General features: G+C 40.9%; 1 protein-coding gene across 6 annotated transcripts; it reads right to left on the reverse strand.

Annotated features, from left to right (window-relative positions):
- Positions 1-27055: 27055 nt before the first annotated feature.
- On the reverse strand, positions 27056-157900 carry GNG2 (G protein subunit gamma 2). 6 transcript variants are annotated; one of them, XM_070378078.1, is made up of 5 exons: positions 157708-157894; positions 150145-150296; positions 139158-139198; positions 49860-49973; positions 27056-30306 (listed from the first exon to the last, which is right to left on the reverse strand). In XM_070378078.1, exons 4-5 carry the CDS (start codon positions 49944-49946, stop codon positions 30178-30180), a joined length of 216 nt encoding a protein of 71 aa, XP_070234179.1. In that variant the 5' UTR covers positions 49947-49973; positions 139158-139198; positions 150145-150296; positions 157708-157894; the 3' UTR covers positions 27056-30177. The 6 variants fall into 6 exon arrangements, with proteins under 6 accessions (XP_070234179.1, XP_005894607.1, XP_070234178.1 ...); XM_005894545.3 differs by lacking the exon at positions 150145-150296 and having other exon boundaries at positions 157708-157892; XM_070378077.1 differs by lacking the exons at positions 150145-150296; positions 157708-157894 and adding an exon at positions 157354-157463.
- Positions 157901-240351: the final 82451 nt, after the last annotated feature.

Here is a 240351-nt window from a genome sequence, read left to right on the forward strand (position 1 = left end):
GGTTCCTCCCTGTGAACCACAGCACTGGAGCAGAGCCTGCAAGCTGGAAAGAAGGGACGGGATGAGGAACTCCTCCAGATCTGCCCGAATCCCACACTGGCTCTCATCTCACACTGTCCTCTCATGAGGACATTTTAAGTAAAATTCTATTTTGATTCAGGAACACAAGATTCTCTGCCTTCTACCTCAAAGTCTCACAGAACTATCCTGTGCTCCAATGACATGTAAACCTCAGATACCTCACAGAGGGTCAATCCAAGAGGAAGTGAGACCTGGGTGAGGGTGGCAGCCAGTCATCCATTTGTTCATTCATTCAGCAGATATTTACCAAGGCATCTGTTCTGTACCAGTTAGATACTTGGGATATAGAGATGATGAAGACAGATCTGATCTTCATCCTCATGGAATTTACAGCCCAACAGGGAGACAGAAAACAGCAACAAGGCAAAGGAGACAGAGATGAGCAGAAAGGGATCTGATTTAGACAAGGGGGCGAGGAGAGACTTCTTGAAGGAGGTGACCTTTGGGCTGAGTTATAAAATATGAGCTATTACTGGATGTCCAAATGAGAAAAAAAAAAAAAGGCAGAGAAAGTAGCATGAGCAGCAGGAAGGCCATGATACCATGGAACTGAAGGTAGGCCATGGTGGGAAAAGGGGATGAGCAAGGTGGGTGGGTGGGTGTTAAGTGGGGAGGGGACAATGATAGGGAAAGGGCAGGTGACAAAGATTCTCTTCTCAGAAAAACTAGAGTCACGTTCCTCTGAGCCCCCTCCTTGACTAGGTCTTAAGCGTGGTCTCTAAAGACATAAACAAACATGTTTTCTAATAGCTCAAGGCCACATATCCCTAAGATAACCCTAGCCTCCACTTAAAGTACCTACCTGAGAAAACTCAAGGTTGTCAGGAAATTTGCTGTTGGTTCTGGTCATCGCCTGAGGACAGGGCCTTCGTCTCTCAATCTCTATTGGATGGTAAAATTGTAACGTCCATAGTGGTTGGCCAGCAGACACTGCTAGCCTAGTTGCACTGATACTCACTCCCGTTTGTAATCTTGCACTTCCCTGATTGTATTAAGCTCCCGTTTGCCTCCTCTCCCTACTCCCTCATTCTCCCTTTAAAAGACCCATGCATCTCTACCAATCCAGGTTGAGTTCTGTTCATGATGGACTCTTTCCTGTTGGAAAATGTGTAACTGATTAAAATCTGTCCTTACCACTTTAGCTAGCATCTGACTTTATTTATGACACAGGTCAGGGGTGCCCTGAAGGCCAAGAAGTCTAGGTTTTATTCTAAGTGCAGAAGAAAGCTATTAAATGGTGGCAAGGGTGGGGAGGAGTTGTGACTTGGGCTTTATGATCCTCCTGGCTACTGGGTGGCAAACAGAATGCAGTTGGCAGCGGACATGGGTTTGATCCCTAGTCAGGGAACTAGGATCCCACATACCATGCGAGCATGCTGTCACTTCAGTCCTGTCCGACTCTTTGCAACCTATGGACTACAGCCCCCTGGGCCCTCTGTCCAAGGGATTCTCCAGGCAAGAATACTGGAGAGGGTTGCCATGCCCTCCTCCAGGGAATCTTCCCTACCTAAGAATCGAACCCACATCTCTTAAGTCTCCTGCATTGGCAGGTGGGTTCTTTACCGCTAGCACCACTTGGGAAGCTTTCTCACATACCATGCAGCACAGCCAATATATTTGAAAAAAAAAAAAAGAAGGAAAAGAAAAATAGTAAGAAACTGGGAAGGCAATTAGGAGTGTGTTGCAGTAGTTAGGGAGCAGAGGGAATGTCAGAGCAGGCTGCCAGATATACTATCATGTATAGGAGAGGGGGTTAACTGTTGCAAATTACTCTTTTCCCTCTATTCAGCCATCATTATTAAGGATGGGGAGTCTCCTCTTGTACACTATTTACTCTTATACCTCCTGTTTATTACTCAGCTTTTCTGAAAGAGCTGGAGAACCATTTGGGTAATTTTTCCATTATAGTAAAATAAATTCTAAAGAGCAAAAGCACATTAGAAAGAAAGGGAGAAATATAGCCACTATCAGTCAAGACATATTCCTCAGCTCTTCCACTGTGACTCTTACTTCAAACAGATCTATTTTCCAGTGAGATGCAGGCCCCAATTTCTCTCCTCGGCTCAGGAGAACCACTAGCTTTTTGTTTTACAAAGGTCCCTAGAAAATATGGCACATGTGCTACTATCTTGGATTTTAATAATGAAGAGGAAAAATATTTTTCATACTCATCTGCACTTGAACTCTTTGTTTCTCTTTACTTTTCCCATATTTGCTGTGTCATTCTTACTTAGCTTTGGCAAATGAGAGCAGTGGCAGCAGCCTCCAGGGGAATTTCGTGTTCGGTGCCTGACACGCCATCCTGGGCACAGGTGTTTTCAGCCCAGGGCAGCTTGCTTTCTCCTGCTTCCCTCTCCAGCTGTCATCACCCTGTCTCCCCAGTGGTGGTGCCGGAACCTGTGACCTGACCTCAGTGGTTCCACTAATGACTGTGTAGGAATAAATAATTCAGATAGTTAATGAGGGTTTGAGTTATTTCCCCCAGTGAGCCAATTTTCTGGCAGCCTGAGGCTTCAGAGTTCAGCATAGTATGTGTCTTTAAAGATGCTGCCTTTTCTTCACTCTTTCCTCACAGTCTGGAAGTATTCGGAATTTGTTTTTTTAAAGTCCAGATCTGCTTCTGACAATGGGCCTCTTTGACCCATTGCTCATGGGATATGAAATAGGTCCCAGCCTGTCTGACCCAGGCATTCCTGGAGAAAGTGAAATAAAACAGTCTGCATTTGTGAACCGAACTTCTGCTTGGACCTCCTTTCCTCTTGTGGTAGGTGGTAGAAGCTGAATCACAATCAACTTACAATGGAATGAGTCTGTTGACGCAATCTGTTTTGACCTCGTTTCCCAGGGATTTGCCTGTGTTGCAGGTGGGACATTCTAAAACGCCAAGGAGTGGGTGGTGGATCAGTGTCCTCAATGAGCCCGTCCTTGTAACCCCAGGATGGTCTCATTTCTGTCCAGTCTGATTATTGTTCTCATTTCTGTCCATCTCTGCAAAAGTCACTGCTGGCTCCCTCATGTCCAAGCTAGGCTTCTAGGTCCTCTTTGCTGTGCTGCCCTCAGTTCTTTGGTAATATCTCACTGCTCCTGTACCATCTAAGCGACAGAATTCTATTTCCAAGGCCTTTGGGACCCAGGGGGCTGCAGGGCTGATCCTCTGCTGTGGCCTGTTTCACTGAATAACTCAGCCTCATCTGCCTACATCAGCCTACAAATTGGTGGCCCACACGTGGCCCTCAGATGTGTTTTGTTTCATGTGTACTAATAAAAAATTAAAATTAGAGCCAACACTTAGAAATCAGAAGCTTTCATGCATTTCAGATCCTCCTTCCATTCGTTCCTGTCTCCTTGCCTTCTCTGAACCCACAAATAGACCTTTAAAGAGCCATTCCCTGCAATATACCTCAAGCTACCTCTTCAAGCTTACCTTTTTCAGTTCTGTTTTACACTTGACACTGTGTGGAGCTAGAGACTTGACACTGCTTGAACCCCAGTGCTTCTTAAACCGTTTGTGGTAAAGGACCAATTCAACAAATTTCCAATTGATTGCAATAGTAAAATATAGGAGTCCGGTTCAACATGGTAGAGTAAAAAAGAATTTGCATTCATCTCCTCCTGCAAGAGCACCAAAGTCACAATGAGCTGTTGAGTGACCATTAACAGGAGGATGCTGCTGCTGCTGCTAAGTCGCTTCAGTCGTGTCCGACTCTGTGTGACCCCATAGACGGCAGCCCACCAGGCTCCCCCATCCCTGGGATTCTCCAGGCAAGAACACTGGAGTGGGTTGCCATTTCCTTCTCCAGTGCATAAAAGTGAAAAGTGAAAGTGAAGTCGCTCAGTCATGTCCGACTCTTAGCGACCCCATGGACTGCAGCCCACCAGGATCCTCCATTCATGGGATTTTCCAGGCAAGAGTACTGGAGTGGGGTGCCATTGCCTTCTCCACGGAGGATGCTGGAACCTACCAAAAAAAGATACCCCATGTCCAAAGACAAGAAGCTGCAGCAAGACAGTAGGAGGGGCACAATCGTGATAAAATCAAATTTCATACCCACTGGGTGGGTGACTCATAGACTGGAGAACAATACCAAAGAAGTTCTTGCACTGTTGTGAAGGTTTGGAACCCCGAATCAGGCTTCACCAGTCTGGGGAGCTGACAAAGGGACTGGGGATCCCCAGGGAATCTGACCTAAGCCCAGCAGGATTTGATCACAAGACTTATACAGGAATGGGGGAAACAGAGACTCCAGTCTTGGAGGGCACAAACAAAACCTTGCAGGCACCAAGATTCAGAGGAAAGGAGCAGTGACTCCAAGGAAACTGAACCAAAACTACATGCTAGTGTTGGAGGGTCTCCTGTGGAGGCCTGGGTCCACAGAGGCTCGCCACAGGCATGGGGGCACTGGCAGCAGCTGTCTGGGAAGGTCCCCTTTAGCATAAACCCTCTTGGAGGTCACTATTAACCTGACCATAGAGCCAACGGCTGGGTCGCCTCAGGTCAAAAAACTACCAGGAAGGGAGTGCAACCCCACCCATCAGCAGATAATTGTATTAAAACTTTACTGAGTAGCTTCCTTTAATTTCTTGGGCTCCAAAATCACTGCAGATGGTGACTGCAGCCATGAAATTAAAAGATGCTTGCTCCTTGGAAGAAAAGTTATGACTAACCTAGACAGCATATTAAAAAGCAGAGACATTGCTTTGCCAATAAAGTTCCATCTATCAAAGCTATGGTTTTTCCAGTAGTCATGTATGGATGTGAGAGTTGGACCATAAGGAAAGCTGAGTGCTGAAGAACTGATGCTTTTGAACTGTGGTGTTGGAGAAGACTCTTGAGAGTCCCTTGGACTGCAAGGAGATCCAACCAGTTAATCCTAAAGGAAATCAGTACTGAATATTCATTGGAAGGATTGATGCTAAAACTGAAACTCCAATCCTTTGGCCACCTGATGTGAAGAACTGACTCACTGGAAAAGACCCTGATGCTGAGAAAGATTGAAGGTGGGAGGAGAAGGGGACAACAGAGGATAAGATGGTTAGATGGCATCACCGACTCAATGGACATGAGTTAGAGTAAGCTCTGGGAGTTGGTGATGGACAGGGAAGCCTGATGTGCTGAAGTCCATGCGGTTGCAAAGAGTAGGACACAACTGAGCGACTGAACTGAACCTAACTGAGTAGCTTCCTGGGCTTCCCTGAAAGCTCAGTTGGTAAAGAATCTACCTGCAATGCAGGAGACCCTGGTTTGATTCCTGGGTGGGGAAGATCCACTGAAGAAGCGATAGGCTACCCTCTAGCTGGTGGCTCAGCTGGTAAAGAATCCACTTGCAATGTGGGGTCCCTGGGTTGGGAAGATTCCCTGGAGAAGGGATAGGCTATCCACTCCAGTAGTCTGGCCTGGAAAATTCCATGGACTATATAGTCCATGGGGTCGCAGAGTTGGACACAACTGAGCAACTTTCACTTTCACATAACTTTTTACTGAGTAAGGCCCTGCTTACCAGAGCAAGACCCAGTTTTTCCCACCACCAGTCCCTTCTCTAAGAAAGCTTACACTAGCCTCCTCCATCAGAGGGCGGAGAGAAGAAGCAGGAAGAACCACAATCCCACAGCAACTAAAACAAAAACACATTACAGAAATTTAATCAGGATGAAAAAGCAGAACATTATGTCACAACGAAAGGAGAGATAACACCCCAGAAAAACAACTAAATGAAGTGGAGATAGGCAACCTTCCAGAAAAAGAATTCAGAATAACAATAGTTATCATATCCTGAATATGATTCAGGATCTTGGAAAAAGAATGCAGGCAAAGACTGAGAAGATGCAAGAAATGTTTACCAAAGACCTAGAAGAACTAAAGAACAAACAAACAGAGATGAATAATACACTAGAAGGAATCCACAGCAGAATAACTGAGGCAGAAGCATGGATAAATGACCTGAAGGACAGAATGGTGGCAATCACTGCCACAGAACATAGGAAAAAGAATGAAAAGAAATGAAGACAGTGTAAGAGATCTCTGGGACAACATTAAACACATGAACATTTGCGTTATAGGGGTCCCAGAAGGAGAAGAGAGAGAGAAAGGATCTGAGAAAATATATGAAGAGATAATAGTTGAATCCTAACATGGGAAAGGAGATAATCAACCAAGCCCCAGAAGCACAGAGAGTCCCAGGCAGGATGAACCCAAGGAGGAACATACTGAGATACATAGTAATCAAACTGACAAAATTAAAGACAGAGATAAACTATTAAAAGCAACAAGGGGAAAATGGCAAATAATATACAAGGGAACTCCCATTAGGCTATCAGCTGATTTCTCAACAGAAACTCCACAAGCCAGAAGGGAATGGCAAGACATATTTAAAGTGATGATGGGAAAAACCTACAATGAAGAATATTCTACCCAGCAAGACTCTCCTTCAGATTTGATGAAGAAATCAAAAGCTGACAGACAAGCAAAAGTTAGGAGAATTCAGCACCACCAAACCAGCTTTATAACAAATGCTAAAGGAAGTTCTCTAGGCAGAAAACGAGAAGGAACCCCAAAACAATTAAGGAAACAGTAATAGGATCACACATGTTGAGGTACCTTAAGTGTAAATGGATTAAATGCACCAACCAAAAGACAGACTGGCTGAGCTGATGAAAACATGTGCGTGTATGCACTTCCACTGACCACATCACTCTGCTTGACCCCCCAAATTGAATGTAATTATTTTATATTGTTAGGTTAATCATGTTCCCATTATGGCTTGCAATTGTAATCACCTTTTATTTTTTGTCTGGCTATTGATTGTGAAAACTGACAAACATCTTTTACTACTGTGATTATGTAACTATTACTTAATATCATTGTACCATGATTGGTCAACAGAAAAATTATAGAATTCTATATCACCGAATCTAGCATTTAATAGAAAAGCCTATAATCACTTTTTAAAATCCATATGCACATCAGAATTATCTTGGAATTTTCTGAAAAATACAAATGCCCAGGTATTATTATTATTATTTTTTTTTTGCCAGAGCTCCAGATACGTTTCTAATGAGCAACCGTGTTTAAAAACAACTGGACTTATGAGGATATTTTACTTTTATCTAGTTTGTTTCACTTTTCTATTTCATATTCAGTGCTCCCATTTCATTTAGTTTATGTTTTCCTATTTCTCCATCTCTTTTTTTTAAATGTTCTTTCTCAAGCCTTATCAAGCATAGTGGAAAAACTTTTGTAAACATAAATATAAATAATATGTATAATATATGTATTTTAGAAAACTTATGAATTTTTGCCTACCTAAAAAATTTGACATTTTGATTCCACTTGTTTGACTTAGTATGAATAGAATGCTAGATTTCTAATTAAAAATTAGATATGCAACAAGCAATAAAGGTTTACTGTATAGCATAGGGAACTACAGTCAATATCTTATAATAACTTAACTTATAATGGAAAATAATTTCAAAAATAACATGTGTGTATACATATAACGTATGTGTGTTACGTATAATAACATGTGTGTATATGTGTAACGTGTGTATATGAATCACACGCACAAAAAAGGATTCTACTTTTTGAAATTTAGCAATGTTTATCTTTTTGCCAGTTTTTAAACATGTTCTATGGACATCTAATAACAGTGTGTAAGATACAAAATTTTAAAGATATTTGTGTGGGATATGATTAATATAAATTAATTAAATATAAAGCTATTATATTTAAATTATTAATGACATAATTCAAGATGATCCTAATTCTTATTTTTTCTGCACTTGATAAAATATTCTCAGAGAAATGTTAATGTCTCACTATGATTATTTTTTCTTTTCCCTTGTATTTTTTCTGATTTTTGTTTTATGTATCTTTGTTCTTTTATTGTTACAGTGTCTAATGGTATATGATGTCTATCTTCTTTGTGAACTGTACCTTTTATCATTGAAAATATTCATCTTTGTTTCATTTAAAAAAAGAAATGGTAATTATGTGATATTACAGACGTGTTAGCTAATGCTATGGTGACAATCACATTGCGACATGTAAATGTGTCAAATCAACTTGTTGGACATCTTCAGTTCAGTTCAGTCGCTCAGTCGTGTCCGACTCCCTGCGACCCCATGAATTGCAGCACGCCAGGCCTCCCTGTCCATCACCAACTCCCGGAGTTCACTCAAACTCATGTCCATTGAGTTGGTGATGCCATCCAGCCATCTCATCCTCTGTCGTCCCCTTCTCCTCCTGCCCCCAATCCCTCCCAGCATCAGAGTCTTTTCCAATGAGTCAACTCTTCGCATGAGGTGGCCAAAGTACTGGAGTTTCAGCTTTAGCATCATTCCTTCCAAAGAACACCCAGGAATGATCTCCTTTGGGATGAACTGGTTGGATCTCCTTGCAGTCCAAGGGACTCTCAAGAGTCTTCTCCAACACCACAGTTCAAAAGCATCAATTCTTCGGCGCTCAGCCTTCCTCACAGTCCAACTTTCACATCCATACGTGACTACTGGGAAAACCATAGCCTTGACTAGACGGACCTTTGTTGGCAAAGTAATGTCTCTTCTTAACTTATATAAAGTACCCTGCCATTTATATCTCAATAAAAAATTACACCTAAAACACAGTAAAATGTAAAAAACTTTAACACTAAACAAAAAATGAAATAAAAGGACATACACAAACACAAGTTCATTTTTTAAAAATTATTAGTTTGAACAGAAAAATTACTTCCTTATACTACTATACAATTTTTAAAAGCTTTTGCTCAGTTCTCTACTTAACTCATCGTGGGTCAGTAACAATTACAAGCATGGCAGAACAATTCCCAGACTTCTCTGCTTCTGTGCCTTTGCTGATGCTGTTTATCTACCTGGAAAGCTGTGCCCATCGCTGTCCATCCTCCCTGCCTCCCCTGGCCCTCATGACCATGCTCATCTTCTCAAGACCTTCTGATCTTTCAAGGTCCTTTCAAATGCCACCTCTGCTAGGAGGCATCTTTCCTGCTCTTTGAGCCTCTGCGGAACACAGATCAACTGCCAGCCTTTGGACACTGCATTATGGTCATGGTATACTGGAATCATTATACCCTTACCAGATATTCCACTGCCTGAGCTCGAGGACTTTCTTTCCCATGGTATTAACACAGAGCCTTGTATCAAGTAGGCTCTCAACACACACTTGCTGATTTGATACTTCAGTTAAAAAAAAAAAACCAACAATCAAATATGCCATTTGGTTGCTCACAGAATGTTAGTGGCAGAAGCGGGAACAAAATTCAGGGCTTTGGGCTCTTAAGTTCATTCTCATGAATTTGCACAAACATAGCCTGAAAATGTGAGATTTCTATCATAGAGCATCACAGAAATCTGATTAAGAAAACACAGGTCTATTTATTATTGCCAATTGAAATTTGACAGTCTATTTTCCCAAATTTGAACTAAGGCTCAGGCACCTAGAGGAAGCAGAATAAAAGGCCCTGGAATTAGAATCCACGTGTTCTTTGACCTTGGTTCTCTTTCACCCAAGATTTGGTCATTCCTCGTTCTCTTTCCAGCTTTAAAAGAGGTGGCAGGGGTGGTGGAGGGTGGAGGAAGGACTCCAGAGGTCTGAGACCCAAAAGCAGTGTTACTAAGGGGGCTGCTGGCAAGGGTCACCCAGCCTCAGAGAGACTCTTCCTGGAAAAGAAAACCCTGGAGGCCAGAACAATGAAGGAACTGGGCCACTTGGGAGGGATACTGAAGACATGGAAAATCCTGCCTACCCTTTCAGGGCCTCCCTGAAGTTATGGGAGGTCAGACTGTGTATGTTTTTTGAGGGTTTGGGTATGTTTTCAAAATCAAGGAACATCAAGCCATGTAAAAATTGTAGTATTACATATTAAATGCCTAATACATAGCAAATTAACACTTTTCACAAACACACACACACATAGATAAGAAGACTGCAGATCTAGCCTCATGTAGAAATAAAGCTAAAAGTCTGTATGTAAGGCTGTGAGTGTGAGGCCTGGGATGGGGGTTGAGGCTGGGGGTAGGAAGACCCACTTCTGATGATTTATGGCTGATGGGGCTCCTTTCTGCCCCCAGAGATTTCAGATATTATCTCCTAGTCTATCTTGGGAACCACTTTCAGCTGTTTTCTCTATTCAAACACTCCCTAACGGTCTTATTCATTCTTATAGTTCTAATTGCCATGTTTGCTGACTCTCAGATCTGTACCCTTGGTCGAGCCTCTGTCTTGAAACCCAGATCCTTGTAGCCAATCTCTGTACCCAGTGCCCACTGGACATTTCAATCTATGTATCCTCTTGATACTTCAAGCTCAATGTTCCCCAAAATAAAGCCCACTCTTCTGTCTCCTTTGCCGTTCCCCACTCTTTGATTGTGTGCTCCAGATCAAGCTGGCTGTGAAGAGGCCCAGCACATGTAGTTCTTCCAGGCCGAAACTCCCTCTAACATTTCCCTCCCAGTTCCCTCTGCCCAGTTTCCATCTACTCAGCTATAAGATGGCATTTCTTTTATTCCAGGAAGCTGCCACCAAATCCTTAGACCAGGCTGCGCCCCTGGAGGCACACTTTCATCCAACCTTGATCTGCTCTTCAGTTTATTACCATCTTGTCTATGTTCGTACTCGGTCATGTCCATCTCTCTGTGATCCTATGGACTGTAGCCCATCAGGCTTCTCTGTCCATGGGGTTTTCCAGGCCAGAATACTGGAGTGAGTTGCCATTTCCTCCTCCATGGGATCTTCCCAACCCAGGGATGGAACCCATGGCTCCTATATCAGCAGCACATTCTTTATCCACACCATGGTCAGGATTTAATTAATTGTGGACTTTTTCTTCTAATGACTGCACCTACTGCTAGCAGAAACCCCCCTGTCTGATTGCAGGGCTCCTTTCTACCTTGTTTACTGCTCTGTCCCCAGGGTCTGGTATATGGTACCTGGCATACTATAGGCACTTAATAAAATACGTGTGGACTGACTGTATGAATCCTGTTGCTCCATTACTTAAAATCCTTCAAGCTGGCAGGCTTCAAGATAAAGGCCTGTATGTCCCACATGGGATCTGGGGCCCACAATCTGAAGCCTGTCTACATTTCTTCCCACCCTCATTCTATCAGTCCAGTATAATAAGAGTTCAAGTTTTAGCATCAGATGGCCTGGGTTCAAATCACAGCTGTGCCACTTACTAGTCATTTTCCTTGGGAAATTACTAATAGTTTTACTACCAATATTTTTTTTTTTTTTACTTACTGATTATTTTCCTTGGGAAAACTGGTGAAGCTTTTGGTGCCTCATGCTTCTCATCTATTAAATGGGAATAATAACAGTACTTACCTGGTAGGCTTGTGAATACTAAAGTTAATTTTATTGGACTTCCCTGGTGGTACAGTAGATAAGAATTCACCTGCCAATGCAGGGGACATAGGTTCAATCACTGGTCTGGGGAGATTTCACACGCCAAGGAATAACTAGGCCAGTGTGCCTGCCACAAGTACTGAAGCCTGCATACTACAGAGCCCGAGATCTGCAACTACTGAGCCCACAGGCTGTGCCTGGACCCCATGTTCTGCAACAAGAAAAGCCACTGCAATGAGCAGTCTGCACGCTGCAACTAGAGAGTGGCCCCCATTTCCCGCAGCTAGAGAAAGCCTGTGAGGAGCAGCGAAAACCCAGCACAACCAAAAATAAATGAGTAATAAAAATTAAAGTAAAGTTAACTTTACTTATTCATCAACATTACATATAGGATACATGTATACATATGTGTATATGAATTTATATGTATCAACATATGTTGTACATATTTGCACATACATGCATGATATGTGCATGTGTTAATGATATTTATTAATTAATTTGCACATGTATATGTATATATGAATTGATTTACAAAAATTCTGTGTGTGTGCACGTGCAAAGTGCTTACACCAGTGCCTGGCACATGCTATGCTCCTTTCCTATCACACCCTCCCACACTCAGTGCTTAAATCAGACTGAGTCAGTTTTGGTCCCGCAGTGCACCATGACTTCTCCGTCTCTTTGTATTTGCTCCCCTCTTGGCCTGGAATAGCCTCATACCCTCCTGCCCTCATGACCCAGGTCAGGTCACCACCTTTGGGGTGCCTTGGGTCACCCTCTCTCCATCTGGTGGTATGCAACTTCCCTCAGCCCATCAATGGCTCATCAAGGACTCCATGTAACTCCTTTCTTATCTTCTGCCATCAATGACGGTGAGCTCCCTGAGGGCAGGGTTTGTGTTTCATTGCTTTGTATCCTGCGTCGAGCACAGTGTCCTGGCTCCAGCAGTGCTCTAGAAATATTTGCTGAACAAATGCAAACAATCAAAATGATTTATAGACACGGCTTGTGTATACATATGTACATGTGGGCCAACGACCCCTGTGGAGGGCCTGGGTGGTCCACAGGAGAGGAAGGAGGGCCATGGTATGAAGGGAGAAGCTCCTCTATTTCTGAGAGTAAGGGTTGGGTGGAAGGGACAGTGCTAACAGAGGAGTGTGTCCACCTTTCCATGTCAGTGTCCCCTGGTGCTATTGGTAGTGGTAAAGAACCCACTTGCCAATGCAGGAGATGTAAGAGATGTGGGGTCAATTCCTGGGTTGGGAAGATTCCCTGGGGGAGGAAATGGCAACCGACTCCAGTATTCTTGCCTGAAAAATTCCATGGACAGAGGAGCTTGGTGGGCTATGGTCCATAGGGTCGCAGAACTAGACACAGTTGAAGCAACTTAGCACACTCACACGTCGTGGGCACATTTTGCAGTTATGGCTGCAATGTTCTACATATTGCAGTGGTTGTAGCTTTGCTACTAATTCGACTGTGATCTTGGAAAACAACTTCTCAAAAATTCAGTTCTCTTATCTATAAAGGAGACCCAATCAGCTGGCTTGGGGTGAAATTAGCTGCATTCCCTTCTACTTTGCTTCCCTAGTAGCTCAGCTAGTAAGGAATCCACCCACAATGCAGGAGAATCTGATTTGATTCCTGGGTGGGGAAGATCTGCTGGAGAAGGGATAGGCTACCCATTCCAGTATTCTTGGGCTTCCCTGGTGGCTCAGCTGGTATGTGGGAGACCTGGGTTTGATCCCTGGGTTGGGAAGATCCCCTGGAGAAGGAAATGGCTACCCACTCCAGTATTCTGGTCTAGAGAATTCCATAGACTATACAGTCCATGGGGTCACAAAGAGCTGGACACGACTGAGTGACTTTCACTTCACTTCTACTGCATAAGTCACTGCTTTTAACTGTGTCTGTTCTGATTGTGCAATGTCCATGCCTTTCTATTTGTTAATTTTTGAACATTCACCCTGACCCCTAACTACATAATAAGTATAAATGTAAGGTCATTTCCTTTTTATGTTCTATTTATTAAACATTAGTTATTTGCATACCACGTTCCGGTTTATCCTGTATTCACATTTTACCTATACTACTTTTTGGCTAAGTATTTTTATATAAATTGACTTGCTTTTTTGTTTATATCCATTTTAGTCTTGTTCTAAAACACAATATTTTTTAAAACCATGGATTTTTTAGGCAAATGGTACTTTTTAAATACACATGAAAATATATACACAACTGTTATAGTATTCCGGAGAAGGCAATGGCACCCCACTCCAGTACTGTTGCCTGGAAAATCCATGGACGGAGGAGCCTGGTTGGCTGCAGTCCATGGGGTCGCTGAGGGTCGGACACGACTGAGCGACTTCACTTTCACTTTTCACTTTCATGCATTGGAGAAGGAAATGGCAACCCACTCCAGTGTTCTTGCCTGGAGAATCCCAGGGACGGGGAGCCTGGTGAGCTGCCGTCTATGGGGTCACACAGAGTCGCACACGACTGAAGCGACTTTTTCACCTGTCCACCATCCTTTTGGGTACAGGTATGCACACTACTCTTTGGGGATCTCATAGACCAGTGGTTCTCAAAGAGTGATCCCTGGACCAGCGACACCAACATCTCCTGGGGACTTGCTAGAAATGTACATTCTCCAGCCCCACCCTGGATGTAATGAGTCTGAATCTATGAGAGTGAGGCCAGCAAGCTGCGTTTCGACAAGCCCTCCAGGTGACACTCTCAAGACTGGGAACAGCTGTTGGAGACCTTTCTGGGCTCCCATGAGCTTCTACACAGAAGTTCCTAACTCAGACCCTTTCCTGAGGCCCAGCTCAGCCCCGCCTCCTCCAGGGCCGTTCACTTGTCCTTGTTCAACCACCGAGACTGGGAACAACCACGAGAGCACACACCTGCCTTTCCTGCAGCTCACGCGGCAGGATCCCCCAGAGGCAGCTTCTTCTGGTACAATTTCCTTCCCACTTCTACTGTTTCCCAACCTTTCAGGCACTGAGTTGATTAAATTCAGAGGCAGAAATAGGTCAAACCCTCTGTTCCATACAAACTAATTACCTTCTCTGTCTTCCTCGTTCTGTCCTGTGAGGTAGGGGAGTCCTTACTGCTCTTTCACCCAGCTTGATCCTCCATGTGGTCGACAGCATTCTCCACTAGGCAGGGCACAAGGCCCCTAGCTGTCCACAGAAGCTTGAAGACACTTTCTCGTCCTTTGACCAGCGGCTCGGACCTTGGAGAAAGAAGCACAGGACCTTGTAAGGATTTGGTTTTGCTCAGCCAGTGATGCTACGGCAAAGCCACCGCTGTTTCCTTCAGGGTTTTTTCCCCTCTGTTCTCCATGTGCACTCACTCTCTCCTTTGCTGACTTCAGCTATTTTGTAGCTTCAGCTGTTGAAGAAGCTTGAACCCATATGTGCAATCCCCACCTCCCGGAGAAGCTCTCATTCTGCAATTTCCGGGCTAGCCCCGTCCTCTGCACCTCACAGCCAGCAATTGCAAAGCTGAATCTATCACCTCTGTGGAGAGGAAGAAAACCTTTTACCTTTAACCTTCTAAAGTCTCAGCAGGGCCCCTGCGGGCAAAGAAATGGATTAGTGAGAAAAACACAAGCAAGTTAATTCCCAGGAGTACCTTGTGTATGTGGACATGCGAGAAACCCAAGAAAAAAGAAAAAGTAACTCTCTAAGAGGTGGCTTAGAATTCAGGCTGAAATACCATTTTCATATTCACTAAAAAAAAAAAAAAAATGGGTGTGGGGAAGGCCAGTCATGGGGACAACAGCAGGAAAAGCAGGGTTGTTTGTGACGCAGATTTAAATCGCTGCCTTCTCCTTGGATAAGAGTTTCTAGTGGTTTAGGGTCACCCTTCTCTTCCTGATACAGAGAGGGAGACACCCTTACAAATGGAGAGTTCCTTTATAAATATAGAGCTTATCCGGTATCTGCTGTTTTTAAAAAATAACCAGCTGAAATAATCCTTATACCAAAGGGCTGTCCGTAATGAACTTGCTCTCTTGCATTTCCCATCTCAGCTAATGGAACCAAAGTCTCCTGCAGCATCCAGGCTAGAGAACCCTCCCTCTTCCTGACCTCCTGCCCCCCCATTTGGGGTGCTGTCCAGGGCGTGGTGATCCTGCCTCTTCCTCTGGAATCTTTCCTCCCCTCCATCCACAGCCACTTTCTAAGGGAAGGCCCTCGCTCTGTTTTTGTTATTACAGCTTCCAAACTGGAGTAGAATTCTAAATAGCAAGTAAAATCATTAGCACATTTAGCACTTTGCTGCTAAAAGTTTTTCAGGGGCTTCCTACCACCTAAAAGATCAAGTTCAACACCTTTGCAAATAAGGCCAGCCCCAGACTTCCTTTCCTGCCTGTTCGCAAAGCACACTGGACGTGCTGGGAGCTTTCTGGCCTTCAGGCCTGGGACGCTTTCCGGCAGCCTGCCCCTTCCCATCACCCCTGAAATCCCAGGTCTCCCGTCAACCCTGTGCAGGCTCCCTGACTTTTCCCTGCACCCAGCCGAGCCTCGGCTCTGTCCTCAGCACCTTCGGGATCTCTTCAGTGAGGGCAGGGCCTCTGCAGAGGAGAATGGGGTGGTCTCTCATTCACCCTGACCCACTTGGGGCCCAAGCACATACTCCTGTCAAATCGGCACTCACACAGCCTCTAGACATTAACCTTTTTCCTGACAGGTGCTGGGGGAGGCGAAACTCCCCCAGGGACATCTTGGGGTGCCTGGCTGGGTCTGAAACTTAAACTGAGAAAGACAGATTAACAGGAGGGGAGCATACAAATTAAAATAAAAATTTTAAAAATGTATGTGGGATTCCTCACCAGAGAATGAAGACTCAAAGAAGTGACCAGAGTAGGAAATGTTTATATTTTTCCGCCAATTAAACAGTAAATGTGTGCAGAATTAACAACACAAAGGAGATTGGACTAAGGATGTTTCAAGGAGGCCCAGGTAACCCTTATCTTCTTTAACAAGGATAAGGGTTCCTTTAACAAGGTTTGTTTAGAGATTCCTCTGGTGCCCTCTATGGGCTGATAAGAGTCTATATCCAGTAAAAGAAGAATTTTATTTCCGGTCTTCAGGCAAACAAGGGAGAGCTTTTCCTGGGTTTGCAACTTCTTAATTGCCTTCAGCTCAAAATAATTTTTTATGTCAGAGGAATATTTTGGGGTGACACGGTCTGGTTTTTTTTTTTATCAGCTCTAGCTCCCTTGTACTTGCAGAGTGCCTACCTCCAAGCATGAGTTAGTAACAAAGTTCCCTTCACCCCCAAAGAAATGTGGAAACTCAGAGCAGCCCCAACATTTTGTCTGGAGTCACAGGGGCATTAGGCATGCCCACCTCCCACCCACACTAGGCCTCTTAGAGGACACTCACTATCTTAAGACGTGTGAACGAAAAATGTTGCTTGCCATGGGAGTAAAGAAAGGACGTTACAGCTATCAAGGCCACTAAAGCCGCCACCAAGAACAGGATACTGGCCCTAGATAGCTGAGGTGCCTACCAAAGAAATGATTTAAGTGAGCCCAGACTCTCACTTGTTCCCATACAAAGAAAAGTGCTAAATTCATTAACTTGAGATATCTAAGTTTTTTTTTTTTTAATTAACAGTAATCTTTTGAAATTCCAACTACCTGGTCTTTGTTGCAAAAACTCCTGGTTTCTCCCTTACCTCTTTGAAGCAGTCCTTCAGAGTTGAGAGACTGAGTCCTGGGCTTAAGTACTGTTTTGCCTGCCAAATAAAACAGAATTCTCAACTTTTAGGTTCTGCTTTTTTTTTTTCAGTCAGCCTAGAACCCAAACTAGCAATCCCCCAACCCGTCTACATTAACAAGTCAGTTTCATTAGCATAACTTTACTAGTCCAGAGACTCTTACGTTGGAAAAGCGAGTTGCAAATCTTTTGTTTCATTGCAGAAATTTCTGGCAAGTCTCAAGTCATCAGCAGACAGTGTAAATTTACATTCCTAGACTCGCCTTACATTTTTGTAGCCCACAATCTTAATCTGTTATACCACAATCCTCTCTCAGTCCTAATCAGGCCTCTCTGATCTGCCTTCAGCCAGGCATCAAAGAATTATTAAAACAGACCTTGCCCTTCCCTTATCAAGACACTATCAGCCTTCCTTACTGGTAAACGGTAATGAACACAGCTTTGCCATAGTAACAGGTCTTTTGAAAGTCAGCATTCAACAGGCCTGTGTGTACTCCAGGCCTCTGCAACCTAACTAGGGGTTTGTTAGTTTGCATTCAATGTGAGTTTTATTCTCTCACCAAGTTCTGTTTCTTCAGTTAATGCCTGCGTGCTGTGAAAAACTTGGCCAGGCATGGAGACAATCCCCCCAAATGCCTTTGTTTCTAGATGAAAATCGGCCTCTGGCGTCTTCCTGGCAGCAAAACCCACCTGCAGCTTGTGAATGTGACGATGAGGTGCCTTCTGAGAACTGACCAGCAGAGGGTGCTCTTGAGAAAGAAGAATCCTGTGGAAGCGTCTTGTTAGGGACCGGAAAATTCCCACACAGGAGGCACCAGTTAATTTTAATTATTGTAATTAATGGTAAATGCAAGCGGAGCTTCCACAGGACATAAACCCAGAACAGCTAAGGAATGAGAGAGGTGCCAAAGTCAGGAAACCCAGGAGGAGAACCTACCCAAAGTGGTGCTTAGATGAGAATCTGAAGCCTCCAATAGGGTTTTGCCTTCTTACCAACATCCCTGCAATAACAGAATTTCCTCCCAAGTAATTCTGAAACTTGCCATATTTAGGTCATGTCGTGTTGAACTCCTTCAAAACTACTTACTCTGGGTTCCTGGGGAATTATTCTCAACATTCAAACTGAAAGTGACTCTAAGCCAGAAGTTGGCAAACGTTTTCTGGTAATAATAGGCATTTTCACTTCTGTAGGCCATATAGTTTCTGTCACAACTTCTCAGATCTGCTATTGTAGCTCAAAAGCAGGTACAGAAAATATAAAATGAGTGGGCATGGTTGTATTTTAATGAAACCTAATTTATGGACCCTGAAATCTAATTTCATATAATTTTTATGGGTCACAAATATAATTTTTCTTTTTTTCCAACCATTTAAAAATGCAAAAATAATTTTTAGCTTATAGCCATAAAGCACTCTGCCAGGTTTGTCCCACAGACTGTGGTTTTCCAACTCCTGCTTTAAACTATCTCTTGACTTAAATTTTGGACTCCATCTGTAATTTCTACATCTCTCTGAGAGAATATCTTTGTAAAATTTTTTCCCTGGGACCCCATCTAGAAATATTCAGCCTCCAAGAAAGAGGAAGGAAACAAACACCTCTTTGAGGTCCTACTATGTCTATTACTGAGCATAGAGATGTTGAAAATACAGAGGTTATTGAAAACACATAATTCTCAAGGTTCAACAAAACTAACTGCTCTTTTCTGGTGTGAATATTGACTGCAAAGTGCAAATTTTGCCAGAGAGGCTCTGCCGGATCAGTACTGAACTAGGGGAGAGAGCAAAAGTGAAGCCTGATACACCAAGGTTTGAACCTAAACAGACCCTTAGAGATTGAGATCTTGGATGTGTGTATGACAACTTCTTCAGCTTCTCTTTCTTCATCTGTAAATTGAAAGATACTATTACCTATCTGATGGGGCTTTAAGGAGAATGTCAAGAACCTGAAACACTGTAGGCACTAAAATAGATGGCAGCTTTTATCACCCAGAAGACAGCGATGAACCCTAAGAAATACCTAAATATCTCTGTATGAGAGCTAGGGTGAGATCCAGTTTTAGTAGTGGGTTATATGATGTCTTAGTCTATTCAAGCTACCCTACCATAGAACACAGCAGCCCATTTGGGCTGAATACATTGACTGGATGAATTATAAACAACAGAAATCTGTTTCTCAGAGTTCTGGAGGTTGGAAGGTCCAAGATCAAAGTGCCAGCAGATTGGCTGTTTGGAGAGAACCTGCTTCCTGGGTCTTAGACAGCTGTCTTTTCTCTTCATCTTCACACTGGTGAAAGGGATGAGGGAGCTCTGGGGTTTTGTTTATAAACTAACCCTGTTCATGAGGGTTATACCCTCATGACTTAATCATCTCCCAAAGACCTCACCTCCAAATACCAACACATTGGACCTTAGATTTTCAACATATGAATTTGAAGGGAACACAAACATCCAGTCTACAGCACATGGTAATAGAGATGGATTGAAAGAGCCTTTTGAGAGCAGTTGTTGTGTTAGTCAGACTCTGCAACCCCATGGACTGGAGAGCAGGGTACACACCAAGTCCGACTTTTTTCTTACTCAGATTAGCTCAGTGGCTGGCATCTAAAGGGATCTCAACTGTAGGGGAAAACTTGTGCTTCATTGGAAAGCACACTCCTCTGGGTTTATCCCATCCTGGTTCCCAGGGGCTCTGTCCCTTTCCTTGCCTTTGAGATATTTTAGGACTCCATGAGTTGTAGGTAACTGATAGCAATGTAAAATAGCTCTTAGTTAGACAGACAACTACAGTCTGTCTAGAGGAGGTTCAATTCACTTCTCTCCCTGTTTGTGAAAGAGGCTAATTTTATATCCATTGCAAATCCACTTCAGTATTCTTGATCTGTAAATGTCTCTGACTTTTGCTTTTAACCTACTATAACATTGGCCTCATTTCCTTATCAACAATGAGTTAAATCTTTGCCACGTGTTTCTTTTACACCTGCCTGACAGTCATGATTCTACCTGTTTTTAGGTAGAAAATTATCTCTTAACATGCTGTTTAATTGTAAAATTGAATTCAGGAATGTTTTCCTAGAAAACATTTGAACAGTATCCAAGGGGACAACCTACAACACTTTTGTCTCCCCTTTTGAATCAAATCATCATCTCTCTTCTTATATTCTACTCACAACTCTGCTAGGAAATAGTGATATGATTTTAAATGATGTTTAAGATTTCCCACCTGCCAAATAAGGAGTTGGACTAGAAAACTGTTGATAAGGCAACATTAAACTTTATGGTCTAAGGACTCTGTTTCACTTTTAAAAATTATTGACAACCTCCTTGAATTATGAAGAATTTGGTTTAGGTGGATTATATCTATTGCTATTTACCATATTAGGGATTAAAACTTAAAATTTTTAACTTATGCATCTATTAATTAATTGAAAATAATAATAACAAACCCATTACATGTTAACATACATAACTATGTTGTCCAAAATAAAAAACAAATACATAATGAGAAGAATGGCTTTGTTTTTCTTATTTTGTTTTACAATTTTGAAAATCTTTTTAATGATTGACTTAATAGAAGACTGCTAAATTCTATGTGTGTGTTTGCCCTCAGTCTGTTGTGACATCGATATCTTTTTTTTAAGTCGCTCAGTTATGTCCGACTCTTCGTGACCCCACGGACTACACAGTCCATGGAATTCTCCAGGCCAGAATACTGGAGTGGGTAGCATATCCCTTCTCCAGCAAATCTTCCTAATCCAGGAATCAAACCAGGGTCTCCTGCATTGCAGGCAGATTCTTTACCAACTGAGCTATCATGGAAGCCCCATCAATATCATGGAGCCTCTCAAATATCCACTCTACATTCATGAATGAGAATAACTACTAATAACATCTTAGTATTAGCATGAATGAGAGCAACTCACACCCTAGTATTATTATAAAAATAATTTTGCAGACCCCCTGAAAGGCTCTCAGGAACCCCTATGAGTTCCTGGAACACTCTTTGAGAACTGCTGCTGTGAAATAAATGGCGATAACCTGCAGGAGGACGTGGTGATTTTCGGCAGTGGGATGTACAAGTACCTCATGCTGACCTCTTTCTTAGGTGACAGTTTGCTTTTGCAAGCCTTATAGAACAGTAAATTTTCCTCCCATGCGTGCAGATGCCAGAGCAGCACTGACTGCTGATCTGTGCTGGGATTCTGTGTTCCTAGTCTGAGGGGGATACTGCATATTCTTGGAGTAGGGACAGGAAATGGCGTGGGGGTTGGGGGGAGGAAATGAGCACTATTCTCATCCTTTCCCAAAGACAGACTGGGTGAGACCTTGAAGCTACTACATTGCAAGAGCCCTTGGCTGGACTTTTCGCCACTGAAACGCCTGGAAGCCTCCACTGCCACTCAGACCCTGCTTCTGACAATTGGAGGGTCACTGGGCTCTGAGATCACAGGGGAGCAGCTGCTGGAAGGGAAGGGATTTTCCCTCTCCTGAAAGCCCTAGGAAAAGAAACACTGCAGAACTTCTCTGTTACAAACAGTCTTTTTGGTTCTCTTTGCAAAGGCTTCCCCATACCAGGAAATATTTTCTGAGCCAGGTGAATACTTCCTAGGTACCAAATGACTACAGTGAAGAAAAGACAAGTATCGTCAAGAAAGAATTCACTGATTTCTTCATTCCAGAGAAGTGATTCAGGGGATTGAAGTTTACAAACAATCTGCTTATTCTATAAATAGGAGCAGATTCAGAACTTTTTTTTTTATCACCTCCCTCTGATGCTCTTGTATTCTAATGTGTATTATAGTAACTGGGAGTTAAGTTTCTGGAATTAAGACAGATTTAGGTTCATGTCCTCAATTTCCCATTTAATAACAGTGGGAACTTTGGGAAATGTCAACTGGTCTAAATTTCAAATTCCTCACCTATAAAATGGGAATGAATTTGTCTGAATTGCCCTAATGCAGAGTCTGAGTGCAGATAACTCATTGGGACTGGTGGTGAGAGTGATCTCAGAAAGCAGAAATGAAAGAGGTAAGAAAATGAAACAGATAACGAGGAAAAAACCAATATGATGTATTATTAGGTTGGTTACTAGCCTGGTCAATCGAGACTCAGGTCTGCCCAAGACCCTCTGAGAAATCCTACAAAATGTACCCCTAAATTAGCCTCTGACAGGGGAGCACCTCATCCCTCACTGGTTGAGGATTATCTCTGAGGGCAATTCACTCCCATCCCCACTCCAGGGAAGGAGGAGTCTCTACTGCAGCTGCAGCTGTAGTCAGAAGTGGGTCACTGGATATGACATGAGGCAAGAAAGATGCCTGCTATGGGAGATCAATAATCTCCATGTCACAGAGTTATTGTGAGAATTAAATGCAATTATGTCTACACGATGTTTAGTATCATGCTTGGCACATAGTTAAGTGCTTAATAAGTGTTCACATTACTGTTGCTGCTGCTGTTATTATTAACATTGCCATCATGGTTATTATCACTGTACTTCTTCGAATGAAAAAGACAGGGGTAAGTTTATGGCTTAGAGGACTCCAGGAATGATAGATTATCCACAGCCTGTCTCTTTCATACCATGATTTACTGTGACCTATGGCCAATTATTATGAATTATGTGGTTTACTACAGTATTTTTAATTTTTCCCTTTGTGTGTGTGTGTTGTCAAAATTTGGGCACAAAGAAAAGGCATATTCTGTCCATTGCATGGGGTGGAAGAAAGGTTGTTAACAATTGCTCTGGAGCAGCATTTGCTAATAGGATTTCCTGAATGTAGGGAATGTCCTGTGTCTCTGCTGTCCAATAGACTGGTCACTGGCCGCACATGGCTGCTGGGGACTTGAAATATGGTTAATGTGCAGAGAAACTGAATATTTCATTTTACTCAATTCTAGTTAATTTAAATCTAAAAAGCCACATGGAAACAAGGACCCTGCATATCACAGGGAGTTATACTCAGTATCTTATAATAACTTACATTGGAAAAGAAACTGAAAAAGAACATATATATATATATATAATTGAATCACTTTACTGTACACTAGAAACTAACACAACATGGTAAACCAACTATACTTCAGTTTTTGAAAAGGGCCACAAGTAGACATGGTGGAGGGCAATTAAAGACTGTTCTCAGTAGAGAGCTGAATGGACCCTCCCTAGAAAGCTGAGTGCTGAAGAATTGATGCTTTTGAACTGTGGTGTTGGAGAAGACTCTTGAGAGTCCCTTGGACAACAAGGAGATCAAACCAGTCCATTCTGAAGGAGATCAGTGTTGAGTGTTCATTGGAAGGACTGATGTTGAAGCTGAAACTCCAATACTTTGGTCACCTGATGTGAAGAGCTGACTCATTTGAAAAGACCCTGATGCTGGGAAAGATTGAGGGCAGGAGGAAAAGGGGACGACAGAGGATGAGATGGTTGGGTGGCATCACCGACTCAACGGACATGAGTTTGGGTGAACTCTGGGAGTGGTGATGGACAGGGAGGCCTGGCGTGCTGAGGTCCATGGGGTTGCAAAGAGTCGAACACGACTGAGCGACTGAACTGAACTGAGAGCTTAAATTAAGGCAATGTAGTCAGCAGGATTTCCTCTGGCCCCGGGGCCCACAAGGGCCCCCAAATCTCACTTCCAGGTTGGAAAGTAGTGGTATGTTTTAGGCCAAGGGGCTGCTAGCTAAAAAGGATGAAGTTGTAGGGTCATGGAGCCGGCACCAATTGGGGAGGAGAGGTCACATTGACTTTCGTGGGGGTGGTGGGGGCGTGCTTCCTTCTCAGCTGCCTCTGGGAAGCTCACAACAAGACTGACTTTTATAGCTGTGTCTCTGCCTCGTCCCACTTCTCTGCAGACATCTGCCCTGTGCTCAATCCATCAGCCATCACTGCTGAGTACTGCCTGTGTCCCCAACTGCTGAGCTAGGTGCTGAGGAGGATTAAAGAGACACCTGCCCAGCTGGCGTTCTCTGCTCCCTAGTGACAGTTGACCCAGAGAGACAAGATTCTCATATAATAAGCCATTAACTCCAACATCACCTTCTGTGGCTGGTGATCCACCTCTGCCCTCCTCCCCTCTGCTTTCTGTGTCTGAGAACTTCTCACCATGACTGGTAATTACTGTTTACTTGTCTACTTTGCCCACTAAAGCACGAGTTCCACAAAGGCAGGGCCTGTGGGGTCTGCCTCAAATACTGGTCTGTTCAGTGATGATGACAAGGGCAACAGGAGTTGAGCGAGGAAGGAGGTAAGCATTCCCTGAAGTCGTTCACAGGCAGCATCAAATTCAGACTGGGCTTGAAACTGAAAGAGATTTGTTTACTGGAGGAGCTGAGTAATGGCATTCCTGAGGGGGTAACATCATAAGCAAAGGCATGGAGCTAGGGTTGAAGATGCTGTATTTATAGGATACAGGATGAACCAGAGCAGAGTTTAGAAAACAAAGTAGGAATAGCCGGGTGGCCTTGACTCCCCAGGGCCTTACCAGTCAGGCAGTTGCGTGTGGACCGGAGAGGCTGATAAAGAGCTCCATGAGCCAGATTACTCTGGGTGGCTGCATGTGGGGAGGCCTAAGTTACCTCAGTGAGTCTGGCAAGATGTGATTGGTACCAGTTATTTTTGCCTTTAATCTTCAATCTCTGATTCTCTAGCACAAGTGCTTCAGCTTTCTGGGACCCACTGTCCTGCCTGTGTGCTTAGGTTCACAGATGGCTGGGCACATGAACCAGATCCAGCCAATAAAAATCTTAGGAAGTGTTTCAGGGATACAGCCAGGAACTTTTGCTGGTGTTGCTATGATCTTTCTTCTGTGATTAATAAATGGGTGAGATGTGAGTCTGGAGCTGCAGAAACTATTCTGAATCTGCAGGGAAAGAGTCTGTCTGAGAGTTAAACCAGCACAGAGCAAAGCAGAGACAAGGGAATGAGACAGACATCTGATGGTATCATCTGAGCACCTGGATTCAGCCGAGCCTGAAGTGGGTCTGTTTCTGAGCTCTCCAGTGATTAGCCAGTTTCAGCTAGATTTCAGCCACTTGTAATCAGAGGAGAGTCCTGATTAATGAATGCTCAGGGGTAAGTAGGATGGCTTAGAGTGGGAGGAGATGAGAGTCAGAGTGGCTATACCAGTGGCTGGACATGAGGCATTGAGGGTCTAAACCACGGCACCCTGGGGTAGAGAGAAAAGGCAGAGAGTCAAGAGCAGGAACCATCTAGACTTTTCCTCTCTTTGAGAGTTGTGCAAGCAGGGTCCAGTGATGACCACCTCTTCCTTCATGATGCCCTTCACCTGCTCTTTTTCATTTGGCTTAGACAACTGTGCGAGGCAAGTGAATCAGGTACGCTGCCCCCATTTCTTAGCATGGAGAGGTTAAAGGACTCGGCCAAGATCACACGAACTCTGGGGCCCCGTTCCTGTTTTCCAGCTCACCGTGGATGGGCTCTTGCTTGCCTACAGTATGAACCAAGGTCACCGGCCACCATCTTTCCATCACCTAATGAAGAAGGACACCCTGCCTCCAGGCCTCTTTTATCATGGACATGGAGAAACATAGGAATTGTTACTGAGGAAAGGCCTGGGAGCCCGTGACCCCCTTCATTAAAAATAAATTCTGCCTGAATCTCCTGGTTCTAAATAGAAGAGAATGTAGATTTGGGGCAGAACCGAAGGGGAAGGGATTTCCCTTGGCAAATTATTTGCAATTTGTGGATTGGAGCTGACCCAGCTCCAATTCCCACGTCACTGTGAGCGCATTCTAAAATGTGAGCAGCTTATTAAAGAACCAGAGCTGGAGGCGATCCTCCCCCGGGGCTCAGTGGAACAGGAGCAGAGTTAAAACCCACCAGCTTCCTCCTCCCAGTCTCACATCCAGGAACGGCCGAAATTCTCAGCCACGGTTCACTCTAGGGCGACCACTTCCTGCAGCTGTGGGAACAAGAGCCAGCATGTTGACAGTGAGTGTGTGCCTTTCGTGAGGCATGATGAAAAGCCAGCTGTCGTGAGTACTTAAATCAGTGGTCCTCAGACTGTAGCATGCAACCGTGCACGGTCTTAAGTGCCATTGCCAGCAATTCTGAACTAGCCATAGGCTTTCCAAGTGATTCTGAAGCAGGGGATCCAGAGACCACAGTCTGAGAAACAGTGATGAAGTAAACAAATGCACAAACTCCAGGTGGCCCCTTCATCAGAGGTTCAAAGATGCTTTTGTTGCAGGCACACTTCCTGAGGTCCAGCATCTCCTTCTCCAGGCAAGAATACTGGAGTGGGTTGCCATTCCCTATTCCAGGGGATATTCCTGACCCAGGGATTGAACCCGGGTCTCCTGCATTGCAGGCAGATTCTTTACCCTCTGAGCCACCAGGGAAGCCCCTGCTTCTTACTCACAGGGCCTATTACTCACTGGCATAATTTGGGGGACATACAGAAGGCTTTCTTGATTGAGAATATCTCCAAGGAGCCATGAATCTAGAGTCCTGAGCATTTATCTTCTCTACTGATTCTTTTAAACCATGAGCAGCTTACGGAGAACAGCACGTTCTCTGTTCAATTATTATTATTTTTTTTGTAAAGGAAAAATCCCTGTGTGACATACCCATAGGATGTTCAAGTGTCAATGCAGCTCATCTGTCTTCATAGTCCAGCCTGCCAGTCTGGACTCTTCCCTGTATCTTTTCTCTGTCCCCAGGCACTATTCCCTGGGAGAAAGGCTTTTCAAGAGCCTCATGTGAGTTTTTGCCTCCTTGGGTGCCTTTATTAACAAACCCTAAAGAAAATCCATGGATTTCTATTTCCTCATCCACCTTGTTATGTGTTATCATCCTTCCCAAATTAACCATAGAATCGCTGTGTGAGGTGGTCCACAGGCTTTCACAATAAAATCAACTGCATATGGAAATGAATCTGAAAATTCCATTTATTAAAACAAATACATTATCTATGAGGGGGTGAAAGTGTACACATCACATTCAGGTTTTTCTGCTTTAACATTTCTGTATTTCTCTCTCTTTGAAAGATATACTCCATAGATCTTATATAGGAAAAAATGTGAACAGTTCTAGGGCTGGGAAAACATTAATGTATATGTATAATAATTCACCATTGCCAGGAGCAGCTAGAAGTAAATATTAAAAAAAAAAAGTACAAAAAAATTCCATAAGATAGCCTGCTTGATTTCTCAAAATTCTTTTTGTGATTATAAGTATACAGAGAAATGGTTTTAAATTTTTCCTTGGTAAGCAATCTCTTTCAAATATTATGAGCAAAGTTAGCCTCAGTTCAAAGTACTTACTCACAAGCTCTGACTTAAATAGCACTTGGTTTAAAATTGAAAGAAAAAAAGAAGAAAGATTTAATACTGAGGATGATACAAGATTGGTTTTTTCCTTAATAGAGTCTGCATTCTAAGTAGAGGGTTATTATTACTGTTTAATGAATTTCATGGCAGATTTTTCATTACTACCCAATATATACATAAATTAGGGCCTTGACTAATTAAGCTAAGCTTTCCTATTAGTCACCCCTTAAGATAAAATTATGCTGGTGAAAATGATTGTTAAATTTCTAAAAGAATTAAAACTCATTAGAGGCATAAGTAATCAAAAGATTATTTCCCCATTAACAAGTAAAAATACCAATAAGTTAAAACTCATATAAAAACTCTGGGATTATAATTCCCTTTTATAGGACATGAAATTATGAATGAGCCAAACATTTTTCTTAAACTTAATTTCAGAATACCTGTGTATTTTCTGCCTTCTTTCTTCCTTAATAAACAAGGTCACATGCAGTTTGACACTGCCTTAACTTTTAATTAACAGAGCTGTATTCCTATGAGTTTTAATTCCATTTTAACTGCTCCAAAGATCTAGCTTTACATGAAAATATAGAGACTCCTTCTGAGAAAAATAAATGGTGCGGCTTATAAAAAATATCAGGGTCTTACAATGATGCTTTAATCACCACCAAAGAGTGCTTTATTCACACTTGTTTTTATGTGAACACATATTCAATTCATGTTTTGGCTTATTTTAAAAATATGGTTGGGTTTTAGTTGATTCCACAGTATTAGTAAGCCAATGGTACAATACTATAGTTTAACACTCTGCCAGGGTTTTTCCCCCCACTAAATCTTCATCAGAATCCCACTGACTGTAACAAAATCCAAAAGTCTGAACAGAAGTATTTGGTTACAGGAGTGCATTCATGAATTTCACAATGTCTTAATAGTCTCCCTGCCCCCCCCCCAGATATGAGTTTTAATTGAATGTATTTATTGTTTTACCCTCATCCCCATACAAGAAGCTAAGCAAAGTGTTTATCAAGTTTCTTTCAAAATCCATCCCTGGGCAGATTTTTATTTTCTTCCTTCTTTGCCCTCCTTTTTTTTTTTTTAATGGGAGAAAGAGAATGGAAAGAGAATAAAATTAATTCAGAAATCGTCTTTTGGAATTTCAAAATAAAAAAAGAGTTGTAAGAGAGCCCTCATCTGCCTAGAAACAACACTGAAAAAAGTGAGAAAGACTTCCAAGTTTCCCATTACTGGTGGACTGGAGCCACAAAGAAAAAAATCACTTTCAACACATCTCTTGGGAAGAGAAGGCTAGAGCTGCAAGGAAGTTGTAAACAAAGGCAGAGAGACTCTAACCAACAAAGAGGAGAACAAACACAAAGAAAAGACTCTATTGAGAATTTAGGTGAAAAACAAAGGCTATCTCAGTGGAAAAAAGAGCCAGAACTGCTTCTGGTGGAGCTGCTTGGGGTGGCACCTGACCCTTCCTTGCTGGCATGTGAACAGCTGGATTCTGAGAGTGGATTTGATTTGGAGTAAAGGGTTATTCCTCTTGATACTTGAACAAATGAGGGCCATGTGTTTTCTTGTTAAGAAGAGCACAGAAAGCCTTCTTCACTCTAGAATTTTGGCGACTCAGGGAAAAAGGGAATTTGCTCTGACTCTGTGACCACAGCACTTCCCAACTCAAGGTGAATCTGTGTTTCTGATGCTTGCTGCTACCTGTGCTGCCCTGGATCCTGGTTCAAATCAAAATGCTTTGGATTCTGGAAAATACGTTGCAGAAGCACTGACGCCTCTGTTAACTAGGAGGTATTTTAGGCGTGGCTAAGGCTCTGAAGTCATCTCAGTTTTCAAGATACTGAGTCTTGTCCTTCCTAGCTTTATTCCTCTTTTATTCTTTTTCCAAACTTTATAGTAAAACAACAGAACTTCTGAATGGATGTAACATGGGGACATTTTCATGCAGTATTACTCAAAAACTGTCACAAATATATGAAAGCACCAGTCACAACACATGATTTACTTTTACTTGCAGAATCAAAGCTATCATGTACAAATGTTAGGAATAGTGATCAAAGAACACAGACAACCGGCATTTGTTGTTGTTATTACCATGAGGATAAACCACGGGGAACACCTCTCTCAACCCTTTGGGTGCTCATCCTTCGAGTTCAGTCTTACAGACAAATCCAGCCTATCTCTTCACTACTCTAATGGAGAGGGGTGGAAGGAAGGGTGGGGGAAAAGGGAAAAAGAAAAGAAACAAAGACGAAACATCAACGTCATTGAACCAAACCATGGCTACACTGGGCGACTCAGCTTGTCAAAGGGTATTCTAAAGGCAATATTCATTCCAAGAAGGTCATACATATCTGAGCTCAGGACAGCTGTCTGTTTTAATTTTTATTTTTTTTAAATATGAAGCAGAAACATAAGGTTTGGGGAGGGATAGCAGGAAAGAAATGACATCAATTTTATCTTTACATATTCCCCTCCTCTAGGCAGTTCTCCAGACATCAGATCTCTTAACTTGGGGTGTGGATCAGCTTTCATACTCATAAAGGGGACCAGTTCTTTAAACATGCATAAGCCTGGAGACTCCAGGATGGTTCTCCTCCCTCTCTTTAAATGCTGTGGACTAGAAAGGCGCCCACTTTGCTAAAAACTCTACATCAGTGTCCCTGGAGCCCCGAGGCTCCTCAGGTTCCTCCTGAAGACTTAAAGGATAGCACAGAAAAACTTCTTCTCCCTAAATGGGTTTTCTGAAGCCGGAACAGGTGTCAGGAGGGGATCTTCCTTGGCATGCGCTTCACAGTAGGCCATCAAATCTGCAGCTGCCTTGGACACCTGGAAAAGACGACAAAAACAACCAAAACTTTAGATGAGGCGTCGATGAAGGCGCTGATGCAGGCTCAGTGAGTCAAGGCTCAGACTTGGGTGTCCACGCTGCCTGGGTTCAAGTGAAGCAAGATACTCATCCTCAAAAGCCACTGTTTCCTCATCTGTGAAGAAGGGAGTTGATGATCTTGACCTCACAGGGCTGCTACAAGCAGGTCTGGGATTAGAGTGAGGTGAGTGAAGCACTGAAGGAGGCATTCATGGTCAGGGTCAAGCAAGCATCAACCTTGTATTTGTCCAGGCATCTCCTTAAATTCTGTGCCCCAGGCAGGTTGCTTGCTTCCCTCATCCCAGTCCCAGCCCTGGCTGCAAGGGCTTAGGAGGTAAACCACATACATCATTTAGTGCCTAGAACACCATAAGCTTTTCACACAGGCTATCCATTATTATCATTCTGTAGTTGTGTCTCTCTGCTTCAAAAATTGAGCTAGGGATGCCTAAAGCCATGTTGATTTCTTTTTAACAAACACGTGAGAGGTATTATACATGTACTCACACAACTTTATATATATGATAATATTATACGTAATGTATTACACATATTATATGTGTTACTTCAACCAAGCATCACATGCTTTAAGGAATTCCACTGGGAGGCAGGTCAGTGATCTCAGTGATGCTGTCATTTCTCACATTTCTGTAGCTCCTTGTTGAATGTCTTCTGGAGTACCTTCCTTTGATGAGCTTTGACAGTGGCAAATTTTCACTATTGAAGGGGAATTTAATATGAGGAAATAAATTACAAGTCATTTGTAACTGCATCTTGGGCCTAGGTGGATGATGATCTACCCAGAGAATGCCATCTGGAGGTCAAAAACCATAAAGTCAAGAGTCAGTCTCTTACAAGACGTAATACACTTGCTCTAGAAATCAATACAAACATTTCCCTACATCAGTGTACTACTACAACAGCAACTCAAAGTGACTACTGGAAGATAGTCCTAAGAGTGGGGAGACAGGATTATTTCTGAAAAGATTCATTGCCCCTGCTACATGTGGCTTATACATACCCAACAAAGGCATCCGACTTGCTCAATGAGACATAAGCAGAAGTGATATGAGTCACTTTGGGGCAGAGACTTCAAGAACTAATGCATAGTTTGCCATCAAAGTCTTAAACACAACTGATTTTTGTATGTTGATTTTTTTAATCTGCTACTGAGTTCATTTATTAGTTCTAACAGGTTTTTTTTCTTTTTTGAGGGGGTGACATTATTAGGATTTCTCTATGTAAGATCATCATCTGCAAACAGAGACAATTTTACTTTTTTGGTTTTGGTTTCAATACCTTTTATTTATTTTTTCCTTCCTGGTTATTCTGGCTAGGACCTCCAGTACTACGCTAAATACAGTCATGAGAGTGGGTAACCTTGTCTTGCTTCTGATCTTACCAGAAAAACTTTTAATCTTTTAACATTGAGTATGATGTCATCTGTGGGCTTGATATATATGGACTTTATTATGTTGAAGTGCATTCCTTCTATACCCAATTTATTGATAGTTATTAACATGAAAGGATGTTGTATTTTGTTAAATTTTCTCTCGTATCTAATGAGATGCTCGTGTGATTTTTATTTTTCATTCTATTAATGTGATGTAGCACATAATGTGCTGTTGAGTTTGGTTTGCTAATATTTTTGTTGAGAATTTTAGCATTCATATTCATCAGGGAGATAAGCTTACAGTTTTCTTATAGTGTCCTTACGTGGCTTTCATATCAGGGTAATGCTGACCTTGTAAAATTAATTTGGAAGTGTTCTCTCCTCTTCAGTTTTTTGGAAGAGTTTTAGAAGAATTGGCATTAATTTTTTTAAATGTTGGGTAGAATTTACCAGGAAAGTCGTCTGGTCTTGAGATTTTCTTTGGTGAGAAATTACTGATTCAACCTTACTGGTAATTGGTCTGTTCATATTTTCTATTTCTTTTTCAAAGATTCAGTCTTGGTAAGTTACATGTTTCTAGAAACTTATCCATGTCTTTTAGATTATCCAATTTGTTGCATTTAATGATTCATAGTAGTCTCTTATGATCCTTTGGATTTCTGTGATATCAGTTATAATGTCTCCTCTTTCATTTCCAGTTTTACTTCTTTGCGTTTTGTTTTTTTTTTTTCCTTAGTCTAGCTAAAGGTTTGTTAATTTTGTTTAACTTTTCCAAAAAATAGCGCTTAGCTTTGCTGACTTTTGTCCTTCTGGTCTTTATTTCATATATTTCTGCTTTGATCTTTGTTTTTGCTTCCTTTCATGAACTTTGTGCTTGAAATTGGTTCCTAGTTACTTGAGGTATAAAGTTAGGTTGTTTATTTGATACCTTTTAAAATGTTTTTCTTAACACAGGTGTTTATCACTATAAACTTCCCTCTTAGAACTGTTTTTGCTGCATCCCATGTGTTTTGATATGTTGTGTTTCCTTTTTTTTTTTTAATTTGTTTCAGGGTACCTTTTAACTTTTCATTTCTCCTTTGATCCATTGGCTGGTTGTTTACAAGTGTGTTTTAAACTTTCTGCATATTGGTGAACTTTCCAGTTTTATTCCTGTTACTGATTTTTAGTTTCAAACAGTTGTGATTGGAAAAGAGTCTTGGTATGATTTCAGCCTTCTTAAATTTGCCAAGACTTGTTTTACGATCTGTCATTTGACCTATCCAAGAGAATGTTCTGTGTGCACTTAAGAAGAATGTATGTTCTGAAGCTGTTGGATGCAACATCCTATATATGTTTTAGGTTCACTTGGTCTAAAGTAGACCAAGTAGAGTTCAAGTTCAACATTTCCTTATTGATTTTCTGTCTGGATGATCTTCCCATTGTTGAAAGTAAGGTAGTAAAGTTTCCAACTATGATTGTATTATCTGTTTCTCTGTTTAGTTCTGTTAATATGTGCTTAATGTATTTAGGCACTCTGATTTTGGATGTGTATATATTTATAATTGTTGTATCCTTTTAGTAAATTGACCTATATATCATTATATAATAAATTTCTTTGTCTTTTGTTGTAAGTGTTGGCTTAGATCCTCACTGTTTAATAGGCATTACATTGATTATTAAAGTATTTTTATTGTGTTTCTATTTTGCTACAGACATTAAGTTTTCTCTACTGATCTGTTATCCTCCTTTTATAGAGTAAAAATTGCAGGAGTGGTTCAGTGTCATATAGCAAAGTAGGCTTCAGAAAAAGAATTTGAACATTAATGTTTAGCCATTAAGCCACAGCCATCTATATACAAACAACTCCAACAGCCTTCTACATACAAACTACTCAAATGCAGGGCTAGTTCCAAAGGTCAATTGAAATTCTTTGTGCATCTTTTTGAAATGCTATTATGACAGAATGAAAGGAAACAGCCTGTTCTTGTCTTAGCTCCTCTAAATGAAAGCAAAGAACAGACTTTTAGAATCTCAATTACTTTTATTGTTTTGGTTTTTTAATTGTTTGAGGCATAGTCATTATTATGCAAGCAGCAGAGACTAGACAATAGTAATGTCTAAAACTTCCTTGTTAACAAGAGATACAGCAGTGTCCCTACTCGTTTGCAATGCTCACACACAAATGTGCAGCAGGAATTTTCAGTCTTTTAATTGTACAGAAAGCACTATACTGGGCAAAATTTAACATATTATTGAGAGAGGAATTTTTGCAGACGCTAATGCCTGTGGCTGGTGATTTGTTATGTAAGGGAAGACTGAAACTTCTCTGGTCTATAACATTTGGATAACAAGAGATGAAATTAATATGTCTCTGGTTAATAATGTGTTAATAGCTTAGAGTTGCTCACTTAGAGTTTGAACACTTGATTCTGAACAATTTCCTTCTGAAAATATAATATGTGTTTTATCATGTTTCCTCAACTAGATTGCAATCTCCTGTGGGTGACGGTCCAATACAATGTCAGAATCCTAGCAGTAATTAGAATAATGGCTAATATTTATCTGCCCTTGATACATGTTACTTTACACACAGTATTTTATTTAATCCTTAAAACAACACTGTAGGTCACAAGCTATTATTATTATCCTCACTTTTAATATGTGAAGCTGAGGTTTCATTAGGTGTTTGCCCTAGTTCTCACAGCTCGTGAGTACCACAGTCATGAGTCTTAGTGTTCTTGACTTAATTTTTAGGAATGCTCTTTCTTTCTAATTCTTAGTATTATTCTTTATCCTTACCTTTCAATGAGTTACAGCAATAGCCTGCCTGGCAAATCTTCTGGCTTTCTAACCATCCCTGCTAACATTTCTCATAGAGATTCTTTCACATTTCACGTTCCTAGGCCTAGTTCTTCCATGAAGATTTCCCCAATAACTTTAGGTAACCTCTCTCTTTTCTGTTCTGTTGATTGTTCCTACTAAAATATCTTACATTTTAGAGATGATCAAGATGCAGAGTAGGTGGACCTGGAACTTATCTCCCACCACAAACACATCAAAAATACATCTACATGTGGCACTGAAAACTAACTGGAAACTGGCAAAGTCTCCTATACAATCAAGGCTGAAAGAAGGATCTACACAGAATCGGGTAGGAAGGGAAGAGAAGCAATCAGGTCAGGACCTGTGGCTCAGGCAGGGGACTCAGAAGAAAAGGGAGATTACAGGAGTAGAGATCCTCCCTGGGGAATAAATGGTTCAAGCTACATATTACAGGCACGAGTCCTGAGGTCTGGCCCAGTGAAGACAAGCTCCCTTGACTGATTGGATGACTGGGAGGACTAACATGAGGGCTGTGGGAAGCCCAGACTCTGTCTACTTGGGAGGAATGCATGTACGCACTCACTTTCTCCTGAAGCAGAGTGGAGAGGGCTGATTGAAATTGCACTGGTGGCTGGTTGGTTTCCCATGACTGCCCCAGAGCACCCCAGCTTGAGCTGAGTGAATGTTCCAGTCCTGTTTAATTCATGTCATAGCTCTACGCTGGAGTGAGGGCTGCATGACAGAGAGAACTCTGCTCTAAGACGCAGAGGTGGTTCTGACCAGAGTGCTGTGTGAGCAGGGCGGGGGCAGCCATTACTGGCACTCTCAGAGGCAGTGCATCAGAAGCAGCCTTGAACTCTGAGGCTAGACCACAGTAGCTTGTACCCTGACAGATGTCGAGAGCCCAAATGGGCCCCTCTTGCTCCAGCACTGCTCCCAAGGGTGCTGGTGCTGGGATAGGGGACAGTTCACACTTCAAGGGAATAGAGCCCGCTTGGACCTGACCCTCAGAGCTTCTGCTCCAGCAACTTGGAACCTGCCTGCACCCCCATTAGGGCAGTAACAGCCACTGAGCAGGTGGGAAGCCCTGGCTTCCCCCTCGCCCTTATCCTCTTCACCTCCAACCCTACCCTCCTACCAAGGTGACAGCTGCCAGAACACCCTGAGGAAAGATGTGACTTGTGTTCATGCCAAATCCAGCTCTCCTACCAAAGCCATTGAGTACACGCACACTGTATAGGGATGCTCCCATAAAAACATCTCAGATTTGTCCCCTTATTGTCACCTCTTCTGAAAATGCCTTAGTCCAAGCCTCCATCTTCTTTTTTACAGTTACTAAAACAATCTCTTAACTAAAAATTTCCAAGGGATCTTTTATAGACTGAATGCTTGTGTCTCCTCCCCACACCCCTAATTTATGTTGAAATCTAATCTCCAATGTGATGGTGTTTGGAGTTGGGGCCTTTGGCGGGTGATTAGGTCATGAGGGGCTTCCCTGGTAGCTCAGCTGGTAAAGAATCCACCCGCAATGCAGGAGACCCCAGTTCACTTTCAATTCCTGGGTTGAGAAGATTCCCTGGAGAAGGGATAGGCTACCCATTTCAATACTGTAGCCTGGAGAATTCCATGGACAGAAGAGCCTGGCAGGCTACAGTCCATGGGGTTGCAAAGAGTCTGACATGACTGAATGACTTTCATTTTCATTTTTAGGTCATGAGAGTAGAGCCCTCATGAATGGAATTAGCCCTCTCTTATAAAAAGAGACCCCAGAGAACTCCCTTGCCCCTTTACCCATGTGAGGTCATAGAAAGAAGATGGTCTATGAACCAGGAAACAGGCTCTTACTAGATGTCACATCTATGGTACCTTGATCTTGGACTTCTAGCCTCCAGAACTATGAGGAATACATTTCTGTTGTTCATAAGCCACCTGCTGCTGCTGCTAAGTCACTTCAGTCGTGTCCGACTCTGTGCGACCCCATAGATGGCAGCCCACCAGGCTCCACCATTCCTGGGATTCTCCAGGCAAGAACATTAGAGTGGGTTGCCATTTCCTTCTCCAATGCATGAAAGTGAAAAGTGAAAATGAAGTCGCTCAGTCGTGTCCAACTCTTAGCGACCCCATGGACTGCAGCCTACCAGGCTCCTCCGTCCATGGGATTTTCCAGGCAAGAGTACTGGAGTGGGGTGTTATCGCCTTCTCCGTCATAAGCCACCTAGTGTATGGCATTCTTTTATAGTAGCTCAAACGGACTAAGACGGGCTTGATGAACTAAATTCAGGGTGTGGTCTGTGAAGTTCAAAGATAAAAAAAAATGACATTGTTATTTCCACCAATCTCAAATGGAAATCTAACGTTTCTTTCCATTATAGATGTAGACAATACAAGTAGCATTAACAGTTTCTGTGATTTAGTCATCAATAAAAATCAGACATTTTCCATCATATTAGTTAGTATAGATATACCAACATTTTATGTTCTTTCATTTTGTAAGTACATAGCCACTCTTATATCCTACCTAATCAGTTAATAAAGAAGTATATATGTTTAACTGTATCACAAAAGTTTTCCTAAAAATATTCTGACGAACTATATTTTAATATAATTCATTTCCTTTGTAATTTAAAAACATTCTGAGAAGGAGACCATATGCTTCAGCAGTCAGCCAAACAAGTTTAGGGGCACAAAAAATTTTAAGAATCTCAGCTGTATATAACTTCTCTTTTACAACTGTGCCAGGAGTAGTATTCTCCATACTGCAGCTAGAAAAAGTTTTAAATATAAATTGGCTCATATCACTCCCTATTTAAAACTTTCAAGAGCTTCTCACTGTACTTTGTAGAAAGCCAAGACATCACAAAAACAGCCTGTGGGTCCTGCCTACTTTTGCCATCTCTCCAATTTCACGTGGTAGCATTTTCCTCTCCCATACCAGTCTCCTCTAATTCTGTGAAAGCTCCAAGTTCTTTTCTGCCTTGAAGCTTCACACATACAAGTCCCTGGAACACTCTTCTCCCCACCTCCTCACCAGGCTGGCTCCTCCTCTCTCTTCAGAAGTCAGTTGAAATATTGCCTCTTTGCAGAGTCTTGACTGATTATCTTATCCAGTAACGATGAGGTCATCACTTTCCTCACCTATTCTGTCTCCCCACTCTTTTCCTTCATGGAAAAATACTTATCACGATTTATAATTACAACTCTCACTTGTTTATTTGATGATTGACATTTCCCTTCAGGCATTTGGCTTTCTGAAAGTGGGAATCATATCTATTTTATTCACCACTATGTCATCAGTGCCAGCACATAGGAAAGACTCAAATAACTGCTGAAAAAGTTCTCAAATATAATCTTAATCAACAAATACTCCATTCAAATAATATTTACTGAGTACCTAACATGCTAGTCACAGTTCTGGAAGGTTGAAATAGTTAGGGGACAAAATAAAAATTCCCGTCCTTGCAGAACTAATGTAGTATTCTAGACTTCCAATTTTGACTATGATGGAGGAACAGGGACTAATTAAACCCTCCTGCTTTAACTTAAAAACTGGAAAAAAAAATGAACAAATGTTTTTTAAAACATTAGACAGTAGGCAACAGAGGACAGTTATCCCTGAGAGAAGGGAGGCAAGATAAGCCCCATGTCCCAGCTTACCGCTTGAAAAGATTTCTAGGCCACAGCACAGGGAGGGGCTACCCAAACAGATTTCAGAAACCTCCTTGAGTTGATGAGGGAGTGACAGAGAAGAAAAACACACACACACACACACACACACACACACACACTGGAGAGAGAGAGAGAGAGAGAGAAAGAGAGCAAGCACGCATTCTGGAGGCCTCCAGAGGATTCCTTTTGAGTCTTTGGCTGAATACTGATCAGCACATATGTGGGAGAAAACTGCTTGAGACTATGAAATGAATTTCAGAAAGGATCAAGTGAAGTAGTCCCCGGTGATCACACACGGCTGGAGTAGTTTCTGTCTCTACTGGACAGAGTAGAAAGATCTCATACACATAGGGGATTGATGAGTTTTAGGAAGGGTATCTTCAGTAGTGGTGCCAAGTAGGCCTTGACTAACGGCTGAGGTGGTTAGTCACCTATCAAAGTTCAAAAGAACAGATCAAAATGTTTCTGAGTTATTTAACTGGACCACAGAACAAAACCTCCAAATATTTAAAGACTACAAAAACTTCCAGTATGCCACACACACACACAAAAATTCACAAATTGTGGAATATAATAAAAAAAATCCAGGCATACAAATAAGTAGGAGAAAAACATATTCCATAATGAGGAAAAAATTAATACAAATTAATTAATCCAAAAATGAGGAGAAAAAGATGCAGAATTGACGTAAATGATAAAATAAATAGATAAGGATGCTGTTAAAATAGCTATTGTAAATATTGTCTACATGACCAAGGAAATAGAGGAAAGCAAAATATGATTAAAAGAGACATCAGTTCAGTTCAGTTCAGTCACTTAGTCGTGTCTGATTCTTTGCAACCCCATGAACTGCAGCACGCCAGGCCTCCCTGTCCATCACCAACTCCTGGAGTTCACTTAAAACTCATGTCTATCGAGTCGGTGATGCCATCCAGTCATCTCATCCTTTGTCGTTCCCTTCTCCTCCTGCCCCCAATCCCTCCCAGCATCAGTCTTTTCCAATGAATCAACTCTTTGCATGAGGTGGCCAAAGTACTGGAGTTTCAGCTTCAACATCAGTCCCTCCAAAGAAATCCCAGGACTGATCTCCTTTAGGATGGACTGGTTGGATCTCCTTGCAGTCCAAGGGACTCTCAAGAGTCTTCTCCAACACCACAGTTCAAAAGCATCAATTCTTCGGTGCTCAGCCTTCTTCACAGTCCAACTCTCACATCCATACATGACCACTGGAGAAACCATAGCTTTGACTAGATGGACCTTTGTTGGCAAAGTAATGTCTCTGTTTTTGAATATGCTATCTAGGTGGAAGATATTAAAAAGGCCCAAATCAATTTTTTAGCGATAAAAAGCACACTGGATGGAATTAGCACCAATTAGACATTGCAGAAGAAAAGATTAATAATGAACTTGAAGACAATAACAGGAACTCTCCAAAGTGAAGCACAGTGAGGAAACAGACTGAAAACAGACAGAGACCACTGAGCTGGAGACAACGTCAGGAGCCTAATAATCATACAACTGGAGTCTGTGAAGGAGAGGAGAAATATAGTGTGTGGAAGAAAGGAAAGAAAAAATAATTGAAGGCATAATCACTGAAAATGTCCAAATTTGATAAAAACTATAAATCTACAGTTTCAAGTAACTCAGTACCCAAGCAAAGAACCATGAATCAAACTACCCCAATGTACAGCATAATCAAATTGCTTATGTAGTGTTTGAGTAGAATGATGGAGAGAACAGAAAATAAAACATAATAAATAGCTATGGAGGATGTTAGATGATAGTCTGTTTTATAAGAAAATAAAAAGTACAGCAGGGTACACTACAAAGAAAAAATATCTTTATATGGAGAAATTTGGAAGACATCATCTTAATCAAGTAATTAAAGTTAATACCACCAGTAAGTGACAATTTGAAATCATGTATCACTGACAGAAGGGAGCAGTGAGATGGATATCCCCCCAGTTCCCTGATATTAATGTCAAATTTCTGTTACTTTAATTAAATCATAAAGAAACACCAGGCAAACCAAAATTGAGTGACACTCTATAAATCTGTATAATCTTTATAACTGTCAATGTCCTAAGAGTCAGGGACATCTGTGCCTGACAGGACAGCTAACTACCACCCATGATTCGGAACTGGGTTCTTTTGCTAAAAGGGACATTATTGGGATTATCTGAAATACTTCAATGGGGTCTGAGGAGTAGAAGGTGGTGATGTATAAATAAATGTATAAATGTTAATTGTACATAATGATTATATTATGAATATGTAAAAGCATGTTTTTACTTATAGGAAATGTTAAAGTATCCAGAGGTAACAGGCACCTGTTGACAACTCTTCTCAAATGGTTCAGGGGAAAACAAAATTCTTGGCATTGTACTTGAAACTCTTCTGTATCTTTGAGGTTATTTCCAGAGTAAAAATATTTTTTCTAAAGAAAAGAGAAATTAGAAATACTGAGTATGAATAACTTTCTTAAGAAGTTAAGCTTCAAAGCAGAGCAAACAAACGAGGCAGTTGCTAGAGGAGGAAATGAGGGGTTCAGGAGAAGAAATTTAAATTTTATATAAGATGTACAAATAACACTATATTTGAATGATGATGGAAATGATGAAATAAAGAATCAAAACTGGTGATTCAGAATGAGCAGCAAACTGCTGGAGCATGTCCCTGATAAGGGAGATGAGATCTATTGTGCAATGAAGGAATTTCCTTTTGATACGAGCAAGCATCTCCCTAGATTGACAGCTGTGAAACCCAGCTACCCAGGCACTTCACCCAACTGGACTGGGGCTGAGAATCAGTGAGAAAGGGAAGGAGGGCTCTAGGCAGTCCCAATAAAAACCACCAGATTATAATCTTGGGCTCTGAAAAATAGGAATCTATTCTGGCAGACACCTTTACAGCTCTGAGTAGTAGAAGTTGTCAGTAAGAATAAAAACCAGACCCGAGAATTTAAACTGTAAGTAAGGCTTGAGTAAATTCCATCTTCATTACACCCTGAATCCTGAAACACACCTTAAAATTAACGCTGCAAAATGCTTGCAACCCACTGATGGGTCATCACTGCCTGTGCCCATGGACAACTGCCTATGTGTTAAGGGTATCAATCATTCAATCACTCCTTCAGTTGTATTGCCTGCACTATTGGAGCCATCCAGGATTTACAGTTTCAAATTGACTCCTAAAAGGACTTCAAAGATCACACTGGGATGGAACCTTAGAATGAGAAGTTATCCTGAACATTGAATATTGCCTGTTACAAGCCTGGCAAGACAGCTGAAGGCAAAAGAAACTGTAACACCTCTGGGAAGAGATCATAAAATTTTCACACTAGAGAGACTGACCTGCACTTGTTTACAGAGATGTTTTTAACTCAGGTCAAAAGCTGTTGGCTACAGTAAAGGCTTTATCATTCATTGAACTATCAATATGTAATTCAAGTAAGGGAAAATTTAAACATCTAGTTTGATCCTTAGTAAATGCAGAAGTGTCTGTATTCTTCCCTGTGTCTTGGAATTATACTGAGAACACAACAGTCGGTATGCTGAGCAACATTAGGAATGCCAGAAATGGAAAGCAGCATACCACGATGTCCCGTACCACCAAGGTGCCCACATCACTGCTGGTGGTCAGAGGTGAGTCTAAAGGATCTCTCCGTTATGACTGTGGAAAGCACCCAGGATCAAACTTTGTTTGTGATATTAGAGAAAGTAAAATTGTATGAATAAATACCTAGCATTTTAAATTTGTACAATCAAGTGTAAATATTCTAAATAATCTTGCCCTCCCTGTTCGTCCAAGGTGATATTAAACTGATGATACACATCAATAGGATTTTCTTTTAAAAAAGGAAATAAAAGAATTAATTTTCAAAACAGTCATCAAGAAAAGTACATGGTATTTACTCAATTTAATTAAAAAAAAAAAAGACATTCAAAATTATCCAAAGTAGTTATATTTTGAAGAAGGAAGAGCTTCCTCTGGTCTGAAAACTAGGTTATTCAGAAAAATTCATTTTCTAGGGATTTTGAATTATCAAGGTTTAGCGGTGGGCTGCCGTCCATGGGGTTGCACAGAGTTGGACACGACTGAAGCGACTTAGCAGCAGCAACAGCGGTACTGCTTCTCTAGCTCCCATGTACAATGCACAAGGCTAAGAATATACTTGGTGCTTATTACCATTGACACCACAAAAATACAAAGGATCATAAGAGACTACTACAAGCAACTATATGCCAATAAAACGGGCAACCTCAAAGAAATGGACAAATGTTTAGAAAAGTACAACCTTCCAAGCCTGAACCAGGAAGCAATAGAAAATATGAACAGACCATTCACAAGCACTGAAATTGAAACTGTAATAAAAAATCTTCCAACAAACAAAAGCCCAGGGCCAGATGGCTTCACAGGTGAGTTCTATCAAGCATTTAGATACAAGTTAACACTTATCCTTCTCAAACTCTTCCAAAAATTGCAGAGGGAGGAATATCCTCAAACTCATTCTATGAGGCCACCATCACTCTGATGTCAAAACCAGACATAATATTTCACAAAAAGGAAAATTACAGTCCAGTATCACTTAAGAACATAAATGCAAAAATCCTTGATGGAAAACTAGCAAATAGAATACAATAATACATTAAAAGGATCTTACACTACAATCAAGTGAGGTTTACACCAGGGGTGCAAAGTGTACATATACAAATCAGTCAATGTGATACACCATATTAACAAATGAAGAATGATGCAAAAAGTTGGGGATGAAAAGGAGGAAAAAACCTATATAATAGGAATTAGAAAAATCATCCCTTTAAATCAGAATTCTTTCTAAAATGTAAATTTTGAAATTGTCTTTAATTGAGAAATAGGATGTTTTAAAGAAAAAAATTTTGGAAAAAAAAGTTTTGAATTTATTATCTTATAAGCAAATTTCAAATAAATCTGTCGTAGCTCATTTATAAATGAGCTTCAGGGGGTTGATCATTTTTTTAGGGTGTTTGTAAAAATGCCATAAGACATATTAAAGGAGGAAAAGGAACATGAGGAATTAAACTTCTATCTTTATTTAAAAAAAAAAAAAAGAATATACTTGGTGCTTAACAAACATCTACTGAATTTTGAAAATTGTACCAACCCTCATAAAAATGAAGTTTTATGCTCAATTATTAATGTACGCCTGGATTCAATTTAAGTTTTTTGTTCCACTTTCAGCAAATCAAATAAGTTAAGACTGGATATCTTTGAATACAGCCTTTTCCTCTGTAAGTTCCAGACACACTATACCTATTTTGTTAACCCTGAAAATAGTCTCAGTTTGGCCTATATGTAAGGTAGAAACTTACTCTTCCTAATAAACTGAATGCAAGAATTTTAAGGAAGAGATGTTAAAACTTTTGATTCAAATGCTGGAGAAGTATTTGAAAAGTCTCAAACCTAGGATGTCTGTCCCCTCTCCAGAATGAAGCAGGATGTCTGACTTGTGTCTCAGTAAAACTTTCCCTGAAGTTCAGTTCCAATGTATTATGAGTTAATTGTCAGAAAGATGATTTACTTACTAGAAATGTTTATATTTGGTTCAATAGTTACACAACTTTGTCAGTTATGAAAATCAGTCTGTTCTTTTCATGTTGAGCTGTTTTCAAAAAGAAGGTATACTATAAATGCTGGCTACTAATATTCATATACTTGACATAAAACAATTTACCTATTTTAAAATGATCAATTCTGCCCTACTTTTTGGCATTTTACTGAACTTTCTCCTATATGATGAGTTTTATTTGTCCAGTGACATCATGCTTGGAATTTCCCCAACCATAAATGTAATTGGAAATGTCATCCAAAATACAGTTCCTAATGTCTTGTTATATGATACATTTAGTACATGAACTTAAAGCTATCCACTAAAAAAAAAGTGTTTTCTCATTGCCTGCCTATCTCATCACCAAGAAGTAGACAATAAGGTCTTTGACGTTGAGGACTGTGTAATTTATCTGACGACGGTAAAATTATTTAGTAAACTGACTAATAAGTAGGATCAGAATGGAAAAGATTCATGAACAAGTGGGAATTTAAGCTGACCTGTAATAGAGGAGTAAGATTCAGGTATTGTCCTAGTCCATTTGGGCTGCTCTAATAAAATGCCAAAACCAGGTGGATTGTAAACAACAGTTCTCGAGGCTGGAAAGTCTAAGATCAAGGTGCTGGCGATTCAGTGTCTGTTGGGTCTCGATTCCTAGTTCATAGATGCCTATCTTCTTGTTGTAACCTCACAAGGTGGAAAGGGCAAGGGAGCTTGCTGAGCCTTTATATGGGCACTAATTCCATTCCTGAGGGCTCTGCCTGCATGACCCCTAATCACTTCCCAAAGGCCCCATCTCCAAATTCTGCCACATTGGGTGTTAGGATTTTAATGTATGAATATGGGAAGGGACACAAACATTTAGTCTACAATAAATAGGAAAAGAATAGAAAAGACCCTGATGCTGGGAAAGATTGAAGGCAGGAGGAGAAGGGGATGACAGAAGACAAGATGGTTGGATGGCATCACTGACTCAACAGACATAAGTTTGAGCAAGTTCCAGGAGATGGTGAAGGACAGGGAAGCCTGGCATGCTGCAGTCCATGGGGTTGCAAAGAGTCGGGCATGACTGAGCAATTGAACAACAACAAATAGGAAAAGAATAAGTGGAAGGGTGTTCTCACTGAGGGATTCAGAATAACCAGAGAGATGGTAATCTGCACAGCATATTCTTTAGACAGTGAAGAACGCCAGTTCGAAAGGTCTATTGGAACCATTTGGGAGAAATGAGAAATAACTTTGGCATTTATATGTGAGGCCAATATAAGGAGCATTCAATTAGTTAAGAGGCAATCATTTCACTCATGCTCCTGGCCTTGGCTTTATTTTGCACTTACATGTATATTATTCATGATGCCAACAATGCCATGCATTAAAGGGCTCCCTTTCAGCTTATGATGATTCTCACCCCTCCTTAACTACCCTTCCCATGCTTATGGGTGGGTGGGTTCCTGGGAGCCCTGTTTGTGCAATGTGCTGTAATTCAAGCGTTAGTTGATTGAAGCTGCAGATGGCTCATCCTTGGTAGAGCAAATGTACCACTCTAGGCAGTGAGACTTTCTTCATGGAGCTGAAAGTGTGATGTGTGATCCTGGGAGTTTTGGGCAGCCATTTTGTGTCCACCACATGCAACGGGCAGCTGAGAAATCTATTCCTCCCAGGAAAGGAAAGAGGCTGAGAGAAGCAGAGACATCCCAGAGCGCCCACAGCTCCTGCTGGCCTTTCAGTTCTGACTCCCGATGCTCACTCAGCTACACTTCTGCTCTCAGATTCTGAGATGCCTTGTATTTTTTATCATCAATCCCTTCTTTCTGCTTAAGCCAGCTTGGGTTAGGTTTCTATTATTAGAAACCCAGAGTCCTAATATAGTGACGAATAAATAGATTCACTGAAGTCTTACTGTCCTTTGCTTTCACATGTGCTCTCTTGACTTGCACTCTCAGGACAAGCTTTCTTTCACCAGCCTTTGCTCAACAGCAGCATATCTTGTTGTTTCATACATCTGAGTGTCACAGTCTCCAAAACCTCTCTTTGCCCCTTTCCCCAGAGCCCATCCCAGCTTTCTTTGGCTTCTCTTTCCTTTCTGTCCTTGAATGAAATGCTAACGAAGAAACACAGAGAGGCTGGGAGTATAATTTATATATGCCTGAGGCTTATGAACAGATAATGGGTTCATTAGCCCAAATCTCCCAGGATCTGTGATACAAAGGGATAGGAAACACGAAGCCTTAAAAAGGAATATGCTCTTCAGATCTTCTCATGGTAAGCCTACTCTAGGCGGCCAAGGATATTCTGGAGGCCACACAAGGGATAAGGCCACCCTTGTGGAAGGGACCCTCGACACCCCCAGTGTCAGCTGTGCCCGCTTTTCCTTGCTCCCTATTGCCTCAGCTACACTAGGCTCTGCCAGAGGGACATTAAGCCACTGCAGCCTTTATAGCTTGAAGAGGCCACTGCTGTGATTCGAAAAATCACAAACCTGGGATCTTCAAAGAGAAGTTCCTTCTTGCTGACAGGATCATGTATGGAAAGTAGGTGGAGAAACCTGAACGCTCAAAACTCTGAAAGGGACTCTAAAAGGCAGGTAAACTAGTCCTAAACCAGTGGCAGTTTTATTCCAAGAGCTAAACTAAAAATAACCTGACACTTCACCATAGCATGCCTGCCTGGCTCTGATGTGCAGAACAAATGCTGAAATATAGGCTGCTGCTGTTATTTCCAACAATTTTAGGTCCACTGATGTCAAGAGGAATTGAGAGATTTGAAAGTGACAATCAGCTAGGAAGGCAATCACTCATTGTTCAGTTTATTAGGCCAATGCTTTATGTCTCAAAGAGATACTGATTTATTTGGTCTCTTCACAAGTAGCATACCAAGGTAATCAGGGTGAGGTATTGGCTTCATTCTGATGACACTTGGTAATTATGCTTTTTGGATGTCTTACTTGTATCAGTAATAGGTCTTGTTCATTTTTTTTGGTCACCCTTTATTAGACTAGGATCTTTGAGAGCAAGAATCATTTTTTCATCTTTATCCAGCTCTATATCTCTAAGACCTAACAAGGCCGGGCAATTTAGAAAGCTCTCACTAAAATATGTATTGGATAAAGGAATAAATAATAGAAAAATAGCAAAAGTCCACTCTTATGATGAAGGTCTGGGAAAGCATTTTTAGATGCTGGGAGGGATTGGGGGCAGGAAGAAAAGGGGACGACAGAGGATGAGATGGCTGGATGGCATCACCAACTTGATGGACATGAGTTTGAGTGAACTCTGGGAGATGGTGATGGACAGGGAGGCCTGGTGTGCTTCGATTCATGGGGTTGCAAAGAGTCAGACATGACTGAGCGACTGAACTGAACTGAATGGTTGAGTCTTCAAGGAGTCATAGGAGTTGGGAAAGCAGAAATGCAAACAGGAGGAGACTGAATGTTCCAGCCATTTGAAATTCCCATCAAGGGAATTAAGAATGGTTCAATATGGCATGGGGGTGAGGGGAAGGGAACAAAGCTGAAAAGAGGGGCAGGGGCCAGAAGGACCTTACACACACTCTGCTGAAGAATTTGAATTTCAAGTTCCAGGTGATAGGAGTCATGAAAAGATGTTCAACAGGAGAGGAACCTAATGAGCTTTTCTTGCAGCAGTGGTCTTTGGCAGCCACATGGAGGGTAAGTGATGGTGGGGATGGACTGGGGTCAAGAAGGGATTGCAGAGGTCAGCAATCCCTCCCTTGCAGCTAAATGCACTGTGTAGTCAGTAACTCAGGTGAGAGGTGATGATGGTCTGACCTACGGCTGAAAAGGTCTGTTTCTGCCCTGTTCCTCCCACTGTCAGTTTCTCATACCACCTACACCATCACATCCTGCTTCAGGACGTGGGCCTGGGGATGCTGAGTTGTACCAGAAAATGCCAACCATACTGGGGCTTGGCAAACACTTTCATCTTCACTGGGCCACCCCAAAAGGCAAAGTGGCATTTTCCAGAGGCCCACACACAGAACATCTCCCAGCAGAAAAAAAAAAAAAAAAAGAGCTGAATGACTCTTTTTGGTGCCACAGTCTTTGCATGACCTCACTCCTCCCAGCAGGTACTATGCCCACCTGCCACATTGTACTTTTTTAAGAAAGGAAATAAAAAAGAACAGGTAAAGGGGAAAATGGAGAAGAGGAAGGTAGTGAAGGTGCAAAATAGATGTTAAGGACCCTTTATCACATTATAAATAAAGAAAAATTAAAGCAATTGCAAGAAAGAAGCTGTTTACATTTTGTGGCTCATTACCAGGATTCAAATTGTATAAAGGAGATTAAGGATAGATGCGATGGTTATTTGCTCAGCTTACCTACAGAGGAAAAATAAGCTCTCCCTTCAGACTCTAGCACAGACCTGATGGGAGTAAAAAGGAGCAAACCTCTTCCCATGGGACCATGGTTTTCTACCTTAGCTATACATTAAAACTAACTGATAATGTAAATAAAAAGTTACTGTTGTCTGAATCATAGATTCTAATTTAACTGGTCTACACTGTGGTCTTAGAAATGGTTCTTTTTATTGAATTCCCTGGGTGATTTGAATGTATAGGTGGGCTGAGAATCATTCCTGTAGACCAGGGTTCAGCAAAGTTTTTCTCTAAAAGGCCAGAGAGTAAAAGTTTTAGGCTTTCTGAGCCAAGTGTCATCTGTTGCAACTATTCTACCCTGCTGTTGTAGCATCAAAGGAGCCACAGACAAGATGTAAATGAGTGTATGGGGCTGTGTGCTAATAAAGCTTTATTGACAAAAACAGACAGTGGGCTGGATTTGGCTCATGAGCCATAATTTATTGACCCTTGCTCTAGAAGCACATTCCAAAGGAGGGCTGGATTGTTCAGGTTCCTAAGGCAGGTATGGACAAATCTTCCAGTTTAAAAAAGGCATTTGGAAAACTGTTCTAATTTTAATAAAATGAAATACACTGCTGAGTTCCATGTCATAAAATGCTCAGGTCTTCTGAGGAAGTGAAGCTTTGATGGTTGGCAAAAAGTTACTACCTGTGGTAGCTATCTATGTGGGTTAATTTACATTGAAAATCTGCCAACAAAAGGTTTCTATTTAAACATGTTAGGTCCAACTTAAGGCAAAGCTATCAGGTTAGATCTGGGGAGTGAGAGAAAGAAACAAGTAGATTACTATCTTTTATGAAACCTTTATGCTGTCTGACTTCTCAGGGAGACCATGTGTGGTTTTTGTGTTCTGAAGGAAAAAATCCAAGAGTATAAAAGAGAAAAAAAGTAAAAATAAAAATGGTGGATAGAAGGGCTAGACCTGAAGATAAACACTAAAAATTAGAACATACATCAGGATAGAAAAAATTAAACCCAAGTGAGAAGGACTTCTTTACAAGGTCAGAGAAGTGAACTGGTCGATTGCTATGTTTTGGGGCTTCTCCAAATCCTTTGGCTAGAATTCAGCCATGAGCCTATGTTCTGCTTTAAAGTTTACTCAGCAAACTAGCTTTAATTTATACTATCATTTTATTCTGGAAAATTTCAGAGAGGGCCAAGGCACATTAGAAAATGAACTTTTGCCAAACTATTAAGTTTCTCTCCCACCATCTTTGTTTTTTTTTTTTTAATACATTTATTTATTTATTTATTTATTTTTGGCTGTGCTAGGTCTTCCTTGCTACACGGGCTTTTCTCTGATTGCAGCGAATGGGCCTACTCTCTGTGGTGTGAGCCTCTCATCGTGGTGGCTTCACTTCCTACAGAGCACAGGCTCTAGGGCACATGGGCTTCAGCAAGCTGAAGCACGTGGGCTCAGTAGTTATGGCTCCTGGGTTCTGGAGTGCAGTAGTTGTGGCACACGGGCTTAGCTGCTCTGTGGCATGTGGGATCTTCCCAGACCAGGGATCAAACTGGTGTCTCCTGCATTGGCAGGCAGATTCTTTACCACTGAGCCACCAGGGAAGCCCTCTCCCACCATCTTTGGTTTCATCACTCTCCATAGAAGAGTAGTCAAATGACACCTGGCTACAAGTTATACTCCTGACAAGGCCAGCTGAGCCTGTGTGTGACGCCATGCTCACCTTTATCCTATCGATGTTGGCTTCCATCTTCAGCTGTTCTACCAGTTTCCTGGCTTGTGCTATGCTGGCGGTGTTGTTGCTGGCCATTGGAATGCTGGGTAGGTTTCAGACACACTAGGAAAGAAAACAAGGAGGAAAAATACATCAGAGAAATCACCAGCTGCCAAATGTGTGGGTTCACCATAACTGGGAGATCCCAAAAGAATGAGTGCAGTCAGGCCAGGCTTCTCCAGCCATCTACATCCCCAACCCAGCACTGTGTCTGACGGGCAGGCAGACCAGAGAGATGAGGATTGTTTTTCCTTCTCCCTATTTCTCCCCCTTCCATTCTTTCTTCAGGGGGAATCATTAAATCAGCTAAGACGAACTGCCACATGAAGAAAGCAAGTTATCAAATTTATGAAATTTATTACAGAAGGGGACAACAGAGGATGAGATGGTTGGATGGCATCACCGACTCAATGGACATGAGTTTGAGTAAGCTTCCAGAGTTGGTGATGGACAGGGAAGCCTGGCATGCTGTAGTCCATGGGGTCGCAAAGAGTCTGACATGACTGAGCGACTGAACTGAACTGAATTTATGAAATAAGTTTATGAAATAAATTCAAAGTGGTAAGGGTGACAGTATGCATAATTATTGTTGTCATTTATTGGGCACTGCTATTGTTAGATACTGGAGAAGGAAATGGCACCCCACTCCAGTACTGTTGCCTGGAGAATCCCATGGATGGAGGAGCCTGGTGGGCTACAGTCCACAGGGTCGCAAAGAGTCCGACACGACTGAGCGAATCCTTAGTATTGTTAGATATTGCTTTAGAGAGTGGAGTTCTGTACCTATGTAGATTGTGAGGTGGGTTCTTTGTCTCTGGCTCTGCCAGACCTCTTTCCATCCTTGCCCCCCACCCCCTTCAAATCCTATCCCAATTTCATTTCTTTTCTAATTATTTCTTGACCCCTCCCATCTCACTTTATTCTTGCCGTTCACCTCAGAAAGTATCCTATTCTATTTTCAGTGCCCACTTCCCCCAGATTGTGATCAGGTCTTCCTTCACGTCAAGGTGCCATATGCTGTTTCTGGACTGTCTTGTAAATTTGCCCTTTAGGTCACTGAAGCAATGTCTGAGAGCTGCAATTTAACTAGAGTGCATGACCCCATAAATGAGAAGCATTAAACACTGCTTTAGTCAACACCAGTTGAGTCTTGTTCGGAAGATATTATATTAAAAACCATGACTTCCACTAGCTTTGGGGAATATCTTTATCTAGGGATAAAGTAGGCTCAGGCTACAATTTCAAAAAGGAAAGAAGACACATAGAAAACCTGTAGAAAGAAAAATAAGCCATAATAAATTCAGTACATAGGTTTTTACATATTCATGAAAATCAGGAAACAATTTTTATTTAATTACCAAAAAAGCAAAAGTCTACAAATTATTTTCTTTGGTTTTTATTTCTTGATATCTAGTTCTTCAAGACAACAGAAATAATTAGACAGAACTCTCTGTGGACAAAGAGGTCCCTGCATAGAGACTGTTATTTTATAAAGAATACTGCAAATGCCAACCCAACAGCACACAGTATAAATTGGAAGATAGTTAACTGTTTCAGGGGCTTCTCTAGTGGCTCAGATGGTAAAGAGCCTGCCTGCAATGCAGGAGACCTGGGTTTGATCCCTGGGTCAGGAAGATCCCCTGGAGAAGGGAATGGCAACCCACTCTAGTATTCTTGCCTGGAGAATTCCATGGACAGAGGAGCCTGGTGGGCTACAGTCCATGGGGTCCCAAAGAGCTGAACATGACTGAGTGACTAACACTTTTAACTGTTCTCTCAATTTATTTTCAAAGGGCTTTGAGACAATAAAATGGGAAGGAAGGCTGAAAGAATTTTGAAGCGGAGGATTTCTGAACTCTAGGTTCAAATGCTTGAAGATCAAGGGAGCGATATTGCATATAAAAACAAACAAACAAAAGGGAGGCTTTAACAACAACAATGATTTCATCAGTATGGTTAGGGATGGAATCATTTAAATATAATTTAACCCACAGGTAAATTATATGCCCCAAATCAAACAAACAACTTACAGCCTCGTAAAACTTCACAGGGCCAATCAAAAGAAAGTGAAAGTCGCTCTGTCGTGTCCGACTCTTTGTGATCCCATGGACTATACAGTTCATGGAATTCTCCAGGCCAGAATCCTGGAGTGGGTAGCCTTTCCCTTCTCCAGGGAATCTTCCCAACCCAGGGATCAAACTCACTCATCTAGTAGCATAGCATAACTCTTCCATTCACCCAAAGATGGAAGGAGCCACGATCTACAGGACCATGGAAACCGCTCTGGGAAGTTAATATTTCCTCCAGATTAGAATTTATCACACTAGGGTACAGACTATCACAGAATTTCCAAATCCTCATTGGACCTGAGGGAGCTATGAGACTGGTCAGCTATGATGCTGGCTTTCAGTCTAAACCAGATCACACAGTAACTTGTGGCAGATCCCACAAGTCTCTGGAAGTCTCTGGTATTGGAAGAGCTTGCTTCCAATACCATTTTTCCTTGTCTTCATCAGTGATAACAATTTTTTTTTTTTCTTTTTAACAAAGACCACAAGAACCCTGAATTTTAGTTAGGTATATTTTGCTGAAAAATACACTCCCAGGTTCCCTTGCAGCTTGATATGGTTATTTGACTATGTTACGGCCACTGAGACATAGCAGAAGTGTCCCTGAAGGAAAGGGAGGTGCTCTGTGCCTCCCCTTCCTCTTGCTGCTGGCCTAGAAGGTAGTCATGTTCAGTACAGGGTTCTACCTTGAACAAAAGGCCTAACACTCCAGGATGAGCAGGAAGGGATGGTCCTTACTGATACTGTAGAGCCACCATGTCAGCTGTGAACTGGCTGCCATCTGCGTGAACAGAAATAAGCACCTATCTTGTTTACACCACTATTATTAAGGGTTTCTCTGCTGTTAGCTGACAAATCTGCCATTAACTGATTAAATGATCCATTATTTTCATTTGAGTATCCAGGAAAAGTCTATGTCCTAATGCCTGTTTATGTTCCCTGGAAAAGGCATAGCTGTCCTTAGGAGGCTGAGATGGAAAGCGTGTGAGTTTTCTATTGCTGCTGTAACATATTACTGTAAATTTAGTATTACTAGCTTAAAGAATATAAATTTATTATCTTACAGTTCTGGAAGTTAGAAGTCTGAAATAGGTCCCACTAACCTAAAATCAAGATATTGGCAGATATTCCTTCTGGAGGTCTAAGGGAAAATGTTTCCTTTCCTTTTCTAGCTTCTAAAGATTGCTGACATTCCTTGGCTCTTGGCTTTTTTCTTCATTTTCAAAACCAACAAAAGTGAGTTGACTCCTTTTGATTCTTTATCAGTCCGAGTTCTTCTGTAGTCACCTGGCTTTTTGATTCTCCTCTGCCTCCTTCTTCCACTTTTAAGAACCATTGTAACCACACTGGATCTACTCTGATAATACAGGATAATCTCCTTATCGTTAGGTCAGCTGATTAGCAACCTTAATTCCATTTGAACCTCAAATCCCCTTTGACATGTAACACAACAATCTGCAGGTTCCAGGTACGGGGACACAGACATTTTGGGGGGCCTTTATTCTATCTACCATGGAAGGAGACCTTTGTGCAGGTAGAGAAGTAAAGTGGGAAGGTGGAGTGTTGAGATAGGAAAAGAAGAGGGATGAGACAGGACACAAGTCTAGAAATGCAGGGGAAAGAATACATAAAACCTAAATGGTCTTGAAACCATTTACCTCAGATTGGGACTTGAACCCATGTGCCAGGATTTGAATCTAGCCAAAACCTAGTTTGGGACTCAAACCCACATGGCCAGGACTCAAATCCAGCTAAAACCCTGCTTGGGATTTGAACTCATGATCTTTTAATTAGAACACACTTACCTGATGTCTGAACTTACTGAGGCTCAGGTTGTTTATGTCTCAGAGCATAAGGAATTCAGTGAGAGGCAAAGTGACAGGCAAGAAGTAGATTTACTAATATAGGGTGCTTGTAAGAAATGCCGATGGGCAGGCAAGGGAGCTCTGAGTGGGTTACAATTTATAATGAAAAAGGGTCTTTCCCCCTTTTTCAAGTAGACATAGATGCAGACATAAGGCATACATCACTAGCTCCTCCTTCATATTAGGCAGGAAAGTGCCTGACCCTATGAGGTCAGGGGCTTCCCAGGGGGTGCCAACGGTAAAGAACCCACCTGCCAATGCAGGCAGGAGACATAAGAGATGCAGGTTCCATCCCTGGGTCAGGAAGATCCCCCTGGATGAGGGCACGTCAACCCACTTCAGTATTCTTGGCTGGAGAATCCCATGGACAGAGGAACTGGGCAGGCTACAGTTCTGCTGCTGCTAAGTCACTTCAGTCATGTCTGCTTCAGTACATAGGGTTGCAAAGAATTACACGACTGAAGCAACTGAGCACACATGCACTATGAGGTCTAGAACTGTGGTATGCAGGAAGGGTGGTAACATTTTTCTTCCATCCAATGGCCTGGGGCATATATTGTGGTTTTGCTCATGGTTTTATACTTAAGCAAGCATGCTTCATTGAACAATGTTCCAGTAGGTTTCTCAAGCGATCATTCACTTACAGTGGCCTCCTAAAGTTTCCTAGGTTTCCTTCTCTATCTATAGTCTCCTACCAGGACTTCTACAACTACCTGTATAACGATGCTATTCTATCCCTATCAGTCTTAAGAAAAAAAGGAGACAAAGGGTTTGGTTTGTGCTTTTAGTTTTAGAAAGATCCTGTATATTTTTGTTTTACCATATGACCCCCAAAATCTAGAGCCACTTTTAGAATCACTTAGTGTATTTTCTTTTTTACCTTCAGCTGCTTTCCCACAAAAGCAATGAAGAAATCCCCCTCGCAAAAACTGAAAGAACTAGAGAGTCCTAGACCAGTGTTCCAAAGAAGTATGTAATATTGAGATTTATAAGAAATATATTTGGTCTTTGATCTGTTCTTGGCTCAGAGCTCCTAAAACCCTTGTAATCTCCTATGGTAATAGGAATAAAGGTCTTTTGTTATGTTAATGAGGTGACTTTCGGAAAGCTCTTAAGCAACCTGGGTATGGGGGGGGGAGGGGGCAGAGGCTGTTTGCTAGGAGAACCAACCATGTAATTAGAGGGTTGGAACGTTCAGTACCTACCCCCCTCCCACCCCAACTTTCTGGAGGGGAGAAAGGTTGGAGGTAGAACCAATAGCCAGTGGCCAATGATTTAATTAATTGTGACTGTATAAAGGAGGCTCCATAAAGACTCAAAAGGACACAGTGTGAGAGCTTCCTGGTTGATGAATTCGTGATGATCCTGGAAGAGCGGTCTACCTAGAGAGGGTACTGGAGCTCTGCACACTGTCCCCACATCTTGCCCTTTCATCTGGCTGTTTCTGAGTTACATTCTTTTATAATTAACTGGTAACCTAGTGTATAAAATGTTTCTCTGAGTTATGTAATAGTAAATTAGTCAAATCCAAGTACTTTGTATTTTCAAATATTTTGTTAAAGATTTTTGCATCAGTCTTCATGAGATTATTGCTCTCTTCAGCTTTGCTTTTCTTTTTCTTTATTCCTTCTTTCTTTCTCCCACTCTCTCTCCTTTTTTATCCTCCTACCTCTCCTTAGCTTTGGTGTCAGGATAATGTTGCTGCTGCTGCTAAGTCGCTTCATTCTTGTCTGACTCTGTGCGACCCCATAGACGGCAGCCGACCAGGCTCCCCCGTCCCTGGGATTCTCCAGGCAAGAACACTGGAGTGGGTTGCCATTTCCTTCTCCAATGCATGAAAGTGAAAAGTGAACGTGAAGTCGCTCAGTTGCGTCCAACTCTTAGTGACCCCGAGGACTGCAGCTTACCAGGCTCCTCCGTCCATGGGATTTTCCAGGCAAGAGTACTGGAGTCAGGATAATGCTTGCCTCTTAAAATGAACTGGGAAGAGTTACATCCTCTTCTATTTTCTGGAGGGTATTATGTAATACTGCTGCTGCTAAGTTGCTTCAGTCGTGTCTGACTCCGTGTGACCCCATAGACGGCAGCCCTCCATCCCTGGGATTCTCCAGGCAATAACATTGGAGTGGGTTGCCATTTCCTTTTTCCAATGCTAGTGTATGCCAAATATTTTGATAGAAACCATTGATGATATCATCTTGTATCACCAAAACCAAGGAGGAGGTCATGGGAAACTCTGATTTATAGCCAGGTAGGGGTAGTGGGGAGAAGGCAGTCTTGTGGGATTCAACCTTTAACCTATGGAACCAGATGCTGTCCCTGGGCAGACAGTGTGAGAATTAAAGAATTAAGTTAAATTGCAGGACAGTCAACTGCATGAGAGGATTGCTGTTTGGTGTGAAGGGTACCTGCATGTCAACATACAGTTCAGATCTCAATTGCAAGCCCAGGTTGTACTTCTGACTGACTGGCTATAATTTTTTTGAGTATATACCTAGTTTACATCCAGTAGAGTTGTCGGATCATTGGGTAAGCTTATTTTAATTCTTTGAGGGACAGCAATACTGTTTTCCACAACAGCAGTGCCATTTTACATTATCACTAAAAGTACATAAGGGTTCCAGTTTCTCCTCATCCTCATAAACACTTTATTATCTTTTTTTTTTTTTTGAAAGTAGACATCTTAATAGTGTGAGGTAGTATCTCATGCAGTTTGATTTGCATTTCAATGATTAGTGATGTTGAGCACCTTTTCATGTGTTCATTGGCCATTTGGGTATCTTTTTTGGAAAAATGTCTATTCAAGCCTTTTGCCCATTTTATAATAAAGTCAGGTTTGCTACTATTGAACTTTAAGAGTTTTCTATATATTCTGGATATTAACCTCTAATCAGACATATGGTTTGGAAATAGTGTACTGTGATGCGTAAAAGTTTTTAATTTTTGTGAAGTCCAATTTTTCTATTTTTTCTTTTGTTGCCTATGTCTTTGATGTTACAGCCAGGAAATCACTGCCAACTCCATTGCTGTGAAGGTTATGCTCCATTTTGTTTTGAAGGAGAGAAGAATATACTAACCTCAAAATATATCACGATGGTATATTGATGATATTGAATTAAAGTTATTTAAGAAAACAGTCACGAAAGAAGAACACTTTCACTCTCTTTATCCCCTTGAAACCAAGAAATAAGTCTCCCATATGAAAGTACCCACCCTCTACCAGAAGGTAGAAGTTATCCTCATTGCCAGAGATGGGGAATTCAGGGCCAAGAGGGCTGTATCAACAAACCTTGTAACCTCTTCCTTAATTTGCTACCCCAAACCTGAACTCTGTTGTCTAGTCAATTCTTCACAAACATATTGTTTCCCTGGCTAAAAGGTATAAAAGCTGCCGCTTTGGTCACTTCTTTGAGTCTCATATCTTTATGGGCTGTTGTATGTACAAAATCAAATTTGGTTTTCTCCTGTTAATCTTATGTCAATTTAATTATTAGAGTAATCAAAGAAGTAAGAATGGAAGAAGGGGAAAGTGTTCATCCTCTACAGCTTAGGTGCCCAAAATGGGGCTTTCCCCTGGCTGGACACTGTTCACCTTTGGGCTGCTGCAGTGGAGAGATCCTGGGACCTCTGGCAAGTGCTGGCAGAAGGAAAGAATTCTTACCCAATCAGTCTCCCAGATCTCAGCTTGCAACATGTGGTAGAAGTGAGAATGGTTAAGAGTTCTTTTCTTTTTCTAAATTCAGATTAGTAGGAGAAAATATTTGTATGAGTTAGTTTTTTAGGTAGAGCAACTTGTAAAGATTTGTTATGAGTATGCTTGCTATCTATTGATTCCTTTTCTTCTAGAGATGGTGATTGCTTTCCTTTTCCTCCAACTTTTGTGTCATTTCCCATAAGGAGAAATATCATAGGGTAGAATGCAGGCGTAAGTTCTGTAAGCCTGTTGTTTGAGCTGCCTTCACACCCTGGTAAGTTCATGGTTTTTATCAGACTGGCATCTATTTAGACAAACTTTGCTCTGGGCTCTCTAATGTAAGAGACTAAAGTTTTCCTTTCATCTTGTTCTGTATCCTGAGAGCATGACTCTGTGACCATTAAGAATATTCTCTGGTTTCTGCTAGCCAGGGTGCAAATAATAGCTTGCATATGGTGGCCAGTTGAATAGACTGAATTCCAAGGCACGAAGTCACAAGCATTGTGCTCTTTGTCCAACCGTTTCAGCTTTCAGGGGAGTTTGTCATAAAGGGTCCTTGTCCATAAGGGGTCTTTGTCATCTCAGCCTTCGTTGTCTAGTTAGTGCTGGAGAAGTCTCATTCTATTAGTGCCTGCCTGGTGTTGCAGATTAGTAGGTCTGTGACTAGAGCAGCCTTGTGTTCTTGTCAGAGATTAGAGTCACTCTTTGCAATACACTGTTCTTACTGCCTGGGACAACAAAGGTCTTTGCTTTCTTAGGCTAAATCTGGGAATAAATTTTCTGGATCTTCTGAGGGCTGTATCTTTTGCACTTTCCTTTGGGATGCCTCTTGCATCCATGGTTAAATCATATAAAGGCTTCTTGGTTTGAGTCACTATTGTGATTAATATAAGTTCCTACTCATCAATGATCAGACAAAGGATCCTTTGAACTGGCCATGTTTGAAAAAAAGAGTTTTTTATGGAGGTTCTCACCCATAACAACATCTTACTGGTACCTATGGAAAGACCAAATTAAAAAGAGAACACAATGGAACACAATGGCCATAGCCTTAGCGACTCTCTTAGCAAGATGAAAGAACAGACATTAGACTTAGAACAAAAATTAAAGACCACATCCAACATAAATTCCCCTTCATCTCCTCAGCAACTTCTCTTAGTTCCCCAACTTCTCCATATTCCCCAGAAAATTCCTTAAATACCCAGCCACCTGTTTGAACCTCCCTTTCTCTAAAAGATTTATAGGGAACACTCTGATCTCTAGGTCTCAAATATATAGGTTACTCTTGTAAATGATGAAAGCTAAGAAGTAAATTTAACAGAAGCACCCAGGACGGAGAATAAGGTTCTCTTTGCTATCCCTTACAGCTCCTTGCCTTCTGGGACTCTATCATCAGCCTCTGCCAGCTTCGGGTCTTTTCATACAATGTCCTTTGCCCTTTGCAGATGTATTGTGGACACCCCTACTCCTACCCCATGGACACCACAAAGAATTCATATCCTCTAGAGATCTTTCAAATTATAAAACCCTTTTATCTCCACCTTCAGAAGATCCTACCAAATTTAAAGAGGTATTAAAAAGATTAGTGGCCATTTACAACACTTTTTACAGAGGAAAACAGATGACCAGAATTTCTCCCAGGCCCTCCTATTAAATGGTCAGGAAATGGATCAGCTGGAGGCTGATGTTTAGCAAATGTATCAATATTATGTCTTTTTATATATTATGTGCAAAGGTACACTTAGAAAAAGGAGAACATCCAAAGGCCTTTGTAACATGCTTTGCACAGACTTTTCAAAGGCATACTGCATTAAGCCCTGAAGATCCAGAATATAGAAATCTTTCAATTTCCTCCTTAATAGGAAATTTTCTCCTAAATTTAACAAGGCAAATTCAAAAGTCCTGGATGGATAGTCAACCTCTAACACTGTGATAGAAGCAGCTACCTAATTCTTTAAAGATAGCTTGCAGGAATTCAGGAGAAAAAAGGAATTACAGTCAACAATACTTGATTTATCTGCTTGAATCTTTAGAAAAACAAAAGCATAACTTTGAAAGCAACTCAAAGTCCCCTTAGACCTTTTCCCGTTTGCCTTCAGGTGTTTGCAGATATTATTAAAAAAAAAATCAGGACACTGGAAGTACAATTGCCCTGACTTAAGGGAAAGAAGAAAAAAAATTAAACAGCAATTATCCTGGACTTCTGATAATAAATATACACCAAAATTCCTAGGAGAAAACTTACATTCTTTCCCTGTTCCTTGAAGATGTAAATCTTATTATGTATTTATAATGAAAATACCTCAGAAGGTAAATAAAACACTGCTCACAACTGCCTAAGACACAAGATAAAAAGGGGGTGGGGAGGTTTTTAAAAATATAAACTGCTCTAAAACTCACTTGCCTAAATCAAGTCCACAGTGTTCAAAAGACTGTCAAGGACGATCTTGTCAAGGACAAACACAAACTTAAAAGTCTTTTGCACAAACATTAGTAGAAAGTTTTAGCCATTTGAGAGAGTAACCTTATGTGTTCTGTTTGGCAGAGATATAATTTGAATTCAACTGTTATTTATAAACTAGTGACCCAGATGATCACGATGGTGTGATCACTCACCTAGAGCCAGACATCCTGGAATGTGAAGTCAAGTGGGCCTTAGAAAGCATCACTACGAACAAAGCTAGTGGAGGTGATGGAATTTCAGGTGAGCTATTTCAAATCCTGAAAGATGATGCTGTGAAAGTGCTGCACTCAATATACCAGCAAATTTGGAAAACTCAGCAGTGGCCACAGGACTGGAAAAGGTCAGTTTTCATTCTAATCCCAAAGAAAGGCAATGCCAAAGAATATTCAAACTACCGCACAATTGCACTCATCTCACACGCTAGCAAAGTGATGCTCAAAATTCTCCAAGCCAGGCTTCAGCAATATGTGAACCATGAACTTCCAGATGTTCAAGCTGGTTTTAGAAAAGGCAGAGGAACCAGAGATCAAATTGACAACATCCTCTGGGGCATTGAAAAAGCAAGAGAGTTCCAGAAAAACATCAATTTCTGCTTTATTGACTATGCCAAAGCCTTTGACTGTGTGGATCACAATAAACTCTGGAAAATTCTGAAAGAGATGGGAATACCAGACTACCTGACTTGCCTCTTGAGAAACCTATATGCAGGTCAGGAAGCAACAGTTCGAACTGGACATGGAACAACAGACTGGTTCCAAATAGGAAAAGGAGTACGTCAAGGCTGTATATTGTCACCCTGCTTATTTAACTTATATGCAGAATACATCATGAGAAACGCTAGGCTGGAAGAAGCACAAGCTGGAATCAGATTGCTGGGAGAAATATCAATAACCTCAGATATGCAGATGACACCACCCTTATGGCAGAAAGTGAAGAGGAACTAAAAAGTCTCTTGATGAAAGTGAAAGAGGAGAGTGAAAAAGTTGGCTTAAAACTCAACATTCAGAAAACTAAGATCATGGCATCTGGTCCCATCACTTCATGGCAAATAGATGGGAAAACAGTGAAAACAGTGTCCGACTTTATTTTTGGGGGCTCCAAAATCACTGCAGATGGTGATTGCAGCCATGAAATTAAAAGATGCTTACTCCTTGGAAGGAAAGTTATGACTAACCTAGACAGCATATTCAAAAGCAGAGACATCACTTTGCCAACAAAGGTCCGTCTAGTCAAGGCTATGGTTTTTCCAGTGGTCATGTTTGGATGTGAGAGTTGGACTGTGAAGAAGGCTGAGTGCCGAAGAATTGATGCTTTTGTACTGTGGTGTTGGAGAAGCCTCTTGAGAGTCCCTTGGACTGCACGGAGATCCAACCAGTCCATCCTAAAGGAGATTAGTCCTGGGTGTTCATTGGAAGGACTGATGCTGAAGCTGAAACTCCAATACTTTGGCCACCTCATGCGAAGAGTTGACTCACTGGAAAAGACCCTGATGCTGGGAGGGACTGGGAGCAGGAGGAGAAGGGGACGACAGAGGTTGAGATGGCCGGATGGCATCACCGACTTGATGGACATGAGTTTGGGTAAACTCTGGGAGTTGGTGATGGACAGGGAGGCCTGGTGTGCTGCAATTCATGGGGTTGCAAAGAGTCGGACACCACTGAGTGACTGGACTGAACTGAACTGAACTGAACTGAGTTGTTATTGTACCTGATTCACGGCTCAAGTTTTAGAACAAAAACTATAAAGTCTCTGCAATCTGTCTGCATGTTTACCTATGTCTATAAAAATACGTTATGTATATGTGACATTTCCTACCTCTGCACAGTATTAACAAAATCAGTTTCCAAGTGAGCTGTTATTTTACTGGCTTACACTTTAGCTCTTATGAATTAAGCATCCCTAAAACTCAGAAATATAGAAACCAACTCAAATGTTTTTCAAGTGCATGTGATGTGGGATAATCTCTGCTAAGTAAACACTAGTTTAAGTTTGTTGGTTTAATTAAAATAGACATGTCTTCAGAGTTATCAGCATTAAGTATAATGAAGACATGCAACTTTTATTCTACCTGGGTTTGCGTGTGTTAGTTGCTCAGTCACGTCCAACTCTTGTGACTCGATGGACTGCAGCCCACCAGGCTCCTCTGTACCTGGGTTTACTAGCCAAGTAAGCTCATGATATCCCTGCTGAAAAATTTGTAAACAATAAAAATAACTTAAAATGATGGCTGGCTGTTTTGCTGTTTATGAACTTTTCATGAGTGATCTAGATATGACTGTTGGGAACAACTGAATTCAATAAATGTAAAGTAGGATAAAAATTTTTAAGTGAACTTTTCAATAATAATTATGTTTTAAGATGTCATCTTCAATAGTTTCCCAAATGTCTTTGGTAACTTACATTCTTAGAGTTTTGCTCAGTTAAATTAAATGATAGAAATTTACTGACTATCTACATAATTTCCAAATGAGATAAGACACAGGAGTATCAATTCTTGAACTTTTGGTTTCTTATGACAGAGAAAGTGAAAAGATATTTGGGCCTATTAGTAAACATATGTATCACATTGAAAGGTTACAATACAAAGAAATGTGTTTCCAGAAATTATAAAATATACTCATAAATTTGCCAATCCAAGAATATTGGTATAATGTACATAACTGCTTACTTCTTGGTTTTTACTAGAAATTAATGCTTTTAAGAATTAAAAACTCTAATTAATAAATGAAATTACTAAAGATAATAAGAAAAACATCTCTATGCAAGGAAAGTTGGTTGCATTTAGGTAAAAAATGGTATGAGGTATGAAGATGCATTTTTGTTAAGAAAAATGAAGATAATTTTATCCTAAACTAAGGTTGGTTATTTCACAATGGGAGAAAGAGAAACAAAGACAAACTAAATTGAAAATAGAAAGTTGGGAAGTGAGAAGGAGAGAATTTTATCTTGTGCAATCAAGTTGGCTAAAATATAAGAGTTTAAAAAACAAGCTTTAATATCAATAGTGTGCTCATGTAAAATTCAGTTCAGTTTAGTCACTCAGTCATGTCCAACTCTTTGCAACCCCGTGGACTGCAGCACACCAGGCTTCCTTGTCCATCACCAACTCTAAGAGCTTGCTCAACTCATGATCATTGAGTTGGTGATGCCATCCAACCACCTCATCCTCTGTCGTCCCCTTCTCCTCCTGCCTTCAATCTTTTCCAGCATCAGGGTCTTTTCAAATGAGTCAACTCTTCACATGAGGTGGCCAAAGTACTGGAGTTTCAGCTTCAGCATCAGTCCTTCCAATGAATATTTAGGACTGATTTCCTTTAGGATGGACTGGTTGGATCTCCTTGCAGTCCAAGGAACTCTCAAGAGTCTTCTCCAACACCACAGTTCAAAAGCATCAATTCTTTGGTGCTCAGCTTTCTTTATGGTCCAACTCTCATATCCATACATGACTACTGGAAAAACCATAGCTTTGATTAGACAGACCTTTATTGGCAAAGTAATGTCTCTGCTTTTTAATATGCTGTCTAGGTTGGTTATAGCTTTTCTTCCAAGGAGTAAGCGTCTTTTAATTTCATGGCTGCAGTCACCATCTGCAGCGATTTTGGAGCTCTCCAAAATAAAGTCTATCACTATTTCCATTGTTTCCTCATTTATTTGCCATGAAGTGATAGGACCGGATGCCATGATCATAGTTTTTTGAATGTTGAGTTTCAAGCCAGCTTTTTCACTTTCCTCTTTCACTTTCATCAAAGGCTCCTCAGTTCTTTGCTTTCTGCCATAAGATGGTGTCATCTGCATATCTGAAGTTATTGATATTTCTCCCAGCAATCCTGATTCTGGCTTGTGCTTCATCCACTGTGCTTATATTTGTATGTTATGTTATATTTGTATGTTATAAAATATACAAGTGTGTTTTATAATATATGTATAGGTATATTCCAGAAATTATATGAAATTTCTAGAAATCTGGTATGTCCAGGCATAATGTGATCACTAGTTATTATCTTAGAATGTATGTTACAGAAATAACAAAATTTCCTTGTTAATAGTATTGTAATGAGCTCTTATTAGATCTTTAATCCTGGACATTTTAAAGTCTTTTGTCATTTACAGTTATTGTTTTATTTTGATGACTTTCACAAATCTGTTTCATATTCAGAGAAATTCATGGAAAGGCCTCTGAGGAGTTCTGTGGATTACAGGCTTTTGACAACTTTCAGAGAATACCACTGAATCAGGTAGGGATTTATAGAACTCTAAGGAAAACTGGATTCATAAAACTGCTAACCAAAGATCAAGATCAAGAATTAACTACATGGGATGGAATGAAGATGATTATAATTTTTATGACTTTTTGTTTGAAACATTGCTAGTTCTTTAATGTTTTGTTTTTCCAGATTCAAAGAAAATTTTTTTTTCTTTTCTCAAGCTATTTAAGACTTAGAGCAATTTGGTAAAGTATAACTTTGTGAACAAAGATGAAGCATTTACTTTTTCTCCCTATTTCATCCCTCCAGAATTAAGAAATTCTCAGTGAGTATTCTTATTTTCACGACAGTATAATTATTTGCACAAATTCAGTAAGAATTTGTTCTCCTTATAACAGGACACAGTTATAAACATTGTTTATGTTACCAGGGCTTTGATTAGAATGTCTTATTTAAGAGAGACATACTGCTGCTGCTGCTGCTAAGTCACTTCAGTCGTGTCCGACTCTGTGCGACCCCATAGACGGCAGCCCACCAGGCTCCCCCGTCCCTGGGATTCTCCAGGCAAGAACACTGGAGTGGGTTGCCATTTCCTTCTCCAATGCATGAAAGTGAAAAGTGAAAGTGAAGTCGCTCAGTCGTGTCTGACCCTCAGCGACCCCATGGACTGCAGCCTACCAGGCTCCTCCATCCATGGGATTTTCAGGCAAGAGTACTGGAGTGGGGTGCCATTGCCTTCTCTGATAGAGAGACGTACATAGATTCAAATATGACCAGAAAGCTTTAAGGAATTAAGGTTGACTTTATGGAGCCAATAAAGCCCTTTGGAAAAATTAGCCAATCCTGTTTACAAGGTTCCTGGCAGCCTTGTCTGGTGAGTAAGGAAGGTTACCTCTTGGCAAGCCTGGGAACCTTAGGATATTTTGCAGATCTCAAAAAGAGAAAAACGCATGCAAATCTACAGGTACTGCAGGCAAAGTTTGATGGAAAATCTTTTGCATGGCTTCCTAGCCTAGAGAGGCTTTTAAGAGTTTAATCTGAGATTTTTTATAAAAAGTTTCAGCAAAGCAAACTTTGAAAGAGTCTATATGGTTAATATTATTCTTGCTGCACTTAAGTAAATAATCAGGCAAAGTTTATTGTGAACAAGTTAGTCTTATTATGGTTATCTCTGATGGAAATGGAGGTAATTATAGTGAAAAGTTTTCCTCCCCGACATTTTCTTCTAAGAATTTTATAGTTTTAGCTCTTACGTTTATGTCTTTGATCCATTTTGAGTTAATTTTTGTATATGGTAAGGGTCCAACTCTATTATTATTAACTTTTTTTTTTGCATGTGGATATCTAGTTTTCCCAGCACCATTTGTTGAAAAGATTGTTCATTCTCTACTGAATGGTCTCATCAATGTTGTTGAAAACTATTTGTCTATATATGTGAGAGTTTATTTCTGGTCTCTCTATTCTATTATATTGGTCTATCTTTATGCCAATGCCATACTTTTTTTATACTACTTTAGCTTTGTTGTAAGTAAACTGTGAAATGTGAGTCCTCCAACTTGTTCTTTTTCAATATTCTTTCAGCTATTCAGGGCCCTTGACATTCCATACAAATTTTAGGATGGCTTTTTTTATTTCTACAAAAAATATTGCTGAAATTTTAATACAGAGTGCATTGAATCTGTAGATTGCTTTGAGTAGTACTGACATTTTAACAATATTGTCTTCCAATCCATGAACATGGGATGTCTTTCCATTTATTTATGTCTTCTTTGTTTGAGCAGTGTTTGCAGCTTTTATTGTATAAGTTTTTTATCTCCTTATTTAATTCCTAAATATTTTATTCTTTTTCATGATATTGGAACTGGAATTGTGTTCTTAATTTCCTTTCCAGATTGTTTATCATCAGGGTATAGAAATGCTATACCACTGATTCTTAATGGGGAAGAGGAAACTCTTTGTCTTCACTCCTACCTGAGTTACCTGAGTTGAGAGTAATTGCACGCAAGGAGTGGAGAAGGCAATGGCACCCCACTCCAGTACTCTTGCCTGGAAAATCCCATGGATGGAGGAGCCTGGTAGGCTGCAGTCCATGGGGTCGCTAAGAGTTGGACACGACTGAGCAACTTCACTTTCACTTTTCACTTTCATGCACTGGAGAAGGAAATGGCAATCCACTCCAGTGTTCTTGCCTGGAGAATCCCAGGGACAGGGGAGCCTGGTGGGCTGCTGTCTGTGGGGTCGCACAGAGTCGGACAGGACTGAAGTGACTTAGCAGCAGCAGCAGCAGCAGCAGCATGCAAGGAGAAGTATTGTTGAGGAGAGGTATGCCTTGTGAATACAATGAGGCCAAGAAAAAGTGTTGACAGAATCCTGTTAGATGCTTAGGCAGTTTCAACTTAGACAAGTATCTTAGGCAAGCACAGATATTCTTTGCTAATGTTTCTGTTTCATTTTACATGTAACCCAAACTAGGCAGAAACTATTTTTCTAAGAGGGAAGGGAATGGTTTAAATACACTGACAACTGAAATAGCTAAAAGAAAAAGTAAAACTGTCCTGAAAAGATCATGCAGACAAAGCTTTAAAATACACACACACACATTTCTTAAAAATAAGCAACAATAACAAAAAACCCTTTTAGTTAATAAGATCAGATCAGATCAGATCAGATCAGTCGCTCAGTCGTGTCCGACTCTTTTCGACCCCATGAACTGTAGCACGCCAGGCCTCCCTGTCCATCACCAACTCCCGGAGTTCACTGAGACTCACGTCCATTGAGTCAGTGATGCCATCCAGCCATCTCATCCTCTGTCGTCCCCTTCTCCTCCTGCCCCCAATCCCTCCTAGTACCAGAGTCTTTTCCAATGAGTCAAGTTAATAAAAAAGGGAGATTAATTTCTATAGACCACTCCCCCCTCAGGCTTCCCTGGTAGCTCAGTTGGTAAAGAATTTTCCTGCAATGCAGGAGATGCCGGTTCGATTCCTGGGTCCTGAAGATCTCCTGGAGAAGGGATAGGCTACCCACTCCAGTATTGCTGGGTTTCTCTGGTGACTCAGCTGGTAAAGAATCTGCCTGCAATGTGGGAGACCTGGGTTCGATCCCTGGGTTGGGAGTATCTCCTGGAGAAGGGAAAGGCTACCGGCTCCAGTATTCTGGCCTGGGGAATTCCATGGGCTCGCAAAAACATGATAGTGACTTTCACTTCACCCTATCAGCCTAGTCTGGACTGCTTTTCTGATGTACTGCAGTTTACCTTTGCAGGGGCCCAGCCTGGCAACCAAGTTATGGCACAGAATATGAGTGGTTACATATCCCTGAATTTGAATCAGGAACTATAACGCTGCAGATAAATTCTTTCAGAATCCTACAGCCAGTATCTCTTCTTAAAATTCTAAAAATCTACCCTCAGGAAATTCGAAATTTAATCTATTCTCCAAGCCTCACACTAGAACCACAGGCAGCAGTTCTCAGCCAAGCGAGGTATCATCCAACATGAGGCATTTGGAAATGTGTGGGGAGTGGGTGGGTTCTGACGATACCTAGGGGCTACTGGCATTTAGTGAGCAGAGGCAGGAACTCTTCATGCCCTGTAGAATGTCAGGCAACAATGAATCACACTGTTTAAAAGGCCCACAGTACCCTCAATGAGAAAGGACTTTGAAAAAAATAGCCATAGAGTCATGCATGAAAAAATCTGCTCAAAGAAAGAACTCCATAAGAAAAGGTTCAACTCACTGGGCTTTTATGCTTATGTCTTCTGATCTGTATTACCTTCCCAGTGAAGAATAAGTGCTCATAATTCTCATTAGCATTATTTTGCTTTACAGAAATTTGGTCCATGTTAATTTTTTAAAAGAGCATAGTCTCTTTTTTGCAATGTACTGGTGGAATGAGGTTATTCTGAGTTATATCTGCCAGTGAGGGGAAAAACAAACAACAAAAACCCCTAGAACAATTAGCTTGTGTGTGAGGGATCAGTGGAATTTTGCAAGAATGTCCTAATTATCCCACCTGGATTCCAAACCTAAGAATAATAACAGAATACATTTTATTCTTTTCAACTGAGGACAGTAGACTTCCATCCCTGAGGGTCAGGCTTGTTATAGAATGATAACCATCAGATGGTTTTCTTTCTCTAAAAATACATCCAGTATTTTAATTTCTTTTAGGAGGAATCTTTCTGTTAAGAAACTATATATTTTCTTGTCACTTAGGCTTGGGAATAAACACACAACCCCTTATTTCCGTAGCACAAAGATAAATAAATGTTTTGATCAGGGGATCTTTGCCTTGGAGACTGTAGGTTAATCGTGGAGGATTCCATTCTTTTCATACTTTAATAGTGTTTTTTAAGCATGGATCCAGGCAGGCTTCCCTGAGGCCTTTCATTTTAATTATAACTGTGTGTTTCTCTGAACTGTGTTTTGATATTTGCAGTAGGTGCTGAGGGGGTTTGATTTATTTGTTTTGTATATTTTCAGGTTACAATTACATTGGGAATAAAACAAACAATTTCTAAGTCTAGAAAACAAATTAGAGGTTTATAGCCTTCCAGTCACTTGATGATATCTATATTATTCTCATTTGTCAGTTAGCCCTAGCATTGGTGATTGGTTAGTAATTAATTTTAAATTAGAGGACTAATTTCAAACTGGGCTTCCCTTGTAGATCAGAGGGCAAAGAATCTGCCTACAAAGAAGGAGACCCAGGTTCAATCCCTGGGTTGGGAAGACACCCCTGGAGAAGGAAATGGCAACCCACTCTAGTATTCTTTCCTAGAGAATTCCACAGACAGACCATGGGGTCGCAAAGAGTCAGACATGACTGACCAACTAACACATAACACACAATTTCAAACTATTCCAATTTAGAATTTTTCAGAGTTTCTACAATTAGTCAGCTGAAAAAATGTATTTGTTAACTGTTCAGACCTACAACCAAAGTTTGGGCTTGGTCATTCTGTGACTCATTTTTTGATCCTTACTCTAATTTATCCTGCAACAAGTATGTCATCATCAAATGGATTAGATTCTATATAGGAAGGACTGCTAAATATTCTTTCCTGTAAAGGTCCTTCAGAGTCAAAACACTAGTAAATGTATGAATAGTGGCTACACAATTGTTAGGTAGGTAGGATAGGAAACAGGAGTCCAAAATGGTGGTGGCTAAAAGACAAGGAAGGGAAAAGCCCGCGAAAATAGAACAAAGGAAGGTCCGAGGACCGGAGTGAGGACTTCAGGTAGAACAAACAGCACTCCTGGCTGGCCCACTTTGCATAGGGCAGGCCCAGAGGGAGGAAAAACATAGAAAAGGAGGAGCCAAAGGGCTCGCTCCCCCAGTCCCCCCAGCCCAGCTGGGGCGATTTTCCTGCTATTATCTAAATAAAATAGAGCTGTAACACAGAGGTGTAACACTGATTTGTCTAAGAGCTATAACACGGTCCGTTTGAGACCTGAGAGCTATAACACGGTCTGTCCAAGACCCAAGAGCTGTGACGTGTCGAGGGGGCTTTAATGTCGGTGACTCCAAACCTTTGTTGTGGACCAGACAGAACCCAGGAGCATACACTCGCCTGACACAATGAATCAAATAAGAATTGTAAAATACCCTGCCAGGTTTCAGGGTGGCTTTTCGTCAGGCATTATCCTCTCATACCAGTTGGCCATTTTGACTTATTTGAAAATAACAAAAGAGCACATTGCAATCTCTACTCCTCAGCAAACACCAAACTCTTTTTTGGTTCTCCAGCCACAAGGGATATTTAAAACCAATAAAGGATTTATTTGTGAAGCTGGTTGCTTTCCCCTCAACACTTTGAAGGCCCAGGGCATTGGGGGTAGAATTTGTGTTGCTCGCTCACTTTTTCCCAATCATATGTTTCAACAATTGGAGATGTTGCAAAGATTTCTTTTGGATATCACAGTGTCGTGGTTTCACTCGCCTTTGCTCATTTTTGAGGAGCAGTATAAGGTTCAGACAGGAGACAAGTACAGAGCAAGTGGGGGGAACAGAGAGGAGGTAGGGTAGGGTATGTGTACACAGGCTTAGGAATGCAAGGACTTGGAGACAGAGGTTGTAGAATGATATGGACTCCAGGAGGTGTGGGTGAGCATCAGGGAGAGGGTGGAGAGAGGCAGGGACTGGGAGGAGTTCACTGGCAGCCAGAATCCAGAAAGCCAGACTCCACAATACTGGATTAAGTGAAGAATTTGTAAACAAAGCAAAACAGGAGCCCTCCAAGTGACTTTCTTCTCCTCCTGTCCGTATCTTTAAGGGCTTCCTATTTCTGAGAAATTGATTTTACAAGCCTAAATCTCTGTTCTATCAGCAGAGGACTAGGAACTCAGACTAAAAGTGAATATTAGTTTATAAACCAAGGGCTTTCCATGTGCCAGAAACCAGGCCAAGTGCTCTAGAACATTATCCTATTTAATCCTCACAACAATCCTAGGGAAGTAATAAGCACCACATCCCTAGTTGAAAGAGACTAAGTCAGAATGTGAGCAAGAAGCCTGTTTCTAAAGCAAGCTCCCCAGGGAAAGGTTTTTCCTTTAGCCTATCTCAATTCACATTTTTAGAGGCAGCAGACTGATCCTGATCTGGGAGCTAAGGCATAGGTTGGCCATTTTCACAAACGAATAGTGATTTTTACGGTCTGTGCAGCTACAGGGAGAGCTAAGACGAATGAGGGCTGGTGTGGAAGCCACACCAATCGAAAGCACTCTGGGGCCAAGAGGGAAGAGAATGAACCAAGGAAGCAATCAATCCACTGTGTACTATTTCCATGAGGCTTTTCTGGGATGGTACCAATTTCCAAATGGGAGAAAGACAAGATCATGTCTGACTTCCTCAAATCAGCATGGGAACCGTCTAGGCTGTGGAGGTGGACAGTAAGACATGGCAAGCTTCCCTCTCTCATTTGCTGCCAGAAAACATTATTTGAAATGACAACTCTCCACTTGGCAGTAAACTGTTGTTTTCAAAACAACATCTCCACAGACGCAAGCGTTCCTCTTGCAAAGAGGATCATTGGTTAGCTGCTTTTAATGACCTTGACAAACACAAAACCCTTGAAACACGCTGACTCAAAGTCATGGATTTCATGGAATTTTAAAAAATGAAACAGGAGTGAATAGGCCATGTTGCAGCTCAAGAAATGACATTTAAGCTTTTAGTTCTTATCTGAGTCTTGGACCAGGAAACGGCTTGTGTCCACAGATGGGAGCCAACATTTTTAGATGTTAGATGGGCTTTGTTCACTCCAAAGAAACAAGATTAGTATTTTATATGGCGTATGTTGAATTTTCTTTTCTTTTTAATATGGAAGTCCAGACCACAAATCGCTAGGGTTTCAACAAAGAGAAATAATGAAACTGTTCCCACAGAAATGGCTCTGTGAACCTACTGACATCTAATACTCCACCACAACAGGAAAGGCAGATCGGATAGGCAGCAGCCTTCTGTTTTTTTTGTAGGAAATTACCTATTGGTTAATTAATTTCTTTAAAAAAAAGAAAAACAAACAAACCCACAGCTTTAATCTTGCAAGGAAGACTTGCCCCTCTGGACTTCCTGGCCACTGCTTATATGGCTCCTTACAAAATGGTAACACCAGAAGTCCCTTGGCTGAGCTCCCCAATGCATACATGCATGCTAAGTCACTTCAGCCAAGTCCAACTCTTTGTGACCCTATGGACTGCAGCCCACCAGTCTCTTCTGTCCTTGGGGATTCCCCAGGCAAGAATACTGGAGTGGGTTGCCATTTCTCACTCCAGAGCTCCCCAATACAGCCCCCAATAACAAGCAAACCTCTTCCATTCAGGTTTGTTTTTAATCACGATGTTGTTTGGGAATATTCCCAGTAATGCCAATGAGAGACAGCACAAAAGTAGAAAAACAGAAACTAGGAGAAGATCTGGATTCTAGGCCATGCTGATACTCCCAGCTGTTTACAGCAGGGCAATCATTCAATCTTTCCGGGCCTCCGTGGCTCAGCAGTCAAGTGGGGCTAATAACTCCAAAACTGCACACGTGTGTCTAACATTTGTGACAGCATTTTGAACATTGCGGAGTGCCATACAAGGAGCTGGCATGAATAGAGAGAATGATAGCACCATTTATTTAGCAATTACTAAGCACTGTGTCCTAGAAGGATTACATACATAATATCTCATTCTCACAAGAAGGAACACGGAAAGGAAATCAGGGACTAAGAAAGGCAAAGGGGAAAATCTATGATCACGACCAACTGTGATTATTAAGCAAGAACTTAACAAACAATCCAAAGAGGGAGGGAAACCTTTTTTTGCAGGGGGAGGAGGGTGGGTAAATCTTTACAACCAATTTTGAAATTTCCAATTTGTGTTAACAACCTTAAAGAGATGAGATTATCTGAAAATCAATTGTGACATAAAATTAGTTAATGAGGATTTATTGAGCATTTAATGTGCATGACCCAGAAGCACGAGCACTTGCTACGCTTAATAAGTTTCTAAGGAAACCAGCCACTGGGCGGATGTGAGTGTGCATGGGCCACCTCTGTAATTCTAGGATGGCACTTCCCTTCATTGGGATCTTCTGGATAGAAAAGCCCATATCCAGTTATAGTGCTTGTAAAGGTTTTCTGTGGTCATGGAATAAATTTGCAAGCCTAGTACCTGAGACTGACTGGCTTCTGCCTTCTCCTCAGGCTGATTTAATTTCCTGGATGTAAGGCCAGCAGAGTATCTGTGCACACATAGCAACTGTTTCCATCAAAATGAACCCTGCCTACTGCTGCTCCACATCATCAGCCCTCATCTTCAGTCAGATCAGCCTGTTCTCTGTGCTCCCAACACAGCTGGTGCCCTCGGCAGCCATGGCTTTGCCATCTCTCTTGTCCTTCACACACATCTGCATCATACAGCTCAGATCTTTTCACTGAGGAATCTTCCTCAGTGACTACAGCACCCTCCTTAGCCCCCTCTCAAGGCCACACCAGTCTAGGAGCCTGTGCTAGAATGATTCAAGCTATTTCTCTGGCTTTAAAAAACACAGCATGCTGACTGTGTTAATAATTATCTTTATTTTGTCCAACCACTGTTCTCATAAATATTTATTCAACCTGCTACTCTATCTCCAAAATTGCTCTAAATCTGTCTTTACTGGTTAAACAGCCTCAGCTAGGCTTCATCCAAGGGCCCCCATAGTTGCCGTCTCCCCCATTTGCAATGTTGCATAGTTCCTGGGTGGAGACAGCCATTGCTGTTACTACCTTCTTCTGACCTATATCCAAACACCAAATCTCTTCCTGATCACACTATCCAAAGGACCCCTTTCTAGCCCGTCATTTTCTTGCACATCTCCCTGTTTATTTTCAATTATTATAATAATCTGGAATTATCTAATCAATTTATTGACCATCAGCCTCTCTCCTCCTCTAGATGTTAACTTAGAGCAAAGTAGGTGCTCAACTACTTTGAGTATCTACTATTTTTTTAAATGAAAGTCCTCCACTGTGTACCCAGCACCCGTTAGATCCTCAGTAAGGTCTGCTGCTTCTGAGGATGAGTGCCTGGAACACAGCATCATCCATGCCCCTCACCGCAGCCCCATCAAACAGATGCTCCTGGATACAGACTGCTTATGTTGGCTTTCGTTAGGAGCAAATAAGATTACATAGCATGTTTCCCCAAAAGGTGCCTCCCAGACTCTTAACTATATCTCATCTGATCTTCGGGTATCCCCATCCTAGGGGTAAAAGAGAAGCTTCAGACTGGTGCACATTCTTCCCTCTCACCATTTTTGGGGTTGTTTTGGGCAACATCTAAATCATCAATAACTTTTCCCAGGTGCAAAATTACACACACACTCAGTTTGAAAGTGTAAACATAAGTCTGATACTGAGCGCTCCTTTGTAGCACTGGCCCCGAGTCACCCTCTCAACCAATCTGTGACCACTCAACTCAGATAGAATCCCCACAGCCCTGAGAACATAAGCCAGAAGGACTCATCTCTCTTTTTTAGTTGAGTTTCAGGGGCAGCAGGAACAATTCACTTTTTTAAATATATATATATATATTTTTTTTTTTCTTAAGAAATACATAGCCATTGAAAAGCTGAAAAACACAGAGGTTCAGAACACAAAAATCTCCTATAATCTTACCACCGAAGACAACCAAGTTTACCTTCACAGTAATTTTCAAGTGCCTTTCCTTTACTTGAAGTGCTTATTTTTGGTGTGTAATATCATGCTGGGAAGATAATATTAACTAATATATATAATCATTTGCTGGGACCTGCGTAAATGCTGACCTTCTGAGATGTTCTCTCATTACCCATTCTGCAAGATTTATCCTTTCCCGCCAAGCCCCCACGTTCTTAAGAAAATGAAGTTATTTTAATGTTTCCCCATTACTCAACTGTCAAACTTTATACCACATCTTTTAAGGCTATTACACAGCTCTGATACATAGTACAGAGTTGTTTTTTCTTCTTTTAGCCAACGTCATTTTTAAAACTTCTGCTCTGTGTGCATAAAATACATTGCCATACCAATATCCCTTTGATTACATGGAGTGAATAGAGGAAAAATGGAAGAAAGAGAAAGGGACAAGTAGTCTTTTTTTTGTACTTTGTCACAAAGTAAGGGCAATAATTGCCCACACTGATTCAAAAATACCCTGGGCTGGAGGGGAGGAGAATCAAGAAAAGGACTCTTCTCCACGGGACGCTATTTTTTTTTTTTGCCATCTCCAAAGGGTGCAAGGAACTGTCTAAACTGTTGACTTGGGAAACATTCATCTTACAGATTCTATTTTTTTAAAATCAGATTTACCGAGGTATAATTTATACACATTAGAATTCACTCACTTTTTCATGTGCTGATGAAAGGGTTTGACCATTGTGTATATATAGTCCCGAAACCACTTCAATTGTAGACACTATTTTTAGGAGCTATTTGACCACCTTGGCTGCTCACTTTCTTCCTTTTCTAGCCTGCCCTCAGAAAGAACACTTTTGAGATTGGTCCCCAGGTACTAAGAGCAGTTCTGAGAAAGGAAAGGCTGTGAACTTGACTGACCTTACTTAATATACCATGGAGTTCATGGTGTTATTAAATCTCAGAGTTAAGCAGGACTCAGAAGTTGCCTTGCAGAACTTTCTACCCAAAACATAAATCTTTTTTATAGGCACTGATTTAATACACTTTAATCACTGGTGACACAGGCTTAGAAATATCTATAAATATGTGGAACGCAGAGTGGTCCTGTGTTTCATTTAACAAGTTGGTCCAGCTTTGGCAGGCCTTGGGGGCTCATAAAAGGAAGCCTTCTTCAGGATTAGGGCTGAAGATTTTTCTAGGAATGAGCAAGTTAGAAAATGACTCCTCTGCAAATTTATGCCACTAACCCTTAAACAGAGGCTAAATATGAGACTTTAAATATGGTGGAAGATCCCCTGGAGAAAGAAATGCAACCTACTCCAGTATTTTAGCCTGGAGAATCCCACGGACAAAGGATCCTGGTGAGTTATAGACCATGGGATCACAAAGAGTTGGACACGACTGAATGACTAACACACATACCACACAAATATGAGACATTTGAAACCCTATGAACCAGGACCCTAACTTCACAGATTAAAAAACAAAACAAAATAAACTGCCTTAGAAAATGCAGCTATAATCCTGTGTCAGAACCAAGAACTTAAATTTAGTTTTAAGATACCAGTTAGATGTACTTTTCACAGTTTCTTGAGTATTTCTAACACTTTGGTACCCAATACATTGGAAGCATTATAAGGGTTCAAATTTCTCACCAAGTTTCACAGCCTTCACACCCTCTATGTGTGGTCACCACAGAGAAACCCTATTAGGAGGACGGGACGGGAAGTAGGGGGTCAATGAAGTAAAAATAATATTTCTCTCTCACCCGACCCCTCAATACCCTACGGTGATCACTGTGCAACAGTGAGACATTCTAATGGATCAGACCAGAGAAACTGAGCTTGATTTTTCCAGCTTAGTTATATTTTGTACTATTTTTGTAAAGAATGTAAATAGCCAGCAAATTTGACTACAAAGGTTCCTTGATTAGTGAGTGAATCTCGGCAAAGTTGAAACTTGCATCCAGACCTCTAGCCTCAGATCTCTACATTTTTAATCAAACAGGTTTAATGTTGCATGAAGGGAGAAACAGATAATTGTGTAGATTTCCAAGGAGTTTTTCAGAGGCAATCTCTTTTTGTAAATGTGGTGTCTCTGGATGGAAATGTGGAGGGAAAGACAGAGGGGCATGGAAGTAACAGGCCATGACGATGCTTAATGAGCTGTCAGTCATGGCTCTCCAAGATGCTCATGGTGTTCGTGAGGAAAATGTGAGAACCAGCGGGGGCATATTACAGACAGCAGTCAGTTCTGAGGCTGGAGGTCCGGATGCAAGTTTCAACTTTGCCGAAAAATCAGACAGAAGTCCTTTCACTCCTCTGGGCCTCAGTTTCCTTTTCTGTAAAATGAAGCTTGAGGTGAATGCTTGCGTGATTCCTTTCTAGTTCTTTTTGCTTGTTGTCCAAGAGATAGTCAAGTAGTTTCACACTTGTCACTCTTACAATTAAATACCACAGCTCTACAACTCTCTCAACCTAGTTAAGTTTCAACCCAAATTTCAAAACTAAATGTTCAAGGAAAGAAGACGAATATGAAGAAAAGCCCCGTGATGAAGAGAACAGCCTCTCCTGAAAGAAGGATTTCAAGCTTCTCATTCTCTCAAGTTCATCTCCTGTCTTTCCAGATTACTCTCACTGCACCCAGATTCTAAGAATTCAGGACACTCATCCATTGAGCCTGCTGCCTTTTCACTATTGCTCAAACCCTCATGTCCTTATATGCCACCTTGTTGCTGCTGCTGCTAAGTCGCTTCAGTAGTGTCCGACTGTGTGCGACCCCAAAGACGGCAGCCCACCAGGCTCCCTTGTCCCTGGGATTCTCCAGGCAAGAACACTGGAGTGGGTTGCCATTTCCTTCTCCAGTGCATGAAAGTGAAGTCTCTCAGTCGTGTCCGACTCCTAGCGACCCCATGTACTGCACTCTACCAGGCTCCTCCATCCATAGGATTTTCCAGGCAAGAGTACTGGAGTGGGTGGCCATTGCCTTCTCCACATATGCCACCTTACCTGGCTTTTATTCCATGGTCTAGCATGTGGTCACTCCCTTTAAACAAACAGCAACTCTGCCTCTTTCTCCCTCAATCACACCAGCTGCTAAAATCCCCAACCCTGGTTGAATCCAACTCCCAATCTACCCTTAAGCAGCTAGAAGTGTTGAGTAAACAAATCATCACAAATTCACAGACATTAACTTAAAGTGGGTCCTTAGTGTTGTCCAGCTTTTCTTCTACATTTCCTTAGTCAACTTTCAGTGACTTTTCTCATACCTTCTCCTCTGTCTTTCAGCCTCTAGTACTTCTTCGCTCTCTCCATCCTCATTCTTAGTTGGTAACCTTCTAATCTCACTGAAAAACCAGCAGCATCCAGAGGAGAACACCTGTAGTCTACCATGCCCAATCCTCCCAACCTATGTGTATCTGCACTTCTATGCTCACAAACTCTGCCTTCTCTTGGATGATGAACTGCTGGTGCTCTGATTTTTTCAGAGCACCGCCTTGGTGAGGGGTCCCTTCACTTCAGCCTGGGCTCCCATCCTTATCTACTAAAGGACTTGATCCTTGCCATTTTTTTTCATTTTCTCTTGCATCACCAATTTTCCTTTCCTCTTTATTGGAGCAATCACATCAGCTAAACATCTCCCATGTTGCTGTTTCGAAAAACAACAACAATAAAACTTGTCCCTTGACTCTGCATGCCCTCTGCAAACCCATTCTTCTGCTTTCCCTTACAGATGACCTGGAAAACTTGTCTGGCCTCTCTGTATCTGTTTTTCTTCCTGCAATTCTTTCCTCTACTCACTCCAAATAGCCTTTCCTCCAGCACTCTGTAAAAACTACATTTGTCTTGGTCACCAACAGGTCCAGCTCCCAGTTTGTCAAATCCAGTGGTCACTTCTCAGTCCTCATCTTACTTGACTTTGGTCTTAGCTTTCTGTGGTTGCTGTAACAAATTACCATAAATGTCATGGCTTGAAACTGCAGAAATTTACGCACAGTTCTGGAACCTAGAAGTTCAAACTCAGTGCCACTAAGTGGAAATCAGAGCCACGATTTACCCTGGACTTTCCAGGAAAGAATCCATTTCTTGCTGCTTCCAGCTTCTGGTGGCTGCTGGCATTTTTCGACTTGTGGCCACATCAACCTAATGTCTGCCTCTGTGGTCACCATGCCTTCTCCTCCCCTTCTGTGTGTCATCGACCTCTGCCTCTCTTTTGTCAGGATACTTAACACTGAATTTTGGATCCACCAGGATAATCTAGGATGATGACTTCCTGTCAAGAACCTTAAGACTCTGTATCCTTATATGGTAATACTTGCAGATTCCAGGATTAGGACTTGATATCTTTGAGGGCTATTATTCAGCAACTATGGGGGCTTCCCTGGTGGTAAAGAATCTGCCTGCCAATGCAAGAGCCACAGGTTCGATCCCTGGGTAGGAAGATCCCCTGGAGAAGGAAATGGCAACCCACTCCAGTATTCTTGTCTGGGAAATCCCATGGACAGAGGAGCCTGGCGGGCTACAGTCCATGGGGTGGCAAAAAGAGTCGGACATGACTTAGCAACTAAACAACAATAATAACATTCAGCAACTAAAACCTTCTAGCAACATCTAACACAGTTATATTGCTTCCTTCTTCTTAAACACTTTTTCCATTTGACTTCAGGGAAGTGGCCCTTTCTTGATTGATTGATTCATTCAAAATTGTGGCAAAAGGTACATAACAAAATCTACCATCATATCCATTTTTAAGTGTACAGTTTAGTAGTGTTAACCATATTCACACTGTTGTATAACAGATCCCTAGAAGTTTTTAATCTTGCAAAATATGCAACCCTATGCCCACTGAACAACTACTCATTTCCCTCTCCCCTCTGCCCCTTGGCAACCACAATTTTACTGTTTCTATGAGTTTGACTACTTTAGATACTCTATGTAAGTGAAATCATATACCATTTGACTTCTTGTGACTGGATTATTTCATTTACCATAATGTCCTCAAGGTTCATCTATATTGCAGCATGTGGCAAGATTTCCACCTTTTTTAAGGCTAATATTCCATTGTATATACATATACTACTTATGTTTATCTATTCATTCATGGATGAACACTGGGGTTGCTGCCGCCTCTTGGCTAATGTGAACAATGTTATTATGAACACGGAAGTACAAATATCTCTTCAAAATCCTGCTTTCAGTTTTGGAGATATGCCTGGAAGTGGGATTGCTGGATCATCTGTTAATCCCATTTTTGATTTTTGAGGACCCTCCCTCCTGTTTTCCAAAGCAGAAGTACTATTTTATATTTCCACCAACAGTGCAGCGCACAAGGTTTCAATTTCTCCACCTCCTTGCCAACACTTGTCCTTTTCTGTCTTTCTTGATTCTTGTTTTATTTTACTGTCAGTTTCCCCTCAGTTTCTCCTCTTGGTTTTATTCATCTTCTCAATCCCTAGGTCTTGGTGTCTTTGTACTTTTTTATGTTTATGCTCAACAGCCACCCATCCCACCCCTGCCCCCCATCGATCTCATTCAGACTCATGGCTGTAAGTACCATGCTCTGTATTACATCTCTCAAATCTGTATCTTGGTTACTAGTCTTGCTATTGATTTGCAGACCCACATATTCGACTACCTACTCAATCTCTCCACATGAATGGGCATCTCAGACTTGATAAGTCCCAAATAAAATTTTTAATTTTCTACCCCTAGACCTGCTCCTCTCACAGTGTTTCTCATGGCAGTCAATGGCAGTTCCAGTCCTCTGGCTGCTCAGAATAAAACTTTGAGGATACCTTTTTGCTTCTTTGTTAACCACATCTGACCTCCAATTGACCAGCAAATCCTTGAACTGTTCCTTCAAACTATGTCCAGAATCCCAGAATCATTCCCCACTCTCCTCCCTTCCACTGCTGCCATTCTGGCCTAACCACCTTTATTTCTTGCTTGACCTTTTCCATATTATACTGTCTTTCCTGATTTTGCCCCTTACTCTTTTCAGTCTACTCTTCATGCAGCAACTAGAGTGTTTGCTAATAAAAGATATGTCACAAGGAGTAAAAGCTTAGTTCTTTACAGGGTATGTAAGCGCTAAATAGCAAGGCCCATGGGCATCTCTCTGATTTCATCTTTCATCTTTTCACTCCAATACAGCTACAGTGTCTCCTTGCTGTTTCCTAAAAATGGTGAGCCTACTCCTGTCTCAGGCCTCTGTACCTCCCGGCCCCTCTGGAATGCTATTCTTAGAGTTGACCTCCTCACTTTATTCATGTGTCTGCTCAAACACTAACTTATCAGAGGCCTTCCATGGCCTTCTTGTCTAAAAAAAAAAATCACCCCTCCTTCTTACACCTCTCATCCTTTTACCCAGTTTTATGTTCTTTCTTGGCATTTATCGCAATCTGATGTATTTTATCTTTCTTTTTTATGGCTTGTATTGCCTACTAAAATATAAGCTCCCTGAGCACTGGGAATTTGTCTGTTTTGATCACTGCTGAATCACTGGTGCCTACAACAGTGCTTGGCTCATGTCAGGCTTTAAATAACTCTTTGTAAAGTGAATGAATGAAGCATCTATAATACTTTTGTTCAAAGAATCATTTCCCTGAAAGGGGCTTGCTTTTTACCATCACTTATAGATGGGCTTTGAGAGTTTTTGTATTTTGGAACTTAAAGATTACAGGAAGTTAGCTTTAAATCAGGTTTTTTGATGGACAATCTAAATGTTGCCCTTACCTGAAGGTGAGAGGATTTGACACTAACTTCCAGGTGATACTCCTGAGGCTTGTTTCATTTAATTTTAGGATATCAACATAAATAGAATGATAAGTACAACAGTGGAAAGTTACCTTCAAGAACTCATATTTGTATTTTCCACTATTTGGGGAAACACCTCTGAGGCAAACCAGAAACAGATTCGCAGATGAAGAAACAACAGAGAGATCAGATGACCTGACCAAGGTCACAGATGAGGACGACAATACTTAAGTCTCCGAGATCTAGTACTTTCACTAGAAAACCCCAGAAAATACAATCCTATTACCAGGTCTTTCCTGTGAAAATGACTAGTTTCTTCCACAAAGCAGGGCTAAGGATGGAGCTCACATCCACCGCATTTTGCGCACGCTGCTGAGGATGGGTCAGGCTCATGGCTACTGTGTCCTCCGTCACCAACGCACAGGCAGGACAGGCCTGAACAAGCATTTTGTGGTCCTGGAATAACAGGACCACAGAGTCCTGTTATTCTCTGTTATTCAATGCTGACTCTGCTGAAGAGGAATGAGTGTTCAGACCATACTTGTACAGTGTGCTAACCAAACACACCAAAGGAAGTATGTGTGGAAGAGTCAGAAGAGCTGTTCATGCCTGGTTAGAGCATTATTCACTTGGCTGAGGACGACGTACACTGTCATGCAGTTGAAGCTAAGATAAATGGGCCACTTCACAGACAGGCATGGCGATTAGGTGTCTGTATAGAAACGTATTCCGGAATTTCTTGAGATAGATGCTTTTATTGCTGGTGAGTTTAAAATTAGGATGATACATTTATTTCCAGCTGGCGAAAACATAACAACATCCTAGCAAATAGTTTTCAGAGGCATTGAAAATCTCCTATAAAAACTTTCATTATCTGTCAAACTGGCATCAGAGCAACCTACGTCAATTACTACTGCCAGCCTCATCTTTCAAAACCAGCCTTCCCTCCTCCTTGCGTTTTCCGCCCTACCAAGCATAGAAGGATCAAGGGATGTGGTCTTCTCTCATCCTGAAGAATATTTTCATGACAATCACACCAAAACTGAGTGGAAAAGAGAGGCAGACATCCTTTTAGTTTCAACACATGGATATTCATTCAGTTCAGTTCAGTTCAGTTGCTCAGTCGTGTCCGACTCTTTGCGACCCCATGAATCGCAGCACGCCAGGCCTCCCTGTCCATCACCAACTCCCAGAGTTCACTCAGACTCACATCCATCGAGTCAGTGATGCCATCCAGCCATCTCGTCCTCTGTCGTCCCCTTCTCCTCCTGCCCCCAATCCCTCCCAGCATCAGAGTCTTTTCCAATGAGTCAACTCTTCACATGAGGTGGCCAAAGTACTGGAGTTTCAGCTTTAGCATCATTCCTTCCAAAGAAATCCCAGGGCTGATCTCCTTCAGAATGGACTGGTTGGATCTCCTTGCAGTCCAAGGGACTCTCAAGAGTCTTCTCCAACACCACAGTTCAAAAGCATTCATTAACCTCACTCAATTACTTCGGGTTCTAGCACACAAGGCTTATATTTATGATTAATGCCTGGGTATTCTTTCTTTATCTTTTGCCTTGGTTGAAGATGCAAATTCCGTTGGAGTTGCTAGAGAATTCTGCGGTTTATAGACACTCATTTTCAGAAACTCTGTGTCTTGAAAGGCTGCTTAGTGAGTGACTGGATTCTTGCCTCTAGCACACCTTTCCACTTCTTCGGCAAATGTCAGACGGGTCATGCAGATGTGGGGCACCCAGCACCGAGAAGCAGACAAGAATGGGATGAACAGAAGTGGTCAATGGCCCAGGTAGAGCAGCTATTTAAAATAGCTGGAGAAGAAACAACGACTAGCCCTGCATCTACCCCAGTGCACTTACTCGGCCATGACTCCTCATTAGGTAGATGAACCCAGTTCATCTCACAGAAGTCTAATTAATACTCTAACATTCCAGAGACACTGAAATTCCTGGGATTTGGTCCAAAAAACCCTAACATCAATAGTCCCACTTGCTTGTGAAGTGCTTTTTATTCTAAGAGTTCCACATATACACAAATGTCAGAACAGAATCTTACATAAAAGTCTGTAAAAGTTACTAAAGTTGTGGTCTGGTGAGAGCAAAGAGAGCACACGGTTTATACGAATGGTGGTTTGGTTCATAGCATTTACTGTGATGGTATGAAGGCAGGCAAACTCGAACCCCCAATAGGGACTTCAGAGGAGACTTGGTATTTCCATACAGTGTTCTGGTGTCATGACAAAACCTTATGAATTTAATTACACAAGGGGATCTGTTTGTCATTTATGAGGAACACCAAAAAGACATAGTTCCAAAATGTGCGGTCTTCCTTTACCTAACAGATCATTCTTTCTCAACAACTGGGTGGCCTGATTTAATGTAACTGTCTATTACACAGAAGCCTTGCCAGACTTCTGGCACTATTTTCCTTTCGAATCTCAGTGAAATCAAGAGATTTCGGGTTTGCCTACTTAATGTGTCAAGCAACACTAGGAGCCAGGGGTAGAACAGAGAACCAGACATAACTCAGTTTCCAAGGAGGTCACACTCTAAAGGTAAAGCTGCTGAGACAGACCCATAAATAGGCAATTTCAACATAGCATCTTGTGTGCTATGAAAGGAGAAAGCCCAGGGTATAACAGAGGCACCTAGGAAGGACATCTAACACATTTCTTTTCCAGAAAGAGAAAAAGAAAAAAAAATAGAGTTTATAGTACTCACATGAAATACAGTGATCTGTTAAGAAATAATTTCTCTCTAAGAAGTGGGTAGTGGTTGCCAGGGACTGGGGGTGAGGGATATGGGAAGACATCAGTCAAAGGGCATAAACATCCAGCTATAAGACAAATAAGTTCTGGGAATCTAATGTACAGTATGGTGACTATAGTTAACAATACTGAATTATATACTTAAAAATTGTTGAGAGAGCAGATCTTAAATGTTCTTAGAACACACATACACACAAAAAAGGTAATTATGTGAGGCAATAGATATGACTAACTTTATTATGGTAATTATTTCACAATTATACATGTATCAAATCATTGCATTGTACATCTTGAACTTACACAATGTTACATTCAAATTGCATCTCCAAAGAGCTAGAAAAAAGAATCTGGTACATAAAGAGCCCCTCTGGAAAACAAAATAAGTACTAATAAAAATTTGTTTCATAATACCTGTGTTGGGGACACTGTGATTCAATCATGAATAATAAAACACTAAAGTACACAAAATAATAAGAATAATTTTTCTCTAGCTAATCAATACAAAGCACTGAAAGCATGCTCAGTACACAAGTACATAACTGGACCAAGTCATATACTTAAATGAAATGGCCCAAGTGAAAGTGAGAAAGGCACGGAACTTAATTTAAGTATGTGACAAAAGCTCATAAGAGAAGCAGAAAAGAAAGATGCCAACAGTCTTCTCCAGCTTTGGAAATGAATTGATAATTGATCCTTGGCCACATACATGATCAAGACAAACTGAACCAGTGGAACTGCAATTTGAGCCAGTGACATGAAGAATCAGACCCTCCTGACTTTGGAGTTTTAATATTGTTTACTGTTACTTATCCAATGGCAGCTGGGTCTTAATTGAACCAGAGACCCTGACTGACACAAGAAAATCTGAATAAGAAAACTTTTAATACTATAAAATTGGGAAAAGGGATCAGAGAAGAGTGGTGATTATAATTTAACATGACCTCAGCACCGAATAAGCAACAGACATTTGATCTCAGACATAATTATTTCCCATATTGCTGAACTGACTAGTCACTCAGAATTATCTGATCAAATGGAACCACTAATGGTCAGAGGAGACAAAAAATGAGCCCAGCAGAGCCGAGGAAGGAGAGAAGACTCTTCTCTTCATTAACAGCCCAAGGAAAGGAATCAGATGAAGTATGTTTGGCCATTTGACCCAATTCAGAGAGCATATCTGTCTCTACCAGCTGCCTCTTTCTGCATGGAGAAGACCTTGTGAAAGGTGCCCACACATTGAGTTACTGATCAGACCACGAGTTAAAAGAATGAGCCTGGAAACAGAGAAATACAGACATCTGGCACTTATATCCAAGTGTTTTCTCAAATGGATTATTATCTTTTGGTGATTTTAATACCAAGACTATTATAGTGAAAAGTGAATATGCATGTTGCCAAGTCACATCCGACTCTTTTGTGACCTCATGGACTGTAGACCGCCAGGCTCCTCTCTCCATGGGATTTCCCAGGCAAGAATACTGTAGTGGGCAGCATTTCCTTCTCCAGGGGATCCTCCCAACCCAGGGATCGAATCCAGGTCTCCTGTATTGCAAGCGGATTCCTTATTGTCTGAGCCACCAGGGAAGACCTGTTATAATTATTGCAACTATCATAAATGTTAGTCTAATTTTTATTGACTTAAAAACCATATCAATAGTTGATGAAGGGTAACAAAAGTAACCATTCAAAAAATCAGAATCTCTAACAAGGATCAGCACTGGAGTCACCGTGTTCCTGTGTCAAAGACCATTTTTGGTCAGTCATATACCGGAACATGAAACTTTGGCCTACATATCTGCCTACTACACCCACCCCCCCAACATTAGTCCAAAGTTCATTCTAGAGTCAGATATAAACCTTCTGTTGTTATCCTAACATAGGAATCTGCTGCTGCTGCTGCTGCTGCTAAGTCGCTTCAGTCATGTCCGACTCTGTGAGACCCCATAGACGGCAGCCCACTAGGCTCCTCTATCCCTGGGATTCTCCAGGCAAGAACACGGGAGTGGGTTGCCATTTCCTTCTCCAATGCATGAAAGTGAAAAGTGAAAGTGAAGTCGCTCAGTCATGCCCGACTCTTAGCGACCCCATGGATTGCAGCCCACCAGGCTCCTCCATCCATGGGATTTTCCAGGCAAGAATACTGGAGTGGGTTGCCATTACCTTCTCCGACATAGCAATCTACTTCTGCCTATAATTTCTATGACTTGTTTAGAAGGGAAGAGATGGGATATTTTTAAAAGTTAAGATCTAAAATCCACTATTTTGCTTTGCTCTTCATGATTTTTCTCTAAATAAACTTAAATGCGGTGAGTGAAGCAGAGGGTTAGAAGCAAACATAAGGTCAAACTGAGGATTTCAGATTTGGAAGACAGCAAAACAACCGAGTATAACTTATCATGGCCAACGGCAGATCTAAGAGCTCACTAAATATGAACAGATCACTTTTTTAAAAATGGCATTTTCATTCTCAATGTTCCGAGATCTCTGTTCTTCTCAAACCCTCATTTAGCTTCCAAAATAAAAACACAACCCGTCACTTCCTTGGATCCTTTCCCTTTTGGGCTCTACTCTGTCCTCACCTCTCCAAGTATAATTAAGGCTTTTGATAAGAGAATTTGCATAAGAGAATTTGAGCAGCAGGCCCCAAGAAGGGCGTGTCCTCTGCACTTTCTCTGCAATGGCCATGCCACCTGTTGGAAGTACAGGGAGACATGGAACCCATCCAGGTTTAAAGTCACACTACTATCTTTCAGTTGGATCTTTTGCCCTATATTCACTGGTTGAGTTTCTTAAACATTCAGCCTCAGTTTTGTCATCTGTAAAATGGAAATATGAAAGTCTCAGTTCTTAGGGTTGCTGTGAGGTTAAAATAAGATGAGTCATGTTTGCACGGTGCTAGTATAGTGCCCCAAACACAGTGCATGTTTAACAACCTCTGGTTGTTCTTGTGAACACCAGGGAGGAGAGACAGGCTGCACCAGCAGAAGTAGACAAGAGCATTCCTTATTTTGAAAGCTAAGTGGGGCTAGCGTTGACCATTTACAGTTTGGGCAGATCCTTGCTGTGAGAAATATTATACTCAGAACTCCATGGTCTGTGTTTTGGGGTTGTCTAATAATTGAAGTAAGTATCATCTAAGGACTTTTTCCTCTATAGCGACTTGGGCCATCAGGGGCTCTTCTGACCTCAAGTTCCCGATGCTGAACCACAAAGCAAAACCTTGTTCTGACATTTACTCATCTCTTTCTTCTTCCTTCTCTCTCCTGATATGTGATCATTTCAAATACTGAAGTCATTCACTGAGGTAACACTATAGACCTGATCTTCTTAGATGGCTTATATTTCAAAATTTCCTCCCCCTACACAGTTCTTCTTCATCTAGTAACTAATACATTAGTAAAATGTATTACTAAGTATAATGATGGGCCACTGATCTCGACTAAAATTATTCATAGGGATGACTGATATTTAAGTAGTACTTCATCACTGACAAGAGGCCTTCCATGTACATTATGTCATTTTGACTTTGTAGCTGTTCTGGGATGGCAAAGCAGATGCCATCATCCCTAGGAAACTAGGGTTTAAATGAATGAACTGACTTCCTCTAGTCCATGAAACTAAGTGGACCCTACGTTAGGAACTTGGGGCTTCTGGGTTGGTCTGTGAAGTGAATCAGGACAGAAAGCTGGTGTTTAAAGTAATTCAAAATGGATTAAAGATCTAAATGTAAGACCAGAAACTATAAAACTCCTAGAGGAGAACATAGGCAAAACACTCTCCGACATAAATCACAGCAGGATCCTCTATGACCCACCTCCCAGAGTATTGGAAATGAAAGCAAAAATAAACAAATGGGACCTAATTAAAATGAAAAGCTTCTGCACAACAAAGGAAACTATAAGCAAGGTGAAAAGACAGCCTTCAGAATGGGAGAAAATAATAGCAAATGAAGCAACTGACAAACAACTAATCTAAAAAATATACAAGCAACTCCTACAGCTCAATTCCAGAAAAATAAATCTTTTGACTCAATCAAAAAATGGGCCAAAGAACAAAACAGACATTTCTCCAAAGAAGACATACAGATGGCTAACAAACACATGAAAAGATGCCCAACATCACTCATTATCAGAGAAATGCAAATCAAAACCACAATGAGGTACCATTTCACGCCAGTCAGAATGGCTGCTATCCAAAAGTCTACAAGCAATAAGTGCTGGAGAGGGCGTGGAGAAAAGGGAACCCTCATACACTGCTGATGGGAATGCAAACTAGTACAGCCACTATGGAGAACAGTGCAGAGATTCATTAAAAAACTGGAAATAGAACTGCCTTATGACCCAGGAGTCCCACTACTGGGCATACACACCAAGGAAACCAGAATTGAAAGAGACACGTGTACCCCAATGTTCATCGCAGCACTGTTTATAACAGCCAGGACATGGAAGCAACCTAGATGCCCATCAGCAGATGAATGGATAAGAAAGCTGTGGTACATATACACAATGAAGTATTACTCAGCAATTAAAAAGAATACATTTGAATCAGTTCTAATGAGGTGGATGAAACTGGAGCCTATTATACAGAGTGAAGTAAGCCAGAAAGAAAAACACCAATATAGTATACTAATGCATATACATGGAATTTAGAAAGATGGTAATGATAACCCTGTATGTGAGACAGCAAAAGAGACACAGATGTATAGAACAGTCTTTTGGACTCTGTGGGAGAGGAAGAGGGTGGGATGATTTGGGAGAATGGCATTGAAACATGTATAATATCATATATGAAACAAATTGCCAGTCCAGGATGGGGAACACGTGTACACCCGTGGCAGATTCATGTTGATGTATGGCAAAACCAATACAATACTGTAAAGTAATTAGCCTCCAATTAAAATAAATAAATTTATATTAAAAAAAATTAAGTAATTCAACATAGTGAAACAAAGATATGAAGGAACAAACTGTGAATAAACAGATTTTTAAAAAGAGAAACCTGAAAAGGCTATAGAATGTGTAATTACAGAATGAAGGTGGGGCTGGGGGTTTAACTAGCTTTGAGTAGAGAATCTTTCTCATTTTTGCTGCCCAGTGTCTCAGGGTATCTGCTGGGGTTGAGAGAAAAGAAGAAATCTGTGTCCCTAAAAATCTCGGCCTTTTCTTCTACAAGCCAGGGTTACATTCCATTTTTATCTTAAAGTCTCATCCATTTTGCATTCCATTCCATGTTTAATATAAAATTTTAAAAAATAAGATAGAGTGAAACTTTTACCATATTAATCCTGGTACATAGTTGAATTCTCTCCGTTTATAAAGGTGCTATGAAATTCAGTTGAGTCCTAAATACAAATGTTATTTCATTTAAATCTAAAACATACACATAATATATAAATATATTTTTAAAGGTTTACATATTTTATATATTATAAAATTTATATATTTACGTTTTAAATATAGATACAAAATATATATTTATCAATATAGAATGGAAAAATGTGAAAATGTGTATACATATGTATTGTATATATATGAAAAAAAGTAAAACTATTTGATTTCACAGCTTCCAAAAAAATGTTGTGAGTCAGTAAAACCAACCATCTCTTTACCCCCACAGTTCAGATTCAAGGTCTGGACTGTGTGATGACCTCTATGTAATTCTAACCTAAGACCCAAGACCAAGAGGGAACTCTCTCAGAATAGCTCTGCCTCACTTGGGGCACCACCCTGATGGTTCCAACAGGAAATGTCACAGACTGGTTTAGCAGGGTACCACTTTGCAGACCTGCAACAGAAAGAAACCTTAGGTTCCAACCATTTCTACTTAATACCTATTATTTTCTCTGATCGGTTGTTATTTTTAAGTAAGGCATTTTATGAAAAATAAAGTCACTCTGTACTCGGGAAATCATTAAAGCAAGTTATTTGGTAGAAAGGACTGCCTCGCTCAGGAAACGTGCATTGGTCTGTTTAAAGGCAGAGCTCCTAGGGCTGCTGGGGGAGGGCGTCTGCAGGGCGGCATGCACCCTTCCCTCCTCCTCCCCTGGCGCGGTCTTGGATGGAAATTAGCAGTTGCAGCCTGTGACTAGGCTCCATTGAGCTGTCCCACCCGCGGCTGCTCAGGAAGCACACACCAGCAAACAGAATGAAAGGGGCCTTTATAAATTGGAGTCGGTTATTTCTTAAGCAGACTCTCACATAAAGACTTTTTTGTTTCTTACTCTTTAGCAAAAACTGAGCTCCTTGTGAACAGTCTTTGGAGAGGGAGGAGAAACTGAAGATGGGGAGGAGGCTCATCAGAGATGCTACGCGACTGGGGATGATGGAGGGCCAGTGGGAAGTACCGGAGGCTTTTCTGAGTAAATGTTCCCGTGTCTGGTGGCTGGTTGGGAGTGGGGTCCTGGTGCGTGGTCAGGGCTAAGAGGTGTTGGCAGGTCACAATCACTCAGGGTCTTTTCCCCAGAAAAGGGTTGGTCTCTGCAAGGAACAATAAAGAGGAACCCTTGTGCCCTGATCTCCAGAAAAATGTCAGGCAACTAGTTTTTCTCTAAGTAGAGTTAATTATCTTTTTTTTCTTTGCTTTTTATCTAAAAAACTGCATCTTTTCCCCCTGCTGTGCCACACAGTATCTTAGTTCCCAACCCGGGATCGAACTCTTACCCCATGCAGTGGAAGGGCAGAGTCTTAACCACTGGACCACCAGGAAAGCTACTACATATTAAATTTTACAAGATTCACAAACAATTTTCTTCCCATCATGCTATCCTAGTTTTTCTATTTTACTAAAGAAGCAAGATCTTCTAAACCAGCAGTCCCCAACCTTTTTGGCACCAGGGACCAGTTTTGAGGAAGACAGTTTTTCCATGGACTGGGGTCAGGGGGATGGCTTTTGGACGATTCAAGTGGATTACATTTATTGAGCACTTTATTTCTATTATTATTACATCAGTTCCACCTCAGGTAATCAGGCATTAGACTCCAGAGGTGGGAACCCCTGTTCTAAACTATTTTGGATATCCCTCAATCTAAGGAATATGTAGGAAAAGGCTGTGTAGAGTTTTACAATTTGCCTTATTTGGCTGTCACATGATTATACACATATGCACACAGGAAAAAAGATATATACAAGCTATCAATTTATTCTTTATTAATTAAAAAATTCATAAAAATTCAGGTACCAACTGAATCCGGGTAGTATTTATGAAAATAGAACAAAGAAAAAATGATATGATTTCAGAGATTTAAAAGCATGAAGAAATGAAGAGAAAATGATGCTGCTTATTACAACTCTGCATTAGCTTCATTAACACAGAACCTGCAGCAGACAGAAGTCAGCTAAAGTTAATGCTTATACTTTTTAAATGAACTTTTTTGTGATTTGAAAACTCCGTCCCAAGTTCAATTAATGAGGCCTCATTAAGTTGCTTAAAAGAAAAGAAACTCATTGCCTTAAAAGAATCCACATCTCAGCACCTTTGGTCCTGGCATTTATCTCTGCTGCCTTATGGTACTGGCTGCACTGTGCGTGTGACAGAATTATGAAGCAAGCACTTTAATATCCTGTACATAGCCCATACCCAGAGACTTAATTATCTTCATGTGTCCTAAGAAAGAAGAGGCCCTATGGGCATCCAACAGAGCATTCTATGGTTATAGCCCTTCTTCCAGCAATAAGCAATTGCCCCTTTAAACCATGCTGAAACAAAGGGAGGTGTGATTAGGAATAGTGGAAATGTGAATCTTGGAACCTACACACTGTTCTGTTTATATGTTTGCTCCAGTGTCTTGAGCATTCTGCCTCTATTGGACTCTCACCCTTTAGAGATAATTTTCTTTCAGAGGATATTGATAATAGCAACACTCTTATTAAGCACTTACTATGAGGCAGCACTGCTCTAAGTTCTTAATTCACAGAGTCCTCCTGCTGTGCGGTAGGTACGAATATTATCTTCCATTTTTGGAAATGAATGCACAGAGAAGTTAAGAACCTTATTCGAGCTCACAGCCAGTAGGTGACAGAGCTGGTACTTAAATTCTTACAATCTGGTTTCAGAGTCTGTACTAAATTATATACTATACTTATACAGTCTCTCAAGACTTTGGATCTAAAAGGACTTCAGAAATTATCTCATTTTAATTCTCTCATTTTATAGAAGAAAGAATGAGATTCAGTGAAGTTAGGAGACTTATCTTAACTTAGGGACATACAGAAAATTCAGCAAAGTCCACAGCACAACCAACATCACTCCAATCCTAATGAAATTTGTACATACTGTTCTCTTCTCTCCCTGCCTCCTCCCTGATCCTTAGTAGAATTTAGGTCTTCCTAAGGAGCTAGGAAGACCAACTCATTGGAAAAGCACCTGATGCTGGGAAAGACTGAGGGCAGAAGGAGAAGAGGGTGTCAGAGGATAAGATGGCTGGATGGCGTCCCTGCTGCAATTGACACGAAATGGGGCAAACTCCAGGAGATGGTGAGCAACACAGAGGCCTGGTGTGCTGCAGTCCGTGGGGTCACAAAGAGCTGGACATGAATGGGCGACTAAACAACAACAACAAGGAGCCAGGTGCCCTCCTCAAGATTCCGCATTGCCTTTCATGTTTCCATGACCCCAACAATTGTGTTTCATCAGGCCTCTGTAAATTCATTGTATCTTGGTTAAGAAAGATCAACATTGGCAGTAACACAGGAAAAATTCACTATTGAGGCATTCTTGTTATCTTTCATTGTCAAATAGGATGAAAGGAAGAAGATACTAAGAACCATTCAAGGGAGACTATTCTAAGAGCTCAAAATCCTAATGCTTACCTGTCTTCCTATTGTATATCAGGGCACCCTGTTACCATCCTTCTGAGGATTTCTGTATCACAATTTGTAAATATATATACACACACACATACAGTTGTGTTTTTATTTTCTGCCTCCCCAGCTAGACTTTAAGCTCCATGAGGACAGGGCTTTATCTGTTTTTTATTTGCCTATAAATGTCCAGAACCTGGTATATAGGTGTCCAATTAATATTTGTTAAATGAACATACAACGAAAACTCAGCAACAGTTTTAAAAGATAACATTAGGCTGCTCCATATTTTGCTTAACAGACATCTGTTTTTCAGGGCCTGTTACCTTTACCCAGTCAATGGACCACATCCATTCCCTAAGGTTGAACATGTTCTAACAATCAAAGTCTTAAGTAGCAGAAGCCTAGTTGGCTCACAAATCTATCTTTCATTCACGGTCTAGGAACCCACTGAGTGGGACTGGCTATACTGTTAAGCCTCAATCATCAAACTAAGTAGAAGGAAAGACCAGTCTAAAACATCTAAGTCATGGGATATACTGGGGGGAAAATGTATAACTGACCATTGAATAGCTTGAGACTTGGGGAGAAACCCTCCTCACAGTTGAAAAATCGGGTGTAACTTATAGTCACCCATTCCTACACATGGTTCCTCTGCATTCACAGCTTCAAATCTGAGGATTCAAACAATCACAGATCATGCAGTATTGTAGTATTTACTATAAAAAAAATCTGCTTATAATTGGATCCATGTAGTCTGAACCCACATTGTTCAAGGGTCAACTGTATTACTTTTAAGTTTCAGGGTAACTTAAAGTATGTGAGCAGAGTTTTCTGCTAGATATTTCTCTGAAGACCTGCTTCAAAGACCAGATAAAATAACTTGTGTTTGGTATGTTCACTCTTTATATGGAAAGAGCTGTTTCAAAAGACCTTAAGGATCTTCAAAAATAGATTATTCTTTTAATATTTTACTCCTACAATCTTGTTTACACATTACTGCATTATAATCACTTGCATTATTATCCACAAAGAAAAACTTTGCTGAGTAAAATTAAATGTCAATCCAGTCACTATCTGAAATGAAACCAACTATGAATTAATGGAATTTAAATTAACAAAGCTTTTACTCTAGCTGAATTATAAAAAGTTTTCTAACTTCTATTTCCTTAATGATGATATATAAGAATTTCTCCAAAAGATAACGCCTTGTTTTTTAACTCTTTCACAATGAAGACAATGTAGTCAAACAAGCAGCATTAATTTTGTGCGTAAGTAACCAATCTGCTTCAGTTTCTATTCTATAGCTGGATCTGAGTAAAAGCTGTCTCATTTTTGTGCAATATGTGTTAGTACATTTCTTTAGTTACTTATTTTGAAAAGTGTAAGTTATTGGAAAGTGAAAGTGTGAAACTGAAAGTCGCTCAGTTGTGTCCAACTCTTTGCAATCCCACGGACTGTACAGTCCATGAAATTCTCCAGGCCAGAATACAGGAGTGGGTAGCTATTCCCTTCTCCAGGGGATCTTCCCAACCCAGGGATTGAACCCAGGTCTCCTGCATTGCAGGCAGATTCTTTTCCAGCTGAACTACCAGGCAAGCCCAAATTATAGGAAAGAGAGTCTACAAAACATAAGGTAAGCACTCTCTCATGGTGACCCTGCCAAAGATGAACAATTGCTTTTATTTTTAGAAACTACCTTTGACTTGCTGTACAGCAGAAAGTAACATGACACTGTAAATCAACTATAGTCCAATAAAAATGCAGTAAAAAATATAAAAAATATCAAGAAAAGAAAATACCATTGAATTAGTTGGGATGGATAGATATTTTAAAAATTTAGACTCATCCCTTAGCCTCATCTCATCCAGGTGGAACTGAAAAGTCTGCTCTCTTTTTAAAATGAAGACAGGAGTCAACTTTATATTTTTAAAAGTTCTCTCTCCTGGGACTTATGTTTACATGGGAACTACAAAGCAGCAGAACTGGCTGAAAGCTGCTCTGTGCAGTGCAGAGATAGTGCAGCTCTTTACCAATGTGTACGACCACATTTGGATGATACAGCCAAATTTTACTAGGTCACAACCTTGGCAGCTGCCTTTGACACCGTCAAATAAAAATGCTTTGGGGATCACTTCTATCCCACTGTATCCAGCTGTTTTCCCCATCACTTCTGGCTCATTACCCTGTAGCTTCAGTCTTCTTTCCTTTTCTGGAGAGAAAAGTGGGGCCTGGTTGTGAGTTTTTAATATAGTGTTTCTGATGATAAATAAATGATCAAAAATCCAGATTTGCATTTTATTGAAATACATATGGCTAAATTGCTCAATGGTATGGTTCTGGTTTTTGTTTTACAGCCTGATTTTGACTTTCCGGGAACAAGAAAACACCCTTGATTAATTCTAAATGCCTTTCATTAGAGAACATTCAGTACATGCAAGATTTATACCATTCTCTGGGTGTTAAGTGGGCTTCCCCAGTGGCTCAGCGGTATAAGAATCTACCTGCAATGCAGGAGCCACACGAGACGTGGGTTCAATTTCTGGGTCAGGAAGATCCCCTGGAAGAGGGCATGGCGACCCACTCCAGTATTCTTAGACAGAGGAGCCTGGCCAATTTTAAATAATAAAAAAGACACAATTCTAATAAACTCAGCACCAGGTTAGGTTTCTGGCTGTAACCCCATAGAATATGTTGTGTCTTGCAGGAAGATGCCAGAGGATGTTGCAGTATGAAGGAAACCAACCACATCATTGCCATCCAACAAATGGGATGCAATTTTCTTGTGCTTTCCTCCTGGGGCTTAGCAAGTACATCTCTGGAAAAATCAATCCTTCTCCATCACTCTTCCTGGCAGTGGCTGGGTTTTGCTGGGAAGTGTTGCCACTGCTGGTATTTTGACTCCAGAACATTTGGGGACTGTTTTCACTTTTGATGGAAGAAATTTCAGAAAGGCAGTATCGTTTTGAAAGGGAGAGGGATTAGCTGAAGTTGCATTCACATGCCAAAGGAGTACCAAAGGCTTAAGGAAATCCGTTAGACCATGCCTTCCCTAGCCACCCCCTCCTCCTTTCTAGCTACCAACTGCTCTTTGGTTTTTAGAAAATACATTTGTGTAAGTAAAAATCTGCCTTACTCTCGGCAGACTCTGCCTACCTATTACCCAAGTAGCCCTGGACAAATGTAGCAGTGTATATAAAATCAGATCTCCAGCAATGCGTAAGGTCTGAAATAGATTTTGCTTCTTAAGCCTCATGAGCAGGGAACACCTGGGGCATCCAGGTAATGTTCCCTGCATCCTTCCCATTTGGCTGGGCCTTTTGCCTGGCCTCAACCCCCAACTCACCTTCCTTCCTGAATCTTAATAGATAGGAAGCTGGAGAAAGAAATGGCAACCCACTCCAGTATTCTTGCGTGGAGAATCCCGTGGAGAGAGGAGCCTGGTGGGCTACTGTCCTTGGGGTCACACAGAGTCAGACGCAACTGAAGAGACTTAGCAGCAGCAGATAGGAAGCAGCTTTCAAGCTGGCAGATGGGCCTGGAAGCTCGACACAATTCACTACCTGACATCCCCGGTTCATCGCATGGCACCCCGGGATACCTACACCAATTTGACTGTGGCCCAAGGCACCCTGCCCTGCCCCCACCACACAGCAGGAAGCTGGGTCTCCCTGGGCCCCCCTCCTATGCTCTTGGCTTTCTCCTCTATCACCGACCTCTGATGAAGCTGCACTAGCTACAAATCCTGTTCTCCCAGGGGAATGTGTTTAATTTGATTAATTTCCATTTCTTTCTTTTTCAGAATTATTTTGGTGGTAAAATTTTAGCACTCTAAGATGTTACAACATTGGTATCCTGGAGACTGAAATAACAGCACAGAATAGGTCCTTGTGGGAAGCCAACATGCAAATTTTCCTACCATGTTCTGCCAACGGGGCACTATTCTCAGCTATTCCATACATCTTTGGGGGCAAATAATGGAGACATTCCAGCGCCCACTCAATCTCCGTGTTTTTTTCTGTCTAAAATAATAATAGAGCTAAAACATGGCTTTCTAGCTAAAATTCGTCTTTTATTAAACACTATCAGCTACCACTCAACACAAGGAACTTACATATAGAAATAAAGTGATTACGTAGATAGAAGGATGCCTGATTTCATTAACTGAATCACTCTTTATTCATTTGATGCCTACTCTCTGTAGTATGTTGTACAGTAGAGAACAAAGAAATAAACAGGAAGAGTTCCTGTTCTCAAGGAATTTATCTTTGAGGTTGAGTTTTATATTCTCTCTTACAGCTCCACTGTATCCTCTGTATTTCTAATGCCTCCTCTAAAAATGACAGTAATTATAGGTTATTCTTACAATAAATACTGTTGTTCCTTGTCACCTACTGTCACACTCCCAGGGGAATGAAAAAGCCCAGAGGTGGAGTTCTGCAGTGTGTTCCTACCTGAGAAAAAGAGTATAGCATTTGGTTCCAAAGTTCTAAGAACATGACCTTTATTTCACAAATGCATGCAAAAATGATTAATCCATGCTAAGTATATGTTCCTTTCAAAGAACTAATTCAGAACAATGTGAATTTTTCCAAATAGCACTTCATCACAAAACATTTTAGAAAAATATTAATATTTTTTCAGGAGAAATCATATTAAGGGCCTAACATTCATAGAAAGCTTTTTTTCCCCAATACAAATATCACTTTAATCTAGCTAGGAAGGAAGGCATTGGCAAGGATTGGAGCTTGCTTGAAGAGTGGTGTGAGCCCCACCCCATAGCGACAAGTCTACTGCAGAAGAGAACAAGCAGCTGTTAATGTATCATATTTACCCCTTTCCCCCTAGTTTTCCACTTATCCCAGGATTAATTTGTTTTCCTGCTGCTTCTCTAAATCCCCCCATATCCTGAGAGCAACTTAGATGTCTTCTGTGAATTCATTTACTCTCTTTGTTCTTTTCATTTTATTTGAGGCAGTAGCAGTTTACAAGGAACAAAACACATTATAAGCCAGTCATAATTGCTAGACTCAAATGCTTCCTTTTCCCTCATAATGGAGCAGAGGCACATTAAGATAAAACATAAATTTGCCTTTCTTACCCATAAGCTAGTTAACAGCTTTGACAAGGCTCTTGTCCTTTAAGGATGAGGTCCTTATTCTAAGTCCTTATTCTAAGAAAAGAACAAAGATGAAAGGGAGCATAGGGAACAGATCACTGAACTGATTAATATACTTCAAGTTCTAAACATGGTCAACGTTTCTGAATAGCTGAGGCACAACAGTGAGTACTTTCCAGAGTTGCATAGTTTTCTGATAAGGCAAAGCAAACTCGTAAATAGGAAGAAATGCCCTGAAGTTAAACCCAAGGGGGAAATCATGAAGTAATAGGCTCTTTGGCACTTCTTGATGGCAGAGGGTAAGGAAGTGAGCCATGACAGGAAGCCATGGGTATCTTTTGTCCATTTCCCCTGTCTTACTGAAAGAGCTTCCAATCATACTATCTTCAGCTTTCTTCCAAAGCTATGAATATGTGAGTGACTCTGGTCAATATTAAATTCCAAATCAAACCTGAATTACACTTAGAAAAAAATCCCCAAACCAATATTCAGATAAAGTATGATCAAGCTAACTAACCAGTGGGAATCTGTCCAACAAATTTCATCTGCCAAGAGTAACGTTTCTCTCTGTTACTGGACGCACCAGATCACAGCTACAAAGGAGCTCTCTTAAACTCCTTTATTTAGGTATTCTATTTACAAATGAATGAATGAGTGAGTGATAAGCACCTGAAGTACATTAATCACATAGTCTATTTAAAGCTTTAGCTACATAAAAACTGAGGACATCTCATTATTTTCAGATAGTGTTACATGGGGCTCAGCACCCAAGATGATTCACCAAACTTCCTGTCAAAACAGTTTCCATTTATTCGAATTTCTTCTCCATCCTGGGCATCCTAAGCAGGAAGGATTCTTCAAGAAGATTCAGGGAGACTCATCTCACATGCTAGTAAAGTAATGCTCAAAATTCTCCAAGCCAGGCTTCAGCAGTACGTGAACCGTGAACTTCCAGATGTTCAAGCCAGTTTTAGAAAAGGCAGAAGAACCAGAGATCAAATTGCCAACATCCGCTGGATCGTGGAAAAAGCAAGAGAATTCCAGAAAAACATCTATTTCTGCTTTATTGACTATGCCAAAGCCTTTGACTGTGTGGATTACAGTAAACTGTGGAAAATTCTGAAAGAGATGGGACTACCAGACCACCTGACCTGCCTCTTGAGAAACCTATATGCAGGTCAGGAAGCAACAGTTCGAACTGGACATGGAACAACAGACTTGTTCCAAATAGGAAAAGGAGTACATCAAGACTGTATATTGTCACCCTGCTTATTTAACTTATATGCAGAATACATCATGAGAAACGCTAGGCTGGAAGAAGCACAAGCTGGAATCAAGATTGCCGGGAGAAATATCAATAACCTCAGATATGCAGATGACACCACCCTTATGGCAGAAAGTGAAGAGGAACTAAAAAGCCTCTTGATGAAAGTGAAAGAGGAGAGTGAAAAAGTTGGCTTAAAACTCAACATTCAGAAAACTAAGATCATGGCATCTGGTCCTATCACTTCATGGCAAACAGATGGGGAAACAGTGGAAACAGTGTCAGACTTTATTTTTCTGGGCTCCAAAATCATTGCAGATAGTGATTGCAGCCCTGAAATTAAAAGACGCTTACTCCTTGGAAGGAAAGTTATGACCAACCTAGATAGCATATTGAAAAGCAGAGACATTACTTTGCCAACAAAGGCCCATCTAGTCAAGGCTATGGTTTTTCCAGTGGTCATGTATGGATGTGAGAGTTGGACTGTGAAGAAAGCTGAGCGCCGAAGAATTGATGCTTTTGAACTGTGGTGTTGGAGAAGACTCTTGAGAGTCCCTTGAACTGCAAGGAGATCCAACTAGTCCCTTCTAAAGGAGATCAGTCCTGGATGTTCTTTGGAAGGAATGATGCTAAAGCTGAAACTCCAGTACTTTGGCCACTTCATGCGAAGAGTTGACTTATTGGAAAAGACTCTGATGCTGGGAGGATTGGGGGCAGGAGGAGAAGGGGACGACAGAGGATGAGATGGCTGGATGGCATCACCAACTCGATGAACATGAGTTTGGGTGAATTCCGGGAGTTGGTGATGGATAAGGATGCCTGGCATGCTGCAATTTATGGAGTCGCAAAGAGTCGGACACGACTGAGCGACTGAACTGAACTGATGGTCACTGAGGTCAGTGTTTCTTTATCCACATCTCTTTGGGCCTACTGAAGCTGTCTAGGATGGCAATCCTCTTCCATTTTACCTTGATCTGATATCTATTTCTTGTTGCCCAATGACCCCTTTGCAACGATGCTGCCATATCTGGCACCCTCTAGCTGGAATAAGAGTGGAGACAGACACAGAGAAGAGCAAACATGGAACCACTACACATCCTCAAGAAACGATGGCAACTTAAGTACCTTCTGCCAAAGTACATAAAAAAGCAAGCAAACAAAACCCTGAACAAAAACAAAAAGCTTTGAACCTTATACTCAAAACAGTGACTCCCAGTATTAAGCACACAATTGGAAATTCCTACCCAAACATAGCTCAAATAGATCTACTAAATATGGCAAATTGGGTAAAAATTTGAAATTGGGCCAGAATTTTGTGAGTCCCTTATAAAATTCATTCATACAAATTAAAAATAAATCATTTGGCTATTTGTAGACATGACATGGGCCTAGGGATGAAAATATGTTTGTCAAGAAACTAAATGAATTATTGGCACTGGTCTTTATTGAGGAAACCACTGGGGAGATTCAATCTGAAAATAATCTTGGGAAAGAGAAATGCTTGAGCAATTCAGTCAAACAGTGGTCAATGCACATAACATTCTCGACTGGACTGACTAATTGCATCTAGAGAAGTTACCAGGCCAAGATGGTTCTACTCAAGAGTTTTAAAGAGAAAGTAAGGGTGAAATTGTGTAGCTAATGGCCAAAGCACCATTAAGATCATTAAATGTGAAAAACGCCTCAAAATTCAGCAAATTTTTAAGGTGGTTAAAACTCCTAATTTTAAAAGTATGCATAAAGTCATCGAAGGTTTATTTATCAACTCCTGTTAAGACACTGGACAGACTCTCTGGAAATTTCTCATTTTAATTTCTGAATAAAAGAGATACCTTCCACTTGATGTGGTGATTATTAATAGTGGTAATTATAGAAAACAAATTACATAGAAACAGGTGGATAGTTATAGAAACTTGTGGATAGCTTCCATGTAACTACATAGAAAACAACAGAGATACTATTAATACCTATATGACATTTCTTTTTCATATAATACCAACTTTTTCCTGATTATAAAATAGTACATGTCACTTGAAAAAAAATCTGAAAAATTCAGAAAGGTTTAATATGAAAAATATAAAAGGCATCTTTAATCCTACCACATAGAGATAAATTTTTAATGACATTCTTTCCATTATTTTTCATATATTTGAAATGAAACACATCAATGAAAAAATATTTCATATATACGTGCAAAATTTTTGTTGTTGTTGGATCAGTTTCAAGGGCATATGGAAGGCCTGGATCTTAATATTAGACCTAAAAATGTTACTTAAAGGTTGTAAACTTCACTCCACAGAAATTTACAGCTCTGCAGCAGTACTAACAGCCATGAAACTCATCTCTCTGTTTGGAGCACCTCTTTTCCATCTGTTGCTTCCCTTCCCTACAGCCTTTCTAGGTCTCTGCTGGTCCTGTGGATGACAGGAGAAAAGACCACCAAGCCCTGTATCACACTTCCATTGTACAGATCCCATCAGTAGTAACTGTGGTTTTACACTCTTCCCTTAAACTTTACTTTCATATGTGTCTATTTTCCCCCAACTTTAAAAGTTTAATGGAAGCACAGCTGACTTACAATGTTGCATTTCTTTCCAGTGTACAGCAGAGAGATTTAGCTACACACACACAGATATATATTTTCTAGATTCTTTTCCCTTATAGGTTATTACAAATATTGATTATAGTTCCCTTTGCTACACAGTAAGTCCTTGTTGTGTTATCTATTTTATATATAATAGTATATATGTCATATGTTAATTCCAAATTCTTAATTTATCACTCCCCACCTTTTCTCCTTGGTAACTGTAAGCCTGTTTTCTATGTCCATGGGTCTACTTCTGTTTTGTATTGTATAGAAGTTCAATTGTATAATTTTTTTTACATTCCACATATGAGCAATACTATACGATATCCCAACTTATTTTTTAAAATTGGAAACATACAGAAAAGTTGAAAGAATAAAACCATATACCATCCACCTAGATTTAACAACTGTCACTTCTGCCTTCTCTGCCTCCCTACCCACCACGTGAAACTAGACAGCAGATATCAGATGGCTCTATGTCTGAACATTTCAGCAGCAGCATCCCTTTGAAAGCAAAACTCTTAAGATTATAGGTTAAGCAAACTCCCAGCAGAGTGAATGAACTTTAGCAGTTTTATCTAAATATTTATTTTAGCCTTTCCTAGGCCATCTCCCACCTCAGGGAAAAAAAACAAAACCAAGCCAAGTATCTGAGATACAGACTGCAGCAAGATATCTGATGTAAGACTCTTGGGAAGAACTGCCCATATGATGTTCCCCTGTGTGGCAACTTTGGCCTTATACTACAACTCTGACATATTAGAAGAAAGAATCTATGTGGTAACCCTGCAGGGAATAACTCTTCTCTAGAATGTCAGATTTGGTCAATTTTGTAATTCTGTTCTGAGAATTTCACTTCTGGCTAATGAAAGGGGACATGACTCAATCCACAAAAGGGGCTCTGCCCTGGCCATGGGGGCAGGAGCCCCTGGACAGACCCTTGGCAGCCTTCACTAATCTGGGCAGCTGTAGCAACAGCAGAAAGGGACAGTCTCTCCCTCACCTAGGTGAGCTCGGGAGGTTTCAGTGAGGGTGTAACACTTTCAAGTCATACTTGGTTTTTAGTCTGACCCACTAGAATTAAGAGATTTAGGGGTAGGGGGTGAAGAGGGCCAGAGGTGTGGTGGTGGAGGGCAGAGAGGCTCACAGAGCTGCCCAAGGGAGTTTAGTACTCTCACCTTCCTCTTCTGGCCATTTCTGCCCTATTTCCCCCAACCTTTCTTACCCCTCTCCCAATAATAATGAAAGCTGAAGTTTATACACGGCCCAGAGCCAATGTGGCAAAGTGGTTAAGAATCTGAGCAGTGGTCCAAGCCAGGATTTGAGCTCAGACGGTGGATCTCCCAGGCCACACACACTTGGTTGTTCAGTTCTGTGACTTCCCAGGTCAGGGCACAGGGACACCAAGGTTATGCTCAGGGACTATTCCATTTCCTGCCCCATAACAGAATTTCCTCACTTATTGTCCCCACCCTAAACACACACATGTGCACAAGTTTTAATAAAGCCTGACATTACAGGCATGACACCATGAAAGCAGCAAATCAAGCCATGGGACACTTTTTGTCTTGTGTGTTTACAGAAGCTGAAGCTGATCAGTTTGCTGAACAGCACTGACAGGCCCCTAGCGCAGTTCCCAAGCCCCCGACCATATTCCCTTCTCACCCCTCAACTGCATCGCTGGACTGACCCTGAAGCTAGGTGTTCTCAACCTTACGCCTCTTTGTTACATAATGACTCAGAACTGGCTCAAGTGGCAGTCATGCATTTCAGAAGCTCAAGAACTAGAGGTCAAAGGGAGGGAAAGTAGGTTGTTCTGGAAGCTCTGCCAGTTAATTCCATGTAGACAGGTGACCCATATTATGTAATTAAGTGCTGCTTTAGAGGCATGCTGCAGTGGGCTTTTTAAAACATGGAGCGTCCTAAGGTTACGTGGAGTTGGATTAAGGTTTGCTGAATGTACTAGGGCCTTTCCTCTGTAATTCAATTAACAGAATTAAAGATGGACTTTTGTTGGAATCCTCCCAGGCGGCTGAAAGGCAAAGTGGGGCACAGACTTTTAAGTCCATGAGGGTAGAAAGGAGGGCCCTGGTAAGTCTGCTCTTCCCTGCAGTGAATGCCATGAGCAGTAGGGTGTCCTAGCCCAACAGTGCTCTGCCTACAAAGCCAAGGTGGTTAATGAGGGGAAGGACGGGCGTGGCTAAGGATGCTGTTGGGGCCTTCTTATCCCATTGACATCTCTCCTGTCCAGTCCAATGTCCATTGCTCCCCTCCAATCCCTGTGTCTGCCTCTTTGAACATTTCCAAATTCTGAATTTCTTTTTTCAAACTGCTTCTTCTAGCGAGATGTATAGGCCCTGCATGACCTGGCCCTGGGACCCATTCTAATCTCATCTCTCGCTATGCCCCCACTGGCCTTTTATAGTTTCTCAAACAGCCAAAGGCCTTCCCACCTCAAGGCCTTTGCAGCTCTGTTTTTTGTTACTTTTTTTTCTGTCTAGCAGTCAACCCTACTGACCTCAACTCATCTTTTAGATTTCCACCTCCCTGACTTATTCCTAGACAGAATTACAGTTTGTAACTGAATTTGGAATTATTTGATCATTGTCCATCTTCTCCATTAGACTGACAGTTCCATGTTGATGCCTGTTTTGGATCACAATTATATACCCAGAGACTATGTGGGTTACTCAATAGGTATTATTTGTTGAATGAACCCATGAATCAATGAATGAATGGTCTCTTCAACTAATGAGAAACATTAACCTCAACTTACACATTAGTGGCTGGTATCAATGAATTACTTTTCTCAGATAATTTGATTTCAAGGTGTCAAGCAAAGCGATAGTGAGGTTTTCAGCAGGAATGGTGGCAGGCTGTTGACGAGAACTGGGGAAGCTGCTTTCTGTAACTCTTCTCGTCTACTCTATTCCTGTCCTCACCGATGCACAGACCCCTGAAGGTGTCAGAGTTATCTCAGCAAGGGATACACATTCCCAGTGTGCATACTCAAGGTGGAGAAGCCAAACTCGGGTTCTGGATCTATGTGCAGAGGGGTTTCTGCTACCTGGGGACAAGCCATTCATGGCTCCTCTTCACTCTCCCTGATGGTTGCCCTGGACTCACTGCAGGCCTTTCTCCTTTCTGTCAGACTTCTGCGAAATGAAACACCTTCCTCAAAATCACTGCAAAGTGCAGCAAAGGGAAATAGGGCAGACATTAGAAGGCAGGGGTTTTGTCACCATTAGAAAGAGTGTACGTACATGGTTTTCAGCAGACAACTCAGTGGTATCTACTAAATTTTTACTGCACATACCTTTTTACTCATGAATTCACTTTGAAATTTTACCCTGCAGAATTCTTACACAGCATGCAAAGATATGGGATTCCCAGGTGCTAAAGTGGCAAAGAATCCACCTGCCAGTGCAGCAGATGTGAGAGATACGAGTTGATCCCTGGGTTGGGAAGATCCCCTGGAGAAGGAAATGGCAACTCACCCCAGTATTCTTGCCTGGAAAATTCCATGGACAGAGAAGCCTGGCAGGCTATAGTCCATGGGGTCACAAAGAATCAGACACGACTGAGTGACTGAGCACACATGTACACATGCAAAGATATACTACAAACATGATTCTTATTTCATCAAAAGATGAGAGAAAAACAACTGTCCAACAGTAGGAAATGGTTAGATAATCTGATACAGTTATCCTATTACGATCATTCAATAAAATATTATGCAGCTAGTAAAAATAATGAACTTATATCTTAATGGTGAAAGAGATTTACAAAATACTACTAAGTGAAAAAAGTTTTTAAGATAAATTTTATTTTATAGTGACATTTAAATGTATGCTATTAACTGTGGTTTATAGTGTTATATAGTATTATTAACTATAGTTTTTAAAATAAATACATTTTTATGGTGAGACATAAATATATTAACTATTGTGATTATAAGTTTATATGAAACTTTAAACTTCTATATGGTACACCTTTATCTCTTATTTACAAGCTTTATAACTGTATTTTACTTAATTATAATATTAATAGTCTACATTTTTAAACCAAGATATAAAATTTGTTTTCAAAATATGAGAGATGATTATTATTAACTTGATCAAGCAGCTGTTCTTAGACTTATGAAGAATGTAGCTATCCAATTGTACTTCCTCAAAAAGGTGGTCATTTGGACCTGTGGTAGCCAGCTTCCAGGAGGACCTGCAATAATTCCTGCCTCCTGGTACTCATGCCCTTGAGAGACCAACAGAGTGTGGCCAAAATGGTGATATGTTACTTCTAAAAGACTATGGCTTATGTCTTGGGCTTTCTCTCTCCTGGATCCATCGCTCTGGGAGAAACCATGTCACGAGCAGTTGTACGGAGAGGCCTCTGGGTTGAAGAAATAAGGCCTCCTGCCAACAGCCATATGAATGATCTTGAAACCAGATCCTCCTGTCCAGTCAAGCCTCAGGTGACTGCAGCCCTGCCTGACACCTAAGCTGCAGCTTCCTAAGAGCACCTGAACCAGACATGCAGCTAAGCAGCCCCCAGATGCCCGACTCACAGACACTGTGAGATAATCAACGCCTGTGGTTTGAAGACACCATGCTTGAGTTAATTTGTTACGTAACCATAGAAAACTAATACAGGACCCAATCAACTATGTGATTTTTAGTGCCTGTCTCCCAGTCTACACGTATCACATTTTAAATGACCATCTTTATGCTCTAAACTTAATCTCACATTGGTTCTCACCCTGCATCAACCCTGAACTGGTAACAACAGCAACGAAAGTCAGTATCAAGCATTTTATTCTGTCCTTACGAGGGGTCCAATAATGATCAGGGAAGGGGGACTGACTGCAACAGAGGTCACCAGAGCCTGGAACTGATTTGGTCTCAGACCTTCAAGTTAAAATTGTGTGCTTTTAAAAAGCTTTCCATCTTTTAAACCATTACTTTATTGACTCAGATAGTGACTCAAATGAAAGTCACAAGAGGACATCCATAACAAAGAGAAAAGAACAGTAGAGCTGAAAGAACTGTCCATTATTTCCTTGTAAGTAAGGCTCTCTGATGAAAGAAGAAATGAACTGCTTTCATACGTGGGTTTAATTCCGCTCAATGTCCAGTGCAGTGAGGGAAATGAGCTTTCACCATTATAGTCTTTTCTGCTTTGTCAGTGTGCTTCAAGACCCTTGTTCTTAATGGTTTTTTAATCCAGTCATAAGCATCTGTTTAAATTATTCTAGGAATGATTTTTATTTTCTGTTTCTAAATGGCTTGCATATGTAGTAGGCATTTTTGCATAACTGAAAAAAAAAAAAACAAACAAACGTGTATGAACCACCGCCTCAAAAGCCAGTGAGAGGCTGGAAAGCAAGGCCAGCATATTCGGGCAGGGGGAACCAATCTCTCCCAAGACGCCATCAATTTGCTGCCAGCTTGGCCCAAGGAGACTTGGCAGTGGACGCCGGCCTGACTACAATCCAGGAAATGCCATGCCTGTGCCTCTGGTGTGACCTAATAACAAAGTCAGAGTCCCCACAAAGGGTTCTACAACTGGCTGCGCAAAAAGTATATTCTATACCTATGTGTTGTTCTGTTTTCATAAGAATACACAGATGACAGTGTGATACATCAAACTCATTTAGAAACACTCTTCAATTAAGAGCTGGATATTAAAAGTTTGGCTTCTATTACATACTATTACTAAGATTTGTAAAATTTTATTTAAAATATGGCTTTTCCAATTGAATGTTGAGAATCATTGTTCTAGAAATGCTACAGGGAGATTAAAAAAATTCTTGTTCTCCACTGAAATGTAACTGCATTCTGATTGTTTCACTCACTGCTTGAATGTGAAAATCTTGTACATTGATTAAAGCAAATCATGCTCTGTGCATAAATTTACATTTACAGAATACACATTTTAGAAGAAGAGCAGTTTCATTATAAAGTATGCTATACAAAATGTATCATAATGCCATATTTCCTACTGGGTAAAGAAAATTTCATATGAAATTGTAAAATAAAGAAGGAAGGAGGAGGAAAGAAGAAACAGAGTATGGCCTTTGAGGGCCAGGTGTAGGAAAGGCAGGGAGTAGAAACTCCTGCCTCATATGGAAGATTCTAGAAACTTTAGTGGACCTGGGACAGCAATAATCCCTCTGTGTTTACTGGTTTAGAAGGGTGAGAGAAAATGTGTCTGTTTCTAGGGTGGCCTGAGTCACCACAAGTGAAGCCCTCTTTGTAAAGGACTGTGCAAGATGGTAAGGCACTTTTATCATTCATTTTCCTCCTTCTCCTTGCTTCTTCCCAAGTTTTGAGACATATACACACCACTACATATTAAACGGATAACTGTTATAATAAGGACCTATCGTATAGCACAGGGAAAAAAAGTTAACTCTTCTCAATACTCTGTAATGACCTATATGGGAAAAGAATTTTTAAAAGGGTGGATATATGTGTAACTGATTCACTTTGCTGTACAGTAGAAACTAATATTTTAAATCAACTATACTTTAATAAAAATTAGAAAAAAAAAATCCATTGTACAGGTACATCACCGAAGCTGCTGCTTAGAAATCTGAAAAGGAAGCAAGCAACGTGGAGAATGGAATCTGCTGGATGCGGGTGTGATGGCAGCTACTCTGGGCTTTCTGAGGCAGCTATGGCAGCAGTTTAGCAGCAGAATTCAAGCTCCCAGTGTCGGCTGCCAGTGTGAACCCCAGTGTTTGCCTCCCATAGAAGCAGTAGTAGTGTCTTCTCTGGACCAGCTCTACGGTATAATTTGGGTGCACGTCTGACTCTGCATGCTCCATATGTAAAGATCTCCAGTTCTCCCAGAGATTCTTTGAATGTTACCTATTCTTTTGGTAAATTCATTTCATGCCCAAGTTAGTTGCTACTGCTTCAACTGCCCAAGTTAGTTACTACTGCTTTAACTAAGAATGCCCGCAGTGGGTAGACCTGGGAACAGAGCACCGTTCTCCGAGGTTTGAGTCTTCACTATGTCCAGCGTGGGTCATCTGATTAGGACTCAGGTCATAGCCACCATGTCACTGAGTTCTCCCCAGCTACAGAATTGGTAGTACTTGTCAGTTTCTGATCTTGTGGGGACATAAAGAAAACTACTGGATACATCTTCTGAGGTTCTTGCCATCTCCTTAGGATTTATTGTGCATGTCTACACTACTTAACTAACAATATTCTCGCTGATCTTTGAGGGAAAAAAAAGAGATCTGAATAACTCTACAAAAGGCTAAAAACGATGCAGGTCTGGAAGGGTGTGTGCCCACTGCCAAGGAGGAGCAAAAATTACAATAACCTAAAAACAAATGTCTTTTCCCACTTTGCCCAAGATTTTCAATATCACTGATGATACCTGACCAAATATGAATACATTAAGTCTCTGCTCCCACTAGAACCATATACAGTCAATTCTTATTGTTCATGGCAGTATGTTCTTTAAGTTGCCATAAAAAAAAGCGAGCAAATACTGAAGCACTGTATCCAGGGGAAATACAGGATTAAGTTCCTGGGAACTCGGGTCACAATATTTGATCAGTTGATCAACACATAACCTTGTTTTATGTATGTTTCTGTTTATTAACACATCTTATCTAATATATAGATTGGCTTTTTATAAGGACCATTTTTAAAGTCTTTATTGAATTTGTTAAAATATTGCTCTGTTTTATGTTTTAGTTTCTTGGCCCTGAGGCATGTGGGATCTTAGCTTCCCAACCAGAGATTGAACATGCACACTCTGCCTTGGAAGATGAAGTCTTAACCACTGGACCACCAGGAAAGTCCCTAATATATATTGTTGATTCATTAATATTGAAATCAGGGGCAACAATACTACAATTCATACCTGAAGGAATCTTATCTAACACATGCATTTTCTCCATAAGGCACATCACAGAATTCTTCCACTTAGGAGTGCTAGACAGCACATCAGCACTATGTTTTGGGGAGCATTAAAAAAGGGCACAATAATGTGAAAAACATGGCACTAAATAGACCATGAAAAGAACACTTTGTTTAAAGTATGAGAGCTGAAACAAAAAGGCAGAGTGTCTTTTTGGTTTGGCCTAAGCTGGGACTATACATGTTGAGCAACTCAGATTTTTCCTCCTTTGCTTATGCCTGTGAATGATTGTGAAAGTGCTGTTGAGTTTTGATTGGGGGACTACAAATAAATTTAAGTAAGTAGGCAAATTCACACATACGGAACTTGCAAATAAAGGAACAACTGTGCTCTGTTCCCAGAAATATTCCTACAAACCATGAATTGTTTTTGAACACTGCTATCCCACATCACCCTTTTGAATTTATGTGTCATGAATCTGTAGGAGCAATGTAAATTGCAAAGAGAAAACAATCCCCAGTTTTGAGAAAATTAATTTGGGGTTAGATTTTAATGTGCTGAGAATGATCTGTGGTAATTTCTATATTAGCAATCTGTAAGGGAGGCAAATATTTCTGTAAGATTTCTTGTTCATCCATTAGAAAGGAGCTTATTAATAAAGACATCCTACCAGCTTTTCATGTGGATGCTTTCCACTGCCTCTCACATTTTTATTCAATAGATGTTTTGTTTTTAAACATGGCTGCAAATAGAATATGTGTATTAGTTAACATTTCTTCTAAACTTCTCCATGAAATTCTCATATGTATCGTTTTAAATGAGTGTACAATATTCCACCGAGCTGTCAAATGTTTTGATGGCTTCCAATCCCTGGGTTGGGAAGATCCCCTGGAGAGATGAAAGGCTACTCACTCCAGTATTCTGGCCTAGAGAATTCCATGGATGGGTTGCAAAGAGTCACACACAACTGAATGACTTTCACTTTTTGCTATTTTAAATAGCTCTACAATAAACATCTTTAAAGAAAATTTTCATTGTTTTTTAAACATTTTTTTCCGGAGGATAAATTCCTCAGGAAATGGGTGAAGAAAGTAAGCATCCTTGATTACTAGTAACTATAAATTAACTGAGGACTTCCTTGGTGGCTCAGATGGTAAAGCGTCTGCCTACAATGCGGTAGACCTGGGTTCAGTCCCTCGGTCGGGAAGATCCCCTGGAGAAGGAAATGGCAACCCACTCCAGTATTCTTGTCTGGAGAATCCCATGGACAGAGAAGCCCGGTGGGCTTCAGCCCATGGGGTCAAAAAGATCCGGACACAACTGAGCGACTTCTCTTTATAAATTAACTAAGTCCCTTCAGAAAGTGATGACAAGCTTTCCTGTTTCCCCAACGTTTCTTCAGCACTGGTTTTCTATTTCTTTAAATTTGCTAAATTAATTGCTGTGAAGTTGTATCTCATGATTGTTTTAGTTAGTATTTACGTAATTACTGGTGAGGGTAAAGAGCTTTTTCATATAGTGATTCAGTCATTCACTTAGTCAATTAACATTTATCAAGTGCCTACTAGGCAACCAAGAGACCCGGTTTACTCAGATACAGTTTCTGCCCTTGGGGAACCTCCCCTCTGCCGGCCTTTACTTTTTTACAAACTGCCTATTAAAATTCAGCTGTCTGATTACCGGAGGCTGTGTCATCTCTTAAACTGAATAAGCACTTATCTAAATTCAAACAATAAATCTTTACCTATTATAATGCCAATAGCTTCCCAATTAATTTTTTTCCTTAATTTTGATGGTTAAGTTGAATAATTTTAACTTTAAATAGCCAGAAATGAATCATAATCAAAATATTTAACAACTGGCAAGATAAAATATTAATATATAATAAGCCAAAAATATTTAACCAAAATATATTTAACATCCCTTTTAGTTGCTGAATTAACTACATTTTAAAATATGCATAAATGATATATTATACAGAAAATGATTTACCAAAATATTCTAGAAATTTCCAAATCAATTGTTGATTTTTTTCACAAATTGTTGTGGTGATCTTAAGTTGATGTAGCTGTCACTTAGCTAAGTGATGCCCTTGTTCAAACTATAGATCCATATCAATGATGTCACCGTGTACTGGCAGTCATAAAAACTCTGGTGTCTCTGTTGCAGCTAGGCATGCTACAGGCCCTTCCCTGCAGGCAGAGAGCTGGATGCCAATGCTTACTGGATGGCCTCTCTGCTCTGCTACTACTGCAACTCCAGGGAGCCCTGGGCCAAAGAGAGGACCTGCCTCTCCTACTGCCCCCCAGACCACCAGCCTCTAGTTGGCACTCCTCCCAGGTCCATTACTGCCTCCACAGCCACTGATGGGCAACATTGTTAGGTTCTTATAACCTCAACCAAGGATAATTTCTCTTCACCAACTGATACGAAACACTGCAGCATTTGAACACTCAATGCAGCTCTGCTGTGTCAGCTGATGATTAGCCTTAGTTACCCTGAAAGACATATTTTACATGAAATGATTATTCAGAAACATAATTCCTGCAGATTTGACACCTGCTTAGATAACAGATCCTAAACATTCCCAAATACTTTAGATGGTCAACTTGGCAGGATATAGGAACACACTGGAATCATCCTTAAATTGCTCCATATTTGAACTCTGCATGCACTGGCTGAATATCTGACCCAAATGAACCAAGCCCAAAGTCGGCTGATGAGAACATTGAAATGCCAGGAGGCACACTGTGAATACTGAGTTCCTCTTTCTGCAATTAGACAACCAATAGATCCAAATTCTTTAAGGTCGAGTCCCACTGGCTGGGAAGAACTGAGCACAGTGAAAGTTCAGTGACCGAGCAGTTTCTCTCTGCTCTTCCCCGGATGATCTCTCTTCTTTCAGAGAACTTGGAGACAAGGAAACGGGATAGCTCTCTGAGAGTAAAACTATTAAGACTGTTAAGAAAAGTCTTCCAAAACTCAGAAATAAGGAAGAATGATTACTGTGTACCCTTCAATGTCACACAAGAGCATTGTCTAAAAAGCTCATCTGATCACTGTAAGGACAGCTTTGTTTTTTTTTTTCTACTTACTATTGACTAGGGCCTGACTCTGTAAAGCTAGACAGTCATTTGTAGAAAATCGGTAAATTACAAATGGCATTTTTTTCTGGTAGAGATGCACATTAGTTGATTTAAAAAACAACCCCAAAGCTTATGTCTTTATTGCCTTATAGGATATTAACCAGTTTTATATATAACTTGAAAATATTATTTCAGCATTCTTTCTCTCATAGACGATACATACTTCTTACATCAATTTTTTCATTCACTCTTTCCTTTAATGAGCTAATTAACTCTTTGACATGTGCTCACTATGCATTTGGATGAGATTCATGTTTTTAATTTTTTCAGAATTGATTTGACAGTCATAGCTTAATGGGTGCAGCAGAGATTTGCAAAGACATCAACAAAGAGACAGAATTACGTACTTTCAGACAGATCTGACTAGACTGATGGCAGTGACTTGACTGAATTAATATCATTACCTGTCAGTTAGGAAGGGGAAATGGGCAAGCCAGCAGTGGAAGCTTCATAAGTAAACGTCCGTCCATCAAAGCAATGACCAAGGGGAGGTACATGCCTATGTCTTCACTAGGTGATCAGCCTGATGCCACCTACATTCGAACCATATACTGAGCTCCCTTTCCCCCATTTTCATGCTCACTGAGTAACCTCTGGATTGTAAGAAGGTTTCTCAGGCAGGGAACTGACTCACTGGTCAGGCCAACATGAGTAACTCAGCCCGTTTGTAGTTTCATTTTTCATTGTAGATTAGTAAATTGTCATTGGCATGTGGTTTTAGATTCCAGTTCTTTGTAGAACCTGACAGCGTGTGTCTGTGTTGTGACTTCAATCAACTCTGGTTCTTCAACTAGATCAAATTTCTAGGCCTGCAAGCTGTGGCTGACCCCAGAACATGTGATCCCACCAAGGGAAATGCCAGCTGGTCATAATTCTGGTGACAGTGCTTCTCAAACTCTCTGTGGTTCTGGACATGTTTTTGGTTCACTTGTTTGTTTTTGATTTTTAATCCCCGTGGACCAATACTTCTATAAAATTTAATAAAAATACATTTCTAGGAAAATGCAATTTAAAAAAAGCCATAAAAATGTAGACCCGTTTAAAAAAAAATCATTAGATTCAGCAGAATCCAAACTGCTCTGCAATATAGAAGTTTCTTTTAAAAGTAGAAAAGTTGCTCAATTTATGTACTTCTCTCAGGTCAAGGGACTTTACTTCATCTGGGAATTTGTTAGAAATTCAAATTCTTGGGCCTCATCCCAGATCTACTGAAGTAGAAACTCTGGGGTGGGGCCCAGCCATCTGTGTTTTAACAAGACCTGAGGTGACTGTGATTTTTTGCTCATTTTTATGAGACTCACTCATCGAGAATGAGTACACATCAGAAACCACAAGCCCAAATGGCAAAGGGGCCAGGCAGGGACAAAGATGCAATTTTGATAAGATGAGAATACTAAGGAAATGGAGAGTCCCTCGCAAACTGTAGTCTCAATGTTCCACATAGGAGCCTTCAAATACACACACACACACAAACACAGATACACACCCATCTCTGGCCAAACGAAATTTCTACCGGCAAGTGTCAGACCCCAGTCTATTACTTTTTCTACACGTGGATTTATAGAACTCACAGCCTTGATAAATGATGAGTTGCTTTTCCCCCAATAATTGTTTATACTCAAGAGTATTCAATATTAAATCCTACATATATGAAGCCTTATTCTTGAGGTCTTCTTTGTCACAATAATCTATGTTTCCATTTTTAATTCTGTATCACACCATTCTGAACTGTGAGACATTTTAAATCATCCTTGCTATTTTTTGATAGTTTGAAAATTCTCACCAATTAGTTTTAAAATAATTTTGCTATATTCCATAAAGTGTCCTGTCATAAAGTAATTAACTATTACTTAACTATTAGTTCACCTGGTGAGGGGTTAGGGAAAAAAGAGGTCTTGGGTTCCCATCCCAGCTCTGTTGCTCAGTAACTCTGTCGCTTTGTACAAGATATCAAGCCTTGGCCTGTGGAATCGCAACAGCACTGTCTCCCTCACAAGCCTGGTATAAGAAATTAGTAAAACAACATATGCAAATCACCTGTCAATTTGCAGATGGTTCAAAACACCACTGCCTTTTCCCTTCTTCCCATTCTCAAATATGTTAGCCCCTCCTCTTTCCTATGTGATTAACAGTTTCCTTTATTTCCCAGAAGAAATAAAGAATCAAACAATCCTGAAAGTGATAAATTTCTCTCTTTGCACTTCTTGCCTATGACCTAATTATTTTATATACAGAATTTTTACTACAAGTACTTTTGGGTGAGTTGTATTATGTTCATAAACTATGACATATATTTTCTAACTTTTTTACCTTATTGAAAGTGTCTATGTGTTCAAGAATATACTTTTGAAACGTCCTATATGTCTGAGAAAAATATTTTCCACTGCCAACAAAAATAAAAATAAGTAAATTGGATTATGTCAAAATTTAAAACTTCTGTGCAGCCAAGCCCACAATTAACAGAGTAAAAAGAAAACTCATAAAGTGGAAGAAAATATTTGCAAATCACATAAGGAGTTAATATCCAGAATATATAAAAAACTCCTACAAATCAATAATAATAAACAACCCAATTAAGAAATGGGCAAATGACTTAATATACTTTTCTCCAAAGATACAGAAGTGGTCAGCAAGCACTTGAAAAGATGCTCAGTGACACTAATATGCTTTTGCTTGCGTACTTTTGCTGAGAATATAAAATGATACAGTTACGGAAAACAGTATGGCTGTTTCACAAAAAATTAGCAATATATATATCATATGATCCAACAATTCCACTTCTAAGTATATGCCCAAAAATAGGGTCTTGAAGAGATATTTGTATACGCAAACATTATTTACAATGGCCCAAAGCTGGAAGCAAACAAGTGTCTATCAGTAGATGAATGGATAAATAAACTTTGATAATGGATAAATAAACTTTGATACACACATACACACAATGGAATATTATTCAGACTTAGAAAGAAATTCTGATATGCTATAACATGAATAAACTTTGAAGACATTATACTAAGTAAAATAAGCCAGTCACAAAAAAATTATTGTGAACAAATATACTGTATATATACTCCAATATAGACTTCCCTGGTAGCTCAGATAGTAAAGAATCTGCCTGCAATGCCGGATACCCACATTGGATCTCTGGGTTAGGCAGATCCCCTGGAGAAGGGAAAGACAATCCATTCCAGGATTCTTGCCTAGAGAATTCCATGGACAGACCATAGCATTGCAAAGAGTCAGACACGACTGAGCGAGCGACTAACATTTTCCACTTTCCATATTCTTATATGAGGTGCCTAGAATAGTCAAGTTTGTACAGACAGAAAGTAGAATTGCTGTTGCCAGGGGCTAGGGGCAGAAAGGAATGGAAAATTACTGTTTAAGGGGTACAGAGTTTCAGTTTTGCAAGATGAAAAGAGTTCTGGAAGTGGATGATGGTTGCACAATGAGAATGTGCTTAAGATCACTGAACTGTACATTTAAAAATGGTTAAGATGGTAAATTTTATGTTATGTGTATTTTACCACAATTTCAAAACAAAAAACCTCAAAAAACCCAAGATGTTTATTTCCCTTTCTCTACCTTTAATTTTGTCATAAATCATAATAATTCCGCCTTACTGTTGGTACCATCCTTGCTTTAGTTCCTTCCAGCTTAGGCCTGGGCTAGGGATGGCTCAAGTCCCAGGAAAGAGGCTGTTCAGAGGCTGTGAGCTCAACCAGAGAATGGCCAAACCTTAGTGAAGCAAGGCCAAGCAAAAGCTGATGGGCAGAAATGTGCTGGGAGAGGCAAAGACATTGAGTACCCCTCAAAGAGCCTTGAAGCAAACGCTTATTTGTCAGCTAATTTTCAAGACCATAAGCATGTAGCAGAGACAGGGGAAAGTCTCAGAAACAGTCTAGTCCTTGAAGATGAATTCTAGAGTAGAGACAGGTTGCCAGAAAGCTGACAAGGCACTGTCAGAGATGGAGATTTTATACACACACTACCCTTCCTTCCCCTTTTTCCCCACCATTTCTCACAGTGGCTGAAGGGTAAATACACAGAATTTTAAGGGTTATCCTATATAGCAGTCTGGATCACCCTTTCTATTTCATTTTCACCAAATCCTCATGGTATCGCAGCTAGGACCTAGAAGGCAGAGTTGACAATGTCTATGTGCTGTAGTGGACTATCAAAGAAAGTAGGAAGAAGTTCCTCAAAAAATTAAAAAGAGGTGCTTCCCTGGTGATACAGTGGTGAAAAATCCACCTGCCAACACAAGGAATGTGGGTTTGATCCCTGGCCTGGGAATATTCCAACCATAAGATGTGCACCCCAACTATTGAGCCCACCTGCTACAGCCACTGGAGCCCGTGCATGTAGGGCCCATGCTTCACAACACAGGAAGTCCATGCATCACAGCTAGAGACTAGCCCCCACTCACCACAAATGGAGAAGGCCTGTGTGCAGCAACGAACACCCAGCACAGCCATAAATAAATAATCTTTTTTTAAAAATTAAAAGTAAAACTACCATATGATCCAGCAGTTCCTTCTCTGGGTATCTATCCAAAGGAAATAAAAACATTATCTTGAAAAGATATCTGCATCCCCATGTTCACAGCAGTATTATTTACAAAAGCAAAGACGTTCAAGGAAACAGCCCAAATGTCCATCAGTGAAGAGGTAAAGAAAATGTGATACACACACATACAATAGAATATTAGTCAGCCATAAAAAACAATGAGATCTTGCTATTCACGCCAACATGAATGGACTCAGAGGGCATTAGGGTAAGTAAAACAAGTCAGACAGAGAAGGAAAACACAGCATGCTCTCACTTACAAGTAGAATTATAAAACAAAAAAATTCCCCCAATACATAGATAGAACGGACTGGTGATTGCTTGAGGTGCGGAGGGGGGTTGTGAAATGGGTGAAGATGGTCAAAAGGTACAAACTTTCAGTAACAAGATAAATAAGTTCTGGGATGTAATGTACAGCATTGTGACTAGCATTAACCATACTGTAATGTATATTTTGAAGTTTCTAAAAAAGATCTTAAAAAGTTCTCATCCCAAGAAAAATAAATTTGTAACTGTATGGTGATGCATGTAAACTAGACTTATCTTAGTGACTCTTTTGCAATATATTCACACATTGAATCATTACATTGTATGTCGTACATTCTAAACCAGTGTGTTATATGTTATTTATGTCTCAATTTAAATAAAATAAGAAGAAAGCAAGGGACAGTGACTTGGCCATAGCAGCACTTGTCTGGTAAGTGCTTCGCTGTGGTGGCAGAGGCTGCAGACTTACAGAACTGAAGGACTCTGCAATGAAATGAACATTTGTATTCAATGCACTTCCTAACATTTTTTGTTGTTGTTGTTATTGGTATTTTTAATTCAGACAAAGAACCTTCCCTAGTCTTTTGTGGCTATTTCATTTTGCCCATTGGGCTTTTGTTGGAGCTATTATTTTCACAATTTTTTCTTTCTTTTTCTTCTTTACTTCTCCCCTCCCTCACTCTCTTTGGCTGCCATATGTGGGATCTTAGTTACCCAACCAGGAATAGAACCTGTGTCGCCTCCAGTGGAACATGGAATCCTAACTACTGCACTGCCACGGAAGTCCCTTCTTTTTTAAATGAGTTATCTTTTCAGCTTTGTTTCATGTTACTTTCTTGTATTTTTCACTTTTTATTAAACAGGGATGAGGAAGCAAGGAAAGAACTCTGGGGACAATCTTTCTTCCTGGCCAGATCTGTGGTATTCTTGCCTATACTTACCCCAACACACATCTACGTCAGACCCAGCAAAACCTAAATCCAGGGGCTATTTCTGTCCTTAAAATTATTCATGCAAGTCTTTCAAAAGAACCACTTAGAAAGAAAGACATTCTCTGTCCTTTCCTGTATAATTTAAATACTTCACAATCATTTGTAAGCAGTAATATTAGCCTCAAAGGTTGGAATAATACCACTCCAAAATTTTCAGAATATGAGATCTGTAAACTAGAATCTGTGGTCTCTAACATAGGTTACCACAGTTCACAGACAATTCACTTGAGAAACCAGCGCCATAGATGGAAAATAAAATAAATGGAAACAATACCCTGAGAGCAAGAACCTTATAGAGAACACTCAGAGTGTTAAATCCATAGTCAGAGAGTCTCTCTCCCTTCATACTGACCTGCCTCCCAACAACTTCATTTCAAGGCGGGACTAGGAAAGAACGTCATTATTATGCAGATATTTCCCATGGTCTTCCTTTAAAACATTATTCCTTCAACACATTGCAGGACATGCAGTTGTTATAAGCTATAAGATCCTGGCCTCAAAGTGGTAGGGCCAAAGCCATGCTCCGTCTACCTGACCCCAACGAGTTCCATCTAACCTTTCACCAAAGGAGTTCCCTGCCTCCTCCAAAACCAGATAAACAGGGACTCAAGCAATCTGGTGATAATCTCCTCAGGGAAATACAGACCATATTACAAATAGGCTTATGTCCCTGGAAAGCAAATTTAATCACTCATTTACCCAGCCAGTAACTTTTTCATCAGTTAAACTTCTCAATCCATCTCTCCTTCTTGAAGTGACCATGAGAGTTCTGATTCAACAGCAAACTTGATTCCATCTATAAACCTTGCTCAACAGACATCTCTTAATTCTAACATTATCCTTTTCACATCACAACTTCATTCCCACAACTCCCCCCTGGAGTTGTGAGTGACATAACCCTGCCTCCCACATCTGTCTTCATTCTTATTAGCCACAGGAGCCATCACTTTTACAGCTGTATGACCTTAGGAAGTCTCTTTCTTCCCAAAGATGATTAAGCCAAGGAAATGTATACATTTCCTAACTATAAATGAATGGTTTGACTCAACTATATTCACTCCAGATAAAGCCTGGCTCTCCAACTCTACTCAGTAAACCCAGAGGTATACAACATTTACTCTTAAATTTCAAAAGGCCAAAGCTTTTCCCTGGCCCAAGGGCTCTTGGTTTATACCCAATGATGTTAACCTTCATTCCTGGAATGCTGCCTCACCAAGAAGAGACCTCACTCCAGGGTCACCACTTGTACATTTTGACATTATTTGCTCAGGTGGCACTAGAGGTAAAGAGCCATGGTGGTGAACCTGCTAACACAAGGGGTGCCAGAGGTGCAGGTTTGATCTCTGGGTCGGGAAGATCCCCTGGAGCAGGAAATGGCAACCCACTCCAGTATTCTTGCCTGGAAAATTCCATGGGCACAGGAGTCTGGTGGACTACAGTCCATGGGGTTGCAGAGAGTCAGACACAACTGACCACGAATGCAAAAAAAAAAACCACAACGCTGTTCCTTATGCTTCTAAAGGTTTCCCCCTTTATCCATTTTGTTGTGATATTCTCAGATATTATTATTCTCCATTTCCTTATAATTTAATATATCATAGTTCTGCCTTATATTTTAATGAACTTTTAAGTACATCTGTTTTGTGCAGATTAATTTTATATCTGTTATGATTGTTATGTTTGGACAATCAACTATCTTTCTTTAGTTCATCTTGTTTTTGCTATTTCTTATTTATGCTTAATACATGCCATTGGTATTAAACACTGTATATATACTTCTTTCTCCTTTCTTTTGAAATTTGTTGGAAAGCATTGAGTAAAATGATTTTCACTTAAACCACATCTGTACACCAACTCACACACAATCATGACAATCATCAAATTCATTTTTCTGTTGTTTTCTACGTATAGCCATACAAGAAACATCATATCCTTAGACTTTTATTGCATAAGCAAGAAAAAAAAAATTGAGTTACAGGTTTCAGCCCTTACCTGTCTTATTTTATTCTTAGTTTTTAACTGTTACTCTAAAACTTCTGCTTTTTCTTGGGGGGGGGGGTGCGGTCAGACATGAATTCAAGTGCTACTACTTATCAAAGCAGGGCTTCCCTGGTAGCTCAGCTGGTAAAGAATCTGCCTGCAATGCAGGAGACACCAGTTCAATTTCTGGGTTGGGAAGATCCCCTGGAGAAGGGATAAGCTACCCACTCCAGTATTCTTGGGCTTCCCTGGTGGCTCAGACAGTAAAGAATCCACCTGCAATGTGGGAGACCTGGGTTCAATCCCTGAGTAGGTAAGATTCCCTGGAGAAGGGAATGGCGTCCCATTCCAGTACTCTGACTTGGAGAATTCCATGGACAGAGGAGCCTGGCGGGCTATAGTCCATGGGGGTCACAAAGAGTTGGACACAACTGAGCAACTTTCATTTTCACTTATCAAAGCAAGTTCCTTAACCTCTCTGAGACTGTGTTCTCATCTGAAACAAGGAGATTATACCATCAGGGTTTTTGAAGAGTAAATAAAAAAATGTAAAGAACTTGATACATAGTAGGTGCTCCCTAAATACTAGTTCCCTTCTTCCTTTTAAGCTTTAGATCACAATCTTATTCTGAAATGGGATGATGTGGTCAGAAGCACTGATCTCTCCTCAGTTGATGTTTTCTCCCATCTTTAGTTGATAAGGCCGCCACAATATGAAGTTCTTGTTCTGGGTCAAAGTGTAAGGTCAGTGATAATTTGGGGTTGGTGGGATATGTGAAAATCTTTCTTTAGCTTTCCCAAATGAATGATATCTTGCCTGGATCATTCTTTTCCATAAAAAGAACTGCAGATGTTGTTTTATTTCCTTGGGGAGTTCATGGTCTTAATTGTGGCTGCATCTGAAATCATTATTTGAAAGTTATCTGGACTTTCTTTCGAATGTTTTAAATTTTATTTTTCACAGAAGATTGAAGATATGAATAGTAAATGTCTTGATATCTTTCTCGGGGTATTCATTTTCACTTATAGGCCAAATCAATTCTGAAAATACTTTTACCTTAAATTATTGATTCTTCAAAATGTATTTCTTTTCTTGGCTCAAGTACTTATTATTTTTAAGTTGAAATACTATGCTCAATTTTCTAGAAATAAGTTATTTTGATTCATCACTGTCTATGCACATTTATTTAAGCAACCTAGTTTTGGAATTCATTTAGTAGTTAATAAGAATACTTCTCTAATTAACTATTGATATTTAGCAGTTATCAATGTATTCTTTACTACTTCTAGACATGTCCTTATTTATAGTATTGCAATTTCACTACATGGCCTTTGAGCCACTGCTTTATATCTTCTTTCTTACCATTTAGAGCATAGTTGAATCATTTTTGAACTCTGAGACTTTGTTGTTCTGAATCAGACACTTTTAAAGTTTATTGTTTGTTTGTAATTTTGTTCCTTGTGATTGTAACAGTTAAAAATTAATTATTTTGAAAACTCTTCTTTGATTTGTTTTCTGAATACTGAGGTTGTACTATTGAAAATTTTTCTTTGTGACATTTTCATTGGCATTTTAATGGGTTTAATATGAAGAAGGCTGTCTGCACTGCCACTTAGGCTACTGTTTTCCAAGAAGTAAAAATATTTCTACTTGTAAACTCTAGCCTTTAAAAGTAAATACAGGAGTACTGTAGATGTTTTTTAAACTGATGATAAGTTATTATCCAATAAGTAATATTCCTCATCTATTTCATATCTTGAGGTTTTATTTTCAAACGAACCTCTGTGCAAACAGATAAAAGTATGATTCAAAGAAAACAGAAATGTAAATACAGTCATTAGTTTCCTCTAAGACCCACCTTTAAATAAGTCGCGGCCAATCTAGCACTGAGAGAAGAAACGTGCCTAACCACACAAAGTTCAGAGCGCAGCCTCTGTCTGCCCCATGGCAGCAAAGCGGGAATGAGGTCAAGAGGCACAAAGCTCTTCTTTAACAGTCTTTAAGGCAGCTTACCACATCCATCCCTGGAGATGGGACCTAGGGACTCCTCTGTATTTTAGCCTGAGAATAAGTTTTAGCCTTAAGAATAGAAAAGTTATTTATATTTATATTTTATCTAACCATTTAACCAAATTTCCAATTCCAAAAGAAATAAAAACTCTTACATACTGAGGAACACATTTTAGAAGAAAGTTCAGTATTTATTTGAAAACCATTCGACAGTATTTTTAGAAGATATAAAATAAGACTTGAACAGAGAGACATGATTCCTGGATGGAAAAAACTGCATATAAAAAAGTTAATCCTTTCCAAATTAATATATAATTTTAATTCTGTCTTAAGCAGAATCTCCAATGACATTTTATATTGAAGCAAAATCAGTTTAACCCTTATATGGGAAAAAATGCCAAATAATACCAAGAAATATTTTAAAAGAAGAGTAAAATAGGACTCAGTTGCTTTTCTATATATTAAAGCCTAAAACATAACTATCATAATCAAGATAGTATCATATTGATACAGGAATAGAAAACAGACCCAGGAAATATAATACAAGGTACAGAAATTGATAGATGTATATGTGAAACAATATAGGACTAAAGTTGCATTTGAACCCATAAATAAAATAAATGGTGCCATCAGACTGGCTATACATTTGAAAGAACATAAAGTTCTACTATCATACCATGTACAAAATGTATTTCAGATGGATTTAATATATATATACATATATTAAATAAATAAATAAATACAAGCATTAGAAGAAGAATTAGAAGGGTACTGGCTTAGACAGAAGAAGCCTTCCAAAGATAGAAACCATAAAGAAAAAGATATACGTGACTAAATATTAAAAAATTTTTGGAAAGCAAAATATAATGTAAACAAAATCAAAGACAAATAATATACTGGGAAATAAACAACTGTATTATATAGAACAAACAAAACATTACTATCATTAATAAACTAAGAGCTCCCAACAAACTGAGGAGTCAAATCATCTTAAAGAGGCATGAGCAAAGGATATGAAATAACAATTCACAGAAGAATGCAAAAGAACAATGAAAAGTGAAAACAGGCTCAACTCACCAAAATTCATGGGAATATAAATGAAAATAGAATACCAATTTTCACCCAGATGAGTAATAATACTCAGTGATGACTAAATACAGAAAACAAGCATTCTCATATTTGCTAATGGAAACCTGAACTGTTACAACTTTTTGGGAAAGGAATCTGGCAATATACTTTTAAATTGGAGATACATGTGTCCTTTGACTCAGCCCCCTGTTGCTCCCCTGTCTTGGGATTCAACCAGGGTGAAGAACCACAAGCCAACCAAGGGAGATGTTAATTTTTCTCCACAGGCACAGAGGAGTGAACATGGTGCAATCATTAACATGAGTGAATGAGAGCCATGCCTATAAGCTGGATGAATGTCTGTGACATTTATCATGAAAACACAGCTGCATGGTAATGCTTACATTTGAAAAATCCTCAAAGATTGGATATGTGTGCATGAGTGATTGAACTGTATGAAATTGCTGATATTCAACTCTTTTTGATCTAATAAAATGGCAATCTACGTCACAATCTAACATAAGTCTATTACATATTTATGAATATGAAAACAATGTGGAATGATACACCCTAGCATTAACACTGGTAACCTGCTGGGGGGAGGGTAAAAGAGGAAAGGAGAAATTAGCTTCCTCATACATCTCTTCACTGTTTTACTTGTTGAAATTTTTGCATATCAAAAATATCTAATAAAGAAAAAACGGAAAGGAACAAGACTCTCAGGCTGGCTATTACTTGGAAATATACCTATTGGCAGAATCTAGCGATGGTCCATTTAATTTTATCAAACGTAGTGAACAAACACATTTATTTTCTTGTCTCTTTCAATAAGATGATGCAAAATAAAAACCCAACCAAATATTTGTTAACCAAAACAAATTTCAGAATTTGCAATAAGACTAATAAAAACAAAAATTCAGAGAACACTAAGTGTTAACAAGTGGAGCAAAAGTCACACTTTTATACTGCTAATGAAGAGTGAATCGGTATAATCACTTTCCAATGACTTGGCATTACCTAATAAAGTTGAGCATTGCATATCGTATGACCTAGCAGCTGAACTCCAAAGTATACATCCTAGAAAAACTCCTGGGTGAGGACTAAGACACATGTACAGAGTGTACTGTGCAGCATTTTCATGAGAGCAAAAAACTGGAAGCAACCCAAATGTCCCAAATGGGTTTAACAGAAAAAGTGTGGGATATTTCATACACAGGAAGAAATACTGATGTACTAATTAATACTAGATAGCAGGGAAAATGAGTGAACTTCAGGGGCATATATCTACCTGCTGCTGCTGCTGCTAAGTCGCTTTAGTCGTGTCCGACTCTGTGCGACCCCAGAGATGGCAGCCCACCAGGCTCCCTCGTCCCTGGGATTCTCCAGGCAGGAACACTGGAGTGGGTTGCCATTTCCTTCTCCAATGCATGAAAGTGAGAAGTGAAAGTGAAGTCGCTCAGTCGTGTCCAACTCCTAGAGACCCCATGGACTGCAGCCTACCAGGCTCCTCCGTCCATGGGATTTGCCAGGCAACTGGAGTGGGTTGCCATTGCCTTCTCTGATATATCTACCGTCTATGGGGTCACACAGAGTTGGACACGACTGAAGTGACTTAGCAGCAGCAATGTTGGGTAAAAATCTAAGCCAAAGAAAAAGTATGATTCCATTTCAAAAAGAGGTGACACTAAACAATTTAAGAAAAAGCAGGGGAATGACAGGTAAAAGAAAAATAATCCAGGTTATGGCTTTCCAGGAAGGAGAAAGGAGGGGCTGGAAGAAGCAAACGGGAGTCTTTAAAGATAGGGAGAAAAGTCAGGAAACGTATGTATGTTTCACTAATAGTCTTTAATGTGTATATGTGTATACATCCATATATTTTCTGGATGTATGGTATGTTTCATTCACACACACATGTGCACACAGAATCTAGAGCTATGCTTGCCCATGCCTACAAAGCCCATCCTATTACTAGAGAAGTCACTTAATCATCTTACAGGAATGCTTTGCATTGCAGATGTTTAATATATAAATGAACAGATAATTTTAGAGTAATACTCAAAAGAAACAGCGCTGGGAGTCATGTTCTTCCAGAGTCAGGGTAAAGTGGAAATTTCTCTTACACAATTTTTGCAGTGCACCAGAAACTGGCAAGACTGTATCAGAAAATCCAAGATAAACACACACACTGACATACAGTTTTTCAAATCACCTTGGGAAAACTTTGTTAAATCACAGCAAAAAGCAAAGGGAACATTTCTGGGTAAGAGTTACATGGGTTTTACTTTCACCCTGGGGTAATCCTTTGATTTACTTTCTAATTTAAATTACATGACACCAAAACTCAAGTTTCGGACAGTAAGATTTTCAAAAGCAGGGGGAAAACATGCCATTTCTCGGCTACGAATCTTGAGGACCCAGGAAACACTGATTTATTGGGAACAGACCAGATGAAGCTCTATTTCCAGATATTACAATGTTGGTCCTGATTCACAGCAGGGGAGCAGCTAAAAGCCTTCTATATAAGGTGGTGTTTTACCAGGTGAAGGAAGACAATTAGAAAGGGAGGAAGTCTGTCCTTACTCCCATCCTCCACAGCTGCTGGAAACCAAAGCTGTTCCTCTAATTGAATCACTGCGATTCTATGCTACTGGCTTCTTTCCTTTCCCAAGGATTATTTTGAATATTTGGACGTCTACTTTGTCACTCTGTTCTGTCTATTGCTGTTAGGAGTTTGGTAAATAATATGATTTAGCTAAGATGTTTTACCCACAGGATATCCTGTATCTGGTTAACTAAGGCTAGAGGAAAGAGTGGTTAGACAATCTGAAAGCATGTTATTTTTAAAAGGAAAGGAAAAGACAAAAAAGTCAAAGTGGCTCCAGGCCCTTCACCATCTCAAGTAAACCAAAACAGTATGATACTGAACTACCTCCCCAAACATGATTTATTTACAGATGCGACATTTTTACTTCCTCATGCTAGAAAGTTCCACTTCATGCTCACGACCTGGAAATGCAGGTGCAGCATGATCAATGAGGTAAGCAGCTCCAAGTTTTCTCTTTAGCAAGTGAAAAATGGGAAATTAAATTAATTGCTGTGCCTGAATACATTTCCTTCAGCAAAGTTGCACAGATTGCTTTTGTAAAAAATCAGCTTTGTTGAAATACAATGCACATAAAAATTTACCCTTTTAAAGTATACAAAATTCAGTGATTTTAGAAAATTAAAAAATTGTGCATCCATCACTACCATCAAATTCCAGAACATTTTCTTCACCCAAAAAACAAAGTCCATAGTTTTTAAACCATCAATCCCCATTTTTCCCTCCCCCACCCCAGGTCCTGCAACCATGAATCTACTTTCTGTATCTATAGGATTTTCCTGTTCTGGACATTTCGATAAATGGAACCATAGATTACATAGCCTGTTGTGCCTGGTTTCTTTCACTTAGCATAATGATTTCAAGGTTCATCCATATTGTAGTATAAATCAGTACTTCCTTTTTATGGCAAATAATATTCCATTGTATAGATATACCATAAGTTTATCCATTCATCAGTTGATGGGCATTTGGGTTGCTAATTTATGATAAAGAACAAAAGAAAGTCTAGAAAGCAGAAGGAACTAGCCTTCAGCTCAGATCTAAACTTAAGCCTGGGTTTAATAGACAACTACGGTGATACCTGCTTTTACACTCCATTCCTATAAATCATGTTACTCCTAGATTATGTTAGTAGAAATGTCAGCAGTCTTAACATGGGATATAAAATTTTTTCTTATACTATCATTGAGCGAAGAAGAAGGGAAATAGAATTAAAATATAATTAAGTAAACTCCTTTGATAGGTGAGCAGATAAATTGTGGCATACCAATATTCTAGAATATTACTCAGTAATAAAAGGAATAAAATATTGATACATACAGCATGGATGCATCTCCATGTAATTATGTTAGCAAAAGAGGCCAGGCAAAAGTAAATATAATATATATCTACATTTACATAAAACTCTGAAAAATACAAACTCTTCTAGAGTGACAGAAAGCAGATCATTAGTTGCCTGAAGATAGGGAAGGGAAAGGAGAGATTGTTACTGAGCATGAAGAAACTTTTACATGGTTTGTTCACTGTTTTGATGGCGGCTATACTTCCATGGATGTATGCAGCCAATATTATTCAACTTTAAATATGTATCATTCATCATATGTCCATTATATTGCATGTCAATTATATTTCAACAGAGCTGTTAAAAGACACTATTTTTTAATAACAGAGTATACCATTCCCACCACCCCAAAAAAGTAGGCTTCCCAGTGGCTCAGTGGTAAAGAACCTGCCTGCAGTGCAGAAGACACAAGAGACATGAGTTTGATCCCTAGGTTGGGAAGATCCCCTGGAGGAGGGCATGGCAACCCACTCCAGTATTCTTGCCTGGAGAATCCCATGCACTGAGGAGACTGGCAGGTTACAGTCCAAAAGTTCGGAAAATATTGGATGCAATTGAAGCAACTAAGCATGCACCAAAAAAAGTGAGCATATGGAAAACACTACCTTTAGTTTGCAGATATGGTTTCAGTTAATTCTGTAACAAGTTAAATTACTCTCATTTTACACACAAGGAAATGTGAGAATGTGAAAGCACAGAAGTTTTCCAAGATGGTCACAGTCAGTACCAGGCTGAGATCTCAGAATCCATGCCCTTTCATTACACCACACTGCCTTTCACTGTTTCTGTTACAGACCCAACTCTGTTTTGGGATCCTTGGTTCAGGCATTTCCCAAGCCAGGGAGTTTCTGGTCCACAGAACTGTATGCTTTAGGGTAGTACTCCAAATTTGTTTTCTTTTGCCCATCATTTTATGCTGCCACAAATACCTTTCCAATTATGGAGATTTATCCGATTCAATTGATTTACTCATTCTCAGTGGATCAGAATGGTTAATCTGGATTAGATCAAGGCAAATAATCCTGGTCCCTAGGTCAAAGGAGTGAAAATAATTCATCTGAGATTAAAAGCAAGCTGGACAAAAACGAAAACTGCCTACTCAAACCACCAGAGGTGGATGCTGTATTTCTTGGGGACAGAAGTCCCTCCTTTGATTATGAAAGGCCCAAGAATGTGGACTATTCAGAGTTTCTCTGAGGTGTCTACTTACTTTTCACCACCTCTTCCTCTAAACTTGAACTTTGAGTTGAGGCTGCCATCCCATGTCTGAGCAGGACAAGCACGAGGGTGGCTTCATCACCTCCTTACCTCCTCCTGATCATGTTTTTACCACACAAACAACAGAAGTCTCTCCAAATGCTACCAATCGCATCTGGGTCCCTTTGAACATGGACTAGGAAACTGATTAAATACAATTAATGAAAAAGTGAGTTGGTTAAAACAATTTTTTGATAAGACAGCTTAGGTTTGGGGGAGAAGAGGGTGTTATTTCTTTCATGCAAGACCTTCACAATGATGATTAACTGTGGCAGATATCTTCTGCTTGCCTCTCCAAACCCATTCTCCATTCATTCTACCTGGCTCTACACCCTAAGAAACTAAACTGTGGACTCGGCAGCCAGCTTCCTTGTTCATTGTCTTCCAGTTGAGTTTGGTCAACAGTGAGCACAAGCAGATAAAAGGAGAGAGGAGAATTATTTCAGGGTATTTGTTTCCCAGCACCCCTGCTGGCAGGATCATTATAATCAGGCCACAGCCCTTTCCTGGAGGCCACAGTTCCACGCAAGAGGGTCCTCTCCTCCTAGCCCTCATCCCTCCAGGTCTAATGGGGTAAAGGAGCCCTGAGAAGGTACATCCTCCCTTGTGGTTTCCCTAAACTCTGTTCATGTCCTTATAAATATTCTCTTTATTAAGCTCTCCTAAGAAGAATTGATGCTTTTGAACTATGGTGTTAGAGAAGACTCTTGAGAGTCCCTTGGGCTGCAAGGAGATCCAACCAGTCCATCCTAAAGGAGATCAGCCCTGGGTGTTCATTGGAAGGACTGATGCTGAAGCTGAAACTCCAGTACTTTGGCCACCTCATGCAGAGTTGACTCATTGGAAAAGACTCTGATGCTGGGAGGGATTGGGGGCAGGAGAAGGGGACGACAGAGGATGAGATGGCTGGATGGCATCACCAACTCGATGGACGTGAGTCTGAGTGAACTCTGGGAGTTGGTGATGGACAGGGAGGCCTGGTGTGCTGCAATTCATGGGGTCGCAAACAGTCGGACACGACTGAGCAACTGAACTGAACTGAAAATTAATTGACTTAAGTATGTCAATTGCTTTCAGTGCAACTGACAGTTTCTGAGGGTTAAGACTATGCTTATTCAGAAAAAGAACTTATTCCAAGTTCTCAGTTTATATGAAAACACTGACATTCATGGGGTTGAAATCAAGCCCAGACAAAAATAAGTAACAGCAAGGTGAGATGTGGAGTAGGGTGGTCAAACAGCACCAATTCGCCCTTCCTGCCTTGGCAATTCTGTAAGGCAAAAGTATAGATTTGTAAGAACAGTGAAGGTGGTGGATGTATTTCTCAGATTTTTAAAATATGAGAGATGTTTGACATCCAGTTTGCTATGTCATGCTTCTTTACACTTACTGATCATACTTCTGTGGTGCCTTAACCTTTCTGCATATGACATTCCACTGAGATTGAGACTTTAAACCACTCTTTCTGTTTCAATGGTCAAATATAAAGAAAGATACATTTGTTACAATAAAAACTGCCTAAACAGCAAATCAAGGAAAGAGAACAGATTTCAGAGGTGCCACCTGTTTTCTCTCATTGAGAGATAGTATCATATACAGATACAATCTCAAGTAGACTTTGATTAGAGTTTATATATCAAAGATATGTCTATTAAGGTAAAAGATGGATTTTGATCCTATCTAAGCCCCAAACTAACCTCCCATCCCCAAGAACTGCCTCAACTATGTCATAACTAAACAGAATAACTACTTTAAGGTTGATTTTCTTCGATGATGCCAAAATATCATTTAAAATCTGTAAAGCTCTTTTAAGTGAAAAGGATAAAATGTTGAAATATTAATATGATGCTTTGTTGATTTTTGTTTGCTTTGTGTTAGTGTGTGTGTGTTTACCATAGATTAGGAGAGGAGACAGAAAAGAGGAACTCACTGGATTAACCTGAGCCAGTGAGGAAAGACCTACCCCTGTATTTATGATGGGTATTTATTAGAACTTAAAGAGTATTTGAAAAGGGATACCAAAAGAAAATCTGGGAATTCTGGCAGCTTTCATTTACTTCTACATAACACCAGATGGTTCTTACAAAGCTCTCAACTCTTATTTTTTAAATGAGTGGTAGCTTCATTCTTTCAGCTTTTCCCTAGCTTAATACAACATATCAATGAATAATACTATCTTGCATTTGTACAGAATTTTAAAATTTACAAAGAACTTTTCTATTCATTATCTCAGTTCACCTTTACAGTGTTTCACAGAGAATATTAAAACCCCCATTTTACAGAAGAGGAAACTAAGGCCCCAAAATAATAGGATTCTTTCAGTAGCAACTTGAATTAGGTTAAGTAAAAAAATGGGACTATATTGGCTCACTTCAACTGGATGGATGGACTCCAATTCTCACTGGGCTCTCTTTCCTTCCCTCTACCTCTCTGTCTTTCTTTCTTTTGCTTGCCCTCTGTGCATCAAACTTTACTCTCTCAGGAGACTGAAACATGGCCTTAGTGATTCTTACTACCTTGAGGCAGGAAAGGATGGGACCTCTCCTCTCTCAACCGGAGTTGAAAAATTTCAGAGAAAGACTCTACTGACCCTTGCTGGGTTGCATGCCCACCCTTTGAGCCAACTCCTCTGGCCAGTACAAAACAGGAATAGACACAGCCAGTTAGGGAACTGTGAGCAGGGTATATGGACTGCATCTTGCCCAAGGAGCAGAATCAGAACGACTTCACAACTGGATCTTCAGACTGTAAGCCTAACACCGCCCCCTCTTCACTTCTGGCCTCTCACTACGGGGACCCTACAGAGTTCCTCTCTTCCTCACAGTTGCAGTGCAGTCTGGTTCAAGACTTGGAAAAGACCTCAGATTCTCGTCCTGTTCCTGTCACTTATCATCTGTGTTCATGGGCAAGTTACTTAACCTCTGGGAACCACAGCTTCCTTCTTTGTAAAGCAAAGTAAACAATTTCTGCATCACGGGGTCATCCAAAGGATAAAGGGTGGCAACATACTCCAGATGACCTTGAAAATGATAAGGAACTACCTTAAGGTTTATTACTTGCATTCTGTATGTAAATCTTACAGAAGCTAAAACTACACAGTAACAGTCTTCAGTCATCATTCTCCCTACCACCAGCCCTCTGTTAGCATCACATTGGTTCTGACATTTTCACTCTTTAAGCATCATCAAATGGTGTCTTGAAAAGATTTAGTCCCGAAGAAGTTTACAAACAAATGGTTTAATGGCACTCATCGTACCTTCTCAGTACAGATTAACCAAGAGATGGAAAATTTTTGGAAGACACACAAGACCACTATTAAGAGTGGTTATCTCCAAGGAGTGGGGTATAAGTTGGTGTTTGGAAGAACTTCTCTTTTTTACTTATTCCTGTGTTTACTACTCAAATTTTTAAAAATCTTACACACATATTCCTTTCATAATAAAAAAACATTGAAAAATTACAAGGTTACTACAGAAATTGAACATAGTTCAATTAGAACAGATTCTAATATAGAATCTGACACTTAAGAAGCTTTCAATATTTCCTGCTTATTGATCAAACTACGTATTTCTGGTTACCACCTATCCAGCAAAGTCAAGTCCACTTCACTAGACTAAAAGCCAGCTCTAATTTCTATGAAAGTACATTTTCCATTCATCATATTGTGAGGAATGCTCATAACCAGCTGCTGAGGATATGGGTTTAAATTCTTACACCTTTACACACCAAAACTAAAAACTACCTTCTTAATGTCCAATTATAAAACAGTACATTCAGCTACCTCTCTACTCTGTTACTGCTGTTTATTAACATCAGAGGATGCTAGGCTTCTAGGAACCATTCTATCTTACAGCAGAGGGTTGGTATGATATTTCTAAGGAATTAAAGGTTACATGGCAGCATATGCCAAAACTAAAAGACAGATTTAAATAGCATTTTTAAAAAATGATGCAACAGCTACAAAGCTTGGATGCTGTGCACCAGCTAAGTGCTATACTGGTTGCCTAGTTACATCTCTGCAAAAGGTCAAAAAAGTTGTCTCTAAATCTAGAAGGAATTAAAAACCTTAAAGTTTTACCATTTTACCCCTATGTAGACATCCCTTAAAATAAATGCCTGTTTCACTTTGATCAGCTGGCAGCACTTGGGAATATCTAAGGAGATGTTTTAATAAAAGACATTTCTATATATGAAATTTGTTACCATGCTCACATTTCATTAAAGTTGCAACATCTGGACTCTTTCTGTTTTGTCATACCCAATTGCAGACCGCTACTACAGGGTATCAAAAAACTTTCCAACTTAGTTGATCTAACTTCTATCCCATGAGAGGTGGAAAAAGTCCAGTGTTTTAAATTGTTAAACTTCAAAAAAAAATTTTATTGCAATCAGCTTTGTAAATTATAGGCCATTTATAATTAAGAAACAAAAATATGTATCTTAATAATAAACAACTAGTGTCTTAACTCTTTGAATTTCCTGACTGGCTCTGCTGGCAGACACTTTTAAGTCCAAATATCTTCTCCTAGTAATGGCACAGGACAGGACAACAATTTTGGTTTATAAATCTAAAAACATGAGTGTATTAAAATGGAGGAGATTTCCTGCAGAATTTGAATAGGGAGAAATAGTCTTTTTTTTTCCTTCCTCTTGAAGTTCAACATTTTTATTTTGAGGTAAAAATTCACAAAACATGAAATTAATCATGGACCACTTTAAAGTGTACAATTCAATGGCATTTAGTACATTTAAGATGTTGCATATCCATCATTTCTATTTAGTTCCAAAACATTCCTATTACCCCCAAAGAAACCCTGCATGCAGAGTAGTTTGGGTCATTTGGATCTCCTATTTACATTGACTCTGTAATTTCTCTTTGGAAAGGAATAAAAGAAGCTGAATTTAATCATCAGCATAAGGATTTCATCTCCTTTCATTTCTTCTAGAGTTTGTTTGATTCACGAAACAACCCAGCTGAGATTCAAAACTGAAAAGAGGTTAGTCTTAACAAAATGAAACCAGGATTGAGAGTCCTAGAAGGAAGGAATCCCAAAAAGGGATTGATAAGAATATCAGAATTAGCTCACAATCTATTCAAGACCTATTCTCATCAGAAACCCAGATCTTACTTCTAAAACAGACAGTGCTCAATCATTTTTTTTTTTGGGGGGGGGAAGAAAAAGAAAAATAAAGAAAGAATTCCTTGTACTTACCAGTTAGAGACATTTAGAAGATAGGAAACAAACACATTAAAAAAAAAAAGATTACCAGCTCCTAAAAGTCAAATTCTGTTCCGGGGAAGGTAATGAATTGCTCTTTTAAGTACACTTACAACCTCTTTGAACCAGTGGCTTAGAGAATAAAAATCTCCAAATAAATGTCAGAGAAATATAATCAATGAGGCTTTAGGGTCTTTAGTATTCCTGATTTCTCAGTCTGACTGTGCTGTGGCTGAGGACAGAGCAGGGCATTATGGAGAAGGGAGGAAAGGCTGAATAAGAGTCTTCAATAAGATGCACCCACTTACTTACATCATAGACATGCAGGGGTACACAGGTAACACTGGAAAAATGAAAGAGCGGGCTACGAAATCCAACACTTCATAAATTTTGGTTCTTCTAAGATGGCTTGGGACACACATATGTATGTGGATACAGAGTTTTCAAGAGTTAGGTTTCATCCTTATGCTCAACACAAACCCTGGAGGTTACTGTCATTATTTTGTTCAATCAAAATTTCTACTTTCACAATTCATCAGCATGACAATCACTTTCTACCAGAGCTGTTTTTAAACATCTTTGGGCTCAACTGTCCCAAATTGCCCAGAACTCTAGTAGTTTTAGCACTAAAGATCCCAACTCCCCAATAATCCCTCAGTCTTGGACAAAATCAGGATGGTTTGTTATTCTACAGCTAGCCCTATGTTTGACCTTCAGATCTGTATTGCTGACCTGTCTAGAAGAGGATAGACAGGGGACTCGTTACAAAATTAGCTACTACAAAAATTTCCATCAAAAATTTCTGGCTATATCCTACTGCAGAGATGGTTTTAAAAAATAATCCAGTGATCCATTTCATTCACTAGGCAAGCAATGGTTTTATGCTTTGTGGGGATGACCTACCTAATGTATGGAAATTAAACCACACTTAGAAATTAGCTAGAATAAATACCACTACAGTAAAGTTCTAGAGGAGAGTGAAAAAGTTGGCTTAAAACTCAACATTCAGAAAACTAAGATCATGGCATCTGGTCCCATCACTTCATGGGAAATAAATGGGGAAACAGTGGAAACAGTGTCAGACTTTATTTTTGGGGGCTCTAAAATCACTGCAGATGGTGACTGCAGCCATGAAATTAAAGGATGCTTACTCCTTGGAAGGAAGGTTATGACAAACCTAGATAGCATATTCAAAAGCAGAAATATTACTTTGCCAACAAAGGTCCAGCTAGTCAAGGCTATGGTTTTTCCAGTGGTCACGTATGGATGTGAGAGTTGGACTGTGAAGAAAGCTCAGCGCTGAAGAATTGATGCTTTTGAACTATGGTTTTGGAGAAGACTCTTGAGAGCCCCTTGGGCTGCAAGGAGGTCCAACCAGTCCATCCTAAAGGAGATCAGTCCTGGGATTTCTTTGGAAGGAATGATGCTAAAGCTGAAACTCCAATACTTTGGCCACCTCATGCAAAGAGTTGACTCATTGGAAAAGACTCTGATGCTGGGAGGGATTGGGGGCAGGAGGAAGAGGGGACGACAGAGGATGAGATGGCTGGATGGCATCACCGACTCGATGGACGTGAGTTTGAGTGAACTCCAGGAGTTGGTGATGGACAGGGAAGCCTGGCATGCTGCGATTCATGGGGTCGCAAAGAGTCGGACACCACTGAGTGACTGAACTGAACTGAAAATTCTAGAATATTGTTATTTTTCCTCCAATTTCCACAGATTAGAGCCTAATAAATATAGCATAATGTGACAGGCAGACATAACAGCATAAAATAAAAATCTCACATTTCTTTGGTGCTATTCAAAGACCTTGGAACTCGCACACTTTAGGCAAACTCTCCAGAGCTGGAGAAACGCCAAAAGCAGCACAGTCCTCAGAGGCCACACCCACAACACCAGAAAGTCTGGCCAAGGGAGGAGCCACTGGACTTCAACCTGTCCACTTGATCCAACGCCAAATACTCCAAGAAAACTAAAAGCCTTTAGTGCCTGTATCCACAAAACAGGATTTGCAGAGTCAAGACAAGAACTCATTTAATCAACTCGGGAACCCTAAACCTTCTCAACCCTATACAATGAAATGTAAGATAATTTGATCTCTGTTACCTGAAGCATTTCTACCTTTCTGAACAGTTCATCCTTTTTACTCTGTAGTAGGCAGAATAATGGGCTTCCCCCAGTGGCTCAGCAGTAAAAAATCTGCCTGCAATGCAGGAGACACAGGAGATGCGGGTTCAATCCCTGGATCTGGAAGATTCCCTGGAGGAAACCATGGCAACCTATTCCAGTATTCTTGCCTGGAGAATCCCATGAACAGAGGAGCCCAGTGGGCTACAGTCCATGGGCTAACAAAGAGTCAGACACAACTGAGCATGCATGCAGGCAGAATAATAGCCCTCAAATAGGTCCATGCCCTAATTCCTGGAACCTGTGAATATACAACCTTACATGGACAGAGGGACTTTGAAGATACGATTAAATTAAGGACCATGGGATGGGGAGAGTATCTTGAATTACCTAGATATGCCAAATCTTATTACATGGGTCCTTAAAGTCAAAGAACACTTCCTGGCTCAGTTCAGAAAAAGGAATTTGGGTGAAAGACACATGGAGATGCAAGGCTGTTGGCTTTGAAAATGGAGGAAGGGGACTCTAGAATTCTCTCCAGGATTCTTTCTCTCCTTTCCACGAGAAAGGAACACAGTTCTTTAGACCAGTGAGATCTCTATAGAACCTAGTCTGCAGAACTGTAAGATAATATACTTGTACTATTTTAATCCACAAAGTTTGTGATAACTTGTTATAGAAGCAAACAAGAAATGAATACATCTTCATCACTGCTGTTCAATTTGCATAACACTTTAGCAGTATTTTGTTTTAAGTCTCAATATTTGACCATTTCTTACCTACTGCTTAATTTGCATCTCTATACAGACATAAAAATTAGATTTGGTACTAGAACAAATATGCTCAAAATCCCTCCAACAATGCAAAACAATATTTTTTTTAAATGTCTGTTTAGTTTCTTTCTTTAGTTTGTTAGCAGAGATCAGTTATATAAGGAGTTTCTTTGCATAACTGAAACCAGTAATTATGTATGAAGCAAAAGTGCTTGTACAGAAGAGTGAAAAAGACAAATAACTTCTTTAAAGGTGTGTAAAGACACAACAGGCCTCAATGTGTCCTTAGGGCACTCTGGACACCAGACTGCTGGAAGGTGCCGCTGGCCTTTTGTGAGCCAAGGGCAGGATACCAAGGAATACAATGAAGAATTGCCCCATTCAACACACAGCAACTCCCATTGAGAAATACGCTTGAATTAATTTGAAACATTAAAGTACATTCATTAGTATGAAAGAAATCAACAGCAAATCAGATAAGAGAACATGAAGTACTTGTTTTAAAAGTCTTCATTATTAATAGTATTTGGTAGAAAGTAGGGATGGCTCAGCCCTCACCTGAAAGACATTAAACACTTCAAACAAAATCTCATTATGGGGTAGCAAAAGCTATGCATGGTCTTAAAAGCACAAAACACATGTAGAGCTTCCTTCTAATAATCTCTAGACCAGAAATTCTCAATCCTGACTATACATTATAATCACCCGGGAGCTCTTAAAAACTGCAGATATTCAGACCCTTACCCCGAGGGATTCTGATTCAACTGGTCAGTACTTTCAAACACATCCCTGAAGATTCCGATGTGCACCCAGGACTGAGAACCACTGTTCTGTACCATCCACGAGCAGTCTACTGGACACACCCATCTGGATGTGGCCACTCCACAGATTTGAATCTGTTCCTCTCTTCCTGTATCTGTAGCCCAGTTATCACCACCACTGAATCTTCCAAAAGAGAAACCTGGCAGTTTTTCTAGATGTCCTCTGTTCCTTCATCTCTATTCAGCAATTCTTACATATCCAGCCCATCATTCCCAACCCAAGATATATACTGGTCTCCCTTGCATGAGGCTTCTCTCTACTTCTTCTCCTAAGAAGATTCTGACACTAGTAAATACTAAATATTGGCTGAATGAGTAAATGGATGAATGGCCACCTTCAGTAAACTAAGGTTAAAAGTAGGTTTTATTTTTTATTTGTATTTTGCTGTAGCCAGTAATAGTTATGTAAATAAACAATCAAAAATCCAACAGCCATATTTAAGCCATTGCCATATGACCCAATGGGGAAAGAAGAGAAGTAGGTAGGGTACAAAGAAGCAATACTGGTCATGAGTCAATAACTATGAAAACTGAGTGACAGGGATATGGAGGTTCATATGCTATCCTCTCTATTTGGGTATATGCTTGAATTTATCATAAGGAAGTTAAATTTTAAAATAGGGGGGAAAGTCCACATCAGGACGAAAGGTGGAACTATGTCTTGGTTGGAGAGGGCAAATACATTATCACCTGCCTCAGCAATATGGTGACCTTAGGGCTTCCCTTGTGGCTCAGCTGGTAAAGAATCTGCCTGCCAAGCGGAAGACCTGGGTTCAGTCTCTGGGTTGGGAAGATCCCCTGGAGAAAGGAAAGGCTACCCACTCCAGTACTCTGGCCTCGAGAATTCCATGGATGTATCCATGGTGTTGCAAAGAGACGGACACAACCGAGTAACTTTCACTCTTTTCAAGTCTATAGCTAGATTCACATGACTTTCGTCAGCTTCAAAAGCCAAGTCAGTTTCTTCAAGAAGAAACCCCACCAGTATTAAACAGACCTTTTATTGTTACTGTTGTTGCTGCTGGAAAAGCCCTTATAACATCAAAACCAGTTAAGAACAGGGTTTTCCCTACCGTTCTCCAGTCTAATTTACTCTGACATCTGTCTTTCATTATCCTCAATGGGTGACACCAGTTAATCATGTTGGTGCCATAGGGATACATTTTGTTAAGGCAGTCATCTCAAAGGGTCTCCGAATTCAGGTTTGGGCAAAGGGGGGAGGAGGGCAGGGGGAGTTCTGGTGAGAAATCTGATCTTTAATAACCATTAAGGAGAGTCTTTTCTTTCCCTTTTAAATCCCCTTCAACAATCAACATTGCTAAAGACTATAAATGTTTCTTCTTGATCAACATTTCATGTTAAATGCTTTCACCTATAGGCTTACTTAAGATGTTTTTTTCCTTTTAAAGTTCTTGTTAGATTTAAGATCCTAGAAGAAAATATTTCAGAATTCTTACCTCTTCAATTCCCAAAGCCTGAGGCTCACTGGCAGATCTGGCTGTTGAGAAAACATAGAGGAAAGTATTTTATTAAAAACAGGAGAGACAACATGATACATTAAAGCTGAACAAGCAAATAAATGTTTCTGTAAATAGGGTTTGGTGGTGATGGCTAAATAGTAATGAAGGGCAGGGGGGTTCACAGGTTTACATTTCTGAGCCAAGAAACATTTTGTTAACTCCTTTTCTTTGAAGAAACAGATTTGTGAAAATATGAGTCCCTTTCTTTGTGAACATCCCCAGCCTACAAGAAAACACGAAAGTCAGCCTGGAGAACCTAGGGAAAGCAGAGTTCTTGGTGAGAGGCTGTGTACAGGTGAGATGAAACAAACTTTGCTCCTGACCTAACTGGATTAGCTCCCAGCAGGACCAAAGTGCAGATATGCTCTTTTGTCAGGTATTAGGGACAGAGGTGGGGCTCCATTTGTGTGCATCTAGCCCTTTAAGAGGGTAGACTGAATAAGTTTATGGTTAAAAAACGTCTTTAGCATCCGAAGCAAAAGGCTATCTGGAAGTAGAAACACGGACTTCCCTAGTGGTCCAGTGATTAAGAATTTGCCTTCTAACACAGGGAACGCCAGTATGATCCCTGGTCCAGGAAGATCCCACATGCTGCATAGCAATTAAGCCTGTGAGCCACAACTATTGAGCCTGTGCTCTGGGGACCCGGAACCACACTACTGAGCCCGCATGCCTAGAGCCTGTGCTCCGCATCAAGAGAAGCCACCGTGGTGAGAAGCCCACTCAGGGCAACTAGAGAAAGCCCATGCACAGCAATGAAGACCCAGCACAGCCAAAATAATAATAAATAAAGAGGTAGAAATACCTATACCCCTAGCCACTAATGACCTTTGAAGATGTTCAGCAGCGTTGGCCTAATTTTGCCAAGTGCGAGTGTGGTTCATATCAGAGAAAGTTCCCATGTAGAGGAGCTTCTTTACTTCTGAAAAGATATCGAGCAGTCAGCTCAAAGGGAACTACCTAAGCCTTAAGGAATGCTCTATCATTCCTATTTTGTTATGTCTCAGAATTAAGAGGTATTTGGCATCTAGAGTATTATGACTGAGGGTGGAAATCACTTTCACATTGGGTCCTAAGACCAAATGAACATCAGTGTCTCTACAGATTGCCCACTGTTTGAGACTGACATGTGTGCTAAAATCTCAGCTCAAGTGCTCATGTTCCCAGATGACTATAAGGGACCATATGTTTTTAAATGAGCCAATGTTATTAGAAAACTATTATTTCATGATTAATGACACCAAAGGAAACAAAAACAAGCCAAGGGCAAAAAACAACCTATTTCCAGAGAATAAACCCTAGGGACAACAATGATTAGTGGGACTTGCAAAATTAGCCTTGAAGGGAGTTCTTCGTGTAGCACTCTCATAAGCTATTGTGAAGTGAAAGTCACTCAGTCGAGTCCGACTCTTTGTGACCCCATGGACTATACAGTCCATGGAATTCTCTAGGCCAGAATACTGGCGTGGGTAGCCTTTCCCCCTCCAGGGGATCTTCCCGCATTGCAGGCAGATTCTTTACCAGTTGAGCCACAAGGGCCCATTGTGCCAGATTCTTTACCAGCTAGCCACAAGGGAAACCTACACACTACTGGGGGAGCATAAACTGGCACAATCTCTCTGGAAAGTAGTTGGGCACTATATCAAGATCTCAAATATGTTCTCAGCCATTGTCTTAGTGAGGTCACTCCTTAATGTGATCCCCCAAATGCTAAATATACACAATTATTACCAAGGTGTTAGAAGTAGCCTAAATATTAATAATACAAGCTATTAAGTAAAACAAAAAAACTACACACAATGGAACTTGGAAAGGATAAATACAAAAGATTTAAATGCTGAGGAAAATACACACGAAATAAACTTATGTGAAAAGAATACAAAATTATATATATAGTATGAACTCAGTTAATTTTCTAATATTTATATTATATATACATTTTCTAATATTTTCTTTAATATTTTTCATATATAATAGTCTCCTAGTATAACATATATAATATTTCCTAGTAAATATTATACATAATATCTTTCTGATACATATTTTTCTAGAAAAAGATTGGAAGGATCACATCAAAATGTTAACAGTGTATTGTCCTCCTTTATGCCCAGAAAATGTAAATACTAGAAGTTGCTAGATATGATTCAATATCTGCTTTCCTCCAATCTAAGCTAGACACATTTAAGACAACAGTAAGTGCTTTTCCCACCTTCCCTTGTGGCTAGGTATGTGGTCACGTGACAAAGTTCAAGGGGAAGGCTGCAAAAGTGATCCATGCAACTTCTGGGTCTTGCCCTCCCCTTTCCAACTTCCTTCCTTCCTACTGGTTACAGTGAGGTTTTTATGGCAAGAAGCCACGTTGGACCACAAAGCAAGGAAAACATGGTATGAATGATGTAACAGTATGACAGAAGGAGCCTGGGTCCCTGGGAGATCTTGTCAAGGAGAGTTACCTTACCAGCCCTGGGCCACACACTTGTGGACTGTTATGTGAAAGACAAATAGCTTCTAACTTTTGTCAGTCACTGTGAAATCAGGTCTCTGTCACATGTAGTTCAACCAACAACTTGATTAATGGAAAGGGTCAGTCTTAGGTTATTTTTTACACTTTAAGTATTTTCGGAATTTTCAGTGAATTCCTTTCATCATCCGAAAAAAAGTTTAAGCATTGTTTACTAATCTTAAAAAAAAATTAAGACAGCCTAGAATGAAGTTTGGATAACACGTGCCTTCTTCCTATATATGAAAAGAGAAATGAAATCTACAGTTTTGAGAAATAGTTATTACACCATATGCCAGGGAAAAATCATATACAAACTCCCTGCATTTGTGTCACCCTAACTGTATCAGAATAATGCACTAAGGATCCTTTAAATCTGTAATAATATTATGCCAGTGGCATTTGGCACCTTTTAGAGGCTCATTAAAGCCCTGTACATCTGCACACCAGACACTTCCCTGGTAGACCTTAGAGACTTACATGTAATTATATAGCAGATAAGGGACCTATTTCCCCCATCTTCCCAAGAGTATGCCAAATGGTCCTTTTCTCCCCTGTGAATCATAACACCTAACACTAGTATGATTAACTTATATTCAATAACAAAGGGAGGATTCCAGAGTTTCTTCACTTCCCTCTCAGGATGACTGAGCCAGCATGTTCTCAAGAAACCCTTAAACTCTCTCTTGCAATAGTCAAATTGAAGCTGATAACAAAGCTCTGAATTCTCAGTTTCTCTCCCCCTCTTCCCTTTACAGGAACATAAGCAACCCAACTCCACAGGCCTGATAACCATGGTAACAACATGCGCTGTGATTATGAGTGTGTTTGTTTTTTAAAATGACTCACAGATTGTTCCTCTAGAAGCCCCAGACAAACAGGTTTCTGGCTGGTTTATAAAATCTATCCAAAGTTTCTTACAAATTTCTTGCTCTTTGTAGCACAACTGGTGTGATAGAGAGAGAGTCATCAAATCAATATGTCCTTTTCTTTAAGGATGAAAAGAAATCCCTCTTGGTTCCTTAAACACTCCAAGATTAATCAATTTAAAATTCGGGTTAATAATGAAATTAATTTGAGTTTGTACACTGGAGATAATGAATCTGTTCCTAATTTAAATAATTAAGGTATTTCATAATGCAGTTTTAGAGATCCAAATGTAATAATCAGATGAAAAAATCAGTAGTAAAAAATATCAAATAAAATAGCTTACATCTGTGTGTACATGTAAAATGCTTTAAAAGAATAAATGTCTTTTTTTATTATAATGAATTTTCTTTTCCTTAACACTGTATAATCATAACAATGTAACTTGATTCTAGGGTAAATGTAAGTAAATCTTAGTACTGAGACGTTTTTAAACCAAGGTCTAAAATAAAGGTTCATTTTTAAAAAGCGAATATGAGAGAGTCCAACATTTGGAAGAACTGTAGACTACTTCCATTTATCAATACATGTTATTTAAGACCCTCTATGTACTCAGCACCATTGTTTATAACTGAACATTGCAATAGAGCTTAGGGAAGACTATTTTCCTACTGGAGACAAAGGCCACAGGCATGGTTTAGTCCCTTATCTTCTCTCAGAAGATCCTCTGTGTCACAAAGCACCATTTTGGATGAACTTTAAGTCAGAGGAACCATGACCCAGTGATCACATTGGGTCTAGAACTCACAGTCCTGACTTGGGCATCACAGGTGACCTCTCTTCAAAGAAAAACAGATGTTGGCAAGATGTTGGTATACTGATTTTCCTCTGTTTGAAATGGAAATAAACCCTATTTTAAGAGAGATTTAAATAAATTTTATATACATCTATTTAAATTAAAATGTGAAGTATCCTAAGGCTTACTTATGGTATAATTTACCACACACACACACACACACAATAGTTATTAAAAATTAATTTCTCCAAAGTGCTACATATTTTATGTACTGTTACCAATAATATTTTTTTCTCCAGATTTTGAAGGGATAACCAGACTGTACTGGTTAGGATAGGTTAGGTTATACTGTCATAACTAACAACCCCCAAATCCTTTAAGAAAGAAAAACTCATTTCTCCTCTCTCTACACGTCCATGGTAGGTCAGTGGAGAGACCATTTCTGTTGTCTTTATTCTAAGAACCAGGCTGAAGGGCTCAGCCACTGTTTTTGTGCTTCTACCACTGTCAATTGCCAAGGAATGTACTCACATCCTGGCTCTTCTAAGCTTTTTCCTAGAGGTGACAAACATCACTTCTGCTCACGTTTCACTGGCCAGTGCAAGACACATGGCTACGTCGAACTAAAGTAGACAGAGATGTGTGTCTGTCATAAATTGGGAAGGAAAACTGGAAATATTTATGAGTAAGCACATGCATTGGTGAACAAATAACGCAAGCTTGAGACTATCACTTAAAGTCAAAACACTAACATCTGACTATGCCAGGGAAGAAGGCTTCCTTGCACCTGTGGCTCTTACTGGATCATAATTGTTTCTGCTAAAACCTGTCAAGAACCCCAAAGCTAGAATAAAAGATACTCGCCTCCATCTTCATGGTAACAATAATAATAAAATAATAGTTTTATTACTGTGGTAACAGTAATAAAAATAACAATAATAATAGCTACAATTCTGAATAGTTAATTACTATTTGTCAGGCACTATGTTAAATAAATGTTTTACCCACTATGTAATCTTCTCCTGACAATTTTGTAAAGTAGTTATTGTCATTTTATCCCAGTTTATAGATGAGGAAACAGAGGCACAAATAGTATAAGGAACTTGTCCAAGATATTCTGATTCCAAACCAATATTCTTTAACTATTATGATCTCCTGTGAATTAAGCCTTAGAATATTATTTTCTACACTATGGTATTTTGGGATTATTTTAAAACATAATAAAAAATCTTTTTTTCTTTTTTTTTTGCTTAGAAATTTTCACTTTTATTTTTTTACTCAAATTTTTTACACAATTTTTCAAATTTTTGTTAGCTTAATTAAAAGAAAATCTTGGGACTGCTCGATAATCAAGTTTCTGCCCCCAAAGGAAAAAATCATAATAAAACTATTAGTGAAATTAATGCTTATATACAGTAATGGTCTCTGAACACAACCACAATTCATGAAGTTTAAAAAATCTCAAAAGATCAGTTCAATTCTCCATCAAAGACTCTAAAATGACAGTTAATTTATTTTTCGTGTTTAAATTTTTTCACAATTTTTCTCATATGGCTCTGGGCAGATCAGATAAATACCCTTCTTAAACACAGCTCTGTTGGCAAAGCCTAGAAATCAACATTTACTTTCCTGTTTAAAAATGCAAATAGAAGAGCAGGAAGCACTCAATCATTTATTACAGAGAAGATATTCCCACCATTGACACTAACCTGTTACAATGATAACGAACAGAAAAACACCTACAGGCAAGCCGTCAAAACACTGTGATAGCAGCTCCACTGCAATTTCTCTTTTCACTGTTGTCGTCTTACAAACCCAGCCTCTGAAATGAAATCTCATGTGGGAAGTGAAGAAACCATGAAGAAAACGCAGTAATAATCGAACTGCATGTTGACTCTGGAGTTGGAAAGTGAAAACCCACTTTCAAAATAACTCATAATTAGAAATGTCAGAGATTATTCTTTCTCCCCTTACACACGCCATCATCAACAAAATGCATGGCTCTCTAGAGAAAATACGGTTTTCATTTAAGTCTGAAAGACAACATACACAGAACCCTTGGCCTCTCTTGGTCATTTCTTGGTCCAGGGTGGATTTTCTTTAGATCAAATTCATTATAATGACCAGTCAGCAGCACTCAATTTAATTATATATATATATATATATATATATATATATATAAAATTACAATGCAGAAATGCAGGACTGGTTGTCTAAACTAAATGCCATTCTTAATGCTTACCAGGACCTGTTGTAATTTCTTCTGGAATCATTTGTTTCGAAGGTGATTTTTTGCTTAGTCTCACAGCAGCCATTTTGTATTTTCTTTCAGGACTCTTTCTCTAATCTACCTAGATCATCACTATCAACAAAAACAAGTTTTTCATTTGTGTATACGTGTGTATGTGTTTGTTTTTCTGAAAAGAGAATGCATGGAAACACGGTTCAACTCAAAGTTGTGTGATCTTGATAATTTTAACCTTTTTGAGCCTTGATATCTTCATGTACAGGATGGAATTAATATAGCGGCAGACTCTGTTGACTGCCCACTCGATAATCATTCACCCTTCATCCTTGTTAACTGAGTCAGATCTTTTGTCTGGGGTCTGGTGACCATGCTCTTCAGAAAGGCAGGGCTGTGCCATGGCCTCACAAGAAAACAAATGAGCCAATTTCAGCAGTTCTGTTGGCCTTGCTACTAATAGGGAAGGCACAGTGAATTGTGAAGGTGAATTCTGCTGTGGGCAGCTTTTCTGTAACATTAAGAAGAGGTATATGGGCAGTTCACTGTGCCTCTAGTGAAACTGAAATCAGCCTATAACTCTGAAATTGTAGTGAGAGCCATCTCAGCACAGTGAAGGGAGCTGGCCTCAGAAGACAAACCAACCTGCTCAGGATGTCAGAATAGGAGGAGAGAAAGATTTAAGGTTGCTAGGAACACTGTCCAGCTAGAATTAACACCAGAGTCACCCTCCTTTCAGGAGGTCCTCAATAAATGTCCTATTGTTCACACTGTTTTGGTAGGGTATTCTTTCACCAGCATCCAAAAGTATCCTGATTGAAAAATATTGTTCTCATCTCACAGGATTACTTTAAAAGCTAATGGAGACATAGAAAACAAATTTATGGTTACCAAAGGGGAAAGGAGGCAGGGGAGGGATAAATTAGGAGTTTGGGATTAACAGATCTATGCTACTGTATAAAAATAAACAAGGTCCTACTGTATAGCACAGGGAACTATAATAAACCATAATGAAAAAGAATATGAAAATATATATATGTATATCTTAACCACTTTGCTATACACCAGAAACTAACACAAGATTGTAAATCAACTATACTTCAACTTAAAGAAAAAGCTAATAGAAAACAGTAACATATATAAAGTCTCCAGCACACAGAAGCTCAAACAGAATGCTCAGCAAATGCTAGTTCTCGACTTGATTCTTGAAACACACTGATCTTCACTCATCCGGACATGAGTAGTAGTCTTCCTGACTACTAAATCACTTTGGTCTAAATACAATCTCACCCACATATGCTCAACAGAGAAGCCAAGTGTTCTGCATTTGTAGTCCACCTAGTTCAACTGGAAAGCTGCTTTCGGCAGAGGAAAGAGATTCTATAGATTCTTGCACAGGTGTGTGTGAAAAGGGCCACGCTTCAGCTGGAAGTCCACCTCACCCTTATTTCAGAAAGATACCTGTACTCCCTGCTTGGGAACTCTCTCCCCAAAGCTGCTTACGTGGCTTACTCTTCACCATAATACAGGTCTCATTCAAATGTCATCTCAGAGAGGCCTTCAGGGATTACCCAACAAAAGTAAAACCGCCATGACTACACCATCATGCGCACAATCTCTATCATTTAGTCTACTTCTGTTTTAATCCACCTCAGCACTTATCACTGCCTGGTATTTTCTTGTATTGTAATTTGTTTTTGTCAGTGGAGTCCAATCCTGGCTGATTCTGATTTAATTAGTCTGGGTTGAGGTTGGGCCACAGGTATTTTTTTTCAAAGTACCTCTCAGTGATTTCTAATGTGCAGCCAGATCTGAAAATCGCTGATTTACATGTTTCCTGGGTTTCTCCCGACACTACAGTGTAAATTCCAAGAAAACAAAGAACTGGCTTGTTTTGTTCATCCAAGTATCCTTGGCCCTCAAAGGACACAAGGCACACTGCAAACATTCAGTTAAGACTTGTGGACAGACTGACTAACTATATTGTAATTTCATCAGTATTTGTCTGTTTCCCCAGTAGTTTATGAGCTCCTAGAATATCTAGCCCTCTCTGCATCAAAAAGTAAGTGACCCATGAAAGTTCATTAAACAAATGATAAACTGCATTTGTGAACCCAAAGGCTTTCACTAAAAAAAAGAGGCAAAAACCTCACCAAATCCACAAATACATATGAGCTGATGAATGTGTTAATTAACTGGGAGGAATACTCTTACAGTATATATGTATATCCAATCACCATGATGAACACTTTAAATATCTTATAATTTTCTTTGACACTTCATTAAAACTGAAATTAAAACCAAACAAAAACCCAAGCTATATTCATGTGCTGTAAGGAAGACAAAGATGAAACTGGGCGTGGCTGCTATCCTCAAAGAGCTTGCTAAAGAAAAAAGAAAAATAGACTGCCATTGCCATTATATACACTAGAATGCACTAATTGCTGAGAGAAAAGAACAAAAGACTTCAGGGGAAGTAAAGGCTGCTTTTTATCGGGGAAGGAAGAAACCAAGGAAACTTCATGGAAGAAGTAGCATTTGAAATGAGTCTTACAGGATGAAAGGAATTTGGTGAGGCAGAGAAGCAAAACTATAGAGGTGAAGTGTAGAAGGAGAAGCAGGAAAGTTCTTCTAGGGAGAGGCAAGAAAACAACCAATCAGCCCATCTGGAGGTCAGGAGAACCAGAACTAAGACACCAACTGTCAACATGAGAAAGAGCAAATAGTATCAAGATATGTTTCCAATGACAATGCAAAGGTCTGAGCGACTGACTGACTCCAACTTGATTGGCGAGGAAAATAATGGAATTGAGTTTTCCTAATTGAGGGACTAAGAGAATGGGGTGTCATTAATAATCATGGAATCAGGTGAAGAACTGGTTCTGAGTGGGGAAAGGCAATGGCAAACACTGATTCTGGTCTCAGTTTCAGTGGGTTGTGTGTTCTGGCAAGTTCATGAGGTGCTTGATGTGCAAATTTACAGTAGGTTAGAGGTCAGGATGCAGAATTAGATTTGGAAGTGCTCTCCACCCCTGTGACAATGACAGAGATCTTAGAAAAGGATTTGATAAAGGAAGAGGGAGAAATTAAGTGGCAGAAGAATCAAATCTTGAGAACACTCATATTTGAGGTGCAGAACTTGGAGTTAATGGCAAAGTTGGGAACCTTCAGAGAGGCATGAAGTGTGGTAGAATATACCACCCCAAAATATGTCTCTTTGGCATAAGAATTATTTTGAGCAGATTATTTTGGGAAATAGGAGAAATTATGAAAACAGACTAGATGTTACGTTTTTGTAAGGGAAATTTACATTTATAAAGGAAATCTTCATTTGTAAGACGGCCTCCCTCTCTGGTCCTAGGAAAGAAAGATAATTAACTTGATAGAGACTCTAGTCAAAGGACTAGCACCAACTTAAATATGCGTATCAACTTTTAACTCTTATTTACCTCAGTTTTCCTGGCCACCTCCCACAACTGACCTCCTCCACTGCTCCCTCTCAATTTTGTCTTTAGCTCAAGGTGGTATTTAGGCCTGAGTTCTAAATCGCTTCTGAGAGCTACTCATTCTTCCCTGGTACCTCCCATGTATAGATGAGGTATTCAAGTTAATAAATGTCTGTTTGCTTTTCCCTTATCAACCTTTGGTTACAGGCTTCCTAGAACTGAGAAGGGTGAAGGGAAAACTATCTTTCTTCCCCTACAGGTAGGAAGAAAACAAAGTTAGCAAAGGTTACCAAAGTCAAAGGGAAGCTTTGTTGGCAACAGGTTTATTTAAATTTTATAGTGTAAACTGACTTCCCTGGTGGCTCAGACCGTAAAGCGTCTGTCTACAATGAGGGAGACCCAGGTTCGATCCCTGGGTGGGGAAGATCTCCTGGAGAAGGAAATAGCAACCCACTCCAGTATTCTTGCCTGGGAAATCCCATGGACGGAGGAGCCCTGGGGACCCCCGACAGTTCATGGGGTTGCAAAGAGTCGGACACGACTGAGCGACTTCACTCTCACTTTATAGTGTAAACTAAGCAAGTTTCAATGATCAATGCAAAGAAATAGAGGAAAACAATAGAATGAGAAAGACTATCTCGTCAAGAAAATTACCAAGGGAACATTTCCTGCAAATATGGGTTCAATAAAGGACAGAAATGGTATGGACATAATAGAAGCAGAAGATATTAAGAAGAGGTGGCAAGAATATACAGAAGAACTATACAAAAAAGATCTTCACGACCCAGATAATCAGAATGGTGTGATCGCTCACCTAGAGCCAGACACCCTGGAATATGAAGTCAAGTGGGCCTTAGGAAGCATCACTACAAACAAAGCTAGGGGACGTGATGGAATTCCAGTTGAGTTATCTCAAATCCTGAAAATGATGCTGTGAAAGTGCTGCACTCAATATGCCAGCAAATCTGGAAAATTTAGTAGTGGCCACAGGACTGAAAAAGGTCAGTTTTCATTCCAATCCTGAAGAAAGGCAATGCCAAAGAATGCTCAAACTACCACACAATTGCACTCACTTCACATGCTGTTGGCTCAAACTGTAAAGCATCTGTCTACAATGAGGGAGACCAGGGTTCGATCCCTGGGTGGGGAAGATCTCCGGGAGAAGGAAATAGCAATCCACTCCAGTATTCTTGCCTGGAAAATCCCATGGATGGAGGATTTCTTTCTAGGAAAGAAAGATAATTAACTTGATAGAGACTCTAGTCAAAGGACCAACACCAACTTAAATACACATATCAACTTTTAACTCTTAGTCTGACACAGACCCCTAGTCTATGGGGTCGCAAAGAGTCGGACACGACTGAGCGACTTCACTTTCACTTTCACCACACAATTGCACTCACTTCACACACTAGCAAAGTAATGCTCAAAATTCTCCAAGCCAGGCTTCAACCGTGAACTTCCAGATGTTCAAGCTGGATTTACAAAAGGCAGAGGAACCAGAGATCAAATTGCCAAAATTCGCTGGATCATCAAAAAAGCAAGAGAGTTCCAGAAAAACATCTACTTCTGCTTTATTGACTATGCCAAAGCCTTTGACTGTGTGGATCACAAGAAACTGTGGAAAATTCTGAAAGACATGGGAATACCAGACCACCTGACCTGCCTCTTGAGAAACCTGTATGCAGGTCAGGAAGCAACAGTTAGAAGTGGACATGGAACAACAGACTGGTTCCAAATAGGAAAAGGAGTACATCAAGGCTGCATATTGTCACCCTGCTTATTTAACTTATATGCAGAGTACATCATGAGAAACGCTGGGCTGGATGAAGCACAAGCTGGAATCAAGATTGCTGGGAGAAACATCAATAACCTCAGATATGCAGATGATACCACCCTTATGGCAGAAAGTGAAGAAGAACTAAAGAGCCTCTTGATGAAAGTGAAAGAGGAGAGTGAAAAAGTTGGCTTAAAACTCAACATTCAGAAAATTAAGATCATGGCATCCGGTCCCATCACTTCATGGGAAATAGATGGAGAAACAGTGGAAACAGTGTCAGACTTTATTTTTGGGGGCTCCAAAATCACTGCAGATGGTGACTGCAGCCTTGAATTAAAAGACGCTTGCTCCTTGGAAGAAAAGTTATGACCAACCTAGACAGCGTATTAAAAGGCAGAGACATTACTTTGCCAACAAAAGTCCATCTAGTCAAGGCTATGTTTTTTTCAGTAGTCATGTGTGGATGTGAGAGTTGGACTATAAAGAAAGCTTAGCACCAAAGAATTGATGCTTTTAAACTGTGGTGTTGGAGAAGATTCTTAAGATTCCCTTGGACTGCAAGGAAACCCAACCAGTCCATCTTAAAGGAGATCAATCCTGAGTATACATTGGAAGGACTGATATTGAAGTTGAAACTCCAATACTTTGGCCACCTGAAGCGAAGAACTGACTCACTAGAAAAGACCCTGATGCTGGGAAAGATTGAAGGCAGGAGGAGAAGGGAATGACAGAGGATGAGATGCTTGGATGGCATCACTGACTCAATGGACATGAGTTTGGGTAAGCTCTGAGAGTCGGTGATGGACAGGGAAGCCTGGTGTGCTGAGTCCATAGGGTCGCAAACAGTCCGACATTACTGAGTGACTGAACTGAACTGAAACAAGTTTGCAGGCTGTGGAAAGGGTCAATAAAAGGAAGAAACCAAATATGCAGGAAGGAGATAGAATTATCATCAGAACATAGCCCCCTAGAAAGTAAAAAGAAATGAACTGACACGTTCCAAGTAAAGAGTTGACTTTGGGATTGAAAGAAAGGCTGTGCTAATACAACCTAGGAAGGGAGGAGAAGAAAAAGAAGGGAGACATGAGACATTTTGAGGTGGTAAAGAATGAGGTTGAAGAATTCCATAATACATGCTGCTGCTGCTGCAAAGTCGCTTCAGTCGTGTCCGACTCTGTGCGACCCCATAGACAGCAGCCCACCAGGCTCCGCCATCCCTGGGATTCTCCAGGAAGAACACTGGAGTGGGTTGCCATTTCCTTCTCCAATGCACAAAAGTGAAAAGTGAAAGCAAAGTCGCTCAGTCATGTCCGACCCTCAGCAATCCCATCCATGGCTCCTCTGTCCATGGGATTTTCCAGGCAAGAGTACTGGAGTGGGGTGCCATTGCCTTCTCCGTAATACATACATTCTGTGAAAAACAAAAAGTGACCTGCAATGAAAAAAGGAAATAGGGGGTTGGATTTCATTGTTTTCATTGAAAATGCAGAGTGGAGTAAAAAAGTGAAATAAAAAAGAAAAGGATTTCCCAAAAACAGCAAAGTCCTTGCTGGTGTTGCAAGGACTCTGAAGTGAAGCCATCACCTTGGTTCCCAAACCCTCTCCTTCAGTTCTATTGCCAGGTGACTGGGGCAGAGGATCATGGGAAAGTATGACCCTGACAACCAGGCTGACAAGGGGACAAATGTAAGGCCAAAGAAACGGGGAGGAAGGGTCAACTACCCAGTGTTTCTAAATCTTTCGAACATTAAGAGCTGACCGTTTAAACATATTTACCAAGAGATAAAAGGGCTGATTTTGTTTTGTATCTTCACTTCTAAGAAACATGTTGCCACTAGAGTTTGAGAACTGAGCTCTCTCTTTTTTAAAGTTTAATGAAGTCCTCTGGAGATTCTGAACACTGTATGAACATCGACTCCCATTAAACATAACTCGTTTTCTTTAACATAAGAGTTTTAGGGAACCACGTATATTTCTAATGCTCTTACTTGAAAATCTGAATCCCAGTTCCACAGTGACATCTTTACATGTGAACAAATTTGAACACAGAAACATAGCATATAAAATGTAAACATTACCTTCTTCTTTTTAAACAAAATAATATGGTCTTCCAAACAATTTTTAAAGTGACAAAGTAGAATGACTTTCTCTAAATCTTTTCTCTACGAAGGAGGAAAGTAAAATGGAAACTGAATTGAGAAATGAGGTATTAATCAACTGTGCAGTTCCAGAAAGGTAAATTCTGGATCTATTTCATAATCCATCATCGAGGGGGTGATACAGGATAGGTTTGTTCCCAGGTAGTTTTTAGCTCTACCATTCATTCCATGATGTCCTAGCCTAGACTAGGACAAACACTTAACCCAGTGCTGTAATTCCTCTCTCCTATCTGGGTCTAGTAAAGCCAGTCATAGGTCTTCCCAGTAACTGTAGAATCAACAGATTTGCAAACTTTAAAAAGTTGGGGGCCATTAGCCAACCTCTTAGTACATCCACAGAGTGTATTACAAAAAATTAACATACACATTAACATACAATCTTTCAGGAGCTCTTCAAACCATTCAAGGTCAACATCTTCAACCACACCATCTCAGGTATCATTGCTGTTCACCAGAGTCCTCCCTAATCATTCCGCTCAGATGTCCTCAGACCCATCCATACCCTGCCTCTCTGGTTTTGGAATACAGAGTGAAATCTGTGGTGGAGAATGAAACACAGGGTTCTTTATTTTAAGATGTGAAATTTGGATTAGAATCACATTTTGTTAGTAGAAACTTCTCTCAGAATCTGTTGTCGTTTAACTACTATAGCCTCTTTCCAAGATTAACCCTATTAGAAAAAGTTCGAGAAAAATTTAGTACTGTAGTTGAACTTGCTACCTGTTGGGCATTTTTTTCTCCTGAAGCTAATGTGTAGAAACTAGAAGGACACTGAAGTGACAGGTCCCTCCTGCCTCTTTTGTGGCAGCCTGGCCAGCAGATCACTGGTCTACAATAAGGGTTTGAATTTCACTATCTGGTTCTTGATGTTACCAATTATCAGGATCTATGCAGATCTTCTTTCTCCCTTCCAGTTTAAAAGTTACTTTTGAGAGAAGTATTTCACTTGGGCAGGGGTAATATTGGTGCATGCAAGAGATTAAACATAAAATATTTAAGTCATGATCTTCCTAACACACCATGTTAAGGGATGCCACCATTTAAATACAACTTGAAAACAACCCAATTAAAAAAAAAATGGGTAAAGGACTTGAACAGACATTTCTCTAAAGAAGACAACAAATCGCCAATATACACATGAAAAGACATTCAACATCACTAATCCTCAGGGAAATGCAAATTGGGACCCTGATGTACTGCAATGGAAATATGTTGTATCTGTTATATTGTGGTGCCTGCTTAGTCATGTCCGTCTCTTTGTGATGCCATGCCAGGCTCCTCTGTCCATGGAATTCTCCAGGCAAGAATACCGGAGTGAGTTGCAATTTTCTCCTCCAGGGGATCTTCCTGACCCAGGAATTGAACCCTCCTCTTCTGTGTCTCCTGCATTGGCAGGCGATTTCTTTACCGCTGGTGTCACCATAGTTGCTATGGAAAACAGTATAGTCATTCTTCAAAAATTAAACACAGTTACCATATAATACAGCATTTAACCCTTCTGGGTTAACCCAGAAAGAAGTGAAAGCAGGGACTCACACAGATGTTTGTACACCCATGATCATAGCAGGATTAGTCACAAAAGCAAAAACAAGGAAGTAACCACAATGTCCATCAGCAGATTAATGGATTAGAAAATATAATATATACATAAAATGGAATATTATTCAGCCTAAACAAGGCAAAAAATTACAACATAGGTCACAACATGGATGAACCTGTAAGACGTTTTGGTAAATGAATTAAGCCATCACAAAAGGACAAATACCATACGGTTCCACTTATATGAGGTACTTAGAGTAGTCAGATTCATGAACAGAAGGCAGAATAGTGGTTGCTAGGGCGAGGAGGGAATGGGAAATTACTATTTAATGCAACAGATTTTCAGTTTGAGAAGATGAAAAAGCTCTGGAGATGAATGGTGGTGATGGTTACAACAATGTCAACATACTTAATGCCACAGAATGGCATACTTAAAAATGGTTAAAATGGGAAATTTTATGTTCTATATATATATTTAACTGCAATTAAAAAAATGTCTCCTGGAATCTTTGAGATGGTGGCAAAGATTAAGAATAGACTAACTTTTCCTGAGGCAGGAGAAAAAAGGACCTGAGTACCTACTATGTACCTAACCGGCACTCTCAAATCATACACAAAAGCAAAAAACAAATAAAACCATAACACGACAAACAACGATGAAAAAAATACCTTGATTATTAACCCTTCTTTACTGTGAAGAAAGCAAGGTTCATAAATTAACGTACAAGGTCAAGGAGCAAGAACTAGTGGTAGTATTCAAAAGCAGATTTGCCTGCCTCTCGAAGCCTGTGTTCTTTTCACTCCACCATGCTGTTTTCTGCTCCCACAGTTGTCTTTGAAGAGGCTTTGTGCTTTGACTATAGAGCTTTTATACTTAAAAGTTGAGCCTGCCTTCTGAAGTACGCTAAAAAAGTCAGTCAACCAAATGCATTCACTAGGAGCCCACCACGAGGCCCAGGACTGGCCAGGAAATAATGGAGTCGTGTTTCCACTCTGCCATTAGCCATATGGCAGGGGAAAAAAACCACACACACAATTAAAATTTCAGTGTCGGCTGACTCTAAACACTCTGAACAAAAGCAGTATGTCTTTTTATATTCTGTATGGCCAGAAGTAGTGGAAATAGTCCCATTTTACAGGCTAGGAGTTGCTTCATCTTTTTCCTAAACCTTCTACCATCATAGTTACTGATCTGCTGTTACTCATTCATGTTGTGCTTCAAGCTGGAATTTAACAACTAAGGAAATGTTTTGGGCTATGCAAAAATAGGTATCTCTTGTTCAATGTCTTTTTAAAAGAGAGCAGGGGGTTTCTGGACTCCCCTGTGCCTATGACCCAAGGTTTCATTTTCTCACTCTTTTATGGAACACAGAGAGAAGTAAGGCAGATTGTCTCCACATCCCCACACAAAGCAGGGTGTTGGCATTACCTAGTGAATCCAGACTGTAGATGAGTAAGTACCAGAGGATGAGTCCCATTTTCATTCATATAGCCCAGACTCCCAACTTTCCATTTCATGACAGGCAGCTTGAGCATATAGCTCCAGTTAGGGGCATTCTGGATCCAAGATCCACCCAAGACTCTTCTTTGGGTAGATGATCTTTACATATTTTACTCTAGGAGACATACAGGAACTGGAGCCATGGAATACGTGGCATGACTTGTTTTGCCCACAGGTTTGATTAAATTCAACAGATCTGTCAGAGGAGCTCCATGGTTCAACACCAGTAATACTTTGCCTGTTAGTCATCATAAATAAGCTCAGAAAATTAGACATTTTATTCCTTAAGGACCCAAAAATTCTTATTTCTGAAATGTGCTGTTACCCCACATATTTTGAGAAGCCAAATCAATTTCATAAAGATGACATTAAAAGAAACTTCACAATTGAGAATAATGATAAAAAAGGAAACATATATACTCTCCATGGCATATTTAGTATTTAAAACCCACATTTAAAACATTTATGAGTGTCTAAATATGACCTTTTTATTATTTTTACTCCACTATAAGCAGTTCTTTCTTTCCTTTGAAAATGTATCTCCTTTCATTCTAAAAATGCAAGACAAAACGTTTTTATCAATGATCATTTATTGCTTAACCGTACTACTTATTGGAGACAAAGGTTAATTTTAAAAATCAGGCTATGTTGGGATATTAAACTCTTCCTCCTACATACTCTGTGAAAAGAATCTCACAATTTCATTTCTAATCCGTTAGACCTATTTACTGCACTTGTATGTATCATTCACAAATATGAATAAGCCAGGGCCACAGACTCTCAGTAAGAAGACCCATTGCTCAAGAATATCAAAGAATAAAAATCACATTCTGATTTCACTATTTTGTCCATGCACAGCATATGCAGGTAAGGAAACAACTCCAGCAACACTTTAACATGTTGTCCCTCACTGAGGCTAATATGTACCTTGACCTAGAGCTGAGTAAAATCTATATAAACATAAAATCCATATATACACTCCTATCTGATTCTAGACAAGTTAAACTCGCCCCACTCCTTTGAGAAAGGATGCAACTTTAGGATAAGACCCACTGGCAACTGATAGCTGTTTCTAAGGTTATCCTGAGAGCAGCTGCAGAGACACCGTTTTTTAAATGGTAAATACTGCCCCTCACATACGCAATTCCAGCCTTTGTTGGCAAATTCTGAGTACAAAAGGATTTACCCTCCCCAAACAAACAAACAACACAGAAAGCCAAATCACAATCCTTATGCTGCAAGACAGGCCACTCCAGTGGTCTGTGTAAGAAAGATAATGCAATTGACATTTTATACCACTTACACCCCTGAAACAGGACTGCGACGCTCAGATGGTCAGCCCACAGCTTCACAGCCCCCATTGATTTCGCCTGGGCTCTGCTTTTCTTACAAAAGAACTCTGCAAACAGCTTCTTAATATTTAGCATGTTTTCCTGATGAGTCACGGAAGCTAAGCACTAATGAGGATTATTTTTTCAAACCAAGGTGTCACAAATTTGGTCCTTCTCAAAAGTCCTCCTAACAGAACCCATCCTGATCATTTCCTCCAATCCCCGAACAATGTGCCTTTCTTCCCTTCGAAATCTGCCCTTAAAACCGCTGGCGGTGGTCATTTTTCCCACTTAACAAGGAGCAACACGAAAAGCGTTTCCTTTACCTTGGCTCCCGAGGCTGGTCCGAGGAGAGTGGCTTTCCTCCGCCCTCCGCGCCGCTGAGTGCAGGCGAGCTCCGGCGCAGCCCGCCCAGCCCAGCCCCGCAGTAGTAGGAGCTGCCCACTGAGCGGCAGCCGTTGTGTGTATGTGTAGCAGCAGCGCCTGCAGCCCAGGGACTAGTCCCCACCCAGCTTTGTCTTCAATCATCGGTCTTTATACAGGAAGCAGCGCATCTCCCACTTCCTCCTCTAGCTTACTGTGAGCTGCTTACTTCTTTCCCTCTCCTTCCATTTCAGGGCACACTGGAGCCCTTTCCCAGTCTCTGGGAGATGTGACTAGAATCCTCTCTCCCCTTTTGTTCCAGGTCCCTTTGGTCCTGTCTGTTCCTTCCTCCCCCTCATTCCCTCATGCTTTCAGCCCCCTTCTGCACACACAGTCTGCTTTCTTAGCTTGAACTTGGTTTGTTGCTGCTGCTGCTGCTGTTGTTTTGAGGGGTCCGCAGCCCCTGACCACATTCTGCCGCTGAGATCCAGTGCCAGCCTCCATGGCTTATCCTGATTTACTGGGGTCCCTACCAAGCCAGAGAGCTGGGAGCTTGCAGCTTCTTGCTGAAATACTTCTCTCTGTGGCCAACATTCCCCATGCTTCATTTCTCCAAGGCCCCACTACGTTGAGCTTTGGCTTAACCCATGTGCTCAGAAAAGAATGGCCCTGATATGTATTTTTGTGGGGCATAGGAGATAAGCCAAGTCCTGAAATGCTACCTGTGACCTGGTAGTGGAGATGTATTCCCCGAAAGATTCTCAGTAGTCAGAAGGAACGAGGTGGGGCTGAATGCTGGATCTTCTCACTCCAGAAACAGAGCCCTCTGCCCTACACTAGCAGGACTAAAAGGACCCTCACCATTCTCTCGGCCTTTCTCTTCACTTTAGGAGGTGGTGGAGTGTTAGCAATAATGGGAGAGACTGCAGGCAGTCTGCGCACCAGTATTTGAGTCCAAGCTGTCATTACTGGCTATGAACTTGGGCAAATTATTTAACCTCTATGTGCCTCAATTTCCTCATCTGCAAAAATAGAGGTGATTAAAGTCACACCCCACGGCACTAGTGGTAAAGAATCCACCTGCAGATGCAGGAGACTCAAGAGATGCAAGTTCAATCCCTGGGTCAGGAAGATCCCCTGGAGGAGGGCATGGCAACCCACTCCAGTGTTCTTGCCTGGAGAATCCCATGAAGAGAGGAGCCTATCAGGCTACAGTCCATAGGGTTACAAAAAGTTGGGCATGACCGAAACAACAGAGCGCAGAGTCATACCCCATAGCAGAAATTTGAGGATTAAATGAAATGATGCACAACATAATAATAGTATTTTCCTAAAACATAAGATATGTTTGACATATAGGAGCTCTTTTTATTTTTTAGAGGACACAAGCTCAGAGATGGTGAGTAACTTTAGCAGTCAGCAGCCAAACCAGGACCCCACTTGGTTTCCTGATTCCCCATGGTTAGTATATTCACCACTAAACCTCATTGCTCTTGGGGCTCTGAATTTACTCATCTTGTGAGTCATTATTCCTCATTATGAACACAAGGTGCTTTGGAGAAACTACAAATTATATACATGTTGAGGGTAGGGGTGGGGGGAATCCTTCTAGTGTCCAGGCAACATTGTTAAGAAACCTCTTCTCGAGAATCAGTGCTTGGAAAGCTAATCTTCCTGGGCAACAGTAAATTCTCAACTCTACATTTTAACCCAGCCTTGCCTCACCCCTCTAGCAAGTAAACTAACAAGGAACACTGGAAAACTAGGGCTGATGCAGGATAACTCTATCATCAGGGAAGTCACCAGGTGAGCCTTCCTATCCCACCTAAAGGACCACAGCACATTAGCCTGGAAGATATAGAATTCAATTTCTATCAAGTGTTCCGAGACAGTCCCTGAGATACACTTTGTTTGGGTTTGATATTCCATGAATAAGAGTTTGCTTATTTCTTCTACCTAGAAATCCTTTTTCAAAAAGGGCCCAGAAATCAACTCATTAACATCAGAAAATTATGAATCGATGGTTTCAAGATTTTAAATGGGAAACTACTTTTGAACCACCAATAACCAGAACTGTAGCAGGAGAGGATTGCATTAAATTCCCACAGCCTCCTATAGCCCAATGATCAGACATGGGCTACCTCCAAGTCAGGAATCCTGGTGCCAAAGGTTACTGGAAGCTTTTAAATGAAAATGTAAATATATATGATATCAAGTCTAAGAAAAATGAGAAGCACAAGTAAGAATGGTTGGAGAGATTATTGAAACAAATCTTTGGTCAATTTTAAACTAGCAGCGGATGCTGGCATGAACTCTGGGTTCAAACAGGTCTCTTTTTCTTAGTGTTGTTTAAATCATCTCTGCCACCCTTCTCACTTCCTCTCTCTTAACCATGAGAGTGGCTGGTCCTCATCTTTATGTCTTCAGAGGGAAATCTCTTTCAAACACTAAAGCCTCTAGGAATTTGGTCTGCTGCCTTCTGATCAGTTCTTCCATCTCTGGCCCCAAGAGAGTGGGTTAACCTGCCCATTGCTAAAAGTAGTAACCAATCTCTCTTCAAAGCTAAAAACTAGATTTTAAGATCCTTTTCTTTCTGTCATTAATCTCATTGCTTTCAACTGATTCGAATAGCTTCTTTTTTTGGAAAGAAAGAAAAATGGAGTATAGATGGGTCAAGAGAGAAGATTAACCTAGTTCAGAGCTCTTAACACAATCAAGGGAAATATGCACACTGAGTCTGCAAGGTGTCCATTTCTTAGGAGATACAATTACATCTCACCAACAAAGGTCCGTCTAGTCAAGGCTATGGTTTTTCCAGTGGTCGTGTATGGATGTGAGAGTTGGACTGTGAAGAGAGCTGAGCGCTGAAGAATTAATGCTTTTGAACTGTGGTATTGGAGAAGAGAGTCCCTTGGACTGCACGGAGATCCAACCAATCCATTCTAAAGGAGATCAGCCCTGGGTGTTCTTTGCAAGGAATGATGTTAAAGCTGAAACTCCAGTACTTTGGCCACCCTCACGCGAAGAGTTGACTCATTGGAAAAGACTCTGATGCTGGGAGGGATTGGGGGCAGGAGGAAGAGGGGATGACAGAGGATGAGATGGCTGGATGGCATCACCGACTCGATGGACGTGAGTTTGAGTGAGCTCCGGGAGATGGTGATGGACAGGGAGGCCTGGTGTGCTGCAATTCATGGGGTTGCAAACAGTCGGACACGACTGAGCGACTGGACTGAACTGAACTGATGACATGTTCACACCATCAGTAAATGAACATGAGTCTATACATAAGACAGAAGCCTCTAAAAATGCTTCAACAGTCATCAGTGGCTCTGTTTGTAGGCATGGATACCTTGTACTTTTTACATTTACTTGGCAGAGAAGGTGGTAAGGAGGCCATGATTTTGGCCTGATATCTCTACTGTGTTATCGAGCATTCTAGCTGGATGCTCCTTGGAGTTCTTTAATATCAGCATTTCCCAAATTATATACATTGCCTCATCCAAAGCTTGTTCCTCTTTCTATATTCTCTATTTCATGCCATGAGGACTACAAACCAGTTGCCCTCAGCAGGAATATAAGAACAATACCAGAACCATCTGTCTTTTCGACCCTAAGTCTGGTTTAAAGTTCCTCATCCTTCATGCTGCTAAGTCGCTTCAGTCGTGTCCGACTCTGTGCGACCCAATGGACAGCAGCCCACCAGGCTTCTCCGTCCCTGGGATTCTCCAGGCAAGAACACTGGAGTGGGTTGCCATTTCCTTCTCCAGTACATGAAAGTGAAAAGTGAAAGTGAAGTCACTCAGTCGTGTCCGACTCTTTGCGACCCCATGGACTGTAGCCTACCAGGCTCCTCTGTCCATGGGATCTTCCAGGCAAGAGTACTGGAGTGTGGTGCCATTGCCTCTCCTCATCCTTCATACCCACCATGAAACTAGCTCTTCAGCCAAACTCCTCCTGTCTATTACCCTGGCCAATAATGCTTTGGTTGTCCCTAGATGACTGCAAAGCTTTCTGTTTTGTCCCCATACCTCCAGTCTCTCTTCTAAGCCATGCTCACTAGAAATACATCTCTAAAATGAAGAGGTGAGCAAGTCACAGCCCTGCTATAATTTTTCAGAATCTCTCTTTCTCATTGCTTGCAGGATACAAGTCTTAATTCTTTTGCATGGCACAGTAGGCCTTTTATAATGGCACCCACCTCCACCCCAACCTTAGCTAACCAGTTACAATCTGATCCACATTCATGGCTTCTCCTGGGGTCATGCTCATCTCTCCTCCACATCTTAGCACATGCTCTTCCTTTCACCAGAAGCCCTTATTCTCTCCTCCATTTTGTCTGCTGGTGACTCCCACTTACCCCTGTAAACTCAGCTTCTCACAGAAACCTCCCTTTACCATGCAAGCAGGGCTGTCTTCCTTGCCTCTCGAGAGCACAGGGCCTAGCCTCTGTTTCCATAGCAGCACTAACTGCGGTGTTTTAATGAGTTGTTAAAATGTCCACCTCACTCATCAGTATTAGCCCTAAAGGCTAGGGCCATGGTCCATTCATTTTTACTTGTCACATGCTGCTGCTGCTGCTGCTGCTGAGTCGCTTTAGTCATGTCCGACTCTGTGCGACCCCATAGACGGCAGTCCACCAGGCTCTGCCGTCCCTAGGATTCTCCAGGCAAGAACACTGGAGTGGGTTGCCATTTCCTTCTCAATGCATGAAAGTGGAAAGTGAAAAGTGAAAGGGAAGACGCTCAGTCATATCCAACTCTTAGCAACCCCATGGATGGCAGCCTACCAGGCTCCTCCATCCATGGGATTTTCCGGCAAGAGTACTGGAGTGGGGTGCCATTGCCATTTACTTGTCACACAGCAGGTACTTAACAGATGCTTGTGTAGTGAAAGAACATCATTGGCAGAGATTCCAAAAGTGCTCTTGTTTTCTTTTGGGTGCATGGGGGAGAGGGGAAAAGGAAGTTTCTGATTTGAGAAGTTGGTCATGGGGTAAGAAGCAAGAACCCTCTATTGTTTGTTTGTTTGTTTGTTTTCCCCAAATTGTCTGCAGAAAGCCAGGGTACATACATATATTCTGAATATTTGTTCTCTATGTAACCCTGAAGAATCTGGGGTAACTCCTGGTTTCATTTCTGCACTGAATTGTTTATAAAGAAGCACAGTCTGGCAATGAAAATGTAATTTAGAAAATAAATTTTAAAAAGAAGCAAAAAAAAAAAAAAAAAAGGAAAGAAAGCTATTCTTTACTTGCATTTCTGGATAAACTTAAAAGAGACTAATTTATAAGCCAGAAACCCTTGTCACATTCCGTCCTGCATTTTCTGGCTTTTGCCAACTCACAGCTGTCCCAGAGCCCCTCGCTCTCCAAACTCTCCCTCTAATCTCATTAAATACTGTTCCTCCCTCTGTCCTCTCCTTTCGCCTTGCCCAAATATTTCTTTACTATTCTGCTTGACTTGCCTCCTCTGGCTAAGCCCTCTCTGCTTTTCCGTCCATGTCTCAGTCTGGGCCTCTCTCTCTCCCCTTCCTTATTCTATTGTTTTAGGTAGGAACCAGAAACTCCCAATACTGCAGCTCCTGGAGGGCATGTGTGGGCTGAGCTGGGGAGGGAAAAGCAAAACGGGAATAAGAAGGTCAATTTGTATGTTAACAAATCCTGTCCACTTATATGCACCAACGGTACACTTAATGGCTTAATTGTGGTGCTGAATAATAATCAAGAATAAATAAATGAATCATTCAGCTGTTATCTTATCATAGAAAATCCAGAATTCCAGGCATTACTTGGATTAACTGAAAGAACAGACGTCTAAGGACTTTTTTTTTAAAAAAGGCATAATCAGGATCTGATCTGTGTGTCACATGGTCATTCCTTCCCCCGAGACATCTGAGCCTACCCCCAGCTGTTAGAAGCCAAGGAGACGAATCATATTTGGTTCGTAGAGAGTCAGGGGTCAGGATGGGTAGAACTAATGTTTCTTGAGAGAGTGGCTGATCCTCACAAATGGGACATGTCGGTCTCTCCAGTGAATCCCAGCCCAGAAGTTAACAGGACAAGGGGTTTGCTGAGGGATGGCCACCTCTTCTTCCTCCAGAGAAGCATGAGCTCTCCTTTCCCTTTGCACTGGGCAGGGCTAAATGCTCCCCGATTTTCCCCTTAAGTTGCCTGACATGTCACCATGACTGAACCCATTTGGGCTGTTAACTCAAGTGTCTATATGTTTGTACTACATACAGCCCTGGGGAGGTTGACAGGGATCCATGAGTTCAAGAAATGAAAAGATTGAGAGCAAGAGGAGAACGGGGCGACAGAGAATGAGATGGCTGGATGGCATCACTGACTTGGTAGACATGAGTTTGAGCAAACTCCAGGAGATAGTGAAGGACAGGGAAGCCTGGCGTGCTGTAGTTCAAGGGGTCACAAAGAATCGGACACGACTGAAGGACAGAACAATAGCAACAACAAATACAAGTGTTGATGGGGAGGGAAGGCCAGAGGGTATGCCTCAGAGGCCAAAGATAGGTGGGAGCTGAGGGGGACTGGAGGAGGGCTAATTGTGAAGCAGGAGGTCTTGTTGAAGAAGACACTGGCTGTGAAGGGACAATGGCAGGAAGCAGGCAAGAGATGGGGAAGGAGTCAGAGCTGGAAGCAGGCAAGAAAGAGCCATAGAGCCATAGAGGCCTGGCTGTGGATCCAAACAGCTGTGCATAGGGAGTGCTTGGCCAGCGTAAGTAGGGAGAAAGGCCAGATACTCCCTGAGTGGATGTTGCCTGCTTCGTGTCTTCCCAGAAGCAGAAAATGTTTCAAACCCTCCACCAGCGGAAAGTAGAGCTGGGCTGTCCATCAGGGTGATGAAAGAGTTTAAACCAAATGCATTCTTACCATAAAAACAAAAGCATGATTCTGCAAAATACAACTCATCCCCTCTAAAAAGTCTCTGAAGAAACATACAGAAAAGCAGAAACAGCAGGAAACAAGCAACAAGATCAAGAGGAAGGAGTCAGCAATCAAGTATGGCAGAGGTTAGAGAACACGGTACACAAACAAAGCCTGGGAAAAACAAGCCTTTGAAAAGGTCAGAATTAAAGGATACGAACCAGTGAGATTAATATCACACAAGTAAATCATTTTGAAGTATCTTGAAAGAAAAGCTATATGATAATAACTCCAGTAATTTACAGACAAGGCAGAAGGGCAAGATTTGATTCTTCTCTGCCAAATGCGTTGTCAGACAGGATGATCTATTTGGATGGTAAATATGTTGGCAAAAGGCTGGACAATAAAAGATGTTTAAGGACCTTCTCTCATTGTGTTTTAGGTGATTTCCCTACTGCAAAGAACATTCACAGGTTTGCTTATGACCTTGGTCTCCCAGCTCTAGTTTTCTTCTAAGTCTTAAGTTGCTCACCTTGGATTTTCCTGTGATAGAATTTCAGAAACAGAACCATAGGAGGCGAGGAGAGCATTGAGATGTTGAGTGCTGGGTGGTGAATCTGTCTCTACTCTTAAGTCCACTGGAGGCTAACTAGACTGAGTGCTTCCTGAGGGCAGGGCTGTGTCTCTGCTCTCTGTAAACTGTGTGTGCTCAGGACAGGTTGGCTAACTTTAAGTGAATCGAAACCATTAGGGCCTGTGGAAGAAAGTTATGAGTACTACTGACTACTTTTAAGATGTAAGAGCATACATTTTACAAAATTCTAAGAAAATGAACAAACAAACCACCAAGGCTGCGTAAAATATGACCCAAAATGTCCTTGGGAATCAGAAATTGAGAACAGGATGTGGCAAGGAGGAAAATGTGCCATTGATATTGAAACAGCAAAGACCCTGAAGTTACCAACCAAACAAGAATCTTAAATCAGGAAGCAGTATCTGTTATTTACTAAGATGATAATGAAGTCTCAGTATATGCAAAAAGCTCTTATGAAGGTTCGTCAGTTGATGGCTCTTTTTACAATTTGTAAACTTGGAAGGTGCATTTTCAGTAATGTAAAGAATTTGCTATAACTTCCAATGAAATGTTACAAAAATGATTTGTTACTTCTGTAAGAAGTTATTCAACATTCTTTAAATATTACTTGTATGATTACACAGGTAATTTTAGCAGAAAAGAATTGCATGGTGTATAGTAAATTTGAAAATCTCAAATGACTGACTTGGCAAACGTAGTCCATAAATAAGATTTCTTAGCAAATTACTACGTTTACTCGTACAGTTTTCTAAAAGGAAATGGCTGTTAGTTGTTACCCTGCTCCTCCACAAATCCCCTATTGCTTATCCTGGTTATAGCTCTTATCACACTGTACTGTCCTTGTGTGTTCCCCTTCTTCTATCCTCCACCATGTATGGAGTTCTAGAACACACAGGTCATGTCCTACTCATTCTGTGTCTCTAATAAGTCCTCAGAACATAGCCATACAGGTGCACAGTAAGTATTTGTTGCATTTATGGGTAAAATCAAAAGCATTTCAAGTGAGGTACAGAGATTAATTTTAGGAGGGGGAATATAAGCTGAACATCTGTAGTTTTATTTAAAAGTTTTTTAAAAAATTACATCCTGGGACTTCCCTGGCAGTCCAGTGGTTAAGAATCTGCACTTCTACCTCAAGGGGCCCAGGTTTGATCCCTGGCCAGGGAACTAAGATCCCACATGTCTCGGCACAGCCCGCCCCCCACCCCCCGACCCCTGCCAAAAAAATCCTATAGCATCATGTTAGGAAGCAAGTTTATCATTATTTATACATTGCTATTAATAGTTTTGTTTTCAAGTGGAAAGACTGGGTTACTTGCTCAAGACCAGTGGTTGTCATTGATTCCTTCCCAGCACAAAATACTGAAATTGATTCAGACCACAGCCAAGCCATCTGTTTGCTATTAAACATTTACAGACATCCCCCCTAACCTTCCACCATTAAATTTTTGCATCTAGAAAGTAGAGTTATATTATCTGAAAACTGACAGCATAAATATGACTAAAAAAAAAAAAATCCCACCAATACCTTATAAACACACTCGGTACTCTGATATAAGCACGGAAAACTACATAACCTGAACTTTTACTTAAGGATTACATACATCAATGGTTTTACATCTGATCAAAATGGCAACAATAACCTCAACTAATATAGTCAAGAAGGAAAAAAGTTATACTTGCCCATAGATGGACTATACAGTCCATGGAATTCTCCAGGCCAGAATACTGTAGTAAGTAGCTGTTTCCTTCTCCAGCAGATCTTCCCAACCCAGGAATTGAACCAGGATCTCCTGCATTGAAGGCAGATTCTTTACCAACTGAGCTACCAGGGAAGCTCTCAGCTGAGGAGACACTATTAGAGAAAAATGAGATTTCAAGGAAGAAATTAGTGTCCAGAATGAGTGGATTTTCAAGACAAACTCCCATTTTATTCTGGAATAATAATCTAAGGAAATTCTTCAAAGTCCCACCATTTACAACACTCATTGATGCGAAAATAAAAATACCTTTCTACCACTAAATTTCTAACTGTTTGCTTATCTTGAGGGCACCTGATACACAGTGAGAGCTCACTAAAAAAATCTTTGTTAAATGAATGAATGGATTTTACAAGAATTACTCATTATTTATATTATAATATATGTAAATGATGAGGTTTATGAAATAGCAGCTCACTCTTAACTAACTGAGTTGGCAGCCAGGATTAGGTTTAGTATTAACAAGAGATGAAAGCTGCCAATTCTGGTAAAGTAAAGTAAATGTCGCTCAGTCCGTGTCCGACTCTTTGTGACCCCATGGACTGTAGCCTACCAGGTTCCTCCATCCATGGGATTTTCCAGGCAAGAATATTGGAGTGGGTTACCATTTCCTTCTCCAGGAGATCTTCCCAACCCAGGGATCGAACCCAGGTCTCCTGCGTTGTAGGCAGATGCTTTACCATCTGAGCCACCAGGGAAGTCAGCCAATTCTGGTACGGATGGTGAAACAAAGTTTACTGAATTATGAGTGAATGCTCCTGTGTAGATGTGTGGAATGATACGTGTGCACACGTGGCATCAAATCATGTCTTTTTACCACTTTGACTACAACTCCTCCACTCCAAGGGAAGCTGCTTCATGACATATGGGATTAGTTTCTCCCACTTCATTTCTGGATAGCTGTTAACAATACACACTGTACGGCTGCTGGAGGAGAAAAGCCATCCTCCACCCTTCCTAGATTTGGGCACAGAGTTCCTGGGGCTGCCTACTTCTTCTCCTCATGGTCAGTCAATGGAGAAAATATAATGAACATGGGCTCTAGTGGGGCCCAGGAGAAATGTTCTCTGCTTGCAGCCTATTCTCTTTGAACTCTCGGTAACCAGAGGCCAGCAATCTCTTTAGCCTCATAGGTGCCGCAGAAGTCCCCACAGGTGCCCTTGGCAGGTTTCAGGAATAAATAGAAGAGGGAAAAACAAAGGGGAAAGATTAAGAGAGAAGGGTTTATTTTTCTCATAAGAGCCATTTTTTAAAATAAGACTTCTGAAAACAGAACTCAACTGAGAGCCAAATAAATAAAAGGCAATGTAATTATTTTTAAGAGGAAAAAAATATGAAAACTTGACTGTAAAAAAAAAGGGAAAAATATCACCACCACCAGATGAAGAGGAAGAAAAGACCAAGAAGCAACTGTGTTGCTTGTAAGACTCCCAGAGGCAAATTCTAATACACTGAACAGGATCAGGGGAGGGTGGGTGAGGGGTGGGGTGGGGGGGAGGGGGCACAAAATAAACTTTTAGTTTAAACAACGTGGGTATGTCACTGGAATTGGTTATTTAAAAGCATTTACTTTTTATCTCAAATTGGGTATAATTTATACATTCAAATACACAAGTATTTATTGGAAGCTTACTAGGTGCCAGCCAGTTCATATGATAGTAGGGGAATCAAAATATAAAAGCAAACAAATAAGTATTGGGTATGTCAAGTAGCTTCGTCTTGTGGAGAAAAATAACAAAGGGGAAGAGAGTGGCAGGAATGCATACAATATCTTGAGTAGGATGGTCAGGAAGGCTGCTGATTAGTCCCTGATTTCCACATTTTACCCATTCCTTTCAATTCATTCTCTGCCCTCTTTGTTGTGTTCTGTGCCCAGTGGTATCTCCGAGATGGCCCCAATTATTCTTGGCTCCTGCTATTCACAACTGGTGTGGTCTCATCCCATAGGTGGATCTATGGGACCAAGATGACAATGTGTGATTTCCCAGGCTGGTCATAAAAGGCTCTTAGCTTCCACCGTGGGCTCTTGGATCACTCACTCTGGGGGAAGCCAGGTACCATGTCAGGTACCATGTTATGAAGACACTCAAGGAGCCACGAGGAGGCCCATGTTGGGGCAAGATTTTAGGCCTCCTGCCAAAAATGAGCACCAGTTTGCCAGTCACGTTAAATGAGCCACCTTGGAAACAAATCTTCCACTCCAGTGTGCTGTGTGTATGTGTATGCTAAGTCACTTGAGTTGTGTCCTACTCTTGGTGACCCTGTGGACCTAGCCCACCAGGCTCCTCTGTCCACAGGAAGCCCCCTTCCATTCCGGACAAGCCTTCAAAAAATTGACATCTTGACTGCAACCTCATATGAGACCTGGGGCTGGAAGCATCAGGATAAGCTGCTTCCAAATTCCTGACCCACAGAAACTGGAAGGGATTAGTAAATGTTTATTGTTTCAAGCCTCTGTGCTTTGGGGTAATTTGTGATGCAACCATAGAAAAGTTGTACAGTACCCAACAGCCTTGGACTCTGGCTTCCAGCTGTGTTCGGCCAATGCACAGAAGGTGAGGTGAGTGCTCTACTCCTCCACATTCTGCTCGGCTCCTAGTTTCCTCCCACAGTCACCACAGCTCCCTCTGGGCAGCCCCAAGGGCCTCCAGAACTGCAGCTCTCTTAGCGCTTCTGCAACACTCTTCCTTCCCTTTGCCCCTTCAAGCCCAGTCGTGAAATCAAATCTTGCTGTTGGGTTCCTTAACCATGTACACACCTCTGTACTGAGTCCCTTCATCCCCATAAGAATTGTGTGCTTTCTATTTCCTACCAAGACTTGGGCTGATACAAAGGTCTCCTTGTAGGAGCCAACATTTGGAGACTTGCAGAAGGCAATGGCAACCCACTCCAGTAGTCTTGCCTGGAAAATCCCATGGATGGAGGAGCCTGGTAGGCTGCAGTCCATGCGGTCGCAAAAAGTTGGACACGACTGAGCGACTTCCCTTTCACTTTTCACTTTCATGCATTGGAGAAGGAATGGCAACCCACTCCAGTGTTCTCGCCCAGGGACGGCAGAGCCTGGTGGACTGCCGTCTATGGAGTCGCACAGAGTCGGACACGACTGAAGTGACTTAGCAGCAGCAGCAGGGAGTGAGTGAGGGCTGGAGGCCTCCTAAAGTGGGGGGAAGAACGTTCCAGCAAATGCAGAGCCCCTAGGATGAGGGAATGTTCCATGTATTCAAAGAACAGCAAGGAGGTCAGCCTCAGTGGAAGAGAATTCACAAACAGGAAAGTGAAGGGGAGAGGCAGTCAGGGGCCAGGTCAGGCAGCATTCTGTGGGTTATGGTTGTGTTCTGAGTGTTAGGTACAGCTATGGGTGAGTGGGGAGTGGTTTGAATAGGGGCATGGCATGATTTGACTTGCATTATGAGACCAAGATGTAGGTAGACATAACAGAAACTCAGGCAATAGTAAGGAGGGTCTTTTAGAATTTACAAAGATGAGGAGGCTTGGGTATGATGAATAAAGATGGTGAGATGACTGAATTCAGGACATATTTTGAAACTAGACCTGTAAAAATTTGCTGCTATATTGAATGTGGGAGAAGTAAAAGTAAGGAAGACTCTGAAGTGAATGATGAAGCCTGGAGCTATTTATTGAGACGAAAACAAGGGAATGTGTGTTGGGGGGTGGGGTGGGAAGAGAAGCAATTTGGAGGAAGGAGGGGTGGAAATCAAGAGTTTGTTCATTTCATTGTCAAAAGAGGAAAAGAAGAGCACTCTGCTGTTTAAAAAAAGGAAGATGAGAGGTCCTTCCCTCACTTTGCAAAGGAAAGGATCTACATACATAGTGTAGCATTTCTATCTCCTAGCCTATTAGGAGAGTGCCCTTAGAAGACTTTTAAAATCAAGTAGTGCATTCTCAACTTCAGTTATAAATGTGATTGTTTCATAGGTCACTTCTGGTTCCCCAAAGAGGAGACTAGATAAATCCAAGAACCAAGTCTGTTCCTGGAGACCAGGGCCTCTGTTGTCTATTATAAAACATCATCTGACTATCCATTAAGGATTCTAATCATGCTTGTAAAAGATCATCTTATTGGTTCATCTCAGATGACTTTTAAAAAAAAATTTGAAATATGACGACCTTCAATTCCAGAAGCAGATGCGGGAGGAAACAACTTAACAGACACTTCCGTTTTTCTTGGGACAGCACCCTCTGCCCCACTTCCGCAGTTTGGGGCTCCTTTTACCATAAAAGCAGAGCTGTGCTTCCCCACCCACACTGAGACCCTAAGTCTCCTATACAGCAGTGGTTACCTGCTTTTTTTTTTTTTTTTTTTTTTTTTTTGCAGACTGAAGCTTTAGAGAGAAGCTTGGGCAATTCAGTGTGGAGCTGGTGTTCAAAGCCCTCCCTCTACAGACTTGCTCAGAGACCAAGTCAGCACCCTGAGCTCTGAGCACAGAAGGCAACGCCCTTGGCCTCCTTGTGATGTTTGCCTCACCCACACCCTCCTCTACAGGATGTTTTGTGATGCCAGGACACAGCTGTCTTGATGCCAGCAGGCATTTGTTGTTGTTGTTGTTGTGTTCATAATGACCTCTGTCTAAAAATTCTGTAGGCTTCCAGGAAGGGACACAGCAACTGTGATAAAATGGACTTCTCCTCCCTGCCCCCTCTGGTTACCATGGCAACTGTGAGTGACTGATTTCCTCGTTGCCATGTAAATGCCGTGGGATCCCAGCCACTGCACCACACAAAGACGTAAGAATAGTGAGAAAACAAAAATCATATCTAAAAAGACAAAGGATTTCATCTCAAGCCTTTCTCTCACACAAAGCAGAGGAAAGGAATCAATTGTAATAAGAAATGGTACTCTTCCTGTGATAGGAGCATAATTCTCCCTCATTGGAGGCAAAACTAGGGAAAAAAAAGGGGAAATCCCTCATTTGTTGCCTAAGGAGTTGGCATGGTGACAGGAAGACAGATGCCATTCTCAGGTGGCTAGAACCCTTCAATAATGAGCCAGAGGCCCACTGTAAGGAAATCTGAAATATTTAACTGGGGTGGAAGAATTAAGTTAGACTGAAAACAAAACAGAAAAAAGAGGTTTCATGGACACTTTTTAGAGTTACTCTTATTTGTATAGTTTCAGAATTTTAGAATTAAGATCCCAAATGCTCTAACTTGTAACACTTGTTGGATTTTTATTTCTATCCAGTAACTTTGGAGGAATAACAAAATGCAGTTATTTTTTCTTTTTTTAAAAATTTGTAATACCCTGATAAAACCACATTCAAAAATTGATTAATGCATATTTTGATGGTTTTCATAGCTTGGGTGTTACCTATCTTTAGTAATATCTACAAAGAGCTTCCCTCATAGCTCAGTCGATAAAGAATCTGCCTGCAATGCAGGAGACCAGGGTTCAATCCCTGGGTTGGGAAGATCCCCTGGAGAAGGAAATGGCAACCCACTCCACTATTCTTGGCTGGAAAATCTCATGGACAGAGGAGCCTGGCGGGCTACAGTCTATGAAGTCACAAGGGTCGGATACGACTTAGCAACTGAACCCAACCACAAAGCGTACAAGTACATAAAAAGCTTGTGAAATATATTTCCTACTACTCTATGTATACAAAACCAAATTTGTTCATCATTTACTTTCTTGACTTTTCATATCTTAGATTCAAATGGTGTAAAATTAATCTATTGTTCTTTAGGAATTTTGTTCTGCTTTTGACAAATTTTAAAACAGATAAAGCTTTTAAAAACCTAATCAGGCAGAATTTTCATAGATTCGCTGAGACACACACACACAGAAGTACTTATATTACTTTTAGTTTTACTATTAGTTTAGACTAATATGCTTTTACTGACATGCTTTACTATTAGTTACTATTAGCTGAATCATGAAATCTTTTTTTTTTTTCTATTTTTAGCTATGAAAAAGCATGAAATCATTTCTGAATGCCTGTCTTACGGAAGGTTGGAGCTGCAATGAGCTGAAGCATGCCAAGTTTTACAAATGCCAGAGAAGTGACGCTGAGGGGTGCTCCAGGGTACAAGGTGGATAGACCCCGGTCCGGTAACTGCCACTTCCTAATACGCTTTCTGGCATTCCACTCTGCCTCATCACAAAAGCCAAACTGGGCCAATAGGGGTCACACAGGACAAAAAGTTGGGACAGGAATTCAGAGCACACATAGTTTTACAAAATCTTAGGTTCAATAATGTTACCCAGGTTCATTTGATGCAGAACTTCTCAGAGCTTTTGATATGCCAATATGGGTGGTGACTGGAGAAAATAAATAGAATACAGGATAGAACAGGAAGAGGTCCTAGAGAATATGATATTTCTCAAATGTATTTGGCCACTGAGCCATGTCTTCACAGAACATCTCTTGAGTTCTTCAGCAGTTCTTTGAGAAATGCTGGGCCTAATTTCTCTAACGGTAATTTAAAGACATATGGCTTTTTAGGATTTAAAATGACAAGATTTAAAAAAGTGACTGGCTCCATATGATTATCTAATTTAGCCTGTAGCCAGATTCCTAAGATAGCAAGAGAAAGAAAAAAAGAAATTTTAAAAAAAGGATCTACAGTAAATCAGGTGACTTTCAGAATATTTACTTTAAACCTAAGGACAAGAGCACATCTTTTTCTTTTCAAGATTTTATTATAGTTTCCATAGGTCTAACAGGCAACATTCTCTAACAACAAACTCCACAAGAGCTCCCAATTGTTTCAGCCAAATTTGTGTCAAGAGGCAAAGAGGAACAGACATCAGAGGGATGTGAGTGAAACCTCTGGGGATGGGGAGTAGAGGGGAGTGGTGTCAGCTGGAAGTTGCTGTTGATTCACCTGGGAAGGAACCACCAATGCTGTGGACACTTCAGGGCTTCCATCAGACCACACTGATTGTTTATACAATGACCCCCCACCTACCAGCTGTGAGAAACAACAGAGTTGTCAGCAACCTCACCACTGCTGAAGTCAATGAGAAAAGGAAACCTTTTCTACTGCCCCTTACTCTAATAGTTTATGCATAAAGGGGCTACGTCAGAGAGCAGATGAGCCCCCTGACCGGGTCCTGCTTGCTCTAGGGAGATGTGAAGTGACTGAAGGATTATGGGACAGAATGAAGTACCATTAAGGGAGCTTGCTGCCCAGAGGAAAGGACAGTCAACTGCAACAAAGCTGGTAGAAGCCACTTGAAAGAGAAAACAGATCCATGTTTGTACTTCACCAGCTTGAGTGTCTTTAGACTGGCTGAGTAGCTGAACAGCCATGTAAACCCTACTAGACACTGATAGGGGAAATTGAGAGGAGAAAGCATAGGGAGGAGATGAATTTATTTTGCCTGGGCTTCCAGGCAAGTCTTTAGAACAGAAATAGCAATTGAGACAGTGGCTGAGGGCTGAGTAGGAGAAAGGGGACTCTTCAGGCTGAGGTATCTGCCTGTTCAGAAGTGTGATGTGGGACAGAGCCATGAGGGGTTGGAATAGTGTGAACAAACGGCCAGGCTGTGTTGGTGGAGCCCACCATGGGTTGAAGAAGTGGGCTGGGGGTGGTTGGGGGCTGATATGATCAGGTTAGCATTTTGGAAAAACCATTCTGTGACAATGTGGGGTTGGCTTTGAAAGGGAGTAGGGTGGAAGGCAAGAGCAGAGTAGACACAGAAAATGTTCGAGAGGTTTCCACAGCACTCAGTGGTCAAGTGTCTGGTGATGTCTGGGAGGAGGTGAAAGGGAGAGAGGGGAAGAAAGAAGAGGCAAGGAGTACTCTCAGGAGGAAACACCCAGAGTAGATGGGTGCGCCTTCATCTATCCACTCAACAATTATTTGTTTGCATTACTATAAAAGCAATGTCTCTCTCTTTGTCCTAAAGGCCTTTCCTATGATTTATAGTAAGAATGGTGTTGATTAGCCACACTTGATATAGTTCAGCTAATTCTAACTTAACTGGGTTGTTGATCTCTTCTGCTTTATAAGAACATGGGTGGGCCTTTTACAGGAACATCTCAGTTTGCTACTTCAGTGGCACCAAGATTAGCAGCAGAGATCTCAGGAGGAAGAGGAATTTATTTTTCCTGACTTCAATTCTGGCAAATACCTGTGCTCTGTGAAAAATGGTCACACATGGGCCATCCCTCTGGCAACACAGGCCAAACTGACATCTTGTTAAATTAATTGGGACCTTGAACAGGTCCACGACTCTTCTGGTGGTAGAACTCAGGAAGAACCTCTCCTGTACTGGGATGGTGAGGGGCCAGCTTCTCAGCATTTTGTTTAGGTGCTCAGAGCCCCAGAGCTGCTGCCTGAGACATCCTGCCTGCCCATCACAGGGTCAGTTACTGACTTTGACAATTCTAGAGGATGCAGAGAGAAGAGATAATTAACTGCTCTGGTGAAGACCCGGGAAGATGTTTGCTCTCTCATCATCTTGATAAAAATAACACATATTAACATCAAATTTTTAGAAAACTTATTTGAAGACATCAACTTCAGACTAAAAGATTGTAATTGTACTTTCTTTTCATGAGTCCCTGTGTCTAGACTAGATATTATTGAGACAATTGTCTCATATCTGAACAAGCTTTTAGCATCCTGGCTCTGAAAAGGAGAGTTCTTTTTTTAAAGACTTCATTACCGTTTAGGTCAGGAGAGGGCAAATAAGCATGACATCATAGGTTAGACAAAAAAGGAGGTCTTGCAGACAATGGGAAAATAACATGCAGTGTAATAAAAACTTCCTGAGGCAGAATGTTCAGAAATCAGTATGTTTCCCTCGATGGGACTTTCTGGGCACTGCGTGTGAAGTTAATTCGTATTCAACATCATTCTTAAATGTATTTGTCTCTATTTCATGTACTAGACACGATCTACTCTTTTTTCGTGACAGAATTTACATTATCTGGGGGCTGTCATTGAGATCACCACTGTTCCTGTACAGCCCTAAGGAAGGGCATTCCACCAAATCTGTCCCCAGACCTGCATGCTGGAAGGCATGTCTGTTTTTCACAGTGATCTCCTAATTCCTACAGAATGACTTTCTCTTTTGCCTCTCATTTCTGCCTACTCTTTTTCTTCCATGGGCCTTCATGTTTTGTTCCTCATTTTATGTTTGTGTTTACATTTACTTCCCATTCTGAAAGGAAGACACTTTGGGAGCCTAATAAATTTGGGTCTTTCCTTAATTGGAAAGTTGCAGGTAAGGAGCAGGAGTGGATGATCCTAGTCATCTGCCTTAAAATATACCCCGCCACCCTATCCCATCCTCCAAGACACTTTTCTTTAGGTACTTCAGTTTAAGTGTTTGTAGAGGAGTGCAGAGCCTGGGCAAGACAATCGGGTTGATATGCCTGAGTCAGCCTATCTCAAACCAATGGTGGGTGATGCTCCAGAGCTGTGGGGAAGGAGAGGGAACCAGGATGGATCGCGTGAAAACTCCTCTTATTTACCTAGATAGCCATGGACCTCTAAATTATTATACATAAAGAGAGCCAGGAGATATGGAGGCCTGAATATAAAAGTAATGTTCCTCCTTCTGAAGATAAAAGAAGGATGTAAGAAGTTAGGTTTGGAGAGAATAAAATATCTGAATGTTTTGTCTTCATTTTGTATTTTCTGGTGCTTTATATCTCTTATCTGCTGTATTAGTTCAGTGTTCCTTTCTGCTTCCCATGGTAATTACTGAATCTCACCCTCAGCTCTTTCCCTCAGCCATTAATAAACATCAGGTTAGCCTGAAGCTTTTTCTTGTCTCTTTGGCTCCTCCCTCAGAGAGAGCATTAAAGAAGCTGAGTCTTGCTAGTAATTCCAGGACAGAAAGCCTAACCCTACAGAATTGCCCTTCTGTTCATTTGCGTTCCTCTACTTAGGTGAAGACCCTGCAGACCATCAGAGTTCCCAGCTCTTTTTAGCATGGAATTTATCATTATCTGTTTATATACAGTAGTGGGGTGGACATTTAGGCTATCTTTAAACTAGGCATATAATAAGGAGTTGTAACTCAGAGCATGGGTTACCTGCTCTGTAACCCATGGGTTACAGAGGAAAATGGGTCTCTTTGGACATAGCAGAAATAAATGGAATGCCCTAAAGGGAATGGGAAAGAAAATCTATTTCCAGAACATTTGCATTCTATTAATGAGCACTTCAGGCCATGTACTCAATAATTTTGCATTTGTTACAGCCCTAGTTGTGTTCTCAGAACCCACTTGGGCAACATTCCATATGCCTTCCTTCTCTCCCATGAAAAGGATGCGCCTAGAAAATTAAAGTGGCTTTAATGACCTCAGTGTTGAGCAGCATGTGTTTCTCCTTAAGCACCACTCAGGGACACGGGCATCCACACAGCACACAAGCACAAGGCCTTTTGCACGAAGCAGGGAAGGCTTTCTTCTGACTTGCTACCCTCTGGAGGGAGTCACATTAGCACCAAGCCAGCCTTTCATCTGCCATCATTCCCCAGCACTTGACTCCTGTCTTCCAGCTGGTTGACAAGCTCTGTCGTTAGTCACAGGGAAGGCCTGGCTTCCACATGGCTGTGACCTCAGCAGGGAGCCCAGGGCAGACAGAAGCCAGGCAAGCCCTGGGATGGAGACCAGAGCATGGCTGGCAGCCCCACACCATTGTGCAAAGTCTACATGCTGAGGCCAGGCACACTCTGGAGGATTTTCTATACATAGAAAAATAGGTATTTGCATCCATCTAGCTAACAGAAAGACAAGAATCCTCTGAGGTAATTCCTGCTTTCCTTTCTCCTGTCAGCCCTTAAAACACCTTCCTTCTGCCTTCTCCAGAAGCCTCAGTGCAGTGTGTTATTTATTTAATGCACTTTCCAAACGAAGTCAGCATTCTACAAATTTTTGTAACTGACAAGTTTTTTGTCTCTTCCAATAATTTTCCCGAGAGCAAGACTATGTTTCTAACTCAATTGGTTCTGCACGATGAGGGGGTCTTAAAGGCATTCTGACACACGTTGAGAGGGTCTCAAGCCAGCTACTTTAAGCCTTGAAAACATTATATCCCATGCTAACCACACAGCCACCAATATCATTATAACAAGAGGGAAACAATGATGGGGCAGTACTCATGTGATGATCATTTCATTCATCATCCCAGCAGGGGCACACAGGAAGCATGCTATGATGAACTGGCTTCAGTGACAGGTGAGTGATGCTCTGCAGAATGCATGCTCCTGGGAGTTTTTCTAAAAATCAATACTGCCATTCTTTATGCCCCTCAAATCTCACAGACCTCATCCCCTCTGCCTGAAATTGCACAAATAATGGTTTTCACTTTTTTTGATTTAAGGCTCCCTGACTATTGTTAAAAAATTCCTTAGGGAGGTAGCCATTAGGCTTCTTCAGCCATCTCCACCTTAGTGAAAAGGAGTAACGGTCTTTACCTAAAGCTAGGTGTTGAAGGAATAAATATGACTGAGTTTGTGTTCATGGTCTTCCCCTATTCCTGGTTCTAAGGACTCTTTTTGCCTCTTGCTGTAGAGATATTGGGTACCAAGAATTAAAAGACAGCTGGAGGCGTTAAAATGATTTATATTAGAAAGATGTTAGAAGAAATTCATTGGGCCAAAAGGAGCTGGAAAAGAGTCTTGAGTGGGGAAAGAAGAAATCAGTGAAAGATGAAGATTTTCATGGAACATGTAGAAGGATAGAGATTTAGGGGGAAACTGTGGAAATTGCTATGAAGAGGGGGACTGGACATGGATTTTCCATGAAGTTCTAATTAGCAAAGATTCCTCCTAAGTCCCTGGGACCCATGTACTGTATTTATATGCTCACTTTATATTCTTCTATATACAGAATATCCCTCCCTCCAAAACTGTGTTTCAGAATTCATAAATCTGAACTTTGAGTAAGTCTTCAGAAGTAAATGAGTGATGTTAAGAAGAAAAACTGTTCAAGTCCCAAAAGGCAAATGCCTTCCCTGTCATGCCAGGGTCCTTTTTTTAAGTCTTCATAAGGGTCATCTGAATTCAGAAGGGTGTAAATTTGTTTGACCTACTAATTGTTGTTGTGTTGTTCAGTCACTAAGTCATGTTCAACTCCGTGCAACCCTATGGACTATAGCCCACCAGGCTCCTCTGTCCCTACGGTTCTCCAGGCAAGAATACTGGAATGAGTTGCCATTTCCTTCTCCAGGGATCTTCCCAGACCAGGGATCAAACCCAGGTCTCCTGCACTGGCAGGTGGATTCTTTACCACTGAGCCACCAGGGGAGCCCAACTTACTAATTATTTATTAGAATGTTTTACCATTTTATAAGTGTAAAATTTAAACTTTAAAGAAAACTGCTAATGCGAATGTTTTTGCCTACTGCCATGGAAAGAACTGTCTCCATTCTACCACTAATTCGTATGTTGATTTACCCCCAACATGATCATATTTGGAGATGGAACATTTGAGAGGTACTTTATTTAGGTGAGGTTATGAGGATGGGTCCCTCATGATGGGATTAGTGGCTTTATAAGAAGAGACACCCTAGAGTTCACTTTTGAAGATATAGGGAGAAGATGGGCATCCTTAAGCCAAGAAGAGAAATCTCACCAGAAACTAGACAAGCTGACATGATGATCTTAGACTTCTAGACTCCAGAACTTTGAGAGAATAAATTTCTGTTGCTTAAACTACCTAGTCTATGGTATTTTATTATGGGAGCCTGAGCTAAGACACTTATGGAGAATAATTTTTGAGTTGTAGAAACACAAATTATTTCTGAAAGTAAAAAAGAGAACCCCAAAGATAATGGTTTATTGTCCTGTGGTAAATAAATTAGTTTTGTATTAGTAGTCTTATTCTTAAACATTCATTTTTTGGTTTCACTAACTAAATATTCAGTATATTCTCTTACCATCCTTAACTGGCTTCATCATCATTTTGATGATTTAAAAAAAAAAAAACTTTGACCCACAATCACTATGTATTTTTATAAGAATTGTTATTTTAAATTTTAAATTGAAAATGATACTTTTGACAGTGAAGAGAATCTTTAGGAATTATGCCACCTGTTGTATAATGTATTTCACTTTGGTATTCTTTGTGAGACTTCAGTAAAAATTTACTTTTTGGAGAAATAATTCTAAAATTCATATAGAACCACAGAAGACCCCCAAATCAGATCAGATCAGATAAGATCAGTCACTCAGTCGTGTCCGACTCTTTGCGACCCCATGAATCGCAGCACGCCAGGCCTCCCTGTCCATCACCAACTCCTGGAGTTCACTCAGACTCCCTGTCCATCGAGTCAGTGATGTCATCCAGCCATCTCATCCTCTGTCATCCCCTTCTCCTCCTGCCTCCAATCCCTCCCAGCATCAGAGTCTTTTCCAATGAGTCAACTCTTTGCATGAGGTGGCCAAAGTACTGGGGTTTCAGCTTTAGCATCATTCCTTCCAAAGAACACCCAGGGCTGATGTCCTTCAGAATGGACTGGTTGGATCTCCTTGCAGTCCAAGGGACTCTCAAGAGTCTTCTCCAACACCACAGTTCAAAAGCATCAATTCTTCGGTGCTCAGCCTTCTTCACAGTCCTACTCTCACATCCATACATGACCACAGGAAAAACCATAGCCTTGACTAGACGAACCTTTGTTGGCAAAGTAATGTCTCTGCTTTTGAATATACTATCTAGGTTGGTCATAACTTTCCTTCCAAGGAGTAAGCGTCTTTTAATTTCATGTCTGCAGTCACCATTTGCAGTGATTTTGGAGCCCCAAACAGCCAAAGCAATAAGAACAAAGAAATAAGAACAAAGCTGAGAACATCACGCTTTTTGATTTCAAACTATATTACAAAGCTATAGTAACCAAAACAGTATGTTACCAGCATAAAGCCAGATACATAGAGCAATGGGGCGGGGGTGTGGGTGGGGGGAAGCCCAGAAATAAACTCATGCTTAAATGGTCAACTAATATTTGATGAGAGCCAAGAAATACTCAGAGAAGATAGTCTCTTCAATAAATAGTGTTTAAACATTGGATATTCACATTTAAAAGGATGAAACTAGACCCCTATCTTACACCCTTCACAAAACTAAAGATTAACTCAAAATATATTAAAGATTTAAATATAAAGCCTGAAGACTCCTAGAAGAAAATAAGACTCCTAGAAGAAAACAGGAGAGGAAGCTCCTTGACATTGGTCTTGGCAACAATTTTTAAAATTTGCCATCTAATCACACTATGTCAAATTACAAAACTTTTGCACAACCAAAGAAATGATCAACAAAATGAAAAAGGAGAAAATATTTGCAAATCATATATGTGATAAGGGGTTAACATCTAAAATATTAAAAAACTCATACAACTCTATAGTAAAAATACAATTCAATTTTTGAAATGGACAAAGAATCTGACTATATTTTTTCCAAAGAAGATATTCAGATGGCTAAAAGGTACATAAAACAGTGCTAACTATCACTGTCACTGGGGAATGCAAATCAAAACCACAATGAGCTATTACATCACAACTGTTTGGATGGCTATTGTTAGCAAGACAAAAGTAAGTGCTGATGAGGAGAAACGGAACCTTTATACATTGGTGGGAACGTAAGTTGGTTGCAGCCATTATGGTAAATAGTATGAAGGTTCCTCAAAATATTAAAAATAGGACTATTATATGATGCAGCAAATCTACTTCTGGGTATATATCTGAAGGAAACTAAATCACTATGTCACAGAGATATCTGCACCCTGCCATGTTTATTGCTGCATTATTTACAATAGCCAAGACATGGTCACAACCAAAGTGTCCATCAGTGGATGAATGGATAAGGAAAATGTGGTATGTATACAAACACACACACACAGTGAAAGAGAAAGGAAACCTTGCTATTTGTTATAGCATGAATAAATCTTGAGGGCATTATGCTAAGTAAAATTTGAGAAACGTGAAAGAAAGTGAAAGTCTCTCAGTCATGTCAGACTCTTTGAGACCCCATGGACTATACATGGAATTCTCCAGGCTAGAATACTGGAGTGGGTAGCCGTTCCCTTCTCCAGGGCTCTTACCAACCCAGGGATGGAACCCAGGTCTCCCTCACTGAAGGCAGATTCTTTACCAGCCAAGACACAAAATGTCAGGAAAAGAAAGACAAATACTGTATGATCTCATTTATATGTGAACAATTAAGAAAAAAGCCTCGGACACAACATATTTGTGGTTACCAGAAGTGGAGAGAGGGGCATAAATTGGATGAAGGTGGTCAAAAGGGACAAACTCCCGTAATAAATAAATACTGGGGGTGTAATGTGCAACATGCTGATTAGTTCACATCAAATCAGGATCTCCTGCATAGCAGGCAGATTCTTTACCATCTGAGCCACAAGGGAAGCCCTAGTTAACATCACTGTATGGTATATTTGAAAGCTACTAAGAGAGTTGATCCTAAAAGTTCTCATCACAAGGAAAAAAAATTTTTTTAACTGTATGAGATGATGGGTATTATCTAATCTTATGGTGGTGATCATTTTACAATATATACGCATGTCAAATCACTGTGCTGTACAACTTAGATAATGCTGTATGTCAATTATATCTCAACAAAACTTTGAAGAAAAAACTTTTTGGATGTTACACTGTGATTTCTTATGTATGTAACACTATGTTGGCACTGACCACGAGGTAATTTGATTATATATAAAGTCTTCTCCAGATTTTGTTAAATCTGGGTTCAGGTTAATATTTGAAGTCCTTCTCCCTACAGGCCATGAGATGAGAAGGAAAAAGCACCAGGTAATATCTGATTGCTAGAAGGAAATTAGTTTCTCCCTTCCTTTTCTTAGGATTATTTGTTTATGCAACCTATTACTCTTTTGTCACCCTTTTTACTATAATACTTCTCCCTGTGGATTGTGGTTTCTGATACCACAAAAAAAAAAATCTAGGTTTTATGGATCAAGGCTGTCCTTGCTGTCCTTTTCATCAATATTCATCCACTCAGAAAATACTCATTGGCTTAAATATATATTAGAGATTCTTCTAAACAGGTATCCTTACCCTGTCCTCATGGAGATTACATTATATTGGGAAACACCTGAAATAAACAAACAAGTAAATACAGTATGTTGGATGATGATTAGGTGCTAGAGGGAAATTTTTTAAAGCCAAGAGGGATGAGAAGTGCCAGCAAAGAGGATGAGGAAGTAAGTTGAGATATTAAGTACAGTGGTCTGTGGGAATGTTACATTAAGCTGTTGGAGTAAAACAATTTTTGGAATTGAGGAACTAGCAAAGCAGAGGAAGAGCATTCTAGGCAGAGGAAACAGGAAGTGTAAAGGCTTTGAGGCTAGAACATGCTTGGTACATTTGAGGACTAGCAAGGAGGCCATTGTGTGACATGAACAAAGGGGAGAACAGTAAGACATGGGTCAGAGGAGAATGGGGGATGATAAACAGGTGGTGTTATGGAGCCTTGTCCATTATAATTTTTAGTTTTTGGTTTCTATGAAATAGATACTTTGGGGAGTTTTTAAGAGGGAGTTTTGCCATCTAATGTTTGAGAAGAATCACCACTGTATTGAAATTAGACTGGATGAGGGGCAAAAAATGAAAGCAGGGAGACCAATTAAGAAGCTATTGCAATAATTTAGGTTCAAAAACATTGTCACCTTGGACAATAGCAGAAATAGCTGGAGTGATGAGAAGTGGTTAGCTTCTAGATATATACTGAAGTTTGCTGATCAATTAGATGCAGGGTCTGAGAGTGAGAAGACATATAGATGACCCTGTGATTTCTTTCTTGAGTAACTGGAAGGATAGAGTTACTACCCTTCTGAGCTGTGAGAACTACAGCAGGAACCACTAGAAGGTCAAAAAAGTTGCATTATGAACATGTTAAATATGAGACACCTATTATCTATCAAGTGGAGATTCCCCAACAGGCAGTTAGCATATGAGAGTGAAATACAGGTGAGCAGTCCTTGCTGGGAATATAAAGTTAGGAATCATCAAGGCAACGTATTTGTATTTGAAGCCATAAGAAAAGATGAGCTCATTCAGGGAGTAAGTATAGATAGAGAAGAGGTCCAACTCTGAGCATCTCACTATTTAGCACACTCTTCAGCAATACGTGAGCCGTGAAATTCCAGATGTTCAAGCTGGTTTTAGAAAAGGTAGAGGAACCAGAGATCAAATTGCCAACATCTGCTGGATCATCGAAAAGCAAGAGAGTTCCAGAAAAACATCTATTTCTGCTTTATTGACTATGCCAAAGCCTTTGACTGTGTGGATCACAATAATCTGGAAAATTCTGAAAGAGATGGGAATACCAGACCACCTGACCTGCCTCTTGAGAAACCCATATGCAGGTCAGGAAGCAACAGTTAGAACTAGACATGGAACAACAGACTGGTTCCAAATAGGAAAAGGAATATGTCAAGACTGTATATTGTCACCCTGGTTATTTAACTTATATGCAGAGTACATCATGAGAAACACTGGGCTGGAAGAAGCACAAGCTGGAATCAAGATTGCTGGGAGAAATATCAATAACCTCAGATATGCAGATGATACCACCCTTATGGCAGAAAGTGAAGAGGAACTAAAAAGCCTCTTGATGAAAGTGAAAGAGGAGAGTGAAAAAGTTGGCTTAAAACTCAACATTCAGAAAACGAAGATGATGGCATCTGGTCCCATCACTTCATGGGAAATAGATGGAGAAACAGTGGAAACAGTGTCAGACTTTATTTTGGGGGGCTCCAAAATCACTACAGATGGTGACTGCAGCCATGAAATTAAAAGACACTTACTCCTTGGAAGGAAAGTTATGACCAACCTAGATAGCATATTGAAAAGCAGAGACATTACTTTGCCAACAAAGGTCCGTCTAGTCAAGGCTATGGTTTTTCCAGTGGTCATGTATGGATGTGAGAGTTGGACTGTGAAGAAAGCTGAGCGCCGAAGAATTGATGCTTTTGAACTGTGGTGTTGGAGAAAACTCTTGAGAGTCCCTTGGACTGCAAGGAGATCCAACCAGTCCATTCTAAAGGAGATCAGTCCTGGGTGTTCTTTGGAAGGAATGATGCTAAAGCTTAAACTCCAGTACTTTGGCCACCTCGTGCTAAGATTTGACTCATTGGAAAAGACTCTGATGCTGGGAGGGATTGGGGGCAGGAGGAAGAGGGGACAACAGAGGATGAGATGGCTGGATGGCATCACTGACTCGATGGACGTGAGTTTGAGTGAACTCTGGGAGTTGGTGATGGACAGGGAGGCCTGGCGTGCTGCGATTCACGGGGTCGCAAAGAGTTGGACACGACTGAGCAACTGAACTGAACTGAAGATGAAAAAGAGGGAGCAAAGACTGAGGAGGACTGACTCATGACAGAGGAGGGAAATCAGGAAAGTGTAAAATCCTGGAAATCAGAAGAAAATGCTTCAAGAAGAAGGGAGTGATCACTTTGGAACTACCTATCCATCCAACAAGATGAACATTGGGAAGTGACCACTGAATTTTGTAGTGGATGGCTAGTGGTTCTGATGAGAGCAGAGTTGTTGAAATAGTGGAGGGGAATATCCCGATAGGAGTGGATTTAAGGCAGAATGCAAGGAGAGATTGGAGATGTGAAGATAGACAACTCTTTCCAGGGATCTTACTATAAAAGGGAGGAGAGGAATGAGTCAGTGGCTAGAAGGTGAAGTGGGATCAAGGTGGGGGTTGTTTTTAAGATGGTAGGAAACAGGAGTCACGCAAACATGAGTCTGCAGTATGTGATGAACTGGGTTTAACTAGGATGGCGGTTACCCATTTGAATACACTGAAGTAAGAGAGGTAAGGAGGATGAGAATGTGAAGGAGTGATAATAATGATGAGCTATGGAATCTGAGCTAGATAAGAACAGGGAGGGTTGGAGGGTTAGAGAAAAATTGGTAGGATCAACAGCTTGTAGGTATATTGGAGAGCTGCTGGAATTAAATCATTCTTGGATGGGGGGAGATATGCTGAAAGGTCAGTAGAGGATGATCAAGTCAGAAAGGAGAAAGGGTCATTGTTGATAGTAATGACCATCCCAGGAAATACCCGTGGGGGTGGACAGCGGAAGCAGGAGAGACCAAGGCCACTGCAGGGCTGACAGGCTGGGTGGGCAGGACACAGCTCTACAGCCAGTATGTACCTTGCTGCTTTACTGAAGTATTCAGAGCTGGTGTCTATTCTGACTCATCAGTTAGTGCCTTTGCCCTATGAGTTGTTAAATATTTTGAGGATGAGTCCTGAGTCCAAGAATTGAAAACCTCACCACTGTGAATGTGATATTTGCAAGCATTGGACTGGGATATTTGGAGAGCACAATGGTGGGCTACAAGTCATCAGGAAGGGAGGATCTGTAATGACTGCCTGCTGAGGGTAGAAGGAGAAGGCTGAACCTCCAAACTGTCCCTTGCCTGAGCCCCCGAGGATACTCCTAAAGGGTGGGTGCAGCACTACAGGGTGAGAAAAAACCAAGGCAAAAGATTTCTCGAGGAAGACAAAAGGCCCTCAAACCGAGTACAATCCAGAACAAATTAAGCCAGCTTCACAATTTTGCCTTGGACCAGCCCAACCAATTGAACCCGGTCTGTAAACGAAGCTGCATCTTGTGGCTCTTAGGATGCCTGATTCATACCTGGCTATAATTCATTCCAGAAGCCCCAGTGTGGCTGTGAGTCAGACAGAAATCATCAGCCAAACTACTTAGTCCAGCAAAAAGGATCTGTTTTCCTCTGCTTTTGTTAATGTTTCCTTGATTGATTCCTTCCTCCTTTTCTCCTCCAGCCTCACTTATCAGTCAGAGCCAGGATAAGTACTATCTGAGAGATTTCAAGGTTCTCCTGGTCCTGCTTTCCTTTATGATAACAACTGGGCCCTGGAACCAAGATCTAGAGCTTGCAGGGGTAAAGAGGGGGGAGAGGGGTAGCTGTGCAGGTGAAAGAGCTCATGGAAGACCAGGCCCCCCGACTCCCCATCCATCTTGAGGCAGATTCCCAAGACATGCGGCCTCTCCACCTCACACAAAGCAGCCTTGCTGGAGACTGTGGCTTTCACCACACGGTGACTCAGCTCTCTGAAGGATGGGAAAAGACTGTCTGGGACGGTCAACCACACAGGCACCAAATAACTCATGTTGGAGGAGACCAGTCATTTCTCCCAAGGCCTTTTATACCACTGACCCATAGCCACTGGCCCAAAGGCAAGTAGTACCTGCCTCCTCCCCATTCTTCCATACCCAAACATCAAGCCTGTGTCATTCTCTATCTTCCGCAGCTTTATGCTTCCTTCTGTTCCTCCACAGTCAGTCCCTCTCTCCAAACCCTTCACCCATTTCCAGCATGCCCTCTGGAGCCACCATTTCAGACAATGAGTGTTTCAATATTTTCTTCTCTATAGTTTTCTTATCAACTGAAGCCTACCTTCTCCCAAAGGTGTGTGTTTTCTGACTTCCATCTCTGGTGGAGGCTGCCATTTCTCCCACACGCCCCGAGACAGGAGGCAGGGGTTGGGGCCAGGATTCACCCGACTCCCTGGTGCTGCACAAACTGCATCAAAGCTTATGCCACTTGAGGTTACCATTTTCTATCTCCTACAATCACTGAAGACCTAGATGTGTGTTGTAGTCATCTTCTCACCATGCCAAATCCTGACCTAATCCTGAGACGTTTAAACCTATCCGTGGATGACCATCCAATACACTAGTGGTTAGTTCCTTGACATTTTCAAGTCTCAAAGCTGAGCTAGTTATGGTCTGAAAATCTTTAGCAACAAAGGATACCAGACCTTCAAGTTCTCTCACTACATCTGCTCTTCAAGAGATGGCCAAGCCTAAGATTCCTTTCTTTCATCCTAATTCAGTGCTAGTTAAGCTTTAACAAGCATCAGAATCACCTGGAAGACTTGTGCAGCCACAGATTGCTGAACTCCAATCCCAGAATTTCTGATTCAATGGGTAGGGGGTAGGGCTCAGGAATTTGCATCTCTAATAAGTACCAGGGAGATGTTGACACTGCTGATGTGTGGTCCACACTTTAAGAACCAGTGTCTTAATGTATTGGGACACATTGGGAACCAGTGATTCCCAAATTATCTTCATGTTAGAATTACCTTGGGGGAGCCTCAGAAAGTATGGATGTCTGTGCTTGCATCCCATGCCCCAGGACTGTAGTTTAATTCACCTGAAATGTGGCTTGGGCATTGGAGTTTTAGAGATCCTCAGGTGGGGCTTCCCAGGTGGCACTAGGGGTAGAGAATCTGTCTACCAATGTAGGAGACGTAAGAGGACATGAATTCAATCCCTGGGTTGGGAAGATCCTCTGGAGGGGCGCATGGCAACCCACTCCAGTATCTTGCTTGGAGAATCCCATGGACAGAGGTGCCTAGCAGGCTACAGTCCATGGGATCACAAAGAGTTAGACACAACTGAAGTGACTTTGCACGCAAGCACGCACAGGTAATGCTATGTACAGATAATAGCATCTGGAAATCACTGGTATCAACATCTTCTAGCCTCCCTACCCCTCCTACTCAATCTGGAAGATACAGTTAATCATCCAAACTATACCTCCCATCTTCTGTATCCTTGCGTCAGCGTTCTTCCCCAGGGACCCTCAAACCTGGGTCAGTTCATTTCCCCACTGCTCCTAAATACCAGATATCAAATGTGGCTGGAGAAAACTACATAGCCCCCTCATTTTCTGGCTCATCCTAGCTGTCCTCATTAACTGATCTTTTAACTTAACCTTGGTTCTCTCTAGACATGGAGACTAGAGATAATCACTAGTAATCCCCAAACTTCACATTCCAATTTCCCTACGTAAACTCCAGATGACCTCACCTCCAACTTCATCAAGTAAAATTGCTTCCATCAGGCATGCTCTCTTTCCATTGTATACTCCATTCCACCCAAATAACACAGTTATCTGTGGCCACTTGCTTTTTATCCTTTCAGCTTAGATGACGTATTCCCACTCCAATTCAAGGTCAATGTCTCTACACTCCCACACAAATGGCCACACTTCGCTAGCATTTACCTTGATAGCAAGGTGCTCTTTCCATATATCTTCAACCATCCCTTCTCTGCTAGCTCTGGACCCCCTGCTTCAACTCTTACCCTCTCCAGGCTCTGACTGTCCCTCTTTTCTTTTTTCTCTCTCATACTTAACCCCAGGTTCCAATTATCAGCTCTTGCTGTTCACTGATGGCTGATTCAGGGCAAGGAGTAAATTCTTCCAAAAGTCTTCAGTAAAGGTTTTTGGATTTGGTATTTAGAATTCTTTATTTTTTTTTTTCTTGTTTTTCCACGTGAAAAGGAGACTCTGATTGCACTGTCAACACCACACTTTTCTTTATTTCTAGAAATTGACTTCTTTGCTCAGTATGCTAGACACTAATGAGAAAGCTGTCTCAGAAGCATATAGCATTATATTAATGATACTCTTGCTTCCAGCATGTATTTAATATTCGACAAAAGGCAGGCAAATAGCTTCTGTCAGCACAAGGAAAAAACAACAAATCCATCAACCATTAGGGAAACCAATTGTCTAGGGATTGAGGATCTCCTACACACATGGTGACAACCCCAGCCGAGGCAGGGGGGAAAATGAAGGAAAATGAAAAAATACACACACCGGAAGCACAGTACAGGAAGGAAATCGACAAAGCAATAGAAGAGGGTCTGTGTGTTTTGTTTGCTTGACTATTAAATCAAGCTGGGTTTAGGAAGTGTCCTTGCATTGGTACTGTGGCCCAGGTGGCAGATTGGGGCTCCAGAGCTGAGTGATAAACAGTGGTTATCTTTCACTGTGGATTTGAAAAGCCTTAACACTAATTTATAAAGAGTACTATTGTTGCTTCTATTCAAAATAAAAAGTAGGTCAGGAGGAAAAAACAGAGAAATCTTTGGTACTAATTTTCCTCTTAACATACATTTAAAATAAGATTAAACATTATATTTACATAAAATCACATATTTTACATATAATGTTAATTATATTTATATAAAATTTATTGTAATATAAAAACAGTTGACATCAAAAGCATGATACTTAACAGAAAAAAATTGCTAAATTAGACCTTATCAAGGATCCCCTGGAGAAGGGAATGGCAACCCACTCCAGTATTCTTGCCTGGATAATCCCATAAACACAGGAGCCTAGTGGACTAAAATCTATGGGATCACAAAGGGTCAGACACGACTGAGTGACTAACACTTAAAATTATAAACTTCTGGGACCTCCCTGGTGGTCCAGTATTTAAGACTTTGCCTGTCAATGTAGATTTGATCCCTGGACAGAGAGCTAAGAACTCATGTGCCTCATGGCCAAAACACCAGAACAACAGAAGCAATATTTTGGCAAACTCAACAAAAGCTTTAGAAATGGTCCACATCAAAAAAAGATTAAAAAAACTTTTGTGCTGCAAAGACACCATTTAGAAAATGAAAAAATAAGCCAAAGACTGGGAGAAAATATTTACAAATCATATATCTGTAAAGAACTTGTATCCAGAAAAAGTAAAGAACTCTTAAAATTCAATGACAATAAATAAATAAATCCAGTTTCTTCAATGGGCAAAAGATTTGAATAGACATTTTATCAAAGAAGATGTATGAATGGAAATCAGAATATGAAAATATGCTCAATATCATTGTTCACAAGGGTAACACAAATTTAAACCACAATGAGATACAATTACACACCCATTAGAATGACTAGAATAAAAAAGACGATACCATGTGTTGGTATGGATTTGGAAAAATGGAAACTTTCACGCGTTGGTGGTTGGAATGTAAAATGATATGGCCATTTTGGAAAGCAATTTGGCAGTTCCTTAAAAAGTTAAACATAAACTTGCCATATGATCTAGCAATCTACTCCTAGGAATCTTCACAAGAGAAATGAAAGCATATGTCCACAAAAAGATACAGATATCAATGTTCAGAGGAGCATCATTCATAATCGCCCAAACTGGAAAATTAAAATGTCCATCAACTGGTAACTATGGTAAATATTTATGAACAAGCTATGGTAAATCCACACAATGGAATAATATTCAACAATAAAAAGAACTACTGATTCATGCTACAACATGGATGAACCTCAAAAACATGGTCCTAAGTGTCAGAGGGCAGACACAGAAGACTATATTGTACGTCTGATTTCATTTGTATGACGTGTTTAGAAAAGGCAAATTTGTAGAAGGAGAAACAGATCAGTGGTTGCCTAGGGCTAGAGTTGGGAGTTGTGATACCAGTAAATGGGCATGAGGAAAATTTTTGAGGTGATAGCAGTGCTCTAAAACTAGATTATTTTAATTATACCCTGATAAAGCTGTCTTTCAAAACACTTAACAATTCCTAATTCTTTAAATTACCAGTAAACCAAATTTTTATTTTTAATTCCTAGAAATAAAACATGAATAGAGACTTTCAAAGATGGCATAAGAAATAATCACCCCTTCCCCCAAACCCTGATTGTCATGGACTACGCACAGAGAAAAGGCTTCCAGGAGCTGTGTTTGGCCAACCTGATATGAGGAACTGGTGTCTACACCCAGATTGGAAAGTGTGCATTCCTCTGTTCCACTTACAAAGGACAGGAGACCCAGTGGCCCAGACAATCCACAAACTGGATCATCATTCTTGAATAATAAGGTAGCTAACTCATTTTTTTGCCAGACACCAGTTATTTTTACCATCATATATTAATTATTGTTGAAGCCTGTCTTGTTCATCCTTAAAGGCCATCAAACAACATGCACTATTAATAGATGTACCACTGGGTATTGGGTTGGCTGAGAAGTTCAAGTTCTTCCATAAGATGTTATGGAAAAACTCTTACCGATCTTCTCAGCCAACCCAGCATTTTCTTGTCTGGGGCTGTGCTGAAAGGTGTAAGTGAAGCCCAGGCTTCTACATCCCCTGGGCATCCTTCATGCACGAGGCACTTAGGCTGGAGAGCCAACCACCAAGGCTGGAGAGCCAACCACCAAGAGCAGGCAGCCTCCACACTCAGAGAATTTGGAACCTGGCTGGGAAAGAGGGCTCAGAAAGAGTGAATAGTAAATGATAACAGGCATTGTAAAATCAGGTTGAAAACCTCAAAATGTAAGACAAGGGAGTTGCATCCCTTCCTTGTTCCAACTTGAACATTTGACCACCTTTTTTTTTTTTTTTTTTTTTTTCTGATCACTTTTTTAGAGAAAAGTCTGGGTAGTTGGTATATAGGCTGTGGTTGAGTAGCTTAAGGATTTGCTATGGTTCTGTGACAACTACTTATTTAGTGATGGTTTGGGGTCTGTTTTATAAGTTGCATGAATGACAAAATTACTGCATTTCCAAGTCAAGATCTCATCAGTAAAGCTGAGCCAAATGTGTGTGTGTGTGTGTGTGTGTGTGTGTGCAGCTGCAAAATTTTCTCTTTCTTTTTTTTGCTGATACACTTAGTTCTGCAAAATGACAATGCTGATATTATGAGAAGTAATGTCTTTCTGTTATGATGGCTAAAAAGGGCACAAGGCAAATTTTCCAGTACTGCTCATGGGCACATTAGCTTAGCTAATGCTACTAAATCAAGCAGAGGCCCTTGGTGCTCCGTGCTGTGCTTGAGTTTCTAAATAAAACCCAGATCTACAAAGTGAAGGCAGGCCACCATCGTGCATACTGACCCTCTTGATCCACACTGTGGTGGAGGGCATGGCCTCATGAGTGATTCCTTTCCTATTGGACAGTCACCATGACTTTTGAATAAATATATGAATTGAACACATTAATGATGGTAGTGTAGGTTTTTGCAGACCAATTTGTATTCAGCTTATATGGGTTCCTATGGTCTTTAAAATAATTAGCAACTTGTGGAGATATGAGTCATTGTTTAACACAAGGTCGGGATTGAATATGAAGTGATATGAGGTTTGAATATGAAGTGATACAAATTTAAAATAATATCTTCACCATCTGTTCTCTCTTCTTTGTATCATATTGTATTTATAGACCTAATGACTCAGATGGTAAAGAATCTGCCTGCAAAGCAGGAGATCCGGGTTCTATCCCTGGGTTGGGAAGATCCCCTGGAGAAGGAAATGGCAATCCACTCCAGTATTTTTGCCTGGAGAATTCCATGGACAGAGAAGTCTGGTAGGCTACAGCCCAAGGGGTCGCAAAGAGACGGACACAACTGAGCGACTAACCCACAAAAATGGAAGCGGCAGCATGATATCTAGGCATTACTAAGCCAATCATTCGTCCATGTGAATGTTCCTGGGGTTAAGGGCTCCATAACCATATTCCTGCTTTTTCTCTTTGCTCATGAACCAGCCTAAAAGATACTCCCCTAAAAGGAGTTGTCTGTATTTCCAAGGCCTAGCTCATATTTGGCCCCACCCTGCCCCCACCTCCTGGAATGTCATACACTTAACTCATGTTCCAAATTACATTATGAGATTTATTTCATTAGAACCATCATCAGGAGTTCCTTTTAGCAATCTTGTTTTGAAATGCAATAAAATGTAAAATATTGTAATCTTATTAAAAATGATGCTTACCTGACTGTTTAACTCTGAGGAAAAAAAGACTAAGTTAGACCTTTATTTTATGTGACATGCCAAAACAAATTCAAGTGGATAAAAGCATTAGACATACCAGTCCATCAAAACATAAAAAGAGTAGAAGGAAAGATGACTAAATATGTGTCTGAATTAAGGATAGAAAAGTCCTTTCTAAAGTTGTAATCAATAGAAGAAATCATAGAGGAAAATAGTGAACTGACTACGTAAACAGCAAAATCCATATATAAGTAGAATTATTAAGTTAAAGAGTAAACAATAATATATATCTTCTTATATATAATGGCATATTATTCAGCCATAAAAAAGAAAAATCCTACCATTTGCAGCAGCACAGATGGATCTTGAGGGCATTATACTCAGTGAAATAAGTCAGACAGAAAAAGACAAATATTGTATAATCTCATCTATATGTAGAATCTGAACAAGTTATACTCATAGAAACAGACTGGAATTGTGGTAGCAAGGGGCTGAGGAGAAGGGGAAGTGGTGAGATCTTGTTTGAAGGGTACAAACTTATGATTTGAAGATGAATAAATTCTAGAGATCTAATATACAGCAGGGTGACTTTAGTTAACAATACTGTACTTTACACTTGGAGTTGCTAAGAGCATTTTAAATATTCTCACCACACACATGAAAAGATAATTGTAAGGTAACAGAGGTATTAACTATTATCATGGTAGTCATTTCACAATACATACGAAATCAAATCATCAAGCTGTATACCTTAAATTTATACAATGTTACATGTCAGTTATATCTCAATAAAGCTGGAAAATATATTTAACCATATGAAAAATAAATATTTGTAATAGAAAAGCAGGATTCAAAATTACAAGTGCAGTATTATTATGCTTGCTGCTGCTGCTGCTAAGTCGCTTCAGTCGTGACCGACTCTGTGTGACCCCACAGACAGCAGCCCACCACGCCCCGCCGTCCCTGGGATTCTCCAGGCGAGAACACTGGAGTGGGTTGCCATTTCCTCCTCCAATGCATGCAAGTGAAAAGTGAAAGTGAAGTCGCTCAGTCGTGTCCGACTCTTAGCGAGCCCATGGACTGCAACCTACCAGGCTCCTCCATCCATGGTATTTTCCAGGCAAGAGTACTGTAGTGGGTTGCCATTGGTAAAAATAAATCTTATCCATAGAACTAAAGATAAAAAAACATACCCAAATGTGACTATAGTTCATGTTTGGGTGATGGGACTGTCGGTGGCTTTTTTCTCTCCTTTCCTATGTGATGTGTGTGTGCTCAGTTGCGTCTGACTCTTTGTGACTCCATGGACTGTAGTTCTGCCAGGCCTCTCTGTCCGTGGAATTTTCCAGACCAGAATATGGGAGTGGGTTGCCATTTCCTACTCCAGGGGATCTTCCTGACCCAGGGATTGAACCCACATCTCTTAAATCTCCTGCACTGGCAGCAGATTCTTTACCACTGAGCTACCTAGGAAGGCCTTTCTATGTGGACCGAAATGTAATAATGATCTTTTATAGTATAAAATTGTTGTCAGCCTTTTGTTGAATAATTCACACAACAAACTACTGTGTGCCAGGCCCTAAGAGGCTGGTTGGTGGAGATTTCAAAATTGTCATGAGACTCATCCTGGAGGAAATCCTAGTACAGGATAGGATAGTACAGGCGAGGAAGAAGGAAACCCATGATTAAAATATTTAATCACCGCCCCCCCCCCCACACACACACATATATAATCACAGGACTTCCCTGGTAGCTCAGTGATGAAGAATCCACCTGCCAATGCAGAAGACATGGGTTTCATGTCCTGGTCCAGGAAGATCCCACATGCTTCAGAGCAACTGGGACCATGCCCCACAACTCTTGGGCCTGTGCTCTAGAGTCCCGGGAGCCACAACTACTGAGCCCATGTGATGCAACTACTGAAACCCCTGTGCCCGAGAGCCCGTGCTCAGCAACAAAGGTCATTGCAATGAGAAGCCTGCACACTGAAACTAGAGAGTAGCCCTTGCTCTCCACAACTAGAGAAAGCCTGTTCAGCAATGAAGACCCAGCACAGCCCAAAATAAATACATAAAATTATTAAAATAAAAATTTAAAAAATCTAATCACAAGTTACTCACAAGAAGAGGCTGGGGGCTATTGGTGCTATTAGGTCCCAGAGGCAGGGTAACTCACTCAGGCAGGCTCTGAGGGGAGGAGGCAGCAAGGGGTCTGTCACATGCATGCATGTTAGGTCTCTTCAATCATGTCTGACTCTTTGTGACCCTATGGACTGTAGCCCCACCATGCTACCCTGTCCATGGAATTCTCCAGGCAAGAATACTGGAGTGGGTTGCCATGCCCTCCTCCAGGGGATCTTCCTACCTGGGGATCAAACTCATGTCTGCCTGCATCTCCTGTATTGCAGGAGGATTCTTTACCCAGTGAGCCACCTGGGAAGCTCCTGTCACATGAGGGCCACCAAATAATGACACATGGTGATGGAAGGCTTGAAGGAGGGGTTAAGTATCCCACAGAGTCAGAAGGCAGCATCTTCATAAGGGTGACTGTTGCATGAGATGTATACCCAGAGGCTTCTAGGATGACTGGCAGGCTTCTAGCTTACCAGTGCTGGTGTCCTTTAGAAAGAGAGGGATCTCACTTGGAGCTTGTCCCCAGTCTTGGCCCTGTTGAGTTCAGGGCTGGGCTAGTGGAGATCTATGTGGAGTTTGGGAGAGAGAGCTGTGCTGGAGATAGAAGCAGAGGTTTTAATTGTAAGTTTGGATGAAGGACCCAGGCAGGATATGGAGAGTGAGAAATAAAGCAGAGTCCGGGACAGTGCTCAGAGGAAAACGAACATCTAATGAGGCACTTGTTAAGAACTGCTCAAGGAATGCAACCCAGGAGACGATGAGGTCTACAAGCCATGGGGAGGGAGCTGCAGTCATGCTGAGTGAAAAGGGCCAGAGAATGAGAGCTGAAGGGCCACTTCAGGAACCAGAACTCCTTATCCAAACTGTGTATGAAGGGGAAGCAAGGCAGGAAGAGAAGCTGGAGAGACGGGGAAGAAGATGAAATCTGGGGAGAGCAAAGGGGCAGTGTGATGTGAAGGCACTGGGGGATTCTGGAGTGTGTTCCTAAAGGCAAGAGGAAGCGCCTGCACCAGAGGTTAGGGTAGCAGCCTCGAGGCAAGCAAGACATACCTCCCCAGGTTGCCCGGATTTAAGATGTTGCGGGAGACAGGCAATACTCAAGCGACTGCCTGAAGAATAACTACCCTTCCCTTAACCTTCTTCCAAACTTACCTCATGGTTACAGAATGTAATATGTCACCTGGATGGCTGCCAACAAGAGATGCCTGACCCTCTGAAACTTGAGCCACGAGCTCACCTAAGCTCAGATAGTGTCATCACCAAACAGGTCCTAGTCCCCTGTTACATTCAGTCACACCTCAACTGTTCTGCTGCCAGACCCATGAAATGTCATCTCTTCCCAGCCACCCTGGACCCCTGCCAGTTCAATACTGTCATCCTAGAGCCTCCAACTCATTTATTTATCTATCTTCCCAACAAAAAAAGCAGCGTCCCTTTAAAGGATAAGTAGACAAAGATCTGCTCACTTAGAGTGTGCAGACCATGATTTCTGGGCAAGGCCAGTAACAGCAGGACTGCCACACTGGGGGGCAGGGCGTGGGGGTGTGTGTGGATGGGGGGTGGGGGATGGTGGGCGGTGTTGGGGACCAGAGGCGGGGGTGGGGCAGCAGCCCTGATGAGCATTCTGGTGCTCCTTGATAGCTGTTTGCATCCTTCTCTTGACACTGACACTGTGTGTCTTGTTCCCCTGTGTGAATTGTAGTCCCTTGTAGGACAGTGGGGTTAAATCTACTTCTCTGTCAATCTCAGCACACGGTACTTTGTGCAGTCGGTCCCCTTTCCCCTTCTCCCTGCTCTGAATCCCAAGATGATGTATGGAACTTGAGAGGCCATCTTGAAGTCAAGAAGTGACAAACATGGGGGAGGGGAAGGTCAACAGCATCACCCAGTCTCCATCTATGACCTCACCAAGCTGCTGAATCAATGACAGCAGCCAGCTAACATGATCCTTTGCTTTATGAGAGAAAATTATTTTTTTCGCCTAAGTCCCTTGTAAGTTAGGTTTTCTGTTTCCAGCAAACAAATGTAATTTACCCAGCACCCATTCCCCCACCTTCTTACTCAGAGACTCCCAGCTTTGTTGAGCTCTCCATCCCCCCCCCATACAGCTAGGTGCCCCAGGTGATGCCGATTCCATCTCCAGTTCCAGGGGTGGTGTCCATGGGCCAAGTGCAATCCCATCTCCTGTGCTAGTGTTGCGTTAAGGAACCAATGAGACATGAAGGCTGAAATCTGTTAAGGCTTCTGGGGAAACATTCTGATGGTACAGTAGCAAGAAGACCTGTCCCTCTTCCTCCTTCTTGTGAAGACTGCTGTCTAGGTTTCATAACCAAACCGTTGTAATTGTCTTGCCACTCCCCTGAGGATGATGCCAACACATAAGGTGGTGGGTGAAAAGACAAAAACGGCCTGGATCCTTATACATGTTTTTGCCTCACTGAATCAACCAGCCTCGAAGGCTGCCTGCCCCTTGCACTTCCTGAGCTGCAGCAACGTCATTCTTTATTCTTCAAGGGAGTTTGAATTGGGGGTTTTGTCACTTATTCCTGGAAATATCTTTACAGATAATGAGGGTATTTTAAAAGTTTTGCTTGTGACTTTCTAACTTGAGCTTTTTATAAGAAAAGGTAGATAAAGCCTCAGCCTGTGTGTTTATTAATAGCATTTTCCAGTGTTGAGTACGATGCTATTTCCTCCCTCTTGAAAGTTTAGCTACAGAGAATGGTTTAGATCAAAATGTATCCTGAAGTGAATGTTAATTTTATCGTGGTCAACTTGACCCAGCCAGAAGAATGCTCAGATTTATTAAACTTGTGTCTCTACGGAAGGTAGAGAAATTGAGCCAATAATAATAGATTATCTTCTCACTGATGGGGCTTTAGGGGGTCAGTGAGCAAGTGAGAAATAACATGCTCACTTCTGCAGAGACTTGAGGAAGAGAGATCAATGATCTCTTCCTCATAGGAGTTGGGGCTGCTGCAGCTGGTATTCCCTGATCCCCAACCCTCTCCAGTTCCCTCTGGGACGGTAAAGATGGGGACCCTGCAAATTATCTGTGGTTGGTACAATTAATACTAATCAATTAGTGCTGATAGTTAATACTGGGTCTCAGAGTCATTTCATCCCTAGGGGAGGAATGCTTTGAAACTTGCTGGGTTCATACACCTGGCGCAGTGCCTGACACACAAAAGGCACTCAAAACCCGGTGTTTAATGGGTGAACGAGGGATGCCAGGTAAGTGGTACCATTTCTATATCCTCCTCTCCTCCACCATTAATCCAATAAATTGTTTTCTCTTTGTTTAAATATGTACATTGCTACATATAGCTGAACTATGCAGGTGGTTTAGGGTGACTTGGAGTAGCCTGTCTGGGCTCACTGAATTATTTCAGAAAGATTCGCAGTATAATGTCTTAGTCTTCTGAACCAAAAGCTGAGGATATTTTTAGAAGCTATGGGCTAGAGGAAGACCCTTCACAAAATATTGCAACCCAGAATTTAAAGATGCATTGCTGGCTCTGGTTTCTAATTCCGTCATGCTCTTCTGGGAAGACCTCTGTGTAAGACTCTCACTTTTGCCCCGGAAGGAACTGGAAATGTTTCAGGTACATAGCCACGTCTCTCCCACTTGTGCTGAGATAATCTGGAGGGTGTGTTCCCAGATAAAGATATCAAATGCCCACCTTGCTTTGAGGCTCTCCGCAAGACGTATCTCCTTAAATGGCTAAAATCTTTCAATTATTCTAATTTCACACTTGCTTAATCAGCAGTATTTCCAGACATATATTTCCCACTTTCAACTCTGAACATAGTCACGGGGGCTTGATTATTTTCTTTTTTCAGACATGTGCCCTTCTGTGGATGCCCAGGATCTGTCACAGTGAAGCACAATACCCTAATACATGTTTGCGAAATTAATGAACAAACTGCATGGATAACTAGAGTAGGAGGACACAGGAGTTTACCTCATATGTAAGGCAACGCATCTGACAGAGATTATAACTTACAAATTTGATAAGAAACAGTGCAAAGGAAGGGAGGATCTGAAAGCAGGAAGTAGAAGGGTGTTCAGTCTTAAATATATCATCATAAATATAAATGTTACTATTTGCTGTTTATCCTATACACATAGGAGCTGCTGGCATGGTATTAGATGCTACATACATGACATTTCATTCTTATAATGACCTTGTATAGTAGACACTATTGTTGTGACTCTAAAGATGAGATACTCAGGACCCAGACTAATCTTCCTGTAGTTACACAGCTATAAGTAGTCTACCATATGCTTGACCACTTTATAACCTGGTCAGGGTGACCAGGGTCACCTCTTAGGGTAATTCTAAGAACCTCATCAGATCTGAAAGAGGAAAGAGGAGTAGAGGGAACATGGAATGAGATAAACACTGAAAATATTTCAAAGCTGCTAAAGTCTCTTTGACATGCTCAGTCATTTCAGTCATGTCTGACTCTGTGACCCCATGGACTGTAGCCTGACAGGCTCCTCTGTCCATGGGATTTTCCTAACAAGAATACTAAAGTGGGTTGCCACACCCTCCTGCAGGGGATTGTCCCGACCCAGGGATTGAACCTGTGTCTCCTGCATTGCAGGCAGATTCTTTACCACTGAGCCACTGGAGAAGCTTTGGGTACTATTAAAATCCAGGCAGGCATGGGCTTGGCTAATATTTTGTCTGCTTTCCAATGAGATGTTTTCAACTCTTTCCCTATTAAAAATGCCTCCAATGCTTTGATCTAAGCCAACAGAAATGATAGATTAATGTATGACGAAGAAGGATGCGAGGTAAATGATTACTCTGTCCTGCAGTGTTGTCGCAATGAGACAAGCTGGGACCTGGCGCTCTGCTGCAGTGCTCGCACCTGGACACACTTCTCCTTGAGCAACAAAATGGGACTGAACTAAATGGGACTAAAAATAACTGCACGCATGTTCAGTTAGGGCAGATTCTGAACAAAAGATTGAGAGAGACCAAAAAACCCAGCTGCCACTTTTGAAGAGTTTGGAGCAAAAAAAGCAAGGTACTGCACATGCTCCTGAGCTCAACATCACCTAAGAGGAGGGAAAAACACCTAAGACACGTCTCCGAACTGACTCCTGCAAGCACCCCTACCCTCACCCAATATAAGGAGCAAGCTTGTCACCTCCTCCCCCTACACTTAGGGAGCAAGCAAGCAAAGGAATCTGTTACTTGGGGCCCCGATAAAGCCTTGCATGAATCTCCTGTCTGGCCTCTAGTCAACCTCTATTGGTTAGGGAAGGCCAAGAACCCTGGTTGGTATCAGCAAGAGCAAGTTTGTTTAATCTTCACACAGAAATCCCCATCCAGCTCAACAGCTTCACTCAATAGAACTTGGTGTTCTGAACTCTGTACAAGGGTTGCCTCTTGCTTCCAGAATGCCCCTCAATCCAGCCACCATCAGCCTAAATCCTGCTCTTCCTTTAATGCTAGCTCAAATCGTATCCTCCATTCTAGTTTGCAGTGATAATTCTAACACTTAGCATTTACTGAGCCAGATACTATGCCAGACACTTTTAATTATTATTTAGTTGCCATAATAATGCTATGTAGGAGAAACTACTATTAATCTACAGACTTAGAAAACTAAGCCTCAGAGCAATTAAATAACATTCCCAACATCATACTGCAAGGAATAAGTACAAGAGTCATCTCTTTTTGTCAGTCAACCATATTTAAAAAAAATTGATTTCAGTTTGGTGTTGAATTGATTCCCTTGTGTTTTATTTATTAGGTGGTTGTCTTTAAGACACTGAAGTACCTAGAGTCAAGGAAATGTATCCACTCACAGTAACTAATAGAGTAAATCTCACATGAATACATTGCCTTTTAGAATTTTTTTTTTCTAAAAGGATGTCTTCTTTGCATGGCATTATTATTTCTTTCAATACTCGGCTAATGCCCTAATTCCTCAATGAGGCTTTACAATGCAGGTTAATAGCTGCAGAATGGTTTTAATTTTACCACAATAGATAGCTGTGATGCTCTGGGAAAGATTCAAAAACTTTAAGGCATAGTTTCTATAATAAAAACCACTGGAATTCTGATTTTAAAGAATATCTAATGGCATGGATATAGTTGATAAAAAAGCATAGAACAACACAGAATACACAATAAAGTGAAAATTTAAATTATGCACTTATAGATACGTATTTTTTAAGCCATGGAAATAAGGACACAATAAATGTTAAGAGTGGTTAGCTCTAAATGGTAGAGTAATATGTGGTTTTCATTTTCTTTTCTATACTTCATTTTCTAATTTTTCTGAAATGAGCATGTATTGCTTTTAATATCAGAAAACAACAAAAATTCACTCTCCAATAAAAAGTACTAAGGCTCTTTGGGGGAAATGGCTGAGTCCATGTTTAAGGCAGGAAAAGAACAAGGTGAGCTTTGACATACTGCTGTTTCAGAAAGTATGGGAACACTCCAAGACAAATGGGATTGTGTCAAAAGGTTCCAGGAACTGGCTCAAAGGGCTCCCACTGACTAAATTTAGAACAATGAGAGCATCAAAAATAATAATGACTATAATTAATAAGTTAATAAAAAAAGGAAAGAAGATATGCTGGATAAGAAATATTGACATAATGATAGTTAGAAAACTAATTGTTTTGTAACTTCTAAGTAATATTTGATTACGGCAAGAAAGATCAATGGATGCTAAAGCTATCAGGTGAAAGGTAGTTGAGAGACTAGATAATATCATTGTACAGACAGAGTATTTATTTGCCAAGAAAGAGGATGTTCCTTTAGCAAGGGAGACATTTAGCAGATCTTACCGTAGCCAAGGACTCCAAGTGACTCCTATGCTCATTAAATCTTGAGAAGTGCAGTCTTAAACCATGAGATAGATAAGTGTGCAAAGGTAAGTTTCTAATAATTTTTCTTTTCAGAGTGTGGCGCTTTTCAAACCTGCCTGGACACAGAAATCACCTGGAGAGCTTTAAACACCTCTGGTGCCTGAGTCCCACTCCCAGAAATTCTGATGTAATGGTGTTGGAGTGCTATCTGGACACTGAAATTTTTTAAAGATCCCCAGGTGAGTATAGGGCTTCCCAGGTGGCGCTAGTAGTAAAGAATCCACCTGCCAATGAAGGAGATGCAAGAAACATGGGTTCCACCCCTCGGTAGGGAAGAGCTCCTGGAAAAGAAAATGGCAACCCACCCCAGTATTCTAGCCTGAAAAATCCCATGGACAGAAGAGCCTGGTGGGTTACAGTCCATGAGGTCACAAAGACTTGGACATGACTGAGCACACATACTTAGGTAAGTATACTGTGCATACAAGGTAGAGAAGCACAGCCCCAGAGAAACGGTAAGTGAGAAATGCTTTCAGCTGCAAGTAATAAAACCCAAGCAGGGGTGGCTTAGCCGGCTCCCAGACTTTGCCACATGTTAGAGTCACTCAAGGAGACTGAAAATATTCTGATGCTCTGAAAAAACACTGACTTAATTGTCCTGGGTGTTTTCTGGTGGCAGATACTGTCAGGCTGGTTGGGTAGCTTGGTCATGTTAACTACTATCCACTTGTCTCTTGCCTCTGTCCACCTCTGAGTGGGACTGTAGCTGGGACTTGCCAGCCCTCTCTGCAGCCTGGGTAGCTATGTGCTTATGTTCTTGCCAATGGAATGTGAGTAGAAGTATGTACCACTTCTGAGCTGGCCCCATACCACTTTTTAGGCTCCTCCATACTCATCCTCCTCCCTTCCAGTTGGAAAGGTCATGACCTGAATGACCCTGGAAGGCATGTGTAGAAGAAGGCTCTTACCAAGAGTTCCTACATGGAGATAGGACGAACCACCTGCCCACCTGACACTCCCAACAGGAAGTGTTCTGTGAACAGACACAGTCATCAGAGTATTTGCATTATGTGGGCACTTTCAGCTATTTACCAAAATCAGATATCACCTTTTCTTATCTTTGTAATACCCAAGTGAGGCAAGTATCACTAGGCCCAATTAACTATGAGGAAGCTAAGACCCTGTCACTTAGGTAGAAGGTGGCAGAGAACAGGCTTCAAACCAAGTTTTTCTTAAACAAAACCCAGGTTCTTAATCACATACCATGTATTTTCCCATGGAGGAACACTTACAATTGGAAAAAAGGAAGAGTTGATAGATTCTGTAGTTAAAACAGAAAACATCTGTGCTTTAAAGACTTAATGATCAGTTCTGCATTTGATGCCTTGTTGCTCAGTAATTTTTAACTGCATGTTTTTGCCTCAGCAACCAGGCTCCCCTGACTGCTTCTTTTTCACACGTGTCTTATATGTTCACATGTCTGCTCTATATGCTGCCACTCTGTTAGTCTGCCCAAAATAGAGACCTTCTCCTTCACTTCCATCTTTAAAACCTACCAGCCAAAGTTCAAATTTCTCACCTACTCCTAACCTTTCTTTTCCTACACAGGCACTTTGCTCCAGCCAAATTTGCTTATCTCCTTTAAAAACTGATTCCCTGGTGGCTCAGAGGTTAAAGCGTCTGCCTGCAATGCAGGAGACCTGGGTTCGATCCCTGGGTCGGGAAGACGCCCTGGAGAAGGAAATGGCAACCCACTCCAGTATTCTTGCCTGGAGAATCCCATGGATGGAGAAGCCTGGTAGGCTACAGTCCACGGGGTTGCAAAGAGTTGGACATGACTGAGCGACTTAACTTTAACTGATTCACAAATTTTCACAGTAAGAAGGAACTTTAAGGTCAAGTAATTCAACAACCATCTGTATCAGATGGTTGTAACATCTAACTATTGCTATGTAACAAACCATCCTAAAACTTAGAGTTTGAAAACGTATTTATCATTCTATGAGTTGATTGTGTTGTTCTTCTGTTGGTCTTTCTTGGGACCACTCATATGATCCTATTGGCTGGCGGCTGGGCTGGACTGGAAGTTCATTAAGGCCCTTCTCATATGACTGGCGGCTGTATGCTGTCGGCTAGGGTGCCTCCAGGCTCCTCCATATGGGCTTCATCCATGAGATGTCTCTCTCATCCTCCAGGCTCTTCCATGTGGCCCCTCTCTCTACAACAGGATAAACTAGAATTCCTTACAGCTGGCTTCCAACAGGAGAAAAGCAGAAGCTATTGGACCTTTTCACACTTAGGCCTGTAGCCAACACAATGTCACTTCTGCTACATTCTCTTGGCCAAAGCAAACCACAGGGCCAGTCCAGGTGGACTTTCTCTCTTGAAGGGAGGAGTGGCAAAGAATCTGCGACCATCTTTAACTATCCATGCGGTCTCATCCCTTCTACATATGTCCTCCCCTTGTTCTCCCCACCTCTACTCAAGATTCCTTCTCAGCACACATTATAGTGTTTCAGGTGGGTCCCAGGGCTGGACTTGCCTATATTTGAATCCCAAATCTACCAGCTACCTATGAGCTTCAGCAAGTTACTATACCTCTCTATACCTCAATTTGTTCAACCATAAGTTGGGGGATGGAGGGCAGGGTGGATATAAATCCTATGTCATAGGATTGTTGTGAGAATTAACTGAGTGAATACAAAGTGCCGGAACATTGTTTGGCTTTAGTAAGTGCTTTATAAGTGTTATCTGTTCCCTGTGGCTCCAATTGGTAAAGAATCCTCCTGCAATGTGGGAGACCTGGGTTTGATCCCTGGGTTGGAAAGATCCCCTGGAGAAGGGAAAGGCCACCCACTCCAGTATTCTGGCCTGGAGAATTCCATGGACTGTATAGTCAATGGGGTCACAAAGAATCGGATACAACTGAGCTACTTTCACTTATTGTTGACGGTTGATCTAATTTTTCTTAGTTGGCGCAGAACACAGAGGAGTCAGGCTGGACCTGGTGTTTAGGCTCCATGGCAGAGGGTATTAGAGGAAGAGATACATACAATCCCTAAGGTGCCATCTTTGCACCAATATGACTTGACTTAGTTGATTATGTGAGGATTATTTCAGGCAGGGGAGAGCATTTCTGTGTTTCTTTCTCAGCTTCTGAAAATGTTCCCCTGAGATAGAACCACTATGTCTGTAATGCTGAATCCCACAACCTATGCCCTAAAAGGTAACCTCAAAATCATCTAAATTTCAGTTTTCCTGGTTTAATAATGCTTCAACTTCATCCTTAGCAAGTTTTGGACCCCTCAGTACTTGAACACCTTTTCTTTCTTTCTTTTTTTTAACAAGGGCACTTTTCAAAATCCAAAGGAGAAGACTACAGCAGAAGTTGTCTGCAGGATTCTAGATACTGACAATTCTGATCTTGGCACACAGCATATAGCCCCGAGCAGCCATGATTTATAGCAGCAGAGTCTGGACAGGAAATCCATGACAGGTCACAGAACCCCAAACACACAGACTGTGTGGTGAGGGGAGTGGGCAGAGCTGGGGAGAATGACTTGGGGGCCAAGGGCAGGCCTCTGTGGACATTGCTAGCCCATCTCTCTGACCACTGGTCATTTTCTGTGCCTGTGAGTCTTATCTTTCCAGTCCCATTCTTTTGCAAACAGGTTAATCTTTGCTCTAAGAGAGAGAGAGGAGGGAAAAATTATTTAAATTCACTCAGAGGCTGAGGGTAATCATATTAGTGCTTTAGTTCAGGTGTTATTTCAGGATAAGATTGCTATTGAAAGTGAAAGTGAAGTCGCTCAGTCGTGTCTGACTCTTTGCGACCCCATGGACTGTAGCCTATCAGGCTCCTCCATCCACGGGATTTTCCAAGCAAGAGTGCTGGAGTGGATTGCCATGCTATTAGTCTGCCTTAACTTATCGGAAAGTTCTGTAATAAGCCTTCCTGCAATTATTGTTTGTCTTACAGCACAAAATAGGCAAAGTGTAGTCTGAGAGACGAAAGCAGTATGTAGAGCTTAGACCTAAAACTCTGAAATAAAATTTTGTGTGTCCTTATTGTATCCTGGAGTGGGTAGCCTTTCCCTTCTACCCTGAAGAAGGAGAGAAGGGAAAGGCTACCCACTCCAGTATTCTGGCCTAGAGAATTCCACGAACTGTATAGTCCATGGCGTCGCAAAGAGTCAGACACGACTGAGCGGCTTTCACTTTATTGTCTTCAAGTTATATTTTTGAAGCATCAAATATGGATATAGCACTGTGCTAGGCACTGGGTGGGGTGGGATACAGGAAAAGAGATCAGACGTTGAGTCCATACTCTGGTCCGGCACCCTGACAATATTGACTTTCTAATGGGCCCTGGAAGTAATAGGCTGTCCTCAATAGCTTTAATGTAGAGTGGAGATGCCATGTACACACATGAATAGTAATAGTAGTCTATTCATGTTACTGGTATTTCTTTCCAGCTTTATAGAAACATATTTAAAGTATAAAACATGATGTCTTGATATATGTATACATTTTGAAATGTTTACCACAAGCTAATTGACATACCCATCACTTCACAGTTACTTTTTCTTTTTTTTTCACGGTTACTTTTTCTTTTTTTGATAAGAATGATTAAAATCTACTCTCGGCAAATTTTCAGTTTACAATTCAGTATTGTTGACTATAGTCACCGTAGTGTATATTAGCTTTCTATAACTTGTTCATCCTGCATATACGAACTTCCTATCCTTTGAACAACATTTTCCCATTTTCTCCACCCCTCTGTCCCTGGAAATCACCATTCTACTCTGCTTCTAAGAGTTTGACTTCTTTAGATTCTGTATATAAGTGACATCATACAGTATTTGTCTTTCTGTGTCTCATCCATTTTACTTAGCATAATGTCTACCAGGTTCATCTGTGTTATCACAAATTACAAGAGTTCCTTCTTTTTAAAGTCTGAATAATATCAGAGCATATATATATATATATATATACACACACACACACACACATAGATAGAGAGAGAACACATATATGCTGCTGCTGCTGCTGCTAAGTTGCTTCAGTCGTGTCTGACTCTGTGCGACCCCATAGACGGCAGCCCACCAGGCTCCCCGTCCCTGGGATTCTCCAGGCAAGAACACTGGAGTGGGTTGCCATTTCCTTCTCCAAGGCATGAAAGTGAAAAGTGAAAGTGAAGTCACTCAGTCGTGTCCGACATATACACATGCTTTATATATGTGTTCCGGAGAAGGCAATGGCACCCCACTCCAGTACTCTTGCCTGGAAAAATCCCATGGACGGAGGAGCCTGGTAGGCTGCGGTCCATGGGGTCGCAAAGAGTCGGACACGACTGAGCGACTTAGCAGTAGCAGCAGCATGCACACACACACACATACACACATTTTCTTTATTCATTCATCTGTTGACGGTTCCTTAGGTTGTTCCCATATCTTGGCACAGTAAATAATGCTGCAATGAAAATGGAAGTGCACATATCTCTTCAAAACACTGATTTTCATTTCCACTGGACATACACCCAGAAGCAGAATTTCCAGATCTATGGTAGCTCTATTTTTAACTTTTTTCAGGAACCTCCAAACTGCTTTCCATAACGGCTGTACTGATTTACATTTTTAACAACAGTGCACAAAGGTTCTCTTTTCTCAACACCCTCAATACTTACCTTTTGTCTTGTGGATAACAGCCATCCTAACAGGTGTGAGGTTATATTTTGTAAGTTTAATTTGCATATCCCTGTTGATTAGCTATATATTGAGTACATTTCATGTACCTGTTGTCCATTTGCATGTCTTCTTTTGAGAAATATCTATTCAAGTCCTCTGTTAACCATTTTAAAATCAGGTTAATAACCTTGTTTTCTTGCTTTGAGTTGAGTTCCTTATATTATATACTTTGGATATTAACTTCTCATCAGATACAGTCTACAAATATTTTTTCTCATTGTGTAAGTTGTTTTTTTAACTGTGCTGATTACTTCTTTTGCTGTGTAGAAGCTATTTGGTTTGAGGCATTCCCATTTGTTTATTTTTGCTTTTGGGATAATATCCAAAATAATTCATTGGTCAGACCAGGGTCAAGAAGCTTTTCCTTTATGTTTTCTCCTATTAGTTTTAAGTCTTAAGTTTAGGTCTTTAATCCATTTTGAGTTGACTTTTATATATCATGTGAGATATGAGTACAATTTCATTCTTCTGCTTGTGGATATCTGGTTTTCTCAACAGTTTGTTGAGATCATCCTTTCTTAATTGTGTATTCTTGGCACCTTTGTCAAAAATCAGTTGACTGTATATGCATGGATTTATTTCTGTGTTCCCTATTCTGTTTTGGGGTTCTAAATATTTGCTTTTAGGCCTGTGCAATACTGTTTTGATTACTATAGTTTTGTAGCATATTTTGAAACCAAGGCATATGTGCCTCCTGCTTTGTTCTTCTTGCTTAAGATTGCTTTGGTTTAAGGCAAGAGATTAATGTAAAGAAATACTTAGATATTAACTAAATATGAATCATAAGTGTGAGCTCTTGTGGTCATAGGAGCCTTTCTCAAGAAGCAGCACCCTGCATTATGAATATAATTTAGAGGTTGAAGAGCGCAGGCTCAGACTCCAGATTCAGGGTCTGGCTATCCCATGTATCAGCTGTGTGACTCTGGCCAAGCCACTTGATTCCTCTATGCTTTGGTTTCTTCATCTATAAAGTGGACATGAGTTATATTTACCTCACAGGGTGGTTATAAAAATTAAATGAAAATAAAATAAAATACTGGGACTAACCATATCATTAGTATCATCCAAGTGGTAGTTGTTAGTGTTTTTATTGTTTTGATGGGTAGAGAGGAAGGAGGAGCAATAATATCAAAGATTTATGGTAGAAGATGACATAAGCCATCTGTTACAGGAGAAGAGTAATTAGCACAGTGTTGGCTCAGCCTGTCTCACTCTCCATCCTTTTGCTTGCTTGGCTCTTGGAGTCAGAAAGTGTCAGAAATATAAACGGAGAGGCGCACTGGAATTACCCTAGTCAATCTTTTGTATTCTCTTCGACATTTTTCAAGAGGTTCCATGGGGTTTGGATGGCTCTTCAGCTATTTTTGCCCTCTACTCTTTGTTTAGATGGAGCATGAGGCAGAGCCTGGCAAGAGGGGCTTCTGGCCATTTCCTCCTAAACTGAAGTGATCTCAGCCACATCTGAACCCTCAGGGTACTTGATTTGAAGTACTTTTTTGTTATTGTTTGTTTTAACACTTGCCTAGTCTTTGTCATAGTAAGATTGCTTTTGCACATGTCACATGACCCTGATGAACCACATGAGGGTTAAGGCTGGGCCTTTCTCGCTTTGTACTCTGACCACAGTGCTTTATACAGAGTAGCTGCTATAGCTATTGTTGAAATAAGGGAAGAGTAAGGTGAATGATGAACCCACTACTTGGAAAAAAAGATTCCAACTTTAAATAGTGGAGGTCTTAAGAATTTCATAATCCCCATCTTGAACAGGGTTTCAGTTCATTCCAGGAACTGGACAGGCATCTTTAATTGGAAGGTAAAATGTGACTACTTGTTTTCTTGTCAGATATTGACACTGGGCAGAATTAAGAACAGCAAGCAATGGCAGCCCCACACTGGCTTCCTCCTGAAATACAGCACTTTATCAAGAATGTGCTGGAGCTGGGGTTGTAATGCTGTTAATGAAATTGGCATCCTAGTCAGATAGCTGTGAGCATAATTTGAAATCAGGTATAGATAGTTTAAGATCAATTGCATTTGATCAGCCAATGTTGCTAACAAATCTCTTCACTGTACAACACTTAAAAGGAAACATCATCCACATTGCAGTTTAGAAAATAACCGTAGAAGAGAAAAACATCCAGATAAATTTTGGGTTTCAGTTTTCTCTTTCAGTGGTATCAGTGTACAAGAAATTCTTATAATTCAAAATAAAAGTTTAGAGAAGTAGTTTGACATTTCAGCATTTAATTCACTCCTCCTTACTAAGCCTTAGGCCAGTGGGGATTAATACACAAGAAGGCAAGTTTCAGTGGGGTTGAATGAAGGAAGGATCTCAGAGAAATAAGAAGTACAAAGTAAATTCCATTAGCAAAGCAGAGCATGACCTGTTTGTTAAATGCTGTTTTGAGGCTGGAGGCTACAAAACAGTGGTTTTCAATTCTGGCTGCAGGTTGTTGTTCAGTTGCGCAGTCGTGTCTTCTTCTTTCTGACCCGGTGGACTGCAGCCCACCAGGCTCCTCAATCCATAGGGATTTCCAGGCAAGAATACTGGAGTGGGTTGCTATTAGAGGTTTTTCTCCTGTTTTTATTTTTACTTTTTATTGAAATATGACATATTCTCCATGAAGTACACTAATCTTAAGTGGAAAGTTTAGTGAATTTCTATAATGGCACCTACCTGTGTACACTGTCAGATAAGATATAGAATATTTCTAGCATCCTGGAAGCCTCCCCAGGGATAACTGCTCTCATGACTTCTATCACCATGGATAATTTTGCCCACTCATAAACTTTATATAAATAAGATCATACAATATACACTCTTATGCACCTTTTTTAAACTAAAGATAATTATGTGATTCATCAATGTTGTATATATAGTTTGTACTTTTATGCTGCTGCTATGTCGCTTCAGTCGTGTCCAACTCTGTGCGACCCCATAGACGGCAGCCCACCAGACTCCCCTGTCCCTGGGATTCTCCAGGCAAGAACACTGGAGTGGGTTGCCATTTCCTCCTCCAAGGCATGAAAGTGAAAAGTGAAAGTGAAGTCGCTCAGTCGTGTCCAACTCTTAGCGACCCCGTGGACTGCAGCCCACCAGGCTCCTCCATCCATGGGATTTTCCAGGCAAGAGTACTGGAGTGGGGTGCCATTGCCTTCTCCGTGTACTTTTATAGTGTATATAATATATACTATATATGCTGTATAACATTCTAATATTCTAACATATGACCATATCACAATTTGTTTATTCTACCACTTGACTTATTTTCAGGGTAAAACAAATGGCTCTGTTTATATATGCATGGAATATTGCTGGAAGAAATTTAACAATTGCTCTGGGAAGGGAAGCTGAGTGACTATTAGGCAGGAATGAGACAGAAATTCAAACTATCTATATACAACTCTTTGTAGCTCTTGATTTTGTACAATGTATTTGCTATATATAATACATACAAATAGTTAAACATTTATTTAAAATTAAGTCTTTCTTACTTCAATATAAAATGATGCCATAAAACTCCTAGAAGAGAACATAGGCAAACCATTCTCTGATATAAATCATATCTATGTTTTCCTAGGTCAGGCTACCAAGGCAATAGAAATAAAAGCAAAAATAAACACATGAGACCTAATCAAACTTATAAAGCTTTTGCACAGCAAAGGAAACCATAAACAAAACAGACAACCTACAGTCTGGGAGAAAATAATTGGAAATGATGCAACTGACAAGAACTTAATTTCCAAAATATATATAAATAGGTCATAAAAAACAAATAATCCAATAAAAAATAGGACAGAAGACCTAAATAGACAGGTTTCCAAAGAAGACATACAGATGGCCAATAGATATATGAAAAGATGCTCAACATCACTAATTATTAGAGAAATGCAAATCAAAATTACAATGAGGTTCTGCTTCATACAGGTCAGAGTGGCCATCATTAAAAAGTCTACAAATAACATACATATGCTGGAGAGGGTGTGGAGAAAAGAAAACCCTCCTGCACTGTTGCTGCGAATGTAAATTGGTGTAGCCACTGTGGTAAACAGAATGGAGGGTCCTCAAGAAATTAAAAATAGAGTTGCCATATGATCCAACAATTCCACTCCTGGGCATAAATACAGACAAAACTATAATTTAGAAAGATAATGTACCCCTATGTTCATAGCAGCACTATTTCCAATAGCCAAGATACAGAAACAACCTAAATGTCCACAGACAGATGAATGGATAAAGAAGATGTGGTCCATGTATACAATGGACTAGTTTGCTGAGCCATAGAAAGAATGAAATGATGCCATTTGCAGCAACATGGATGGGCCCAAAGATTATAATACTAAGCGAAGTAGGTCAGAAAGAGAGCAACAAATACCACGTGAGAGCACTTACATGTGGAATCTAAACTATGACATAAATGCAGTTATTTATGAAACAGAAACATGCAGACAGAGAGAACAGACTTGTTATTTCTCATAGCGGCGGGTGGGGGGACAATCGAGGGGGAAGGTTGTAATGGGAGTGTGGGATTATCAGATGCAAATTATTATACATAGAATGGATAAACAACAAAGTCCTATTGTATAGCATAGGAAGTGAAAGTGAAATGGGATTCTCCTGGCCAGAATACTGGAGTGGGTAGCCTTTTCCTTCTCCAGGGGATCTTCCCAACCCAGGGATCAAACCCTGGTCTCCCACATTGCAGGTGGATTCTGTTACCAGCTGAGCCACAAGGGAAGCCCGTATAGCATATGGAATTATATTAAATAGCTTATAATAAACCATAATGGAAAATAACATGACAAAGTAATATGACAAAGAATATTTATATCTACATCTCTATCTGATCACTTTGCTGTATACCAGAAACTAACACAACATTGTCAATCAACTATACTTCAAAAAAATACCATTAAAAAAATTAAGTCTTTGTGTCTTGATTCTGGAATTTCATTCTACTATTGACGAACATTTGCATTGTTTCCAGTTTGGGGCTTTTATGAAAAGAACTTCTGTGAATAAATATGTACGTGTCTTTTGCTGTCAAATTCTCTTGGGCATATACATAGGAGTGGAATTGCTGGGTCATAAGGAAAGCATATATTTATATTTAGTAAATACTGTCCAACATTCCCCAAAATGGCTATATTAATTTATATTCCTACTAGCAGTGTATGAGGGTTCAAGTTGCTCTATGTCTTCTCCAATTTTAAAAATTATGCTTAGGGAGCAGTATGCGCTTCCCTAGTGGCTCAGATGGAAAAGAATCCACCTGCAATGTGGGAGACCCGGGTTCGATCTCTGGGTTGGGAAGATCCTCTGAAGGAGGGTGTGGCAACCCACTCCAGTATTCTTGCCTGGAGAATCCCATAGACAGAGGAGCCTGGAGGGCTACAGTCCATGGGGTCACAAAGAGTCAGACATGACTGAGTGACTATGAGGAGCATTATAAGGTACCATCCCAGAGAGTCTTGTGTGATTCTCCTAAGGCAGGATTCATGCATTGGTACTTTTGGAAGTTCTCCCAGGCTGTTCTAATGTGCAGCCAGGGCTGAGAACCACACACTAGAATAATGTTCTAAGGTGACTGGCTTTCAGAATCAGATGGAGAAATTTAAAAGTTGTAGGTCTTGGTTCCTACCCCAGACCTACTGAATCGGATTGTCCAAAGGAGAACCTGTGGTTTAATCTAGTTCCTGGAAGTGACTTGGATGCAGAAGGAAATGACAACCCACTCAGTATTCTCGCCGAGAAAACCCATGGACAGAGGAGCCTGAAGGGTTATAGTCCATGGGAACTGTATGGACACGACTGAGTGACTGTGTTCACATGGAGGTGATCTGGATGCAACTAGCCTTAAGTTAGGCAACCACAGATTCAAGACTTGTTTATTATAAATTTAACCTACTTTTTTTCTAATATGAAAAAATTTACATACATAGTAAAAAGCAAACAAAAAATAAAAATAGTTAACTTACTTATACATGGAAAGTAAGTCTTCCTCCTAAGCTAGACTCCCAGTGACTCTTCATAGAGGCAACTCTATTGTTGAGCTTCACGTTTTATGTATATCCTTCTAAAATTTTCCTGAAGGTATTGTATTTGTTAGGATCTTTATGTTGCAAGTGATCAAAAACTCTTTGCATAGTGGCTTAAATTTTAAAAAGAAAACTTGAAGAAAATTAACACATATAACTCAATAGTCCAAATTTACCTCTGGCTTTCAGGTACAGTAAGATCTAGAGATTTAAACTCTCAGTCTTGGTTTTTCATATCTTTTGTTTTTTTTTTATCATCATGCCTATTACCTTCATGGCCACAAAATGGCTATGGCAGTTTCTGCCCTCCAAACTTCACTTCTATTCTGAATAGTCAACATATGTCCTAGTAATCCCCCACTTATGACTCATCAGCAACTCAAAATTGTAAGATTTGATTTGTGCTTGTGCTTAGTCACTCAGTCGTGTCTGACCCTTTGCAACCCCATGGACTGTAGCCCACCAGGCTCCTCTGTCCATGGGGATTCTCCAGGCAAGAATACTGGAGTGGGTTGCCATGCCCTCCTCCAGGGGATCTTCCTAACCCAGGGATTAATCCTGGCTTTGCAGGTGGATTCTTCACCATCTGAAGCAACCCTAAAAATGTTTTCCATCCTATTTCTATTTACAATTTATGGCTGTTATAATGGATACTGTCTAAAATTAGAGCAGAAGTTTTAGTAGTTTAAGTGGATTAATAGTTTGGGGGAAGTGGTAACGATTTTGGAAACTTGTGTATACCACAAACTCCCTAATATACATTTTATATTACCTGCTCATTTTTGAATCATAATGCTTTTGACAGACATAACTTATTCCAGCTGACTTTACCACTATTATCACTAGTAACTATTATTGTAAATTTGTTTATATTTTCCTGCCTTAACAGTGACAATCCTTTTTTTTTTTTTTTCAAATGCTGGTCTAGAACTTTCCAAAAGTATTCTTTCTTTCTGACAGTTTCAAAATGTTTTCAGCCTATCTTGCTTTCCCTCTAATACAGGTTCCAACATCCTCCAAGGGACTCTGGCTCCTTTCGGTGGAAAATAATGAGATGAGTCAGAATGTGGAGTCAATGCTGCACTCAGGCGTGACCTTGACTTTTGACTGCAGGAACGATAGCAGCGCAGCAGCAATGTACCATAGAGCATGGTTCTCAATGTGAGTGAATTTGTCCCCCAGGAGGCATTTACCCAGGAACATTTTTACTCTACATGACTTGACTGAGGCTTCTGGTGGGGAGGTTGGGGGATGAGGGGTGGTTTACTACTGGCATCTAATGCATAGAGGCCAGGGATGCTGCCAAATATTCTCCAATACAGAGGAGAGTCACTGCTACAGAGAATTATCTGGCTCCAAATGTCAGGAGTCTTCAGGATAAGAAGCTGCCTAGAGTATTAGCTCATGTGGATACTTTCAGTGTATCAATACCTGCTCTAGTTCCCTCCCTTTGGTTTTATAATATCTTGTTACACACATAGGTAACTTTCCAACCCGTTTGTATATATTTACCCATTTATACACATGATTGTATATACTCCTATGAAATTTGACACTGTACTACACAGTATCACACCAAATCCTGTATTTGAATTACAGTGCTACCCAGAATGGGAGGGAGAATCTCCACATTGCATAAACGAGCATTTATAGCTGCATTTTAGGTTGTAGGCTGACTAATACGATTTATGAACAGAATCCATAATGGAAACTTCTTTGGAAAGTGTGGTGGTCATGCTTTTCTTTGCCCTTCTTTCTCCTTTCCTTCTTGACTTCTAGTTCAGATGTCTAGAAATTAAATCCAAACAGTGCAGAGTCTGTGATCTACTGGTTGGTGCTATCCAAGAGCAGCACCAGCTTTCAGAAAAGGAAAACAAAACCCAACCTCCCCCAGGGCACCATGGGAATCTTAAGGGCAGGCAGCCTTGGCAAGAAGAGCCCCTGTTATGGAACACATTTATGTTTTCCTGTTAGTAGTGTCATTTTTTCATTCTGTCCTTATTTTTCAAACATTTTTTGAAACTATAACATATATACAGGAGAGTGCACATAAGTGTAACTTGATGAACTTTAAAAACCTGATTATGTCTATGCAGCTAGCACCTAGAATGAGACATGGCCATGTCTGGAACCAGAAATCCGCTGGCACTCCCTTTCAGTCTCTTGACCCCAACCAAGAGTCATTCTAGTAACTTTTAACAGCATAGAGTGTATTTTGCTGTTGTTTTTTAGTCACTAAGTTGTGTCTATTCTTTTGCGACTCCTTGGACTATAGCCTGGTAGGCTCCTCTGTCCATGGGATTTCTCAGGCAAGAATACTAGAGTGGGTTACCATTTCCTTCTCCAGGGATCTTCCTGACCCAGGGATCAAACCTGCATCTCCTTCATTGGCAGGCAGATACTTTACCACTGTTCACCAGGGAAGCCAACAGTGTAGATTAGCTTTAACAATATCATTTAAATAAATGCAATCATTTAGGGGGCTCCAAAATCACTGCAGATGGTGACTGTAGCCATGAAATAAAAAAGATGCTTGCTCCTTGGAAGAAAAGTTATGACCAACCTAGACAGCATATTAAAAACAGAGACATTACTTTGCCAACAGAGGTCCATCTAGTCAAAGCTACGGTTTTTCCAGTAGTCAGGTATGGATGTGAAAGTTGGACTATAAAGAAAGTTGAGCACTGAAGAATTGATGCTTTTGAGCTGTGGTGTTGGAGAAGACTCTTGAGAGTCCCTTGGACTGCAAGGAGATCCAAGCAGTCTATCCTAAAGGAAATCAGTCCTGGGTGTTCACTGGAAGGACTGATGCTGAAGCTGAAATGCCAATACTTTGGCCACCTGATGTGAAGAACTGGCTCACTGATGCTGGGAAAGATTGAAGGCAGGAGGAGAAGGGGACAACAGAGGATGGGATGGTTGGATGGCATCACCGACTTGATGGACATGAGTTTGAGTAAACTCTGGGAGTTGGTGGTGGACAGGGAGGCCTGGCGTGCTGCTTTCCATGGGGTTGCAAAGAGTCGAACATGACTGAGCGACTGAACTGAATCATATAGGGTGTGCTCATTTGTGTCTGGCTTCTGCCACTCAATGTTATATTTATGGATTCACTCATATTGTTGTTTATTAACTGGTAGATCCCTCACTCTCATTGCTGTAGATGGCTACAGTCACCATCTGCAGTGATTTTGGAGCCCCCTAAATGATGGCATCCAGTCCCATCACTTCATGGGAAATAGATGGGGAAACAGTGGAAACAGCATTGAGAATGAGGGATCTCATTATATACTCTCATCACAGTATATAAATATACCACACTATTCATCCCACTGCTGATGAACATTTGAACAGTTTCCATGGGAGCTACCTCAAATAGTGCTGTTATAAACCTTTTTTAAAATATCTTTTGGGGAACATGTGCAACACATGCATGCATTGCTGTTGGCTCCAAGGAGTGGAATATCTGGGTCATAAGTAAGCAAATGTTTCATTTTAGTATATAATGCCAAACAGGTTTCCAAATTGGTTGTGCCAACTTACACACCCTCCATTAATGTCAAAGAGTTCCATTTGCTCCACATTATCACCATCACTTGATATTTTCCATATTTTTCTTTTTAGCCATAATGGTGGGTATATTGCGGTATTGCCATGTGGTTTCAGTTTGTATTTTCCTTATGATGAATGTAATTGAACATCTTTTCATGTAGCACTTGGCTATTTAGATATCACTTTTTGTAAAATGTCAATGCCCTATCCATCGTGTGGTGTTCTATTTTCCATTCTTCTTTGTTTTCCTTGCTGTATAAAGACTTCCTCTTTCTTCCTATCCTGACCCCTAGGGAGTCTTTATAACATCTGAATTTTTAGGGTAACATTCTTTTATTTTATTTTTGAGCCTGTGTTAATTCAACCTTGGTTCCTTTTTTAAAATCAGGAGTATTATATTTTAACGATCAGTTGTTAGGGCACTAAAGATATAAAATAAAGGATTTTTTTCCTTCAGAAACTTAAAATATAGAAGTATAACCTACTAGGCAAAGCAAATCCTGCTCAAAAGGCTTTCTTTTGGCAGATTAGATTAATTTGAAATGTAATAAAATGCATATAAAGATTTTTTAGTGAATGCATACAAGATTACAGAATACAAGGTTATTTTCCTACTCAGAAAGCTTACACAGAATGATAAACTCATAGACACAGAGAACAGATTAGTGGTTGCCAGAGATGGGCCTGGGGAGGAGAAATAGATGAAGGAGGTCAAAAGATACAAATCTCCAGTTATAAAAAACTTGTAGGGGTAGAAGGTATAACAGGGTGACTACAGCTAAAAATACTGAATTGTGTATTTGATGTTGCTAAGGGAGTAGATCGTAAAAGTCCCCATGGCAAGAAAAAACATGTAACTGTGTGTGGCAATGGATGTTAATTAGACTTATTGTGGTGACCATTTCCCAGTATATTTATACCTATATTGACTCCCTGCACTGTACATCTTAAACTAATACAATGTTACATGCCAATTATATCTCAGTTTGAAAAGAAGGAAAAGAAAATCCTTCAACTGAAATAGGACAGATTTTTAAATCGTTAGAGTGTTTGCTTTTACTGACTTTACCTTTTTAAGTCAATGAAAGCTTCACAATTACTTCGTGGATACTTTCACTTAAAAAGAGAAACAATGCTGTTACTCTTCCCCTGCCCACATTATAGCCCTGCAGGAAAAGGGACTGAGTTCAGGCCAAAATCATAAAAGCTTTCAATTAACTAGTAATTGCTGGCATGTTTCCATTTAAATATCCTTGCCTCATTATCTCTAGTTGCTTTTCAAACGGTTAGGTCACTAAAGCCTGCTTTTGAGACAAAAACTATTCCTTCCCCACAAGTCAGGGGAGAAATTAGTGATTAAGGATATAAGTTAATTAACATGATCATTTTGGCTTAATTATTTAAAGTCCAGTTTTTTCCCCCTAGCATACCTGTCCCCTAGCTATCAGAATCATACCGAAATCTGTAATTTTTCATTGATGCATTTATAGCGCTCACACAAAGAGAAGAAATAGTCTTAAAGGCAATGCACACAAAAATTACGTGTCAACACATACATGCCATTTTTTGCGCACACATACTACTGCATATTTTTAAAAGATGTCTTCTTCAAATATTAACAATGGGATTTTTGTTTCCAACCAAGCAATTTTAATAATTGTTTGATATACCTTTGCCTAATGAATAATCATTTTTTAAGGTTATACTCTTAGAATACTATAATTTTGTTTTTACCATTTTAATCATTTTTAAGTGTATGACTCAGTGGCATTAAGTACACTCATCCTGCTGTGTGACCATCACCACCATCCAGCTCCAGAATTCTTTCATCTTCCTGAACTAAACCTCTATTCCTGTGAAACAGTAGCTCCCTAATACCTCCTTATCCCATCATCCTACTTTCTGGCAATCACTGTTCTACTTTCTGTCTCTGAATCTGAGTACTCTAGGTGCCTCATATCAATGGAATCATACAGTGTTCTGTAGCTGGCTGAGTTCACTTAGCATGGGCTCTTCAAGTTTCACCCCTGTTGTAGCATGTGTGAGAATTTCTTTCCTTTTTAAATTTTTTATTATTCCTTTTACTTTCCTGAATAATATTCCACTGTATGTGTATACACTTCCCTGATAGCTCAGTTGGTAAAGAATCTGTCTGCAATGTGAGAGACGTGGGTTTGATCTCTGGGTTGGGAAGATCCCCTGGAGAAGGGAAAGGCTACCCACTCCAGTATTCTGGCCTAGAGAATTCCATGGACTGTACAGTTCATGGGGTTACACAGAGTCGAATGTGTATACCACATTTTAAAATCCATTCATTTGTTGATGGACATTTATTTTGCTTCTACCTTTTGGCTATTGAGAACAGTGAAGTGGAAATACAGAAGTGAAAAGAATCCCAGAAGTGGAATTCCCGAGTCCTATGGTAATACTGTATCTGATTTTTTTTGAGAAACTCCCATGGTGTTTTTACAGGGCTATACTGTTTTACATTCCCATCAGCAATACACAAGGTAAATACTGTATTTTATTTGTATTTTAAATCTATCAACTCTGAATATCTTTTGTACACATCCCATGTGGTTGGTTGGCATCACCGACTCAATGGACGTGAGCTTAAGCAAATTCCAGGAGATCGAGAAGGACAGGGAAGCCTGGTGTGTTGCAGTTCATGGGGTCGCAAAGAGTCGGACATGAATTAGCAACTAAACAACAACATGACCCCAAGACCAGCATTTGTCTGTCTGTCTATCTACCTACATAGGTATTTAGAATGGAAACATTAATTTGCAACTGATGGAAGCACCCTGAGTCAAGAGGCAGTTTTGAATGGCACCTTGACTGGCCCTTCTCTTGCTATCTGTACCTATCTGGCTCCTTTCTTGCTGCAGGCCTCTTATTCTTCTGGGTGTCTGAGGCAGGTTGGGACTGCAGGTAGCTCCCCCTGCTCAGCTCTGTCGCCAGAGGGGCAAGTCCTGGTGACACGCTTAATTGCCCTAAGTGACAGAGATCTGATCTCTTCCGGAGGGCTTTTCTGTGGGTTTATTCTAGAGGTGGTCTCCAAACAGCACTGCCCAGGCTGGCTCTTTATTTGCAATTTACTTCATCTTTGACAGTCTAGTTGAATTCTCTTATTTCCTCCCTCGTCTGGTTTTCTAATTAATTTAATCATTTGTCTCTTATTTTTGCCAATACGTGTCTGAGGATATGTCTGTTGGGTTTCCTTGTACTCAGGCCTTTCACACCCTCGGCAGGGAGCTGCTTTCTGAAAAACTTTCAGAAGGTGACCTGCATTTGGATGCATATTCGTTAGTTATAATTGTTGTGACCGTGGGAAGGTCCAGAGGGTTTTTTAATGCCCGACATATCCGGGCTGACAAACTGGCTTATTTGATGTGTAGATATGACTTTTGTCACTTGGGTTTGGGGAGAAGTGGCAGTAGCATAGGGGTTTATCTCACAGGAGGGAGCATCTCTGTGGAGTTGAGCGCTCATATTTATTTGAACTGTTGGAGCCTGAGGATTCCCCTTTCCTCTAGCTTCCCTGTGTCTTCTGGAGAGACCTTTCTCCAAACAGGGATTTTGTGCTGGACTGCTTCCTCACAGCCTCTACATGTTGGGGTCCCTGGCATTCTTAGACCTCTTCTCTGGTCTATTTATCTTCATTCCCTAGGTGATTTCTACCAGGCCTGTGCAGTAAATTAACCTGTAGGCTAATAACTCCCAAATGTATATCTCATCTTGTCCTTTTCTTAAAACTGTAAATTAGTTTATCCAACTGCCAATAGAGTGCTTCAGATTGCTTGTCTGAGAAGAATGCTGCATTGAACACTCCTAAAATCAAATGCCTTATCTTTTTCTACCCAAGTAAACGTTCACCTTCTTTCTTTCCTAGTTCAGTAAATGACTAGCATTTATCCAGTAGCTCAGGTCAAAGTTCTTACTGTAGTCTTTGACTCCTCACCCTCAACTGTTAGGTCTAATTCCATCTGCAAATCCTGCCACCTCTACTTTCAAAATACATCTTACGGCTAACCACATCTCGCCTCCTTCACACCTAACAGCCTTCCTCTGTGGCCATCAGCTCCTTCCTGGCTTCCTGCAATGACCTTCTCAGTGGGCACTCTGCTTCCATGTTTGTCCCTCTATAGGAAAATCTCCGAAGGGATTCTCTGTTCTCATACTTCTAAGAGCTTCTCATTTTATTCCCAGAACCAGACCTGAAGTCTTTGTCATGGCCTATAGGTCATGTAGACCCTATGTGAACTCTCTCCATGTCTGCCTGCCACTGACATCGTATCTCTTACTGTTCTTTGCTCCCACACTCCTATTTTCTCTACACTGGGCCTCTGGATGTTCCTGCCAAAGGCCCAACATCCCCACCTCAAAGTCTTGTAACTGCCTGCCCCTAAGTCTGGAATGCTCTTCCCACAGTTTTTACACAGCTCATTTTCTCACTGTGTCCAGGTTTCTGCTCTTACACCAGCCTCTCTGAGAGGCCTTTTCTCACAGCTTTATGTAGAATCTCATCGTCCTCACAGCACTGCAGGTGCTGCTATACAAAACTGCCGTTCCTGTAGGTCAAAATGGTAGAATATTGTCAGTTTCAGGTGTAACATTATTGTACTTACTTGTCATCCTTATATATTTACAGGGAGGTTGTTGTTGTTGCTGTTGTTGTCCTTCCTGGACCTGGGTTGCTCATCTCTAGACAGTACCTGAAACAAAGAGGCATTCACAGATCATCAGCTGTATACTTCTTCCATCTTTTGCCCTTTAATATGTTAAACCCTCAAACGGCTCTCTGTGCAGTCACACTGCACAGAGGTCAATCTGTGCAGGTCAATCCCCTTCACTCTTTATCAAGAGCCACACTCTTACATTCTCAGAATATTATTTTTGAGATCTTGCCATTTCTCATTTTCCCTTTTCGATTGTCTAGTTATGGGCTTAGACTACACTTTCCTCTCAGCTTTTGAGAGCTGTATACTGACATTTAGGACTTATGTCAGAGCCTCTCCAAACTGCTTTCCTTGGGCATATTAATCCCCCATGTGAAAGATACTCTCTGATTCCTAGTCTCCTAGGCTCCTGTATTCCTGCTTCAATAAGCAGTTCTTCCTGGGAGGTCAGAATTAAATCTACAAGAAAAGTTCCTTTTGTTTCTTCCTCTTCCTCAGTAAAATGAAATTATCAGCAAGACAAGGTCATGCGTTCTGCTGTTATAAATGAGATTTCCAGTTTGAAACTCAGAGGGCTGGTAAGTTCCTATTATTGCTATGACTTGCAAATGTGTCAATTCTGTGATCTTTTTAGGAACATATTAATCAGCACTCCATCTTATTTAACTGAGGCTATTATATTCACTTATGGTAAACCAGGTGCTTTCCAAACCATTTAACCCTGGGTGGAATGTTCAATCATCAATGCAACATTTAGGACTTTCCTCCCAAAATGTACTGAAAGATTGTAACTTGAGCTCTTAGTTATACTTGACTCAAAGGGATTTTTGGCTGTCAGTGTTAATGATCAAATATTTAATGGCACTTGTTAAAGACGGTAAGGCAGACTTTATATGCAGAACCATCAAGAAGGTAGAGGGACCATGGCGAAGGGATTTTACAATGGGGGAGAAGGTCTGGGCTCAAAGCAAGGGAGATATGTAGCCAAGGACAGGGTGTGTGAGGGGTTGTAAGTGGATGGAAAATTATTAAGAGGGAACCTTGGGGATAAAGGGGGTTGTGGCTAAACTTATCTAACAGGATTCTTGCTGACAGCAGGCCAGGGTGATCAGACATCATTTGGGAGATGGTGGAAGATGAGGGAACTGACCAGATATCAAGCGGGGCAGGAATCTGGTTACACTGACTTAGCAGGTTCTTGGTAAAACTACCAAGGCAGTGCACAGGTGGCCTAGGAGAAGGTTCAGGAGCCTGAGTAAAGTTTGGTCAAAAGAAGAATCCTTGTCACCAGGTTGCAAATGGGGGTGGAAGTAGGGGAAAGAGCACAGAACAAAAACCAAGGGGCTGCATTTGGAGGCAGACATAGTTGGTTTTGAATCTCACTGTTCCTATGTGTATTAGTCAGACACCAAACCAGTAATTTTAACAGAAAAGAGTTTAATAGAGGGGATTGGTTAAAAGGGTATCATCAGAGACCTGAAAAGGTTAAAGGAGACACTGGAGCACCAGAGAGAAACTTTAGGAAGCAGCTCCTGCACCCAGGCTAGTGGCACAAACAGAAAAGAATAAGGTTATCAGAACTTGGAAGCTCCAAGTAGGGCTCTTTATAACTGGGACCCAGACCTTTGGGAAGAGGGTGCTTGGTTAACTGATGCTGGTACTTCCTAGGGGCTGGCTCTAGGAATGTGGGAAATTACTGCTGCTAAAGCGAAAAAAAACATCACTGGGGTGATGCTGACAGTACTGGGGAGCGAACAAGAAGAAGAAAGCCCCTTCTTTCTCATCCAGCCTAAGCCTGTCCTTCTCATATGATGACAAAGAGCCACGGACAAGGCAGAGACGTGGTTTTCAGAGTCCCAGCCTCAACATCACAGAGCAGAGCAGAGAGGTTTTAAAACTGAAAGAAATGGTGTAATCCCCCGTATAATGGCCTTACAGAAATGGCCTTAAAGCCCCAGTTCTTCTACCTGCATAATGGAGGAGAAGTGCTTCCTCCTAAGGTTCTTGTCAAGATTAAATGAGTGATGCATGTGGATCACTCAGTAAGTTCGTTGACAGAAGCTTCCAATCTGGCTACGTCTCTGACACCCTATCTTCAGCCTCACTCCAGCAGCCAGAGGGTGAAAAGGAAAATGAAATGAAGGGGGAAGAAACAAGGCGAGAGAAGAAGGGGGAGGGGGGGATGGGGGAGTGTGACCCGTACCCTGGGCGTGTGCAGCCACTTGTTTAACACCACCTGTGCACCATCACTGGGCTCCTGGGGAAGGTTTTTCCTACTCGGAACAAATTACATGCTTCAGTGCTTTTAACAATTTCTGGGGGTGGGTGTTACGATTTCAGCAAAATCATGGAAACTAGAAAGAGTACCTGAAAGTATGTGATTGTTTTCTAAAAAGTGAAAGCTCAGTGGCTTGGCAGAGGAGGACAGCAGGAGGTCTTAATGAGTCAGACCACAAATTAATCCTGCCTTATTTTTCCTTTTTTTTTCTTTTCCCAGCATCTTTGGCTGGCTCCAGCAACCATTCCAACTGTGTAATTAAGTCATTTCTAGGAGAGCTGAGCAGCTGGGTCAGTACTATATGTTCTAGTGATCACTGGCTGTCAGGTTGAAGCTTAAATTAATATTCTGAACAGTTATTGAATTTCAGCCACTCCATCTTTACAGAAGCCAGCAACTAGAAATGTGACAGGTACTCCGGATTCTGCTTTCATCAACACATTCAAGGAGCGATAAAAACCAGCACCAGCCTGATACTGTCGATAATATTTCTTAGAGCAGCTGTTGATGTAAAAAATAGATAATAATAAATTGGGTCGAAGGAACTGAAAATGTTACGTTCCGTGCCTGCCCAGGCTGAGGACAGCTGCCACCCCACCATACTAAGGTGTCTCCTTTGCCCTTAGGCCTCATTTCCTTCCTAGATAAATAAAAATAAATTCCCTATAATGCAAAGGGACCACTTTCTAGAAGTGTAAATTGAAATATGCTGGCTGTACAAACTTGTGAAATTAGTTTTGTTGGTGGGAAAAACCTTAATTAAAGGACTGGTTTGAAATAAGGAAGAGTAATAATGCATTTTTCATTATGTTCACCTTGGCACCAGCCACATTCACTTTAATGATCTAATTTCTATTTTTCTTATTTAATGGATGACATTAGATTAGCTTTCCCAACAGGTTTGTTTCCAAAAGGTTAATGAAATCGAGCTAAATATTTGGTTGGCCAAAAAATTCATTTGGGTTTTTCCCTATGATGGTAGGGAAAGCCCAATATATACAGTAAATCATTAGTATTTCTGTTTTGAACCACCAATGTCTCACAGTTCTGGATCCTGCTTTCTGCTTGGGGACAAGATAAAATTTATCAGAAATTAAATGGCTTGTATCCTCTATACTAGGAAATCAATGAAATATCAGAACTATAGAGGAAACAGCTCCTTTTGTATCACCTTCAAATGAATAAACTCAACATGAGATTTTTTTGTGACTTTCCTTAATGAAAAACTGAACCAAAGTAATAGATTTAACGTATGAGAATCAAAACTTGGGAATTTAAAATTTTACATTTAGTAACCTCTCATCAAGGAGTGAGGGATGGGGTTTAAGCATTTATTGGAGGTAGTAATAAGGAGAGAAACAATTTTTCATGAAATCTTTTTTTGTAAAGGTGAGGTTGTATCCACTTTCTCTTATATCAGGCTTCTTAAAAAAAAATCAAGGCTCAAGACCTTGGTTTGTTAGTCTGCCACTTCCAGTCAAGATGAAATAACAGAGACTAGAGTTACAATTCCTGCCTAAAGATATAAAAAATAAATAAAACAATGGTTTTCAAAATACAATCATTAGGAAAAAAAGGGCTGTGACTCTTGAGAGACAAACAACCCAATTTTTTAAATGGGCAAAAGATTTGAACAGACACTTCACTAAAGAAGATATATGAATGAAAAGATACTTATCATTAGTTATCAAGGAAATGCAAATCAAAGCCACAGTGAGATATGACTACATACTTGACAGAATGTATAAAATTGAAAGACTGACCATATCAAGTGTTGGCAAGGATGTGGAGAAACTGGAACTTGCACACACTCTGGTCTGTAAAATGTACAACCACTCTGGGAATGAGTTTCCCTGCTTCTTAAAAGGTAAACACGTACCTATTACAGAACCCAGATATTCCATTTTTGAGTATTTACCTAAAAGAAATGAAAGCCTGTGTTCACTACAAGGACTGGCACATCAATCTTCACAGCTATTATAATAGCTCCCAAATAGAAATAATCCAAATTCCCATGACCAAGGAAATAGGTAAATAGATTGTGGTATATCTACATAAGGGATTATTCCTCAACGATAAAAAATAATGAGTGGGAGGGGACACGGGTAAACCTATGACTGATTCATGTTGGTGTTTGGTAGAAACCAACACAATACTGTAAAGCAATTATCCTTCAGTTATAAATAAATTAAAAACAGTTCACTTTTAACATACTAGTATTAAACCAAAGTTAACTATGAAAAAAAATAATGAACTACTGATACACTATGCTTCATGAACAAAGCTAAACAAAAGACAGTGTATATTGTATGTTTCCATTTATACAATATTGTATAAAGTGAAAATTATAGTGACAGAAGGCACTTTGCTGGAAAAGGCAGTGTGGGGGTGGAGAGGAATGCAGGGGGTAAGGAAGGGTGAGGGGTTCCAAAGGGGCCCGAGGAAATTCATGGGGATAATGGACATGTTTATTATCCTGACTGTGGTGATGCTTTCACCATTTTATACATGTGAAAATATACTGTTTTACTTTAAATATGTACAGTCTATTGTAGGCCTATTAAACTTCAATAAAGTTTTTTTAAAAGGTCTGACTTCTAATCATAGTTGAATGATCTCAAACACGTTGCTTTTAAACATTTTTTTAAGTAAAAACATTTTAAATTGAACTGTGGCTGATTTACATGTTACATTAATTTCAGATGTATAGCAAAGTGATTCAATTATACATACATTCGTTCTTTTTTCAGATTTTTTTCCATAATAGATGACAAGATATTGATTTGTTCCCTGAGCTTATACAATAAGTCTTTGTTATTTATCTATTTTATACATAGCATCAAACACATTTCTTAATCTCTCTGAACCCAAGTTCCCTTGGGGATCAAATGGAGACCCTAACAACAAGCCTCTCACACCCACAGGGAGTTGTAACAGGCAAGGCCCTGTAGCAACAGCCCTTAGAGAAGCAGCAAGTATATCAGGCAGGGAGAGCATCTTGTCCTCTCTATAAAAAGTTTCATTTCCTATTGATCCTGCAGACAGGGTTCTCTCTTGAGGTCCTATCTTTTATCTTCAGCAGTCATAGGATGTGATTTTTGAAGGTAAGGTGGTTCAACCTCTTAAAACATCTTTATAAACAAAGTCAGTTGGGGAGAAATAACACACAAGGGGTTAAAAAGCAACAGCCCAGCATCTGTAGCTCTGGAGAGCACTCAGGTGGAAACTGCCCTCCCTTTGTCATCAAGGGACACAATGAATTCAAGCTATCTAGCCTTTGTGTGACCTTCCCACCCCCTACACTCACATGACAAAAATCATGAAAAGAAAATATACGAAAAAAAAAAAAAAGACATATGCTTTGGAGTCACACCTGACTCATCACTCCCTGGGTCTGTGGCTTTGGACAGCTCACTTCCTCTCGCTGAGCCTGTTTCCTCATGTGTAGACCCATTATCCCATAGGGTGACCATGAGGAAGAAACAGGTAAAGTTCCTTGGCAGCACTTGACAGGGGGAAGACGCTCAGCGCCATGGTTTCCCCACGGTACACTAGACTGCAGAAATGCTTGAGCAGAAAGCTCCTGACCCCGGTTCGATTCCTTTTTCACTGTTCTTTGTTGCTAGCTTGCCTGGCTAGTGTATGATGGGGAAGAGGGAGTGGGCGGCAATTAGATACCAGAGGTCTTAGCTTAGTCTGGTGCTCTTGCCACTGAGCAAGGTCATTTTTTAACAAACCATCACAGATCAGAATTCATTTATCAACTAAGGGAAAAAATGGTGCCTAAAATCATATTGGTTGGGAGATCAGGACAAATTCCTCTGGACCCTACTCCAATGCTATTCATGACCAGTTCAGCCCCCACCATCTCTTTGACTACTTCACCCCTGACTCAGAACCCTTTCCAGAGCCGGTAACCCTGGGGCTGGACCCGGCAGGGTGCTGCGGGTGCATCGCTGCTGTTATGGCGGCCCTCCACCACAAGATGGCAACAACTCTCTTCTTTCAGAAGAGAAAGGGAGCAGAAGCCTTTGAAAGCCTGGAAGCAGGCACGTTTCAGATAGGATGAAAATGCATTCATTTTAAAGAGTGGTTCCCTCACTCTTAAAATGGTAAGAACAAAGCAAAGAGCATGAAAGGAGCTCTGCTAAGGCACAAGAGACGAGGGGAGAAGGGGAGACTGCAGTGGGGAGACCCGGGAGGGTTGCTTAGAAGCTGAAGGACTTGGTGTTTGCGCTTGGTCTTGTCACCTCCCATTTTGTCCATATTCTTGTCAAGCTCATGACTCCAAAACTGGGCTATACTTGGGGTCTCTGAGATCGAGGGCCTATTTGAGCCTTGACTAGACTAAAAATTCCGAATTCCTCTTCTACTCGCATGAAGATGGGAGTGTTTATCTCTTTTCCCATAATGACAAAGGCATGCTTTTTACTCTTCCCCTATGTTCGCTGCTGCTGCATATCCTCCACTTCAGACACTATCCATTGTTGCTGTTAGGCCGATGCAGGATGATGGGAGTGAATTTTAATCCCCGTCTCACCTTGGATACATCCAGCCTGAGCTGAGCGGCAATGGTCTTGCCTAGCCTCTGAGCTTCGACTCTATGTCGCCCTCTGCTGGTAGGGTGGTCATCTTCCCAGGTCCTTCACCCTCTTACTGGCTTATGAAAGGCACGTTGCGCTGTGCTCAGTCGCTCAGTCGTGTCCGACTCATTGCGACTGTGGAGACTGTAGCCCGCCAGGCTCCTCTGTCCATTGGGATTCTCCAGACAAGAATACTGGAGTGGGTTGCTATGCCCTCCTCCAGGAGATCTTCCCAATCCAAGGATCAAACCCAGGTCTCCTGCATTGCAGGAGATTTCTTTACCTTTTAGGCTACCAGGGAACTTTAATTGCTTAAAGTAATTAAACAATCTGCATTTAAATCTATCATCATCTTTCCTATTAAATTTTTAGGAAATGTACTTTAGACACATAGACAATTAATTGCAATGTAAACAGGAGGGGTTGGAGAGGATGGGCGAGAGATGATTTCCAAAGACTGAGCAGGAGTAGTTAAGTCTAGGTGGGTGCAGGAGTGGGGCTGGGATGAGGAAAGGCATTCTCCTCAGACAGCATTGAATGATGGGTGGGAGGGAGGAACAGCCAAATGCAAGCAACCCTCACAGGCAGTTCTGTTGGGTTGGAGAGTGAAATTAATTGAAAAACAGCCTCTGCAATAGGCTGCTGCTAGATATAGGGGACAGAGAAGGAATAATGGTCAGAGAGGCAGAAGCAGAAACAGAAAAGTGCATTGCCATAAACACCAAATGATTAAAGACCCCCTAAAGAGGAAGGATTCAATCGTTTCAAAACCATCAGAGAGGCCCACAAGGTAAAGATTGCAAACTCTCCACAGAGAGATGGCAATGGGGGGCGGGGGGAGGGCTGCAAAAGTCAGACTGCAGGGACTGGAGAGTGAGTAGAAGGTAAGGATGTGGAGATGGTGAGGGAAGGTTACCTCGTGGATGGCCCTGGGTGAGAAGAAAGAGAGAGATGGGGTGGAGACCCAGCAGGGCTGAACTGGATACAGCGTAATGGAAGCTTTGGGGTTTTGTTAATGCGGGAGACCTGGGTTCGATCCCTGGGTTGGGAAGATCCCCTGCAAAAGGGAAAGGCTATGCACTCCAGTATTCTGGCCTGGAGAATTCCACGGACTGTGTAGTCCATGGGGTCACAAAGAGTCGGACTCGACTGAGTGACTTTCATTTTGTTTTTTTAAGTACATATACTTTAAAAAAAAAAACAACTTAATTTTATATATTTACAGGAAGTTGCAAAAACAGTACAGAGAGGTTCCACGTATCAGTCCCCAGTTTCCCCCACAGTGACATCTTACATTACTGTAGCATGTATTTTCAAAACCGGGACACTGACATTGCTACAATAATGTATGGATGTGAGAGCTGGACTATAAAGAAAGCTGAGCGCCGAAGAATTGATGCTTTTGAACTGTGGTGTTGGAGAAGACTCTTGAGAGTCCCTTGCACTGCAAGGAGATCCAACCAGTCCATCCTAAAGGAAATAAATTCTGAATATTCACTGGAAGAACTGATGCTGAAGCTGAAACTCCAATACTTTGGCCACTTGATGTGAAGAACTGACTCATTCGAAAAGACTCTGATTCTGGGGAAGATTGAAGGCTGGAAGAGAAGGGGACAACAGAGGATGAGATGGTTGGATGGCATCACCGACTCGGTGGACATGAGTTTGAGTAAACTCTGGGAGTTGGTGATGGACAGGGAAGCCTGGTATGCTACAGTCCATGGGGTTGCAAAGAGTCAGACATGACTGAGCAACTGAACTGAACTGAACAGATCTTATTCAAATTTTAACAGTTTTATATGGATTCATGTGTGTGTATGAACAGTTCTACACAACTTTGTCATCCGCATAGATTTGTGTAACCACCACTACAGTTAAATACAGAACTATTTCATCACCACAAAGAACTCCTTCATATTGCCACAATCCCTGGTGACAAGCATCTGTTCACCATACCTATGATTTTGTCATTCTGAAGATATTATATAAATGGTACCATATAGAATGTAACATTCCAAAACCAGCTTCCTCTTTTCAGTCAGCATGATACCCTTGAGATCCATCAACACCATTGCAAGTATCAAGAGCTTGTTTCTCTTTATTACTGAGTAGTATTCCATTATATGATTATCACCACACTTAGTTTAGACATTTACTGGCTGAAAACATTTGGGTTGTTTCCAGTTTGGAGCTATTAGAAATAAAGCTGCAATGAACATCATGTAGACACTTTTGTGACGTAAGTTCACATTTCTCTGGCATATAGGCCTGGGAATGCAACTGCTGTACTATCGGGCAGGTATATGTTTAGTTTTCTATGTGTACGTATGCTAAGTTGTGTCTGGCTCTTTGCAATCCTATGGATTGTAGCCTGCCAGTATCCTCTGTCCACGGGATTCTCCAGGCAAGAATACTGGAGTGGGTTGCCATTTCCTTCTCCAGGGGATCTTTCTGACCCAGGGATCGAACCCGTAAAAGGAGTTTTTTACGTCTCCTGCATTGGCAGGAGGTTCTTTGCCACTAGTGTCACCCACCAAGCTATTTCCCAGAAGGCCATGCCACTTTACATTCCCAGGAAATTTATGGGATCTAGCTTTTCCATATAATCACCAGCATTTGGTATTGTTACTTCTTCATTTGAGCTGTTTTAACAGGTGTTCTAATAGCTGTATAGGGCTTCCCTGATGGTTCAGATGGTAAAGAGTCTGCCTGCAATGTAGGAGACCCAGGTAAAGTATGTGATAAAGGAAGCTTTTGTTGTGCTGTTTTGTTTGTGGGTTTAGCAAAGGAGAGTCTTTGACACGTTTGGGGGCTGAGGGGAAGCAGCGAGCGGAGGTGATGAACTGAGGGTGAAGGAGAAAGTAGATGAGTGGACAGTCCTAAGGGCTGGAGAAGAAGGGGTGGAGTGATGAATGAACTGTGACGGCTGTGTGCCTTATCCTTGGAGACAGGAGGACACGATGTTAGGGTGGGTGAGTGGGAAGAGATAAGTGTAAGTGAGAGGTGAGAAGTGGACTCAAGCAAGAGAGTGTCAGGAAACGAGGTTAGAGGTGGAGGCCCCGGAGGACGTTGTCACCTGGTGGGTGACAATGGGCTCTGGGGGTCAAGTTGATGCCAGTTCCCCCACTTCCCAGCTATTTGACCTTGGGCATGCTATCTAAGGACTCAGTTTCCTCATTTATAAAATGGGGAGAATAATAAATAATGGAAAGATTATGGTGAGAAGTATATGAAATTTTATGCACTTGGTGAATGTGAGTAACAATGATGATCACACAGCAAATCAGAGACCTAAACACTCCAGATAAAGTCACAGTCCAGATAGTTTGATGTTTTGGCTTATGTGTCTTTTCACTGTCTCCTGAAAGACTGACAATAACTTGAGGGTAGAGCCAGACATTTTACTTTTCTCTGTCTTCCTAGCCTCCAGCTCAGTCTCTTCCTCATAGAAGGCTCTTGGTCATGTGTATTAAATGTCCGAGTAACTGGACTGCATATGGTCAATCCTGCAACAGTTTGGGGTCCTGCTTCTCAAGTCACTTCCCTTCCTGACTCTCTGGATCGAGCTTTTTCCTCTATGCGTTTGCTACCCTTTTAAAACTAACTCATCTTGCTTTGCGGTCACTGGATGAAAGGCTCATAACTCCCTGATTTGGGTCTGTATTTCAGTTCTGGAAATGCAAAAGCAAACTATTATTTACCATTTAAGTAAAATGATCTCTTTCTGTTGGTTATAAATGTCCAAGAATTAAAAAGGAAAAGGAGACGGCAACACAGCACTGGAGGGACTTATTTAGATGACCTGTTTTTATGGCTTCTTGCATCCTGGGGGAGACTGAGTTTCAGCAAGTTGACGGTTCAGTGCCCAGAAGCTGAGTGAGTCACTCCAGACCCCAAGGGACAGAGGAAGGTCTACTGGAGCGGTGCAGCCATCTTGCCCATCTTGCTCCATCCTCAGTAGCTTCAGAGGCTCCCGTCAGAGAGGCAAAGTGGGAGGGACCTGGGCTAATGAGGCACACCTGTGTCTGGTTGCCAGTTTTTTTTTTTTTTTTACCTTGGCCACGCCCCCAACCTTAAAAAAGAGACTGTGTTGTGAAAACACTCAACTTTTTGTCCTTTTCTCTCTCCCTCTGCCCCCTCCAATGAGATGCAGAAATGCAGCTAAAATAATACCCAGAGGTGACTGGGGAGGAACACTGACAAGATGAGTCGACAAAAGGGGCAAAACAAGGAATCTGGAAAATCTATAACCTGCGTATCACCCCCTCCTCAAATCATCCCAGTTTTGGCAATAGAGCCTTTGCACACACAGGTGGAGTTTATTATAACTTACCCCTGCGGCAAATACTCTGGGTCCCTCCTACCAAACCACTCGCTCTGACCACCAGGGGTCAGCCTAGAGCCAGGAACAGGCAGCGGACACCCCAGAGCCAAGCTCCGTTTGGTCCCCCAGGCCCTGCCCTGCCTGCCCTGGAGCTCACCCAGCCCCAACCCCGTGCATCAGCAGTGGCCTGTGGGATTCCCTTTCCGTTTGTAAGAGGAGCTGCCTGGAGTTGGGACAGGTCCCAGGCGGATTATATCATTCCCTCATGTTCATTTAAGTCTGAAAATCACTCACCTGAAGAATCGTGCAGCAGGGGTGGTGGGAGGGTCTCGGTGGGGGGAGCTTATGAAAAAGCAGATTCTTGGAACTGATTCTGGGGAGGGGGGGTGGCCCTGAGAATCTGCAGTGGGCCAACTCTAGTTCTGACGCAGGCACTGCTGGACCACACTTTGGCAGAATGCTTGAGGCTGTTGTTCTGACCCAAGCTGTTCTTACGTGGAGCCTTTGCCCCCATATCATGTCCAGGACTCCGAGAGGCAGAGGACCAGGCCCACGTCCCCTGCCACACCGGGGCTGTAGCCATCACACGTGTTGGGCTCTGGCACATCACCAGTGATGCAGCTACTCCTGGCACATTAACAAACACCCAGAGAGGGAGAAAGAAGGCAGGAGAAGAAGGACAACTGGTACTACCCAGAGCCAGAGGAAGACTGCTGCCAGCCCACCACACCCTCTCCAGATGCCCTGTGTGTCCCTCATTCCTTCTATTTCTGGGCTCTGGCTTCCTTATTTTATCCTCTTTGACATGCCTCCCTCCTCCTCACTGCTCAGCAAAAGCATCCTGGATTTAGAGGCAGCCAAGCTAGAGAGCTCAGGACAATGCTTGTTGACTTTCACCGGTGCTAAGACACAGTCTACAACATGAGCACCCTGATGCACTCACAGCTTTTCAGGGAGGATGGGAGTGAAAGGCAACATCACATACACACGTAGGCTGTAAGAGGCAGCACAGATCCAGAATCAATAAAATGGAGAAAAGTATCTCTCTTGTTCTCATAATCTAATGCTGCTTTGTTCATTCAACTCGAACTCACAGAGTGCCTGCCTGCTGGGCCAAGAACCTGTTCCAGGTGCTGTGGGCGGAGGGTTGAGTGGTGCTGTTGTGATGGTGTAGAAGGCAGGTAGTCAAATAAGAATAAAAAATGAATTATGGAATCTGAGTTAGAGATAGTGACATTTGTTATTAGAGAACCAATTAGGGTTGTGTGGTAGAGATGTAACGGAGAGGCTGGTTTCAGATAGGGTGTTCAGAGGCCATTTCTGAGGAAGGGTCAATCCTAAACAAAATCAACCTGAATATTCACTGATGGACTGATTCTGAAGCTGAAGCTCCAATACTTTGACCACCTGATCCCAAAAGCCTACTCATTGGAAAAGACCCTGATGCTGGGAAAGATTGAAGGCAGAAGGAGAAGGGGGTGACAGAGGATGAGGTGGTTGGATGGCATCATCAACTCAACAGACATGAGTTTGAGCAAGCTCTGGGAGATGGTGAAGGACAGAGAAGCCTGGCGTGCTGCAGTCCACAGACGTGCAAAGAGCCAGACACAACTGAGCGACTGAGCAACAACAACATGGAACTGAGACTGATACGAAGAGAAAACAAGAAGAAGAGCTTTCTGGGTGGAGACGGCTTTCATGTGGTTTCTACAAAGCCTGTCTGGCACCTTGGCCCATGGCTGCAGACTTTTCATCCTTTGCTGAGCTCAGCATTTATTGATCACCTTTTTCTATGCCAGGGGATGCTCATGATGCAGTTGTGAGCAAGAAAGACATGGTTTCCACCCTCAATAAATTTACAACAAGGTGCAGTTTTTAAAGATAAAGTTCAGCTGGCCCTCTATTTCTACATTTGCCATTTATCTTCTTCATCACAAGATACATATTTTAGATTGTGGACTAGGGTGGCTTTGATGGGGAGAGCTTAACGACCACAAACACTAGGACCCAGTGGTAAAACCTTCAAGAGCCTGAATACTGCACGTGGGGGCTCTGAAAAAAAAAAAAAAATCCCCACCATTCCCTACCCAACTGTGGCTCTTGGCTCTCAGCGTTCTCCTCGTATCATCCCGAACTGTGAGATCTGGGTGAGAAGAGACGGTTCCAGAGACAGAGCTCACATCTTCTGGAACTGAATCTGGTCCATACACGCATCATCATCTTTGGTGCCCCCTCCTGGTGCCGAGCAGAAACACAGCCCCCGACGGCCCCCTGCCCGCACTTCTCAGACCTTGGGGGCTGTCACAGGGAAAGAAATATTTGTTTCTGAATCTCTCAGTCGCCTTTCAGAGGTTCTCACTGAAGATGAATGATGGGAATAAAGTTGGAAACAGTCTAAAGGAGAGTTTTGCTCCTGCGCATCCCAGGAAGCAGCTGCTTCTCCTACAGCACAAATTCATACCTGACATGCTGTGAAAACCCCTGCAAAAAGCTGACATCCCCTCCTGGGTTTCAGAGATTTCCTTTCGCATCTGAACTGCTCATAAGAAAGAAAGGAGAGGAACGGCTCAAATATAGTGAGGACTGCCTTGGCCTCATGGGCAGGGCTGGTCTGGAAGGAGCTTGCACTAGGGCTCCCACGGCTGGTGAGGGGGATGAACGTGGGCATCCGCATCCTGGGCTCTACCGCTGGAGGTTCTGATCAGGTGTGGTGTGAGGCCTGGGAATACATGAATCCTTCCACAAGGCTTCCATGAGTCTTTCTGAAAGTCACTCAGGCTTGTGAACCCTTGAATTAGGGTACAAACTGACCAATAGTCCCCTAGTTAGCTCTCCTTCCATCCTGACAGCCTCCGTGTCTCCCGGCTCCCTCAGGTTCAGTCTCCCTCCGCCCCACTCTCGGTCTTTAGCCCCCAGGGGCTGAAACCTGAGTCAGCACCAGGCCAGGTGGAGCAATTGACTCGGGCCTGTTCAATGAAGGCGTTTAGTTATCAGACACCCATCTGCTGGCTGTCCTCACCAAGGAAACGGGGGCCAGATCACTTTCACTGGGCATCGGCCCCACACTTGCCAGCGTGAGTGTGGGAGGAAGGGAGATCCACCCCGCCTTCTGGTGCCTTCACTGCAAACAATTCCCATGTGACTCCCTCCAGCTCCAGAATAGCCTGCGAGCGTTGTCAAGAAAAGCCCACGTCCACAGAACAACCACCTCGCTCTCCCTCTCCTATTCTGCCTTCTGGGCTCGGCACCCATTACTCTCTTCAAATTTACAACCCAGTGCTCAAAATGAAGAGTCCTGTACTCTTTAGGGTCTCTAGGAACCCAGGGTTCTACACTGGTGACTGAAATTAGTTTTATCTTCTTTAAAAGAATTTTAAAAAAATTTAAGTAATATACATTTACATAATTTGACAGTAGAATGTGCTATTTAAAGCTTCTAAAAAAAAAAAACAACACTTTTCTTTCCCTCCATAAATGCTAAATTAACACTTTCAATTCTTAAGGTGGTTTAAGAAGAAAAGTGTTTACCTTCATATTTCCACATAACATCCTTATGTGTATACTGCTTTTCCAATCAGGAATATTCTCTGTCAACTTCCTATCATGGAAGATGAGGAGAAAGTGCTTTTACATTGACTCTGTCCCACCACTGTCTCCTCCCTATAGTGACATCATAGTTTTTGTTAAATCAATATTATACAATGTTTATTTTTATGCTTATGCAAGTGTTGTTGGGCCAACTGCAAAATATTATGATACGTTTTTCTTTCATTGTTTTTCTTGGAGTTAATTTTCTTTTTTGTCTGCTCAGTTGTTCTGTATGTAGAGCAACAAACTTTCCCATATTCCTCACAGAACTATAAAGCCCCTCTCAATGTCCTGTTCTCTTTGAGGAGGTGACATTTGAACTGAGTCCTGAATAATGAGGGGGACCCAGCTGTGGGAAGATCTGAGGAAGTGTGTGCTAGGCAGGTGAAACTGCAAGAGCCAAGGCCTTGAGATGGGCGAGAGCCTGGCTTCTTTGAACAAAACAAACGGAGTGTGAGTGGCTGGAGCATGGTGAGTAAGGGTGGAGTGGTATATATGAGATGCAACTACAGAGACGGTGCAGCAGAGCCTTCTGCCACGGTGTTTTATCTTCCAGTTTTTGACTGGGCATGTGGCTGCCCAGGATAAAGATGACATTTTCTAGTTTTTCTTATAGGTAGATATAGTCATATGACTAAGTTCTGGCCCATGGCATAAAAATGCAAGTGTTGTATAGATCTTCAAAGAATCTTCTTAATAAACAGTAGGCATGGACCCCTTGTCCTTTGTAATTCTTCTTCCAACTCTGCTGTTTGAATGTACATAAAGACTGGTTCTCTGGCTGCTTTTTTAGGTCACTGGGGTCAGGTCCTGGGGATGGCAGAGTGTGGCCTGGAAGGAGTTTGTGCCTTGAGGACCTCATGGTTTTTTTTTTTTTTTTTTCTTTGCTGGTCATTCCTTGTGGCATGCGGGTACTTCGTTGCAGAGAACAGGCTTCTCTAGTTGTGGTGTGTGGGTATAGTTGCTCTGCTGCATGTGGGATCTTAGGTCCTTAACCACGGAACCTGCATCCCCAGTATTGGAAGGCAGATTCTTCACCACTGAACCACCAGGGAAGTCCCTCTGAGGGGTTCTTGAAGCTGAACTCCAGTACCAGTCTTGTTTGGTCTTCCTTCAGACTTATGTATCAGAGATGTAAATTTGTTTTATTTAAGCTGTTGTTTCTTTGTTTCTTTTGCTAATAGTCCAGACTTAACTCTAACTGATACAGAGAGGAAGCATCCATATCATCTAAGTTTTTATCGGTACTGTGAAGAGATTGGATTTTATTCTAAATGCAATGGGGAGCCACTGAAGTTTTAAGCACAAGAGTCACATGACCCAATTTGTATCTTACAAGATTTTATAAGACACAATGGAGAGAGAGTTGTAGGTGGACAAGAGTGAAAAGGGAAAGTAGGTAAAAGGTTGTCAGAAATGTTATAACCTTATGGGGAAGTTAGCAATATCTAGCAAAATGATGTGTGATTTACCCTTTGACCAGCAATCCTACTTTTGTGATTCAATCCTCAAAATTCACTAGCAAAAGTACAAAATAAAGCAGAAACGGGGCTATTTATTTCAACAGTATTTGTAATGTCAAGACTAAGAACAATCCAAATGCTCATTAGAGAGGGATTGGTTGAATAAATTATGGTATAGCTGCCCAGTGAATTACTACTATATAATTATAAAAGGGTTTGAAGTGAAGTGAAGTGAAGTCACTCAGTCGTGTCCGACTCTTTGCGACCCCATGAACTGCAGCACGCCAGGCTTCCCTGTCCATCACCAACTCCCGGAGTTTACTCAAACTCATGTCCATCGAGTCGGTGATGCCATCCAACCATCTCATCCTCTGTTGTCCCCTTCTCCTGCCCCCAATCGCTCCCAGCATCAGGGTCTTTTCCAATGAGTCAACTCTTCACATGAGGTGGCCAAAGTATTGGAGTTTCAGCTTTAGCATCAGTCCTTCCAATGAACACCCAGGACTGATCTCCTTTAGAATGGACTGGTTGGATCTCCTTGCAGTCCAAGGGACTCTCAAGAGTCTTCTCCAATACCACAGTTCAAAAGCATCAATTCTTCAGCGCTCAGCTTTCTTCACAGTCCAACTCTCACATCCATACATGACCACTGGAAAAACCATAGCCTTGACTAGACGGACCTTTGTTGGCAAAGTAACGTCTCTGCTTTTGAATATGCTATCTAGGTTGGTCATAACTTTCCTTCCAAGGAGTAAGTGTCTTTTAATTTCATGGCTGCAGTCACCATCTGCAGTGATTTTGGAGCCCCCAAAAATAAAGTCAGCCACTGTGTCCACTGTTTCCCCATCTATTTCCCATGAAGTGATGGGACCAGATGCCATGATCTTCGTTTTCTGAATGTTGAGCTTTAAGCCAACTTTTTCACTCTCCTCTTTCACTTTCATCAAGAGGCTTTTTAGTTCCTCTTCACTTTCTGCCATAAGGGCGGTGTCATCTGCATATCTGAAGTTATTGATATTTCTCCCGGCAATCTTGATCCTAGCTTATGCTTCTTCCAGCCCAGCATTTCTCATGATGTACTTAGGTAAGTTTATTCCTAGATATTTAATTCTTTTTGTTGCAGTGGTGAATGGGATTGATTTCTTAATTTCTCTTTCTGATTTTTCATTGTTGGTATATAGAAATGCAAGTGATTTCTGTGTATTGATTTTGTATTCTGAAACTTTGCTAAATTCACTGATTAGCTCTATTAATTTTCTGATACTATCTTTAGGGTTTTCTTGTACAGTATCATGTCATCTGCAAACAGTGAGAGCTTTACTTCTTTTGGATCTGGATTCCTTTTATTTCTTTTCTTCTCTGCTGTAGCTAGGACTTCCAAAACTATGTTGAATAATAGTTGTGAAAGTGGACACCCTTGTGTTATTCCTGATCTTAGAGAGAATGCTTTCAGTTTTTCACCATTGAGAATAATGTTTGCTATGGGCTTATCATATATAGCCTTTACTATGTTGAGGTAGGTTCCTTCTATGCCCATTTTTTGAAGAAAATCATGAATTTTGTCAAAAGCTTTTTCTTCATCTATTGAGATGATCATATGGTTTTTTTCTTTCAATTTGTTAAT

The sequence above is a fragment of the Bos mutus genome, chromosome 10 (assembly GCF_027580195.1).
Source record: "Bos mutus isolate GX-2022 chromosome 10, NWIPB_WYAK_1.1, whole genome shotgun sequence".
Lineage (NCBI taxonomy): Eukaryota > Metazoa > Chordata > Mammalia > Artiodactyla > Bovidae > Bos > Bos mutus.

Bases quoted from the DNA above. Each gene is read 5' to 3' on its own strand.
- GNG2 (XM_070378080.1), bottom strand. From the start codon at position 49,946: ATGGCCAGCAACAACACCGCCAGCATAGCACAAGCCAGGAAACTGGTA. The intron at 30,307-49,859 runs GTGAGCATGGCG...CGTCTTTTCCAG, and splicing joins CCAACATCGATAGGATAAAG to GTGTCCAAGGCAGCTGCAGA.